The sequence below is a fragment of the Megalops cyprinoides genome, chromosome 16 (genome assembly GCF_013368585.1).
Source record: "Megalops cyprinoides isolate fMegCyp1 chromosome 16, fMegCyp1.pri, whole genome shotgun sequence".
Lineage (NCBI taxonomy): Eukaryota > Metazoa > Chordata > Actinopteri > Elopiformes > Megalopidae > Megalops > Megalops cyprinoides.
This window is the reverse complement of record NC_050598.1, coordinates 22833787-23122144: the sequence shown is the minus strand read 5'-3', so window position 1 is coordinate 23122144 and position 288358 is coordinate 22833787. Positions and strand designations below refer to the sequence as shown.

The 288358-nt window shown below is 44.7% G+C and overlaps 5 protein-coding genes and 1 non-coding gene across 10 annotated transcripts in view; 1 reads left to right on the top strand and 5 right to left on the bottom strand.

Moving 5' to 3' along the window:
* tnmd (tenomodulin) overlaps nucleotides 1-10084 on the top strand; it is a 41264-nt gene extending 31180 nt beyond the window's left edge. The window contains exons 5-7 of the mRNA XM_036547523.1: nucleotides 3789-3942; nucleotides 4767-4882; nucleotides 9612-10084. Of these exons, the coding sequence (XP_036403416.1) occupies nucleotides 3789-3942; nucleotides 4767-4882; nucleotides 9612-9821 (480 nt within the window). The 3' untranslated portion in view covers nucleotides 9822-10084. The remainder of the gene's footprint in view (nucleotides 1-3788; nucleotides 3943-4766; nucleotides 4883-9611) is intronic.
* Nucleotides 10085-16915: 6831 nt separating this feature from the next.
* On the bottom strand, nucleotides 16916-64575 carry elf1 (E74-like ETS transcription factor 1). Of its 5 annotated transcripts, none has more exons than XM_036548197.1 (9): nucleotides 64457-64575; nucleotides 29962-30412; nucleotides 24954-25125; nucleotides 24340-24447; nucleotides 23170-23331; nucleotides 22757-22840; nucleotides 21949-22141; nucleotides 21266-21631; nucleotides 16916-20016 (listed from the first exon to the last, which is right to left on the bottom strand). In XM_036548197.1, the coding sequence occupies exons 2-9, from the start codon at nucleotides 30031-30033 to the stop codon at nucleotides 19194-19196; spliced, it is 1980 nt and encodes a 659-aa protein (XP_036404090.1). In that variant the 5' UTR covers nucleotides 30034-30412; nucleotides 64457-64575; the 3' UTR covers nucleotides 16916-19193. The 5 variants fall into 5 exon arrangements, with proteins under 5 accessions (XP_036404090.1, XP_036404093.1, XP_036404089.1 ...); XM_036548200.1 differs by lacking the exon at nucleotides 64457-64575 and adding an exon at nucleotides 54705-54830; XM_036548196.1 differs by lacking the exon at nucleotides 64457-64575 and adding an exon at nucleotides 53482-53805.
* Nucleotides 64576-65758: 1183 nt separating this feature from the next.
* trnae-uuc lies at nucleotides 65759-65830 on the bottom strand. Its single transcript has one exon. It is a non-coding gene; the product is annotated as a tRNA-Glu (tRNA).
* Nucleotides 65831-69448: 3618 nt separating this feature from the next.
* Nucleotides 69449-96838, bottom strand: med12 (mediator complex subunit 12). Its single transcript, XM_036548075.1, has 44 exons — nucleotides 96704-96838; nucleotides 95471-95575; nucleotides 95154-95345; nucleotides 94343-94502; nucleotides 92850-93025; nucleotides 91605-91715; nucleotides 90980-91252; nucleotides 90526-90672; nucleotides 90319-90418; nucleotides 89663-89799; nucleotides 89158-89289; nucleotides 88719-88845; nucleotides 87910-88139; nucleotides 87742-87801; nucleotides 87295-87468; nucleotides 87032-87176; nucleotides 85718-85836; nucleotides 85366-85509; nucleotides 84931-85094; nucleotides 84593-84724; nucleotides 84205-84432; nucleotides 83719-83863; nucleotides 83088-83208; nucleotides 82116-82226; nucleotides 81887-82000; nucleotides 81228-81391; nucleotides 79283-79462; nucleotides 78457-78528; nucleotides 78051-78220; nucleotides 77301-77462; nucleotides 76922-77033; nucleotides 76724-76813; nucleotides 76269-76378; nucleotides 75588-75723; nucleotides 75151-75300; nucleotides 74519-74887; nucleotides 74084-74231; nucleotides 73183-73403; nucleotides 72774-72851; nucleotides 72461-72678; nucleotides 71806-72004; nucleotides 71333-71557; nucleotides 70494-70575; nucleotides 69449-69825 (listed from the first exon to the last, which is right to left on the bottom strand). The coding sequence occupies exons 1-44, from the start codon at nucleotides 96803-96805 to the stop codon at nucleotides 69788-69790; spliced, it is 6573 nt and encodes a 2190-aa protein (XP_036403968.1). The 5' UTR covers nucleotides 96806-96838; the 3' UTR covers nucleotides 69449-69787.
* Nucleotides 96839-100816: 3978 nt separating this feature from the next.
* On the bottom strand, nucleotides 100817-123637 carry wu:fb13g09 (multidrug resistance-associated protein 5). Its single transcript, XM_036548066.1, has 28 exons — nucleotides 123436-123637; nucleotides 122917-123072; nucleotides 119415-119562; nucleotides 118106-118339; nucleotides 117638-117811; nucleotides 117186-117333; nucleotides 115778-115926; nucleotides 115566-115673; nucleotides 115048-115422; nucleotides 114884-114955; nucleotides 114668-114792; nucleotides 114426-114498; nucleotides 114047-114250; nucleotides 113712-113837; nucleotides 113276-113387; nucleotides 112978-113162; nucleotides 112285-112431; nucleotides 110066-110195; nucleotides 109809-109962; nucleotides 108217-108345; nucleotides 107608-107794; nucleotides 106416-106505; nucleotides 105820-106012; nucleotides 104362-104521; nucleotides 104170-104248; nucleotides 103261-103374; nucleotides 102765-102929; nucleotides 100817-102623 (listed from the first exon to the last, which is right to left on the bottom strand). The coding sequence occupies exons 1-28, from the start codon at nucleotides 123606-123608 to the stop codon at nucleotides 102534-102536; spliced, it is 4200 nt and encodes a 1399-aa protein (XP_036403959.1). The 5' UTR covers nucleotides 123609-123637; the 3' UTR covers nucleotides 100817-102533.
* A 9065-nt stretch (nucleotides 123638-132702) lies between these two features.
* Nucleotides 132703-256739, bottom strand: LOC118791165 (ecto-NOX disulfide-thiol exchanger 2-like). The gene is made up of 15 exons (XM_036548447.1): nucleotides 256191-256739; nucleotides 215990-216133; nucleotides 184700-184831; nucleotides 173492-173647; nucleotides 163654-163860; nucleotides 161640-161873; nucleotides 159232-159444; nucleotides 153769-153875; nucleotides 148971-149085; nucleotides 145629-145819; nucleotides 142501-142641; nucleotides 139893-139949; nucleotides 138793-138898; nucleotides 136275-136360; nucleotides 132703-133979 (listed from the first exon to the last, which is right to left on the bottom strand). The coding sequence occupies exons 1-15, from the start codon at nucleotides 256210-256212 to the stop codon at nucleotides 133848-133850; spliced, it is 2043 nt and encodes a 680-aa protein (XP_036404340.1). The 5' UTR covers nucleotides 256213-256739; the 3' UTR covers nucleotides 132703-133847.
* Nucleotides 256740-288358: the final 31619 nt, after the last annotated feature.

Here is a 288358-nt window from a genome sequence, read left to right as displayed (position 1 = left end):
AGCTCACATGTGCAGAGCCACAGGCATTATGCTGAAAATTTTTATCAGTCAAATTATCCGGTGTATTAGTGTCACAGAGTAATTCTAAGAATGTGAGATGCGTCTCACAAATGTTTCAGTGTCTGCTTTTTTTGTCCATTTTACATTTTTCATTCGAGGACAGAGAGAATTGTGTTTAAAGGAGCTCTTGTTGAAATGGTGGTCCATTGTCATGCCAAGTCAGTCCCTAATATCCTCTGTGACTTTAGGAACAGAAGCTATTAGAGCAATAACCAGCCTGGGTTCCTATTTCCCCCTCATCTTTTTAATGTCTAATCCATGCTTACAGATACTAATTGCCTTGCTAGCACCATATGTCCCTGCCATTTTTGTCATTTTTTTGTGCATGGTGAAATCTAATGAGATTTTTCTGTCCAGCTTGAGCAATGAGTCAGAGGAAGGCTGTGTAAGAGCTGCAGTGCGGAGATGAGTTTAAAAGACTGCGGGAGTACAATAAGGGTGAGACCCTGCAGGACTGGTACAAGCTGTGTACAAGCCACCTATCTTCTCCAGTCTGCATGTGAATATGTCTTAATATTCTCCCAATATTCTATTCAATTGATATTCTATTACTCTAGTAGCATAATAGAAAGGAAGAAGAAAAGGGAACTTTTTCATTAAAGTATCATCTGTTCCACTCCTGCTTTTGAGGGAAATTGAAGGAGTAAAGCTTAACAACTTCATATTTTTTTCGCCGAATGCCTTCTTGGTCTGAATGGGTGCTCTTTACAGGGTATTTTAGAGCTAAATATTACATTGAAGCGCGGGTTTTAGCAAGATGAACTCTCTCGGTTTCATTAAGCATAAGCCTCAATTTCTCGCACAGTGTTAGCCAGTGGAGCTCATAGAGGATAGGAACCCAAAGGCTTGTTCTCAGTCTCAGGCTTTGCCAGTCTGGGGCGGCAGATCCTCTGTGCTCAGTTTATCGGGAGGTGAGGCCTTGGAGGGAGTGCCAGGGCTGCTCGGCGAAAGAGCATTCCGCTCCAGGTCCTGACCACATGAACCACAAAAGGTGAAAAGCGTTACCGTTAATGACTTGCAGCGTTAACGTGCCGCCGAACATGTGATTGCGGTTTCGGCGCAGGGCTCTATGCTTGCAGAGGACTAAACGCTGAATGGATTGTTAAAGGAAATAGGTGCTCCCTGTCCAGGGGAAATAATGTTGCACACACGAACAGTATGGTGCCAGTATGCACACTGTTGCACAGCAGTGTAGCGCAGTGGTAAGGAGCAGGGCTGTTAACCGAAAGGTAGCTGGCACGATTCCCTGCTGAGGCACTGCTGTTGTACCCTTGAGCAAGGTACTTAACCCACAATTGCCTCAGTAAATATCCAGCTATATAAATAGATAATGTTGTAATCTATGTAAGTTTCTCTGGATAAGAGCATCTGCTAAATGACAACAATGTAATGTAATTTTGAGCACACACAACAGAATGGTTGATTATGGTTATAATATTGCCGTCGAATGTTTTAATTTCTAAACTTGAAGTCCACCTACTCAGAAAATGTACCACAGAGCCTCACTGTGTTCTCTACACCCTGGAGATCAGAGATTTCACACATAGAACCGTGAGTTATCCCACTGTCCCAAATAAGTCTGAAAGTAGTCTTAATTACAAATTCAAAACTGAGAAAACTGGGCTATGTATAGATAGGGGTGGAGGGTTGGGGGCGGGGGTAAAATGAAGAGGAACAGATGGCACCATATTTTTCACCAGTTTTCAGCATGGGAAAGGTCCTGATTTTTAAAAGGAGGGTACATTACCAACATTAGTTTCTGATGTTGAAAAAAAAAATGCTTATGGAATTTGTACAGTATATTCTCAATACTCTATTTAGTGCAAAACGTGAAATCCATATTTGCGATATTAGAATTTTCAGACAACATATTTTTGTTTTTATTATTATGTTGTTAATATTATTGTGTTATTTTCAGCGTACAATATGAAAAGTTTTTCTTGTTTACACACCATAATGTGTACCTTCTTATGCTTTCTGAAACTTAGTGAGGTTGGACATTACTACACATTGTGTAGATATTTGTGGAATACTGAAACTTAATAATAATGCATTATTATTATCATTGTGCTGTTGTGCCTCCCAGCCAATCGTGCACAGGTACTCATTGCAGAAGGCAAGCTGCCAATTGAAATAAAAAGCCTAGATCGATATTTGAAATTCAAGGTTAGTATGTGTATTTGTGAGCATCACATGGTTTTAATGTGATGCATACAGGCTCTGGGGTCAAATTTCCAAAAACTGGTTCTATACATATGGCTGCCTAATCATCCCTGTTACAGCTCACTGCATCCTTAATCCCTTACATTTCTGTCCCAGCTCACTTCCCCAGGCCACGACTGCAAAAGAGAACCGAGTTCCCTCTCTGCCTCTATTTAATTTTATCAATATAGGTACCAACTATAAAGTCTTAATTCACAAGTAGTACTGTGACAAGTAGTTACAGTATGGTACAATGCATAATAATGAAGGTTCTTTTTTTCCAGCATTTGAGCAACAACCTTTATAACTCCCATCAGGAATCCTCTCTTTCAAGTTATTGGGTCACTCCTCAACTGTGAAGGTGAAGGCATGTTACCGGGAGATCAGTGTCATAACCCCTATTTACTTGTAAAGGAGCCATGCCTGGCTTCCGCAGTTAAAAGGGCCAATTAAAAAGGCCATTTCTGCTCTTGGCCCCAATTTTAATTTCGCCAGCCAGAACTGCCTGTCCTCAGAGTCATCATTAGTTTATTGTGATAGAGTCGGGGTAAAAGCGAGAAAACTGTGTCAAAGGCTTGGTTAAGCACACAGAACACCAAAGTGGGTTCATATTTTAATCAAGCGGAACTGCTGTGGATTTTTCCTCTCCATAGGTCAGCGACGTGTCATTTCACAGCAAACAAGATATGGCACGGAAAATAAATTCCAATAAAAGAAGAGCCGAAGGATGAAGGGGAGGGGGAAAAATGCACGACCTAATATAAATGATACACACTCACACTGTAGCCCCAGGATCCTGCATCAAGCTTAACTAATGTGCAATTAAGCTTTAGACTGGGAGAAAATCACCTTGTAAAAACATTTGTCAAGTGAACTGTTTTCTCTTCTCTCTGCTAATTAACAAGGGAATGTGAGTGCTGTTTGCATATGTATTTACATATACGTGAACAAAACAAATATCTGCATTGTATGGGAATACATTACCAAGCCATTTCATATATCTCTATTAGATCGAAGTGACACCCATTCCCTATCATTAAGCAATAATAGTTTACTTTACAGCTCATAAGCTAAAGTATCAACAAATTAAGTGCATTAATAGCACCCCGCTCCGAGTGCGGCGTGAAGAGATGGGTATGGGGGAGGAGGCTCGGTGTTACGCTTTATTGTGTCTGTCAGATTAATTTTAAATAATACATCAAACTTCCTCCGCATCTGCATTAAAGTGATTTTAAAGTCAGACTTTTCAATTTCCGAGGTTTTAACGCAGTGCTGATGTTACTGAATGCTGCCAAACTTGAGATTTGAGGGAAAAAAAAAAGTTGAATAATGCAGATGGGGAAAGTTGTGGTGAAGTTTAAATAGCAAACTTGATTGGGTGAGTGTGTTTTTCCTCCTGCTTGTGTTCAGTGGGCTACCCAGTATGAGAAGGACCGGGGTCTCAACTCAAACTCAAATGGGCCATGGGGGGTGTTGTCAGAATCTGAATTGTGAATTTGGGGCTATGCTTGTGCTCTCTCCGGCAGGTGGACGACACACTGGACCCTCAGGTGGATGACCCTCAGGTGTGGATACCTGCTGAGGAGCCTGTTAAGAACCGCACCTTCCTGCTGACGTCCAAGATCTGGGACATCTGCCGGCACCTGCCCATACACTGGATCCATCCATTGTCCATGACAGGTTGTGCCTCCTTCATCATGTTCCCTGCTGTGCTCCTGTGAGTGGTACGGTCCGTTTTGGCATGTTTGCTCCTGCCGTGCAGCAGGTCCACCCATCCTCTCTGATTAGTACAGTCCGCTTGGACCTGCTCGCTTCTGCTATGTGCCAAATTCAATCATCCTATCTGAGCGGAGAGGTCCATTTGGACTTGTTAATTCTGGGACAGTCCTCAATGAAGCCCATGCCCACAAACAGCTCCTATGAAATTGAATTTCTCAGCTCAGCAGAAGTTGACACAGACTAAATGATTTCATCCGAGGTCTTTCTTGTGCATTTGAAAGCAGTAATTGAACCATTTGCTGCATGCGCAGGGCTGGCAGGTGGAAAACTGGCACTGAGTGATGGGGGAGGCCGGCTATGAAGTTACTGTTCACCCACCACTTCAAAGAGCAGACAGACAGATTGCACCCTATGTAAAACAAAGCTCACAGTATTATGCTGCTTTCCCCCACTTTCAACCTCAGCCTGTCTCAGTTTTTAATTGAAACCCCATAGCATTAACACCTTTGTTGTATAAAACCCATTATCTATGCATATCCAGGAAAATGTACAGCTAAAACCTGAGGCTTATGCGTAAGAGTTTGGATTATGAAGAAGACACTGCCCTCAATGCCCCGTTATGATTAAGGCTCAAACAAAGCATTGCTTGCTTGGAAGAGCATAGCTAAACCCTAATTTTTGTATAACAGAATAGATGTAGTTGGATAATTACCTTGAGAAACTGGTAGCGAATATAATGAAGTTAACTGTGTGCTCCCCCATCCCCATCCCTCCCCATGTCACAGATGTTGAGTTCCATGACACAGAGGAGACAGAAGAGGACCAGGAGTCTATCAACGAGGAGATCAGAGCTCACCGTCAGACCAGGGATGTTCTGGACCAGCAGCCAGTCAATGACTATGTAAGTTCTGTCCATGGGAGCCAGGCAGCAAAGCAGGGTTTAATGAACAAGGACTACTTCTGTGGAGAAATCACTCATTAATTCATACTTGCTTTCACAACGTTAAAAAAGCCTACATACATCACAGGGCAGTGAAATTGCTCTCTGTATCTGTTAAAGTGAGGCCAGATCTATTACACTTTCTAATGTCTCTCAGTTTAATAGAGGAATATTTAGCCTTCAAAGGTAGCCTCTTTTCCCCACAGCCCTGCTGGAGTCTTTCTGCTGTGTCTTCTCTCATTTTTCTAGGGCACAAGCATCTAGCCCTCACAGAGCAATCCTCCCGAGGTCACTCATTAATGAATGAATGAATTTATTAATCATGCCATAATTATCAAGACCAAACACCTACTTTTCAAGCAAGTGAACTAGTTGCTTCAGGTGAACGACAACATTATTAATTACCACAGACACAGGTGAGCATCACACTCTAAAAAACTGGAACAGGTGGCCCCAATGCCATGCTGGTGGGAGTACATTTCAGAGATACACACAAGAATGCACAGGCCAGCGGGGGGTTGGAGTGGCAGTGTTATTTTCACACAACACAATGTAATCTCTTCGTTATTAAAATGATGTAATGAGGGGGAGTGTTAAGGGAGGGTTAACAGGGGAGAAATCCATGAGGTCTGCTTCATCTCCTCAGAAGCCCTTACTGACTTCTGACTGAGCCTTCATTTAATTCATTTAGTTTCTTTGAAGTTTTGATGTTTTTTTTTCCTCATCAAAGAATATGGTGCTCAACAAAAGCACAGAATAAAGCCACAGCAGGAAAGTGGTGGGCCATTAAAAATAACTGCACAGAGGACGGAGGGGGGGAGCTGCCCACTGACTCCTCCAGTGAGCCCAGAGGAGTTCGTGAGTCAAGCAGAGGAGAGATCCAAAATATTAAACGCATCCGGTGGGCCCCAGCAACGCTGTAGCTCCTTTCCTTCCCATCCCGCAGTCATAATGTTCTATATAATGAAAATACCTTCCCTTTTAAAATGCCCCACTTTCATCAGCTCTGTGATACATACGAAATTATTCCGTTCCGAGGCCGTGTGTAGTGAATCTGTGTCCTGCGTGATGCAATCAGAGGGCCACAGTGGATAACGGAGGGGATTTGGCCGCCAGTAATTGGAGCCCAGTGCGGCAAAGATGAAGGGGAAGGGAAGTCAGGTGTCCTGGATGTTCCTAAAAAGTTCTGACCCCCTGCCCTCCACTTGCACTCACATGCCGCTGTCTGCCACGAGGAAGTATTAATATTTCTGGATAGTCTTCCCCCCGCAGTGCGATTTTCATGAATAATCGTTAAAGTTGCAGCGACAGAGGTTGCAGGAAACATGAGGCTGACCTTTCGCCACAGATGCCATGCAGATGCGGCGAGCAGCGGCAACACCATTCCCGGACATCTCTCAAACTGAATAACTATCATCCCAATGCATTACAGAAAATTGCACCGTGGTCCTTGACCTACATACAGTGGATAAACCGCGGAGATGAATGGGCCTCCTTCCAGTTCGCTCTCAGACTTGTAAATGTACCGCTAACAGGGGTTTGGGCAGTTGTTGACGGCCATCAGTGTGACCCCAGTGCCTATGCTCAGGCCTCTCTGCCAGACGGGACACTGATTAAACAACAGCACTTTCCAGGCGTAAGTGGGATTAGGGGTTCGAGGACAAAGGCCAAACTCTTCCATTAAGGAGCTCTGTGAATACCTGCCAGACCAGATATTACATCAGCTGGGCATCTCAGTCCTGTTTTTGTTGTTTATACACACACACACACACACACACTTTCCCCAGGTTGTACTGTACAGCACTTTGTTGGCAATACATAAATGAAATTTAATTTCAAGCTGCAGCACTGTAATAATAATCATAACTTTATTTGTATAGCACCTGTCTTACATTTAGTTTGACATTTTGCATAGAATTATGAAAACAAACAAAAACTAGAAATGAAAATCATGAGAGAAAGAGGACATGTAGATTATGATTATGAATTAAATCTACATAAAATTGATGAAACCAGCCATTTATAAATGACTTAAATACAACTAAACAAGTAATGCAATTAAAAGCAAGCTTATAAAAGTGAGTTTTTAAATGGGATTTAAAGAAAAGGCTTAGCTTGCCTACTCTCTGGATACTTTGACACTGTGGAGATCACCCTTAACCTCACCAAATTAGGTGATAGATGACGTCACGTATTTGTCTTAAATTCCAGGCAATTAGGAGTGTAAAAGATTCCTTGTATACAATGGTTATAGAATTAAAATCGCAGAAATTATTGCTCATAGCGATTGCATTTCTTGCTAATTTGTATTAAGAGTTGATGCAGTCATTCATATTAAATTGTGCATATTGTGCTTCAGGGACTGGCTCCTGTTTTAATGTGTGCCTGAGAAAACAGTAAGCGGCGTTGTAATGACTCTTATCATTAATTAATGCGGCTTGTTTGGAGGTGATTTGATAAATTTCCTATGGTATCCAGCTCTGCCTGCTGCCACATTCCTTCATAAATGGAAATTCAGACGTAGAGTTTAATAACTCCGGTGCTCCACTTTAAAGGGACGGCTTTGATTGATTCATAGCTGACAAAACAATGCAAGCCCGCGCTGGTTTTGCGTTTCTCATTGTACCTCGCCTGAATTGAATATAATCGGAATTTTCCAAACCAAGGTGTTTTTTTTTTTTTTGGATTTCACACTGTCACTTTTCTTTGTACTTCTGATAAGATTATCGCTGGTCTGCTGACAGCCTTTTGTTGCTTCAGGAATAAATTGTTGCCTGTGGGCTGATGACCCCAAACTTGACTAACATAATAAATCAGTAATTGCCCACCTGCCTATGTCAGAGTAATAAATCAAACACTCCATACATTCTGTCCTTTTTTTTTCTTTTATGTGTGAAGTCTCCTACTTAAAGAGTATGTAATTTCAGACACTTTATCATCTTGCAGTACAGCTGTGATAGCTGAGACGTGATGTGAATCCTACTGGATAAGTATACTGTACATCCACTGTTTGAGCAAAAACTTTCAGTGACACTTTAGAACAGGGCCCTGTTATACATGTTTAATTAAGTATTAATATCTGCATTATATCATTAAAAGTAAATTGTTGATGCTGAGTCCATGTTTAATACATGTTATTAAATTATTACAAATCATTATGGATGAGGCCATTACACACATACAGTTGCAATCCTGGCCTCTTCCTTAATAACACACCCCATTCTAAAGTTGTCGTTGCACATCACAAATGTGGGATGCATGCTGTATGACCCCCTTATCAGATAAACCGAATGGCATTTAGGGTCGCTATCTTGAAAGTGGTTGTTAGTTTACCTCACAAACATCAAAATAACTTGTAATAAATGGCACAGGAAACTTTGGAATCACTTAGAGTTACCTAAGATGCCCTTTCTGTGAAGCGAATACTTAAACTGATTCATGCAGCCATCCATCTCCTCTGTGTATATGATTGACTTAATACGTTTGGCTCTCCCTTCATGGAAAATGCTTATGACCGCCCCACTGACCATAGCCTGCTGGTATTCAGGCATGCTTGTCTCCAGCTGTGTCTGGGTGGGGGGTCCTTCAGCAGTTCAACCAATTCTCCAGTCCCTTTGAAAAGGGCACATTTTTAATTTGATGCCTAAAGTGTTTGATTCTTAGCAAAGAATTTTTATATGGGTTGCTCAAAAGCATTTTTATCATTAGAAACATTTATTTTGTTAATGTTTAAGGACAGTGTACCCTTTTTCATAAAGTGTTTTCTTTTGCCATTTTGTCAACCGTTATCCGTTAAAACGGTAATACCACTCAGACTGTGGTTTAGTGCAACTTAATGGAATTCTTTGATTCAATTCAGCGTTTCTCTTGGGCAAGGCATGGCACTCAGCTAGGTATTCCAGAGAGGGCCATGAAGGGACTGAGACAATGGGAAAAAGCCAAGGGACATTAATTCTACTCCATTTACCTTTGTTTGGGTTTCACTTACCCCTTATATAAATTCAGATCCATCCAGTAAGAACAAATGAAAGGATCCTTGTTAGGGGATAATTATTCTGCTAATTGCTTTAGGATTGTGCCTTTCTCTTAAAGTCAAGGTCAAGGGGAGACTGCTAAGGTGGAAAAAGCTCTAATTTGTATGCTCAAATTAAGAAAGGGTGGTCATTTGATGGCGGTTTGGGGATTGTGGGGGATAGGGGGTGCAGGGATGAAAGAAAGTGCGTAATTATCCCAGTAACCAGCAATGTCAAACTCACTTTGATTGAAGGCAGCCCAAGTAATAGGGCCCAGGGCTCACAGATCAGAGAGGAGGCAAGAAGCCGGGTAAAATAATGTCTGCCATGGCCATAATGGAAAGGTCAAGGGCATTATATCATGTCCTGGTAGCTTAAATCACGGCCCATTCCCTCCCACCTAAAACCTATTTTGATTTCCGCGTCATTGTGAAATGTTGCCACTGCCACATCTTTGCTCTTTCACATTTCTTTCCAAGCTGCCTTTGATGCTACAATAGTCCATTTTGCCTTCTGTGTCAGTGTAAAAGGTGAAACCATTATATGTCTTGCCTTTATCTCCAAGTACCATTCTCTGAAAGAAATCTCCATTCATGCCCTCTCCGTGTCCCAAAGAGCGGGTCAAAAGACGGCTGAAATTTGTCGGGCACCCTGTAACTGTGTTACGCCTCTCGCAGAGAGACGCCGGGCTTGAGCTTGACAACCAGCTGGATGAGGGAGGATACTGCTGCCAGCACTGTCGCCGTGGATACCGTCACTGCCAACGATACCACGAGCCCCTGCGCGGCTATTGGCCATATCCGTACTACTACCAGGGAGGCCGGGTGATCTGTCAAATCATCATGCCCTGCAACTGGTGGATCTCTCGCATGCTGGGAAGGATCTGAGGGGGCATCATCATGCTGTTCGGCTGCTGTTCAATACGGTACCACTCTTGACATCTCCAGACCTCAGTAATAGCTCAGTTTGCTCGTTCTTGTGTGTTTTTGCAGTCCTCTTAATTCCTTGCCTCACCTTTTGCTAACCGCCCATTAAAAGAGCTGTTCTGGTTCTGTGCTCTCAATAAGAAAAATGGAACAAATGATGTAAAACAAAATATATTCCAGAGCCCTGATACTGTATATAAACAGGCAACCTGAACCAAAGGAAACAATAACCCAGCGTTCCCATGAGCATCCTGACCTTTGACCTTTCCCCTAAGTTTTCATAGGAAAGTTTCAAGGCCCCAATACTGAATATGTCAACGCATTTGGAACAAAAATAACACTTAATAAATACCTTTCCATATATTTGTTTTAATCCATGGTTTACCTTGTTACAATTGCAATTACAATTACAATTACAACTGATGACAGCGTGCTCACAGAGTTCCGCCATCTGTGACAACATACAGCAGGACTGAATCTTGAGTCTCTTTTGGCTTGCCTTTGAATATGCCTATATGTAGTAATATGAAAATTATCAGCAGTTTTTGTGTAACTGGCATGTTATCTAATATGAAGTCTTACTGGAGCTTGAAGCGGCTTTTTCCTCTCTAAAAACTGAAGCAACCATTTAGAGGTGTACACTGTAATGACCGATTTATAAAGACCCTTGGTATGTCACTTCACATGCAATTTATTTTGTCATAGAACAACCCTAGATGTCTTTATTTTGACCTTGAGATCAAACTACCAACCATTACCTGTGTTACACTAATGCATTTATGTGCTGAATCTCAGCATACATATCGATCATTTTACAATTAGAAAAATAGGACAAAAAATAAAACACAAAACACAACTTCAAGTTTCAGTTCAAAGGCCTAAGAGGCATATTTTCCATTTAGATTATGTGGAAAGTGGGGAAAAGTCATTTTCTATCGTAGTTTATGGCCAAGAAGTAAGATAACATCAGAGAAACAAAAAGTGGTGCTTGTGCAATAGCATGACAAAACACTAGACATGTTGAACTTATACACAGATCTGAATTTAGATTCTATACTTATTTACATAGACTTACAGGTTCATATTATGTTCCATATTAATGTCATACTCATTTTACATACGATTAAAGCGAGTGACCTTTCAAAGAGGATCAAAGTTGATTTGTTCTCATTGATGTATATTTCCACACTTCAACATCGTCGCCAAATTGATTTCTTTTAAGGACTCCACTTATCTTATCAGCTCAGATCCAGTTTGGGTTTGAAAACCTTTTACATTTAATATTCAACGAAGTGTTTACCAAGTCGTTTTTTGTGATCTGTGTGATCGTCACACGGACATTTCCTTTCCCACATTTTTTTTTCTAATTCAGTGCTACTTCTTCAGCTGTGTGTTTTCTTCTAGTCTTCCTTTCAATGCAACAGCAATACTCTTCTTTAATGCCAACGAATTCAAGTGACTGCCAAATTACATTAGACAAGATTGAATGGAGTGCTGAGTGTTTAATGGATGATCGATGAGTAATACTATTTTTCTTTGAATTTTGCTTTTGATTCTGTTGCAGTAAAATATGATGACAACTGTTAACTTTTCCATCAAGCATGTGCTTTCACTAGTAGGTCTTGAATAGTTTTTTAAAAGAATCAATGTCTTTAATATCTATGGTAGTCTGTGTGAAGTGCTTCTTTGATTATCCTGTTATAAGAAAGCATAAGACTATATCTCGATGTTTGAAGGAGAGTCAAATAAAGGATTCCTGGAATAGCATAGTTTGTGTGAGCTTTTATATGTTCATACTTTATAATGGCAGATGCCACAAAAGTCAGTTATGGTCGTTAGCAGAAACCCTGCTCCTTACCATTATGCCACCCTGCCTCCCCTTTTCAATCCTCCCTGTACACAGGCTCGGCGCCAGGAGAAAATACAGAGGGGTGCAATTGCAATCCACAGGGGTGCACAAAAAGTCATAAATACTATGAAGACTTTGGGATATAAAGGAGACGACTGGGGGTGCACTGAGGTCCATCTGGGTGTGCAATGCACCCCTAAGCACCCCCACGGCGTCGGGCCTGCCTGTACATATCAAATAACATGAACAGAAGAGAAAAACTGTGCACTGTCACATAGCTACAGCAGAAGAGGGTCTGTGAATTGATGTACCATTGGAAGATATGCTGGGCAGCTAAAGAAATTACTTTAGAGATTACTGATGAAGATCATATTTAAAAATATATATATTTTGGGGATTTAGTATGAAAACAGGGTAATAGCATAAATAACGTGAATGTTAGAAGTAATATGAATGTAAGAAGTCGACATTAATTTCACGTGGTAAAATGATAAAACACTCAGCAAAGTTACAGAAGAAGCATCAGGTAGCGTTGTTTGCATCCCATTTGTCTATGGAGTTATATAACTCCATAAGCCTATGGAGTTATATGGAGTTTTTGTCAGTTGAAAATGTTTTTTTTGTTAATACTAGCAAATTTAACAAGAACCAAAACAAATAAAATGATCCAACCAACTGGGCAGTTCCTTGCGAGTCCCACCACTGCCTATTTCTTCAAATCACGTTGATACAACTGCTTATTACTGCCACGTGTTTAGTGGCTTTTGTAACATTGCAAAGGAAGAACTAGTTAGCCAACAGTGACCAGCTCTGCATCTTTGAGGGATTATGCACTTAAATTCTAAGCATTTGGAAATCACTAAATGTATTAAGTCTTTATTTAGCAATTAAAAACCCCAATATGTGAATATGCCAATGTTGTTATCACTAGGTTTGCTCATACTCACACTCTTCATTCAGACATTCAGAAGCTCAGAATGCCAGCCATGAAAACTGTGTTAGGAAATGTGTCAGGTTAGCAAAGTCAGTAATCACAGGCTGTGCAACCAAAGTATTGGGCACTATTAGCAACGATAAACCAATGACATTGGTACATGCAAGGGAGCCCTGGTGGATGAGCAGTGTTAAAATGTGTTACGTATGCGGAGAGTTTACATGATGACAGGATTTCACTGATAAGGTAAATGCAGTGAATATACTGCCAGTGAATGAACTGAGTTCACTGCCAACAGGGCATTCAAACAGCTCATTGAATACTTGGGAGATAAACTTGTCATAATTAAGCCAAAGTGGACTACAAAATCACTACACTCTTACTGCGGTGATAAAAATTTCACATGCCATTACCTGGTAGTTAGACTGTCTGCAGTGTGAAGTGATGAACCTGGTTTCGAGATGACAACAGATAATGGAACTGAATTTAGTACAGGGGCGATGAGACATTCATACAAATATTGTAACGTAGGCACAGTGTAGAAGCTTTGTTTTTTTTTTTTTTTTTTTTTTCCGGACTGGTGTAAACAAATTGAAGTCCACCATTTGTAAACCTTTTAGCACTTAATTGATCTGACATCTGAAAATCACTAAATAATTGAAGATCACTGGGGAACAAAACCAAAGCAATGAAACGCTGCTTAGGGGCCGAGTCTGCCCTACCCTATTAAGGCAGATTGGTGTGTCAACATTCATTCCTCGCACGGTTACAGTAGATCCCCTTTATTCTACGAACAAGGAAAGACTTCATTGTTTTATTTATTCCTCAAAACGCTTCCTCACATCGAAGAAAACAACAAAAGCATGATGTGATTTATGCCGCCATGCATTTGAAACCAAACACGATAGAACGTGTTTAGTCGGACGTATCCTGCAAACACAAAGCAAAAATGTAGATGTATACAGTAAATGTTCAATGTATCCAAGCAACCACTTACCCTGGCTTTGATGTAGGCTTAGTGTTGTAATTGTGCATTATCGCACTAAAGGCTTGCGTCAGTGGCATATGTCATATCGGTATCTACTGCTCTCGGATTGGTCACTGTACTTATTTTCGCTGGTGAGTTTTTAGCCAAATCGGGGAACAATCTATCAAACCTGAAAAAAATCATTTTAAATTGTTCTATTTTAGAAAGATGCAAATAATTCAATGGAACTCACCATCTTGAAACCAAACTGGTATTAAAGGGTCGCTACAGTAAAAATCTGTAATTCATTTATAATTTCTTATTTCCCACTACTGACAGAAACAGTTTGAGGCTGCTTTACGCCCACTGACATGGTCAGTAATTGGGGAGGGGGAAAATTCACTTAGGGCTCACGAGTGGTTTGGAAACTTTATTCACATTCATAAAGTAAAATTTTGCAACACATCATGTAACTGACTTTGACTATAATCAAAAGTCCCTTCTAAGCTCTACTGTTATTGAATAGTTATCCATATTCGTGAAAATCAGGTCAGTGAAAATCATAACCCATTCCTCCACAGCCAGCTGCCCTCATGTTTTTAGGCATTTTTCTTCATTTTTCCACTAGTAAAATCCCCATGAATTTGTTTAGCATAGTTTTGATGAGAAACCAGTCACAATGTAAACAGCTGCTGGATATTGCCAGCAGACCGTGAGGTTACTGCAGTTAAAAGGACTTTGCCAGCTTAGCCAAGGGATCGTTCAGTAACAGGTACTTTTGTTTCTATTTCTAAACTTTAGCTTTGTAATTTACATTTAGGTTGTTTGTTGCTTTCCTGTGATTTATTTATTCATTCATTTATTTTTGAAGGTTGCCATTTTCCAGGGGGAAGCTGAGTGTACTGTAGACCATCACAAAAAAAGACAATGTTAGTGCACTCAGGGATGAAAACATATTTCCAGTTTTGCTCTTTCCCAACATCTGCTGCTGAGATGTACAACTACTGCCATCATGTGGCTGCCACAAAGCACAACCCAACTGAGATACTCTGAATTGTACTGTTACTACAGATCAAGACTTTCCATGAACCCACTCTTCACTGTACAGACTGGTGTGCCGTGTGACTATTTTCAAATGATTTTTTGCTACAATTTTCTACAATTTTCTGCTATTATACAGGTCATACATAAACACATTTCATCATCACACTGCTCTGGTTAGTGCGGTCCTTGATTTACAATCATCTCGTCACTCAAAACAACATTTTAACATCCTGCTGGCCTGCTTTGCCCATTTACAGTTCAGACAAACTACATTTCACATCACGGTTATCAGAATGGGCTTGGTTCACAGCAGTGCTAAACTGTTCCTGTTTAGTGCTGGCTAAACAAGCGCTGGCTGAAAATGGACAGAGGCAGATATATACCAAGAAGGCAGGCTTTCAGTCAACAGATGTGACCCTCCTTCTAGCTAGCCTCATTCAAATTCAACAAGGACTAGGGTTCGAGGCGTCACATCCACGGGCATTATAGCTCCGGACAAGACTGCATTTTTGGACACACCTACCTGCGTGCATCCAGACCTTTGCTCTCCCTTCGCAGCAGAGCCGAGCTGCGCGCCAGTGGGGCTCACGGCCACGCAGGACGTGCCGCGTAAGGGTGCGATTTAGCGCGGTAACATTTGGTTAGGGCGGACCGGCCGCCTGGTGTTTGAAAAATCTCTCTGAGGCTCCTGCTCCAGGGGCTGGAAGGCACAACAGTGTCAGCCATCATCCTTCAACAGCTTCCCGGAGTGAGAGGCTGAACTGCAGTAAATACTCACTCCCTTGCATTATGTCATTAGCTGCAAGCGACTTGTCGCCTCACTTCAGAAATAGCCTGTTCCGACAAGACTATTTTTAAGGTAGAAATGACTCCCAGAATCTGAACATCATCTGAAGAGTCAAAGCTCTTTTTCCTTAGCTATGGTATCATTCTCCATCAGAGGGACGTTTGGCTTTGAACAACCACATCTCCGCGTCTCTGCGAGATTCAAGGCCAGATGTTACCCGCCAACGAGACCATTCATTCTGCGGCGCTGCTTGTAAATGGACAGCGCTACCGTTTTAATTTTTCTACGCCCACAAATGCAGGAATGCAGGTATCAAATAGGCGTGTGTTCGCTGAGCATTGTGGCTTACAGTTGCTGTGTTTGCTGGCCTTGTTTTTCTGCCCCTAACCCCCCCAACCTCTCCACCCCCCGCCCCATGGAGAGACACAGCGCTGTGTGGTCCACAGCTGTGCGCCTGTGTGTGTGTATGAGTGTGTGTGTGTGTGAGTGTGTGTGAGTGTGTGTGGGTGCAGGGTGGGGTGGTGGGGGGGCTACACAACCCAGCCCCAGCTGCCAGACGGTTCCCCCTAGCTGATTCCCCCCAAGCCCTGAGGCTGGGCCCCGGCCTGCACGCGCCGCTGCCTCCCCCTGGCCAATCTGGAGCCACCAACCGGCGCTGCTGTCGCCGCCACACCCCAGGCCGCGTGCTAATGTATTCATCCGCAGCTGCCGGGGGGCAGGAGGAGAGACGCGTGCGCGAGCAGCTTCCTCCCCCCTCCCTCTCCCCCTCCCCTCTCCCTCCTTCTCCTCCCCTCACTTCGCTCCTTATAAACGTCACCACTGTGGCCACAGTTCCCGACACGTCAGGTCAGCTCGCCGTTCCTGCTTCAGAGAGGGATGATGAGTCCACTAATTGCATTATAAAAGCGACACCTTTCAGAAAGCGCAGCAGACACTCCATATGCTTCAATTTGCTTAGATTTTGCTTTTCTTTTTAAATTTCCTCAGGTATTTTGTGGCCGCAAGATCTCCTTGAACCTCCCTGGTTGAAGAAAAAAAAAAAAACACCATTTATTGTTTGGATATTTTCGTCTTCTAAAACAATGCGGACCTGCTGAAGCCTTTTGTATTTCGTCTCTGTGTAATATGCGGAGGAACAGATGGCTTGAAACTGCCTCCCTCTCTTTCAGCAAGGTGTTATGAGAAACCTGGGAACTGAGCTGACCTCATGGGGAGTTTTGTACTAATGCAGATTAATAGGCAGGAGAGACTTCTTAAGTGCGATGCCGAGCAAAAAAGCTGTTTCTATGAGTACGTCAGAATGGGGATCATTAGTCTGCAGCTGTCAGAACAAAAAAAAAAAAAAAAAAAAAAAAAAACAGTGTTAGCTCAATTTCGGTAACCTCAGTGTTGATGAATGAAATCGGCTGTACACTTGTCATCGGTTTGTTTTAAAGCAGAAGTCGTTTTATTACATTTATTAAATCTATGCACGGACACAGGAAACTGCAAGAAAAACAGTAACAAAAAAAGAGGCGACAGGTGACAAACCCCCACCTCATCAGTCCACAGTGGGGCAGGTGAAAATGCAAGGAAAAGGCCTGTATATGCAGCGCAAGCCTCAGGATACGGTGCTGATGCTGTAGCCAAGGAGGCAGACACACCATATCCCTTGGATTCCACTGCTCTGACTGTCGGTTTCCATTGGACCAGACCCTTCTGTCGAGGATATGCTACAAAATTATGTCACATCTGTGCATCAGACAGCAATAAGGATCACCCGGGAGGCCAGCCAAACCAACCACTGAATCTCTTTTTTATCGGCACATGGCACACTTTTCATTCGCAAAAGTATGCCCTGTCACTGGACTCTGAAATGTTCTCATAATGTTTTTACAAAATCGGGCCACCACATCCCCACAGGTGCCGGTCAAACATCGATCAGCCTCCACCAAACCTCCGGTCCCTGTGAGCAATTTAGCACAAATTGAGCTCAGGATCAACATGAGTCCAGTCACATTCTGATCTGCTGGAGATCCCCACGATTAACAATTCCTTCCCTTAAAGGTCCTCCTTAACAACTAACGCGCTGAATAAACACAGCCGCGGGCCGCACAAATCCTGGAACTATCACGTCCCTGCAAGGGAAGAGGGCCGACTAAAACACAGACATTTAGGATGCGAAACAACAAGTTCTGCTTCACAAAGCTTACCGGATATATTGCTAGCTGAGCAGATGGGTCACAGCATTAGCCGTGATTGTCAACATACTGTGGGTGTGGAACAACAGAAGAGGGTCCAATGAAACCTTGTGTTTTATGCTGGCCAGTCAAAGGCTAGGGCAGGAATGTGTCAGCTGGAGAAGTGACCCCCAAAGCATACTAAATTCAAAACATGAAGGATACCATGTTACATATTTACAGAGGCTGTCTGTGTGGAAAAAGGACCCCCTGTAATGCCCCACGTCTCTTTTGTGCCCCCCCGCCCCCCCCAGTCCAGACTATAAGAACATACAAAACTTCTGATGATTATGCGGAATGCTTAGAAAAAACAGACAATTTTCATATCTTTCCATTTGAAATAGAAAAACACACAGCTTTTCAACTCCCTGCTATTTATTTTGTCTTTAATATACTTTGCATATCATCAATTGCGTATGCGCTTCTAATAATGATAAAAATGTGCCTTTTTTGTTATACAGAATTTAGAATTCACTAAAAAATAAATAAAATTGTGGCCTTGAGTTTTTATATTTTGTCTTGATAGTATATTTTAATATATATTTATATATTTTCCATTTGATATAAACACTTTTAAAGATATGATGAAAGAACAGGACTCCGGCGAAGCAAGAGATATTTCACCGGCCATTTTTATCACATCATTGTCTATCTGTCAGAAGTCTGCAGCTATATACAAACTGGATGTAATCACTGTCTTGAAGGACAAGGAATGTCCATTTCCGTGGCAACACAATGCATTAAGGCCACAGGTAATTGAGGCAAAGATACACCTTGGTGATACAGTGATTAAAGGAGCTGGGAGTAGAGGAAGGTCAACGCCACAGTCCTTTGTGCCAAAACAATCTGCGACATTGCTTTTTGTAGCTCCAAGACAAAATATTCAAGTTCACTCTAACCATTCTTACTACTTTATAGGGCGTGTTTTGGTAAAGGTCTGTGAATTCAGGTTTTTGAGTTTACGGTCTATGTTCATTCTTTGGTCTTTCCCGCACTGAAAAACACGGCTCTCTGATGTCTTGTGATTCCTGTCACACGTCATTGTTTTCTCCTGTGGTTTTCCCTACGATGGGTCTCCTGCATTGCAATGAAGCTTGACTCGCTTCAAAGGAGCAGCATCTTTCCACTGCATGCGTTCAGCGCAGTCTGTCTGGCGAGATGCATAGGTAGTAATTAGACATCATGTAACTGGCACATCTGGTGGTTACATCCCTGGTTATCCAATGGCTGTTGGCCACGTGAGGCAGATGCTGAGGGGCGCACAAGGACAGGCCCTCACAGTGCTTTAGAGAGCCCTATCCATCCAAAAAAAAAAAAAAATTAAACGCAATAATCCCTTGAAGTTCAAATTTAGGCACGTCATTTCAGAGTAAACAAAAACTGTAGGCCGACAAAATGACCTACAATTAAGAGCAATAAATTACAAATCCTTGCCATCCAAGCAAACTGACCAGGTTGGTTAAAAAGTAATTCTTTGGAGCGTGTTCCTTAGTTTTGCCGCCTCCTCTTTGGTGGGCAATACTCGGGTCCTCTCTATGTCTCTGCGGTCTCCTCCTTCACCTGGACGGGGATCAGGTGAGAGGAAGACAGGTGGACGGTGACGGGCAGCTCCTGCAGGCCCTGGGAGACGTGCAGCGCTTTGCCCCCATCCTCCACCTGCAGAGCGGACTCCCCATTCACCTCCAGCTCCTCCACGGGTGTCAGGCCCTCGCTGGGGCTGCTGGACAGGGCGTGCCCCGAGTGTCCGTTCACTGCGCCCTCCAGAGAGCTCCCGATGATCACAGTCCTGTAGCCCTGCCCCGCCTTCGCCCCCTCCGCCCCCACCCCCGCCCCGGCCTCGCCGAAGCCCGCGCCAGCCGAGGGGTCGCTGTTGACCAGGGACTGCAGGTACTGGGGGTCCAGGATCTCATCCTTCACCTGCAGGCCCTGGAGCTCGCCGGGCCTCAGCACGGCGGCAATAACCGTCCCCGGCTGCTGGGCCACCACGGGCTGCCCGCCGGCATTCAGGGTGACCACGCGGGTCAGGCCGTTGAGGGAGGAGCCCTGGGAGGCGGTGCTGATGACCCCACCAGTGGACGAGCCCAAGCTGGTGACCAGGAGGTGCGGAGGCTGGAGGCTGTCCGGCAGGCTGCTGCTCGCCGTGGTCAGGCCGGCGGTCTGGAAGGTGAGCACATCTTTGCCCCCCGGCGCGGAGGAGGAAGGCACGGCGTGCAGAATGACCCTCTGCGGGGAGGTGTGGTCAGAGTCCCCATTGGACAGCATGGTGGTCAGGGGCACGGTCTGAAGGGTGACGGTGTTCCCTCCCTGTGTTCCTGGGGTGAGCACCATGGGAAGGGAGGCAGGCACATTGATGGTCCTGCGGGGGGGTAGGGGGGAGAGACAGAGAGAGAATGACGGTGTGATTATGACACCCCATGAAATCCTATTTACAAACGACAACACCAGATGCTTTGACTGGATTCCAAGATTAGCCAACATGATTCACCCAGACAATGGCAAGAGCCACGGCGCTTCAGAATACTACATTTTATCTGTGCCAGACAGAGCAGTTCTGTGCCAATTGAGTTTGAAGCAATGAAGCCATGAAGACTGTAATTCACAGAGAGGCCCAAAGAAATAAATGAGACATCTCAAAGGTAAAGGGAGGCTTCATAGTTTGTAAAGATTGCCTTAATAACAAGGGGGCTACACTACTCTGATCATACTGACTTGAAATACAGAAAGGAAAAAGATGACAAAATGACTACTGGGTATGAAGATGGAGCGCTGGTTGTCAAACTGTCAAGGCCTAAAAAATGCACTATGGTTTTCTGTGTTCACATTTGAGAGTGTCTGTGTGTGCCTGTGACTGTGTGTTTATACTTCAGCGTGAATGTGTGTATATGTGCAAATTTTTGTATGTTTGTACGTGTGTGTTTTTGTGTATAAGTTTGTGTGTAATTGTGGACATATGTACGTTTGTGTGTATGTGTGTGTGTGTGTAGATTTGTGTGTAGTTGTGTAAGTGTATATGTGTGTGTGCATTTGTGTGTGTATACGCATGTGTTTGTGTGTGTTCATATCTGTGTAAACGTGTACGTGTGTGTGTGTTTGTGTATGTGTGTGTCTATCTGTTTTTCATATGTGTTTATGCGTGTGTGTTTATGTATGTGTATGTGTATACTTGTGTTTTTTGTTAGTGTACTGTATATGTGTGTATGTTTTTGTTTGTGTATGTGTATGTGTATATGTGTGAGGGTGTGTGTGTGTGTGTGTGTGTGTGTGTGTGTGTGTGTGTGTGTGTGTGTATACATATGTAATTTGTTTGTGTATATGTGTGTGTGTGTGTGTCTGTGTGTACATATGTAATTTGTGTACGTGTGTGTGTGTGTGTGTATACGTATGTAATTTGTTTGTGTATATGTGTGTGTGTGTGTGTGTGTGTGTGTGTGTGTGTGTGTGTATACATATGTAATTTGCTTGTGTATGTGTGTGTGTGTGTGTGTGTGTGTGTGTGTGTGTGTATACATATGTAATTTGCTTGTGTATATGTGTGTGTGTGTGTGTGTGTGTTTGTGTTTGTGTGTGTATATGTGTGTGAGTGTGTCCGCGTGCGTGTGTCTCACCTCACAGTGTGGACGGGGGCAGGGACAGCGGCTCCCTGATTGGGCTGCAGCACGCGCACAGTCTGCAGTAGCTGCTCCGTCTGCTTGCCGTCCTCCTCCTGGTACAGTTGGCTGGGGCTGGGCTCCTTCTTCACCGCCGTCACCAGCACCGTCTGCCCCGTGGCCTTGCCCTGCCCGGCCCGGGACGTCCCGCGGGGAAGCCCTCTGCCGTGGTGGGCGGGTCGGTGCCCGCCGTGGTCCGGGCTGGAGTCGGAGCTCTGGTCGCCTTCATCGTCAATCACTACCAGGTCTGAGGGCATCTCCTTGAACTGGTACACCAGCCTCTGACCCTCCACCTTGGCCAGGATACCCCGCTGGTAGTAATATCTAATGGGAGGAACCATAAGGTCAGGGGACATGCTCATTTCCCCATTTCTTTACCCTTTATAAACTACGGTAATCATGGCAGAGAGGCAGTGTAGCACAATGGTAAGGAGCAGAAGTCGTAACCGAAAGGTTGCTGGTTTGATTCCCCACTGAGGCACTGCTGTTGTACCTTTGGGCAAGGTGCTTAACTTTCCACAGTAAATATCCAGCCATATAAATGGGTAACATGTAAAAAACTGTAACCTGTATAAGTCGCTCTGGATAAGAGAATCTGTTAAATGCCGATAATGTTAATGCAACAATGGCATTCCTCTTACCTGAGGGCCCGTCCCATGGTCTCATAATTCATGTCTGGCTTGTTCTTGTGCTTGCCCCACAGTTTGGACACAGCCTTGGAGTCCACCAGCTTGAAGATGCCCTTCTCCCTCTGTGTCCACTTGATGTACTTGGGACAGGTGTTTTTGTCCTGCAGGAGGGCCAAGAGGAACTCCCAGAGGTAGATGGTGTTCCCTGTGGGGAGGGGGGAGGCGGAGAAGGGGGATCGCTTACTAACGCTGTTCATATCTCGCCTGACAGATTTACCGCCTAAGTTTGCTCACACTCCTATTTTATTTGAAGTTTAATTCAACACAGGAACATAACACTGATGCACAATTACGATATTGCTCATCATCCATCAAGTGAATCAATCCTCCACGTTCCTGACCGTGTCTGCCCGGCGCAAAATTAATTACGGGCGTCTGGTGGTAGATTAGTTTTACTCGTCGACCTGCGAGCGGTTTGGCTAGAAGTGGTTAAAAACAGAAACGCCGGCGGCAGGCGCCGGAGTCCGGGCCGCGGTGACAGGGTGATGTATACTCTGCCAGACTCCCTCTCTGCAGATCGGAGGGGGGGGGACACGTGCAAGAGTGGGCCTATCGGGGCCTGCATCGAGCGCCCTCCGGCCCGCAATCAGTTTTACTTCCCCGCGAAACACAGCACTTTGAGAGCACCTCATCAATTAACAAAAACCCGGGACAAAGCACGCCCCCTCCACCCCCACCCCACCATCACCGGACTGAAGAGAAACTATGCTCGCTCCACAATGCAAAACAAGCAGGAGGCGGGAGGCATAGTCACACTCACCTTTTCCCTCCTTGTTCTTCTTCTTGAGTGGCAGGCTGGGGGTGCTGATGGGGGAGCAGGATCTCATTGTGCGGGGTTTCCGCACTGGGGGGAAGAAAGGGAGTCACAACCGAGTTAACTCTCCAGTAGAGAGATCAGTGGAATAGAGAAATTAGCAAGACTCCAGACTCCCACGCTTTAATATGCATCCCGAGGTTCTTAAATAGGAATGTGTCTTTAGCACATACGGTATTATGGTTAATCAATGGTAAAATGCAGCAGCTGTTATCTGTTATTTGCACCCTACTTGAACAGGAATGTGAGTGCTGAAATACTGTGGAGAAAAAGCTTTTCAGAACTGGAGGCAAAAGAAGAGTCCTAACAAAGGAGATCTGCTATTGCCCCCTGCTGGTTGAGGTGGAACAGTGCAGCACCTTTGTTTTTCCTCTGTGGTTTCGCAGCACTCTTTGGTGGAACTTCATCCATGGAGGAGGACTCCTCATCCATCGACACATCTATGCAGCTGCTGGACAGCTGTTCTGGCCGCAGTGATATGTACGTGAGGTCAGAGTCCAGCAAGGGTCCATATGTGTGAACTGCAAACAGAGTCAAGAGTCAACACACCAGCATCGTAGCATAAAGGACACCTGACACTGTGAGAAATTATGAGTGTTTTACCATAAATTGTTCATTTAATTTCACTGGTGTGTGCGATATGTATTGCTCTAAAATTGGTATAAATCTGATCTGAATCTGACTAGTACCTCAGGTTTATTTTTAATTATTGGAAATTATAGTTTCAAAACACATATTAATAACACTGTTTGGCTTCCACACTTTGGGCTGTTCTCTGAAAAACTTCTGAAAAGTAGTTTGGTCATTTAATATTTATCTAACTGGAGCTTTCAAATAAAATGATGTTTCAAGGAAATGTCAATGGATATTTGAAGTTCTCAGGAAAATGTTAGAAATATCAAGTTCAAACGATGTAAATGGTCCCCACAAGTCAAATGGTTCAATTTTCTCAAAGAACTATTTAATGCTACAGTAAAAATGTTTTAGAATTTATTTTTTCTTATCCAGTAGTCAGATTATTGGTATTTTTTGCCATGTAGCCATGCATACACCTTTTAACTGATGCTATCCAGGAAGGCCTTCTAGTAAACATACAGCACGGACTGGGGATTGGGATACATACACAAATAAAAACCCAGACCACCTCAGAGGAGGAAACTCCTTTTAAGCGCAGGCAATGTGCTGGCACATAGCCTTAGCCTTCTTCACATAATGAATTTTAAATGATCACAAAAAGATTGATGTAAAAATCTCCCATCTCTTCCTTATTATCTCAGTAATTTATATTACCTTGTAACAACTTTATTACACTAAAAGAAATATTGAACGTGAAGTATATAAAGACAATGTAATAAGGTAGAAACAATCGGTTACAGACTCTTAGATTCTTAATTAAACTGGCACACTTGATAACACAAAAAGATTTTGGAACACTTATGGTTCAGAATGAATAGCAGGTTAAAGGTTAAAGGTTTAAGGGCACACACTCTCTCCAGCGACAGACAGCCAATAGGAGAAGGATCTCTTACTCATGCGCTTCTCATCCAAGATGTTGTTGGGCGATTCCATGTTGAGCAGCGCTTCGGCAGCCACTATGGTCTCCATGTTGTCTCCTGCATCTGAACCTGCAGTCTCCACTGTACAGACAAGACAACCACTCCCGTCAGAGCTGGCTCTGAACATGGTGTGAGAAAATCCTGCTCTCAAGAGGAATGGTGCATCTAAACAGACTTCAGGCTGAAACCTGCAATGGCTGAGCGGTGGACATGAGAAAAACAATGATGGGTAAATCAGGCTTCATGAACCCAAAAATGGGTGGGGCTGTGGTGTACTATCAATGACTCACTGATCTGAGCCAATCGCACCGTTGTTATGGAAAGCAATGTTTTATAATTTGCTGAAGTATATCTGAGACTGACATAGAACGGTAGATCCATCCGTTATGAGGTTCATGAAGCGGCCCTCAGCCATCACTATGGAAAACATGGATGTTCCGCTCCCATCACTTTTTCTATCATAAACTTGTCAACACAATTTCACTTAAAATGATGCATTTAACACCACTGAGTGTCCACAACAGTGTGTCCACAACAGAGGCCTGGCATCAGTCTTGACTCTTCCAAGCATGGGCTCCACCCCTTACCTGAGAGTCCAATATCCCCGCCCATGATCTGCTCCTCGGCCACGTCGAGGGAAGAGTCTACCATGATGCCATTGGGCACCTCGTCGGAGTCCAGCCCCGAGTACACCTGCATAAGGTCGGTCGCTGGCACCTGCTCCACGATCACCGCCGGGAACACAGACGGGTCGTCCAGCTGAGGAGAGGAAGGGCCAGTTTACGACAAACCGGCATGGGCTTTCACAAGCAAACCGGCACGGCCTTTCACAGGCACTGCTCAATCACAATGCTGCATTCCATGAAGGCACAAGGCACCATATGTCACTACCTCTTACATTGTTCCCCTTCATTCTACTGGGGCACTACACGTTATGTCCTAACATGTCCAAAAATCTCCTATGAACCTAGGTGCTATTTCCTGTAAGACCCAACAGGATGAAGCTCATTCACATCAGAATTTTTCAGTCATTCCTTGTGGCATTAAATGATGGCTGAGGCAAAAAGGCAAATCCATCTGTGATGGCAATCGGTCATCTTAGCATTAAAACAGCAAAGGAGGGACAGTGCATACAGAGAACCAGCCCCTTTCTCATAACACTAGCTTCATGCTGGCAATAGCACCCTACACACCTTGTGCTGCTGCAACCCTGGAATGTTCTGACTGTCTACCATGATGGGACTTTTTCTGTAAGCCGCTGCGTCACACAGACATGAAGGCATGACCCTTCACCCAGACGCGCCAAAACTGAGAGCAGTGAACGCTCATCCAAGTAGTGTCAGCGTGAGTCCATAAAGCTCAGCATGGAGCGACACCATCTGTCTCAAAGCACACGCGTGCATCTCTTCCCTGCCGCGGGCTGAGACAGAGGCCGTGGCACACCCCGCTGCTTAATTTCCGGAGTGTTCTGGACCGTCTGCTGCAGAATTACCCACACTGGGCTTGGCCGATGTGCACCAAAGCTGTTTGCCTGACTCCGCTGAGAATTACCTAGCTGTATTCTCAATGTGGGAGAAGAACTGTAGACTGAATTGCAGCCTTCAACTGAAAGACGAAAATCATACAAATTAAGGCAATTTAAGATACAGAGGTGAACTTACTGTATTTTACCCCGGTGAGGTCTGAAGTTATATTGTACATGGATGTATATTGGTTAAAATAATATATGCCTGACAATACATGCAATGTTTTATCATTATTATTTACTGTCTGGATGAGGCTTGAAGTCTGTCTCAGTTTCTGTAATGCATTGCCTTTTGTGTGTGTGCGCATTTTTCCCCAGCATATCTCTTGATCACTTACGATAATTGAAAACAAGCATTTCAATTTCCCAGAAAGTGCATTTTGTTTATTCCCATTTCCTTTGCTCTCCACAGGCAAGTAGTTATTTTCTGTAACTAGGTGCATACACTTACAGCTTTTAAAACTCCAATCTGATTGCATTTATCTGTCAGTCAACCGTTCAGTCAGTCAATTGGCCAAATAAACAATCATGTGGATATAATGGATATATTTCTTCTCACATATCTTTTTCTGGCATGATGTGACCTTAGAAGGGAAACTATTGTAAGAGGTTGACTCAAACTAGCAAACAATGATCTTTTTCAGAAGAACAACCAGCATACACAGGGGAGCAGCAGGACCAATTTTGGGTCCAAGTCCAATTTTAGTTCGGTTCAGTTAGTGACAATTTCCTGTTGCGACCACAGGATGGCAGCAGATTCTCAGATGTCACACAGACGGTTCTGTGATTTGCACAGTACATCACGCCAAACAAGCCATATAATTATATGAATTATTTATTTCTTTATCGACTGGAAGATGCTTTTACCCAGAGTGACTTACATAACATACAAATACTGGCTATTTACTGAAGGTTAAGTAACCGCACTACCACACATACACACTATATACTGTATGTGCTGGTTTCTGCTGTCACACTCCAAGTAAAGGTTAAAACAGCCAATACATTTTCATCAGAGGGTGATTGCCAAAGGCTGGCAATGGTAAAGCACTCATTGGAGAGATGCTGCCTAACCAACTGCAGTGAGGAAGTGAGTTAAAAATGTGATTTAGCCGCTGCTGACCAAAGGCTAATAAGGTTCTCTCAAAAAGCACCCTGTACTGTTCTCTGAAAAAAAAAGTTTTCCCTTCAATTATCATTTAACATCCACCATGCTGTCCTATGGTGTAATTACATCACTTAAGGATTTCTGGAAAAAAAAGTCAATATTCAAGTAATGGAAATAAACTACAGGGAAAACGCTCTGTTGGACATATTGAGTCAAGAGCTCACAAATATTTACAAGCTGGGGGAATCCACCCAGACACTTTAAAACTAAGGTTCATTCCTAAACCTGCAAGAGCCAGTTAATAGCAAAACACCACCACCATCAACCACAGCAACAACTAAAATCAATTACAGCTTCACCAGTACATATCTTTATTGATACATATTGTTGATTAACCTATTTATCATATGTTGTATATTTATCATATGGATCTGAAACTACCACTGGTTTGCATTTTACCTGATTTTAAGATAAGCCATTGCATATGTATGGAATTAAATTGGCATTATTCGTATGTAACCGTAATAACTGGAATCAGTGATCCCTGGCCTACATTATAAACATTAAAGTGCACCTCGGGCCTCACAAATACCTTCCTAAAACTACCAAAATTAGTATCAATAATCATAATATTGAAAGATACAACCCTTCATCAATGTACAGTGGCTATATACCAGTAATGTTCAGACAGCTGTATGTCCTTGACATTTAGAGATACATTTTATCTTTGCAATTCAGTCCTTTCAACAACATTTTATTTACATGAATGGTAAATATGGCCACAGCTAAAATAAATTTAAACTGAGCTGGATTTTAGAGTTACAGTTTAAAAGACTGTCCAATGGGAATCCCACAGCACTGTGCACACACACACTTCAGTAGACAAAGAGCCAAAGGATCATCTGCTGATACACCTTTCCTGTACTGACTGCTGTCCTTGAACATCCTGCACCAGGCGAAAGAGCCAAACTGCCTCTTCGGTACTCTTGGACGAGGCTCTCTACTTTCATGGAAAGAAACGCCCTTTTCCAGGCAGTATCAACCCTCCTTTTACCAGGGTACATCCCACACAAAGGTTGTGGACAGGACAAGAGCTGCCTCCTGTTACCTTTGCCACTGCAGTTAGCGCCGGCCTTGTTTTGATTTGGTGGGGCTTTTGTTTTCATCTCGAATACCAGGAAAATGGCTTTCCCAGTATCACGCAAACAAGCACTGTGCTTTTAAAATGGAGGTCGGAAATGACTGCTACGTAAATGGACACTCTGAAGACAAAAAGATAGAGGTGATGGTTTTAAAAAATTATATTATGCGCTCAAATAAAACAAACAGACAGTTGTAACCTGAGCGCTGTGTTCGTTGCCGGCTCGGCCCGCTTCTGTTAGTGAAACAACAGATAGAGATTCAAATACGAGAGAATTTGCATCTCTGGGTTCCCTGTCCGGGCTGAGGTAATAATCCAACCAAACAGTCAGGTTCCCTCTCTGCTCTTCTCTGTTCTGCTTTACTTGCCACCTGTGACCACCATTTTCCTTGCTGGCTAACCATGAGGTGTCAAACAATGAACCTTCACACTCAGTATGTGGAAGTGTAGCTGATCCCAGGAATAATTACCAGAGACACAGAACCTTTGTGACGGGACAGGAGCTCTCAAGGGGTACCCACGCTGCACCGTCACCACCACCACCACGTTAAAAAATAAATGAAGAAAAATGGGCCGGATTCATCCTCTCGTCCTATCTGACAGGGTAATCGCAGACCTCAGACGCAGGGCTAAACAGCGGTTTGGGCCCACTGCATCTCCCTGCTGGTAACGGTAATTATTGACTTTGCAGAATCCAATAGGCCTACATCATGGCTAATCATTACAGTACAGCAGTCCCGCAGAGGACCTGCAATTCTGAGCGCACCCGTGTGGAAAAAGTAAACATGTGCTCTCCAGATTACACCCTTCCAGACAGACTAAATTGCTCAATCACTCTAGATCCCACCTAGTTGAAATTATATTACAGACCGCAGTTAAGTGCAGTGTAGATGCTACGCGCTGCTTATAAACCAATGGTTCTGTAACTGATAGAGGGGGCTACGAGGAAATATAGTGTGATTTTGGCACAATGTAAGGATTTCCCCAGTTCATCCGCCCTCTTGACAGGTTCGTCTGGTTGGGCCTGTAACGGCAGCGGTGACGCATGGGTAGGGAAAGGCGAGCGCGCTGCATCCACTCGTCAGGCCTGATCTTCTCACAAAAGCCTGCTGCACAGGATGATCCAGGGACAACTGCACCGTAGCATTTTGATACAAACGTACTCTCTAAATCACACAATCTAACCCAGCACACACGCTCACCTGCTGTCAATATGGTTGCAGTGGCTCCCCCTCTTTTCTACACACACGCACGCACGCGCACGCACATGCCCACACACACACACACACACACACACACACACACACACACACACACACACACACACACACACACGGAGGCAAACAGACACACACATCCCAGCTCCAGAGCTCTCACACTTTCCGTCCCTCCACTGCCAGTGGCCTACACCCCGTTTCACAGAGCGTTCCAGGCTTTTTGCTAGCCTGCCTCATCTGCCCTCCATCACGTCACAGTGAACGGATCAAAGGCTTCACAGCCATCACCCACCCTCCTCCAATTCCACAGACTCCTCTTAATCGCGGCTCTCATTCTGGAGAGGAGGTTTCTGCATTTAGGAAAGAGTGATGGAGGCCAGAGCGAGATAGTTCCTCTTGTTTGTCCAGGCCTAACTCTCACCATTACTGTCTTTTTTCCAAAACCTTCCCAGATCCTCAGGACGACTGAACAGAAAACATGGATCAGGTCAACAGCCTGATCAAAAGACGATCTTGGCAAATAATAAAAACATTACACCAAACAAAATGAAACAAACAAAAGCTTGCTAAAAAAATAAAGGGGAAAACTTGCTGAATCCCGTACCTGGTTCATTTCGTCCATTCCATTGCTGGCAAACTCGAACACCAGCTCACTTGGCTGGACTGCAGTCGTCATGATGACCGTGGGTGAGAAAGAAAGAGATGGGGTGAGGGGGAAAGACAGAGAGAGAGAAAGAGAGAGAGAGAGAGAGAGAGAGAGCGAGAGAGAGAGAGAGCGAGAGAGGGGCTCCCTCCCCTCTGGTAACTGGCCACAGAACAGGAAACTTTCAGAGGAACAGCTCACTGCCGTCGGGGTCGGGCAGTTTTGCAAAACGAGGGGAACTGTCAGACGAAACGGGTTCCTCTTTGTGTCTGAGGTCCCGTGCTTCTTGGTCCAGTCCGCCGGGGGAGTTTGGGAAATCTGGCTTGGGTGAGAGATGAAGCTCGTCCCTGTCGGGGTCTGACTCTTCTCTCTCTGATACGGAGTCTGACTGCTGCGCCCGGAGCATTTAAACCTGCCGGAGGGAACAGGAGACGCACTCCGTTAATTGAACGGTGCCACAGCCTTTCTGACAGATCTTAGGTCTGTTTCCACTGGGACCCGCTTCACTGCAGGCCTGAAGCTGGGAGGACCTCGGCTGCATCACGGGAAAGACCTGGGGATCTCTCTTATTACGATATGAAAGCAGAACAGGGGAAAATATACAACGCTCTTAAGACACAACATCCATCTCAGTGTATAACAGGAACTTTTGTCAAATAGTGATCTAGTGATATCTAGACCCACACAGAGAAAATCCCACATTTAGAAATATTGAATGTTTGAAAGTGTAACTGACAGCTTTGGCTGTTGTATGGAAAATGAAACAAGTGAACACTTTGTTCATATTGTAATTATCATTATATGCATTTCAAAAATGTTGGCAATTTTTCTGTAAAAGTATAGTTGGATATACCACTCACAGATGCAAATGGCTCTTAAAAGCCTATCTAAGCTCTAGGTGGGTCCAGCTGCTTTCCTAATTTTCTGTTTTTGTAGCAGCACTCCGGCTGCCTTTAAGGCCTTTGAGGTTCATTAAATTAACATGATGTCCCTGCCCTGCCCTCTCCAATCTGTCTCTTCAATGCAAAACAGAAAAGGGTCTTAACGCCAGCTTCGGGCCCTCTGCGTGCTTCAGACACAAGGAGATTAAAAGGAGATGCAAACACACTGAAAAAGCTTTTACTCTCTTAGAGGAGCAGAATAATGCACAATAAAAAAATCTGTTAGCATTACAGTGGTTTTTAAAGCCCAGGGATCATTGAGGAGAGCAAGGCAATTAGGAGTCGCCCTCCACCCACCCACCCAACCACCCACCCACCCACTCCCACCCCCGTCTCCTTGGATTGCCTGGGAGATGAGATCACCCGCTCTAAGGACAAGGGTGGTGCAAATGAGCGTGGTTTTATCGGTCACGCAGATCGAGGCTGCTGGGGTCACAGTCACAGCACCGGGGCTGGAACAGTCTCAGGAACGTCTCGCATCTCCGTGATGTCACTGGTTAAGTCCTTCGAAAAACAGCCACGTGATGTCACAGTAGGGAGGTAACCTAGGGAGTCGTTGAGGGAACAGCAGGGGAGGGAGGGGCTGACATTTCTCCTCAGTGTTGGTTAAAAAGTAAACGGAGGTGGAGGGAGGGAAATGACAGCCAGCGGAGGAGGGGGGGGGGGTCTGAGATGGCTCTCCTTCTTTAGTAGCAGGGTGGGGCTTGTTTGCTTTGAAATGCTTGTGTGACTGACGATGCACATTCCAGGCTGGATTGTTTCAAAGCGGGGAGGGTTGTGGGAAGGGGGGGGGGGCTTTGCGGGGGGCAGGGGGGGTCAAACGAATGTACGATTATGTCCTGCTTCTTTTTCCCTTTCTCTCCAGCAGCTGTAGGATTTTTCTCGGAGCATGTGGCCCAGGGACAGCCGGACAGTTTGTGCTGTAGCCGAGCCTGTCATTACTCTTAACGGGTCCTCCCTCAGGAGAGAGACAATCAGCCGTTACCATGTCTGCCAGCCCTGCGGCTAGAGACTGGCATCTGGACAGGCCACCCCCAGCTAAGGGTGAAGACGGACTCTGATGGATACTACTTTTGCGGCCTGTGCTCCCAGGTGGCTTTGCTTAGCAAGGAAGGATGTGTGAAAATGGAGACGTGACTCACCCTTCTCAGAGCAATTTCCCAATTTCCACCACAAGCAAACAGGGGTATTAAAATTCTGTCCGGAACCAACATGCTTGAGTACATGTACAGGTATTACAGGATATCCCATCATCTGTTTGCCCGGTAGATACCCCTTGTCCAGGGAGAATGGCATAGCTCACCATTTATGCAACTTGACATGCAGCACAAAGTTCAGGTTAAGTAGCATTCTCCAGGGTGCCCTGCCTGCAGTTTGAACCTGCGACCCTGTCCAAGTCCATAACAACAGCATTTTAGCTTAGAATAACGTTTTACTTCGGCTTTCTTTTCTATATACTGGAAAAGAGGAAACTCAGAAGCATTAGCTAGGATCAGTTCTCTGACATGTATGGCTTGCACATTCTCATAGCTTATCTCACAGTGGGTCATCAGAATATCTGACGGGCCTTCCAGCAAATGGAACCTTTTCCACCTTAAAAATGCTGTTGTGTTGTCTTGTGTGCAGTGGAAAGGGGTAATCAGATGAGTTTATGCGTTTTAGGGAATGAGAAGTTACCAGCTGAATCTGGCTATGAGTGTGTGTGCGCACACGTCGGCGCAAGTCATGTCACTCGACTGGGCATAATGTTGGTGGCACACGCAGGCCTCAAGGACTGCGTCAGGCTGAGAGATGGTGAGACTCACACGGGCAGTGGAGGGGTGAGGACACCACGGGGGGGGGGGGGGGGGGGCTCTTGCCTGCCTGTCCAAGAGTTTCTCAGGACAAACGTGGCTAAAAAGTGCAGCCCAGCCAGCCAGCATCAAAACAGAAGGACCCCAGAGCCGCTCCGCTGTTGCAGTTGTAAGCAGTCTCCTCGGTGACAATTAATCAAGTCACATGCTTTGTTTTAGTGATCTAAAACATTTTTCTTCCCACCAGTCTTCAAACAGTATATAAAAGGTCCTCAAGTCTATTATACATAAGGTAAAGGGAAAAGAGCTGACAGTACTAGGTGCCATGGTTGCTATGTGAAATGCATTCACAATAACAAGCAATTAGGGGCTTGGTTCATGAACAAACATACATTTCCCAGAAGGCACTTCAGCCCCGCTCCGATCCCCTCTGCTGAGCTCAATGTTGACCATGAAAGGAGGTCATTTTACGCAACTGGATGGCTAAGCCATGAGTCACTCAAGCCTCAGCAAAACCTAAAAAAAAATTTTGGAAAAAATAAAAACACCAGAAGAAACAATGCTTATCAACGTGCTAAAACGACCACTAATCACCATCAGCAATTCTGATACCCTGGCAGGAACGTGATAATTGAGCGACAGAATTAGGAAGCCGAAATGTTCTCCCTTACTCTTAACTTTGAAGGACGGTAGGGCCAGGGCGGTTCTTTGTGATTCTTTCAATCTTCCTGTAAAAAGTGAGTGAGATCATGGCCTCAATTCTGTCAGCACTTTTCAGAGAAATGAGAACGCTCAGAATAGCTCTTGATCTAATGACCACATAAAGAGGGGGGACAGGGAGGCCTTTCCTGCTTGCCGAGGAAACAGACTGGCATTCCTGGTATCTCTGAGTACAGACATTTTCCCAAAGTGCGGCTGAACTGGGAGGGGTGCTCAAGGCTAAGTGCTTTCCAACGGTGGGGACATAAATCATAAACAGATCTTTCAAGTCCAAATGCCAGCAGCAGCTAGGAGTATGTCTCATCATTGTGAAAATCCAGTTTCAGAGGGATCTCATTTGGATTTTACAAGGTTAATTAAAACTGAGGATTGTTTAGTTTGGATGCATTCGACACAAGTCATATAACTATTAAAACTATAAAAAGCATATGTGCATTTTGGTATCAGATGTAATGGACACGTATTACTGCTGAGAGTATTTCTAAATACTGAATTGCAGACCCTATATTTCCCTAGAACCTCTCATATCCACCCTCTCTTTGCACCTGATCTCATTCAATTACCTTCCTTCAGTGTCAGCAGCAAACTCAATTGTCAGTCAAAAGAAAATGCTACTGAAGGCTAACAATACCACTTCTGGAAAGAATGTCACAACTTAACCACTGAAAAAAGCTCAGCGGTGGTCAAAATCATCAGCTTCCAGGAACTGCTAAGAGAACCATGGAACAGTAAGGTAAAAGTGCATTTACATGATTTGTACAAGCATGGCATCAGGGTACTTTCTAGATCAATTTTTCATAAGGAAGCCAAGGTACAGACAGTGGCTATAATATGGCTGATTTTAGGTAGTAGAAGAACCTGGATCCTTAACCACTGAACCGCACTGCTGCTCATGTATATAGTTTGTGTGTGTGGGGAAAACGGTAAGAAGTTAAAAAGAAAAACAGACACAAAATTACATTTATATGCAAGCTCAATTTGCTCCCTCAGAGAGAGAACATGACCTTCTGCCAATTTGCTAGCTAATTGTGAATTATACACTACGGAGAAGACCACAGGCTTAAAGAGAGTGGTGTTTGCTAATTCAACAGAGAGAGCAGCCAGCAATTAACCAATCACCTCAGTGCCAAGAAAGAGCCCAACATACCTTGTGCTCCTGCTGCCGGGCCCATTCTAAGCCCCATGGCAGTAATCTTCAGGCTTCCAGCTGCGTTCACTGTGCTACATACATTAATCTCATCTGAACAACCAGAGTAACAGGTAGACTACTGGCTGCAAGTCATGGTACACGTAAACTTTCACATGACTTTGTTGGGAAACAGAGAAGTGACTTTTTTTCAGCCAAGCCCAGCACATATATGGGAAGCAACTAAAAGCGTTTATGTGTGTGTGTGTGCGTGTGTGTGTGTGCGTGTTGGGGGGTGTCCTCCAATCACAGACAGCTGCCTAACAACAAAATGTTTAGTGCTCACATGGAAAAAAAGAAGGAAAACAGAAAGAAACAAACACACCGCGTCTCAGCTAACAGTGACGTCTGCCACGGTGTGCCCGGGGCTCGGCTGCCGTGCTGGAGACAAATAAAGACAAGAGAAAAACCTCACCTCCAGCAAAGGCTTTCAAGGGGCTGGATGGAATTTAATCTGATCTCTCGCGAGTCTCGGATTTTTCCACTCCGCCCCCGGGGCTCCCACAGAGAAGGCCTCAGAGCTGAGACGCGCAACGCCCACCTGAGACAGGGACTTACTATCAGGACCGGGCCCAGATTACCCAGAAGCACCCACACCCCGTGGCGTCGCTCCAGGCGGCTCAGGAGTGAGTCAGACAAAAGCGTAAGGATCTTAACAAAACGGCGGCTCTGTCCTCGGTGGGATTAGAACAAGAAACCGTTCGGTTTTAAGTCAGGACTAATGCCTACACGATACCTTCTGACTTTAAGACTAACTTGCCGGATGCGTCAAAGAACTCTCAAAAAAAAAAAAAAAAAAGCAGCGTGAGAAAAGATACACAGCAAGAGCTAAATTCATGAATGCGACATAATATTCAATACTCTGTGTCCAGCACAATTCCACTGCATTTGTGACATTTCAAAGAGCGCTAAATTGGGTAATGGATAAAGTATCATGCAGTTTAAATACAGCCTGCTCTTGATTTTCTCCTTTTTCGTCAGTCGGTATTTTTAATGCAGCCTCTCTTATCAACACACAGAAGACCCCTGTTGGTTGTGACTACAGGCAGCAGGAAGAGAAAGAGAGAAAACATACATGGAGATAGTAAAAAGACAGCCGCAAACTGACCTGTGAATCCAACACTCACAGGAAATGCATCACTGAGCCACGAGTTGCTGCTACTTCCTGACTGTTAGACCACAGTCAGCGAACACTTCTCTCTTTCAGCGCACAAGTGGAAATTTCTCTCTCTCTCTCCTTCTCCCTCCCCTCTCTTTTCATTCCTCACTCACTGTGGTCTCTCATGTCCACACTCATTTCGCTGCCTTAGAACTTTGCAGTGAAAACCTCTGAAAACGTTTTGTTGCTCGGTGAACACATTAGCCTAGCTAATGCAAAGCATAATATTGTTAGAATAAGCTATACCCATAGTATGGAAAGGTACAACTTCTCAATTTTTTATATCATTTCAACACGTTTAAACAGACCCACAAACACATCCCACAATGCACCCGACTTAGCATAACCGTATCACATACTTCTTGGCCAACTGACTACAGGATGCTGTGGCGAACTGGCTTTGACACACGGCACAGTTTTGGGTGGGAGGTCACTTCCAGCTGTTAGTGATGCAAACACCGTTTTACTTCAGCTAATCTAAAAGAAGGAACAGAGAAGAGAGGCCAACTGGAGAGTTCCTTTTGAACGAACAAAAGTGATATGAGGCGTTTGCCTCAATCCCCATCAGTTCCAGCTCAGCCTCCCATCATGCTCCGGAGAGAAAGTCTGTATCTGACCGTGGGTGAAAGCAGCACAGCAAAAGTTAAAATATAAGGTGCATGGAGGCATGGTCTTTTTTTTTTTTGCTGTCTTTGACAAATACTTGCCAGAACACCAGTTCCTGTGCACCCCTCCACACACACACATACACACGCAAGCGCATGCGGTAGCAAGCCCCCGGCCCCTCCCGGAGTCAATTCCTGTTTGAGAGATAGAAGTCCCCTCTCGTCGTCACCACAGACACCCCGCCCCCGCCCCCCAGCGGTTTTGCTGCACTTCTCAGAAGTACAAAACCAGTTCCGGCTGCATTTAACACATAGCTCTCACCAGCGTTATCACCGAAATCAATGTGGCTCGTCTCTGTGGATGCTAGGACCATCTGCTCATACTGATGCACGCATTAGAGCTCCCGAGACACCTGCTTGACGTCTGCTTGTTATCAGCAAGGCCCTCTTTAAAAAACGGGCACGAAACAATTCCACAAGCATGTTCAGTCATTTCAACATGATCTGCAAAACATCCTTCAGCTTGAACATTAGTGCTGGTCTTATAACATGAACCCATACATACAGGCCTCAATATACATTGACTCCTTACCAACTTCTGACCTCAGCAGAGCCCTGTCAAGAGAAATGTGTCATCTTCTCAGCGGTTAAACTGAAAAACACCAGAGCTACCCTCCCCAGTATTCCATTTGCACTATACAGCAGAAAGCCCCATACCCAAGATAGGAAACCCACTGAGGACAGGGCAGGAAATAGCAGAGAAATGCCTCAAACGAGAAACAGTTCTTCCTCATTTGTGACTGATGCAGACTGCACAAGGGAGGGAAAAAAAAAAAAAAAACTTCTCTCTCAACCCATTTTTGCAACCAGGCCACTACAAATGTGAATACACATTAATTTTTGTGAGATCAGAATGTTAAGGACCACTCTGGGAGTTTCTGAAACAGTATAAGCCTAAAAAAAATTATTCCCCCTAATTTCAAATTCATGCAGCAGATTCCCACAAGTGCATTTTTTCCAAGAAATCAGCCCCTTGTAGTTTTCTTTTTTAAAATACAATTGCATTGGCTCAATGGCAGTCTAAATAAATGCAAGACTAGCTGGCGATCTAAAAAAGAACAGTGTTTCTTTCAGTACTTAATCTTATGGTAGATCGCCCTTATCATTTTAAGCTGATAGTGTCAAGGCTTGAAACAGCAGTAAGCATGACACAAAACATTTCTAGCAACAAGCAGCCCCCAGAACATGGTGCAAGGGACCAATCAAGCAGTCCCATTTAGCTGACTGCAGTATATAGTCTGTTCTAAGCCTCCTCATGTTGCCATTTATGGGTCTCTGTTCGGTGGCCTGGCCACAAACATTTAAAATGTTGCTATGTCTTTAGTTTAGAGTATAACATCTCCACAAGGGAACACATGACTCTAACAGCAGGAAATGATGTGGGCAAAATGTTCATGGGACATCAAACAAACAGAAGGCCAACTTAATCTGCTCAGGTATCTTCGTGCTGAAAACCAAACTGGTCCTGCAGACAGCTTTTTGCAAAACAAAACAAAACAAAAAAAAACCCCTGTGAATATCCCCACTGTTATTTAAATGCTGGAGACGAGAGAATACAAGAGATATTAACAGGTTTCAGAAACGTGAGCCATATTTAGAAGGGAATTTGGCAAGGTGTATCACAGAACATCTCAGACAACAGGGCCAACATATAGGCAAAGAACTGAAGTCACACAGGATCAAAACAGAAACATGGTGCTGACTGGGACTTCAAGTTGTAAACAAAGTGGACTGCCTTTGGAATAAACAGGAGTGTTGGGTGTAAGCCAGAGCTGCTTTTTTGATACACCAAGAGTTCTGCAGCCATTGAAACAAAGGAAAAATGTGTCAGAATTGAAAATAGAAACATTTATATTTGTAGTTCAGGGTCCCAAAGCACAAACAGTTCCCCATGATCTCAGATGACTCTCAGCATGGGCAAAATATTCTCTTCCAGATATATCTGGGGTGCTTCAATTTGTCAACACTTTTGTTACTTTAACCGCTGCGTTCAGTATGCATTGACACAAGACCATACTGAATAAGCAAAACGCAGGTCTCATCCAGTTCGTTCCAGTCTCCACATCTTCATATCCCAAGTATCATCTTGGCACCGTCTCAAATGGCATGTGCAATGTCATTGGAACTAAACTGTCTGTGTGTTGTACCTCACTCTTTTCACGCAGTTCCATTCACCCATATTTCAGTGGGTCCAAGTCTGTCTAACTCTGGGCCAGAGTCAGCGGACAGCTATTCATCTCACTGAAAATCAAGGCTGCAGAGTTAGCCTGTTGTTTACAAAGCTCCGACCCTTGGGACAGCAGAACCCTGCAGCCAGGGCTTGTGTTACCAAAATGAGGAAGAATTCTAAGGTCTCTTCAAGTCGAAAGAAGAAGCACAACAGTGACAAACTTGTGGCCTTTACAGTTCATAAGAAGTGGAACAAAAATCCATTTTCATGTCCCATAAAGCACCACACCCCTTGTGCTGCTACAAGTTTTAGAATTGTAGGTTAGGTGGAATTTTCAAAGAATGGGTCACTTAAAATGTGATACTGGATGAATAAAAAGGAAAAACAAACCAGGTTGATATCAGAGTTGAGTCCAGCGTTACTGCCACACACTGAATGACCCAATCTCCCACTCGCAGCAGGGTGAGAGCCAGGGAGCCAGCAGCCAGGCACTAGCTATGACACGCAGTGGGATTGCAGAGGCGTTTCTGCGAAACGGCGGCGCCCACGCCGCCCTGGCCCAGCCAACCCAGGCACACATGCTTGTTTACTCATACCGCGGCCGACATGTCACGGCATGGGCCAGGCTGAGAGACTCGGGCCCCCAAACATACCTCCTGCATGCGTGCACACGTACGTGCACATGCACGCACACACCCTAGATTTAAAAAAAAAAAAAAAAAAAAACAGATCCCCCTAGAGCTTTATGGCCCTTGTGAAGCCCCTCTGCTGCTCAGACTCTGGGGCTGCATGCCGGGACTGTGGAGATGTCAGTTACTGTTGACAGGTCTGCGTTTCCCGTCACAGCTCCGCCACTCAACTCAACACTGATAGTGAGGAGATCACGTTAGGGTTCTGGCAGCAACGTGTTAAGCAGAAAAAGTATGCATTTTATGAAGGTACTGAGCAGATAGTTGTGTGTTAAGCATATACAGTATGTGTTTTACGAGAGGCTTCTCTGGTGGAAGCCTTTGTTGACAAGTCACAGATGGTACAATCCTCGGGTCTAGCAGGTTTTATCTATGTCGATGCAACATTTCTATATTTTTTGTAGATAAAAGAAGAGACCAAAATGCTGATCTGTCAATCACAACTTTAAACTATGGTTACAGAAGGGCCCTGCAGGTCAGTTCAGGCAACATTCCAAAGAGGTCTGGACACAAGCTTGTTTTGGATGGCCCTCCTGGAATGAGAGGCTGACTTAGCTCAAAATGTCCAAGCTTTATGTGGTTGCAAAGATCTACTACGGTTTGTGTCATCTTTCATTTCTGACTTATTACAGGGTCTTACATTTGATTTTCTAGTAAACGACTTGAAATTTATGTACACATTACAACCCAAATTTATTTCATGTTGATATGTTTTTATTTGTTCAAGAATTAAGACTTTTAATATTTCATAATTTTTAAGCAGCTGGTAACAATGAACTGAGACATTTTAGACATACCATACTAAAACATAAAGGTGTAGCCCGGCCCAATGTGCAATTAGGACATTGAAAAAATATCACTATAGTTCTTTGTTACAAATTAACTATATTTCAGTGACTCTGTCACTCTTTTGCAAAAAAAGGCATGCACAAACACTGATCTTTATATGTCATTACACCTAAGTAAATGCTACTTTCCAGTCTCTAATAAAAGAACAGAGTGCAATGCTAACTACAGAAGAAACTTTACACTGAAGCAATGGAAACTTCACAAGTTTGTCCATACACTCATTTTTGCACAATGAACTGATTCATTGTATTGTAAGTACTGCATTTAACCAGCTTTTGTAACATGATCCTTATCATAGTATTCATATCATGCTCATATGACACCACAACATATTCTCTGTATGACGTTCATATTGACAACACTGATATGACATTTGATCTGAACAGCTGCAAAGCAGAAAGCTTTTCTGATGCACACATGACAGAATGAAGTGTTTCCTCGGTAAATATCAAATACCATGACATATAAAACAAAACAAAACAAAAAAAACCATACAAGGATACACAGCCCCCATACACGGTTGGTGTGGTGTACGGAACTTTTGAATTAGCAAGAACAAAAACTCAATTGTTTAATCACTCAAGGGACAAAAATTTGCTCTCTGCTCATGGTTGGATTGCTTAACCTGTCCTTACCCTCTCCTTCCAAAGCCACGTTTGGATGGCTTATCCCCTACTTTGAAAGCCATGAACGGACTGTTTTGCAAGACACTGATGTCATCCTCTCCCATATTCCACTACGCCCACTCTCATTACAGAGGATCACGGTTAACTAACAGCCCAGCATGCAGCGTTTCAGCCATGCAATACTGTCTCCTGACGAAGAGGTAACGGTATTCTGATCACATATTTTTCCTTTACTAGCATTTGCCAAAAGTGTGTGCCCTCTCGCTGTTAGGGTGTACAATCAAAGTCACTGCGCGCAACGACATCTGACATTCCGTTAAAGTCGCCCTGACAAAACTACCGTATTATGTCAAATGTAATATCTAAAAATGTCAAACTGAAGTTTGGGTTTATACGGCTCATGGATTCCACTTTCCAGCTTACGTTCTTGGCCTTGCCGTCACCTGTCACATGATGCCGCTGCTGGTAGTTTTCTATTCAGCCTGCTGGGAGTGGCTCTGAGAACAGCACCAGGGCCAATGAGGTCGTTGATAAAACCACACCCCTACTACAATTACAAACATGATCCTGGGTGACTCAGCTGGGCTGAGCTATGATTATTCCAGGTCTCTTGCACAAACATCTTGTGTCTGGGAGACTCACGTGTGCATTACAGCCTTATTTTAGGACCAAGGCACATGCTGCCTATAGAGAAACACACCTGCATCTCCTCAGCCACAACTCTGCGCTTCACCGACAGCTTTTAGCTTGGACAAAACTTAAAATATTCTGAATCACATGACTCAACGTGTGACCAAAAAGATGTTTTTCAGTCATTGTAAGCTGGTGCTGGATATTCCCTGTGAGTTTTTGGCATGGATGTCAAGGCAATTCTTTGCTTTTGAGACAGTCAAAGAAAACAGTAAAATGTCCGACAATCTCTTCCCTACCATAAAACTCCCCTTCATCCCATGATAAGCACCAGCACATGTATTAAAACAACAGAAGAGTCAGCTATGACCAGGAGACATCCATAATGTCTGAAAGCCAGCTGATCTGGAATCCGGGTTGTGGTAACTCAGTTCTGGAACAATCTCCTCCATGCAACGGTCACTTTTTACTGAGAGATGTAAGTGCAGGGGACAGCACTGGTGTACTATGCCAGTTCAGGTGGCTTTGTGAAGACAAGGCCATGCAGGGACTCTCTTGCAGAGCGGAACACAAGCAGTACGAACACATCTCTGCATGCATTCCTGGGCTTTACAAAAGCACAGGAAAATCTACATCCGTAGTCATAAATATTCAAAGATTTTCAAATGAACATCTTCAAATTATTAATTTTAGAGGATGTGATATGACAGGTGTGAGCTACAATACCATCCGGGGTGGTGCCTGTTGACTGAGAATGATTTCACTCAATGTCGTCATACCGTTCGTTACAATTTCAAAAAAGGACATTAAGCACAAAAATGTTAACAGTGAGCAAAACCAGTCCTAAATTACATTGAAAAAAATCCAAACGAGCAACATTTTCATCTGTTCTCTACCTATTTGAAACGACGCAAAATGAATGAAAAACTTTCCTTGAGTTAAAATACAAAACTAGTTTGTTGCCTATCATCGTTTCTTTTTAGTACTAGCGCTAGGACACTGAGGTGTGTTATAAACATTAGAATCGATTAATTGATCGCACCCCAAAAGTGGGACCCTGCCTGACCCCAATGAGATGAGCCTGTCTGCGGACACTGTAGCACATGTTCCGTAGGCGCTCTCACAAACGGGCAGGCTGTAGCTACTCCAAACATATAACCTACAGAGACACTCCTATTGGGAATATGCACGGTGAACCAATCCGCTTCAACTCATCCGCCCCCCTGTGCATTTATGCCACAGCTCAGGAGGGTGGGATGCCAGGAAAGGATGGAGCCTCATATGGATTGGTTCTTGCATCTTAGTCACACAAACACTGCCCAGTTCAGCTCATTTCATTCCTACATTTCAAGCCCATGGCTAGATTTCCAGTCCTGGAGGCCATGGCGCACAAATTGGCTAAACCTGATTGTTTTAGTTTTCTTAGCCTGTTCCAAAATTTCTGTAGGTAGTAGAATACATTTGAAGAAAACACAAAAAACTCCAGGTTACAAAAACTACAACATAGACAAAATCTTATCACCTCACCCACTGCCTTTTGAAGCTGGCAGTGCAGGAGAACAAATAACATCTGCTCCCAGCTTTTAGTGGAGGAGAAGCTGATCTAATATCTTAAGAAAGTGGCAAACACACACACAGCCTTAAATCTGACTGGCACACAGCGTGTCCAGAGTGTTGCCAGGCCCCGAGTGGGCGGTGGTCCTCTGTGTCCTGTTAGCTGGTGATCCAGTGACGTTCCATGGCCAGGTCCTGTCCTGCTGCTGTTCCGCTTCAGGCCTGGGAAATTCCCTCCCCCTAAAGTGAGACTGTGACCTGCACCACCACCCCCAGCGTCAGCGCATCCAGGATGTTAGAACACTTTGCTATGTCATCCTTACCACAGCACCTCTGTCCTCATCCTCACAGAGATGTATGAAGGAGTGCATCGGTGCGTTTTAGGGAGACGCCGGACAATGTGAGTCGTTGTTTGAGGCAGCCACGAGAGGCAGGGCAGTGCTGGGGCGTGCTATCTTTCTGCGTGATGCAGTCTGGTAGGAGATTGGGGGGGGGCTGGCGTCCCTGAGGCGGGGGTGGCGGACAGGTACGGCAGGACTCGGGTCAATATTTGAGGAGCGGAGCAGCGAGTCGTTCAGCCCATATCATTTGTTTATGATAGGGAGCCGAGGGAAGGCACACACAGGTGCGCGAGATGGGGACAATAAACGGCAGACCCACAGGAACCGCGCTGGCCTCACCACAAAGGCAGCATGCAATGACTCCCGCCATCTGTGAAAGGAGTGCTCAAAGGTCCTCTCTGGTGGCGAAGTAACTGTCTCCGTGAGACACTTCCAGGAATACATGCTGTCTTTGTAAATCCTTGCACAGTTTAGGCTTCAGACCTAACAGTATTTAATGGCTGCTGTATAACCTGGCTTTCCAATCCATGTGAGGAGCACATATTTGTGGACAGACATTCGCAAGTAATATCACGATGACTTTATCACACAATACTGGAATTACCAGTATGACCACAACAGGTGAGATGTACAATGCATACAATGCAGTGCAGGTGAAAAAGTGCTTTGTCATGTCATGTGGAGATCACGAGCCTTAACTACATAGTCAAAAGGAATGGTAGCCCTGAGTCATCTAATGTGAAAAAAATGTATCGTTCGGCTTTCCATTTCATCAGAGAGGGATGAGACCCAACATTCAAATATCCAATTATACTATCCTGAGATCACAATTTGGTTACTGGGAACAATAAATGAGAGTTAATTACCAAAAAGTGTACACATTTTCCCGTCTGGAAGTGCGACTGAAGGCAGATCTTTTTCGCAGTGAGTCATTATTTCCGCACGACTGGAGTTTCAACAGAAGATTCACACAGTGCTTGGGGGGGAAAAAAGTGGAGTTCAATTATTCAAATCTTGGGAAGGAGAGAATATTTGAATAGAAATGAATGGAAACACACATCTCTGGGTGAAATGAGATCTGATCAAAACAGGGCTTTGTTTAGAGGGTGGGACCACTGCTGAGAAAGCAATGGGCCAATGCAAACAGGGTGTCGGGAGTCAAACCCCCCCCCCCTTTAAACGCATAATAATGCCCCTACCTTACAGGCCAAACAATAGATGAACAAGCAGGGGCAGATTCTGAGGAATTCTCATAAGGGACATTCACATATGACAAACACAAAGCAGGGAGGCTCCATTGAAACCCTCTCGCCGAAGGGGAGGTTTGTTTTTGAGAAGGCACAGGTCGGACAACAAGCCTGGCAAAACTGACCGAGCAGCTCACCTCCACTCCAAACTGCGCGCTCAGAGCAACGTGTGAATACAGGAACAGCCAAATGCTGTGAAATGTGAATAACCGGTAAGAGCAGGCTGCCCACATATCAAAGTCAAGTCAAAGTTTTTTATTTGTCACATGCCAAGGTACAATGTACAGTGCAGTGAAATGATGGTCGGCAGCAGGGCAGACTGTTCAAAACGCACTATAAAAAGAAATTACTTAAGGAAGATATAAAACACAATAGAAAAATGTGCAAAACTAAGTTAGACTCCAGTATGAGCTGCATTTAGCGTTCTGAAGGCTTGGGGAAAGCAGCTCCTACGGAGTCTCCTACGGACATATTCACAACACTCACTGTTGAAAGGATGAGCATAATTACCTAAACGTTGCTCTTACTCACAGTATAGCTCTTGCCTCAAGTAGCAACAATTTACTGAAGATAGCATAAATTTAAGTTTAGATGTCTTTTGGTCAACAGACGAATGACAACCAATTAAACAGGTGAGCAATAATAAATATAGTACTACAGGAGAGGAAAGTAAGCAGAAGGTCATATAAACAGTTTTCCAAATCATGAGTACTAAAGCAGTTATGCTTTCTCCAATTTATATGCCCAGTCAAATTTATATGCCTTCCAATATTACATGCCACTAATAGTACAATTACATTACATTAAAGCCTGTCATGTCTTCCACATTTCTCACACTGTTGACGGTTTCCCTTCTATGTGATTACTGCTATGTAACTTAAAGATTTTTAAACATATCACGGTAGGAACACATCAGTAGCCTGGCACACCAACCTGCGGAGCCATCCCAATATGTGTCAGTTATGGAATTCTTGAACGAGTCTATGATAACTAATATCTAAAGCTAGCAATAACAAATTGCAGCTTCTTCTTTCTTATACATCAATATGAGCTTCTGCAGGTACCTTGTGAATAAAAAAGTGAATAAAAATGAAATAGGAAACCATATCACATGCATAAATTCAACGTTAAGGACACAGTGACACGTTAAATAGCATGATGCCTTGGCCACGAACTATAAAGACTGTGTCATTCAGAGAACAGAGGCCAATGTGACAGCCATCCACAACAAAGGATACAATGTTCTCATATGACTGGTCCTAGCTGCCCAACATCAGTCCACACAGCAGGTTTCACCAATGCACCCATGTAACAATCAACCTACCTACCGCGACAGACAATGATTTTAAGACAGCAAGACTGCAGCCATGTTGTAATGTTTTGTTGTCTGTGAACCCACTACACTGCACTGCACTAAACAGTGGACCAGCACCTCAGTACCCAGGCTTCTCCTTCCACCTTCATGAGTGATCAACACTCACACTGTTATCTCAGTGCCGCAAGAGACAAGATAATAAATGGCTGAACATCTGGCATTAGGACGGTGGATGTCCACCGCAAGCAAGTGTACGGTAATCCTCACTTTAATCAAAAAAAGGGTGCGTTCCAACTAGCAAGTGAGTTCACATGCAATGACCCCGATACGTGAAGATTGCTGGTTTTGCTTACAGTTCCACAAATCATAATGTGACAGTCGCACCTCTGAAGGGAGCCGTTAAATATTATAGGCCCCGATTGATGTTATTTAAAATGCCTGCGGTTCTGCACATCCTCGCCATACTTTAACGCACAAACTGACTGTACTCAGCATAGAAACGCAGCAGTGACATACTGTCTAGCAGTCAGTATTGGATCGAGTTTGTCCAAGCTGTATTTTTTCAATTAAATGTTCTACACGATAAATCATGACGAGCCGCTATAATTCAGTGCATCGCATCAAATTGGCCTTAAAATGAAGGGAAAAAAAACTTGTTCTGGGAAACCATAAATCTAAACATGTACACAAATTATCATGGCCACATATGGCACTGATTACCCACTAGTACACAAGGCTGATGTTTCTAAATCTCCCCAAATGCATTTTAGCTTTATGAGATATATTTTAACGGTATTTGTTCATTTTCAATTTACCCACAGTCTTTTTGAAGGACATACAGGAGTTTAGTACAAGGCCATGTTTGTTGAGAAACACAAAGAGTGACTTCTGTCATAAACGAAAACTGAAAAACAAAAGATCCTGCTACACACAAGGCAGATCGAGAAAGTTTCCGAACAGTCTGTCGGCAGCAACAAGAAACTTTCACTGTTTTTCGTCCTCTGTCTTGCCTACAGTTCAACCCCATCACCCTCTTGTTCACAGGCTGCACACTTTCACCTGAGCTTTGACCCTGGAAAATCTCTGCAGAGAAGAGTCTGTCAGGCACAAAGAGCCAACTCCCATGAGTGCTAAAAGAGCGGGGAAAGGGTGTGATGCTCAGTGTAGAGGTTCTCCATGGCTAGCTCCACAGAAACCAGTGCAGTGGTGGTCCTGGAAGGGAAGCCATCAGTGAGCTGCAGCAAAATTAGCTTAGCCCCTGCTGTGTGTCGGGATCCCACTGCACAGAAGGCCGTAAAACCATGGCTTCCACTACAGTCATGTCTAGACAGTGACTTGAGAAACACGTCCATCAAGAGCTCACTGCCTGGCCAGCACAGTGCCTCTTTCATCACAGGGCTTTGAGGGTGCTGCAGGTTCACCACACAGCATTACATACACATGAATGCACACGCGCACGCACACGCGCACGCGCGCACACACACACACACACACACCACACATCACACAAATGCACTCACATAACACTCTAACACACACACAAATGCACACTGATCCTAACTGCCTGCATCTCTGAGGCTGGCATCCAGATGGAATTTCCTCTGCCAGTGATAAGGAGAGTTGAGGGACGAGGGGGTGTTTCCACTGCAACAGGAAACACGAACACGGCACCATGCCCGCAAAGGCCACCTGGCACCCCCCACCCACTGCTGTCTGCATTGTGAGGGGCTCGGTTTTGAGTGCCGCGCGCACACACACGGTGGACGAGGCGTGAGACTGAAGAACAGCTCCGCTTCTTCTGTGACCCACGATAAAATAACGTGCACCACCCTAGTCTGCCCGGCTCACCCACAACGTCTGGTTCCAACACACAAGGGCCACCTCATATTTTCCTCTGCTGACAGAAGACAAAGAGCTAAGCTAACCGAGCCTCCAGCGCGAAACCTAAAAGCGCTGAGTTATTTCTGAAGCGCTCTAGAGTGTCTACATGCGCGTTAACTGCAACTGAACCACTGTGGTCTCATAGGTCAGCGTGCGGGGGCTCATTTTAGACCCAGCCACACACAGATCGCTTATCAGCAGCAGCATGCAAAAGCAACAGGATGCTGCCTTTGATAACACAATCGGCCTTTCAGCCCCTGATAATGACAGCCATTTGATGCAGCTCGAAGGATGAAAAACATATCCCTTTAGAGAGCATGCAAGCATATTCTTTTTGTCAGGATCACACAAAATAACATGCCTTGGAACTCTGATCTTGACAAAGAGTACTTTTAAATGATTCATGAATTCAGGTACTGATCCTGCTTGAGAGAAACAAAGGTTGAAACATGTTGTGCACACCTGAGTTCAGGCACAAGCCTAGCTGCCGTGCTTGGTAGGTTTTGACTTTCTGAGAGATACATAGGTATTCCTCACTACTGCAACTGTTAAAGCAACAGATGTTCGATCTTTGCTGTTCGCAGGTCACTCCTTTTCTCTGTTTGATACTTTGCCTTCTGTGCACATTCCTACCCAGTGTTTCTCTGACTCATCAGCACACATGAGGAATTCCATTGGGAGTGGCTTTTTTTCCCCTCCGTCTGAAGGTCCATCTTTCCATGATAATATTACTGACCCACTTCCCCAGGCCAGGGCCAGATCTGCTCCGACTACGTGGTCGCGGGCAGCTGTAAGCTGAAACTCCTCGTCGACACCCCCTTTCCAGAAACACGGCTCTTTTACTACCAGCCTGTTAGGAGGTAAATAAAAGGCCGGCCGGCTGTCCGCCCGCCCCTCTGGGCTTGAGTGAGAGGTGGCGCCTGGGCCAGATTCCTGCTCTGATCAGCAGCTGGAGGTGAAGGGGTGGAGAGCACGTGGCCCACAGGGTGCAGGACAATGGGGGCCTGATGTCGCCCTGCAGCTCCTCACAACAAAGGAGGTCCCAGCCCTGTGGCCATGTGCTGCCCCTCTCTGATGTTGCAAAGGGGACAGAGGTGCTCTCCATTCCCAGGAATCTAAAAAGGCTGTTCCGCCCGCTTCATCATACCCGGCTTTTCTGCAGATTAAACTGCATGGACATGATGATAAATGGTCCAGTCAAATCCTGGGCACGTGGATTAAGTCTAATCATTTAGCACAACACGGGAGCCATGTCTCTCCTCGATTCATCTGTTCAGTCCCAGCAGCCTTCTGGTCATACACGGTCTCCTCCTCCAAGGTAATGCTGCTCTACATTATATTTTCACCACCGCATTGAGCCGAGTTTCAGTGTCACGTCACTGAATCCTGAACACCGGGACTTGAAGCTGTTAATCACCGGGGAGGACATGCAGTCTCCAGTGTTCCATTGTTGCGAGTCCCCCTTGCTATTTAAACCGTACGTTCCCAGTTTCAGGGATGGAATTTTCAGCGCAACAACGCAGAGCCCAAACCTCCAGTGCAGAACACTTAAGAGCCCTTCTTGTTTCTAAGTACTTATGCAGCATGTCTGCTGCGAGCCAACGGGCACCAGCTCTGCTATAAATCATATCAGAGTCATCGCTCCCCATCTGAAGCCCACATCCCTCTGACTCCTCGTTACGCAACGCATTATTTTATCCCCAAGTTAAGAGACCAAACCACATTTGGAGAACCTGTCTGTGGGGCTCCTGGTCTCTTTGTGTGGCTCAACAATGGCGCGCCAGTCTGAGCTTGTTTACAGAGGCAGATAATTGCAACAGCGGGAAAGTGTGCTCGGTGGAAAAGGAGAGCAGCGGGGAAATGTGATGCAAATGGCGCTGACGCAGGGCAGCAGGCACACAAAGACCTGCCAGCACAGCCTCAGGAGCCGACGACAGGCTGCCGCGACTCTCAATACACAGCCTTCCCTGGCAGAATCAATCAGCATCTCTGCAGGCAAATGACCTGCATGTAGACAAACACAAACACACACACACGCACGCACACAAATACTAAGAAGAACATACAAACGATAATATTTGGACGTGTGCGTCATGTACCTGTGCATCAATCTGAAGCACACTGTAAATGTTGCAAACAAGTCAGAGTTCAGCTTGACGTTACTATTGCCTGGGGAGGATGGGACTCCCGGACACCACTGTTTGGCTCACTCTGCCAGCCTCAGTGCAGAGGGAGGGACACACCGGGGACCTTGTGCTGGAGAGACGGACACATGAGGCTGACCATCGCTTTCAGGATCAGCCCCCGCACAGGCTCATGCTTAACTGGAGTGACCGGTTTCATCAGCCTGGCCTGGCACAGGGGGAGAGGGAGAGGGACTGTGATGGCAGGGGTCCTGGAGGGAAGGGGTCACAACCAGCCAAACCTCCAGGACAAGCTGCACAGGCACAGGGGGATAGTCTATAACCAATGAAGGCTCAGCCGGTATGACTGCAGGCTCCCTGTGACCCCCTAAAGCCACGCTGTCTGCACGAAAGGATGCATCCTGCAAAGCACCATTACACAGCATCCATGCTTGGACGTGGCCAGTCCTCACAACACATGGAAGCTTAGCACGCCTGCTTCCTCACATGGCTCCTGAGTGGCTGTGGGCCCTGCTTTGTTATCACAACAACATTCAGGCCAAGTCAATTCACAGCAATATGGGCAGGTCATGACAAAACCTGGGGGCTGAATGTGCATTCATCCTAAAAGGCAAATTTTAGCTGATAGACTGCTGCCCAGGTTAGCTAAATTCAATAAATCTGATTTCCGAAAAAGGAAACTACATTAGGGCCCTCGTGACGCACACATACTAGAGCGCCCTTATGAGCACACACATACATCTACACACCATTCGCTGGAAGCCATTCACAGATAGATACAGGAAACGCTCATCCATCACTTAAATATATAACAATGAGACTGAGGGGTACACAGCTCTCACATCTCAGTAGTCCAAGGAGAGTTTTACATCTCTTTAATGAACTGGAGGAAAAAAAAAATAATAATTTCAACCTTTGATGAACAGGCAACAGAGCTGTCAAAAAAAAATCCCAACCATCCAAAACCCCCTATTGGTGGTTCGCCAGTCTGTGTCAGCCCGGGAATCCAAACCGCAATGGAGAGAAAAAAAAAAACAGAAACAATGATACCAGCCCAGCCCTCTACTGTTTCACACGCAGTCATGCCAAGGCAGTACTGATTAAACCCTCCCCCTCCCCCGCTGTAAGACCTAATGATCTAATTACAGGCACTAGCCTGTAGACAGTCAGTACCTGACACGCCTGCCTGGCTCCCCTTGTCTGTGTGAGAAAGCCCGCCCCGCGAAAACTCCTCGCTCTCACGTCTGTCTCCCCTCTCTTACGTCAGTCCAAACCTCGGGTACTGTACCTCATTTACAATTCAAATTGCACAAGGGGCATGATTAGAAAATTATGTCACTGCGAATCATACTTTGCTGGGCGTAATTCCCCCCCCCCCCCCACAATAATTATGATTAGCCTTCCTGACCTTGTGACTTTTGAACCAATGAGAGATGAGCGAATGGTATGCTTGTGGAATCGCACACCGCCCGGTTTCCCGGCTTTCAGGGCCGTTCATCTCAGTGACCTGCAGTGAACGTGAGCCGTGACCCGGGTTTCACGAAAACGAGGGCGGAGACAGAGCTCTGTGTTCTTCCCCACTCCCTCCCCCCCCATCGTCCTACCCTCCTTGCCTTTGTTTGTGAACTCCTGGAAGCGTCCCCAGCCTGGTCCTGCCCGCATCTGCGCGTGTCTTGTTATGCTCATCAAGACACCGCGGTATGAGGGGCATGCCGTTCTCCAATGACGGCGGGAACTGCCACCGATTGGTCAGCTGGCCTCACAATCACCCCACCCAAGTGGATAAAAGTTATCATGATGTTACAGAGGTGTACTGAAATGTTAAAAGCACCTTGATGCCTACAGCAAATCTGCCACTCAGAATCAACATACTTCACCAAACTTGAGTGGGCACTGTCTAAACTGGCGGCAGACACATATTTCGGAAGTCTGCATTGGTTCTGATATTTTACATGGAGGTTGGCTAGTTTTTGCATGCATCGTGTACTGCTGTGTTTTCCCGTGATGGGAAATACAGTGCAGGATGCTTACAGAAGGTGCAGACAGCCTTGGTCCCGTAGCACCAGGGGTCTTTTTGCTTACTGCTCCATCCCCTGGCTGGAGGGATGGCTTAGGGGAGGTAGCTGCCTCCATGTTTCTTTCACTTAAGAGATTTAAATGTGAAAGAGATGTAGCTTCTGGGTGGGCCTGTGGTAACGACGCCCTAATTTGACACTTGCTACATTGTGGGGGTTGCTGCCAGAGAGAACGCAAGCAAGGCAAGTTTTGTGTAACAGGAAGTGTGTTTTAGCACCACTATTTGGATTGAGAATAATAACAGTAACAATAAGTTATTTAACCTGACCAATGTTAAACACAAGGGATTACACAATACTAATCATTTGCAAAAAAAAGAGAAAAGAAAAAAAAACAGATAAGGTGACAAATAAGACAAAATGTGTAACACCACTAAAGTTGAACGGGGGGGGGGAAGCAATACCTGTTGATCAGTCGACTTTCATCTGAATGGAAATATGTCGACCCCAAAACAACAGGATGAGCAGCATTCACTCCTGGCTCCAGTGAACTGATGAGGTCCTGATAAGCAGGCATTAAATTAAACAAGCCTTCAACACACTGGCCCTGGACGAAGATTATCTTTATACAATATGACAAGATAGCTGGCACTGCCCTTTAAAAAGGCAATCAAGGAGTCAAGGAGTTATATTTTAGTTCTTGCCATGAACTAAGACAGAGAGCAAAGCAGAGGGTGCTGGAAAGCATTGCTGAGGTCACAAAAAGTTACGTCGTTATGCTTTGGTGCCATTTTTCTTCTCTGCCTTTTCTGGCTTTGAGCCAGCTCCTATTACAACTGACACTGAATCCATGCTTTCCACGTGTGTTTTATTAGTACTGAGGAAAAGGTTTCACAGTTTACCTGCCAGCATAGCTGAACTGTACATTCGGAAGCTTTGTGAAAGCTAATTACCAGTAACTTCACACCATGAGATACTCAAAACCATATAGGCTTGGCCAGTGGGCTTGCGAAACTAGGATCCCTGCCTTGCTCCAACAGCCCTTATAAGGCAATGCGCCATAAAAAACAAGAGTACGCCTACACAAAATGCATACATCCCAACCGATGCAATATTTCAATGTTAAATTCAGATTTTTACTGTGGATTCTCCCCAATTCACACTTCTAAGGTCTAAACGTGGCTGGTAAAATTCTCTTAAGGAAAAAATAATGATCAAATCTAAGAAAATAAAACTACCGTAACTTGAATATTGACCACTGCCCAAATGAAACTGCTGCTTGACCTAAAGCATTTGATTTGACCTCTCATGCTCGAAAAGGTATAGAGGACATCCACTAAGCAGAATAGTTTGAAACCATAAACACAAGGTCCAGAAGCAGTCATTTTCCTTCAACCAGTTGCATAGTAAAGCTCAATTACAATTCAATAAATGAATAATATTTGTTAAAGCTACCAATACTTACAAAAAGCTAATACAAGGAGTGCCATCCAATCCTCTGTTTCCAGCATTTGACCAAATGACTCAAATTAAACTGTGACGTTTAGATTACTAACCTTAGAGAAACCGCATTCGTGTCAGGTCCATATCAACAGCAGAAGGAAAAAAAGTGCAGAACCCGACTTCAAACACCCCCACCGAAGAAAAAGGAACCCCACAAAACTATGGGAGACAGCAACGTCAGGTGAAAATAATCCTTGGGTGTGTCGGTGGAAAGTGGGACGGCATATTCCAAGGGTGGAAGCCTGAATCTGACCTCTCCCTCTTTCTGTGGTGTCAGATGTAACAAAAATGAGAAGAAAAAAAATGGGAGGCAATGGCTGCTGGTGGAAATTAACAAAAAGGAGAAATGCGGTGAAGCAACTTGTTCTCTTGCCTTGAGCTGGAGAACAGACAGCCACAGGAGGCCAAAGGGAGCAGAACTCCAGCATCTGGCCAATCAGAGGGCCGGGGTGGGCTCAAGATGCAAATACGTTCAGGTGAGAGCAGACTGCAATAGAGATTGGTTGGCAGCAGTGTTGGGGGAGGGGAGAAAATGACAAAGCAACCAGCAGGCAACACCTGGATTGAGTAATAAGTAAAACAGCAGGTTTTGTGCCAAAGAGAAACAACAGAGATGTGTTATAAATTCATGGCGCTCTGACTGACACATACTCACTCTGAAGAAAGTGGATTTCAACTGCTCAATTGGGAAAAGACTCCTTGTAACATAAAACAATGGAAACATCAAGCATATTCATACATGCTGTGCCACTGAAGCTTTAGTCATCAGAAAGCACATCAGAGTTTCCCAGATCTCTCATTCAACAGTTAACCAACTCAGCTTTCATACTTTCTGGTTGAGATCAACATCAAAACAAACAGACTGAACAAAAAGGCCGACATCAATTGTTCTGAAAATAAAATCCAGGGGAACCTCCCTTTAGGCAACAGAAGCCCCAGTAAAAAGGTTTTTATAGCTGACTTTAGCAAGAGATGAGCGACAGCAAGGTCTGCAAATGCTAATAGCATGCACACAGTACACCTGCAAAGGACCTATATCAGTGTACCTGTGACCTTTAGGAGCTCTGGCTATAATCCCACCTACCTGATTCCACAGGGATTCAATGGTCTCCCCCACCCTCTCCAGACCTCTCCTTATGCAAGCACAACAGGCACTCTAACAGCCTACTGTGACTCTCAACCACGTTTCACATATGTTATAATTTATGTACAAGCAGGGGGCAACAAGCACACATATAACCCAAGAATGCGAAGAGGTATGCAGTAGAGGGATCACCGTTTCTGGCAGCGGATGTCCTCCCCGTTAGGTTCCTGTGTTTATCTGCTGATGCAGCCACCTGCCCTCCCAGCAGGGGAAGGCCACGTTACTCATTAATGTCAGTCTAACTCCGCTGCGGTTCCCCCCTTGTCCTCTCCTTTGTACGCGCAGCCACCAAAGCGAGGGCCGGGGGATGTTTAGAGAGCTCACACTCAACAAGCAACTTTATCTGAAACGATCCAGCTGACAAACAGGAAACCGTAGTCTGTGGTGGAGCCCTGCGTTTATACCAGGGGAAGGGAGGCGGAGGCGTGTTTGTCTGAGCGGGGGCTGTGAGATAGAGAATGCCGGCCTGGCGCTCTTAGGTAGCTGGGATGTCAGAAAACAGCCGAGAACAATGTGCCTGGTTGCCCTGTTCTATCAAGTACCCCAGCCAAGGTCAGATCCTTTCACTCAGAGCTGGCCTTTACCATATAACAAAGCAGACGAAAACAGCAGACTCCATGAGCAATGAAAAAGCAAGCACCTGCCGTTTGTCACCGGTACCGGATTTGCTGCAGCGATCACCCAGAGCAGCCCTATTGCTGCCATTTTAGCCTTCCTTCTAACCAATCAAGTAAGGGGGGTGGGTTTGAGAACAGAAGCATCATGTGTACTTCTTTCAACAGCAAGGTGTTCAAAGCTGCCCTTGATCCCACTTGAGCTGCAGTGATGACAGAAGGTGACCATAAGGTATAAGAACGGAGAACAGAAAGATTCACACACCCACACACTCAGATTCTTAGATGTACAGAGCAATGACATAGTGGACCCATTCATTATTCTCCTATGAATACAGTGAAAGAACAGCTGTTCTTTCCACACTTCCACACTTTATTTACTGATAAGATGGCCAGGGCTGATGCTATACTGAGTAACAGAAAAAAATCAATCACATGACATTTAATACTGGTGTTCTGAATATCATTGTTGTTATGTTTTATCTGTCCCACAGCTTGGTTCACATAATCAGAAGGGCAGGGACCATGTGAACTGAAAAAGCAATCTGACAGACAGTGGGCTAACTCATGAGAGACAGCCTAAAAGCAGAATTAAAACAATAACACTATTACCAACGAGCTGTGATGTGACGTCAATCACAAGAAGCAGAATCCAACCATCCTACTTTTCTGATGTATACTGATTTGATTGCACATTGGCATTTATACTTTTAAAACAACAGTAACAGCGATTCTGTCAATCTTCCCAACAATATTTACCATTCCTATGGCATTCCATCCTCTGGCACATTATGATCTACAGCAGAGACTCACTGAAACATTGCAGCTATGGATCCCTTTACTTTACGTTTTGACATAGACTGACATATTCATAAATAATTCATTTATAACGATTCATAAATAAGTACACACACACACGAGACACTGAGGTCATATTTGGCGGAGATGTAGTCGTGTTCCTCTCTCCGGCAGTCCTCTTAATGGATGCTGTGGAGCACATTTTGTTCCACTTTGTGCCAGCGTCGATGCCAAACACCACATTCCCTTAGCTCACGGATTCTCAGTTCTGTTCCTGGGGGCCCCCTGCTCCGCACGTTTTCCATCTTTCCCTGCTCTACCTACCTGACTGAACTCATCAGTGGCACTTTTGATTAGCTGAGCACACCTGATTCAATCAAGAGCAAGAGCACTAATTTCAATCAGGTGTGTGTGGAGCAAGGATAGACAGAAGATATGCGGGACAGGGGGGCTCCAGGCAGAAAAGAACAGCGCTGCAAGTAGATACACGGCATTCCAGAATATATGGAATTCCAGTATCACTTTCATCCTTACGCTACTCTCTGAGTTTGGCTCATGGATCTCTCTCCATGTGAACTAAAGGTGCGTGCATTAAATTTATGATTATTATTATTGCTAATAATAATAATAATAATAATATTAATAATAAAAGTAATAATAAAGGTGATAATAATAATAATAATGATAATGATAATAATAATAACAATGGGTTACATGTATATATTGTTATATGTAAGCAATTTGTACTGAAGAAAAAAAGATGCTCATTCCCTTAGATAAAGTACATAAGCCCCAGGATCCTGTGATTTGAGCAAATTCACCACGGTTCAGTGACAAACGAGGTACAGTGAAACAAACAGGGATGGGACTAACTCAGTATTGAATTAAGTAATTCAACAGTGGTCATGCTTGTTTTACCAACCGGTTTTCTGACTGATGTTCTCCTTGCAACCACTGATGAATGCATATTTCTGTGCTAGAGGCAGCTACAGCCAGACTTGAAAAAAGAGGAAAAAAATGAAACGGAAAAAAGGAAGAAAGTGCTGTAAACCAAGTAACCGATATAGCCAAGTGTCTGTCTGAACAATGAACGAAGACTTTCACAGAATTTTGCCAAGTACCGCACATGCATACGTGCACATGCTACAACTGTTTCGACGGCAGAGGTCGGAAAGAACCCACAGCTGGGCCACGTGATCTGACAAAGTGTAGAGACACACCTTTCCTTTCCAGCCTAAAAATAAGAGCTGCTGAGTTTCATTTACTCAAGCTTTGCTTCAGAACCCAGCACACACACACACACACACACACACACACACACACACACACACACACCAAAGCCGCAACAATGCCGCTGTTTCCAACGGCCTGACCCGTTTAGCGAGCGGACTCCTCTCTCCAGGAGTCTGCATGGCTCAGGCCCGGAACACATTTCTTTGTTCCTCCCCAACTAAACATATTTCAGATAAATTCAACCCCACACAGATCACTCAGTGCTCAGTGGAACATAAATACTCAGTTACAAAAGCAGTCTAGGTCAAAGTTGGAAGATATATCTACCTTTATCTACCTTTATAAAGTGTGATTACTTTGACTTTTTAAATTTCAAATCCTTCCATCTGACCTTACTTACTTATATATTCGCTGCTCAGGGGCACCGGTACAACAAATCCTTTAGGTTACAGAAACTATAGCCTACAATACCATAGAGCACAAATGTCAAAAACTCATGGCAAAAATAGAACCAAAAAAAAAAAAAAAAACAACCATAAAAACAATGGAAGGCTTGATGGAGCGAAAGAGCCTCTCGAGGACCGGCCGCGCTGTTAGTGCCATGCGAAGGTCACGTGACTACTTTGTGAGTCACTCGGTCCTTGGGGAAGCCTTGGCCTCGACTAGCAGGGGCCAGGGGCAGGGACAGCAGGTCTCACGAGACTCGCCAACGTCAGGGAAGGGACAGGACAGAGGAGCCATTTAAGTGGCTCCCATGAAAGGCCCCTCTGAGCCTCAGAGAAAAATCAGAGGAGCAATAGTTTGGAAATCGCGAGCGCAGTGACGGGAAAACATTCCGACTGAGTATGGGAACTCATTCAAAACATTTTGAGAAAAGGGGTCCCGCAGACAAGCCACCGGACTGAGATACAGACAACAAGAGACCAACTGTCGATGAGCCCTCTGTGCCTGACAACAGCTAACGTTTGGTCCTAGCCCTGGGGAGATACGCCTCCATGTGTCTTTAGGCTCCCCCAATAAATACCACTCACACTCCTGACTGAATTAACGAGAGCTATCTGCTATATACTGAATAAACCATGGAACTGGCAGGCTGGAGATCCAGAATTGCATAATGGAGCAAGCAAGCATTTTTTGAAAAAGGGTATATTTCAGCTCTCAAAGTATCCAGATATTGAGGAACGATTAGGAACATTAAATCTGTCACTGATCATCAGTGACACAGCTGATATTAGGAGTAATATCCATTTTCTAACCATTGAAGTTTCCAGCCGAAATGTGGCTAAATCTAAAACTACTACATGAAGCTTGTGCTCTGTACAGATGAAGGGAAGTGAGTTGGAAGCACCTGGCATGTTAAAAGAAGATTTGGTTTAACTGGCCATATTCTAGGTGGTGTGCAGCAAGCCTGGAGGACCAGCTGAAACAATGTGTTTAATTGTTTCAGATTAAATGACCCACTGACTCTTCAAGTCGCATACACACCCTGTGTCCTCACACAGCACCACTAATGACATATTAACTCACATTCAAGAGGCTTCATGCAGCCTCTCATGCTAGACAATACAGTTCTCTGTATTGTGGTTAATGTAGTACATCCCCAGACAAGATTTACTGACCCATGAATATTGCCCACATTTGTTTTGATGAACTCTGGCAAAAATACCTGTGATGAATGCACTTTAGCCTCAAGCTCTGCTTTGCACATAAAAAGGTCACAGGATCTGTCTGCCTTAAGTGAGCTGTCTAAGCATGTACAGTAACTACAGACAAGGGCAACAATCATGACACACACATTTCATTTTAGTGGTCTGAACCCACAGTCAAGCAGTCACACAAACATAAACGTGTGTATGTGTCTGTGTTAGGGGAGGTGGAGGAGACGACTTTGGAACAGAGGGGGAAGTTCACGTCACATCACATTCACTCTCAGGGGACAAAATAAAACTGAAACTTTGGGCTTCTTCTTTTCCCTCCAGCAGCTGCCATTTTACATCTTGTGTAATTGTACTTCTTATTTTGACTGGTGAGGCAATTCTAGAATCACACTCTATGGAAGGACCAGATAGGTTGATAAAATTCAAAAGTGTTTTTTTGACCCCCACCCCCCACCCCACCCCACACTGTCATATTGTGCCAGCATATTATGTGAACTTCATTGTTCTGTTTTGAGCCCCTTGTGGGCTATATGCCTTACCTCGTAGACACGGTCACATTTTGTGCTCATGCTTGTTTAGTCACTATTGTAATTAACTGGAATTTTGTGATGTCATCGCCTACCTTGGGAACCGGCTAGTGTACCAAACAAGATGTCTTATTGCACAAAAACATCATTCTTTCGATGGGAACATTTTAACATCTGCAGTGTCTGCCCGGACTCAAGGAATGCGAAGAATTGGGACTCTACTTAAAGTCAGACCCTTGGGAAGGCAAAAAAAAAAAAAACAGACAACAAAACAAAGTTCAGTGAACAGGTTCAGACAGTAAGATACCTCAATGAAAATGATGCAGGGGAAGTGACTGTGGCATAGTCTGCTGCCCTATGCTGTGACAGCACTCATAATGCTAGCAGTCCCTGCTATCCCCCACCAGATCAATGTTTGGACACACAAACCACAAGCCATGTCTGCAGAAAATACCTTCAGTGACTGAGCCTGTAACATCATATGCACCCAAATGAACCTTACATTTTTGGATGGAGCCTTGACTTGACAGCAGACCATGTTTGCTTCTGAGAGAGGAGGTTATCACAACGATACAGAGGGTCAAGGAGCACAGAGTAATAAGGAAGCCTCAGTTGAACTGGTGCTTGGCAAAGACATTGCCGCCTGCTAACAAATCAACAACCAACGCTTCCTTCCCTTTAAGTTCATGATAAAGGCTGTGCAACCTTTTCCAAGCGGTACAAGTTTCGTCTTCTTCACCGTTAACATATTTATAGCTTTGCTTTGACCAGATAGCCCTGAGAGATTATGGCCCCAGTGTCAGTAGCAGTTTCAGTACTCTTATACCAAAGGAGCCTCTAAGACAAGGAAGCTACAGAGGTCTAGAGCAGGGAAGAGACTGTCCCAAAATCCCAGGTTCAACCAGGGAAAATCTGTGAGAGGCCCTGCCTAGGAGGGGAAACTGAAAAGGTTTCCCCCTGTCAGTGTCACACTGTGTTATAAATTACAGAGTACGTTCCTGAAAAACCAGCAGCATCCCCTGTCACTATAATTTGCCATTAATGACAACATGAGCACATTTTATAACAGAAGTGTGACACTGTTATCTTGTTATTATTCAGGGCCAGAGGAAATTCAGATGAAAAGGAACTTGAGGGCTGTCCGGTTCCACGGACGCCCCCATTAACACTGTAATTTGTTAAAAAAAAAAAAAAAAACATTCACATTTCCAATGTATCAACAAGACATGTCAACTGAGCCATAAGCAGCATTGTGAAATAGGAGAAACCATTTATCCATGCCAATGTCCCCCACTAGAAATGGCACACTGACTGCAGATGGAATTCCCCTGGCTCTCTGAGATCATGGTTTGATGGTCTCATCATGAGCCAGTCAGTGACATGAAATCTGAAAGAGCTGCGGACCTGAAACTCAGGCGACAAAGCCTCAGTGTTGAAACTGCCGTGCAGAAAGGAGGAACTTGACTGGGAGGTTCCTCCACTGCTTTTTCGACAGAAGCGGCCTAGTGGCAGAGACACAATTCTCTCTCTGGAACAGGGAACTAAAGCGACTTCCTTTTTTTTTGGGTCCAACGTTCCGTCAAAGGAGTTATGAAAGATAGTCAACTTGTCACCACAAGACAGCAAAAGCACAGATTAAAAACACTGAATATCACAGAAATGTGTAGGTAGATACCTTGTTCATCACTAAATTTTAGAATTTCGGAAGTGGTCCCAACTACCAATCTAGTGCAAGAAAGATGGATAATCTTTCAAAATACTGAGAATTCTTCATATAAACAAATAACGCCACCTTGTGGTGCGCTATCATTTACTCGTAATGCAGAGGCCTAAAAGTGCTTCTGTACTAGCCTATGCCCCTAAGGTCACCATCTCTTAATACAGCTCAATCACCTCCTGATGGAACAGATATGAACAGAATAGAAGACTTGGTAAACTAAACGCCTCTTTTGTCACACCAGTTCCCCTTCACGACGGCGACCCTACGGAGAGTGAACGTTCCTCCCATTCACTCAACCATTCTTTCCCTCTCTCTCCCTGCAGAGAGAGAGCCAAGGCCTCTGTGCGTAATTTAAACACCTCCCCCACCTTACAGCAGGCAGTATTTCTGCCTTTGGAGCACTCCTCCAGGGCCAGCAGTTAGCCAGATAATACCAACAGTTGTTGAATGCAGTTGTAAGAGGGTACATATTCTAAAAATATAAGCCGCTGAATAGAGTCTCGTACATCAAAGAAGGAATGATGTCACCCACTGATAACCTCCATCTGCTGGACACAACTCCCCCAATATGACCACACCAACAACAACCCAGCTCATGACTTATTCATAATTGTTCATTAACACACAGACATAGACACACACAGACATACACACAGACACACAGACACACACACAGACATACACACAGACATACATACACACACACACACACACACACACACACACGGCTCCCCTGCTGAACAGATTGTGAGGTGTCTGGCCACATCCCAGACTGCTACATCTGCATTTCTCTGCTCAATGGCGAATAAACAATGTCTGGTATGTCATCAAGAGCACTGGAGCCCAATGTCAAGGAGACGGCTAAGTAAACCACAGAAACCTTTGTGCAGAGTCCTAGATATTGATACCAGAACTTAATATTTAGAACACCACTAGCCAATGTTCTCTCCTCTCTCTCCCTCACATATACTTAAACACACACCCACAAATACACATACACATACACATACACTTTCCTCAGCTCTTTAGAATCCTGTGCCTTACAGTGACATCACAATCACACATAAGTACCAGCAATTCCACTAGCCCCACTGACAGAGGGCTGCATTTTAAGCCTGCCTTTACACACTATCAACTAACATCTAATGCCTCCCTTTTTCATTCTCCAGCATCATAATCCCAGCCCTCAATGATGAAAGGCCAGTGAGGTTAACTCAAAGTCCCTTTGTGCCCAGAAATCCCTCTGGCAAAAAAAAGTTCAAAGGCAGAGCTGGGTCACTGCACATGTCTGCTGAACTAGAGAGCAAAAAGCAGGGAATGGATGGGAGAGAAGCATTTGGAAATTTCAATAAAGGGTCTGGGTTTGCAAAAAGGGTAGAACGACCAATGACACTGCAGACAAGTATATTTAGAAGTTCTCATTGAGGATAACTGGTTTTCAGAAGACTGAAATTTCCACTTAACTCCTAGCCACATGGGGCTTGGGGGATAGGGATCAGTCAAACCAGCTGATCTCCTCTGCGGATGTGTTGGAGAGTCTTTGGGAGGCGGAGGCAAATGTCCTGCCAACCTCACTCCTCTGGGACTCGGAGCCAGCAAACTCCACAGAAGACCACGGGGCTCTTCAAATGCACGCCCCCCTCACGAGGTCAGAATCTAAACCCACATATGTAAACATCTGGCAAATGCTCGGATTGCCAACAGATGGCGAAGAAATCCAGTCATTTGAGAAATTACAGCTTTAACAGGGAATCATGGCTTAGCTTTTACACTCTCTCATGTGCAAAGAAGACCTACACTGCGGATAAATACACAGCACTCGCAGTCAGGCAGACATAGCCTTTTACTAAATATAAGCACTACTTGTATGTAGCACAGGAATGACCATGCCTTTGAGTTACCTTCGAGTTAGAAGGACCATTTTTAAGACACCGCACAGAACAAGGCTACATCTGATAAAATGCACAAACACTGACATTTACCACTGTACTCACATTTACTTAAGAATCATAACATGCTATGTATCAATGGTTGTAATGTACTGAACATTTAAAATGACATGATTTACTAACTTGCAAACATGCACTACACATTTCCATCAAATGAGCCAAGCTTAAAAGCTCTTGGGCGCCTCTCTAGAACAAGAATAAATGATTACAGCGTAGTATCGATCGACCCTTTACTTCTAAAAGCCGTACGAAACCACTACCAGACGCCACACCCCATTCTCACACGCATCGACTGAACAGACGAAACACAGCAAGCTCTCGCAAAACACTATCACGTGGTACGGCTGAGTGACGTCACGCAGGCAAGCACAACCGGAGAAATAGTCCAACAGTACAGCAGGTCAAAAGTGCCTGGAATATATCCATATCATAGTTTCAGCCATGTGGAATCAGGTCTGATAAACTGTCCACATTACACAAGACTCATTTTACCCACAGATACATGGAGATACATGAAATCTACTTGTCCTCTTAGCTACTCAAGACGTCAGTAGCCAATATCTAATGCGTTACATATGCATGATGTTCTGAATCCAATAAATAAATAAATAACCACTCAATCCATGACTCCTAACCATCTCTTCGCATTCCTGATCACTCCGGTCACACCCAAACACAATGGGCATAGTAGAGGATCCAGCTATTAATGTCGGCTAACAAGAAATAATACTACTTTTTTAATGTAGACTGGAATGAGAATGACTTTCCAGGCAAGAATTCCACTCCCTCAGAAACTATGGCTTAGGGCTCGCCTGAAGAGTTGCTGTTGCTAGCATCATTGTTAAGTGAAGTTCCGAAACTCTCGTAAGACCAGCATTTTCTCAGTCATGCCTCAAAATTTCTAGAGATAACTGGGCTTTTCAAAACTGCGGGGTTACAATAGCCGGCCAGCTAACAAGGCGTAGCCTAAATGGGCTAAATAAATTGCATCAACTACGAAATGCTGCGAGTTAGTTACTTTAGGAGTTAGAGCAACCTACTGTGAGAAATGGGCTTTAAAGCAAATCATAGATCATGTTAATGTCCGCAAGTTCTTAAAACACAACGTTACCCACCCAGCCAGATTTGTTCGTCATTCTCATACAACCTAGTGCAGACGGTAAAAACACCAGTGTGTTGCGATAAACTGCCAGCTTTATAACATGTACGCAGACATATCACATTAGTTTACTAATCGCAAGCAAGCTTTTCAGTTCTCTAGCAAATAAGCCAGACAGCACGCTCTTGCAATGACAATAATTAATTAGCCAGCTAAAGATTTCAGTTTACTATACTTCGCAATTTTCTCACCAATAAATCCAATCCAGGGTAAAAGAATTGCTTACCTTGGCCATGTTAATCATTTTAATTTCGTTCCTTTGCCCGACAAGACTATTGCACTATTCATTCTGACTGCAACTCGCAAAAATGTGTGGGGATTTCCTCGCTCGCAGTCCTAGCTTGATTCGATTGGCCGGGTGTGGATGAGTCACATTTTTTTCCTTGACTTTGACCAACATCCACTGAGGGATACTCGCGAAATTACGTGAAGCGGACAGAAACAGAAACGAAGAGAATACGTAAAGAAAGGAAAATTTGCGGCGAGTACATTACATTTTATTTTTAAAGTACACATTTTGAAAACGATGGGCGTTACAGAATCCATTACCGACGACTTTGTCCCATATGGCTGTCCCACGGTCATGCTCTGCCGAAGCATAGCACTGAATGATTAGAGAGAGATAAGACTGCAAACGTCAAAGGTAACGGTACCTAGACCAAGATATGATAGCTTCTGTAGCTGAATACTTTTGAGGCAGCATATAATTCTAACCACAAGAAGGCAGTTGCATGTTTTCCATTGTCATATTGTGCCGAGACCGCGAAATTTGGAAATTATAACTTGTACAACGTACAAAGAAGCACAACAATTTACCTACTTTGCAACTTCACTTAACAAGAAAAGCCTCATTTCCAAAAAGAAATCAATGAAAAATATACATTGTGTAGCCTAATGGAATGTATTGCTTTAGGACGTTTGTAGGACGTTTTGTCTGAAAATCTGTGATTAAGACGCTGACATTGCTTGCTCTCTCAGAACGTATGTCCTTTTTAGCTCTGTAGTTTAACTGTATAAAACTGTCGAAACTAAAATCGTAAAATGGCGAAACTACTTTAGCAGGGTAATGTGCTGCGTATCTAACTAACTAGCCTACAGTTAACTAGATGGATGATTTGTTCCCACTTAAACACAAACATAATGATAGCCCCTACCGTTATCAACTCAAAGTGTCCTACCCTGCTCGCTGACACTGAAGAGAGGAGTTTCGGGGGGAAAATCCGTAAGTGGTCCATAATTGTTTTATGCGATACAGCGAGCTAATTGACAACATCCTGTCATGTGTCTCGTCCAGCATTGAATTATGTAGTATCCCATTTAGCTAATAATGTCAGATGGCTTTAGCTAATTAGAATAACGTTCAATTACATGAAAAGTTGTAATTTAGCTAACTATAGGCCAATACCATTCCTGGCGAATTTCCTTTTTAGAAAACGCTCTCAGTACCAACAACAACAACCCCTGCACATGCATTCATAATTCTAGGTAAAGTTGCTGACTGTGCAAGAGGGGAAAAAAGGTATTTCCATTCCCATACCGGGAGTCGAACCCGGGCCGCCTGGGTGAAAACCAGGAATCCTAACCGCTAGACCATATGGGAACTTACGGTTATGGTGAGCTATTCATTTGATACAAGTATTACTTATTCTGAATCTACGTATGCCTATGGGATCACTTTGACTGAAATAGATTGCTTTACGAAATGAAAATTACATTATCAAAATCAGCTGAATGTAATGTAACTACAGCAAAAGGTATGAGTACACGGGGAAGCAAGTCAATACGTTACGACCCGGATGGTTATTAGATAGGTAGCGATCTGTAATGATTGTAGCAATTGCTGCCGCTTAGTGTCCATTGATAGAAACCCACGGAATAAAGTAACATTAACGTTACTTTACAGGTTTTGTAACTGAAAGCATCGAAGTGTCGAAGCTGATGCTGTAATGGCAGTAGCTCAGTGAGGGCGCTTGAACAATATCCGACGTTAATGAACATTAAAGTTGGCAGAAAATTAGCGCACCAAATGTGATATACATAAATTGGGGTAGTGAACCATTTTTAATAATATCATATGGCAGGAAAATAAGGTGGCCGGTGAGAAGAAATCTAAGTTTTGGTATTTACTATGTGGCCATGATATTTAAACATAACCAATTTGCGCTTACAGAAGTCAATGTTTGTAATGACTCATAGCACAGGATCATTGTGGGTATTTCCATAGGAAACTCCAAAAAGGTCCTGTTCGTCAGGGCGTGGATTCAGCATGATGTCAAAAGTGCAGCACAGGTATGGCCTACATTGACTCAACTCCTCATTTAGACTGAGATCTGGTGACTGGGAGGCCACTGCAGTAAATTGAATCTACCCTCCTGTTTCCGGAACCACTCCTGGACAGTCCTAGTCTTGTGGCATAGAGTAGCATCCTGCTGAAAATGTCCATTTTCAGATGGGAGTTTGGACTGTGTCCTTCATAGAATGTGACTACTGTAGCATTTCTGTGCAAATCAACTTTGAGAGGGCAAGCAATCTCATCTCACAGTCCAAGTGTTTGTAAATTGAGGCACATTTGATTGCTGTTTGTCTAAGTGAAACCATTGCAATACTGTGATATTCAAGGAAAGTATTGAATGATTAATGCATAGCTACAGGGGGTAAATAAAATGTTGGAAATCCAAATTGATAAAGATCTTGTATTTTGAAGTAACTAAATCAAAATTTAAAAGAACCCTATATGTGTTTCATAGAAGTGTCAATACTAATTACTGACATTTTAAAGTCAATACTTTAATGTAAGTTTCTAAAGCAACATGAGGTCTAACAGATTTTAAAAGAGGTCAGATAGTTGGTGCCAGAATTGTAGGTGTGTCAGCTGCAAAAACAGCACATATTTAATGTGTCAAAGGGAGAAGTGTTGAAAAGCATGTCAGATAAGAAAAACTGCATCAGGAGAGAGGAACAGCGGTCACAAGCTGAAGCCCACTGACAGGGATAGAACATTAAACAGGATAAATAATGGCCTCAAAAATGATCACAAAACACCTGTGACCCAACGAACACAAAACCTGAACTTGTGAGCACAGGAAGAAAGTAATATGGGTTGATTTTTTTTTTTTTTTTTCCCCCACTCTTTCCTGAATCTTGACAGGTTTATGTTTAGAAGCCAAAGCCAAACAAGCCTGCAACCCACACTGTCTTTTGCTAACTGTTAAACATGATAGTTGAATATATTATATATATGTATAATTCTAGTAAAAACAAGTGTACTGTTTCTTAAACCTCAGCCATTTCTACACCAGGCATTACCTTAGGGAACAGACATAAGGAGGGTTGTACCTGAAGGCCTCTGGGCGTTGCCATCGGTGTCCAAAATACGACGGGTAGTCATGCGGCTCACTGAGAGTCCTCAGGTTTTTGCAGCCTCAGTGGCCATAATGGGGTCCGTGCACCAAACCAATGGTATCATGCAGAGTCATGCTTTCCCACATTTTCAAGGAGTGCCTGTACCTCTCTGGAACCCTCTTGCCACCGGGAACCCTCTTACCACCTTTGGTGCCTACCAAGTAGAGTGGGTAATGCGCGTGAGAAAAGGCAGGCAAAAAAAAAAAACATTGCTCTTCTAGGCCAGATACTGTGAATCACTGGGTGCTGTCGCAGAGCTGCCCTTTCAGTTATACAGACACAGCTAATACAAAAGTGAAAATCCTCACAGTGAAACCTGTATTATTAAGTTAATACAACATATTGAAATTACAGTAATGGCATAATTGTATAAAAGGAAATAATGACATGGAATGGTTATCAAGAGGAACGTCACATCTTTGTGCTTCAGAAGTATTCCTCTGCATTATGCTGCCACTGACCACAAGGGGGTAGCAGAGCCTAAAATATGTTAAGTCAATAGGTGCATTTTTGTATTATATATCGACCTGAGTAGGTTGAGCATCAAAGCTCTTTCAAATAGTATTCAAAGTGATTGCTTTCTATCATCCTCCTAAGTGACACAACTCGTGCTGCAAACCTACATGCATGTGCTATGCTTTAATGATGTATTACTTTCATAAATAATCCATGCATCTTCAATTCATGTATTTTCCCCAGTTATAACTTCAGGTGTGAATGAAAAAGCACAGCCTGGATGCCTCCTTGCATAGCAGGATTTCCTGCATCACAGCCCTCAACAGCTCCAGTCCTAGAACTGATCTGAAAGGGCACCTTGGGTCATTTGTAAGTTCAACAAACACAACCAAAAGTGACAATATTCATATATATTTAAGCTGTACACACCGTAATGCTTGGTTGATCAACAAAACAGGTACAAATAAAAAAGAGCTTTTGTATTGCTCTACCACTCACCCAGAACAACAGAATCTGAGCTAAATACAATGGCAAATATGGTCTAGAACTGGCATTCCAAAAATTGTACGCAAGATACAGGTTTACCTGAAAACCAACTGCTGGTGCAGATACCCATGTAGCAACTTGCTGGCTAACTGTAGTTAAGTGCCCTTTGTTTCCCCAGGCTGTGGCCACAACATATCACAGAAGTAATGTCATTTTACACATGCACCTACAGCAATGCTCCACTGAAGTTGTGCTCTCTCCATGGGCGAGCCTATCAAACTGTTTTTTCACTGACGTATAGGTACGAACACTGCAGGAGCTAAACTGCAAATACCTACAACTCGCCTACCACATCTGACAAATTAGAACACATACGGGAAAACCACAGCTACGTGGAACCTGAAGATGGTAAAACCACAGCTAAGAAGGGATTTCTGCACTCATTCACAATGTCACTAGTGGCAATTTCTGTTAACGTTACCTCCAATTCAAATATTGGCACTGATTCCATTTTTGCTATAGATTGTAAGGGATTCAAAAAAGTTGGGTATCATTTTCATATGACTGAATTACTACATCTTTGTAGTGCAAACTTCTTAAGAAAATAAGGGTTCACTGGAGGGACAATGGAGCATTGCACAAATATAAGCCAGAAATCCCGGCTGGATCCTGGGAATCATTCTAAGACACCTTTAATGCAACTTTAGATACCTTGGATGTGGAGAAACAGAAGAACCTTGGCACTCACTGAAGAAAACATGAGGGCTAAAAACTGACATGATTTTTTTTAATGAGAAATACACAAAAACAAAAGGGAAAAATTTACAAGTCAAAATAAAATAAATTTAAAAAAATTGCATTATAATTTCTTGGGACTTCTTTATACATAAACTCTTCCATTTTTCTCCATGATCACTATTTTCACAGCAAGATCCCTCCCTTGGATTTCACAAATACATTTTTTCAACTGGAGTCAGCAGGATTCAGCAACAAAAGCAGGTCACTGCATCTACGTTTAAGCGGTAGGTGGTTATTGTCCTCTGAGCCAGTATCTCCAGCTCCATCCCACAGTGGCAGAGGTGGTGGAAATTCAGGGCGGGGGGTGAAGGTGTTACCCTGAAAAGGGTCCCCATGACACTGCTTACTAGTATGTGGGCTCAGAGTGCTCCCACTCACAGGTTCCCCCCTCTCACGCACATCTACATAAACACGCTCAGTAATACGAGTTGGTGTTTTGTCCAGGCTGTGTATCTGGAAGACAAACAGAGATATTTATTTTAATTGGAAAGCATATGAAGAATTAAGCATTTATTTTATATGCATGCATTTTTCCCCTTTTATGCAACTGCATTTTGGAACTGCCAGTATGTTAGGCTCTTCCCACCCCTGTACTTATACAGGAATGCTGACGTGAGAGGAATGCAATCCATCGATACTCTCACAAGAAGCCAATGCTCATTTTTTACACTAAGTCACAGTTCACAACAGAGAAGCAGACACTCTGGAGGATAAGTGAGCTGCTACTCTACTGATGTCATCCAAGCAACCCACAGATGCCTGACAAATCATAGTGACTAAGACCAGTGAGACAAAGAAACCCTGGCTGACCCACCAACCTCTCTTCCGCTGCTGTGGGATCCTGGTCATTGTGGCCAAATGACACAACCCATTACAAACTTGGTCTCAGGCTGTGGTCAAAGTGAATGCTTTATTGAGCCACTTAGGACCCTATAATAGCATTTGTATGCATGCTGTAAATTTTATTTGAACAGTAAAACATTCATGGATGCATTTAACACAGGTTTACTGTATGCTCAGTTCTGCACGTTAAAGCACATACTTTTTTTGCTACTTCAGCTTGAACATCTGGCCTTTCATGGTGTGAGAGATTGTGAAAAGAAACTGTTAAGATTTTTTACTTGAGAGCTGCTGCTGGAGTTGTCTGACCAGAGCTGCTGTCTGCTGCTGCTGCTGAGTCTGCTGCATGCCCTGCCGAGGGAACTGACACACACACACACACACACACACACACACACACACACACACACAGTCAACTGATACTGCACTATTGGACAGTCATACAATATTAAGATTCAAATCATGAAACAACCAAGTCAACCCAAGGCTAAACATGTGCATTTGTTTTGAGTGGAGAAGGCAGACTGGATGACAAGCTGTGTCAAGATGACAAGCGTTTCTGCAGGATGTCTGCAGTGAAAGGATCTAAGACATACACACACAAACATAGACACACAGTAGGTCGATACTGCACTATTGGACAGTCAAACAATATTAAGATTCAAACCATGAAGCAACCAAGTCAACCCAAGGCTAAACATGTGCACTTGTTTTGCTTGGAGAAGGCAGACTGGATGTCAAGCTGTGTCAAGATGACAAGCATTTCTGCAGTATGTTTAAAGTGAAAGGATCTGAGACAGAGGGCACAAGAAATCACACCAAAATACTGAAAACAAAAAAAAAAAGATGTCAAATGACATCATGTGACTATATCAACACTGCTTTAGTAAAAATATCTCACAAGATAGGCTATTGATTCTGGTTCATATTATAAACAACCCACATATAACACACCCAGTACTTTGATTATCCTTATTCGCACTACAAGGTCTCAGACGCATGCAGCCTGGTTTTTCCCCTGCTAACTGCACTTGGAAGATGCCTGATGACTGATTCAAGTCTGTGCTATTGTTGACCCTAGATCTGGGTGGGACAGTGGGACTGCTGGTGTCAGTCTTACCATGGGCTGCTGGGGGGGCAGCGGCTGCATGCCCAGGGCCTGGGGCTGAGCCTGCGTGGGAGGGGGCTGGGCCGCGGCCACCTGCTGCTGCTGCACCTGCTGTTGCTGCTGCACCTGCTGCTGTTGAACCTGCTGCTGCTGCTGGACCTGCTGTTGCTGTTGAACCTGCTGCTGTTGCTGGACCTGTTGCTGCTGCTGGACTTGCTGCTGTTGCTGGGCCTGCTGCTGCTGTTAGGGCAAACCACACATCACTGGAAAAAAATGTACTCTCACACATGTGCCTGCGCACACACACAGACACACACTCACACTAAGGGCCTCATTAGGTGCCCTGTACTGCTGCGTTTGCTATGGATCGCTCACAGCCAGGAACCACAAGTGAACTGCTGAGTGAACCGTATTCCAGACAAGTTCCCAGCGAAAATGGTAAAAATGGGATGGAAGTGAAAGGATGCGGAGAATAAGGGATGTACCATGTGGCCTGCCCTCAGGGCCTGCTGTCTCAGGAACTGCTGCTGCTGCTGCTGCTGCGTTTGCTGCTGCTGCTGCTGCTGTTGCTGCTGCTGCTCAGCCAGCATCTGGTTGGGCCTCATCGCGGGGTGCACGCCCTGGCCCCCCATGTGTCCCATCCCGGACATGATGGGCGGCTGCTGGATGGGCTGGTGAGCGAACCTGCAGATATAACGGGGAGGTGAAACGGAATCTTCCTCTAAAAAAAATCAGCATGACTTCAAACACTCCTGGACCCACACATATGCGTATGCGGGATTCATCTTTGCTGTGATACAGATGCTAACCTCGAATAGCTTGACTGCGACGGTAATGACAAAACATTAAGGAACTGGTTTACATAAAAATGTTGTCAATTTCACTGTTGTAATGCCTGCAATTAAAAATTTGGAATCCGATCGGCCCTACAAAGGAACATGGCATGCGTAAGAGAAGAGGCAATAACTGGTTTGCATTCCTGCTGGAAATCTGAAGGAAAGCGCTACAGTTCTTCTTCCAACAGCTTTTCCTTTTTCAGTTCTGGGCTGCCAGGCTGAGCGTGCTGAAGTGTTCTCATCGGATTCCGCTCAGGCGGTGAAAGCTTCTTACAGTCGTGCGATCCGGCCCCGTCCCGCTCACCTCTGCGTGCTCTGCATGCTGTGCACGTAACCAGGGGCCTGCTGGTGCACGTATCCGCTGGGCCTCTGCTGCATCTGCCTCAGGGGGTCCACCATGGGGGGGTTGGTGCCAGGGTGCGAGCCCTGGAAGCTCTGGTTGGCGTACGCGGGGGGGACTATCCCACCAGTCTGGGCGGGGTGCGGCTGCATCCCCATGTGCGAGGCATACGGGGTATAGCCCTGGGAGGGGAAAAGGGGGTAGAGCGAGAGGAGGATTAAGATCACTGCAGCATGCGCACTGTATGCTGTGCCAGTGCTTCAGGACCTTCTCAAACACTTGCCTGTGAGGGCTGCATGGATCCATACTGTGGGTTGGGCGTTATCTGTCTCATTGGCTGTCCCATGGCCTGGCTCTGGGGGGAAAAGAACAGCCCATCAACAGTCAGTATACAGACAGAAGGGGTTTCTGATAGCGCTATTTCCATTCGCAACAAAACGGATTCTACAGGAAACAACCAAGAACTTAGCAGTGACTGTCAACGAATTTCAGCACTGCAGTTTTACCACACGACTCATCACTCACTGCTAGTAACATGCCGAGGCATCTTCTATATTAAATAATTCACCTTAACATAAAGCCTGATAAACAAAAAATGTTCCCACGAAAACTCAGTTCAAGTGCCAAGTGTTCGGTGCTCCATACAGCAGCATCCTTTACTTTCAGCTGCTCTTACGAGGACTCACCAGTCTCGCATGGAGCTGCTGCCGCAGTATCTGACCTTGTGGTATGGTAGGCTGCGGCTTGTAGCCCCCCATTTGGTACTGCTGCTTGTCCAGTCCCATCATGCTCGGCATACCACCCGACATGGCGGGCATCATGCCCTGGTAGGCAGGACGGGTGGGCATGAGCTTGCCGATGGAGATGCTGCGGGTCGGCCGGTACGGGGTGTCCAGCCGGGGACCACCTGAGGGGTGACAGTCGCGCACGTGTATGGATGGATACGCCACAACAAAACGGCGGCAATTGAATTTTTCATACACCTTCGCTTGAAGATGGTAATGCTGTCATTTTAATGATATTTGATTGGTTTTCTTTGGTATTTTGAATCAATCTCAGAGCAAAGGGCTAATTTCTATGCAAAGCAGAATTACTGGAATGTACAAAGACATGATTCACGCTTTACTGGCTAAGACTGCATCCATCAGCTCTTCCTACAGCTACATGAACATTCAAGCCCTTTCTATGGATTCACTTTTGTTACTCCAAAATTCTGGGCCCAGTAAAAGCTAAATGGACTCGCAGCCCAACAAGACCATAGGGTTGTTTAATTCTAATCATTAACAAGCAGCTTCTAACCTCCACAATAAGTAAGGCGGTAACTGCAGGCCTACATCAAGCCAAACAGTAAGGAAGACTGGGAAGGTCAAAATAGTGCTTCCATATTATATATCCACTTGCCTAAAACTCTGTATTCCATCTTCGGTAGATACCCAGAATGTAGGGACACACACACACACACACACATATTCTTCAGGACCAATGATTAAAAATCCTATGAATGAACAGGTGTGTATGCACAGACACACACACTCACACACACTCACACACACACATACACACAGGGCCCACTGCATACAAACAGACCTGCGGGCAGTGGCTGGTTCTGGGCATATAGGCTGATAGGCTGTTGGCTGTACATCCTGTTGAACTGGAGTCCCGGCTGTGTAAGCACAAGGTCAGGGGGCATCCCTGCCCCATAGGGCACTCCCCTCTGTGTGCTGGGCACGTACTCCTGGAGAGAAGACAAAAAACACAAATATGCTGACCATTCTCACTCCCTCAATACTTTACTACACTACACGCTCATGTCCAGCAGAATTTTTTTTTAAAAATATAAACTGGCAAACCCCCTCAATAACATTCTCAACTGATTGTCCTTTTTTCATATGCATACACCAAGCTAGTCTCTGTTTTGGAAATAAACCATTTCCAGCTGCATTCAGTGTGGATGTGCTGGCACCCAGCTCTGCTTCCAGACCCAAGGACCCCCTTCTGCTTCAAGTGCTGCTGGTGACTCACCTCTGTCTTGCTGGTGGACTGGGGCCTCTTCTTCTTGCTCGACTTCTTCTTACTGGGTTCTGTGGTGACGGCAGGTGCACTTTTCTCTGGCTTGACCGCCTCCACCAGCTTCTTCTCAGGCTCCTGGGACACAGGGGTAGGCGGCTCTTCCTCTTCGGGTGGGAGAGGCAGTGGCTCCAGATAGTAGCTTCGCGGTTTGGGCTTCATGTGGGTGTGGTACAGCAGGAGGCGCTGCTGCTCCTCGAATTTGGTGACCTTGCGGTCCACGCGCACCGTCCCGAACCAGCCCCAGGACAGAGGGGCGGAGTGCTTGAGCCCCTCAAATACATCCCATGGCGAGATCTTCTGCTTTGTCGAAACTTGGAGCCCCTGTTGAGAGGAGACAGATTGGCACAGATTCCACCTTTACAATAATGAAACGGTATCACATCAAAACCATGATATGCTTTAAAAAGAAACGGCTAAAGTATTCCTCTGAATTTCTCATTAAGTCATTCATCTAAGGTAGTCTTTCTGAACCTCAAATGACTTGTACATTTCCGCTACTGAGGACACATTAATATTCATTTAGAGCTATGGTCTACTGATGAAAAAGTCTTCAAAGTGTAAATGAAGTCCCCTTATGCCCTGACCTCCTTCTCGAAGCCGGCGATCTTGTTGCCCTTGGTGTCAATGAGCGAGCCCTGGGGCTCGCAGGTGATGACATCACGGGTCTGTTTGGGGAGGGGCAGCAGCTGCCGCACTTTCTCCAGGCTCTCCGACTGGCGGTCACCCAGTTCTTTCTGTGGGAGGAACGCAACTTAACATCACGTCACAAACAGAACTCACTCCCCCTCCAACACCTTTGATTACTATTCATCTCACAGGAGGGAATTTCACATTCTGGGCTCTGCATTTCATACTGCTGGATTAAAAAAAAGAAGAAGTACTTTTTCTTACTTATTCAGAGAGTACACTGCACAAAACCAATGGTTGCACATGATCTTGGTTATCTCTCCATTCCACCTTCAGTTCAATTCCACAAATATACATAGTATGAAAATAGCCCACTGCAACCCTGTAATATTACCCTGAGCTTCTTGACCAGGTTCATGTAGGCCCTCTTGTTCTCCTCCATGCTGCCCTGCGAGATGCTGGACATATCAGCGGCCAGCGTGCCGTTAATGAGCACGCTCAGCATGTCCAGGACAGTGGTGAACAGCTCACTGGGACAGAGACAGACGATACAGAGCGGTGAGCCATGGAGCACGGTATCAGATACGGCCAAGATACAGAACACTCTGCCACTCTGTGCCTGAAGTACATTCGCTGAAGGGCGTGTCAAAGTTCATCACAGATGGGACTTTTCTCTGAGGAATGACCCTTGGCTTACTTTACAGATATCTATCAACACATTCATCTAACTTGAGCTACAAATAAATTCTAGTAGAAGGAGTGGAAAAAAAAAATAAAGGAAACATCTGAGTGAAACCAAGACAGATTATTTAGCACAAGGACACTATAAATGACCTTTACAAAGCTGACTTTTGAATGCCTGGTATGTTCAGTCTGACTATGTTTGTGCCTTAGGTACAGAATGTAAAATGCTTTCATAACTATAAAAAAAGAACAAAACCGGTCCGGTCAATTTCACAACAGCATCTATCCAACACCCAGCCCCGCTTATACAAGAAAGGTGTAGGAGTGGACCCATGCTGGACTGACAACGTCTCTGTGAAGATGTCAGTGGGATAAAGCATCGAGTGCTCACTTGTTGGACTGCATGTCCACTGTGCCGCTGCTGATGATGTCGAGCAGAAGCACCGCCCACTCAGTGGTCTGCTGAGTGCTGCGCTGCACTGTGTCAAACATACCGCCCACCTGAAACAAAACGGAGTGCGCCACCTGCTGTTTAAACCAGAACACTGCACAATGCACACCAAGGGAAAGAGTTCTAATGTATTATTCTACCTTATTTTAGACAACAATGTATTTACTCATTTTTATTATTTTTTTATTAGCACTGCCTATTTTCTTACGGGTTGGTTATTTACGGCTCTCAAAACTACTAGATTTTTATTGCTGCATTTATGCGTATGCATTGGCAACACAAATGTAAATTTGTCACGCCGATAAAGCAACAGCATTTGAACACTGAAGCACTGACGGCTTTTATTAGTGATGAGCAGTTACTTCAAGTGGCAATGAAAAGGGAGCATTCCTCACCAGGTTGAGCCGTAACTTCAGGGCTTCGTGCATCATCTGCTTGGCCTTGCAGTCATCCTGGTACTGGTCCTCACGCCAGTTGGTGACAATCTTGGTGATCAGAAGGGCTCGGTTCAGTACATGGATTGAGAACAAGGCCTTCTGGCACGTGAAAGTTAAATGTCTAAGCTGTGTGTGGGTGTTGGGCGCGGGCCTCACCTGCTGCACCTGGCTGTAGAGAGAGGTGAGGAGACCCTCTCGCTGTTCATCCTGCCCCTTTAGACAGGTCAGTACCAGGGACAGGAAGGGCTGCTGGCTCAGGAGTGACATGCTGAAACAAGCACAGTGCGACACGCCGTCACCAGAGGGCACATCCAGAACAATCACACGAATAACCACACAGCGCTGTGTCCCTGACATTTTATGATGCTCCCTCTCCAGGGAACATACCCTCTAGCAGCAAAATCTGAACACACTCCCTGCGCAGAGCACCTAATTATCTCTAGAAGCATAAAACTATGCTGGAGATATCACACTCGCCAAGAACTATCCAGAGAGTGATTAACTTGTGGTGGTGGTGGGGGGGTGCACACGCTACCTCTTTTGTTTCTGCCGGTCCCTCTCCTTGCGGGACGAGGACCCCAGGTGCTGGCCTTTCTCCAGCTCCTCCCCGGCTGCCTTCAGCACGTGGCCCTGCACTGACGTTTGCAGCTTGGCGATCAGGGGGGCCACCAGCCACACCCCCGAGCGCTCGGACGAGCTGCGGGCACAGAGCGGACACCTTACACCAGAACACCAACAACACCCTCGACCGAGCCAAGGACAGGAGGGCAACAAGAAAAGAAGACTGAAAACAAAAATATACGTAAAAGAAGCTTCCCAGGTCTGGACGGCTCATAGAATCAAGACCTTATCCTGTTTTTCATGGCCAATTAGCTTAACGCATGAGAGCTCTCCCCAGACAGACAGGAGTCTGTCACAGGGTAATTACCCGAGTCGATCTCATTTATTCAGCACCAGACAGAGAGGCAAAGGATACTGTTTCTTTAAAGTCTTTGTTAAAAACAGAGTGGGTACTGGACCCACCAAACTAATCTAGGGAGAGGACAGATTTAAGTATAGAGAAACCCAAGTACAGAGAAACCAAAACCCCAGTGAAGTTAAATTAAACTATCAAATGACCATAAGGCAAATACAGGAACCATTAGAGACGTTTCCACCAGAGATTTCAGTTGCATGGCTAGGTGCGCTGTAGTCAGGAATGGTGATTTGAGAGGAACCTTATGAGTTAGAGAGATACCGTGGCACAAGGAGCAGACAGCAGGAGAGCAATTTAGCAAAGACACACCTGAGCACGGGCTTCAGCTTGCTGGCGTTGTTGCTATTGGAGACAGAACTCCCGATGCTGCTGGACCCCGTCGACCCATTCCCTGAGGGGTTACTGGAGTTCATCTCCGCTGACTTCTGGAACACCTCGATTGTTGCCTTGGCGATGTTCTCCAGCAGGGAGTTAAGCTCCTGCTCAAACAGACATAAGCCCGCATGTACAGCAGATCAACCCCTAAGCCTTAATCAAAAGATTGCATGTAATTCAACACAGGAATGGCTACTCTGTAAAATCTACACATTGGCAATGGGGTTGTTAACATTCTTTGGAAAAATCCAAACGTATATCTAGAATTATTGGTCCAAATGAATAGTGACAAAGGTTTTCCAAAGATGGCATTGAATGGGATGTTGGCTGGGTCACTTACATTGTTTGTGCTCTGTTTGATCATCAGCTGAAGCTCAAGAGAGGACTGCCTCATGGTCCACTGATCCAAGTTCTACAACACACACACACACACACACACACACACACACATTCACAGTATGACAACCTGCAAAGCGTGCCAGTCTTCAAAGCAAAGGCCCTATTAGGCAGCATTAGTCAAATCCAGCCTCCCTTTGGTCCTGCTACTGGACCAAAAGCTACACACAATTAGCCGGGCCATTGTAGCTCCCTCAAAGCAAAGCCGTAAATTGTGGGTGGGCAGGCTGTTTGTCTCATTGACTAAAGTGAATAAACAGAGCTAATTTCTGATTCTCCAGAGCGAACTGGCAGAGGCGACCTCCAGCAGCAGCTTTCACACAATGGCAGCAGATGCCTGGCTCGTCTCCACGCCCTCGACATGAGCTATTGTCACTGGAAAATGTAAGCGCCCCACATGGGCCCGAGATGACAGAGAGCAGGGGTTCAGGGAGAGTTCAGCAAAGGGATAAATCTGGGCCTGACGGGAGCGCCATGTGCCGGCTCTCAGACTCGCAGTTGTCAGCGATTCTGTTACATCTTTACTAGAGGGCATAAACTCAGGCGCTACCAAGTCAAGCTGTCGTGCTCTTCGCACGGCGCCATTAACGTAATTCCACAGACATTTTCGTCACCAGCGTCTGTGAGAACTTAGAGTGATATAACGTGCATATTTCCACACTCGTCCTTTAATGAACGCTCTTATCCCAAAGCCGCTCGAGCTCAGTGTAAAGCGCTTTCCCCACCGAGCGTGGTAAAACGCAGCGATGCTCGCGGCGGGCCCGGCTGACCTGGAGGATGCGCTTAATGCGCTGCCTCTGGGGGTTGTCGCCCTCCTCGCTGTCCAGCTGCCGGTGGGGGTAGCAGATGAGCTGCAGGAGCCTCTGCGCCTGGATGTTGACCAGCACAGGGTCCTGCAGGGCGCTGCTGTCCTCCGAGAGGGACTTCAGACAGCGCTCCCCGACCCACTCCTGAGAGAGAGAGAGAGAGAGAGAGAGAGAGAGAGAGAGAGAGAGAGAAGGAATGACAGCGAGAAAGAAGAGTCAGAGACATTACGTTACATTTACATTTATTCACTTGGCAGATGCTTTTATCCAAAGCGACTTACAAGTGAGAGGCAGAGTACAGTCTGTCTGAAGAGACAGACCAGGAGGGCAGAGAGAAGGAAGGGGTGAGTGTGAAAAGGAGAGAATGATATGAAGAGAGAGGCGAGGGAGTAAGGGTTGAGGGAAATAGAGAGGCTGAGAGGTAGAGAGAGAGAGAGAGAGTTCAACACTACACTATCAGAACTGTGCTGAACGTTTACACCTTAAACAGGACCACTGGACCAGGGCAACACACCCACTTAATTGTTCACACTCATAAAATGCTCCTAAATTATACACTCCTTCAAATAAGACATTTAGGATTTCATTACCGCCGAATCTCATGCTGGTTATTTTATATGCAAATGGAAAATGCTAGAAGACAAGATAATTACACTCGTTTCTCACGAGATTCCCTCCTTCCAGCCTAATGACATGACAGTCTGTGTAAGCAGATAGAACAGGCTCCTATTTCAGCGATGGAAACTAAGCACTCCGACTCCCAGCTCTGGGAAAGGCATCAGAAACAGGCCTAGAAAGCCACTCTTCCCATTAATGACCAAACCAGATGACCGAGAACGAAGCCAGGGGGCCGGGAAACGCTGCTCCACAATAAAGGAAATGGATATTTTAAGAGCTGAAAGACATCATGCTTGTGGAGCTTTCCTTTCATCCAGCTGGAGCTCTGCTGACCCTCACACAGCCTCTGTGTAGGCCGGGGCCATTTGCACCCCATTGCTGTTAGCACTGTGTTACTGTAAAGCCAAGTTTCTGTACTCAAGTGCCTGTGGGAAAATAAAGCCGTTTTAAAACAGCGCATTCAGAAAACACGTATGTTTAGTCATTACCACACATTTTTACCCAGAGTCACTGAGTGCGAGTACAAAGTGCATTTAATCCAGTTGCAGGAACAATGGATCATAGCGAGCACATCTGGCAAATTCCAAACACACATCATGCTGTGCATCTCACAGTACTGAGAGAACTAGCGCTACCTTAAATATGTATGTGCTGCAATGAAGTCACAAGTGACTAAATTCAATTGTGGGGGAAACAAATGCAGAACGCCTTAATGTGATGCTACGACTACACAAACAAGGGGGGAAAGTAGTTACGATTGGGTAGGGGTGCCAAAATGTCTGAAGAGGACAGTCTTCAGTCTGAAGCTGGCCAGCTGCTCCGCTGTCCTGTCCACCGTGGGAAGCTAATTGCACCACATCAGAACACAACAGACAGAGGACATGGCTGGGGATGTCAGCTCTCACCTCCTACTGCTGCCATTTGCTCGTGATTCACAGAAACATTTATACAATGGCCAGCAGCCATATGATCTTGTAGCGTTCTTGTGACTGTGGAAAGAGTCTTTCTTCTTCGTTACACCAAGGCCCTGACTCACTGTGGTCATTACAGATCCCACGGAACTTCTCAAAAGAATAAGGGTTTTAACTCTCTGGTAAACTCCTGACCGGGCCACCTAATTATCCCCCCATCAACTGACAGGCTGTGCAACCCCTTGCGTCTGCTGTCCAGCTCGTTTCTGAGGTTGCAACAGTGAGAGAAAAATGAGTTATCATTTGCCCTTTGTGGCTAAATAAAGTCTACAGTAACACGAGTGTGCATGACACCTTTCTTCCAACCATCTGAATCTCACCTGCTGACAGATGCTCTTCAGCACGTACTTGGCGTACACGTCTAAGCTGGCCGTTTCTATGGAGACCGTGCGCCCCCCGGGCTTTTTGGAGCCCATGTCGTCCTCCGCGATGTCCTCCAGCCCGGCTGGGTGGGAGAATCCTGAGCCCTTTAGTTCTGCATCTCCTGAGGAGAGAGATTCAAAACAGTCAGTAGGAATACCCACATCAACAATGCCCTGTTCAAACATCCTTCAGACGTGTTTACGACGTTTGTGCACAAACTGTAGTGTTTATACAATTGCTGTAAAAAAATCGTGCCGGCTCGTTTGACTTTGATTTTTCTTGAAATGCTTGAAACTATTTTCACTCAGCTTTGATATTCAGTGTTCATTCAATTCATCTTCTGAACAACGTCACGCACCCAGGCCCCAAGGACTAACCATTTGAAAATTAACAACAAAGGAGCTCAGTTTTTTGCTTGACTGAAGCCAACCATGAAATGATAATAACAATTTCCTGCAGCATTCATGTCACTGGACCCTGCTGTCAACAGCGACACTTCAAGTAGAGCAAGATAAAATAGAGAAGAAAAATAAGTGACTGCAATGATGAAGTCTGTATGCAAGGAGAAAAAGAAATCACAAACGTCAAACCACACCACAAAGACAAAATGACTTACCGAGCATAAAGACGGCCTTCAGGACAGCAAAGACGGCACCAACGACAATGCTATTCTGCGAGGCGGCCAGCAGATGGCGATCACATGACGATCGGATCCCAACGGAAGCTTTATCTGCAAAATGATGTGCGCAATGCTGAATGAATGGTTGTTTTACTGGTGCGGGTATTCAGATATACTTTTCAGCTGCACATCCGGCAGCAGTGCAGAGGGGTATGGTCGGCCTTACCTGACTTGGTCCCATCCTGAGGGCAGGGGTTTCGCTGAGGGGTCTTGAACAGGTGCAGCAGTATCCTGCAGGTGAGTCTGGCTCCGGGTTCGGAGTCCTGCTCGCTGCAGGCTGAGAAAGGCACACAGGGTCACAGACCACCTTTTACAATACGGCAGACTGGAACAAACAGATTTCCAATCAATGTGCCGGAGACTGAAGCCCTGGAAAAGGGGGATTGGGTACGCTACCCATAACCAAGGTACTTAACCACAACTACAATGGGACAATGCCCAGTTATATGAATGGGATGAGAATTGACGACTGTACCCAAAATAAAATTCAAGTACAAAGAGTCACCTGGGCATTTGCAAGGGCAACTAAGATTGTAATGGGTGTAAGTAATGAGTCCATTGGGGAAATCAGAAGGTTTGCTCTAGACTTCCCAGGGGTACCAACCCGAGGTGACGTTTTCATAGAAAAGCTGTGAAATAGCATTATCTAACAGGAATGTGGCATGTAGCTGAGCCCCCAAGACGGACCAAACACATGTTGGCAGTATTTACAGCAGCTGTCCGCATATCCCTCAAAACAGCTCTGAAAGAGGCCTTTGTCCCGCCGGCACTGAGCCGGTCTGTCCGCCGCTAGGCCAGACAGATCTCTGGCCGCCGAACAAAGCTTTCTGGGTAAGTAGGCGTGTGTGACGTGACATCAAACACGTTGTGTTTACCCCTCTTCAACAGGGCAGACAGCAGTAATACATTACGCAGATGTGCATTTGTTCGCAGACCAAAAAAATACCCCTCGGAGCCTCACACCCATCTGTGTGTTCTAAGTATACCGCACATAAATCAACTGTGGCTTTATTCAGTCCTCTGCAGCAAGGTTCGAAAACAAAGTTTGCACTGTATCACTTTACAGCTTTTGAATGAGGTAATGTGATCAAAGAGTAAATGACGGAACCGTGGCAGACATAATATGCTGTTGACTAACCTGCGTTTAGGAGAGATGGGATTGCGACACAACGAACCAGATCCTCTAGGAGAAGACACTGGCGGGCAATGAGGATGGCAACAAAGGTCGCCAGGGAGTCGTGGAAAGAAAGGTCACTCACCTACAGAGGTGGGAAGAAAAAGAGAGACACAGCCATATCGTAAAGCTGGCTTCCATGGTCAACACGATAAATCAGAGAAGCACAGCTAAATGGCCACCAGAGGCTGTGGCAGTGTGAGCAGTCAGGTATGTGGTCCGTATCAGGAGGGCTTGACCATGATAGCATTAAGGTGAGGTCTCTGCCTGGGGAGGGCGTGGCCATGGGAGCAGTTATGTGTGGTCTCTGACTGGGGAGGGCGTGGCCATGGGAGCAGTTATGTGTGGTCTCTGACTGGGGAGGGCGTGGCCATGGGAGCAGTGAGGTATGGTCTCTGACTGGGGAGGGCGTGGCCATGGGAGCAGTTATGTGTGGTCTCTGACTGGGGAGGGCGTGGCCATGGGAGCAGTGACGTATGGTCTCTGACTTGGGAGGGCGTGGCTGTGGGGAGCAGTGAGGTGTGATCTGCAGGGACGTTGCAGTAAGAGCCATGAGATGCTCTGCCGGGAGAGGGTATGGCAGCGGCATACTCACATCCACATTGCACAGCAGGTCGTTGAAGCCGCAGTTGCCGTTGTTGGAGGAGCAGCAGAGGGCCTTGAGCACGCCCAGCCACTCAGCGCTCAGAGAGCGGCAGTACGCTGTCAGCTCTGCACACAGGATCCCGATGTCGTTTACCCTGTCAGGATCAAGAGAAAACCCCTGTAAACCTCAACATCTGATCATTATTAATTAATCCATTAACTGATACTACAGTTCTGGAAGGCAGGAGTGCAACAATAGCCATTTAGCAGAGACATATTCTGTCCATAAATTATGCATATGTGCTGTCTATCTTCATGGCCATACTTTTTCAATACTTCACATGGCCCTGAAATTGCAATACCGAAAAGCTATGCTTCCACTAATTAATTTGGCTGTTTGAGATAATATCTGGTATGTGCTAGGTAATGTATCCTCTTGTCAGCCTCTTGGCAGACCCCTAAATGTAGCTGGGAGTGAGAGGTGGGAAATGCTTGCCTCTCGGGGTCACGGTGGTCCACACACACATCCATCAACACGTTGCACACAAAGCTATAGCGGTTGGCCGGACTGTCGTTGAGGATCTTCCCAACCATAGAGTGGTTGAAGTTGTGGGCGGAGGGGTTGGCTATGGTTTCCATCATAAACATGGGGTCCCACAGCATGTTGGAATCAGACGGGTCGATGTTGCAGTAGATCGAGTTCTTCACCTTTGAACAGAATTCACTACCGGAAAGGAAGACAAAAAAATATGTGCTAAACACAACAGAAATTCCATGTCTTCATATACAAGCAGAAGTGACGAATGCACTACAGTTTGAGTTATGACTACTGTAGTTTAACATGGTCTTGACAGGTGCAGTTCACTGTGAGGACTGATATATACCTGAAGATCTCCCCAAACTTGCTCTTCAGATGACTGCAGGAGGTGTACAGGTCATACAGATAGGCCAAAATGCAGCGCTCAGCAGAGGAGCAGTCAGCTGGGTTCACACCTGACTTCACCACAATGCGCAACCTGGGAGGGATGGGGAAACGCATCACACAGAGACACCTGTATCTCTCACCCAACTCGGCCAGGACTCGCATTAAAAGCCTTGCATTAAAAGACTGGAAACTGGAAGCAGTAGTATCCCTAAGAGGCCATATCTGTATGGTGTGACGCAATCTCCATCTGGCAGGAACGCGCCCTGCCCAGGGTGAGTGGGCAGGTCTGGGGCGTACCCGTCGAACACCTGCGCCGTCTGGTCGGGGTTGAGGATGAGGCAGGAGTGGTACCTCCGGAGCACGGCCACGATGCACAGACACAGCCCCGTGGTGTAGCTGCCCACCAGGCTGGACGACTTGAGCAGCAGCTCCGCCTCCACCAGGCTCAGCTCGTTCAGCAGCTGCACAGACACGCACAAACACAAGGTAAGCAGAGAGGGCAGGCATATGCACACATTCTCACGCGTACACGCACGCGCACACCCGGCAGACTCAAACACTAAAACTAAAAGCACTTTCCAACTCGCAGGTGAGTGACAAGACAACATGACCGGGAATCATCAGGTAAGATCAAACACACAGACGGTCAGAGCACACACGTTGACAGGCACGTGCACACTGTTACATTAAGTCAGAGCACCGCTCAAGCCTGGAGTTTGGTTCCTCCTCTACCTGAATTGCGAAGTCAATGAGGCCACTGATATTGAGGGAGTACTCCATGAGGTCGAAGATAAACTGGATGTGTTGAACCAGGGGTAGGTGGTAGACCATTCCTAAGGCAAAGCTGGTGATTTGTTCCAGAACATTCCTGGACACCTGTCAAAAAAGGACACACAAAGGACATTCAAGCTTACACATAAACCTGAAAAAAGCAGGTGAAATCCAATCCTATCAGACTTTTCAATGAATTTTCAGTATTCAGCACTGGTTAAGAACACAAAATACTGCTTAGTTTGAATTAGTTTTACTCCATATATTACTAGTTGCCTCCATCAGCAAACAAAAGCCAGAGAGCATGTCTGACCTGAGAGGTGACCTGGTGTTGGTCAAAGTGGGAGAGGTGCTGGAATTTGGAGAAGATGTCCTCTGCCGTGGGGAAGGCTTCCGGTCGACTCCTCTTCCTCTTTTGGCCTTCCTCCCCTCCTAGCACAGAGAGAGAGAGGCAAAGCAGGGGGGAGGGTGGAGCAGTGAACCACAGCATGTCACAGTGGAGCCTTTTCGCAGAGCTGACACAAACATTCTGAGCTACCCAACAGTTTTTTCAAATTTCACGGTCATTAAATTTGGTCACGCTTCCCACAAGAGACTGATTTTATCATCTTGGCAAACTCAGCTGCCCAAATAAGGGAATCTGGCAAGCAAATGACATTTTTAATATGAAAATGGAGCTCGTTAGAATATTGCGTCCTTCCACAGGTCCTGGGTCAGTACAGATTAAACCTCTCTATTCTTAGGAATAGCTACTGGGAATGGAGAAACAATTGCAAAGGATCCCTGAGGAACCTTTAAATGGGTAAGTGAAGGTCCCCTTTCTCTGATGTAATTGAAAAGGCCAGACGGCAGATGAATACACAGACAGACAGGCAGCCATCTGCAGCAGCAGCCACCTGAATATTGTTAATGAGACGTCTTGTTCCCACCTGTCCTTTGACGAAACTTGCATTTCACAACTGCATTATGACAGAAAAACAAAAGCACACCTGTTCACAAAGAAAAGTTTTTAAAAATGGCTTTAACTTCATTAAATTCAGAAACTTCAGATTCAATTTAGAATTCTGCAAAAAGGCTCAGCATTAATTTCAAACGGGTAACAATGCCTTGAATCCATAATGACTGACAATGCTTTCCTTCAGTGGTATCATCCATTCACACAGCAGGCTGTGAAGTGTTTCAAATTGAGTGGCTTCAAATTCAGTATTCTAACCCAGTTCCCTCATTGCAGCAGACACAGTAGGTGAGTCACTACATCAAAAAATAAACTGCAAGTACTACATGTAGCAGGTGTAGGGACTGAAGTGGAACCGAGATGCCGTCTGAAGAGGTGAGTCCTCAGTTTGCATCAGAAGATGGCCAGTGATTCCACCATCCTGACCCCCACAGGGAGTTCATTCTACCACTCAGGGACCAGTACAGACAGGGATTGCGTTTGAGAGGAGCGACCCCATCAGGACGGGACAGTCAGCTGCCCCATGGCTGCAGAGCTGCATGGCTAGCACATGCTATACTCCTACAGAGGGAAATGTCTGCGAGCAGGGCAGGGCTCCAGGTCTGCAGCAGGCTCATGGTCCTGAGGCAGACTCTCAGCCGAATGAACTATCTGCCCCACTCCGAGTCTTACCGGTCTCCGCGGTGCTCTTCCGGTTCAGCACTTTCAGGATGTCTTTGGTGATTCTCTTGATGGTGTGGCGGGCCTCGTCACGCTGTTTCCCCACGCCGTACAGCACAACCAGCCGCTGGTTACACTCATGACTGGCGCTCTCCTCCTGGGGGCGACAGAGAGCATAACAAGCGAGCCTTGACCCCTTTTGACCTTAAAGTTGGACTGCACAAGTTTGCTTACCTGGGGGATGGGGAAGTGGGAGGAAAACTGTGTTTGCTTACCTGGGGGATGGGGAAGTGGGTGGCGTACTGGATGTGACGTGGCTGCTCATACATCGGTGGAAAGGCAGAATCCAAGCCCTTGTCCTTGGCAGTGCTTTTTCCATCCTGCTCTGTGGCAGGCTTTTCTGGAGAGGGGCTGCCCTTTGATTCACAGTGCATCGGGGGAGAAAACATCTGTAGGAATCGAAAGCAAAATTAACTTTATTCAGCATGACAAGCACTCCCGAGCCTGCCCTATTGATCTGTAGCAACTGCAGAGTCTCCTCTGACCAACCCAGAGCAGCTGCAGCAATACCAGTAACAGGGCTGCACACCATTCCTGCTTTCATCCATTTTATCACATTAAAAACAACATTAGCTTCATGCCATCATGTATTCGTTTATGTATACATTCATTTATTCATTATTCATGTATTGTTTCTTGGAATACAGGAACAGTCTTCCTACCTCATCAAAGTTAGCACTTGAGTTTTGATCAATCTCCATAGACTCTGAAAGACCGGTATCCTGTCAGGGAGAGAGACACAAGCATGAGAATGTTTTTCAAACCAGACACACAGTAAATGCGGTAACACCAGCTCTGTTCACGTCCCGAGAGCTTAACGCATCACGCACCTCCATCTTGACGCTGCTCCCCGTCTCCTGCTCCTTGCGTTCCGATTCGTCGGCCGGCTCGTCGCTGGGCGAGCGGGGGCGGGGCAGGTGGGCGTCGGAGGCCAGGTCGCCGCGGGAGATGAGCGTGCACATGTAGATGTTGTGCGAGAAGACGTCGTGGCGGATGAGCTCGCAGAACAGGAGCACCAGGTTGGAGAACTCCACGCGCTCGCTCTCGTTCCCCGGCTCAGCTGCAGGCAGACGCAGTGAGTCGGCACACTACCACACCCGGGGGCTAATTCACTTCCACTCCAAATAAAGCAGGTCATCCCTCATCACTCAAAAGGCAACACTCCTATACTCACAAACTCAGTGCACACCTACAATGCTCTGATTCCTGACATAGAAAATGTGCACTCTGCCCTAAGGAGAATAATTGTTTCAGGATGAAATATACAATTCCAAATTTGCAAAATGGTGACGTTCCGTTTAGATTAAATATTTATACATCCATCAAGAACAGTGCACAGCAAGACTCAATCCTTAGTTGGAGAGACTCACCGGCTTGAGTTAGGGTGTTAAGATAATTACACTCATTGAGCATGGGCACCTGGGTGTTCAATAAGGGTGTAAAGATAAGTGAGGGTCAGACTCACTGAACCTGGGGCGCCTGAGTGACCAACGTGGGTGTAAAGATAAGTGAGGATGACACTCACTGGAATGGGTGCCTGATTGTCCAATAAGAGTGTAAAGATAAGCGGGGGTGACACCCACGGAGGAGTATCCAAGTGTCCTATAAGGGCGTGGAGATAAGCGGGGACTGCACTCACTGAGCATGGGCGCCTGGGTGTCCAGGAACTGCAGCAGGACGTCCTGGAAGACAGGCAGCGTGGCGGCCGAGAGCGAACCCGAGGACACCGAGCCCTTCTCGTCCACCACCTCCGACTCGCCGCACCTCTGAAAGACGCACGCAGACGGCCGCGCTTACGAAACAGCCTTCCCCTGCACATTCGTCCCCTGCAAGGGTGCCAAAGCTTCCTGCCTGAGACTCATCATTAAGCAGATTGCTGGCTGCTTTCGCCTGCGGGGCACTCGGCAGATCGCTGTGATTAAATGGCTCTTTATTCTCATTACCCCTTTGCAGGGACAGGATGATGCATGCCTGTGTTTTTAAGAGTCAGACAGGAAGCGAGCACAAAATGTTCCCCTGGCCTTCATTAGACGCCGAGGGTGTCTGGCTGGGGTGGGAGGGGGTGGGACGTGACTCACCTCGGCCTCGATCTCGGCCTGCCGCTTCTCCAGCAGCTTGGCCACCACCATGGCTCTGTGCCGGCCCGACCTCTTGCAGCACACCGCCCACTCGCAGAGCAGCGTCACCACCGCGTCGTCATCCGGGGTCATCTGCGGACAGCCGCAGACACACAATCAATACTCAGCCAGCCAAAACCATGAACACAGCCAATACTGCCCATCGATACTCAACACTCCTGATCGCTGCTTCTTTGATCTGTGCCAGCCATTCCCAATACAAAATGCCTTCAGACTCAGAGGTATTCTGAGGTATCTGAAACTGACATGCGATTACTTCATTTTTGTCTAATTTGCTCTCCACTTAATTCTAAACAAGTACTACAAGTATGTAAGCTGTAACATGCTGCGTGACATTTGACCTGCCTGGCTGACGCTCACAAACTTGACGCTTTAAAGCCAGGCAACATTAAAAAGCATTGAAGTGTGACTCAGAATTCACAAAATTCAGTCTGAAGGTCCTAACCTCGTGCCCATCTTTGCTCTGCCCCGACCCAAAGATTTTGTTGTAGAGGGAGTCCAGGGAGTTGCTGAAGTCAGACTTCTCAAAGCTGTGGTTATCCAGGACTTCCAAGGTGTGCAGTACCCGTCCTATCGTGAAGCCTGATCACAGAAGTCGGGGTGGGTGTTTAAAAAAAAAAACAAAAAAAAAATCACTGAATCAGATCAGCTTACTCACTCATTAGGTAATGAACACCTTGCTGCTTTCATCAATTTTTCATTGCGTCAAAATCTGACACTTTAAAGACATGGCACAGCATTTGCTTATTGGTGTCTGAAATGTTTAAAATTCATGTCACAGCAAGCAATGCACATGCTGGTTTTGGCTGCAGCATCTGCTCTTAAAATAATTATACTGATTCTTCATTAAGTTTGATATTTGCAACATGTTGCTAATGATCATGTGCAGCACAAAATTGCATTTGTGCCCCACACTGAAGAAATATTGACTGTTGGATAACGCACCTACAAATGTATTGCAATCATTAACTAATTGTGACAACTAAAGCAGGAAATAGGCTGGAACAAAAGAGGACATACACATGACCCCGCCCACACCCCACTCCCCCCCCCCTCCCAGGACAGGTAATGACCCCTGTTCACAAACCCCTCCCTGCATACCAGCCGTGGTTTCCTGGCACTTGTCGAAAGACCACCTGAACTCCACCGCCTGCCCTCTCTCCTTTATCTGTTCCTCGATTTCCCGCACTTTTGCACGCACCTGTAAAGGGGAACAAATAAGCTTTTAAACAATGTGGTAAATGATATGCCACCACAAATCCAAACGGCTCTAAGGAGTGACACATATTACAGCACAACAGACCCCACCTGCTGGGTGAAGGTAGTGTTGCCCCCAGGCATGGGCAGGTTGGAGGGGGCTATGGGCAGCAGGTCAAGAGGAGAGCCGGTCTTGTTCCTGCTGTCTGTGAGAGAGTAGTGCCACACCAAAGCACTAGGACAGCACAGGACTATGCTCTACAAGAGAAGAAAACGTGTTTGTTCAACACCGATTTATCAGTTGTGTGTATTCAAGACTTCAGTCCGTCACCCAGTTTGAGCTTTTCAGTTTAAGCCTAAACTAACAAGCAACTGCAGGTCCTGAACCCCTGATTCAACCACAACATCTGGTAGTAAAATTACAGTGACACAGCACTTTGATGCGGACAGGCAGACAGAGATAAAAGTAATACGCTCTGGGTGAGGGAGGTGATTAGAGAAGTGATTCACTAAAGACGACAATGAAAACGTTTGTGTCGACTCGTCAGCGAAAAGCGTCCTTTACCTGGAGCATGCAGCTGAGCCCAAAGACCACAGGCCTGTGCTGGGGGCAGATGTAGAAGTCTGTGAAGGGAGTCTGGGGCTGAGCGCCCCCTGCAGGCTGGGAGGTCGGTGTGGGCGGCAGAGCGTTCCCGGGCTGTGCCGAAATGCCATGGGGCTGGTGACCTCCAGTCCCTGGTCCCACACTCCCATCACTTAGCAGCATGTTGAGTCGGCGTGTACAGAAGTAAGCCAGCCTTCTGGACAGGTAGGCAGACTGCACAAACTCCCCAGAGTACTGGGAAACACACCACACAGAAGGATATGCTCACTCTCAGCATAAAGCAATCGTTCATAAGGTGTCAAAATTTACATATTACATTACATGGCTGCTTAACAGGCACCAATCTCCAGCGTGACTTGCACAATTTACTTATCAGCCATTTTCATACAACAGCACAAGGGATACAACAGCAGTGCCCCGCCAGGGAATCGAAACAGAAACCTTAAGGTTACAAGGTCTACTACTTAAAATATCACCAACTACAGAGTGCAAGATGCATGAGGCATCAAGCACAGAGGGAAAGAAGCACGCAAGGAGACACTCCTTTGGCAAAGTGGTGAGGTCAGGGGAGAACATAATGGTATACCTGTAGCAGAAGAGGCAGCAGCAGCTTCAGTAACTCATCCTCGCCTTGTCTGATCTTCTCGAAGCATTCCAGCACCCAGGTCAGGAACTCGTGTCTGTCCAGCATGCCGTCCTGCACAGGCCGGCGGCAACAGAAGACTTAACCATGTGTAGGTCTCACAAAGACAACCACTAGTCAGACTAAAGGGGCTTTTACATTGGCAGAGGAAGACCCTGTTCCTCAAACCGACAGGACTCCACCATCCTTTCCACTAAAAGTCAAAGTCCGACTCAGGTGGTACAACACCTAATGTGCATGAGTACATGCATAGTTTCCCCAGGGGGATATTTTATTTGTCTTCAAGATTACAGGTCATTTCAGGTCTTCCTGTGTTTTTGTCTGTGTCCTTGTGCAGCACTACAGCTAGCCAAACAAAAACAGCCGCAGCAAAGCTATCAATTATTCTCTTTAATTAACCTGTCAGTTATAGCTATAACGTTGTTTATTAACACAGCGGCTAAGGTTCAACTGACATACACCATGCTATTGAAAATATCAACAGCAAAATGAAAACCAAGCAGACCTCTCTATAGAATCAGTAAATTGACTGGTAAAAATGGAAATCTTAATCAAGTCATTTAATTAACAATAACACACCTTGGTCACTGCTGAAAAAAGTACAATATCCAAACAGTAAACAGTGCTGATGGCTGTCTTATCAGCATAGGATGCTGAAGCAATACAGCTACATAAGCCTTACTAACTCCAACAAGAAGCATACAAAACAAATCAAAAATCAAAGAAATCAGACCAAAAGACTATTGTCAACTGGAACACCTTCAGACCAAAGCTCTGTCAGTACTCATCTCAGTGAGCAAACTGCCAAAACCTATTCAGTTCAATATGCCAACAGGTACAGCATTATAGCTGTGCTGTATGCTTCGCTACTGTAGTACAATATAAAAACCAAAATAAAAGTTTAAATTATCAATATAAAAGTAAATAACCTAATCGTGAATACCATACAAAATAAATGCTTTTCAAGTGAAACGGTCCCAGACAAAAAGGGGTGCATTTTATAACATTGGTCAGCCCTGGACTGGCTCCCATGACTCAGTACTTGTGACCTGCTGTGGTCAGCCTGATCCTACGCAAACACATATGACGTAACGCAAGGCCATAAATGCATTTTTTTTCCTTCTATCAAATCTCCTTCTCCTGTGCGTGCCACGACGGTAAAGCTTTACCACGGCAACAAAGACCCACCTGGAACATGAACATGGCCAGCTTCTCATTGTACTCCCACTGCTTCATGGCGGTGTCCACCTCCGTGGGTGTGGCCGGCAGCGGGGAGCCACACCCCTGGCTGGACGACTGCCGGTAGAACTCGGCCACCTTCTGCAGCTGCTCCCACAGGTACTTTGTGATGATCTGAGTCCATTCTGCAAGCAGGAAACAGCAACCTGAGCCATCCCTGTGAGAACCGCTCCAACAAAGCAGGTGTATAACGTTATAACTGAAACTCAAAAGTTTCCTTTTTAAACTTGTTTCAAACATCTGTTCTCATGTTCTGTTCTGTTATTATTCATCCGTTATGCTCACTGTGCTCGAACTTTACTTACTAATACAGCAGAATTTCAAATATCTGAACCTCAGAGTCCAACCTCAGATACCATCGGTCAACCGAATGAATTCGAAACCCAAAATACACAGTAAAAGTTGAAAACTGACAATTCAAAATGACAAACGTAAATGAGCAACATTGTCAATTAAGATAAAACTTGAAATAATAACAAAACTAGGGAGAAGAGCAGGACTTTACACCATAGCAAGATTGTATAACACAGACAAAGCCACTGTTTCTGATATCTAAAGAGCGAGGGTAATATCAAGCAGTTCACAACCTGGGCTAAGGACAGCAGAATACTGAAGTCGGTGCTTCGTTCGAAAAGCTGAGGATGACAACTTTGAAAGAGCAAGGGCTTTATGGTTCTCCAAGGAAAGCGCCAAAATTACACCTATCTGTGGCCTAGTTTCATGGAAAAGGCAAGGATTTTGTAGACTAGCAGTGGGTTGATGCAAAGGTTTAAAGCCCCCAACATGTAAAGAGAAGCCCAAGCCTAATTTGAGTGGGTCTACTGAAGTTAGTTAGGGTACACTGTGGGTGAGAGAGATTGTTCATTTAGCTTTCATTCTAAATACTGCGTTCTGCCTGCAGCCTATCACTGACCTATAATTGGATGCAGACAAACACACACACGAATCAGTCCCATCTTTGCGTGTTGAGTTCTCAAAGCCCAATTCCGTATTGTTAATGATTTACTTATGTTTGTGTTTCAAATATTATTTTAGACTGATAAACTACTGGATATTCTGTAGCTATCCTAAAAGTTGGCTATTCTGCAAACTCACTGCTGTAGCCTATCTGTATTGTCTCATAAATAGTAAACTATCGTGAAATTAAATGAAATGAAATAAATTTAAAAAGTCATAATGCTGATGCATTTTGGTGTCACCAAACATTTCAGAGATACAAATGACCCGCAATCCCAAAATATTCAGATGTCAAAGGTTCTACTGTAAATAGAAATAAATTGAAAAACATGTAACTATAGCCCATTACTTTTCAATCACAAGTAACCCTGGCTGATATGAAGGTTATAAAAAAACCCACGGGGGGGGGGGGGGGGTTAAGTATGCTGAATCTCTAATCGCCTAGTTAATTTCTAGAACGGGGGAATGTAAAAGCCTGTGGTTACCTATACAGGGGTCAATGAAGTGTCGCTTCTTCACTTTGTTTTCAGTTATGGCTGCATGGTAGGCGCAGGTCATTTTTATCATCCAGGCAGCACGCATCACCGGTACCGTGTACTTGGCCAAGTAACCAAAAACCTCCTCCTTTTTACTGAAGATGGGCACCTGGTATGCAAACACAAAAATATGCACACCGATATCCTTAAGAAATGTTAACTAACACTACAACTAAATTACCAAGACTTGATTTACAATATACAGTACCAGTCAAAAGTTTGGACACAAATTTTATTCATTTTAACTGTTTTCCACATTTTAGGATAATAATAACAACATCAAAACTATGAAATAACACAAATGAAATTATGCAGTGACCAAAAAAGTGTCAATCAAATCAAAACTCTCTATCAAAATTCCATATTTTAAGATTCTTCAAACTAGCCACAAAATATTTTATATTTTACAAAATATAAATTGTGAAGTTGATGCCCAAGAAACAAATTTCAAGCATTTAAGAATAAGCCTTTAGATCAAAATGTCTTTGAATGCATGTTTCCCATTATCTTAATCAGGTGTGTCCAAACTTTTGACTGGTACCGTATTTAATGCAGATATCTGAATAAGTAAATTCAAATACAATCAAACAATACTAGTCTGTAAAACCTTTCATGTTACATAGCAAAAAAAAGCAGTGCAATTAAGGCACCACAAAGGAAATCAATGCAAGACAGCATTTCAAGATATATTTGATCAACTTCTGCATTGTAAGGGATACAAAAGTATTATAGTAAAAACGTCTCTGTGATATAATCCTACCTTCTTTGCAAGCTGAGTGAGTGGTTTGGTTCCAGCCAAGTCTGTAAACCAGTTGTTGATGGAGCTCTGAGACCTTGCAGTGACCAGCCAAAAATTGTCCTTCTGGTTGACCTGCGGCTTCCTCTTTCCCGTATCAGGGAACGTGTTGCATCGCAGCTTCTCCGCAATGATGCTGCTGAAGTTGGAACTGATCTATAAAAAGACAGGATGACCTCGATGAGCAACAGTCATTCAACATGACAAGCCAGGCTAAATTCCTACCACAGCTCAAAGAAACATCACCTTAGCTGATATCTTTTTTATATCCTTTTACGTACCTTAGAGGGGTTGAAGTTGACATTCTTGGCACTGCCGTGTTCGTCCCCAGACACCGCTGGCTGGTTATTGAATCCCTGCTTCACATTCAAGGCCGTCAACTCATCCTAAAAGAAAAAAAAACACGTTACCTCTTGCGGTCAAGGGTACTTGGTATTAAAGAGATGGTCGCACCCTTAGCGCTCGTAAAAATGTTTAGGTAGGCCCACATTTGAGGTAGACTGTAAGGATTTTACGAGAGCATATTGGATATTCTTGAGGTCACAGGAATAAAATCGTGAATTACTAATAAACTAACGGCTTTGAGGGATTGCACTGCATTGCAAAACTTTACAGTATCCCTGAAATGGCAAAGGTTACTTGAATTGTCACTAAAATTACACACTTTGATTAAAGTAGTGTCATCTACCTTGGAAATATGTTTCCCGGCTGTTGTTAAAATATCGAAAAGAACACTTGTGGTTTCTCAACAGTAAATGATTTAAAACACTAATCATAAACAGTCACGATCATAGCTATCTGGTGCATAGCCAGCAAGTGTACGAGCACGTACTGCACAAGCTGGCCAGTAATCTACCCCTGACGTTCATACAAGTGCCATTTCAGAGACGTGAAACGCTTGCCAAAGTTGGATAACTTGTCATTTCAATCAGCCTACTGAATGTCTAGTTGGCAGCTGTGTAGCTAACTAGCTACTCAAAATAAATATTTAGCAAGCTGAACCAGCATAAGCGCGATAGGGGGTTCATTTAATTACCACACCAAATGCAACAGCTAAATACGCCGACTAAAATGCACAGTATAAAATCAAACTGTGCTGATAGCTACCCAGCTAGCCAGCCAGATAACTACAAGTCCGTGCAGTCTTTAATCGCTAGCCAACGAGCTAACTAAAGCAAACAGAATACACTTTTGGTTCGGGTGCTCAATGCCTGTTCATTGACCGAAAAGTTCACGGTAGCATCTACGAGAAAATAATTCGCTTGATGATTGAACCAACGCTTTACAGCGACGCTAACTTGCAGCCAGCTAGCCATAGCGATTCCTTGTTATTGTTATGTAGCTTGCCAGTAAACTGTCGTTCCCATACACAAACTGTTAGCTAGTTAGCTAGGCCTGGAATGCATCCTCGCACTACCCTAAAAGACCCCTTTCGCAAGTAGCCAGCTGGGGTCACAGAGTAGATCTTTCGATTCAAGTTTGTGGCCGTTAATGTGGACGTGCAGTCTACTCACCTCTTTCTGTTTGGGGTCTTGCGGATAAACATCAGGAGGGCCGAGTCTCGGCCGCTTCAGTGGCCGGTGTTCGTAACTCAGGATCCCGAAAGCAGCCATCATCCCAGCGGCATCACAGCAAAGGCTTTCCCCTTTCCGCTCGAGACTAGGAAGCCGGAAGGAAGCGGGACGCCGAAACAGATGGCGAAAACAAAAACCTATCTCTTCTGAGATGACGTACTGCTTAGAGTTCCTGGTTAAATAAAATAGTTCCGCTTTTTCATTTCAGTATCTACAATGATAGAGTTCCTGTTAACTTTCGACTGCTCTAAATAAGTTGTGAAATTAAAGTGTACATAGTTTAATATCTTGTTAGTATAAAGTATTTTGGTGAAAACATCGCATAATGTCCCACGTCATTTGTTTTGAATTTGTTGCACGGTGCAGACTGTCTGGCTCAGCTCTTTAGGGCTTTTAAACAGAATGGCGCACCGCGAAGTAAGCACTGTTGAGTAAGCGCTCAAGAATTAGGGGGTAATTACATTTCAACTTTATTTCAGCATTATTTCCTCTAATCAAATTCGTCAGTTAATTCAGATTACAATTAAAACTTTGCTAGTAAAATGGCAAGTTACTGTAATACTATGCCTGATGTGTGCATTATCTATAAGCGACTTAGTACTGTTAAAATCAGAATTTGTTCCTTGTGCCTTTCCGAATGGAAGCAGTGAATATTATGTAATAGCTTCATGTCCCATAATATATCCATGATGAGTCATAGCCTCAGTGCATGCTGTGATTCATACTTCATGCATACTTCATATACACTATATGGCCAAAAGTATGTGGACACCTGACCATCACACCTATATGAGCTTATTGGACATCCCATTCCAAAACCATGGGCATTAATATGGAGCTGTCAGGGCTCTGTGCAGGCCACTGGAGTTCCTCCACACCAGACTCATCAAACCATGTCTTTATGGACATTGCTTTGTGCACAGGGGCACAGTCATGCTGGAACAGGAAAGGGCCTTCCCCAACCTGTTGCCACAAAGTTTGAAGCATACAATTGTCTAAAATGTCTTTGTATGCTGTGGCATTAATGTTACCCTTCACTGGAACTAAGGGGCCTAGCCCAAACCCTGAAAAACAGCCCCAGACCATTATCCCTCCTCCACCAAACTTTACGGTAGGCACTGTGCATTCCGGTAGTTACAACTCTCCTGGCATCTGCCAAACCCAGATTCGTCCACCAGACTGCCAGATAGTGAAGCGTGATTCATCACTCCAGAGAACGCATTTCCACTGCTCCAGAGTCCAGTGGCAGCATGCTTTGCACCACTCCTATGACATTGCCACGTTTAAAGTCAGTGAGCTCTCCAGTACAACCCATTCTATTTCCAAAGTTTGTCTATGGAGATTGCATGGCTATGTGCTTGATTTTATGCACCTGTTAACAATTGGTGTGGCTGAAACACCTGAACTCATTAATTAGAAGGGGTGTCCACATACTTTTGGCCATATAGTGTATATGTCACATTTCACAAGGTAAGAAATAAATAGTCAAGCTTACTTAAGTCCAACACCAGAAAAGATATAAATACAGTCCATGAGGATTTTCTGTGGGCAGTGTGGGCTAATGCAAGCATGTTCATGTTAATTTTGTCTGTGTTTAATAAGCATGTTATTATTATTATTATTATTATTATTATTATTATTATTAGGTACTTAATATAAACGTGCATATTAGATTTACTCACTTATTTATCAAGGACAAGAAGGTAATGTTTGTTATTTATTGGAGGGAGGGGGTGGTGCAAAACTGAGGAAGGACATGGGGTTTTTCAATGTCTTGGTGAGGCTCTTGATTTTTTTTTTTTTTGATCATAGTGGAGGGTCATGCATATTTTTTCTTCCAGCATTTATTTTTCCCAAACACAATATGCGCTCATAATTATACGTAAGACATGTTGCATATTTACTTTGAACATTCTTCACCTCTGTCTCTCACTTTTCATAAACCACCCCTTACTTGTTCCATTGTCCTCTGACAGATAGCACCATTTCTAGCTGCGGGCAGCTGAGGTTGCCCTTAAGCGCTGGTTCAAGACCAGCTGTCCTTACCACCAATCTGTCCTTAACCATTCTCAGATAAACAGCAAGCTGGTCCTAGACTAGATCTTACAGGCAATTGCGGTATGTTGGTTACTGTCATGGACAATGACTTTTTGGACCAAAATGGTGCCCATTAGAGTTTGCTGATTTCTGTATGCAGTATATACTGCACTGTAGTCTTCTCCCATTCTCCCATTTATATGGCCTCTCCCACTTGAAATGTATTACTGCTTGCAAAGGCGTATGTTTTTACTGTGAAATTTGTGACAAAGCATTATTGCTTAAATCTCAATGGGCAGTACTGTGTGTGTTTTAGGGTCACAGGTGTTGTGTTGTTGAGTAGGAAAGCCATGCATTTTTTTTCATTGATACAGGGAGAGTCACTTAAAAATGTTTGTATCTTGAGGGAGGGTTTTTTTAAGTAGGTCAGCATTGAGCCACCTCTGCCCCCAAATAAAAATGCACTGTCCCTAAATGTTTAGGCCATCTGTCCACAGGTGCTCATTCTTCCAAAATAACCATCGCAAGCAGTAATACAACCTCCACCAATTCATTTGTCTGACAATATAATTTTTAGTGTTCTTAAAGGTGACTCTCTACATCTTTAGTGAAGCTTTGTGTTTATATTTCTCTATTATGACATTTGCTTATCTTTTTTTGTGCTGAGATACAAGCACGTTTAGATTAAAATAACATTCAGTTGTAGTTTAATTAAAATAGAAATAAAAGTAGTGTAATGGTGTAATAGTATAATTAAAAAAAGAAAAGAAAAGCTTCCACAGAGTGATTTCTACAGTTTATGTTCACACTTTTTCTGTAGAGGACTCAAGAGATGTGCTCATCACCACAGATGCAAAAGAGCTACTGTTTCACCTCACAGTTTGACTACTTGACTGGAGCCGCTAATTGGATGAGAACCTGTGTCACCTGCTATGGGTGTTAATGAGATACAGGATTGTTTGAAAGTAATCTATGAAAATGTGCTGCATTGTTCCAGAACTTGGAACAGCCTGCCCTATTTAAAGTATCACCTTATCAAAGTATTCACACAGGGCTGTACCAAAAGTGCTAGCAGTTTTTTTAATCAGTTAAAAAGATGGCTTATGAGGAAGCATAATAAATGTGAAGAATATTGTTCTAAAATCAGTTGATATATTACAGTAAGGATTATCTTTGCCTTTAGTTGTAGCTCATTGGCTTTCAAATCAGAGAAAACCCTTTTTTTAGTTAAAGTACTTTCCTTTTTTTCCTTCTGCTCAGTCCTTCAGATTTTCCCCATGATTTTACTTTCACAAAATATACTTTGGTATTTTTATAAAGTATTCCTTTTATACATAATATACAGATATTTGCATGTTTTATATAAGTGCCAGTCATTATTTATATGTAAATATACTTCTGAGCTGGTATTTTACACTAATGGCTTTATTTACTATATAGTTTGTAAGAAAATATATTTTCCTATCCCAGCCAATCAGGATGTCTATGCTCTCCAAAACTGTTTTTTTTTAAAAATGATTGACAGCACTATAGAACCAGCTTCTCCATCCACTAGAGGGCATTTTTGCAGCCACAACAGTTCAGCTGACTCTACCTTCATGCCCTTGTTATTAAAGCAGTGCAGATGTAGAATACCAATTTCTTAATTATCACTTCAATTGCACAGGGACTCTTTCTTCACCAGCCATTTTTTTTAGTAAATTAGTGATGCTTCCAGAACTGTTCAAGCTTAATTATTAAAAAATATATTGACAAATACAACTGAATGACATCAAAACAAGAACTACCTATTAAAATAATGACAACTGAAGTACAAATACAAACATTTTATGTATAAAAATACTTTTATTGATAAAGCATTTTTATGACAATGCATTTATGCCTATGATACAAAGGCGTTAATAAAATAATTGCAAAATTACCCCACAAAAGCCTTTCAACAAGGCAATCTCAAGGACAAATATGTGCAAAACAATGGATGACACAATTAACGTTTATTTGGTTTTAAGCTGTCACTATTCTTTAGTCATGCTTAAGATCAGTAATTACATGCCAGATCTCATGCAGTGATTTTCAATCGGTTAAAGATACTGTGCCCTGCATAAAGTCTGTTTTTGTTTTGTCTTATGCAATGAGGCACGTTATATTTTGTGCAAATATTCACCTGAAAATGTTTTGCATAGAGTAAATGATACATAGACTTGTGTGTTCAAACAATGGGGTTCTATTGCACTGTGCAAGTCTTGAACTAAGGCTATCAGAAATGCACACTACTCTGGTGCAGTGCAAATAAATAAACATTGCCAGTTATGATGGCTGTCAATCTCACCCTATACAGTAGGTAGTCACATTTTGATTCTCTATCAAACAAGAATGCTCTTTCTTACAGGAAGAGTTTCTCGTACCATCAGAATAACCCTCGCTGTGCTGTGAGAGGGTCTGCTTCAAGCTCCTGCCAGGATCTGTACCGATTTATTCCCAGAGCATTTGAGAACGACCTTGTTCACCTTGGCACAGGCACTGGTATTGGCCAGTGTTACAGCCAGTGGGTGGCTGAGTCCTGATTTCAAATCAAAGGGAGCAATCACTGAAATAAGCTTAGTTTGCACATAGTGTAACTGTATTACTGGGGAAGACAGAAAGATCCCTAAGTTGTGCCAAATACAGGCTACACAAGCTACAGCTCCCTGAAAGTGGAGTGCTCTTTGATTCAACCCCATACCAATGCCACACAATAGAGGTCATTGCAGCAATAAGACTGTCTTCTCTATCCTCTTCCAGTTTGTAAGGCAAAGACTGACTGTAATTCAGCATGTCTACCAGAATGATGTATAGCTACAGATGCATAGACCTGCTAAGGCTAATTGTAATATAATTTAGCTGACTCTGTAAGCGCTCTCAGTACACTGACACACAAAATACAATATACATTTTTTTGTTTGTCAAACAGCTGTTTCTGCAGTGCATGGGTGATAAGGTATGTGTCAGCAAGGAGGGTATACTGTATCTGATTTCTGTGAAACAATTACATTGATCCTTACATTAAAGGTGGACCTTTGGTTTGCCTACTTGAATTCAACAGATGAGGAATATATATTCATACTTTGTGGCTTTTTTCAAGTGTCTAATATTGCCCAGACAGTAATTATTCATGTAATCAGAGAACAAAAAAACTTCCTTTAAAGGACAGCAACAGAAATGCTTAAATCCCACACAAAAATGTGGAAGGAAGTCCCCTATGAACATAGGTTTATAAACCAATTGCACAAAACAGACCCCACTGGGAGTCAATGCATTATCACAAGCTTTCCAGAGGCAGAGAAAAGTAAAAGGAACTTCCTGCCAATTCGGTGCTTCACTGTCTCTCTGGAGGAATCTCAGTAATTGCTCTGGTTGAAGGCTGATGAAGGCTTGTTCCTCTGGCTTCCTCCCACAGAGAAACTGCAGCAACACAGCAGCAAGGACCAGTGGGAGGTTCAATGGCTTTTACATTCTTTGGAAATTTCTGATTTGTCCTCTGAAACATAGTCACTGCTTTTTATGTGATTTCATGCTTTTGGATGAATGCCTAAATAAGTAGCAGCTTTGGTGCAGACCATTATGTGCCAGGTCCAGGAGAAGCTCTGCAAACAAATACCAAGAGCATCTGTCATTTGGTCCTGGGTGATGCAGGCGCGATACTGGCATGGGGCCAAGTCCCCTCAGTCCCCTCCTTCAGCTGTGGTCTGCGGTGTTAACTTTCCCTTCCAGCCGCCGCTACCATGGCATGGAATCTTGAGTTCTCATTGGCCAGCAAGGTAGAGGGGGTGTCAAACTCCATAATCTATTAACGATTAAAACAAATCGAAAGAAAATGGGTTATTGCAGAGGCTTTCTGCACCGATGAAAGCGCTTTTCAATGTCTTCTTATCTGCATCTTTAAGATAACTTACTTTAAAATGAGAGGGGTACAGTGTATACCTACCTCCCCCTGGTCCAACACCATTACTCTGTCGCAGCTCATCACAGTGTTAAGGCGATGGGCGATGATCAGTTTGGTGCAGCCCTTAAAGGAGTGGCGGATCGTCTCCTGAAGCAGCCGGTCTGTCTCTGTGTCAATAGCTGCCGTCGCCTCATCTAGCAGCAGGATCTGAGCAGTCACAGACAAAGTGTTTCAGACTCCCGACTGTGTGTTTCAGCTCACTTCGTACTTTAGACCATGTGGTGGCATTGTTTCCTCAGTTTTCTTCTGCTTGCTCACACGTTCAAGATTCTTTTAACTACTTTGAAACCCAATAAGCCATCTAATTTGTTTTAACAGCCCAGACTATGTAGAGACGTGTGCATGTCCTGCATACAAATGATCCGGCGGATAAAATGTAAAACGCCTCTGCTTCGGTCATTGTAAATATTAGCCCACGAAAAGTGCACAGCACAGGTTTTGGCACATGAGTGTGGGAGAGGAGCAGGGTTCTCTCTACCTTGCTGCGCCTCAGTAAGGCTCTGGCTACACACAGTAGCTGTCTCTCTCCCACAGAGAAGTTCTCGCCGTTTTCTGTCACCTCCGACTCCAGGGAATGGGGAAGCTGGCTGATCTGTGGGGAACAGACACACACACGTATATACTCTTATACTCACACTGGTTCAGTAGCCAGTGAATATAACTGCTTGGGCAAATTTATTTAACACAAGCAATGCCTTGGCCTGCAAGCACAAGGTCACATCATTAGGCACAGATAGCTTGCCACAGTGGGTATGCATGGGCCGCCTGTCTGGAGAAAAATGCACATCCCAGATTATGTACCTTTACTCGACTCTGATATGCAGTGCTGTGTAGTACGCACACCGGCAGCAGGTGATAGGGAGGTCATTTCACCAGCTTGTAAGCTCTCTCTGCTCTATTTCAGGCCAGCATAGGGTGATTTGCACAGGGCAAGGCTCTGCAGACTCGTTGGCGTCTGCTATATTTAACCAGCATGGCTGTGCAGTCGTCCAGTGAAGGCGTCCAATCTGGGATCCAGTCAGGGTGATCTCAGCCGACTCACAAGTGCACTCCCAAACATTAATGTTCTAACATATTTATTATTCTCTACCTATGCCTAATCAAATTCATTGCAATGTTGCAAATGACAGAATGATTTACAGATATTTCTACCTAATAAGGTGGATATCATCTTGCTTCACTGGAACATAGTGTACTGTCACTTGTATGTGGATGGATAATCACACTTTACCTGCATACCTAACACCTGAGCTCTTGAGTGGTCATCTAGTATGTAAATAAAGCATGTACAGCAGTACCCATTGTATGAAATGTGAAACCTTGTTGCCTTGGTGAACATGTGGGGAGATATAAATTAGCCAGTAGCCCACCACTGAACCACTCTCACCGTGTCCTTTATGTGAGTTCTCTCCAGGGCATCCCAGATCTCTTCCTCTGTGTGCTGGGCCCATGGGTCCAAATTGGATCTGTTTTGTGACATCACAGCCCAGTTAATGGCTTGCCATGGTTAATTAGACCTCTAAGAGAAAACAGTGGACCTTCTGACTTTGCAGGGTGTCAGCTGACGGGTGGGCGGTACCTGATGGTGCCAATGAAGAGCACAGGCTCCTGTGGGATGATTGACAGCTTGCTCCTCAAGTCCTCCAGGCCGATCTGGGCAATATCGATGCCATCTATGGTGATGAAGCCACCTGCCAGCTCCACCAACCTGAAGAGGGCAACGCCAAGCGAGGATTTCCCTGTATAGGCACCACTGGCAAGTTTAGACTCTTTTTAGGGGTGCTCAGGCACACCTAAATTTCATCTCAGCACCCCTAAATAATAATAATAATAATAATAATAAATTATTATTATTATTTTCTGAAATCATTTTAGCCCTCTAACGTTAGATTTTGTGAATTTGTCTGTTAGAAACAGGACAAACAATTACAGGTTCAAATGGCTTTATTTAAACAGGTTTATACCACGGCTTGGTTAAATACTCGTTTCTGATTGGCTGGAGGGTCGAAATTAATACGCAAGCTCATTCAATTTTACTGAAGATTCCATTTACAACCGAACATAACGGCAACATTGTTACAACATTAGATAATGTCACAGTGTTGTACAGTACAATGTTAACAGCAACAACATAGCTAGAGCATCAACAAAGTGACATCGCCAATACACCGTGACATTGACCACTTAAAATGGAGAATTTCTCAGAAATAACATTTAACCTTTTTGGCAAGAATGGAGACTTTGAGACTTTTACAATAAATGGAAATGTTCAATTTAATTTCAATAAATGAGTATGATGTAGCTTATAGTCACTGTTTCCACATAGGTATGTTTAAGATGACGGACACGAATGTAACGTTATCCACTTCACCAGCTAAGCTGACACTGTGTCGCTGCCAATATCAGAAATTTCTAGTTAGTGGGCTAAGTTACTGTAGTTTCAGTAGCCGAAGCCTAGATGTGTAATGTATAGTATTGTTTTTTTTTTATGTAGGCTAATATAGGACATTTTAAAATAATTACATTTTAAAGTTTGGATGTGTTAAGCTAGCTATATGAATGGACTATATTCTGCGAATGTGCACATATTGTAATATATATTTTGTTCAAAAATAATAAAATAGTAGTCTAATTTAATATGAATGCTGAATTATTTCTTTGGTAAGTAGCCGTAGTAGAAGTGGAATAAACCTCTCCTGGTGAACAGCATATTCCATTTTTCATTTTCTTAAAAAATATTTTGTGGTGTAAAACTCATGTTACTAGTAATTCATTAAAAGTATTATTGTTGTAAATTAAAATATCATATATAGAAAAATTTTAATGTATTAATTGTTATCCAGTGAAATGGGTGATTTAGCAGGGGGGCTGAACACTTTTGCAAGGCACTGTTGTATGCATGTCACATTCTCATTAGGGGCTGAGCCCCCCTAAAGGTCTGATCCTAGAATCTCCCCTGAAAGGCACACAGAGAAGTTCAGGCATACACTGCAGAGCCTTGGTACAAAGTGACTTGGTGACAAATCGTTGCTTTTACCTGAACCGGTACGACCCACAATGCCCACAGTCTCTTCGGGCCCGATGCTGAAGGAGAGCTTCTTGAGGACTAAAGGTAGGTCGTCACGGTAGCGCATCTCCACATTCTGAAAGGAGATGCATCCCTCCTGTGGCCAGCAGGTGGCAGGAGAGGAGGGGCCAGTGCTTCGTAAGGGGGCCTCGCTCTCTAGTGTCTGAGAGAGGGGAGGGTATGTTTTTCAAGAGCATGCCTATGACGCCCATTTCTAGACACAAGCTTCCACCCCCCAGCCCACCTTGAGCTGGGGGTAATGGATTTTTAGGAACCTGTTGACATTTGCGAGGCAAATTCCACAGCCGTCTTTGCAAGGTGCTTTATGCGTTGTGTCCTGTTAGAATGTGTCAACACGTCCTAGCACCTGTGCAGTATTCCATCATTTCCCTGAATGTTGTGGTTGTAGTGGTTATTTATTGCGGCGCATGCTGTGTGTGCGGTGTGTTTTTTGTGTTGTTTACGTAGAGCTGGTGTGGTTAAGTAGCCTCTGTCCTTGTCCCCATCCCTTTGGCTCATTTCCTAGTTTTGGCAGAGGCTCAGCCACGTGCCTCCTGCCCTCTCACCTTTATGTAATGAGTGATCCGCTCCACTGATGTAAAGCGGGCCTCGGTCTCGGCGAGAAGACGCACAGTGAACTGAAACAGGCCCGTCAGCTGGGGAGGGGACACAGGGAACGTTAATGAGCTGTAATCCGCAGCCTCAGTCTTGATGGCAATCACAAGGCTATTACAGTCTACTGGATCCAAGCACGATATAAGGGCAAACACGTAATTCCTGCAGTGAAAAGCAGCAAGCTGAGCTGGCCCCTTACATTCAGGCCGAGCATGTTCAGAAATATTTTCATAGCTAGAGAGCAATGTGTAACATGCCCTCCTTACCGAGGGGTATGGATTTAAAAGAAATGGATTTGAGTACCATTTTAATAAATGCTGTCTTCCACACTGCCCCCCAGTGTCACTAAGCAAATTTTTCTCTGTTATGTAACTGCCTAGCTTGGTTTGAGGTGTCCAATTTGCATGGCAATCTCTACACTACTTGGTTACAAATCAATTCGGTACTCATGGACCAATTCACAGAGTTAGGATTTCTCTCATGGATACAAAATGCAACAATCGCATCTATCATTAATGAGCTGTCTCAGGTGATCTTTGATTCGGGAACTGCGTGACTCATCCCTGGACTGTAGCACTGGAAGCAACTTGTTTTTCCAAAGAAAGACAGTAATGTAACAAGGTGTTTGTGGGTGGATCTGGGGTGGTGTTTTGGGGCTATGACCTGAAGACAGCTGCATAAATAAAGCAAATTGTTCAGAGAAAAGTTCAGGGGGTTCACAGGGATGCAATGCTGAGATCCATGCCAATGGGGAAATCCACAAATGCTGTGCTGTACTGATAAAAGGCTTAAGCGCATAGGAGGATTTGTTACGGGTACAAAAGCACATTTAACGTAATTTAATAATGCTTTAGCAATGTGTAGTAAGTAATAATGCAATAAACATATGTAAAATGTAAAACAAATGTAAGAGAGTAGGTGTTGGTGTAGTGTTCTACATCACACAAACAGAGAGTGGAGCTGAGAACAGGGAGCGGAATATTCAAAATTCAAGATCAACAGCAATGATCTTTCGATGTTAACAACACGTGACACAACGAAAGCCATTTGAACAGCGTTAGTGAGTAACAGCCCATATAGACTGGATGGTGACAGGAGCAGAAAGGAGAAGATGACAGAGGATCAGAGACGCGCCGGTTGTACCTGGATGGCGTAGGAGATAGCCAGGCCTGCGTAGGCTGGAGGGATCTGGCCGTGTAGGAGGACGATGAGCAGGGCGGCAGTGGTGACAAGGACAATGCTGATCAGGTCCAGCCTCACAGCTAGCCAGCGCATTGCACAGCTGAATAGGTAGTGAGAGGCTTGGTTGGTGTCCAGCAGGGCCTGGTACCTGAGAGGGACACATAAGGGGAAATGAGGAACACATTTCATCTACATCAAACCAGCGCAAGTAAACACAGGATTGGCCAAACACAAAGTCAATACAGGGGTTTTTTGAAGTTAAGTCTAGTTTGGCTAGCTGCTTATTAGTGGCTGGATCTTCCAGTTGCAGATGGCATGGGTGACTAGCCATGCCAGAGATGTTCCACATGTGAACCAGATATTTAGCCTGGTATGCTTTGCGTTGATTTTTTTTTTGTCTGCCTTTGTTGAAGCTGTGAGTGTTCTAATTCTCTGACTTGTTATAAACATTCTTGAAAGGGTGTGGTCTGGAACATAGCTAGCATCGTATGTACAGTACCGGAACCTCTTGAGTAACTGGATTCCTGATTGTAAAAGAGGAAGTCTGTGACCACACTATGGTTTACCAACCTGTGCAGGAAGTCCGGACCCCTGCCGTAGGCGTGAATAGTAGAGAGTCCCTGCAGACTGCAGGTGATGTGTGATGTGAAAGGTGATTGGGTGATATTTTCCAGCCTCTTCAGCTCACGAATCAGAACTCTGTCAGGATATGAGAGATGAAAGTGTTTGATTGGTCAACAAAGTCTCAGAACTTAGCCAGATATGATGAAAATGGGCACTCTAGTGTACATACTGTGCTATTAATGTGAACACGACTCCAGTCTTTGAGTATTGCAATCCAGCAGCTGTTCTAGGTCTCTTTAAACTACTAGCACTCTCTAAAATAAGGATGTATGCTAGATTAGTTCAATCAAAACAATCTCAACACTCATGCTGTTAAGTGTATTGTTGAAATGAAAGTCTGTAAACAGTGCAGTTGTCCAGGAACAGAATAAAGTAGCTCTATTCATAAATGATCCATAGCTACTGTTCCAAATAAAAAAGGTAAACAAGACTAATAATACTCATAATAAGCACACTTTCTTACAGAATTCATTTGTCACTTTAAATTCCTCCAAAAAAAGAGATATAATGCTACTTAATAAGAACTGGCAGTGAATTATCATTTGTTAAGGATTAAATTGTTCTTATTTTAAGTTAGCCTTATTCCTTTTAGGTTATAATCTATCACGTTAGTCTTACTTCATACTTCATTCACGTGTAACTAACGTGGGTAATTTATAGCCCGTAACTGAAAACAAACATAGAAGTGCTAAATGGGACTCACACACAGAGTAGTGATATCTGACAGAAAAGTTGGTATTTTCAAGTGTCCAAATTCAAAAGCTCACCACCTGTACAGACTCAAAGTCTGGGTTCTGATGTGACAGACCAGTGGCTCATGAGAGGAGAGAACACAAGGGACTCTGATTGTGTGGCATAATTCCATTCTCTGGCAAAGATCAAGTCCTTCTTGGGTTGCGCGACTGATTTATGTGTGCTTTCATGAGAGATGTAACACACCGGCGTTAAACCCACTGGACAGCTAAGTCCTCACCGCGGTGAGAAAGCTGCTTTTATTGACAGAAGGTGAGGCGATTTCTACTTTTGGATATGAATTTAAAATTGCCCGTGCTTATGAATAACCAGCCTGTGAATCACCCTTTTCTCAGCAGGAAGATGAAGAAAGCGCAGCAGAGGAAGGAACATGAAACCTCTCTCTCTGAAAGGCTCCTTTTCAAAACATGTTTACACAGGAAACATTTTCATTTAGTATCCCTCACAGCTGCATTCTGTCATGGGTGAGAAAGTCCTCTATTCAGTAAGAAATGAACTAATAATGTTTCAACATTTTCAACTGGTATTCCTCCAGGAGGAAAGAATTCTTTAAAAGTCAAACCCAATAGAAAACACAATAAAATAAAATGGTGAAAATCTTGTATTGAAACTTGATGGAAATGATCTCCCTTCACCAGGGCTTGATCCCTGCTCTACCTACTTTTTTAAGGGCTCCTATCATCCAGTCTAGGCTGTAAATGCCTGTAAATGAAATTTATCATTTTCCAGCTAGATGCCACTAGTGTATTGAATGCAGGAATGATACTGAGGTGTCTGGGTCTCACCTGGAGACACGGTTGACCAGGAAGAGGAAGGCTCCAAGGGGCAGGATGGAGACCAGGAACCAGGGGAAGACTAAGCTGACCATGCCCATACAGAAGAGCACCATTGTCATGTTCTGGAGGAGCATTTCCCCCTGCATTACCAGGCGCACGTCCACTGATGAGAGAAATGATAACCAGTCAAGGGACTCCACTTCAGTGCTGCATTGCAGTGACCACATTCACGTATCCAGGTGAGCAGCAGGAAATAAGGCCCTCACCTTCGTCCATGTCACGGGAGAAACGGGTGAGGATGCGGCCGAGGGGCGTGGTGTCGAAAAAGACCATGGGGCTGCGGAGGAGCTGCTGGAACAGCTTGTCATGGAGAGTGGAGGCAGCACGGAGAGTGCACTACAGACAGAAAAATACCATCAGTCACAATACAACATACTGCTGCCACGCAGACATATAGACACAATGCTGTCAGTCAGAATTACAAACATATTGCTGTTCCACAGATATACAGACGAAACGCTGTCGAACACAAATACAGACACAGACACGATGCAAGCAGGTAAAAACAACAGCAGACACACCGCTATCAAGCATACACACAACTGCATCAGTGGCAAGAACATGATACAGGCATACAGTTATGTCAACTGTCTGCCTGATGTCAGCACACACATCCAGACAGAATGCATACAAACAGACGCAACAAATTCAGACATGCACATACTCAATACTGCCAGTTTACAAAGATTGTCACTGTCGCAAACCAGCTCACAAATATTATGCTGACACCCTGCCAATGCCTCACCAGTCAGGGGAGGTATTGCAATGGTCATGTGGACCAAACAATCAGCTCTTGCATTTTTCAGGCAATAAACTGTAAAATTCACACTACAGTCACAGCTTGTCCAATATGATTTGCACAGCCTGATTGAACTTTTATTTTCAGTCAACCTTTCATAAAGATTACCAATACAGCTGTCTAATGCACTAATTCTGACTTTGCAATGTAACTTTGCGTATTTTTAGGAACCTTGGGGAAAAAACAAATGAACAAGAAAACCCTTTCTTTTCTCGCCAGAATCAAGCACAATCAAGCTTTGTGCCACACAATTGTCTTTATTCTGGGGAAAGACCAAATGTACACAAGTCGCCAACGTTGCCTTGTAGATCAAAAGGACTTTCACCAATGACATGAATTTGTGTTTATAACGGAATGGTTATAATTCCCAATTTCATACTTCACCTCCAGGAAGAAAATGGCAAAATAATTACCACACACAAACAGGCTTACAATGACCTAGGCGCTTATCCTTACGAGTGCGCAAGCAGAAACATTTCTGGGGAAAAAAAATGGACATGCACACAACCTCTACTGCAGAATGAAGTGGCTGTGGGCAGATAAATGGATTTTGCCTACAGGCATGGGGGCCTTTTTGTTTCAATTACAGCAACACAGGGAACGGATGAGGGGACACTCAGTCAGGGTGAACTACACAGCTGTAACAAAAGCAGTGCCTAACTACTGGATACAAACAAGCAGATTTATGAACAATAAAACCAATGGAGGCCGCTGTCAAAATATTGTAACGGTTACACAGTAATAGGTTTTGGGCATGTTGAAGTCTTGGTCTGAAAGGTGTGGCTAAACCAGCCATGGTGAAATCTGCTTGACACTCATAATGCATAATCAGTGGAGGTCATGTACCACTGGAATTACTGGGTACTGTATATGCAGGCCGCTCACAGTTTAAGCCTGTAGCTTATGCTAGCAGGACAACTGCAACCGTGTCTGTCCCACCATCATCGGGAGGCTGCAATGTCTAGTGGTGTTCTTCAGGGTACTTGTCTGGCTTGACAAATTGAGTGGAAACACTGATACGCTGATGTCCTGAACAGTTTGTGTTGTACTGAGGCAATTCACCCTATTGCTAGGACATATTTCCTCGAAGAAACAAAGTAGTACTGGGTATGTGTAGTTGTTGGTGACCACTTGCAAGAAATTATCCAGTAAATTGTCCACATGCCTCATGTCTCATGTGTTGGGTTAAGCAACAACTGCAAACAAATATATTACAGTTTGTAGGCACATACTTTCTTTATCGAGAATAAATAATCAAAAATCAAGTGTGAATAATTTTGTGGATTAAGTAACTGAGATCAAGAATTCAAAAGAAATAAAGCCTTCAGACAATGAAACCTCAAACACAGAAGTACAAACTGCAAGTAGTCAGAGACCCTGTACCCTAACTGCGCTGTGTTATAGTTTGGGGGCACATGCATCCTTTATTAAGAATAAATAATAAAAAAATCAAGTGTGGATAATTTGGTGGATTAAGTAACTGAGACCAGGAGTTAAAGAGAAATATAACCTGCAGTCACAGACCCTGTGTCCTTACTGTGTGTTACGAGAGGAAAATTCTACTTCTGTTTATATGAAGTATCAGTCCAGTTATCAGTTTTCCGGTAAAATGAAATGAAGGGGTACCTTGACAAAGACCAGCCCGCGCATGGTCTTCAGGAACAACGCTGCCCCCATGGACAGAGCATATACCGTTGAATAGTACTGAATGTAGGGATTCTGCCTCATGCTGTTGCTTGTCGTTGTGTCATTCTGCAGCATCGAAGATGTGTTCTAAGGACAGATGAACAAACAAAGCAGGGACAAGACAGGTATTATGGAACCACCACCGTCTCTTTGCTGGCAACAACCTGCAAAGTCTGTTAAAGCCAATGTTTTGATCTAAATTTCGCTAGCACATTTTTTAATTAAAACAACAACAGGTTTTCTGTACATATGGTGCACCATTTCATTGCTCGTTTTAATTAGACGCGCAAGGATGATGTTATTGTTTATAATTAAAAGTGTCAAGATGAATGAATACTTTGCTACAGCAGCAACTCATGACAATGAAGACCCCTGCAATAAACACCTCAGCATTGGAGCCTCCACAGAGATTTCCTGCAGCTAGTGCACCACCTTATAGCAGCAGGCCTGGTGCTATGGGGGTACTTAGGGGTGCACTGCACCCCCAGATGGACCTCAGTGCACCCCCAGTTGTCTCTTTATATCCCGATGTCTACATAGTATTTATGACTTTTTATGCACCCCCGTGGATTGCAATTACAACCCTCTGTATTTTCTCCTGGCGCCAAGCCTGTCTAGCAGGTCAAAACTCACCCCACTGCCCTGTCTGATCCAGTAGCTCAGCCACCAGTTGCTGAAGGCGATGCTGCCAGTAGTGCAGAGGAAGAGGAGAATATTGAAGATGAAGGCCAGGGGACCTCCTGCAGCTTTGATGTAGTCCCAATAAACAGACCACGCCACTGCTCCAGACCCCTTTTCCTCAGCTTTAATCAGTTGATCTGTGGCATGAACATCACCAGGCGAATATGGAAGGAGAGGTGGAGAGAGAAGGGGAAGTGAGGCATCATGGGAAAAATTAGTTGTGGGTAGCACATATCTGAACCACTCTGACCTGCTTTGTTGCCATTGGTCGGAGGACAGACTATCTTGCTGGGACCAGCGGGTGGCTCTACCTTCTCCACCCCTGCCCTGGCCTTGTTCTTCAGATTCTTCCGCACCACGGTCTAAAAATACACCAAAAGAGCAGTTAGAGAGGGCGCCGTGCACCTGTGCAGCCATAACAATACACGCGAGTCAATAAAACAGGGCTCCATGACAGAGTCTTTAGTGAATACGCAAGAAAATCAATACGCGCATGAATAATTAAAGCATGGCATACATTAACATTTCACTGCCCCCTCCTTTGCCCTGCAGAGGCCCTGAATTATTCATGCTGTAATGTACAGTGTTTTGTAAAGGGCTGACTACAGCGCTTTCCAGCAGGAAAGGCAGGCTGACGGGCTGGACCGCCCCCCCGGGGTCCTTGTTCTCTGCTCCGCTGCCCTCACCTCGTGCTGCGCACTGTGGAAGAGAGTGGCGTAGTCACGCTCCCTGTCCATCAGACGGGCGTGTGTGCCCTGCTCCGCGATCTGCCCGTCCTTCATCAGCACCACCTCGTCACACTCAGCCAGGTACTGCCAAAAGGCGGACTCACTGTTATGCACTTGACACACTTCTTTTTCTTAGTACACACAATCGTGGAGGAAACACAGCTAAAGGCAATGAAATAGTAACCCTTGTGTTCTGAAGAGCTCTGAGATAGCATTGTGCTGTTCTTCTTGTGCTTATGTAATTTCAAAATACCTGCCCTTGATGTGGCAACGAGGGTGTTTGTGTGCTTTACCTGCAGCTGGTGGGTGACGAACAGCACGGTCCTGCCCTTTCCTGCCCCCCGGATGGCATTGTGGAACAGGTGCGCCCCTACATGTGCATCCACTGCGCTGAGGGGGTCGTCCAGCAGGAGAATGGGGCGTTCGCTGTACAGGGCCCGGGCCAAGCTGACCCTCTGACGCTGACCCCCGCTGAGGTTGGCACCCCTCTCCCCAATCTGGAAAAAAAAACACCGGGTCTCACTCAGACCCAGGTGACAATGGCAACACATCCCCAGGTGTAGTACCCCCGCCCACGGCAAACCCCAGCCAGCGACATTACACAACATGGAAAAAAAAACACTGCAAAGTGAAAGCGACTGCAACACAGCGTGTTGGATATGATGTTATTACCTCAGTCATGTCACCATAGGGCAGATCACATATGTCAGGGTTTAGACAACAGGCCTCCAGGACAGCCCTATACCTACAAGGGAGTGAAACAAATGAATGACAGCGGGGGGGTGGGTGGGGGGGGGTGTGAGATGACAAGGAGAAGAGAACAGAGAAAAAAAATCAATGTGAGATGAAACAGTCAATGCAACTTCCCCCATTGTACAGACTGCTTTGTAGAACAGGTGTGTGTTTCCTCTTACTTCTCCTCGTCGTACTCCTTCCCGAACAGAATGTTCTCCCTCAGTGAGTCGTTGAGGATCCAGGCCTGCTGGGCCACGTAGGCGAAGCCCCCGTTGATGGCCACCGAGCCCTCCAGCAGGGTCATCTGGGGATAGGCAGAGAGCAGCGGCTTGCACAAAACGGAGAAACGGTAACAGAAAGAGCTCCTTAGTGACGGCTTCCTGTTCTGACCTCACCTGTCCGAGCAGAGCAGACAGCAGCGAGCTCTTTCCACTCCCCACGCCGCCGCAGATCCCCAACAACGCCCCCTAGGGACAGACAGTGGGAAAACAGAGTTTCTCTGGCTGCTTTCTGCCTCAGCCAATCAGCACACATGAGAGTGTGAGTGTGGGGGGCGTACCCTCCGGACACGCAGGTCTATTCGGTGCAGGGTTTTGTGCAGCGGCGGGCGGATGCTCTGGGTGGAGGACACGGTGCTCTGGGGGCTCTCCTGCTCCATGTGGGTAAGGAGGTGCTGGCCGTTCTGCGCCTCGCCGCCACTTTTGCCCTCCTCCGCGATGATGTACAGGCTCAGCTTCTCCCTGCGCAACAGGCGCTCCATGCCCCCCTTCCTGCGCGGCCTCTGGGGCTGCCCGCCCCGACCACCCCCCGCTCCAACCCCCGCGGGGCCGCGGGCCCTCTCCCAGGCCAGCGTGGCCACGCGAAACTCCACCGCGTTCCCGGGGTCCTCCGTCTTCGCTGTCACCACCTCCCGGTCCTCCATCATGAAAAGCCTCTGCGGGAAACAGCATGGACTTGACGTACACAGAGCAGACACGGCACTGTACACAACATCCATCAGCTGTGCAAAGTACAAACATCACCACGGCCGCGGATTGTGCTTCTTTTGCTTTGTATCCCTTTTTTAAAAAATTTTACCTGAAATCGCTTTACCGCCACAGCACCTTCTGACAGAGACCGTACGGCCAAGGGCGTGACTTTTAGGGCAAAGGTCATGGAGTTGAAGACGGCAACAACAGTGAAGGCCTGGGGGGGGGGAGACCAGAGTGAAAGATGAGCCTTCTGCTCCTTATGACACCACGCTAGGAATGTGTCAGTGACAGGACAGGCCAGGGCTGGGCGGTGCGTACCTGAGCTGCTGTGAGATCATAGCCCAGAGCCATGTGCAGGGTGAAGGTGCACACACAGGCGATGACCACCACAATGGGAGCCACGCCCACTGTTAGGCTTTGAACACAGCCAGCACGTTCAAGTATGCCCCTCTCTTCTGATCGCACCTCTGAGAGACAGAGAGACAGAGACAGCGACCAAGGGAGACAGACAGAGACAGAAGCCAAAGGGAAAGAAAGGGAGAGAGACAGAGCGAAAGAGAGAGAGAGAAAAGGAAAGAGAGAAAATGTTATCTCTCATGACCATAAATAGCTTGAAGTTGACAGATGCCCCAGGTGTCCTGTCTTGCAAGTCTGTGTTTGTCCCCTGAGTAACTGAACATTGGCTGGTTCACTCAGCAGTTCCCTCCATCTACCCTGGCCTCTTGCCAGTGCATTTCAGAGCTAAACCCATATATACGCTCTGTGAAATGAATAACTCAACGCTGCCAAACACCAATTGTTCTCGATTCATCCAAGTCCTTCTGCAGGTTGGAAGTCAATCTGTATTCAGGGAGGTTGCCGCTTTGCAGTAAAGTATTCTGCACAACGCCTCACCATCTGGTAGAAAAGATGACTGTTCAAATCAACATTCATAAATTCTCTGAGGAAAGCTAGGGCAGAAATCTACCGCTAATGCATGAATGATAACGAGAGAAATCTTCAAAATCCTTTATCTCTCCATCAAGACAATGGTAGTCTGTGGATGCAATGGGTCTCCTATTGACAGGTATGGTGAAATTGGGGCAGCAGTGTAGCATAGTGGTTAAGGAGCAGGACTCGTAACCGAAAGGTTGCCGGTTCGATCCCCACTGGGCTAGGTACTTAACCCACAATTGCCTCAGTAAATATCCAGCTGTATAAATGGATAACATTGTAAAGAACTGTAACGTATGTAAGTCGCTTTGGATAAAAGCGTCTGCTAAATGAATAAATGTAAATTCAATATTCAAATTAAAGAAATCAAAACTTCAAAACCTCAGTTTAATGCGCTGAGCTGGGCATCTGCTGGGAGTGTTCTACTGTTCTAAACCACTAAGAGTCCTGATAAATGGAACTAAATTGAAGTTTATTGATTCTAGGTTAAATGGTGTTCCATGAGTTCTCGGCATTAAAGTGCTGTAAATGCTTTGTGCGTCCCAAAGCTCAAAGCATTACGGAATTCTTGCTGGAGAAATCCAAGGAAGGAGTGGAACTCATTAAATCCATAGACCTAAGCCAAGCATGACAAAGCTGAAAACAGAGGTAATGTAATCTTGGAATGGGGCCCATAAGCGAGGCTGAAACAGGAAGTGAATGTGCTGTCACAGCGGTCGGATCATTTCATCGGGTGATCAGCTTCAGAGGTGTGGTTAGCGGTCAATGCGCGAGAGCTAACGGGTGAACTCACTGTGGACATTATGAGCAAAGGCAGACTCCCAGCAGTACATCTTGATGAACTTAATGCAGCCCAGAATTTCATTCATGAGCCGTACCCGCCGGTCAGTCACCAACAAACACTTCTTCCTGAAATAGGCAGTCAGGCGGGAGGCTAGTGTCTGCCAGAGAGAGACAAAGACAAACAGAGAGAGGGTTGGGAAAGGGAACAAAGACAGACAAGAGGGAGAGGGTCACAGAGAGAGTAAAAAATTGGTGGAGGCCTCACACTCATAATAAGAACATGTGCATTGGCATGCGTGTATGTACACTCACTGACATTTCATGCGACATAGGCTGGATCTTATTTCATACAAATTCAGAAATGTAAACAATAAATTCTTTTGAAAGATAACATTTGAATGCACTGTGTTTCCGTGTCAGTCTGATCTACTTTTCTTGATGCTGAGGTGGCTTGTGACCTACCATGGAAGGGTAGAAGAAGATGAAGATGGCCGACCCCACCAGAGCAGTGGGTCCCAGGAAAGCAGTAGTGTAGGAGAGCCCCAGGACCGCTATCAGTGGGCCCCCGGCCAACAGACAGCCTGCTGTTGCTGCTTCAAAGAGACGCTGACCATCACTGGAGCAAATGTTCACCAGCTGCACAAAACAAGAGAAAGGACTGATATGTGGGTGTGCAATCCCCTGTTTATATTGCTAACTCAAAAACAGAACATGACAGGGAGAATAAAATTGGTCTAGCAATTGGTCATACTGTGCATTCTTTTTTTTGTTTCAGAGTGGTGACTGCCCATTTTAACATGAAAATGTCACTCATCAAAATCAGAACAAACCTGTTTCAATGAACCTGTTTTCTGTGAACGTTTTTATTCCGGAGAGCTATTGCACAGGAGTTGATCCCTCTTTCCCTCCCCGGCCCCACCCCTCACTCACCTCCCCAGGGCTGATGTCTTTGGTGCTGCGTAGCCGCAGAATTTTGTGGTAGGCGAAAGCAAGTGCCGCCCCCCGGAGGCGGGTGGCTGTGCGGTAGTTGACGGCCCACATGAGAGCCAGAGACCAGGAGCGGGTCAGCTCCATGAGGAAGACTCCACCCACCAAGGACAGCCCGTACAGCAGCCGACTCTCAGAACTCTGGGAGTACTCCAGCAATGCCCGCACCAGGAGGGCCTGACATCACCAGCGAAGACAGGGAGGGAGAGACGGGGAAGGGGGGAGATGGATGAGGACGTGGATGAAGGGAGGATTACAGGAGGGAGGAGATGATAAATAGGAGAAAAGAGAAAAGGAGGGGGAGAAACAATTGGAAAGGGAGCAAGCAAAGAATGGAAAGGACAAAGAAACCGAAAAAGGGAGGGAAAAAAAAACAAAGCACCATCAATCCACAAGCCTTATTTTCCCTTTCAGGTGCAAGGTTGTTTCTGATAACGTTAACAATTGATGGGTATTAGATAAACCTCAAGCTCTCCAATCTGTACGTAAAGAAAATTGCAGTTGTGCCAAAGTAAATCTGACGGGAATGTAAAACAAAGGAGGCATTGTATAACTTGTAATTCCAGTTAATGCTATTAAATGGGCTTTGCTGTAGACATGTACAGTAACAGGTATTGCATAGTCTCATACAGAGGTGGAGGTAAAATGAACAATGGATCCACTCAGTGGAATCCCAGCAGGGGAAGGCTAAACTCAATTATTGTACAGTGGACAATTTATAAGAATATGACAAATAAACAATGAGAAACGGGGCTGTGTGCGGCCGTCAGCGTTTCCCTTTTCACCGGCTTAGTGTTTGATACCTTTTTAATCAAATTTAACAGCAGGGTCAAACTGAAGAACGGGGGTGGTGAATTAAAAAGAATAATACTGCTTTGAGCCATGGCAAGACCATTAAAAGCAAACAACTTTTATGAACCTGGGACTACCGCATTTTGTTATCTTGTGGTTCCATGTATGTGTTTTATCACCACAGACTTGGTTATCTTTTTTGCAAACAAGTCTTTTACTGCACGGTCATTATAACTTTAGTTTCCACTGTGCTGATACAGCAGTGCAATTACACATCTGAGTGGTGTCGAAAGAGGAAATGAGGAAAAATAGCCAAAGCTAGCTCCACCTACACCTGAACAACAAGCAGCAGTGAGCTATATTTTCCTTTTGCAGTCGGCCAGATAGAACGAAAGCAGGAGACGTAAAGTTAGGTGGAGAAAAAAGGAAATAAGGTAACAGACGTGGGGTTTGTACTTACTGGCCCGACAAAGCACGCCACCATGGTGATGAGCAGGGCAAATATGGCCACCAGCATGCGGGTCTGGCAGAACCTCCAGAACACCCGGGCCAGTGAGGCACCCTCTCTCCCCCGGTTCTTCAGCTCCTCGTGCCACAGCGTCTCCAGTCTAATGCAGGGCCGTGAAGGGCAACACAGATCGAGGGAGGAATCATTGGTTTACATGTAAAGGGGAATAAAAGGCAGGAACATGGAAGTTAAGAAAGAGGGAGGATAAAACCAAATATTGTGTTGTGACACTAAAGCCAAACATCATGTGTGTCAACAAGGTGTCTGCCATGTCTGTGGCAAGCTCAAGCATGTCACAGAAATAATAATGGGAATGTAAAACAAATGGGGCATTGTTCAATGGAAAAATCCAGATAATGCTTGTAGAAAAGGGCCACATGTTTCTGTTTCTGTCTTTGTCTTTGTTTGCGCACCACCCCCACCCCTCACAGGCACTTGTTTACAACTCAGTTGAAACCTGGCCAAACCGTTCCTGCTGCTCCCCTTATCAGCAGGACCCCCACAGGTAGCTCGAGGCACAGGCGCACCCCCAAGGACGGCCCCCAGGTCACCATTTGCCCTCGGACCTGCCCGTATCCTTTGGCCACCAATCAGGGCCTCAATAGGGCCAGGGATACGAGACAATATAAAGGTGGTGGTGACTTCCCCCACTTCAGTACCGCAACAATATCTGGGAGGTGAAGAACTGGGGAGACCAAGCCTTTGGGGACCAAGAATTGTGCTATTGTTGTGTTCGTCTGTGCCAAAGTAAGTAGTATGCCTAAGTTCAACTGGTTGTAATACAATTGCCTGTAGAGAGAGAAGGGTGTGTGTGCATGTTAATTAAGATAGTGTATCCTTGATGTAGAAATGTTTCCATACCCATTAATGCAGTTAAAGCCTGTATGTCCCATACAATGTTATCCCGGTGCAATGTACTTTGCAGCACTGCTTGAATGCCTGTTTGTATATTGCACATTCGCAATGTAACCATCAGTCCTGATTTATTCTCCCGGCTTACTCTTCGCAGGAAACCACACATCCATACAACACAAACCCTCACATCCACCCATTCCAAATCCTCAATAAACAACTGAACCCGGAACCTGACTCCTGTGTCCTGACTGACACCCCACTTTGACAGCAAATTAGCCTGAACCTAGTTACGGGTGAAAATGCCCCCTCAGTTACAATGCTATTAAACACACAGCGGTGCAAGTATAAACAGGAGCGGCTAGTGCATGGAGTAATTTGGGGGTCTGCAGGTGAAAGAAACAATGGGGAAAATATTCACTGTCACAGAATGAAGACGTAATTCATGTTGTGACACAGTGACGACAGAATGTGCAGCTCAAGGAGTCAAAAATTCGATGAAAATTTGTTCTGTTTCATAAAATGGAATAAACACTCTACAAAAGCTAGCTCCGACAGAATGCGACTAAATGCTTCCCTCTCCAGGTACATAAAAGACAAACATGAAACAAAGAAAAGAAATCACAATCGCAGTTGATCCCAAAGGCAACTGCGAAGTTCAGTATCGTGTGCTGCTGCTGCTCCCATTTTTGAATTGCTCTCTACACACCCATTCACTGGCTGAGGGAAAACAACCTGATGAATCACGAACTGGCTAGGAGATAAGGGCACTGCCACTATTTCCTAGCCTCTGCCATCACTTATGTTATTATTGTGTAGAACAATATGTTGTGAGCTGCTATCCTGCAGATTAACATCTGAGATTACTAATGATTCGTTTTATTCATTCCAAACAATGCGATAAATGAAGTGTTGCAAACTTGTGGTGGAATGATTTCCAGAAATCCCTGCAGAATGAATTTAGTCAACCCTGCTCGTAAGGAAGTTCCAAGGTGCTTGGAATGCTTGGAATAACAAGGCTGAATAATAATTGCCTGAATACTGACCATAAAAGATTTTTGTTTGTTTTGTTTTAAGATGGTAAAGAACCTTAGCCAACTCAATACGCCTTGCTGTTTCAGTTAGGTATGATGTTTCACACTGCAAAAAATTATTGCATGTATACATAAATGGCTACTGATATTCAAAAATGACAGCAGTTTAACTGTAGTTTTTAACCATCATTCTGATCATTGTGTTAAAGACACATAAACTCCCTTAATTTCATTAATATTAATTAATGAATTAATATGACATAATTAAGAAGTGAAGATGACTGATAAGTAAACACATGAACCAATAACATGACTTCCAATTCTTCATGCTGTTCCTCATGCCAAAACACAAAAATCAGGCATTTCAGCAAATAGGAGATATTTGCAAATCAGCAATTTTGACCTTTCACTTGACCACTCACTACTATCAGCGAAAGAGCATACACTTGTTGCCTGAAAATGTCTTTAGAGATGACTTTGTGAAATTCGGTTGCCATTAAAATGTCCTTTTATGTAAAGGGTTCTTTTTTGTGAATGTATGTATACCAAAGTATACCAGGCTTGGACCATTCCAGTCTACACTTCCTTATATTCAACAGCTGTATCCTTTACATTCCCTCTCTCCCTCCCTCCCTCCCTCCCTTCTGTGTTATGGAGACGTATTACATAACTGTTCTAGACACTCAAACACAAAGCTAAACCTCCATTCCATCACTTCACAAACATACACCCTGCCTTTATTAGCATCTCAGGGGTAAGTTTGGCTTGGGGCCAACATACCTCAAAGTGAAAATCGTAGGTCACAGTGAAAAGTATGACGCCTTCTTCTCATGAGTCTCTGCTTGTGTTTTAGCTGAAAGTCCTCTGGAAACCCATAACAACTAGTTTCAGCACTGACGGCAGAGCGTATTATTGAAACGAAGCAGAGAGATGGGCCTCTGAAAATTCCCCAAATACATTTCCACAAAACAGCACATAACGCTTTCCTGGGGTTCATTCATTAAATGTTGAAGCAAGCACTCTGTGCAAAGCTTTCTATTCAGGCACTCCAAGACTAAGTGGCAGTTTGGATTTGGAGCTATTCGTGTCTTGGACTTTCCCAGAATCACTTAAGGTGGGGCTTACTCCATTGAAACTGCAAACTCAGAATACAGGCACTGAACATCCAGAAGAACAGAGTTAATGACATAACCACTCGGCAGACACAGAATCCTGGACATCCCTTTCTCTAATCTCTAATCCCTGCTATTAATAACACCCTACTGCCAGCACTGCCCTTGCTGTGTAATGGCTGTGAGTGACCATCCACCAGATGCTCCCTCCTTGACTCTGGGGAATCCTGCATCAAAAGTGGTACAGCCTGGGGGTTACCCATAATCCTACTCTTCAACTTTGCTAATAAGTCATACTTGTCAGAGGTCCTCTGCAATCTGTTGAGCTGGTCATTAACTGATACAGAGTGTTATTTGGCCAAGCTCTTCCTCTTTAATTGCGTGGGGGGGGGGCGACACCATGATAAATCGCACTCAGTGAATGTCAGTGTCTGATGGCTCATGATGCCTCCTCACCTCTGGTAGTTGGTGTCGGAGGCCTCATGACAGGACAGACCCCACACGTCCTCTATAGCCAAGCTGGACATCTTGTGGGCCCTCCACGCCAGCGGGGAGAGCCAGTGCAGGGTCATGAAGGAGAAGAGGCCAGCATTGTCCACAGGGTGCTGATGCCTGTGGGGAGAGGAGCACATGCGGTCAAACCCTTTACACACCAGGGTGCTATGTCCCAAGTGAGAGAACAAACTGGCCTGGGGGAGGAAAAAGGGAGACTGAGAACTCCTTCATTTGGAAAGGCCCCAGAGAGAGATGAATCGCACCGTGGTGTTTGAACAGCGGTTCACAGCCACTTTACAGAAATCTTAGGGAGCAGTGAAAAGTTCAGCGGCAGTTTATCGTTCAGTATGTGTTCAAACACCGAGCTGTCCACTGCTGCTGAGCAATACAACTGTCCCCTTATCGCCTGCTAAAGCACAGTCTACAAAGAGCTCTACAGAGATGCTTACTGCCTTATCCCGCTCCCCAGTAGCATCTTACTTGTGGGTAATTCTGAAGGGCTTCAGCAGTTGCAGGCTTTGGCGGTACCGGCCCTTCCTCTTCAGAACCCGGATCACCTCTGCCTCCTCTTCCTCAGGGTCAGGCAAGGTTTGGGGGGCGGACAGGGACAAGCCCTCCACCCTGCCGGCGGACTCCAGGGCATCCGGGTGCATGGCTGCCCACTGGGAGACACAAACGTGAAGAAGACAGTTTTTCTAAAACGCTTTGACGGGCAGTTCCGAACTCGTCCTTCCGGTGTTGCAGAGTGAGAGCCCAGCCCGTCTCTGCAGTTCTGCAGGCCCGTCTGCTTTGCCCCTCGGATTCCTCCCAAAAGACCTGCCTCGGGTTTGCTGACTCACTGCGGAGACTCTACGCATCTGCAAAGAGCCCCGCTTGAAGGTTGCACCCGGAACATAAATATAAACTGCTTATCTATTTAAAGACGCCTGCTGGCAGCTCAGAGGGCGAGCGAGCACTGAGACAGCCGATACATGAGCCAGTTGTACATTCCAGAGCCAGTGTCACTGATCCTGCTATGGCGTAGAACCGATAAGGTCGGTGCGACTTGGCATGTGCTGTAGATAGATCACCCTGGGAATGCGGCCAAATGCCAAGATGAAGAGCCCGATCCTGATAGCCGAGAGGCGAAGGGGACACTGTTTGTTTTATTATTGATACACATTGCAGAATGACCATTTCAGCTGCATGGGAACTGGGCGCAGCAAAGCGCGTGTCCGTATGTTTCCCTTCATGACGTGAAGCCACCAACAGGTGCTACAAAGTCACAGGGGAGCACGGATAGCCACAACGGCTGTTTGTGTTTTGAATACATGCAAAGGCAATGTAAAGACGCTGTGGGAAAACAGTGGCTACAACAGTAAGGTGCTGTCCCAGGCCACTTCTTGTCTTTTTTGTTACTTTTGTTCTTTTGTTTTTCCAATTTTCCCTGATTGTGATATTTATGAACACAGTAAAGCCACTTCAGACAATAACATAATAAATGCTGCTGTTTGCTCGTTATTGTTTGATTGTTAGACTGTTAAAGACTAAGGTAAAAGGAATAACAATTTTGCACACAGACAGAAATAAAGAATGAAATACATAAAACTAGACCCTTGATGCATGTGATATTAATTTGTTAATTAATATTACAAACATTAAGCAAGTGACAGAAGTTCTGTAGATCACAAAAAAATCCAGTATCTCACCATTAATATACCATTCATTTCAAAATGACTGCTTCAAACCTCAAGTCATATAGAATATTAACTCATTTCAGCCTTAATTGAATCCTCTCAAAGCAATCCCACTGTTTGCCTTCAAATCTGACTGTAGGCGAAACTAAGTAAGAGTGTAAGAAAAAGGGTCCTGGTCAGGAATGCACTGTGGATAGGAATTATCTCGACGGGTGATGAGGGCTTGTGAAACTATATGTTACGGTGTAGCATAGGGGTAAATGGTAGGGATACAAAGAGTGTTTATTAGTCTGCAGCCAGTCGGATATGCACGTCTGATTAAATCTGACAGTATTACACGGGACTAAATTATGTCCATGCCATGTGTGTCACAAACTAAATACATAAGTTGAGAGGAGAGTGGTTTGCAAACAATTATTAGCTTCATATCTGTTAATATATTATTAGTTTCACATCTAAGACATTCACTGATTGCATGCAGAAAAAGAAAAAAAAAGGAAAAAGAAAAAGAGGGAGCAATAAAACCACAACATTGTTACATAACACAGACAGTTATGCGAAAGATACTCCTTTGTAACAAACTTTTTTTTTTTTTTTTTAAGCAAACATGCATTTTTATATGCTACAAATAATGAAAAATAAGAACAGCTAGTACTACTTGATTGCTACCATTACTTTTAGGGCACCGCTGAAACTACTAATAATATTAATAATACCAACAGCAAGTACACCAAGTACAACAACAAAACAACAATAATAATAGTAATAATAATAATAATAATAATAATAAACATACATACATACATACATACATGCATACATACATACATACAGTATCACAACAAACGTGAAACATTGCTTTTACCTGTTCCTTCAGGTTTTTCTCTCGCGTCGGCTAGGTCAAACTCTCAGCCTTAGGACGTTTAAGGTCTGTGTATCATAGGACAGCAACCCTTTGGAAGCGCCATATGCAGTTCAGAATCTTTATTGCTCATCGCGATTCATCCCCTGCGCTGTCCAGGCACTTATTGTTTTTTAACGCTCTGTCAGAACACTTTATATGAACTTCATGTGAAGCTGAGGAAGTTGTTATCGCTCTGGGGAATACGCTCGACCTGCTCCGCAACTTCACGTGCTAGCATTCTGTACCTGTTTAGAACTCTGCTGTTCCGCTCCTCGCTTAATTCCCGAAGTCACTCTGACGTCACCGACGCACAACCAACCGTATCGTTGCTTGTATCGTCGCCCTGGTAACTGAAACACCCAAGAAGGAGAACCAGAAAAACAAGCTAATACTAGGCTATCTTATTGTTGGGACCTCTTAACTTCTAGAGAGACTTAGCTGTAACAACTCCACGGTTGCGTTACTGCAGTCTGCAGATCACCCCCCCCCCCCAAAAAAAAAGAAAATTCACAAATAATGATCAACTCGCAAGTATTTTCGTAATTTGTGATGTCAGATTTTCAACGCGTGATGTATAACAACACTTGAAACCCAAACCTGTGTGGCAAAAGGCACGCAGTCGTTTGGATGCAAACATGTACAAAACTGTGACGTAATGCAGTAAATCGAGTCATTCTCCCGCGGAGCTGTAGTCTTGCGCAACGCATTGAACAAGCCATTTCCGATAATTTAGTTTTTACTAGATATACTGACTCACTTCATTTCCTTTCAGAACAGTTGACTGATGAACAATAATAAGTCAGTATTAGACGCACTAATTCCTTCGTTTCAAACCCGGTTTCTGCCAGGGCCGAACGCAAGCTACGCCGGTGTCTTCGAAAGATTGGACTTTCTGAGTCACCAGTGGCCGCCCAGCCAAATCATATCCGAAATAATGTGATTTGAATGGATCGTCGTTTTCAGCTTTTAAACCGTGAAGCCATTCCACTGCAGATTAAGGCATAATAAAACAGCCTGGTGAAAGAAATAAATTATGATTGAGCAATTCTGCACATGTTCTTATCACCACATGACAGCTGTACAGTATGTCCCATCTTTAAAGAAAATTGGAGAGGGTCATGCCATAGTCAGTCCCGGCTCGCATGGAGTGACCTTGTGTCCTCTGACAAGGGGTAGCATGCAAAGAGTTATCTTGAAACATGGTCTTTGTTTTCTGCCAGACAGCTTTCTTCAAAGTAAAAGCTGAATGTGTGTTAATAATAAAAGATGCATAAATTAAGCAACTGATTGCACATGATTACAGTCAACTGACTGATTATTAACTGATTATGTGGCATAGCACCAGCACATGGCGTAAGTGATTGATTATGAACAGCTTATGATGTATGTTGAAATACATACAGTTATTGTTTAAAAGTTGGTCCTGCTTATGACGATGTGCATTTACGTCATTTTAAAAATGTCGGCATCACTTGCGTTATGACATAAAATTCAGATTTTGGACAAGGGAGCAGTTGGGAGAGTAGGGCTGGCAGAGAGTGATGTTATCACATTGCAGCAGTAGGGTTGTGATTTAGTCAGTGCCAACCATACTATTTGACAACAATGAATTAGATTGCCATTTAGGTGCTTGTGACAATGTTGTAATGCTGCTGTTTTAAAGATGTTACAATGTGTATAGGATATATACAAACCCTTACGTATACTGTACATATGGATGTACAGTATGTGCAATAAGGTAGTTAAGTCATACACTCAAAAGATTCACAAGATTGTTCAAAACATCTTGTGTGTCATATTCATACAGTTAACAAATAGGAGTATAATGTAATGTAATGATGTAATTTGTGAGCTGTCACGCAGTCCATGTCTCAATGTTAAGATTTATTAGGGGTCTGACACCAGATGAGATCCACAGTATGCAATAATTGACAAATACGAGATCTATACGATGCATATCCAGCTGCAAATGAATAATTGCAAAAGTAATCTCGATTCACAGTTCACATCTGAATCAGGAAATGGAGTTCTACTAAAAACCATCTGCATGTGATGTGTCAACTGAAACCAAGAACAAATTGACAGCACCCTTTCAATATTGTGCTACAGTGACCTCTGCTGTTTCAAACGCCTCTTTTGCATAATTGCAACAGTAGCGTTCAGCCACCTCATGTTTCCCTCCATTGTGTATCTGCATGGTTTATTTTGTAGGGAATCTCTGTGGTGTAATGACATCATGTGATGTCAATCTGAAGAATATTAACATTTGGGGGATGGGGGGCGGGTTGATCACAAGGAAGCTACACTGTGGAGATTCATCCCTCAGGTGTTTTGATACAGAGTTTTTGGGAAGGCATGCTATCTTTATAAACATGCGACAAAGATAAAGCATATCTGCAGGTTGCTTGCTTTCTGTTGATGCTGCTGGTGCTGCTTTACTCCTGGACTCCCACAGCTCTGAGGCTACCAACAAATTTTTATGTTTAAAATGTATTTATTTATTTGAGAAGGAATTGTTTTCTCAGATAGCTTCACATTCCATCAACCCATTTTGATGTTAGATTTTAATAATTCCTGGTGGTAAACGGGTGACAGTTTATGCAGCAGGCTGGCACACGTAAGTGTGTGTTAAACTGAGCCTTTTTTGGTTAAAGCTGGGACCATATTCAAACCTTCCTTAACGCTTAATATAGTGATATCCCTAGCTGGGCTCCAGGCACCATTGACAACCCACATAAAGATGTACATAACCTGCCTGGAAGATCATTTAAGTGGTCTCACTTTACGAACCAAGAAATTTGCAGATTGCGGGTGATCGATGAACTGGATCCAGCCATCTCTATTCATTTCCGAGCAGATCCATGATCTGCGGAGCAGATAGATGTTCTTGGAGCTGGAGCGGAGCAGCCACATTCCCCAGGGAGAGAAATATATGCCAAGGGGAAGAGGGTTGCCTTTGCTGGGCCACACACAAACGCCCCGGTGGCTCAAAGTGACAGGGAAAATAACACGCATGCCCTGCGTCAGACTGTAGCCTTCCTATCAGCACAGCTGCACACACCTATATTACACCCACAGCTTTGTTGCAGAGGAATTGGAGGACCGTGCAGCTCCTTAATACGCCTTACAATTTGCTGTAATCCCTCTATCTCCCCAGGCACAGAAAGGGCAGGGACGCTACGGCATCAGTCAGCTGGGATGCTGAAAGGTGCTGCGTGCAAGGGAAATGTTGCAATTTCCAACATGCATAAACTGCCCTTTTCATGACCGATAAGCATGCAGGGATAACTTGTGGCGTGCAATTTTACGGCACAGTAATTTGCCATTCTGTGATCCTGCGACTAGGATCTTTTTGTTCCCCCAGAACAACAGCTGGGGAAATCTCAGGCTAATCTGAGAGGAGCAGGGCTTACAAGCAGAATATCAATAAGGCTTAATAAGGGATTCTTGTGCCTTCAGTTGGAGTTTTTTTTGGCTGTCACCGTTGATTTTGTCCTAGCTTTTCCTTGGGATTTTTATGAAGATCAACTGCTGGAAATCAAAACCCGTGAGGACGGTGGGGCAATGCCAATACAGATTTAATAATTGTTGCACTTCTCTAAACTTCAGGGTGGCCAATTCAAGGAAAGGTTCACCAGAGAGCTGAGAACAAGAGTAGCTCTTTTTGAAATGTGTAAGCTATTGTATTCCTCTGTGCCTTTATCATACTTACCCTCACACTTGCACAATCATGTTGCTGTTTAATCTTTTTGCGAATTGTTTTGTGAGCTGATTAGTCAGAAGAAAACCCCTTTTCACACTCTCCAAACCAAAATCCAGATACACTGAGAGGTTTTCACATTGCTATACATCTGAAGAAAAAGTGAGGAGGGAAAAAAGCTGAATCAGACAACTCCTGGAAAAAAAGACTTTATTTCTAAAAATACAGTTTTCAACAATACAGATAATTACCGCCTGTACAAAGTATCTTTTTTTTCCCTCCTCCTGAAAGGTCAGAGGAATTGCAGATATGCGAAGTGAGACTGCTGCTCATTAAACACAGCTGTGCCACTGCCCATCTCCAGAGAAGCAGGAGCACTGGCATTTCAGATCAATCACACCTGGGGAGATTACGCCAAGTGATTACAAAAAGAGGTAATGGGCCAGGCAGATATAACACTATTACAACCCATCGGCTTCGAACGCAGAAATGGCAATGAATGATTGTAAAAGGACGGACAGGATTTCCTTTGAACTTTTGCTCTCCACTTTCTCCAAAGCGGCTTTTGTCTGTTTGGAAAGCAAAGTGAGCAATTTGCCGGTAGCAGTCGGGGGATTGACAGGTGGTGACTAGCCAATCAGAGCTCATTAATTATGAACATCCATCATTAGCTTAGAAATATGAGGCATTAAAACCCATTCCTTTACTTGAAAGCCCTATGTATGCCTACAATCCTCATTACTAGGCAGATTGTTATACACCTTTTATGACTGATTAATTCTTGGAATTGGACTGACACCTACAAATGGGTCAAATATGCAAAGTGGATGAAACACAAATAAAACCAAATCACAAACAGCTTTCCCAAGGAGCATGAATAATCTTTCCCATCAGAACTGAATATACACAGTCTCTTCATTCCACTAAATCACGATAGAAAACTGTCAAATTTTCTCAAGTGGAAATATTGGTCTGCAGTGTCAAGTGACATTTCCAGCTGCCTGTGTGCAAGTTGTTCAATAGCTTTACTTTCTAACGCTAACTAACGCTTTCATACTGCAGTAAGTGTAACTGTGAGATTTTATGCCAGTTTACACATATAGCAATTGGATGAACCAGCTGTTGTTTAATTAAGACAGTGATTCAACTGAATAGTAGTACTATACGCACCTTTGTCAGTAACAGTAAGCACATCTTCAACTTAGCTCACGGGAAGCTCTGTGTGTGTATGTATGTATGAAAGCGTGTGTGTATGCGTGTGTTTAAGGGGGTCATGGGTATCTTGACCACCAGGGGGAGATATTGAATCATCCAGTCAATCTCTCACATGTAGCTTCAAGTCTATGCTCCAATCTGCATTCTATCCTTTATGACACATTGCTATCAGAGCAGCAGGGAGCGCCAGAAACCTTTCTCTATCTCTCTTGTTTGTTCCTCAAACAGATGGACAGTCTGTTAGTCATAGTCTCCCTCTGGATGGATGGATGGGGGATGATTTTGGGTTCTCATCAAAGGTTTGTTCAGCTCCTCTGTGTTCCTAGGGTTCAGGGTTCAATGGGCACACACCGGGCATTAACTCACCAACTGTTTCACAGGAATCACCATTCACAATTAACCTGCCTGTTCATATCTGCATCAGCTGCATTTTCATACCATGTTAAATGCCAACAGGTAATGATTAAACTTTCCACTAAGCATCAATTTATTAAAATTGATTCAAGCGTTAAGATAGCACTGGTAAGTCTCTTCTTATCACTTCAGATCCAATTACTTCTTGAAATGTGTCATGTGCTAATTGGAAAGGGTTTTAGATCTTCAAACCCCAGGGATTTCACGTGTTGACATCTGGGCCCATTTGCAATCGAAATGAAGACCACGTTCCTGCTCTTCAAAACAAATGAAGAGAAAATAAGGGCAGGTGTTCAAGGGCTATCCCGCATCCCCCCGCTCCGCGCAGCGCCGGCAAACAGCTTCCTGGAAAGCGTTCAGGAGATGAATTTTGTATTACAATGTAAATCTACTTGCATCTTGACTGAAACAAATAACACTTGACATTAGTAATGTGTGCACTGGTAGAACACAGACAACCAAACGCCAAATGGAAAATAGATCTCAGAGGGACTGCAGCTCGATCTAATTAGCCTGTATTTACGTCTTTTCATGACGTGCATATTTACTACAAAACGAGCATCTTAGGAAGGCTAAATTATGAATGCTTTGTTTCCATAGCTTGAGTGAAATACATTCTTCAGGGAGCGGCAAATGCACAGGAAATACTGATCCTTCAGTTGTAATAACACAACTAAACACACCTCTGCATAAACAGACCTCTCACAGTCTATTGAATGCTGCTTTGTCTGCTTTGTAGAACAAAGGCTAACTCTTTGCAGGCCCACAGAAAAGCCAGGCGGCTTAATGCACAGATCAGTCCCAAGAGCGTCACTTTGCTTGAGTGCATTTTGAGAGCGCAGCTCCAGCTCACTAAAAATAGAGAAACAAAAACAAAACAGGGCTTCTTGGTCTCCTTGTGAAATTCCCTCCGCACATAAGCTTTGTTTTATACATTTTGTATGGGTTGTCGAAATAAGGTTTAGCGAAAAATATTGAAATGACAGAATAAAAAGGATCAGATGCTGAGGCAGTCCACAAGTGAGAGATTAGGAAAAAGGTGTTGTGTTTGATTTGATTATGCAAAGGAAGCCACCAGGTATGGATCACAGCACACCTGTCTGTCTGACCCCACTTACATAGGCAATGTACAGACACACACTTTTTCACGAGTTTTTTTTAGCATTCTTCCCTATATCTTCAACATAAATGAACAACACATGACCACACATCACACCAGAGATTTGTTCCTCAGTCTCAGACAACCACATCACACCTAACATGAAGATGGGGGAGGCACTGCACAGCTGGTAGAGTCAGTGGATTTCAATGATTCTGTGGTGCCTGTGGTATCTCTCCTTCCCTGGAAACCTGTGAGCTCAATAGTTCAAATCTACCCCAGTACGGTGCACTGATTACACTTCGGTGTAAAATGGAAATCATGTTATGACCTCTTGATTTCCCTCCCCTTTGGAGTTCCAATATGAAAAATTTACTCCAGAACGAATTCATACATACAGCGCTGTGCTTTAGAAAAGGGAAAATGCACTCGTCGCCTATTATTAATTCAAGTTGGAAGGCTGAGGCAGTGATGAACATCTGAACTTAATTCACATAGCCTTGGGAGATGGAGGAGGTCGACAAGAGTGGTTCATGTGTAATAAACCTCAGCTCTTCAAGAGCTACAAAATTCTACAAATTGCACAAGAGAGATGCATTAGGAGTGCCTGACTGCACCGCCCCAATGTGTGCATTCAGCGAGGAAACCTCTGTATGGAGGTATGAGAGTGAATACAACCTCGCACCCAAATTAAAAAAAAAAAAAAAAAAAAAACATGACAAGGCCACAGAGACACGGGGCAACTGCATCTCCCAGGGACTCCACCAGTGAGGATCTCATGGGCTTTTGACCAAATCTGAGCCCCTCACAGCGCTGGGAGAAATAAACACAGATGGCCTTTCAGAGCTAGAAAATGACTCAAGGAATTTTTTTTTTTAAATAACAGAAAAGAAAGGACAGAAAAGGCCTCTGGAGATGAACAAATGCATAAACTAAACATCTTGCCTCTTGGAGAGACACAGGAGATGGGGGGTCGAGGAGCTCCATACTGTGACCTTTTCTGCTGTCCCTCTGCAGTGAAACTGGGTACAGTGGCAGTCACTGGGTGAGAAAGGAACGGAGTTCAGGGAGCGTCTCTGCAGTGTCTCTGGACAGCAAGGCAAGAGGGGACTCATCGGACTGCAGTGTGGACTCCAGGCACTGAATGCTGCCCTGGAGGACAAAGTCTAGCGCCCCCTGGAGTTTTCACAGGGGCCTCCCTCTGGCAGCTCATTCGGGCACACGAAACTATTGAATACCTCACCAACAAACCCAAAATCTTTGCCAAAGCAAAGTCTCCCATTATTATTTCTGTGGTCGCCCTCCTCAAGACCTTGTGTGAGAGCCTTCAAATGAAGTCAAAATCTTCATTCTTCTTTTTTTTTTCTTTGTTTACAAAGTCTTCTTTTGTACATGTGCTGTATATATAAACGTAACCCTCTGAGGGACACTTAACATCCTGTACAGAAATTGAAGAAATATATTCATATGTTATTTATATTGTTATATACATAAGGAGGGAGATGAGGCTAAGAGAAAGAAAGAGGGCGAAAAGAAAGAAGTCCAGAGCAGACCCTGATTTGCTTCCTGTGTTCCTGTCCTGGCCAAAATAGTCCTCCTTGAGCTGAACAGAACAGCTGCAACTTGTGCTATCCACTCTGGACAGATGTCCCCCTAGGAGGGCACAGCCAGGCTCTTTCTGCTGGGTCCGGTTCCTTTCTGCATGTCAGACTCACAGACCACAGTCCCCATGGGACCCAGCAGACTTGCTCGGGATGTGGGCAGGAGTTTTGAGATCTCTCCCCACTGCCTGTACCATTTCCTGTGCTCCCTTTGCCCTGATTCCCCCGCCCCCTCCTCACCCCCCACCAAGGTCCCTGCTCCACGGTTCCTGTTTCCAGTCCCCTACGCGGTCTTGATGCCTTCGAAGCCGCAAAACTTCCACCTTTTCTCCAGGCTGGCTCCCACTCCCGTCAGCTCCTGCCTGAAGGTGCAGGGCAGCCGGCCCAGAAGGGCCTCCACCTCTGAGGTGCTGATCTGTGGGAGGAAGCACAGACAGCTGTCAAGGGATCAGCAGAAGCACAAGGGGGCAGGCACAAATAACACTGATACCAACTTATGGTGGCAGGTCACCAAACACAGACAAAAGGGCCTATGCTGAGGGGGCAGTGACAGTACACAAATGACTCCTGCAGCAGCAGTAGTAGACAAATGATTCCTGATTTATCTAACCATGGACATGTTCGATTTCGCAGCTTTAGTGACCTTTTCTATATGTCTGCTGTAGGTCAATTATGATATACCTATGATTTACCTAAATAGTAAAATTCTGATTTAGTATTGATTATATCTTCACCCTGCCCACCTCCCCAAAATGCCAATATGATCGTGTGCTGTATTAAGACCTGAGCAGAAATACATTCTTCTCTACCCATTTTATTTTAGGATTGATGAAGCCGATTTAGACACATCCGTCATAACATCTGGCACCTTCATGACTAGTCCCTGCGCCTACATAAATCACGGTGTCATGTGTATATATCTGACGATCTACTCTCTGAACAGACTCCCAGGAGATCGCCGACACAAAGACGGAGCCACAACGGTCCGAGTTTAGCTCAGCGACAGAATGCCTCGACTGTCAGCACGTGTTTAGCGCCAGCAAGTGATACGTGAACAGGGATTAGCGGTAACAAAGAGCTCCTGTGAGGACGGCTGGAGGAACACCACCTCTGCCGAGCGCCGTCTCAGCTGTTGGCAAAGATGTGTGGGCATGTGCGCTGTTTAGGAGGGGAGCGTAGGAACAAACATGCCCTGCAGGCTTCCAGTCTCACTCCCCCCCCCCCCCCCCCCCCCCCCCCAAAAAAAAAAAAAAGATTTTCCCTTTTTTGTTCTTTTTCCATACACGTGTGGAAATGAGTCACTGTGTTGACTCCAATAGAGAAGTTTTAATTTTTAAGTGAGAGGCGAGAGGGGTCATCTGTTACTCGGCATTCCTCCGTGGGGTGTATGCCGCTCCACCCACACGGCTCAAACTCAAGGCGAGGGGCGTGTCCGGCGTTTTGATGCTGCACCTGGGCCAAATCTACCATGAAGGCATCTTATTGGGCTGAGTTAGGAAAAAGCTCCTCTGGACTTATACATTGGCTCGTGGGCTGCAGTAAGGGAACACAGAGCCAAACGAAAGGCAGCACACCCTGGATACCAAAGTGGCTCTTGAAAGCACTTATGAAGGACCCTCTGGTGATTAGGGTGAAGTCTGGGAGGATGTGGGAGGCCCTTCTCTCCCAGTGGTTGCATGTGAAACAAAGAGGATCCATTGGACAGGACGCTGTGCCCACACACACACACACACACACACACACACACACACACACACACACACACACACACACACGCACACACACACACACTCCCTTTCTCCCTCTCACATCAGTGCTCTGATGCTATGTGAAGCACATAATATGTGCTGAAGGGAATGCATATGAAGACTTCATCTTTGCCAGGACAAATTCCAGCCTTTTAGTATACCTTAACTATTTGTAATGTTTAATTAGGGGTTTTTAGGAGGGCATACATATGGAAACTGCTTTGGATGGTCATTTGGGTTTAGCTAGCATAACTAGCTAGCTAACTACCTGCAACAATAGTAAATAATCTAGTGCTAACCATACTAATCATTCTCACTTGATGACTGACTTCCAGGCAAATGCCTTGCAGATGAGGTCCTTGTTTGTATGGAGGCTTGAATAATACAGCCCTTGATAGGTTATCTCAGACAGCTAATATTAGCTGTGCATGGCAGTAGCTCTTGGCATGAGACCTTGCTCCAAAGGAATATGGAAGAGAGCAGGGTGCCATGCACAGACAGTGAACCAGTTAGTCATCTATCCTCTTTCAACAATCAATTTTTAATAATTACGTTTAGATTCACCTCAAGAATGAATGCGCCTACATTCTAACTTTCACATCCTCTGACTCATACATTGGTACTCAGACACACAAGCTCACACTAACACACAGTCCCTCTTTTTCTCTCTGACACCACCCCCCCTCCACCCCCGCCCCCCGCCCGCTCAGAATGTGGACTGGGTGTGTCGGGAGTGAGTGACGCAGGCCAGATCGGAACCCCGTAGCGTAAACTGGAATGGCGAGCATTTCCAAAACCGCTCGAGAGAGCCCCTGGCACATGGCGCGGCCCATATGTCGCGACGGGTGGGGATGTTTATTCCGTGACTGTTTGTTTGGGTAGCGCGTGCGCGCTGGCACCGACTGCCAAGATTGGGCCAGTTGCCCGGCCGATTCAGAAAGGGTAGGGCCTGCCGGCGGTACCTTGGTGTCCAGGCGCTGTAAATAGGAGCAGATGTACTCGATGCTGGCTCCAAACGGGTGGACATGGAGGAAGGTGGAGATGATTCCTGGGGGAAAGAAATGCACAGAAGTACTATTATGCATGCATTACATTACATTGTTTGCCTAACTGATGCGCTTATCCAGTGCGACTTAAACAGCTTATGTATCACCCATTTAATACAGCTGCATATTTACTGAAGCAGCTTGAGGTGAATATCCCATGAGCACCAGCTTTGGCTGAGTACTTGAATACCTTGCACAAAGGCAAAACAGCAGTGCCCCACCAGGATATTGAATGAGCCTTGGGTTATATGTCCTGCTCCTCAAAACCATGCCAGCTCTCTCCTCCACGCTACAGCACACTGCTCCCTGCAAATACTGTGGAAAATTTCTGAGGGGGGACATATTTAAGCCTGTACTGAGGTGTAATTGCTCATATGTTAGAATGTTTTTGGCCGTACTGCATGTAAATGAAAAACAGTGCAATGGCACATTACGGTCCTGACCCTTTACAGTGATGAATGAATGGCCATTCACTTCTCTGTTCTGCGGTGCATTCTGGCAGATAAAAAGAACAGAACAACAGAGACCAATTCAGTCCACGTACAGCAAGCATATCCGGGTGATAAGAAGTAATTCTGAGCACTTGAAGTTTTTTTTCTTGAAGCAGCCACTACTTAGTCAATTACACTTCTGCTTGAGCCCTGCAGATTAAGAAAAGTGTTTAATTACTGCTTTGATGTTCTCCTCAGCAATCAAGCCATTTCATCAGCGATTCATTGCTTCTGTTCAATCAAACAACAAACACCACTTTCACCTAATTAATATGGGAATACTGTATGTTGGGTTGTCCAAATTTCACATTTCAAAGATGAAATAATGAAGCTAGTGTTTTTTGTTAACTCTGCTCAATATTATATATCAGAGCCTGAGCTGAATATTTCACTAAAGATAACACAGAGGCATGGTATACAAAGGTCTCACAATGATCAAAGTAATTTCAGTAGGTGAGGAGCATTAAGTAATTCACCATATGAAAATTGAAACTCTTGCAAACTGCCTGACAGTAAGTGGGTGAGAGATTATTGTGGCAGTCATGGAAACATCAAGAAAAGGAGCAAAGTCTTATTAGAAACATTTCTCATGTCTGGCTTTCAATTAAAGGTGTGCACTAAAGCCTTTTATTTCCACAGCTAATTTGCAAGGACATTTAATCCAAATTAGCACCAGAAATCAGATGGTACCCTCATGAAATCTTGTACATTCTTTCTGTATGATTGTCAGGTAACAGCTATTTTCCTGTGCAGTATGTGGTATACGCAGGGGTTAGTCATTGCGTAGGATATTAGTGTAAGGTGTAAGGTGGCGCAGACTGGCAGTGAAGCATCACTGCACCTGTGCGAAGAGGGAGCATTCTCATTGGCTGGATTTAAATAACAGAAATAGTTACTGTGTCCACTGCATGGCTCGCAGATCCATGAAGACAGCAAGACTACGGAGAGGACCAATAGAATCCTTCCGACTGCTGCCGTTACTTTGCAGGCTTATGTCAGAGTTACATCAGACGCCAGTCACCAGTCACCTGTTTCTCACCATGTCCTCTATGCTTTGGTTTTGCGCATTCATCTTCATCTTGCCAGAGACAGTGCGGGGAAACATGCAGCTGTGGCCTGCTCAAGAAACGCGGGTGCAATTGGGAGCCAGGGCTTCCGGGAGCACCCCCCTCAGTCAGGCAGGGCTTAAATCAGCTTCAAATGAGACGTCAGCTCCAATGAGCGCGACGGAGGGAACACCCTAAAATATTCAACCCTCATTTCTTGTCACTCTGAGGGATGGGAGCCAGCGCGCTTTGAAGCGGCAGGCCATTAGCTACGAGGTAGTTAAGCGCTGTAGCTAATCACGAGGATCACTCTGGCATGTAATCGCGCCCCTCGTTGCCAGAGACATCCCGCGTTCGGCGTGGTGCTGTGCCGCCCCGCCGTCCCGCTCCGGGCCCATCTGCGAGGAGCAGGGCGCCTAAATGGCTTGCTTGTTTATGTGTGTCCTGGTGTGCGTGTCGCCGGGATATCCTGCCTTCTGCCTAACCTCTGTTGTTGCCCCTGCTTGGTAGACTCTCGTGCTTCCCAAGCCTGTGCCTCTTCCCTGCTCTCTTTCAGGCTTGAGACAAATGGCAGCAGTATGAGAGCTATTCCTGGAGCCCCGGGGTAAAGCCCTGAGCCCCACTGAGAACCTGACGCTGGGCTGGCGGCCAGAACGTGATCATTAAAGACCACAGGACATCAACGCGGCACGCCTTTTGCCAGGCAATTACCATGCGTGCCACAGTGCAGAGAGACACGAATAACAAGTGGGATGGGGAAAAAGCTTTGACAGGGGGTGTGATTACATTCAAATCCTGGTATGAGCACCGGACGGGGCGTCCACCGTTGCACTCCTCCACTATTACAATCTGTCTGCCCTCCTGTCCCTACAAACACGCCCCGCTGTCCCCACCTACCGACGAGCAGAGCCTCTCTCTCCGACTTGACAGGGCTGGAGGGACCCTTCTCTGGAATGTTCTCCTTTTCCTGACTGCAGGAGACCACTGCCAAGGCGGCTGCTTCCTGCGGGAGGGACACAAAGACCAGGGACGTCATGCTGGCAGCTTTGATGTGACATGCATTCATGTGCCGCAAAAATCTGCCTTCGGGAGGGAGGCCCGGCCGTTTGAAAGCTACGTTCTCAATTTCACGGCATGGCCGATTCGCTGGTTCAGTTCACCTGCACATTACAAGCCTTTCACAAACATTTTTTTTCCAGTAGAAAGAACAATGACGATAACATATTTAAAATGAAAGAGTGCCTTTTCTTTTGAAGATACCTAACTTGCCTTTAGCGAGGGGTTATCTTCCACACAACTGGCGGATAGATTCAATTTCCCCCCACCTTTGTTTGCTTTCCTATGGTACAGGGTCAGGAAGCCACAGAAATCAAGCTTCAATAGCTCCACAATTACCGAGGAGCAGAAAACACTTTTCAAGGTTCAATCATTTTCAAGGATAAGGCCCTGGCAAGCCATTCAAAAAGTAGCAAGGCGAGCAGAAGGGACAATATTTTTTTACCAAGTTTGAAAACTGTACTGACAGGGATTCTTTATGCCAAGGGAGGAACTGGAGGAGACTGAACATCTGAGACAATCCAAGTGTTCGCGGTGCTAATGATCAAGCTGTTGTTTACTGTTGGCTGTTGATGAGCCAGCGGGGGGGCGGCTCTGGGAACTCCTGCAGGGTGCCAGCTCGCTTGTTTCAAGGGTACCCTTCCAACCCACAAGGCCCTGGCGCAGGCCTGGAGCGGCCACCCCTCGGAGGGCCTCCAGCCCCACCCCTCCACGCCCTCAGTGGCACGCTGGGGCTTTTGATTCCCTAACCCAATTGTGTCTGGGTGATTTATCCTGCGACAAATAAAGTCCGCCCATGCTCGATTGGCCTGTAATGATGTGTCATGTCGCTGGAAGAGGCTGGCGGAGGATGGGAGCGGGAAGGAGCGCCTGGCGCCCGGGGCGAGCTCGGGGACATGGGGGGCGGGCGGAGGGGAGGTAGCGGCCTTCTTTCCACTTACGTTGGCTTGATTAGCACTCTCCTCGCTCCCTCTGTCATCCTGCTCCGACGTCTCCAGCTAGAGTCAATTAAAGAAATGAGGAGAACTGTCAGTGAAGAGCGCGTCAACACACAAGCGCGTGCGCGCGGCCGGCAGATGCACACACACACACACACCCGCACACACACATACACACACAACCGCACACACACGCACACACACACACAGGAGTCCACCCACTTTTCCTCTGGCAAGGTGACAGGCAGTAAACAGCTCTCCAGGCTTGACTTGAAGCGCCGAGGTGAGGGTTAAGTATTCCGTACGATATTAATAAACACATGCATATTCATTCTCCTTCAAAAGAATAAAAGGAATAAAGCTCATTACATCTTCACTCATATTCAGCGCCTGTGCAGTATCTGGAGGTCGGCTGAACGGTTGCCAAACTAGCATACATTTCTGTGTGAACAGAGCTATTTCTGATCCATCTCTCCTGCTTGAATATCATTCAGACGCTGTCATTAAGGGAAAACCAAACATGATGGAATGGGACCAAGGAGTTCTGAGGACAGATATTGCAGGAACTGTTAATGACTTGCAATAAGACTTTCTTTTAATAGCCTGACCTTCATCAGAACCCTAATAAGAGTAATGAGGGGAGACAGCTAGGACAGGACGAAAACGGCAGTGAGGCGACACAGGACATGCAGAGGACCTCAGAGCCCCGTCACAGGCATAGAGGGAGAAGAGCGTAGAGGAGGTGCGTCACACACATACAGAGGGAGAGAGCGTAAACAACGTGTGTCACACATCCACAGGGAAAGAGTGTAAAGGAGGTGTACTACACACATACAGAGTGAGAGAGTGCAAACAAGGTGTGTCACATGTATACAGAGTGATAGAACATTAAGGAGGTGACTATAAACAAGGAGCATCACACAACCACACACACACAGGAAGTGACACACGAATACTGAGCGAGAGAGCTTAAAGGAGACCCAGCCAACCGAAACACAAACACAAATCCTCAAAACATCTCTATCTTTTATATTAACCAGGCTATTAGGGATGACTAATAATACATGTGTGTCTGTCTTGGTTCATATATTGGAAATGGACCTCTAATTTATCGTAATGATTTTCATTTCATAGTGCCATCATCTCTGAAGCAAGTATTGACAATTTGTCTCTCTTTTGATGAGAAATAATAGATCTTATCCAGCCGTTAGGGTTTCAATGACAAATTATGACTACAGGTCGGTATATCTGCCATATCGGACATACCAAGTGGATTGATAGCAGTGCTTAGATGATAAGGTAACAGTCTATATATGGAAACAAGCTCACATGCATTCTACATGTATCATTTGATTGACCTAAATAAGTCACACATTTATCCGGTTTAATTTCTGTTTAATTTAAACCAAGTTTTCACATCTGCATCTCACATCCTTCAGCTACACAAGTCATCAATGTAATTATCACCCGTATGGGGGGAGACAGCGGGGAAACGCATTTAATTGAAAGAGACTTGTTTTAGCCGGTGGTGGAGTGCGTTCACTTAGTTACGTGCCGACGCCATTAGTTTTCATTAGTGTCTGCTGTAGGCAGCCCGTCCGGCAAAATAGACCTGGAAACAAATGACCGTTAGAGCCCGTTGGCGGCTGTCATCAGGGCGCAGAGGGAGGACCGCACTGTGCTGCACCACACACCGCACCTCAGAATAAACTCTGCCGCCTCGCACACTTCTGCTCCCTCCTCTTTCTTTCGATATTAAAAGTATGGGTTGTGACATGAGCAAAGCAGCAGAAGGCTCTGCAGTTTTTTTCTCGCAGACAAGCAGGAAAAATTATTTTGCTGTAGTGAGCATTAGTGTTTTTCCCCCCTTCCTGGAACTGCCCCCTTCAATTCTGTCTTATTTATGTATGTGTGTGTGTGTGTGTGTGTGTGTGTGTGTGTGTGTGTGTGTGTTTGTGTGTGCGTGTTATTGCCGGCTTCTTTGTTTTTCTGAGGCTGTAGCAGACACGGTAAGCAGACACGGTAAGGTTGTTACAGAAATGGTACAGTGCAGTCACGCAGACATGTAATATTTATAACCAGGCTTATGGCTTATTTACTGAAGAAAGCACAAGAACTCCAGGTGTGTGAGCGAGAGGAGTGTGCAACATGTGAGTGGGAAGGTTATAGCATGAGAAGGGAAAGTGTGTGTCCCATGTGAAACACAGAGGGGTGTGTGAGGGAGGTTATGACATATGAAAGGTATTAGCTTGTTGTGTGAGAGATTGGCTGCAAACAGATGTGTTCGGGACAAGGTAGCATTATGCTGAGTGAGGGCAAATGAGTGCGCATTGTGTGAGACACTGACCACAGATGTGTGTGTGTGTGTGTGTGTGTGAGGGGGAAAGTTACGGCGTGTGATGGAGACAAGCTTGTCATGTTCAAGAGACTTAGTACAGATGGGTAGGTACGGTGTCTGAAGAAGGAAGGCAGGCAGTGTGGTGTAGTGGTAAGGAGCCGGGCTTGTAACTGAAACAAGTTCGTTGTGCTTGAGACTTACTACAGATGGGTGTGTGTGACAGTATGTATGGTGTGTGAAGAAGGAAGGGTGTGTCTGATGTGAGTTACTGACCGCAGATGTGTGCGCAAGGGGGAAGGCCAGCGCCCGCTCCTTCAGACTCTGCACTTGGCTCTCCAGCTGCTGCTTCTCCTCGCCGCTCTTCTCCAGCTCCGCCTCCCTCTGCTTCAGCTCCTCCCGCATCTTCAGCAGTTGCTGTGAGCGGAGGAACAGCTTTAGCATTAGCATTAGCTTTAGCATTCATCAGCAGTCACACCGTCATGGCACGGAAGACAGAGTGTCCTGGCACTGAAGTACAGAACCAGCTAAAAGTGTGGACACACATGGTTAAGATAACGGGAAACATACATTCAAACATATGTTGATCTAAAGGCTTATGCTTAAACGGTTGATATTTGTTTCTTAGACAAATATAAATAGTGAAGTTGATGCCTATGTATGAATTTCTTTCCAAAAAAAATTTAAAAAAAAAAAATCTGTTTAACACTTTTTTGGTCACTGCAATAATTCCATTTGTGTTATTTCATAGTTTTGATGTCTTTAGTATTACTTTAAATACTAAAAAAACCCTTCTAAGAGTAGATGTGTCCAAACTTTTGACTGTTACTGTATGTCTGCTTACTCCTCAGGTGCCTGCCAGCCAAAGTGCATGAGACACTTGTGTTCCTGAAAGGAAGTTTTTGCCCCCTGTACATCCCTATAACCCGTCGAACAGGGGCCTACGATAAGGCCGCCACCACTGCAGCTGTGCCACATGACACACGTGATCGGGACATTGTAGTGGGATCAGGGATCAGGTGGGATAATTTTGCTATGACAGAAGTGGATGTTGTACTGTTGCCACCAATTGTTGCTGCACCCCAGCGGAAGCCCAGGCCATTTCTACCCATGTACCTCTTCCTTGTGTCCTTTTGAAATTCAAATGCGTGCACTTATTTGTCAGATCAGAGCGAGCTCCGGTCTGGCCCTCTGCAGTTAGTGTGGAACTACAGCCTGCTGGAACAAAGGCGGATTCAAACCAACACCTGAAGACCATTAGGATTGAAGCAGCGGCAGGAATCACTCCACCCTCTCAGCAGCGGCACCTTACACATCTCACTGATGTTTATCTGTTGCTGTCTGGGAATGATATTTCAGAGCCGCCGCCATCAAATATTCAAAAATTCTGACATCTATTCCAGGAGCCTGTACCTAGTTGGGTAACTTTTTTTTTTGCTTCTATTTAAATCGCACCTCTCATGAATAAATCAATTGGGGGCCTCACATAGCATATGGCTTCCTCCACAAGGCTGGCAGAGGAAAATGAAACTTCAGTATTGACCTCAAGTGAGCGCTTCCTCCCAGGCCAGCCAAAGAGAACCAGCTGATCCTGGATCAGGGGTAAGGGGCTTCGAAATTAATATTCCTGGCTAAGTACGCTTTTGTCAAAATTTAGCATGCTTCAGTAGAAACTCTATGGTGCTTCATCCTTAAGCTTGAATAAAGAAAGTAAGCTAATATGCCATTTTTTTTCTCCAATTCTTACATATTATCCTCACAATTACAGTGTGAGATGGAATGAACAAACAATAGTGTACCGAAAAAATACGATGATGTAATTCTTAGCTCAAAGCATCCCTCCTGATCCCTCCCGCTGTGGTCGGCGGCTGTCTCGGGAACAAAAGGAGTTCATTTAAAGGCAGCCTCTGGAGACGCACATGGGGCTGTGCAGCTGTAATGATGGTGCAAGAGACAGCGCTGCATGGGGGGGGTGGGCCAAAAGGTCAACTGATCATGACTCGGGTCAACCAATCATGACTCGGGCCAGAACAGTCGCACTCGTTATCGCAGGCCTGCGGGGAACGTGCTGACAAAGGACAGAGGGCCGCTGGGAAACATCGTCATTCCCAACCAAGGGTAGGTATCGCTTCACCTTTGATTTCCTCTGTGGTTGTTTGCACCTGCGCTCGGTGTATTTTTAGAGCTATTAATCACTGCAGATGGAATGCATCACGATGCCCAGTTTACTCAGGATGGAGGGGTCTGTGGAGGATGGGGGGGGGGGGTCTAGCAGGAATACTTGACGGGTTCTGGCACCTTCCGGGCCCCTCAGCGGAGGCTTGTTCAGTGCTGATACGCGAGCACAGATTTGGTTCCCTCACAGTGATTGTACCAGTGCTTGTGTCAGTGAGGAATATTACATCAGTTTCACGGAAATGCTGGCTACTGAAAGCACTCAACTGCAGAACTGCAGTACCCATGTGACCTGAGCCAAATGTATTTTACCCGGGCTGAATTCCCATCAGGAGAGCAGCAGACGCACCCCTGTGTAGTATTTGTGACGAATTGATGGTCATCACAAATCCGACACATGCCGGTGCCACACTGAAATAAATCGCAATTCGAAAAAGAAATTTGCCACCAGCTTTTTAAGATTTCTTCTGAGCGGGAATGTTCCGGATGTGAACAAGGTCCCCAATCTAACACGCAATGTTTTGGAAATGAAGCCTCCATTTAATTATTTAGTGTTTACAGAACTCTCAGGCCTGTTATGGGGGTGTGATTGATGCCATATGTCTGAGAGAGCACTGTGTTGTGTGTTTACCGCCATTGTTTTAAAAGTTCCATTGATCTGGGCACATCCTACACAACAGTGAGCTAGGAACGGGGGCAGAGGAGTAGTACGAATAAAACATCAAGTTTAGTCTATTTTGCCTATGTGTGTTCCAAGGTACCAATGGCAATTCTATGACAAAATAAAACCAGGAGAAAGCGTTGAGTTGGACATACTATTAACACTTTGATATGACTTATAAAGGCCATTTACTACATATATTTGTGTGGTATGTCCAATATAAAGTATTTCTGTAAGGTAGTCTACTAAGATTAAATCTTAGTAAAGTAATAAATTTTATGAGAGAACAGCCACAGGTGCCAGCTGCTCTAGACAGGATGTCTGGACTGCATGCGTCTGTGCTTGATTGCTTGGGTCTGTCCTGGGCTGCTTGCGTCTGTGCTTGATTGCTTGGGTCTGTCCTGGGCTGCTTGTGTCTGTGCTGGACTGTGTGTGTATCAGATAGGCTGTGCGTTTTCCCTGCCGAACCGCACGTATACGAGTTGGACTGCATGTGCGTCAGCTGTTGTCTGTGCTGGGCTGTGCACATCAGCGGGACTGTTTACATGCGCTTGGCTGCACGGACTACCTTCTGCATGCCCTGCAAAGCCTGCTGCAGGAAGTTGAGCTGCTGCTGGCGCGTGGCGTCCTCCTCGCTGCGCTGCGGCTGGGCCTTGCCCTGCTCCTGCTTCAGCAGCTCCACCTCGTTCCTGTAGGCGTCCAGCTGGCATCGCAGGCTGTCGTTCTCCTCCTTCAGAGACTCTGCCTGGGCAGCCGGGCCTACCCCGGGGACAGAGAAGGAAAGAGAGGCAGAGGGGTCAGAGAAGTGTGTGCGCGCACACGCACGCGTGTGTGTGTGTGTGTGTGTGTGTGTGTGTGTGCCTGTGTGTTAGAGACAAGATAAGAGAAGGAGTGTGAGGGAGGCAGTGAGGGAGATAACAAAGAGAGAGAGAAAAAAACAGTAGCGCAGGGATGTGTGCATGTGTGTGTTTGTGTGTGTGCTTGTGATAAAGCCAGAGAAAAAAAAAAAAGGCAGGGGAGAGGAAGACTGAGGTGTAAAAAAGGGAAAAGAGAGGAGACAGAACAAAAGAGCGAGAGCAGGACAGGGACAAGGGCCAACAAGCAGAACAAAAGCACAGAACAGAGCCAGAGAGGGCCGCTAACAGTGAGAGTGAAACACTAGTTCGGCCTTTCAAAAAAGGGTGAATAATGCACACAGATACAACACAGAGGGAAGAAAGACAGCGAGACGGCAGAGGGGGAAAAAATGGAAATGTGCGTGGGACTTTAATGAAAGGGCCTTTAGCAGCATCGTGGCTCATTTTCCACACATACATGTCTGAGCCCAATTAGGCAGGATTAAATAAAAACCCATTAGCTCGAAATTGACTTAATGTGCCATGTACATTGTTATTAAATATGTGTGATTAAAATGTATCCAATATAGGCCTTTTCAGTGATTCACAGCCCCTCACCTTGGTAACCAGCTAATCAGGGCATGGAGTGACAGAGAGAAGTAGTGGTATACTAATTTAGAACTGCGTTTGTATTCAAACACAACAAAAGGCCCAGCCACCAAAAGCTTGCGTTAATGCCTGAAGGAATTACCCCTCCCCATTAGAAATACATTAATGCATTAATACATTCATTGTTCCAAAAAAAAAAAAACAGTTCCTGATTATGAGCACAGCTAGAACGACGGAGCCACCCTGTATACAGACTTTACATGAAAAGCTTTCGCATTGTTTGCAAAAATGGTGGTGTGGCAGACAGTACTGGCAAGGCAATACCTCAGCATTTCATCCTCTTTGTATGTATCACAGAGGTATCCAGAGTCAAAAGGGCTGAGAGCTGATGTACTGGGAGCATCATCAAGGGCCTACCTCGACCGGCCAGGTGACTCTCTTTCTGTAATATTGCAGGGGGGGGGGGGGGGGGGGGGGGTCAATTGATGACAGTCACAGGCCCTAGTTTACTCGCAACCATGTATAAATTGCCGGAAGACGGGGAACGTCTACCGCTGACCAGCTTTAAAAACAAGAGCGCTGAAAACGGTAGAGAAATGCAGGTGTTTCCTTGCCAGCACATTTTAAACAGGTTCACCCCATGTGGGAGTGCTGTTGTCAGGTTAAAACACATTAAAAGGGTTTGGAGTAACATGAAGTCAGAACCCACCCCTCTCGGCAAACACTGCCTTACCCTCGAGCAGATGAAAAATATTTGTCAGAATGGTTATTTGTCAATGACGCCCGCGTAATTCCAGCGTACATTCAAATTTTCGCCCTGCGCCTTCAAATCTTTTGACAGACGCCTGAAAGTGATCAGTATTATTGTTTTTTAATAACCAAGCTTGCACATGAGGAGGAGAGGGAATCACAACATGGTAAGCTAATGATTAAATTTGCATCCATTTGCATATTAACGAGGGATGTTGTCACATTTGAAAATTCTTGCAGATCATTAATGGCGCATTTTGAAAACAAAACAGAATGCTTGGAGGGGAGTCGAGCGCCTTGACAGCAGCCATCATTGCCACCTGCTTTAAACGACGTGAGGGGGAGTCAATGTGACACAAGAGGAAGGTGCGGATGTCCCAGGACTGCGGGCTTTAATATGCCAACTTTGAGGCCTGTTTCCCTTCACTAAGCAGAGACAGGTACAAGCTCTGCTGTGCAAAGCGGACCCTTAATGACACTTAAGCAGCGTTCAGATCAGCTCTGCGGAGCAATATCACCAGCTGGCTGACATCTTCCCTGCTGTAAGTTTCCACATCAAGCACCATTTTGTGAGAGACAGAGCAGTCACAAAATCAAACATAATTCTGATGTCCCACTCCCCAGATTAGCCAGATGACAAATTATCGGTTGTTGCCTTTTGTCTTGTAACTGCATCTGATCAGTCAGGCACTCCCTCTGAAGGAAAACACAGGGATTGTTTTAATCACGTTACTGACACTCGTGCCTCTATCTACTTTTTTCTCACTTGCAGCATGGATGCCTGAATTTAGACTGAGGCCTGTGAGTGAGAGCCTGTGCTCTGTCGTGCCACAGTGCACAAAGGAAATGCCCAGAATCGGACACCGATCATCACTTAACTTTCTGCAATTCATGTGATTGTAGTGCCCCCTCGGTCTAGTGTGACATCATCACAGGCACAAGAACCTCTAAACCATCTGGAGCCTTCAGGAATGAGATGAAAGAAAAGAGATGCTTGGGAGGCTCAATCAGTTGCAATGCAGATGACTTTACGTGACCAAAGAGTCACATGCCACGAGGACCAGGAGATAAAGGCACTGTTAGCTGTACGGATGGGAGCACTCTCTCAAAGCAATACAATAGGCTAGCCCCTAATTTAGTGTGCGCAGTAACATAACTGAAGGGGGAAGGAAACACCATCTGCACAGGTTTGCTATTGCCGTAAAACTACTAAACCATTTAACAGACACAATGAGTCAACCATTGTTTCTTGCAATTAGCTTATTTTATAGCACCATACAATTGTAACGGAAAAAGACTTCATTAATCCACCTAATTAGAAACTTATCTGATCTGCGGTGAGCTTGACACTCCTTTTCAATAAAAAAGAACCTACAGATATTTCCACAGAGCATTTCTAAAGCGATGCAACTTCAATGCTTGATAACGGCGGCTAACAGCTGGGTCCGTCTCTGTGAGAATGTACTGCAGGGTCTTCTGCCGCAGTCTTGGGTGCACCACCAGGTCAGCTGTGGACGGAAGGCTAAGCGGCATGTCACAACAAGACCAGCAGGAGATTGAGTGGCACACCACTCTAGGACCAGAGGACGGATGAGTGACATGCCTCCGTCTGACCAGAGGAAGCCTGAGTGACGTGTCACTCTAGGGCCAGCAGAGGATTGACTCGGACGCCGCTCTAAGGCTGGGGGAAGGACGGATAGAGTGGCATTCGCTACCTGAGTCATCCGAGTCCTTGCTATCTGGGGCATCCTCCATGTCGTCATCTGACATCTCCATCTCCTCCTCGCGCCGGATTCCCATCAGCTCCTCGTTGTGGATGTTGCGGATCTCCTGCACGGATGAGAAGAGGGAGACCGAAGGAAATTAACTACCCGAGATCAGACTTCTAAAGAAGTCTAGCTGTTACGACTCTTACACGTGTGAACACCAAACACAGTATCCGGATGTATGTATACACAGTATGTAGTTAGTTAGTACATGAGTTGTAAGGTCTTTAGATAAACATTAGGCTTTGTTGCGTCACAAGGGAAAGAACCTCCTTGTCTCCAGTGAAGGGGTGCTAGATAGGGTTAGTCTGTTCAGAAATCACAGACCCAATGCTGTGGCGGGTCAACTTTGGTTATCTACGACCTTCCAGACTCTCCACGAATGCCACCTCCCTCCCCCCCCCCCCCCCCTCTGTTGGTGCGCCTGGCTGAGTGGGCATCTGGGGAACCTGCAGGGGGTGCTCTGTACTGTGAGGGGGGTGGCATGCACAGATGGAGGCAGATGTCAGAGCCGCGGCTCTGCGCATGGGAGCATTGGCAGGGCAGTTCTCCAGCTAACAGAGCGGCCACGAAACGACGAGGCACACTCCGCTGATGCACTGTGGCCTCCGGGGGGAGAGAGACAGAGAGAGAGAGGAAGTGCTCCCTGACTACAGACAAAAGGCTCTGCACAAACAGAGCCATCTGTCTGGAGCCGTGCAACACATGATCTTATGGTGCATTACAAAGGTCGAACAGGTAGAACAAAAAACAAACAGACCCATCTGCCCATTGAGGGAAACAAGTAGCTGTTTAAGAGGCGACTGCTGTGTGATAGCTGATTGGCTTTGACTAGTGCTCTGTAGGCCCTGTCTTTAAGACGAAATTGACAGCCTGAGAGACGACACTCCCCTGAAACACAGAGAGCGGAGCCATCCGTAAGTTGTCCGTAAGCCCTGAAATCGGTCTCCATCCCACAGGCTGACGATGCCTAGACAATATGGGGAATGGAGACCGTCGGCCGTAACGCTGCTACTTACCAAAGCAACTGCTGCCTTGTGAGGTGGCCTAGTCGACTTACCCAGGAACTTATCCTCTTGCACGGCCTGAGCTGCAGTTATTGCGAAACCCTGTCTGCTTTCTTCTCGCGTGCCCCCTGTCTGGTCTGGGAGTCACATCTTACCTGCCATTAGCAGATCTCCCCCCAGCAACTATGACTGTCCAGTGGCCTCGAAGCAGTCAGTGATTGAACAGAGGTAAACACCCCGAATTGGAGGGGTGAGCCAGACAGACTGTGTTTGTCATCAGTGTCAGGGCCTCGCTTAACTGAGCCCGGGAGACAGAGAGAGAGGAACAGAAACAGATTGTAGGAGCAGCATGGACCAGCCTGAGTTATGTCCCTGCTCCATTCTTACCCCAAGGTAATCACTTTCTATAGAACACCGTTTCATTCTCATGTATTGGCGGCGTTACGAAGCTAAAAAAGCAGAAGCAAAAAAAAAAAAAAAATTAAATAGGATGTTTAAAAGGAGAGATCTAAGGGGTGAAGAGCATAAAATGTTTGTTTTAAAAATACTCGTCAGCTAGATATTGCGACAGAAAAAGGTGGGTCACGTTACCTAACTATGTTTTTCAGGCATTTGGCAGATCCAGTGGGGTCATTTTTTTCCCCTCTCTCCGCTTGAAATCAGTCTCCACTGTGCTGGTTGGAAGACACTGTGCAATGCATGCTGTGAGCATGCCCCCGAGTGCTCCAATCAGGTGGCTCCAGTGGGGGGCCTCAACTGAATCTCTGCACTGTGTCGACCCCAGCATGGAGGAAGAGGGGTGTGCTGGCAGGACCTCAGGAAGGGGTGGAGGGGGGGAATGGAATGCCCACGGCACTCCAAGTTGGAGAGCATCGCAGGTAGAGAACTAAGAGAAAGGGGGGAGGGACGGGGGGGACGGAGCACAGAGGCTGCTATTGAGCAGGGAGAGGCGGCCTAAGTGCATCTCCCACCACATTTAAGCAACACAGAGGATCTCTCACACTCTGAAATGGATGTGATGTGAGCACCGAAGCCCTGGGCTCTGTTCTCGCTCGAAAACATGGTTTAAAAATGAAAGACAGGTTTCAGCGCATCGTAGTGTGCAGAATGCAGAATGAGTCGCACCAGTGTGAGGTACAAAAAGGTACACAAATGGGAATGAAAAAAAAAAAAATCTCTCCTTACAAATTTATCGTATATTCCAAAGCCCAGAAACAAAGGTGGACTCTGGGTTTAAGCTGTAGGTGTTTCGGCTTTCCAGCTTTTCTTAAGACAGGTAGGGACACAGTGGAGCTGCAGAAAAAACAGCTTACGTGTACATTGACACTTAAACCCGCACTGCTCATTGGCTTCTAGGCTCTGCATTGTACAGTAAAAGGACAGAAGGACAGGACAGAAGGACATTGTCTTTTTTTTGTGTCAGTAGTGCCAGTTGCTGCCTTATTGAGCAGCAGTCAGTGGCCAAATGGACCGTGACCACATTTCATTAACAGATATCCCAGCTACAGATCAAGCAATGATAAGTCTAATTAAAAAGGCAAATTGTCTCAGACCCTCAGTCTCAGAGAGACAATATTATTATAATAAAAACACTTCTTATTCTTAAAACTAGGCAGATTTGTGGATAGCATTAATAAGACAGAGGCCCCAATAAATATCATATTCTTGCTGAGGGATAGTGATTGACTGAGGGCCATGGACCAGTTACACACAAGGGTTAAGAGAGGCAGGTGGAGTGGAACTAGGAGTCAGACAGACATTTCAACTTCAAGGGGACCTGGGTGCCACCATATGACCCTCTCCTCCTCCACGAGACACAATGTCCTCGTCGGCAGGGAGAAGACACCGGCCAGCGGATGTTTAATAATGATGCTATTACAGCCGCGGTAATGAGCTCCACTTACTGAACAGTGGGGGAAAAAAACACAGCCTTCTGTAGCTTGGATGGAAGGAAAGACATGCTGTCCTTCACAGACACTAAAAATATCCCCAGACTCAATGGGAGAAAATGAAAAGTCAATATGCTTAGCTAAAGAGGCAAATGGATAAAGGTCTCACAGTGTTATGATAGAATAATGGAGATGATTCCAAATGATGACGGTGGATTAGTGTTCACTGGAACATGCAGTTTAAACTTTTGTCTGCACACAAGCGTTTACTTGGTGAGATATGCAAACTCTAAACTCTTAACTTCGCACTCAGAGTATTACTATCACACTGTCGACACCGTTGACACTGTTCAAACTACTAAAATGAGATTCATGACAGCACAGAAATACATTTTAGAGGGAAAACGTATATGGGTTAGTGGCAAACTGGTGAAATAGACATGTCATGTAATAAGTTAATTTAAATACACGTACTTGAGTAAAGGTTGTTCATATTTTAGGTACCTTTCTGTGGGTCAAATTGTATTAAGACAACATTACACTGAGATTACACTGTGATTCCTGTAATGTAGCAACCTTTTGTAGGCCAATGAGCCTTGGCCTGTGATGTCACATAGTTCCAAAGACTCACAAAACTTGAAACACAAGGACATGTGACTACAAACACATGCGAGTGCAAACAAACAACACACACAATTTACACACGGGCATGAGAAGGACACACCACATATGTAACAAGAGATATACTTTTTTACCCTTTACTCCATGAAGCCATAAAGAGCTTGTGTGGCCAGATGGGTTATAATACTCATAACTTTGCAAAGAGCAACTCCGCTAAAGGCTACATTTTTTTTTTTTTTTATTTAACATAGTGTTCCCACAAGCTTAAAATTAGCATATTCCTACTGGGAATAAACATTGACATCCCTTTGATCCACATATGATGAAACTTTATCTCTGCACGAAATAAAGATTAGAGCGTTAATTACACTGAAAATATCCTATTTACATAGTGAAGCCCAGAGGTTTTGCCACTGATGGAACTTACTGATTGCGCACAATCTGACAGCATGCATTACACTTGAACACTCTCCATCTTGGAAAAAAAAATCCTTCACAATAATTAACTTGGTATTTGAGGCATAGAAGAGAAATGAAATAAGTACAATACAGTTAGGACTCATTAATTGATAAAATCTTCCTGTTTCAAGATGGCAGACAGCAGCTGGTGTTGAAACTAAACATGTGAGCCTAATGTTTGCATATGTAAACTCATCAAACGGATCACTCTGCCCCCACAGTGACAAATCTATAATGGCATTATGCGTGTGGGTGACTCTGTCGATTTGGGCAGAGCAAACAGTGGACTTTTGTGTCTGCTAATGGTGACAGAAAAAATAAAACAGAGGTATAGCCCTCGGTGTTACCTTTTCTATTGGCACCTTTAAGGATCCACTGAGACTGACTGCTTTTCAGGCTGTGGTACCTGTTCTACTGGAGCGTGAGCCTAGGGAAAATAGTACATGCAGTCCGAGATCTTTTCCACCTGCTCACTGACTGAGCTGCCCTGTGAAACAGAGTGCGCAGAGGGGCCTTCCTCCCATCTTTAATTCACTGCTTAACCCAGAATCAATGCGCTGTTCGAGAGGGAGGGGGTGAAGTCCTGAGAAAATGGATGAGGCAGGTGGGGGGGGGGGGGGGGGGGTCAGTGGAAGGAGAAAGCAGGGTGAGGATTGCAGACACCATCAACAGGAGTATGTCTATGGGTGGAGGATGTGATGTTTTTATCTACCAATACGAAAGAGTCGGAGGGAAGGGGAAAAAAACAAGAAAAAAATAATAGATACCCACCTCCGCTTGCTTACGCCACATGTCCAGGTTCTTGCGCTGGGCTTTGGAGAAATGGTCCCATGCCTTTTGTTTGGAGGCTGCGTGGAATACACTCACAATCTGTTCAACTGTGACCGGGGGCGACCGTCCAGAGGGGGGGGGGGTGGGGTGGGGAGGAGAGAGAGTGAGAGAGAGGGAGGATAAGAGAGAGAGAGAGAGAGAAAGAGAGAGGGCAAGTGGGAGGAACAGAGGAGTAGAAAATTGGAATCAGGCAGGAAGGCAGTCATGTTCGTCACTCTGCTCAGTGGCACAGAGTCGGGTATGGGCACAGGGTCAGCATTTAAGGCTATGACCCCCCTTCCCCCCACCCCCCACACTTTGAAGTGACCATCCTAAAACAGCAGACAATGCCACGCCCTGCTGGAGACCCCGGGAGACTTGCTCCAGGACTCAGCCACAGCCACCTGCCGCCGTGGCCCAGGACCAGACCCACACCCCACTCATCCTTTCTCTTTTGTGCTTCCTTGGGTGTATCGGCGCCAATTTCTTTCACCATATCGCCGGGGAGGCTGGGGATTTTTTCAACGGATTTAAGTGGGAGATTTATAAAGGGAAGCAATCGGATTTCACCACCTGTACCAGGAAATGCCCTCTCCTGCAATATCCCATCTCTCTGTAATTACCGGTAGTGCTCCTCACCTTTGTGGATACTCAAGATGCTTGGAATGCAAAAATATAAAGGGAGTGTTTTGGGGTTTTTTATTTGCGAGGACACAGCTCGGTCTTAATGAATTGAAGTTTTCTTGCAAGGTTGGCTCATCTCATTATTTTCTATAAGGGAGCATTAAATAGACCATACTGCTAACAAGGACTCATTAATACAGCCCCTCCAGAAATGGAGAGATCTCTGCACAAATGAAAGCAGAAATCTGAAATTGTTCCTGATAATTTTCAGATTCATAGCAAATCAAGGGCAGTATTGTCACCAAAGAAGAGAGAAAAGGTCGATCGATTTGTGGGTTTTTTTTTTTTTTTTGTTTGTTTATTTGTCTTTCTCCTTAATTTCACAGACGGCAAGGTGCCTGGGCCGGCTGGCATACCAGAGCTGTTGTAAGCCGCTAATTTCATGCAGTGATAACTCTCGGTCTCTAACACACCTCTGACAGCTGGCTGCATGAGGTGCACACGCTGTGATCAACCCTCTGCAGCAGAAGCCTCTACACTGCACTCAAGACCATTACTTACCAGATAGTACAAGATGGGAATGATATTTTGTGCATGAGTCTGTATCTGTGTGCGAACGAGTAGACAGGCGGGTGTTTCATGAAGATTCTGAGTGCCGAACACATTTATGTGGCGTTATGTGTCATTTCTCCTTCCTCTCGACTGACAGCTTTGCTCCAGTGGCATTCTGGAGAGGTGGCAGCCTCTGAATTGGGAAGTCGCTCGATGACAATTGCGAACTGACAGCGTGGTAAGACTCGGATGGCCTGACAGGGGGAGCTAATGATTTTGTCAACCCTTTATTCCATTTGTATACGAAACGGGTGATCGCTAACGACCTGAGAGGGGATATTCCCTCCTGAATAAAAACGTTAATTAGTCACGATCACGAAAAGCTGTCACAGTGGCTTGGAGCATTGTTTCTAAATTCTCCTCCTTTGCCGGCATCAGATTGCCTGCTCTGTCTGCTGGCAGGCCTGGGTCCCATGTCTGCCGCTTGGACAGGAGTCCAATAACAGCCTCATTTAGAGGGGGAGTGGGACTCTGTGCACACACAAGGCGCAGACATTCGCATGCGCACACGAAACCACAGGTTCTCGATATGCACGCGGCCAAACTGACACCCCAGACACACACCAAGCGCCCTCGCACACAAAATGTCTCATGCGTGCACAGAAGGGGGAAAAAAAGTCAACCAGCTGGAAGGCAACCGCGAGCACGATTCCCGGCAGCAGCAGAAACTCGGCGGTGCCAGCCCACAGCCGGCGTGGTGGCACCGCTCTGCGTGGAAAGCTGGACAGAAGCTCTCCTCTCTGCTCGTGACACAGAGGGCTCTATTTAACAGTGCGGGCTGCCTGCCCGCGCCATAACAAATGAATTTATAGAGGCACTAAGGCTTTCCTGATTTAACGGAAAACTCTGCTCAGAGGCTCTGTCGGCTGAAGAGCCACAATGCCCCTATTGTGCAACAGAAAAATGCCCGTAGGATTACCAAAAGCCCGCAGCCCAGGACGTCAGGCTGACTGATGACTGACTGGAGCGCATGGTGCGGGGTGAAAGGGACCCACTGTCTGATTAAAGACATTACTTACTCCCTTACTCTGGGGGAGGTCTTCCTCCCCCCATGCTTCAGGGTCAGGGGTAGAGGCCCTTCCCATTTTATTATAATGGGTCTTAATAAACCCCAAGGGAGTCAAGAATGCCTCCTCAGTCCTGCTGGAGGCAGGGAGGACGAAGAGGTGAGGGGAGAGTATCAGGATCCATTCAGTTTCCTTTCATCTGACAAGAGTGATTGATCGGGACTGTGTGTGTTTGCATGTGTGTGTGCATGTGTGTGTGTGTGTGTTGGGGGGTCTACCCCCTGCGTCAGTGAACTGACAGCCTGACTTATCTCTCAGAGATCACACACCTGCACTTGCACCTTCATGGCCAGCTGGACTGCCAACGATCAGCTGGGCCACTGCGGTACAACTGTGCGATTGCTCTTTGTCTATCCCAATGATTGAACAAAACACCGGTGCCATGACATTCCTGCACTCCATCAAGTCAAATTAGCAATACTATCACAGCAAGGATCATATGCTTTCTGACAAAGTCATTCCCAAGGTACATGCTTGGGTACACATGCTTTTAAGAGAAAAGTTTCATCTAACACTTCAATTAGAGGCTACTATTTTAAATGAGGACATTTATTTTCCATAAAGAGAACTAATTTAACTGATATAAGTTAAATATATTTGCAGTTTCACAAAATAGAATGTAATGTGGAAAATACCAATCTACAATTAAAAGATCACCTTATTATTAAAATCAGAATGATTAAGGCTGTTAGTGAGTCATTTTATACAGTCACAAATTAGGTAATAAAACCAAAGTCTTTTTATTGTTAGATTTTTATTCCAAGACATTGCTACATCAATGTCGCCAGTTCTAATAATCATCAAATTATCTTTAAAAATAAAGAAGAGAAAGTTGAATCATGGCTACACTAAAATAGATTGCCAGCTGAAGTCTGTGTTCTGTACGAAATGTCATGTGCTAGCCCTGAGTTCCTTATTCTACAGAGTTAAATACGTGCATGTCTGTTGCAGGCGACTGTATAACAGCAGCAGAGATCGTGGTGACATTTGGAAGGGTGGAACTGGTTGAAATACAAACTCGTGAATAGAAATCAGTGTTTGTACGGATTATCGCGATGGGGAAGGGGGTCTTTTCTGAGGGTTTGGAGGGGGGTGGGGGTTGGGGGGGGCGGAGGGTTGTGTGTCGTTGCGTTGAACGCCACCCCTATAGCCAGCTCCATGGACTGGACCCTCCTACACCGGCATAACCTGGGTGCTGATGAACAAGAAGACAATAAATGGGGTGCATACACCACAGCCATGGAATGGGGCAGGAAAAAAAAACAGGGGTGATTTTGTGGAGCGTCCTGCAACACTGCCGGTCCTGTCAGAGGTGTATTTTGACACGCATTCATTGTCATCTGTCTTGTCTATCATCTCTAAATTACTGTGCTGATTTCCCAGTTCATGTTGTAATTGTGTTCTTGATGGTTACTTACTTTGATTGTCTTATCTCCTTCTCGTCCGTTGCCCCGTGTTTAATCAAACCAGCAGAATGAAATATAATAGGGACGTGGGGAGAGTATAGGGATTCCTGTTGACTTTAATCATCGTCATGCTGGTGACTGCTATGAGGTAATGCCTAATATGTAAAGTGTTTTATCTGCACATAAAAGCATCATGTTTTACACTGATGTCCAGTACCAATACATAATGAATACTCTACCTGTGTTGCAATAACTGCAATTCAATCCAAGACTGTCAGACTCCTGTAAGAGGACTTACCTTCTCTCACCCGACAAAACCTTTCCCATTGGAACAAGAGTTCCATACCACGTACTGTATACAATGCTTCTAGACTACAGCAATGTAAAACAAAAGGGTAAGGGAGGATACAGTCGAAAAGGTACGCCATGTGTAAAAACACGTGGCACAAACAGTTTGAAGTTAAATGTGTTTCACGAAGATTGCAATGGAATGGTGCATATGGGATGTACAGCTGTTGTGAATGGTAATGAGTTCTGTTTTCAAGATTTACTCAGAAAGAGGAGCAGGGAAATATACAAGCATGAATTGACAGAATTTAGTCCCACACAATATCGCCGTGACTGTTGTGCTAGTCTTAGCTCTTTGAATCATGAGGCTTCGCTCGTCAAAAACTGATGTCAAACCAGAAATTGTGTCACACAGCCTGCTTACCACCCTCACAGTTTCTATTTTCACTTTGTGTTCCTTTGCTTGGGCAGACTGATGTTGGGTCTACACCCTCCTCCTAGCCTACGCGGAGCCAGGGATCAGCACCTCTCCGCTGTGTCAAATCCGCCTGCTCCAAGGGGACTGCAGGGGGCGCTAATGAGATGAGAGGCATTGTGGCGACTAGCCGTGTGAGCAGGGCAGTGCGAAGACCTGGGCCTACCCAGCTTGCACTCTGGCCGCGGATCATCGCAGCGGCTCTGAAGTCCCCCGGGAGAGCTCAAGGTGATGAGCGTGGGTGGGCAGGGTTGGAGGGGACGGGCCTGCGGGCACCCGCTATATTACCCCTCAGAGGCTCGCTCTTATCACCGCACTCACTCTCCATCTAAACTGTCATTCCCCCATTACGGTGACAGCTGGCCTTCATCTCTCAAGCGTGGTGTTAAATACCGAAAGACGGCAAACGTGGCTGTGGAGAAGGGGCTGATGGCCTCTCCAGCTGTAATGATAATGGGCCTCCTCGCTGAACCGACAGCTCGCCCAGAGTGATATTAAGTGCCATCGGTGCCATCGCTGCCCTTGATCCTGCTCCCCTGCGCCTGGGCTATTTTTGGCCGGGAGCGTCCCCCCCCCCCCCCCCGGACTCCTGTCTTCAGAAGCTGCCCCCGTGCTGTGTGTGCATCCGTGCACGCCAGAGTGCGCGTTTGGGACGGACGCGGCCTGATTCCAATTCTCTGGCCGTTCCAGCAATCACGCAGGGGGCACTGGTCTGTAATAATTAGATGCGCAAAACCTGTGATCTGAGTCCATAAAGGATGGGTGAGTGCACCTGCTCAATAAAGACTTCTTGAAGGACTAATCTAAAGCAGACTCATCTTTACTTTTATTTTGAGTCAGCTGTATGCGGCCCTGACTGAGCCCTGCAGGGGGCGCTGTGGGGCTGGGGGGGGGGGTGGGGGGGTTGGAGGTGAAGCCGGAACAAGATGGCAATGTGGGCGGGGGTACTCACATTGCACGAGGATCCCTGCCAGGGCATTTTTGAACTTCTCCTTAGCCTCCTCCATCTCCTTCTCGTGGGCGGCCTTCTCGTTCATTAGCCGTCGGATGTGGCTGTTGGAGGACTGGATCATCGAGTAGAAGCTGTTGGCGTTGCGGCGATTCACTTCGCCTCGCTCTACCCAGGTGAGCAGGACGCGAACCGCCTCGGCGAACTTGGAATCGTCTGCGGAAGGGGCGGGGGCGCCAGCAGATGGCAGGGGAGACAGAGATCACAGCGTTGGAAAAGAACCGATTTCATTTGGAGCGTTGACGTTTCTGTGGTCGTTAGCAAAATTAGTTTATCTGGGCAATTCTGAAACCAAGGGTTGGAGCCAATGAACGACCAGGTGGATTATGGGAAGGAGAGCGGCATGCTGGCAGGGAGAAAGGATGATGTTAATCATAATGATGCCTGGAGGCAAAAATGGATGTTCGTTCCAAACATTGCTGCAGGCTTTGAGCTTTTATAAGCATTCTTCTGTGGTTAAACTGCAAGCATCGACTTTGCCATTGTCCTCCGCAACAGAACGTATAAACCCCTTGCATATGTGCTGAGATTCAAACGGGTTATCTATGACTATACTAGCAGGGAAAGAGCCAAGCTGTTCTCAATAACCGCTACAAAGCCCCGGCTTTGAGTCTGTAATGTAGAGGGATAAAGAGCAAAGTATCGAACGTTACTATAATGACAGGCATTAGGATCCTCCCTCAGTTTTAGCTCATTGATTGTTATCTTTACTATGAAACAGGAAGTTTCACCATCCTTTGTTCTGGCCCCCCGTGAAAGAAGTCCATCTTGTTCTCTGCGCAGTTCCCCCCCCCCATCCCTCTCTGTTGTGAAAACCGCGGAGGCGTCTTCACAGAAGCTGGACGAACGCGGCGACGCAGTCAGAGCGCGGCTTTATTGATGTCAATCGTTAATGACACAATCAGACACCTTGCCTCCAGCCCTCGTCTGTCACGCCTGCCGGCAGCACACGCCGCCGCACACCGCTGAGCCTTTCAGCAAGGCACACAATGCGCGTGGCTAACCCATTTATTCCCGGCATGTTTATCAGTTTCTATGTAAAGGACCATTTTGTAACTTAGCATTTTTATTGAAATGGGAAAGGGGGGGTGCGGTGGGGTGGGGTGGGGGGATCAAGGTGTTTGCGTTTCGTGGCGTGCGAGGCAGAGCGCTGCAGAACCGCCTGAGATTACAGCGCCGGAGGGCACCTGATTTATTTATGGTTCGCCTGACCGCAGAAACCCACAGGTCTGTCAAATTATTTGCATTAATAATCCATCACCACTTAGATATTGAATCAGTGTGTCATAAACATAAATCCCTGGGGCTGCGCTATATATTTATAGCATGATTTAGCTTTCCACACTGTCGAGACGGCAAGGCCTCAGCCAGCAGCACGACAAACTAACCTGAGGGCCTTTTATTAATAGACACCATTAAACAATACAATCACAAATCAATCACGTCGTGGGTCCGAGACCACAATGCTGAAATACACTTCGGTCTGTGTCAGGTCTGCTTCCCTGTGACTTATGCGCACCCTGAACAGCGTTTCACACTGAATACATGTTAAACACTGCTGAGGGTGTAATACTCATTATGAGGTATTAGGGCTGTTGTGCTATTTTAAGTCCTTTGTCTTTTAGCGAGGAGTCAACATCCAGACAGGCCCACTCAAGATTCCCTGGGAAAGTGGGGCAAGGCAAACACTGGGCTCCGTTCTGGCCCCCTGCCAGCTCTTCCCTGCTCTCCCTCCTCAGCTGTGCTGAAGGCAGGCTGCCCGATTTTCATTTGCAAACAAATTAAAATGTCACCACAAACTGGGGCTGTTGGGCAACAGAGATTCATCAAGGTACCTGAAAAAAGCAGACTCTTTGAAGGGCCACAAACATTGTTTTTTTCCCTCCATTTTTTTTTTTTTTTTCTCAGACGCCCACAAAAACAATGTGGGGCAGAGAATGGAATCACTTTTACAGAAGTTCTGAAAGACCTGTTTGCTTAAATCAATAGAATGTCACGGGCAAAGCTGGTAAGCTCTCTCTATGTCTCCCTCTCTCTCTCTCTCTGTCAGAGCTAAACCAGGGCCATCCCACTCCACTCAGGATAGGAGTCATGCCTGACAATGAGACATCGCAGTGGAAGGAAGCCAAGCTTTAGCATTCTTAGACCTGCACGTACTGATATGTGTTATGAATATTCTTTAAGAGATAAACATAGGGACCACCAATTAAGAAGCATGTAGTTTCAATGAGAAACAAGATGTAAGATGAAGGATAAGTATTGGTGTTCAAGTGAGGAGAAGGTGTGTTAGGTATGGAGCGAATAACAATAGTGGTAGTGGTTTTGGGACGCGCGGGACGGGGAGGGGGCACCTTTGATCTTCTCGGCCAGCTGGCTGCACTCGTGCTCGGAGAAGTGGACGATGGGGGGCGGCGACGGGGGTCTGAGGCGGTCCTCCTCGATGCGGCGCCGGTGGCGCTCCTCACGGGCCAGCATGCGCTGCCGGCACTCCCACTCGTACAGGTCATCCCGCGCCTGGGCGAAGTCCACGTGCAGCCGGCCCGTGTCCTTCTTGTCTGTGCTGGAGCCCAGCCGGATCCGGTACCCTGAGAGGAGGAGATGGAGGAGGAGGAGGAGGAAGAGGAGGAGGAGGATGAGGGAGACGGCGGAGGGCAAGGGAGGAGGAGATGACAAGCATGAGAGAGACGCTGACGGCAAATAGGAAAAGCCGCCCAATCCGACTTCCCTTTCTTCGGCGGCTGCAGCAGAGCCTCTAGCCGGGGTTTAGAGACCGAGGTACGCCAGGAATCGGCTTAGGGATTACACCTGTACAATCTGGGGCAATTTTGTTTGCATTCACACCAGCTTATCTCATATTTGAGAACAGCATCTGGATTAAGCCCTGCACGCTTTTAATGCTGCGTGTGACGCATCTCCTTGCTTCCCTAACACGGCGGATTTTAACTTTTTTTTTTCCACCGATGGCAAACACCAAGAAATGTTCCTTCCTTAAGCAGGCATTTTAAGATGAAGACGACGGATCAAAGTGCACTTTGAAAACACTTGAAATTCACAGAGAGAAATATTATTTGAGAAACAAAGACACACTGCGTACACATAGCTGCAGGAATGACATGGGGTACATGCTGTTTCATTTCAGCATGTCTTGGCTTCTCTCATATTGCGCATCTATCATTATTATAAATATGCATCCATGCAGAAAAATGATATCAGTTGCATTTTCTTCGAATGACACTGATCTTATTTTTTTATCTGTGCCACTGTCCCAGCTTCATCAAGGCTAACGCATCCCCAGGTCAGGAAAATAAGAGGCCTTCCTTTTTTGATTAAATAAGCAGAGCTGTGTTTCGGTAAACAAATTTCCGAGGGAATTAAAAGGCTGTTAATTGCTCTGCGAGCAACATTGTGGAAAACAAGCCTTCCATTTCTCTCATGTTCATTTGGGTGTTTGGAGTAAAAATATGCAGATGTGAGAACCTATTGGCAAAATATACAAGTGCCTGCAATGAATTAAGGATGACTGCTTGAGTAGCCCGTCTCTGCTCCCTCGGGGCAGAGCGCACCCGTTTTTTTGGGTAAGTGGGAGGCTGGCAGTGGTCATGGACGTTAGCCCCATTGATAGAGATGGGAGCAGGCATGCAGTGCCACCCCTGTTCCTTTCCTGCTTTCCGGCTCCCAGACGTCTTTAAAAATTTTATGCGGTGAATTCCGTGAGTGAAAACGAGGGGGGTTATTTATGGCCAGGGCCCCCGTGCATCCGCGCCACGGACGCCACATAATATACGGGGCACTGCTCCGATACCGCTAAACCCGGACACCTCCTACCAAGGAGGCGGCGTGATCGCGGAACTGTAAATAATGCAACGGGTATTATTGGAGCAGGCTGCCGTTTTTAATGCGCTTTGTGAGGCCGGGGGATCTGCATCTCCTGCAGTTTGCATACGAGGAGTGATTTAAGATGCGGCTGGAGACTAGTTGCTGGGAGACGGAGATAAGATAAGAAGGAGGCGTGCTGTGTCATGTGAACTGTGAGGGGTTTCCACACCCGGCGCATGATTTATTTCCTGTATTGTGCTTAATAACTAGAGAGGGGGGATTTATTATGCCTGTCCCCACGGCCGTCTCCTTATTGACCTCCATTGTGAGGGTGTCTCCCCATCCGCACCTAAAAGAGCCTCCTTCGCCCTTTGTCCCAGAGCCGCAGCACACATCGTCATAGACGCAGCTCTCATTAGCCCCGCACTGACATTCTAGAAGGGTTAATTTATGAATTGTGTGGAGCAGGGCTCAGGCAGCTCTGGGGGTGGGCCCGTGGGCAGCCGTGAGCTCTGACGGACTTCCTGCAAGGCCTGCTGGGATACGCACCGGACAGGAACAGGGCCTTGTCCACGGTGAACTCTTCAGCGAAGCGGATGTGGCAGAAGTTCTTCTTGCTCTTGCGGATGGCGATGATCTCGCCGCACTGCTCAAACACCTCCACAATCAGCTGCTCGGTGGCGTTCTCTGGCAGGCCGCCCACGAACACCGTCTTGCAGCCGGGGGGCCTCTCCCTGGTAGCAGGGGGCGGCAGGTCTGTAGAAAAAGGGGGGGGGGAGTCAGGGTGGTTGGGGAATAAACAGAATGAATCATTTTACAGAGCGCAAACAATAAGCTCTCATTCTCTCAGTTCAGTAAGTGCTCCTTCAATTTAAGCACCTCTATGAAAGCTCTACTGTATACTATTACAAATACCATGCTGCATCCAAACAAAAACAACCCATATCATTGAGCAAGGTACATTACAGAAATACATTTATGCAGATTTATGAACAGATAATGTGTAAGATGTACATTGCGCTCTGTATTCTAGATAATTCTGGATAAGGCAAATGAGGCAAATAAAATGATAGTGTATCAGCAAATGTAAAGCAAATAGCGTAAAATGTCAACATCTAATCCGAAATCTCAGCATGGAACAGCGAAGGGCGCAGGAATTTAACCACTGAGCGAAGGGAAAAAAGGTTGAAGGCCAGCGATTTGGTGATGTAATGGCTGCGTTACGATGAGGGAGCAATTGCCGGAACAAACGCACAACCCCCGTAACATTTAGTGTGCAGCCCTTCCAGCGTCCGGTGTTTGAAGATCCATTGACGCAGGAATTCTCCTGTGCCATCCCCTTCCCACTGTAACTCATTCTCGATGCTACGCGGATTTCCCGCTCACTCTAGCGTCTGCCTTTGGTGGCTCTGTGGCAGACCTCGCTCCAGAGATAATGCCGACTGCTTGGCTTTTCCTTTCACGTTTGCTTACGGAAACCCATATTGTTCAAACACATACTTGCTCTTGTCCGTGATGTGACAGCGTCTGTCAAAATAAGAGCGGAGCGAAGCGTATGTACTAGGTGGAAGGCACAAAACATGTCAGGCTAATTGCCAGCTGCTTGCTTCATCGCATTTGACAGAACCGTAATTTTGTTTTCACCTACTGTATAGCAATTTGAATGGTATGGTAGCAGAACGAATGGGGATTGCTATTTTATTCCGATGTGTACTAAAACATGAAGTGAATGGCCACTTCGTTAGGTACACCTACTTAATAGAGAGTTGGTCCCCCGTCTGCCCTCAGAACAGTCTGAATTTGTTAGGGCAAATATAACAAATGGATACTGGCCCATGTTGACTCCATGCCGACTGCTTCCCATAGTTATTACAAATTAGCTGGTGGCGGATCTCTACTCTGAATAGCTTGTTCCATCTCACCCCACAAACGCTCGATAGGACTGAGACCTGAATCAAAGTTGAATTCACCGTCATACTCCCAGAACCATTCCTGGACAATCCTAGCCTTGTAGCATAGAGCACTATCCTGCTGAACAAGTCTGTTCCCTGATAGATCCACTGCTACAGTAAAGTTATGCACCTGATACGTAATGATGTTCAGATAGCCTGCGGTGCTCAAACGTTGCTCTACTCCTTTCAAGGGACTCAAGGTGTGCCACAAAAACACACCCCACACCATTACACTCCCACCACCAGCCTGCATTGCTAAACACCCCACAGGATGAATTCATGGATTCATGAGGTTTTTTCCATATCCTCGTCCTCCCAACGGAACTAAAAAGCAGGAACCAGGATTCATCAGACCAGGAGATGTTTTTCCAATCCTCCACTGTGCAGTGATTGTGTTTTTAGCCGACCGCAACTGCAGCTTCTTATTTTTGCTGACAGGAGTAGAATTCAGTTAGGTCGTCGGCTGCCATACCCAATCCGTGACAAGGTACAATGACTTGTATGTTTTGATATGCCTCTTTAGGCACCACTGTTGTGCTCAGCTGTTAGTTGACTGACTGTAGCCCGTATGTTACTCTACACAAGATGTGTCAGCCTCTGTCCGTCTTCATAAACGGTCTGTTTCCGACTGCAGGACTGCCATTGGCTGGATGTTTTTTTGGTTGGTGGACCGTTCTTGATAAACTTATGACGCTGTTGTGCATTGCTGTTTGTGATATTCTCAGGGTATATCAGAGCATACTCCAATATACTCATGGTATCATGATATAGTCATGGTATATCGCAAGTATGTCAAGAGTATATACTCTGATATAGCCATGATTTACTGTGGTGCCCAGTACAATGCCCAGTAAATGTTCAAAGACATTTAAATTTTTGGTCTTGCCCATTCTCTGTCTGAATTGCACACACACAAAATTCATAGATACCTACCTGCTTTAAATAGCATAGTCTGATCATGTGATGCTATCACTGATTAAGCAGTCTGTTTCTTGGAAATAGCTGATAGTAGCATGATAACATGCATGATTAAATATTAATATTGATCGTGTTCATTAATTCAAAGGTGTCTTCCATTCCTACTTTGGCATTGACTCTTTTAGAAAAAGGTAGTGAATAAATCTCTACTGTGAAAAACTTGCATAATGGGCAAAAAAATGAAACACATCTAGCCTACAGTAACAACAGAGTCAAGTCTTTGGAACCAGAAAGGCTTTTAGTGATTGGTTTATGGCTTTCTCCAGATTTGAATGACTCTGCGCACAAAGCAAGGCAGTTCAGGATCACTGAGCTAATCTCCAATTGGTCTAGTGTGCCTCGGCTCAGGAGCTCAAACTTAAGAGCCGTTACAAACAGACTAAGAACTTCAATCAGCGGGACTTGTGCATGGCTGGAATACAATGCAACGCTTGCCACTCCAAATACGGTTGCTTCGAGCAACTGTTAACTCTCTGCTGCTCGAGCAGGTTTTAACAAGTTAACTCATTAAATCCTAGACAAAGTTTTCCCGTGCAGCTCAGCGTGCCCATGTAATTCTGTCTGAGCCCTGAGGGCCAGGGACAGTGTGGCGGCCTGGGGTCTGCCCACCGCGCCGAACAACAGTGCCAGTGGGGTGGGAGAACTGGCACGGAGCCAGGTGCCGGATATAGACGGCTCCCCCGTGGCCCCTGCCGTCTGCTCGGCCTCTAACGCGCACCATCCATCATCCCACGGATTAGCTTAATTCCTGTTTATTACACCCTTACTGCCAAAGATGAGACCTCGGCCCCCCTCCCAAAGCCCTGACTTGGGGGCAGCCCTCGATGGAACAAATGTTATCATAAGCCTTGTTGAAACAGACCGGGGCCCAGAGAGGGAGGCTCTGCCGCTACTCAACCGCTGGGCCGGCTCCAAGCGACACCCCACCTCCCAAATTCCAACCATTTCACCCCTTCAGGCCCTGCATATACACTACCAACCAGAACTAACTGCAGCAAGAAACAAGGAACAAAATCAGTATGTGGCTGCGGATCTGACTCTGTTGAATCAGCGAGGTGACAACGATGCGTGCTGCTGAGAAAGGCCACTTTTGTTGCTTTTATTTCCAGTTGCACTTAAATTACACTGTATACCGCACACCGAGTCATACACTGTGGTGGGAGATTATTCATATTGTCCGTGATAATTGCAATCGCATGCCAATTAGGAGTCGTTATCCACGGCAGGCACGTTGTACTTAAGTCTCAGAATTGACGGGAGGCCGGCCGAAACGGCAGTCAGAACGTATCTAACCTCACACAGCGATTCCATCTTCGCCGGGGTTTGCGGATCTTGTTATTCTAAGGGCTGTGTTTCCCCGAGACACAAACACAAGCGCGCCCAGCATGTTAAGGCCTGGGGGCCCTGAACTCGGAGACAACGGAGTTGATGACACCCACACTAATCATCCCAAACGAAGGCAGAGCCACAGACGCCCCTCGTTTCGAGAGGGGACGTGACAGATCATACGCCTGAGCTGACGGCAATTGCCCTGTCTGGAGAGGCGAGACAACAAAGACAGAAAAAAACCCAAAAAAGCAGCGCTCAATATATCACCAAGGAAATCATCAGCACCACACTGCACATTTCTGACACAAAGACCGCCAGAATCGTATCCCTTTATTTAGGGGAGGACGTTTATAGGAAAATAAGCAGGTTTTTTACACTGATTATGTGCTTCTGGTGTCAGCTTGATTCATTGATGTTTCCACCGCGATGTGCTCAAGAGACTTTGGTTGTTGCATAAGCACTACATAACCTAATTAGTCAGAGAGCTGATGGGGAAGAAATGATGAAGAGATTTAACTTGTTGAATGTCAAGCCTGGTGAAAATCAGGTTTCTTAAGCGCACCACTGTCAGTCATGAATGATCAATCAATCAACAGTGAGGAAACTTAATATCATTTACTCAACGTCTTAAAACATCTATAATACATGAATAAATACAATATTTTTATACTTGCTATACTCATGGGTGTATCCACTGTTTTACTCATTCTGTATTGAAAAAGATAAAAGATTGATAAAAAAATAGTATATATATATATATATATATATATATATATATATCATACATATATATATGTGTATATATATATATATATATATATATATATACAAAAAAACTGTTCTGACTGTGTGGAACTGATTATGCAGCTAGAGAATTCCACCAGAGGAAAACCCCTGCCTGCACTGCAGACAGACAGGGGCTGAGAGAAGGAGAAAAATAAAGAAAGATGCCGAGAGAGAGGAGGGGAAAACAGAAAGAGAGAGAGAAAGAGTGGGGGTGGGAAGGAGGGAGGGGGCCGGCTCTTCACCATGTTTATACGGGCAAGTATTTCAAGCATTAAGATTCCAGTATAGCAATTTGGTCACGGATGAGCTGTGGCCCAGCAGTGGTCAGAGTAGCGCGTTAGAAGGTTGGGCTGGCGTGCCAAGAGAGGGAGTGGGTGGGTGAGTGAAAGGGTGGAGGGGGGAGGAGGGGGGTGGGGGGGGGGGCATGTACGCCGCTTCACCAGCCCACGCCGTGCGCACTCTCACGATCTTCGGAAAGGACTACAGAGCTGGCAAAGCAGATAAGCTCGGTAGTGAAAAATCCAGCCATCAGTCATCGCCACAGATGCCTGGCACACGCTGCTCCCTTTCCTTTTGAAGTTTCTGTAGCCAGTCGTGATATGTTGTAGATTCCGTGGGTCTTCTTTCATGGTCTTTGGGAGGAAGCGGAGATGGATAGAGCCTGACCCTGTCCCGTAGGGGGCCTTGGGGATTAGGATACGGCAGGTAATACCTTCCTCTTACAGAGCTCTCTCCTTTCAGCCACGCTCTTTCGCTCGTCCGGACAAAGGCCGACACAGTCGTGAGAGAGGACCTCAGGCACGGTCAGAAAAGGGCAAAAGAAGGAGATTACGCTCTCTTTAAGCGCAGGGGGTTGGAAGAAGCCAACTGGAAGGGGTGTTTTAACGAATAGGGCTGGACGGAGATGGAGTGTGACACACCGGTCCCGGCTGCGGGCGAGACGGGACGCAAAGGTCACTTTCGGGGGCCCGTGCCGGGGCAGGCTGCGGGGGCCTGATGCTTGTTGACGGGCACCATATGCGCCACCTTCCGCCGCGATGACAAACACACCTGCGATGGGGGCAGTGAGTCACCCGCGTGCCGGCACGGGAGCCGAGATTCGGGAGGGTGCAGGAAAGGGCACGATACGATCAGGGGCCTCTTCTGGCGTCCTTCACAATTCCACCTTCCCCCAGGCGACAGAGGCCGACGACAGCCGATCGATATCTATTCATTAACCTCGGCGCGACGGAAATGAAAGCGGGCTGTAATCTGTGAGCCGGGCTGAGGGCAAACATGGCCCCCTGGTCTCCCAGCCGAGAGGATGGACGTGACCACATCCACAAAGCTGCAGCCGGGTGCAGTCAGGCACATGCAGGACCGATCAGTTAATAAATAGAACTCTAGGTATGTAACAGGGAGAGTCTGACAGCATATGGGGAAGAAGCCTGGATTCACACTTAAGTGTCTTTTTAATATTGAGAGTTTACTCACTTACAATGGCAGATCAACAAGCACACAATAAATTCTTGGTTGAGAGATTAAATAACCCACATATATTTTCGTTGCAAAAAAGTGTTTTTCTAACTGTGGCCAAAAGCTTGCTAGGCAGCTATTCTGATTGGTCAGAGACAGCCTCCAATCAACATTTCACTACACTGACAGCCGCAACCCAATGATGTCCCGCATCCCCACAATCAAGATACAATGTATGGTTTCACCTACAGGCCAACAGCAGCCATCCAGCTGCTAGTGGTGGGATGGACTAAAAATAGCTACTTAAAGTAAGTGACAGATTACACTGTCCTTTGCTGTGCTGTAAACTACATTGTCTGGGCTGCACGGTATGTGATTCTAGTAGAGTCACACATTACTGTGAATTAAAATGATAAAGTTTTTTTCCCCCACAGAATCATTTTGATAACATGCTGCCAATATAACAACTTAATTAATTCAGTAAATCAATTCTGGCATTCCAAGGGAGATAACGACCTGAGATTCTAAGAGGTCCTTGCAATAAATGTAATGAGCTTCTCTCCAATTGTTTTCTCGTTTCTTTTTTGTGCACTGGATTTGTGCTAGTATCTTTTAGCAGCAAATCAGATTTTGCCCGCAAGATAGCTATTGAGCTAGCTACTGCTTAACTGTTGTAAATTGAAAATTTACAGTGTAAACCAGAGACCACTGCCTAGGAAACATGGGCCCATTAAGAATCAATTGTATCAGCTAGAGAGCTGCTCAAGATATTTTTTGACAGAACCTTAAACCTGTAATGGTCTGTTTTGTTTTACTGATATTGTGGACATTAGACAAATTCTGAAAATAATTCAAATGAAAATCAAAAAGCCCATTCAGGTGGCGGCAGTGATGACGTGGCTTATAAAACACTGTACATGTTCTGCAAGGTTGTAGGCCACAAATAAATAGTCCGCAGCATAGCCTTGGTTTGATCAGATCCCTGTCTTACAAATTAATGAGCAAACCAATGCACAACTTGTTTTGTGGAGTACTTGTCCAAGGATGTGTGAATTAACCAGCTTGAAGTATGATTGCAATGAACTCTCTGACAATGTCACATGGCACCTCTTTTCTGCCACACTTCTCAATAACAATTCTCACAATCCCTAGTCCTAAACTTCCTCGTCAGCATCTTCCAGCTTATTAAAACAGAGAGAGACATCCCACCAAACCAGCTGGCCTCCCGTCCCCCCCACAGCTCGTCACCAAACACGTGGAGAACCCCACAGGGGTTAAATGAGCGAAAACTGGACGGTAATATCCTGAGCGGTCACACCTGATTAAAAAACAAAGGCGAGCCGGCCGTGCAATATGTGCCATCTCTGCCATTCATGTAATTGAGCGGGACAGAGCGGCGTTTCAAAGGCCCAGCTGACAACTTTTATCTGGGAAATAAATAAGGGCCCAGGAGTGTCGCTTCAAAGATGAGCCCCTTTAAGGTGCTCTTCCTCTTTGCGGGAGAAAGTGACAACTTAAGATGAGAGCAGAGACAGAAAACAGAGGGGTAACACAGGGAGGCGGGGGGGGGGGGGAGGGGTGCGAGGGAGTGCGGGGGAGAGGGGGATGGGAGAAATGAGCGTGCCAGCGCCTGGGTTTCTCCGACGCCTGTTCTAATAGCAGTGGGAGTGAAAGCTCTGGGGATTGAGTGAGGGCTTCTGTAAGCACTCCTGACGCCTGATGAGAGAAGCCGCACTGATTGCAGTATATAATATATACCAAGGCCGGCCGCATTCAGACTGCAGCCTCCGCTGGCTCCATCTAATATCCAATATCCAGATGGGTCTGTGGAAGAGGGGGCCCCACCTTTCCCCCGGCTTGTCAGAGCCTGGAGGAAGCGCTCTGGGACTGGGGTGGGGACAGGCCACGTTCTTTAGGAACAGTCTGCTGAATCTACAGTTCCCAGCAACTGCTTCTAGGCCACCTCTCACACAGAGAACATCAGAACTCAAAACAGAGATTACATGATTGCTATTTTGCAGACACCATTATCCAGAATGACTTAAATAGGTTACAATTTTACCCATTTATACAGCTGAATATTTACTGTGGCGCAAGTGTGGGTTAAATACTTTGCCCAAGGGTACAGCAGCAGCACACCAGTGGGGAAATGAACCCACAACCTTTCGGTTACAAGCCCTGCTCCTTACCACTATGCCACACTACCACCAGAGATAAATTAATTAAAATTGTCTGCCACTGCTTCCCTTACACTCTCAGTAATCATGCTTGTTTTTACCCCAAAACACTACACTCATCCTGGCCTGACCCATCTACAGTGAATGCTGACGTCTTGACCATTTCATGTCGGAAAGCCGATGACGCTGAGAGATTCATCCTCCCGTGAGCCTGTCTGAAGGAGCTTTGCACTTAACAGAGAAGAGAGGGAGGAATGAACACCATCTGACTGTGTTTTGATGTTTTCAAAAGGAGCTCTAATTCCATCTGGGATCCGAAGCAAGCTCCTTTCCTTTATGAAAGGGTTGTCGTTAATCTTACGCAAATCCGTCGTTCTCTTTCGCAATGCTTTTTTTTTTCCTCCCTTCTTGATCTTATTACTTTATTTTCTTGAAAAGCTGATCAGTGATGATTAGTGACTGACAAAAGTTATTTTTGTAAAAGTACGCTTTAAAAGAAGACGGCACCGGGGAGTCAGTGTTGTCGCCCCCTGTCTCGCTCTGACAGATTTCTACCCACCTGTGAGGAGCCAGGTCTCATTAATACGCATTCTGATACCGAGCACAAAGCACGGGGAACAGGGATTAACACAGGCTGGGAATGTTACCCACTATTGCAAATAATGAATTTGCTTTGTTGCTTAATTTGTGAATGAGTAGACTTCTTCATTTTGGATGGGATTGCAGACAGCGGTCTGCTGTACTGCTTCAGTGTGAGAATGCTGAACTGCCTGTGAGTGCACTGTAGAGAGGAATGAGGATCATTGGGTGTTCTCCGGTACCACCACGGCCCTACTCATCCCTCATTGCATAGAGGCAATTTATGAAAACCTGTAACTGTAACTGTAACACAGGACATTTCGAATGACAAGATCCAAGGCTGCTTTGAGACTCCTAAACAGCTGGGGCAGGCTTTGGTATGAGGCCCTGATAATGGCAGTTTCTCAGGCCCTTGTCCCTGGTGTCACCCCACATGCCTACAGACACGGGCCCGGTGTGATAATTAGCAGAGCTCCTCACCCCTTGGGGCGTGAACCACCCCCCCCCCCCCCCCCCCCCCCGAGCCTTGGCAGATTTTTTACACACCACAGCACCTCATCCCCTCAGAGGTCACTCTTCCAATTACAGGCCTCACCTCACCTCCATCTCCCGCTTTTCGCTGCAAGCCTGGTGAGATCTGAATGCAGATCAGATGCGTCGGCGGGTGGGGGTGGGGGGCAGGGGACAGCCGCTGTCCTGTATGATCTCAGCCTGTCACCAGCGTCACTTACTTCAGGCATTGTAGAGGCATCCCTGTGCCTGCATGAGCCGCACTCCGCCTTGCCATCGAGTTTATAACCTGTCAGAATTGTTAATGCCAAGTCGATAGCCCCACCACAGAGCTTTCCTAGGCCGCGGGTATAATTTCGCGGAAGACCTTGACGCCTTTTTTATTTGGTTGTGCATTTTAGGCTCGGCCTGCCGTAGTCAATGCCGTCAATTAAAATGCATGAGGGGAGATGGGATGCTTATCAATGCATAAAAAGGAAACTGGTGAATGAGATGAGAGTCGAGGCTATCTCAATATGCAGAGAGCGCAAATGTACAGCGTGGTTTTTTTTTTTCCATTCCAGCAGACAGGGTGGTGCCGGGGTGACTGAGAGTTTACTGCGGTAAGGGCGGGTTACTCACTGGGGTTGGGAGGGAAGAGGGTGCAGCTCTTGCAGTGGATGATCTCCTTGACGACGGGCATGTCCTGCGAGATGGGTGGAGGCACGATGCCAAGGCCGGGCATCATGGGGTTCATAGGAGCAATGCCGGTCATCATGCCAAGGCCTGGGTCGAAATCTGCGGAAGAGACATGAGACATGCATGAGCAATGCCTGAGCAATGTATGAGATCAACAGGATGTGAAACACACTGCCAGATGAACTGAATGCTGTTTTATTTCATTCATACTTAGAGATAAGTACTTGTCCATGATGAAATCATTTCATCATGCTCTTTTGACCTATATAACATACATTACCAATGCATTAAAAGTGCTTGCATAAACACATGCAATATGAATTAGAAAACAAACATCATAAAAAGGCATAAAATACACAGTTCTATTGATAGATTTGCTGATGATACAAAAGTCAGAGGATAAATGAATAGTTTATAATGCATCAGAAATATGATTAATATAAGATCCAAAAACAGATTTCTGACAAATGACATGTAACACAACCAATGCAAAATTCTGCATATTGGCAATAGAAACACCTGGACCTTGTACTGAGGCAGTTAAATAGGCAAACGGGATAGTAGGGTGCTGGTGCTGGAATGGGCGGGCACAAGATTTTTGGCCCTCCCACTTTCAAAGCTTACGGTCATAAGTATGATCCTCGTGTTCACATCTATTAGTAGCCTTGAAGTAATAGAAAGCCTGGACTCAGAGAGCAACAATAGTTTGCCTACAAGACAATGTGCTGTATATTCAGATATGCCGTATCAGGTAAAATGCATCAAGGGAAATGTATTTCAGAGATCCATTCCTCCATTAGAACACAAATGCAAACTCATTACAACATTAAAAAACAGTTCTACTGTATCATTGAACCAGAGACAAAAACTATACTCTTTCTGAATTGACTAACAGTAGTCTGCAAGATAGCTAGTCTAATTATTCAAGTTAATGTTTCTGCCCATCAGCTAGCATTAATGACTGAGTGAACATGAGCATATTAATAAATTCCTTCTCAGTTAATAGCACAACGTCAACAAGGATAGAAGACTGGAACCGATCAAAATGAGCTTGCTTGGAGAATGCCTGGAGAAAACCCCGTACTTTGCAAGTTCAGGGTTCTAGAATGTGGCGTGAAGGGTACCTCGTATTTATAGGCAAAACTATACATTAAGAATACTGTCTTAATTTTTGGTTACTAAACTGCAACAAAGACAAATGGTAGAGAGAGGGGCAACAAGAGTGGTCCTGAGACTTAAATGCATGTCTTATGAAGCAAGAGTCAAGGCGCTTAACCTCCTTAGTCTTAGTCATATGATACACAGGAGGATTTAATAAAGCATTCAATTTACTTTAATTAAGTATTTACAATTTTAAAAGGCGCACCATACTATAACTAAAGCTATGTTTCACACACGTATTTGAAAGCATGTCTTAATACAGATTATTACTCATGTCTGGAATAGGTTGCCTGCATTAGTAGTGATCATCAATCCTAGAGTTTGTAACTTATTTATCATATCATTTATTATTTTATTTATTTATTTATTTATATTATTGAGATAGGCAAAATGCTAAGGTGGACTGAGCAGCCTGTTCTTGTCAGCACAATATTCTGATGCTCTTTTATATTAGATTTCATTGATCGCCTTTTATGAAACCATGTCAGAGTTAGCCTTTACCCTTACACATGTATTCTCAGGGATAAAAAAGCTTGCACATACAAAAACCACAACGAGAACAAACTGCCGGTCATTTACAAGTATTGATTTGGACATTTGGTTTGCCGCTATGTTTCTGCAAGTAGTCTTTTGAAATGGAAATGACACTGCCCCCGCTCTGCTGAGTCTCACCTGTACCTGGAGAAAAAATAGACTTGAAACGCTTGTTTCTGTGTGCGTGTGTGCGCGTGTGCGCGTGTGTGCGCTTGTGCGCCTGCTGAGCTAAAACATGTCGCAGACCCTGCCCTGCCATTGTGCTGGCCACAGAGAGAAAAAAAAATTGGGAACATTGACACAAGCTGGAAATAAGGGAAACGAGATGAGTCTTCTCACTGAAGCTTGGTTACCGTTTAGTCCAAGTGGCTTTGTGATACCTCTCACCTCCTGGGCAGAGAAGAAAGCCTCCAATGAGCTACTTCCAACCACATCATACTATGTGACACATGAGGTATCCATGATGTTTCCAGATAAGAACACATTGACATGCGATGCCAAAAAATAATGATAAGAAACCTCTCCAAAGTAGTGGGTTTTGAGTCATATTTGCCATCATTTGCGCAGACAGACCGAGATTGGTTTGAATGCTCCGGCAGTTGGCTGTCTCCTGAACAGAGCCGTAATGAGGGAAGGGGGCCAGAGGGGCTGCTGGATCCTCCAAGAGAAAGAGAGGAGTGAGACGGGAAGAATGGGAGCCGCAGATTCTTCTCAGACTTATTGATTGCTCCACCGTTGGTATTCCTGCCTCATGCGGCAAATTGAGAGGAACCGGGTGATAAGTTGCACCCAGGGCTTATGGGTGATGGCTTTTTCGGTGTAATGGGGCAGAAGAGCGAGGCAGCTGAATCGGGGAGAGAGGATGCCGCCATGCGGACGGCAGGGCCTCTGCCTGAATGCCAATGCCCCACGCGGTCCGCCAGCCCCACCGATCACTATCAGATAGGGGGGAGGGGCTGTGAAAACCACCTCCCCCTGCAGGACACATCTGAACTTTCCAATCTGACCGCTGCCTGTTTTTTTTTTTCCCTTGATCCTGTACGCCCGGCTGCTCAGAAGGTAAGCCACAGCAGCTCTACAAGCTGCAGCCTGTCCCGGGCCTGATTATGAGGGAATGAGATTAAAGAGCAAAGGCGACAGGCGTGCAGACACGGGCTGGCAGGAGCTGGAGAGGCAGCGGCGGATGTGACAGGAGGGTGACAACAATGCAGCGGCGCATAAATTCGGCATGGCGCGGCACTCTGCTCTCCCGGGGTGTGATGGGAATACAGAGACGGGCGGCCGGTATCTGATCGGGTATCTGATCCCCGAGCGCCGGGGGACGCGACGGGGCCGCAGCCTCGCGGCTTTGAGATCAGCGGACGTCTCGGTGTATGATCCCGGTCTGCTCCGCGCACGGCGCGGTCAACCCCCAGGGCAAAACGGCTGAGTGAGGAGAGAGACAAGATCAAAGTGGCCTGGGCCGAGAGAAGGGGGGATATGCGAGGGCCACAGGGCTGTGTATGCGCATTTGTGTGTGTGTGTGTGTGTGTGTGTGTGTAAGTGCTTCTAATGCTTGATTTTCACCAGTTGCTCACCCATAGATGTTAATCCCGCCCACTTTTCCTGTTGAAAACTAAACTTCGCTGTTCTATTAACATGCTGCTGATATTCACCACACTTCCCATCATCCCCTGCCAGTATAGCAGGAAGTGATATCACAGGCTTGCTCAGGTTTCACAATGACTCCAACACATCTCTACGTGTCATAACTGGCTGATCTCCAGCTGACTGTGACATTACACCTCCTTAAAATCATGCACAAGTACAAGAAAATACACAGCATTTGGTGTCCCTGTTGGTTGATTGGCAGTCAGTGTGCTGAGAGGCTGGTCTCTCACACCGTGGTCAAACTGCCGAGCTGAGAATGAAGGCTCTGTGGCCAGGGCTGGGTGAAGGGGCCCTCTGCCTGGTCCTCCCCCCCTTTTCCCTGACTCACGTCGGCAGTGGCGAGTGTTCGCCAGCCCTTCCAGTTCCCTGGCACCCGGGTAATGGGCATAGCGCTGATGAATTACGGTGCCTGTTCTTGCCTGGCATCACCACATGGTGCCTATTAAACTGTGCCATTGGGAACATTTCAGCAAAAAGGAGAAATTTCCTCCCCTAATGTGTTTTCGACATCACAGTCCTATAAAAAGGTAGATATTAAATATGAGCTGTTTGCTCAACATGTATTCAAGACACAACACACAAGGAAGAGCCGCTAAAGTAATTTTGTTTGTCCAAGTAATTTTTGGAGGACTTAGTGAGCACAAGGAACACTAGTGGCTTCTGTAAAAATCATGTTTCCTTCCCTCCAGTCAGATAAATACGCCATCCTCAGCAAAAGGAGATGGAAAAAACTCCTGATTGCAGTGACAACCGAGAAATTATGAAAGCAGGAAACAGCTGAACAAGTCCTCTGTTCTGTGGTCTTGCCTGTGAGAAACTGGTCTTTTCGCCAACCCCGGCTATTTTCTGTACTCTTTCCACGGCTGTTTTAAAACCTACTTCCTGTAGGCTCCCTGAATTGTGTTGGAAAGCTGCCATAAATCAACCTTACTGAGGAGAATTAAACCCAAAATCTTCTTGGTAGTGTGGAGACCTCTAAGTGATTGCCAGGTTGCATTGGGGGGGGGGGGGGGGGGGGGGGGCTGGGTGCTGGAGAGTTGTCCCGTTCTCCTGTTTCCAGTGTAAATGCCCCCAGAAAAGATTGGGGGTTAGAGAGAGAGAGAGAGAGAGAGAGAGAGAGAGAGAGAGAGAGAGAGCACTTCTCAGAGGGGAGGCACGCAGGGTATTCTCTAACAAGACACCTGAGCTGACCCCTCCGAAATACGGAATGAGGCTCTCGATAAATTGGTGGCCAGAGATCTCGGCTTTAAAAATCTCCATCCATTGCAGACGCTGCCAAGAATGCTGGCAGCACAGACCCAGCCTTGAAAACTACTTAAAGCGGCATTTAGAAAAAAAAAAAGAAAAAAAGAAAAAACGGCAGCGCGAAAGAAGAGTTTACGCGCCTGTGGCGAGCGCTGCGTATCCATTTCCCGCTTCTTCCCCAGGTGAGATAGAGATATGCGGCTCTCCCGAAGACACTAAGCAGACATGACCATGAGGTTCAGGCAGTTATTTTGGAGGATATTTGTCTTTATGAGGGTGAGTTTGTGGAAAAAAAGAATACTGTGAAAAATATGAAAAAAAAAACTGCAGTGTGAGAGAGTGTTATTCCCAGCAGACTGTGAAAAGCTTATGTATGTATTTATAAGGGGGGGTATGGCGTGGGGTGAATCTGGTTATGTGTTCCCACCTCAGCTTTGTGGCTGGTCCCATCTCAAGCGCTAGGCGGAATCACAGCAGCTAGTGGAAATCCAAACGGCAGATCGATGACCTCGGTGCTCTGAAGCGAGCCCATCCACTTGCATTACTGCCAATCCAGGCCCACCTGTCGCGGCTTCGAATGTCAGGCCTGGGATATGGGCTGCCGGTGAGCAGCGCGATGAGCCTGTGTAAACTCAGTTATATTGACTTCAAACATCCCGCCACATCAGAAGCCTGCGCTCGATCTACAGTTTTGCTAGCTGCCAAGTCCCTGCCTTCTGTACCAAAGCTCATGCATGGCGGCTAAACGTGGTAAAAGCCCCCCTCGCTGGGGAGCGGTTCCATCGTTGCATCAAAGAGCTTTGCCAACTTCATTTCCCATAAGGCAGCTGCGCTGTTGGCTGTAATTGGATAATGTGTGAAGTGCGCCAAGCACCGGTGGAAACCCTTGGGGTGTAATTACCGTAGGAACGGTTAAACTCCTGGATCAGAGATGGTGAGCGCTCCAGGAGCAGGGGGTCTAAGGGCCTCTCATTTGTAAACTCTGTACAAATGGCTCAATATTGTCGAGTACAAAGATTATAAATGGAGTGATTCCAGAGTTTTCTACAATTTGTAGCTGGAACAAAAGATTGCATACAATTTCTGAGACGGTCTCTCTAGTAAGAAAATGAGGGGGTAAAAAGAGAAGAGAAGTTACCATATGATTATAATTATGCAGTTAAGAGCCAGGTTTTGTTACTTAAGATTCATGAAATACATGACAAATGCTACTGTAATACAATAATTTTTTATTTCTCACTTGGCTGCTGAATGCTTCTTGCTCTGCATCCCCTCCAACATAACCCAAAATTAGACCCCCTGTCCTGGCTTTGTTATGAAGTCAGTGTTGACTGTTGGCTGGGCCATACTCTATGGTCATTAAATCTGTCATATCATGGAGTATTTAACCCAAAATATAAAACAAGGGAAAAAAAACATTTATCAAGGGCATATCAACTGGGACATAATCTGGTTTAGTGTGCGTCTCCCTTTCATAAGCCAAAACAGAAACACTTCTGGTGTTCGTCGGAAAATGCCTATTTACACAGCTGCCCGGATCTGATTCAAGCGCCAATCCGGTAGGCCGGGGCCAGGACTCTCCATGGGCTTTTTCCTAACTCACTGCTGAAGTCAAGTGAATCCTGAAGCACATAAACTAACGCTAACATTATCTAAGCGTTCTGACAGCGCTGTTTGCCTTGGCGAAGGCAACCCAACGCCTGACACACAAGGCCACAGCAGCGGAGTTGTGGGAAATGGGGAAAAGGATAGCTCGGTGAGGAGGGCTCGGTGCCAGACAGCGCAGACAATAAGGGTATCCCCTCCCGTACAAGGGAGCGGTCGCAAATCTGGGGGATTACCTCAAAGGTTCCGCCGGATCTCATCCACAAAGCCCCGTCCCAGGAGGGGTTCCAGGGGAGCTCGGAGCTCGGAGACCAAAGCAAGCCTCTCCTTGACGATCACGGAAATCCCCGCCAAAGACATCTATAGCCACATACTCCTGTGTTATTCAGACATGTTAACCTAGATAGAGGAGAACCGAGTATGTTCAGCCCTGGAACAACAGCATAATTAATGGGGTATTTGTTGTCTGATGCAGCCACGTGGCCGGGCCAAGCCAGTCTACCAGAACGGTATGTGCTTGGTTTACAAGGCTCCAACCGTCTGGAATTTGCAATTGTGTTTCACATGATGAGTGTGCCACCTCACTCCGGCATTGTGTTGGTAGAAGCGCGCAGGTCGTGCGGAGTGTGAAATGTGTGAAGAGAGCTGGCAACAGAGAGCACCCATATGTCGGCACTAATCAGACCATCAGCCTTGAGTCAGTTTTTAATAGAACTGATACTAAAATGCCTGCATGCATTGCCTGCGTAATGTAATATTGCAGGTGCGCTGAGAAAGATGAAGTATAACACCGAATGCTTATAAGCACAACAAAATGAGTCCATTCAGTCAATAAGGGTCTTAAAGGCAGAATTGTTTTAAAGCCCTTCACATCTGTGGTATACAAAAACACAGGCGCACTGAGCCCCTGTTCATATGTACATGTTTGTGTTAAAATATGACGTGCAAAAGGCTTGCCTAATGCATCTGTTTATGCTCAATTTGGCCAGGTCAAGGAAAGAAATTGTTACTTTTAACAGTTATGTTTGAGTGAATCAATTTCAGAGAGTTGAAGGGTAGAAAGTAGATGATTATATGCTCTGAACAGAAAGAAACATCTGCAAAACAGCCCCTCTCTTTTTCAGGTGAGAGAGGCAGGACCTAATATTCACCTACAATACCACCAATCCTGGAAATAAGATGAAAAGCTTGGTTTAAGCTCAAAAGCTTAAACCACTGAAAATACGGCACATTTTACTTGTATTCACGCACATTGCAACTCTAGTTAACTCTTCTGCAAAACACTTTGCACACACACTTCTAACTTACAGCACAGTTTTCATGATGAAATCTCCTGTGTTAATATGGGAAGTATGTGACTGAAAATGCTAAACTCTAATTACCAATTACCCTCATTCACACTTCACCTGTATTAACTCAAATTGCTTAAACTGTTCAATTATCTGTCAAAGCTTCAGCATGAATAAAAGAAGTCATGGGTGAACTCTTCATTGTTGAAGAACAGTGCAACAAAATGGGGCAGAGAAGGGGAGAGCAAGTGATAGGGGAAGGGGAAAGGTTCACCCAAAAAGACTTTTCCAGTGACATTCGTGCAATGCTGGTTGATCATTTAATCAATCACGGGTTGAGCATGGGGGAGGCTAGGCAGTATGTGAAGCCCAATTTCCACAGATCACTTGACTTCACTTGAAGTCACTTGACTGTTGTCTTTATAATTTGGAGGTTTGCAAATGATAATAGGGAAGGGAACATTATTCAGTGGTCTTCTGTGCTATCTAATGTACTCTTATGTGCAGAATATGTAATACAACAGCAATACAGTGTGTAAGTGATTTTACTGAATGCAAAAAATGAGTTACGTACATGAGACATACATATATTTTATGTGTGTGTGTGAAACAGGAACTTGTAACCCAACATATTTGTATTTTTGTACAGAATCGAAGAGCTCTGTTGGTGGTAGTCTCTTCACTGTACAGCAAGAGACTGCAATAGTGGGCATGGTGTTGGCAAACAACACCATTAGACTGAGAAATATTCAAAAATGAATCACAGAGGACAATGGAATGTTCCTCAATATACACCACATTAGAATCTCTACCACTGCACACATCCCGAAGTGGAATGGAATGAGAAAATGGAATGAATAAAAACAATATTCTGTGTGTGTATCCCTGCATGTGTAAGTGTGTGTGTGTGTGTGTGTGTGTGTATGTGAGCTTGAGAGAGCATATGTGTGTCTGTGTACGTGTGAGCATGCATGTCAGAGAGTGTGTGTGCATGTTTGTGTATGATAGAGAGAGAATGTGTGGATGAATTTGTGTGTGTGTTCGTCTGAGCATGTGTGTATGTGCATTGTGCATGCAAGTGTGTGTGCTTGAAGGTTGTATGTGTATGGCAAGTGTATTTGTGTGTGTATATGTGTGTGAGACAGTGGACCTGTATATGAGTGTAAGTGAGTGTTTGTGTGTGTGTGTGTGTGTGTGTGTGTGTGTGTGCGCATGAATGAAAGAGGAAAGAGGGGGGACTGATGCAGAGATAAGAAGTATTTGTCATAATTCCACAGTGCAGAGAGAGGGACAGAGTGCTGACACAGCCATGCAATGGTGGTAATTAAGTTGCAGGAAAGTTTGGGATTTAATGTGGGGCGACCAGGAGGGAACAGCTGCTTCCTGGTGTGATTAATGAGGGGAGACTGTCGCGCTCACTGCCCACCTCCTCCAACACCGGCCATCTACACAGCACTGGGGTAAGCCAGGAGGACTTCAAACTAGGTTTTCCTAGAATTATATGTACACCTGTACTTATGGGAACACCATGAAGAGGGAATACCATACCAACTGCTTCAATTCTTTTGTTATTATTATTATTGTTAGTATTTCCTTGGTAGATGCCCCTGGTGAGGGTGACCTGCATAGTTTGCATTTTTACATATCCTCCATTTATACAGCTGGACAGCATATTGAAACAACTCAGGTGTATAGTGGCCAGTGCCCTGCCCGTTAGCTGAACCTGTAGCTTAAAAGCCTAGCTAAGCCAAGATGAATCCTTAACTACTCCCCCATGCAGCATCCACAGCAAGCAGTTAGAACGCACCGCACCACAGAGGGTGTAAAAATGCTGGTTGTAAATGTCACCCTTTCTGCTCCTACAGCGTGCGGCGTTAACCTCTTGTAGTCAGGGCGAGAAAGGGGAGGGGATCGTGGGACACCAGCCGAGCCCTGTCTCCCATAATGCCCTGCGGTGACTTTGAGGGGTTCGGAAAACTCATTATGACTCATATAACGGGTAAGTCACACCCCTCCCAACGCCGTCTCATCTCTTTGACAGCAGGGCAGGGATCGGAGATTTCTCAAACGCTCGTAGCTGTGACAGGCCGGGGCAGGCGCGGCATTGCTTTTGTCAGACGGATTGGAAATGAAAGACGTGCTGGGGGGGGGATGCGCTCCAGTAATCTGGGGTGCATTTGCAATGCGGGGGAATGTCTCAGCCTCTCCCACCGCACAGACCACAGACCGAGACACCTTGCTTTTCTCTCCTCCAACAGTTATGTACAGAGTACCACTGAAATGAACGAATATGTTACTTGCTCAGAAAAATATATAATTTGCTTGATCGCCTATAGAAATTTCATCAAAGTGCATAACTACCTTGGTAAATTGTGCAAATGGAATTCAATGGGGAACGCACAGTAGGAGGGGATAAGTTTTCTTCCCGTAGACCACTTGATTTGAAATACACACCTTGGGCAGTGTGCAGGAATGCATACATTTTACTGCGCTGCCGATAAGAACGTGGACTTCCACAGGACGTGGGCAGCAATTTATAAAAAAAAAGAAAACATCAGAAAGCCATTCTAATAAGGAGGGGAAAAGACACACGGACACATTAATCATTATGGCCGGAGTGGTGAAATGGCAAGTGTAAAACCCCGTTAAAATGATAAATGCTTCAGATGGCGTAACGATATTGAAAAAATACTAAAGGTAAAAAACAGACTGTGCCGTGAGCATGCATTATTGTATTTCTTTTATTTCTCCCCTCAGTTCCAGACCATTAACCCAGAGTCATGAGCCATCTATCTGAAGAAGCCCCCACCCCCTTCCCACCCCTTTATGCCATCTGGTTTCCAAGGGCATTGCAGTGAAACAGCTCCATGGTTTGCTCCTGAACCAAACCAAAACCACAGAAGACCAACAGCATTTGTTCTCCTTCCCTATCTCAATTGATGGATTCCCAAAATGGCAATAAATGACACATAATGATTCTATTACAAAAAAATTCCTTGCCTAAGAGATGACAACTGATTATAAATAATATTTTATCCATTTACTTATACAGCTGGATATTTACTGACGTAAGTCTTGTTAAGGATGACTGGGGGTATAAGAGCAGTGACCAACCCCGGATTAAAATTAGCAGCAGGTATAGGATTGGTTCACTAAGCACTCCACTACACTGCTGACTGTTAATCTGTGTCATCGACAAGCTCGGTTTGGATAGAAACAGGAATCATTTCTTTCACTTAGCCATGATGCACCATGCAAACCAGCAGAGAAGACTAAGGAAGTAACTGGTCACTAACTACGCCACCTGTGCATTTGAAGTTCTCGCACTGATAATAGACTCGTAACTACTGTGCTGAGCCTGCCATAACTATGCACTTTAATGCGGTGAAAAAGCTGATGACAGAGCTAACCCCACCGACACAAAGCCCCAGGCTGGACTGCCACATCCCTTTTCGTACCCAAGGCGCCAAAGCCCTCATCAGGCAACCTGCTCATTTGCCCCCTCTGTTCACCTCTCTCGCCATGCTCCCTATCTGTGGAAAAGTCACAGCCACAGAAACGTCTTGGAGCTGAGCTAGGGCACGGTGCACAGCAGCATGATGGCACAGGAGCACATTACTAGCAATATCAAGAGCAAAGGCGTCAGGATCTGACTCCGTAAGCATACCTGACATAAGGGGCTGGCCGGTCATGCCCATCGGCGCCATCCCCAGGTTGTTCATGGCGGTTGCCCAGGCGTTGGGGTCAGACATGGGCATCCCCATCGGGCTGGACTCCATGGCCATGTTCCGGATCCCCTCTGCGGAGAGAAGGCGAGACGACGCAAGCGTGTTAAATCTCCAACACAGATCTCTCTCAGTTTCCCCGAGAAAAATGCTTCCTGTCTTACATTAAACAGCCTTCCCTAACCCTGTAAGGTGTACCTTTTTCACATCAGAAGGGGAAAGATGGGAAGTGTACTCTCAGTTCACCTCGAGCAATAACGGTGCACAATGCTGCATTTTAATGCTGTGCACAGCTAAGAATGAAAAAGACTGCAGAATCCAATCCATTACAGGTGGTGCCCTCCAGGTACTCTACAGCATTCTTTCCTCCAATCAGATGTCCGTGTTCGTTTCTCATGGGCACTCCCACTGTCTGAGCGTTTTAGAGAGAGCAGTGAATGAGAAGGAAGACTTGAGAATGAGAAGCAAAATGATCAACCTCAGAGAGTGGAGAGCCTTCCACTCCTTTGATGCAGTCCAATATATTCTGCTGATTTTGTTTATGGATACTATATGTAATTGCTGGATTACTCAATGAGATCATGGGGCTTACTAAACATGAAAGCCTCTCTCGTTCTCTCATCACATGCATACATATGCACGCACACACGCGCACACACGCGCACACACACACACACACACAAATGCAGACCAATCCGTAAGCAACCCCAGGCATTGCTGACCTGCTTTCTGCCAACCGCGGCTCCTTGCAGAGCAAAGCAAACACAATCAGATCCCTCTGGAAAAGCCAGAAGTAAAGTAAACAAAGTCAAATCGCACATCACATATTAAACGGCAACCCCTGCCCCCAGCCACCGGCTCCCCTTCTCCCTTTCATAACCTGTAAACATCAACCGCTACCCCTGTCATTTAGCTGATCGGGACTCGTTCCTCACCCAGAGTTCCTCCTTTCCTGTCTGCAGGGGCCTCATCTGGCAGGGAGAGGGACGGCGTGTTCTAGAAGCCCCAGCTCATGGAAACAAACTCCTGCCACACTTGCACGGTGTGCATTAGCAGGCAACGGAATCCCTCTACAGGGTCTGCCTTATACAATGAGTTACTGGAGTCACGGCGAGACAACCGGGAGGGTTCAGGCAGAGTTTTTGTGAGAGGTCAGAGCCCACAGGGGCCGAGGTCAGACTCAAACTGCAACCATATGGCCGCACGGTGAAAAGCCTCTGTATATTCAACAGGGCTTTCATGGAGTCTTCGCACTCGCCTCATAGTTTCATTCATTTCACAGCTCAGCACAGGAAACACATGGGTCATAGGTACCCATACTGAAAAAAATATGAGTAGTATCCTTAGTATGACTATTTCCCTCAGAATAATGGTGGCTGCTGGGAGAAAACATACTGGAAGGAAACTTATCTCAACAAAATCAGTGGTTTGTTCACACATGTCCACACAGTAATGTTTTCACAAAGTAACACAAGGAACGGCAATGTAATTAATTAACCCTTATCTTTACCAGCTTTTGACTTTACATGTTTATTTTGCTGTTTTTGAGGCCTGCATGTAATGATTTGTGGTGGCACAACATGAACCATTCTTACACTTCACAAAGTAGTGGTGATTGTTATTACTAACAGAGTAACAATGAGGGCTTTATGAAGGTTTATGCAGTTAGTGAGTTATATAGCACAGGAATTTCAAACATTTTTGCTGCCACCTTAAAGATTTTGAAACTTTTTTTTTGGTTTAGTTCCAAGAAATGGAACTAAAAAAAAGCTAAAAGTACTTGGCCAATTTTGCAGTTCAGCAAAAAGTAGTAAAGAGTCAATGTGGAAAGAGTTCAGTCCATGCAGCAAACACAGTCACTGATGGGACCCTGAATGGTACCTCATTTTTTGTCCTAGTTCAATTATGTGCTTTTTCAAAAGACAATACTAAAGAGACAAAAATCCCTTGTATGGGTAGGCAAGGCAAACTTTCTGCTGTATCTGTGATTCAAAATTCCTTCAGGTTTCCTATGAGGAGCATGGATTCAGCATGGATTTAAATATGAGGCTAGATCTCTTACATTTTTTATTTGCTTAACAGACACATTTATTCAGGAAAACTTCCAAAGCTTGCATTTTTACTTTTAATACATTTATACATTTCGCTATTTCACTTAAGTACTGAATACAGATTTAGCACCTTACTTAAGGATACAACAGCAGCATCTCAGTGGGGCTTTTAACTTGAAACACTCCAGTTAAGAGCCCAGTTCTCTTTCTACTGCTGCTTCAGGACAGTGTAGGATCTATTCTGTGAAAGATGCACTGGCGGTGAATATATAAACGTTAATATCCTCCAAAGGGAACATACATTATTGTGAACGCACACAGGCTCTACTCAACTCAATATTATGGCCTCCAGCTCTCAACTGTTTCCAAGGTTACAGGGCTCTGTCACGGCAAAAACATGCATCTGTTTCCTGCATCTGCATCTTTGATGGATAGGTGAAAAAACATTCATGCAAAAAGGAAAGATGGCTGAAGACAACAGCCACATACAATGCATATTTTAGTGTGCATAATACAAATATAATGCACAAGGCACATGCACACGATAGAGACGTACAGGTGACGGGCCATAATTCTGTTCCCTCTCACAATAGTCAAAAATAAACCTGCTTCAGTTCACATCAGTTCTATACCCTGGCTCACAACTGGAGAATGCGCCATTTTCACTAATACAAGCCCTGCCTGATGAAAACACTTCACACAACAAAAGGTCTCTGCCACAGAGCACACGCTAATGCTGTTTGCCGACATGGCCCACGGAGCCCTCTCTTCCCCTCGCCTTGGCAAATCACTTAAAAGCCAGCTGCATTGTTCTGTCTCAGCTGCGCTACTCCGCTAATGAAGGGGTAATACTGTTACCTTTGCTCGTCTGACTAATTACAGCTCCATTTGCGTGTGTGTTACCATGACACAGCTGGCTCGGGCCATGCCATGTTGTCATTCTGCTAAGCAAATGTCCAATGGGAGCTCACAGCTTCATTAACCAATTACCCGCCCGGGAGTCGGCCCATGAATTATTGACGCCACTGCTGTCATAAGGAAGGTGGGAGGACAGGGCAGGGTTTTACAGCTGGTGAACGGCAGGCACTGACAAGAAAACCCTGCCCTATAACTGCTTAAAAGGGCAATAGTGGGGAATTCTTGACAACACTTGTTGATTTAGGACCAGCTGCATCTTCTTCCAGTGGCACTTTTCACCCTTGGGGCTGGTCTGTTGAGAATATGTAAACTTGCTCATTATTGCTCTTCGGGCCAAGGTTTGAGCTTCATTGGTTACGTCCACATCGCCTAACGGTTCAGCTGTGGACATCAGACACTTTAAAAAAGAATTTTGGGAGGGTCAAGGTTAGACAAGCCAGGCAAATGGCCTGCAATAATGGGAGCCCTGGAGGAGGCGTGTGCTGTGCATCTTCAATGCACTGTGTTTCACAAATGACCTTCAGGGCACTCCGTTTTCCCCGTGGCGCCCTTCCACTCAATCAAACCGGCAGAGTGGAAAGGCCTTTTGCTTGAATAGCAAACAGCAGCTGAAAAATCAACATCGCACGCAGCCCTACCGCGGCAGTGTGGAAACAGAAGGAGGGGGAGGATCCTGGAAAGTGGGTTTGGACAGTGAAAACGCACCTGACGAGAAAGGCCTCTGTGAGAAAAACAACACAGGAAATTGTGTGTTTGAAAGTACTAAGCATTTTTAATTAAAATCCAAGTTAATCCTAGTGAAATATGTGCTAAAGGACACCTTTTACTCTGTAGAATTATGAATGGTTTACATTTCAATTAAGATTTAACATGTCGGTCTCACTGGAATTTGAAGCACATTTCAAATTTCCAGGAAAAAGTCAATTAGGATTTGAAAATTAATCCTAGGAGAGGTGATGGATGTAGCAAGCAAGTACAGAGTAAACAACCACCACAATGCTGATTTATTAAATGCTAAATACATCCAACCAATGATAACTAAAAGGTGAACCACGGATCATTTGTCAGAGACCTACGATATCTAGGATATCTTTACGAGGCGCAAACCTCAGGTTGAAGGTAAAATGACGTGGTGCGGGACAGGGTTGAGGATTTCTCCCTGGTCTGAGCCTGGGAGCTAGCGCAAGGCCAAGATGGCTTTTAACGATCTGATGCCCTAATGGCGCTCTGCAGGGCTGCTCTCCTATAAGAGCGTTCTTCTGGGAAATCTGGGGAACATTGCAGGATCATTGAATCAATCAATCACATTTTATTTATTAGCGCTCCCCCTAATGGTGAGCGCCATTGTAAGATCATTAGAGATGGATGCACGGAGTGGTGTCTCCTCCGGGCACTCCCCCCTCCCTCCCTTTCTCTGTCTGTCTCCACCGTGGATAGCCAAGCCTTCAGCTTGTGTTGTGCTACTGCAACAAAGTTTTCCAGACCCACAGGGAAAGCAAAGCTATTAAGCTAACTCAGGCTGGGGGGGGCACCGACGGTATGCCAAGACAAGCTCTGGGAAATTTATTTTACTGTGCACAAGGTCTGAAACAGCTAACAGCCCAATTACATGATCTTAAGAGAGTGTTACTGGGACACCTCCAAGATCACTTGAAGGCCAAACAGGATGTTAACACAGAAGAAGGCAAGAGAGCGAAAGAGTGTAACAGAGAGAACAAGAAAAGCAGGGGGACAAAAAGGATATTTAACCCAAAACAAGACAGTGAACAGCCACAGACTAAAAACTCCAGTGATGGAGTTCTGATTTTAATCCACTGGGTTAAATGAATGGATATAGCATTATAAACTCCTGTAAATAGTGATATACAGCACTTATGGGGGTCATACGTATGCTACCTAAAGTATCTTGCATTAGGGCACAACAACAGCACTTTAGTGGATTTTACATGGTAGCTGCTATTCCTTTGAAGCAATACATACAAATGCAATCCTATTGGCTGAGTTTGTGAAGCTCTGAGGAAGTTGAACCCAGTGTTTGAAAAAATATGCCCACAAGGCAGAACAGGATGCACTTGATGCAAACTTGAGGATGCCATGTTGACCTAATTTTTCATGGATCTAGAGAGTGCAAGTACGCAGGCAGACTTCCTGAAGCTGGGAGCCCTGGATCAGCAGAACTCACTAGAGTGGAAAACGTTGCTGTTCCACATTTCGCGACCCCCTTTCCCTTCATGTATTTGCATCTGCACGCTCTGAGACAGTACCGATGAACGTGTTGTACACGCATACTAACGCACATGTCAAAACAAACATATTAATGCACGCAGACACCCACACATCTTCAATCACTTTCCTGCTGCATTCTTTATCTGTGTTTCCTTCTTGTTTGCTCAGTAGTACTGGTCCAGTTTTCAGTGGTTGTAATGAACAGCATAAACAAATTGCACCTTCTGGGATTAGCACTAATGGTAGTGTGGTACAGAATGAACTCCTGACCCAGGCATGGAGATGATCTATGTTACTCAGCTGTGAGCCATCCCAATGCCTTTTCCTTCTTGGGGTGCTGTTTAAAAGCAATTGCTTTTTTTCTCAGATCTCAATACTTGTGATACTTCGACACCAAAGTTTCAATGTGCGTTTACAATTGGTCCATGTCAATTCACATGATACAACCACCTCTGATTTAATTTTTTAAAAAAAATCTTGTTTAGCTTGGGGAGCAAGTGACTTGATCAGATTGAATCCTTTTTTTGTTGGGGTTTGTGTCAGCGCTGTTTTTCAATTTTGCCATATTCGCAACGATCTCAATCTTTGAGGTAAACAAAGTTCTGCTACATTTGTTTCTGTGGCAAAGATTGATCATTCATAAATATTTATTCAAAGTCAGATGACAAATGATCCATGTCCAAACTTAGATTAAAACACAAATCAAAATTGTGCTGTCAGCCAGCATGTCTCTTCACACAGATGTTAACAATGGTTTTCTTGACATGCTATTGTAGCTTAGATTAGATAAACATTTTGTTCAATTTAACAGGGACCTTTTTGCAGTGGTCTGTAATTAAAGTTGCCTCTGAGGCACAACAAGATTCCACACTTTCTGCAAGGCATGCAAGAAGAACAGCTTTATAACAAATATTCTGCATGACACATTTCATCGCCTGTGCTCATCTACAAACAAGAAACATCTTCCATCAACACTTTTTTGCTGTGGCTTCTCCAAAATATAAATGATAAAAGCAGATTGTGATTTCTACTATCATCATAAATAGTGTTATACTCACACTCACTTTTCTGAGAGTGTTATTAGTCTGGTTTGACACTGTTACTCATTCATCTTGAATGAATACACTTTCATTCTTTTGAGCTGTAATGTAAAGTAATGTAATGTAATGGTAGGCAAAAGCACAAATTTGCTGAGTACTCCGAATAATTTATTCATGAACACACAACCCGTTGTAGAAGGTAACAGAAAAGTATAGCTGTAGACATGGTCCAGGGTCTGTAGCACTTGTGTAGAAGGGGAGACTACATCAGCTGAAAAGCCAATGGCCACATGGGATGAAATTAGACCTGCACACATGCAGCTAAGGGTGGTCAGTAGGAACAATCTCAGGCGTGTTCACATATACCATTCAAGGCTGTCTTCAGATTCTGGAGTTAACGGGTGTGAATGTTCTCCTCCCTTCCTGTTCATGAGTACAAACACAACCACAGTTCAATTCTAATGTGGTCGGTGGTACACTTTCCTCATGCAATACGACAATTCAGTGCTGCTACCAGCTACTGACTGGAGAAGGCAGAACACTTCCAGACACACACGTGGAGCCCAGCAGTTGAATGGTACACTACCTTTTGAAGAAAATGAACTTTTCTGTATTCCCCTTCACTATGAGCCACGGTTCAATGGTGGCAGAATTCTAGCATAACAGTACTTACCATCTCCTTCTAAATTCTAGGTTCAAACTGTATGTGAACACACCCTTGACGTAAAGCCATTTTTCTTCTCCAGGGACAACAAAGATTTTGCAAGGTTTACTGTCCATTCCTTAGACTGCAGCTGTCTGTGGGGGGAATGCGTTGCTTATGAAAGATACTATATTAATGTAAAACCAACTGACCCTGAAATATTCCCTTAGACAATATTGCAAAGACGCAAAAAATATTTTAAAAGTGTGAGCCAGCAACAAAACAGTCCTATGCATTTTTTTTGTGTTTTGTTTGTTTTTTCATCTGCTAAGCACTTTGCTGAGAGCACCGCAAGCCAGACTGCTTTAGTAAACAAGTTACTTCATATGGTCAGATATTAAAAGCCATCTTGTAAGCAGTCTGGTGTACTCAAATGCCAGTCTGTACCTGCCATTTTGGGCTGAAGGATCTCTGTATCAGGAGTAAGTATGTGACAGCGACAGAGACAGGAACGATACCATAGACGGCAGACTCATTTCTTGGTAAAATAATGCATGTATGGCCCCTTCAGATTCGGAAGAAAATATATTGTTATTGAGAGAAATCCAAATCTGTTGATGACCATTTATTATGAAAGGGAAAATCAAGAGCTTGGGCTACATTCTAGGACCTTTGAAGGTCACTGTAATGGCGTCATCCACCTACTCAAGTGGATCAGCAGATCCAATCGACATCAATACCAGGATAGATTGCCCTAGGGTTGGTGGCTACTAATGGCAACATGATTATTAAATGATTAACTGTTCTTTCAAAGTCTTCTGCTTTCTTATTGATTCTGTTACAGATACGGAAGCTTCATCAGTCTTGTTTGTCTTAAGGGCCTTGAAGACCCTCTGCACAAAATTACAATGGAGGCAGGCAACAGGGATTTTCACACTTGGACTGGAAATGGTCCCATATTGGTTTAAAGCTAATTCAGCCTGTTAGTGGATTCAGCCCTTCAGTCTTGTTTCTTATTTTCAAAATGCATTTAACACATGAACAGAGGGAAATCCATTGCTAATGACATTGATGAGTTATGTGCATTGATGAGTGATGTGCAATGTGGTTGTTACAAAGGCCAAAGGCACAAAGCTGTAGCTACGTCTTGCAATACAATAATATTTAGTTTGCAGTTATCACATTAAGTCATGCCTCGTTTCCTTAATATCGTAACTAGGTGTTTCTTCTGGGTGTTAGTATGTCATTGATCCTATTCCATTACATGCTGGTTTGTTGTAATTGGCATGGATTCTCTCCAACAAACTGTGTGAAGCACCCCATAACAATTCTTTTGTTAAAAGTGCTACTTTGAGTAACAGACCGATCTGCTCGGATATATCTGCGCACGCTTCGTGGAAGGACATTAAATTTCATTTTCTCAAAAATAAATCAAAATAATTTGCCTGCAGATTGGAAAAAGCAGATGGAGACCTGCAGTAATTCACAGACAGCGGGCTAGCAATGGCTAATAACACATTAGGTGCTTTTTGATTTCATTACAGAGCTTCCACCTACAGCAGCAATCACGCCAGCAATAAGGGGAGAAAAAGAACTCTCATTCACTCACCATCCCTGGTGAGCCTGCATAGAATCTGGGTTATCTGATTTATCGCTGCAGGCAACTGGCAGCTACCTCCATGCAGAGGCTGCCATTTGAGTGTGTGATCTGAGAACCCGTACAGCCTCCCGCAGGTGCTCTGACACCATTCCAGGTGAGTATGGCTGCGCGCCTTAGTCAACACGGGCTTTGCTCTCAGAACAAGGCCCGTGTGGGCTTTGCTACTGAATGCGGGTTCTGCTTGCACATCCATTGTCGTTTCCTCATTCAGAACAGGGCTGTTTTCCCATTTTTTCCTCCAAATGGCCGTAGCCAGCTTAGAGGGGCCAGGCCCTGTCACATGACCTATATGCACTGGCCTGAACAACCCGTCAGACACAAACTCAGAAGAGAGGACCACAAAAGCAACATCTGTTAACAGAGACTTAACAGAGTTAACAGAAACTTTCAGAGCTAACAGCGCTGGGGTCCTGGTGGCGTGCGGTTACACAAACCCCCTCCCCCCTCGCCGGAGGACTTAAGTCAATAATTTGTTTTGTGTTTCGGTTCAGCAGCGATGTCGCATTTCTCTTGTCGGTCCGTCCCCGTTCGCAGACGCGTAATTTGGAAGCGCAGGCGCCGGTGGTGCCCGCAGCGGATCTCATCAGCGCCGTTTCGGCGGGGAAGACAGGAGGACAAACACGGGCCGACAGGAGCCGTGACCGCCTTCGCTGCGCGCCGCCTCCCACGCAGTCCCCCTCCTGATGGATTCAATATGAATCAGACATTGAATGCTGACGTATCATTAACGATCTCGCTCTCATTTTTTTTCCTTTTTTTTTACTTACCTAACACCTGTGAAGAAAGTGATATGTTGGGCTGTAAGATGTCTCAATTACACTTGCAGATGTCTCATTTTGCACACAGTGAAGGACTGATTAGAGACCTGACAATTTTCAGCATGTCTTTTTGAGGGGGGGAAATTGAAGGAAGAGAGATAAGCGCATTGGCAATTAACAAGGAGTGGAAAAAGGCCCTGTTAAGGAAAGTAATTGGAAAAGTTTTCCACTGAATTTTCACAATCAAAGTGAGCGATTCCAGGGGAATAGACTCTAGGACACCAGGCTCACATTCGTCATTATACAAAAAAAAAGTTTTGAGGGGATGCTTTCATGTCAGCTAATTTATTAAGATCTCCATTCTCAAAGCTGAGGCAGAAAAGCTATCAGTGAGAATGTGAAATTACATCAAGTCAAATCAAATACAGCTGTGAATACATGAATACAGTGCTCCCTAATTAGATTATATTGACTAAAAATGGCTTATGCATTATGCAAAGTGTCAAAACATGACACTGAAGTAAAGTGATAAATTCATCAGCCCCTAAAGAAGCAGTACTGTAGCTCTTGACACTTGCCTCAAAAATGTACTCTCCAAAGAGAATAAGCCTGGCAATGAGTCACTGCTACCAGAGATGCAGGCTGGGAAGAAAGAGAATCTACATTGCAGTTAGGTCCTCAAGGCCCTTTTCAATGCTTTGATCACGAAGCAAACTGACACTGCATGGAATAATGAAGAAAACAGAACACACCACGTCCCGCCCCGGCCCAGGGTACGAATCGGGCTCAAAATAACAACAATCTTCATTACAGCGCAGTGATGGTCTCAGTGATGGAGGTGCTCTGGAGGAGGACTGTGTAAGGACATAACGCAGTGCTTGCCCCATGCAGTCGGATGGTGTGCGAGTGTATCCTGTTACACGGTGGAGGCACAATTCCGGAGATCGGTGCAGGAGCATGACAACGCCCCAGACACGCTGGTCTCAGAATGGGCACGCAGGCTGGGGAACACTCAACAGTCTGTAGTCCATTGCCTGGTCCAGATAGTCTGAGTCCTTGCCTTCTCTCTGTCTCTAATGGCTTTTTTGAAAGTGCCACACAAACTTAATTTGGCCACGTGTTGTAGAAGGCTTCTGGGCTGGCAGTCAGCAGTCTGGGCGAGGACAAAGATAGCTGGCATCGACAGCCTTGGACCCGCCCGCAACTGATTTCCAACAGTGGAGTTACTGCGGATGGCGTAGCAGGAAGTCTGTCACAGTCATGGCATAGCAATGATTCCAACAACACAGCCATGGTGTTACGAAGAGTAAGTTCCTTAAAACCAACAGGACCTCCATTCATCTCTTTCCCAGCTGAGATGAATGATTCTGCTTGTGTCAGAGAGCTGGCACTCTTTGCCCCACTCCCCTCTGTAACCACGTGGCCCTGAGACGAGATTCATCTCTGGGAGAGAGAAATGGCTTACATCCCTGAAATATTAATCCTCCTCGTTGCTCGTAATAAACCCTGCTTCCAAAGAGGTTGGGGGCCCATCGATTGATAGTACATCTACGCTTTTAAATACCCTCAGATGCTCTCAACCTGCAACCCCTTTTAAAAATTGATGCTGTGCAGTATATGCACACACACGTATGCGCGCAGAGTGCACATCCATTCTTATACAGGGCTTCCTGGTTTCCAATTATTCTCTAACAATTTCTCTGTCTTTCCATTCCCCGGCAGGGAAAGAAACAGCGAGACACAGTTCTGTTTATCCAAAATTAATGTACAAATGCGAGAGGTGTGGGATGAGTTAAGAGCTTTCTGATAGCCGCTCAAGTTGTTTGCTTGCTTGCCTAAGCTTCCCGCATATCTGCAACCCTCTCCCCAATTACAAGTTTCATTAATCAACACAGTCCAATTAGCAGACCTTAATTAGCGCTTGACTGAGGAGCGAGATGCTTTGAAAAGGAATGCCTGAGAACTGGCGTCTGAAGACTTTCATCTGGATTTAAAGGGCCAAAAAACACACACAAAAAAGTCACGCAGGGTTATGATCAAAATACTAATGAAAACATTGTGAGGCAATGATATATGCGATTCAGATTTATTTCTTTTGTGTATCTACATCAAAATGTTCCTCCTTCCTCTGCACTGTGACTTTGACTTGCGCTGTCCCACACTGCTAAACTGGAGCCACCGGTCACAGATTGTAGTTGTCTCTCCATTTTGCGATACATGCAGTTTTGACAGAGATATTACGTGCTTGCTATGAAGACTGCAGTCTCCAAGTCATGAAATTGCACTGTTGTTTCACCTCATCCAGCACAGAGGTTAAAGAACACCTAGGGCTGTTCTGTGAAAATTACAGATCATCTCACAGTTGTCAGTTGTTGCATGTGTATCTAATTTAAACTTCAAATGCAACTTAAGTTTTCCAAAAATAGTCCATAAGTCTTTGAGTGCAGCCCCGGAAAAGTGTTTAGCTGGCCATTTCAAGCGCACAGTGGAAATGTGCTATACCCAGCCAAATTTTTTTTTGGTTTGTTATGTATTTTTATTTTTTTAAGTCTCAGAGATCTGCCTTTACTGCCTTTGAAGCTAATAAGAAGCACTGCATATAACATATAACACAAAGGGCCACTTGCTTTTTGTAGCCAGAGAGGGGCCCTCTGTAGAGAGTGGGAGTGTATCCAGATGCAGGCTGCTCTAGGTCTGTGCAGATGAGTGGACAGACAGGTCTGCCAGGCCCAGGTGCCCGAATGTGAGACAGGACTCTCTCCACGTACGGGAGCACTTCCATCAGGCCCCTGCATGCAACGCAGGTTGTCCCAGCGCACATAGGCGTCATTTACGCTGGGGATGCCGGGGACATGTCCCCACCACTTTTTGTTGTGGCCCATTTCTTCCCCACCACTTTAAAAAGGTGTGAACACGTCGAACCCATAGTTGTCCCCAGCACTTTTCAAAACAAACTGACGCCCATGCCAGCGCACCATGCCCCACTGCGCTGAGGCGGTTCCCCATGGCAACGCACAGCACTCCACGGGTAACGGCTATGTCTGTGAAGTGGGATTAATTTCCTTGTTCTCTGCATGAAGGATTACCATGGCAATTTGAGGCAGACATCAATACATTCTGGTTGGTTACTGTACGGCACTATTACAAATCCCACAGAATGTAAGGGAGGAACTCTGGCGGATTTTCTCATTATTAAACATAGGTGTTCCTATGCACTTGGAGAAGAGTCTTTCAATAAGGTTTGTTAAATAGAAAGTGCGAGGATTTATCTAAACCATTTGGCGGGTCTAAGTCAAACACTGAATGCAAACAGAAAAAATATATTAATGTGCTTGTATCTAGGTTAACAGGGACTACTTGAATAAGAGACTGCTCTTTCGCTGTTTGTATACCTTTAGCTGAGTTTGCACTGAGTCAGTGTAAGAAAATTGATTTTCAAAGCCATCCTACATCAGAGACATGGGTTACAGCCTGACGAGTTAAATTAGTTAAACAGCCAAAATACTGAAAGGGAATAATGAACATTATAAAATTTGAAGTCAGCCTTTTCTGATGTGTTCGAACTTGTGGAGAATTAAGTAGAAGGAAAACTTCGGTCTTTTTGTTTAAAAGCCTCACGTTTTGGAATCTGGAGAGCAGCAAATTCAGCAGCTGTGAAGGGGAGTGAAGACCGCATCTAAACAACCACTGTCTCTCCCATGTGGGAGAGATTAAGCAGGGAAATCCCATGTCTGGAACCGGATACAGTATAAAGGAATCTGAAGCTTCCACTGCAAGAATAGGTGAGGGGGCCAAATACTCACACCCTCAAAGAGAACTCTGGGATTTCAACTCCCGCTGTGATGTCGAGTCAAACTGCAGACTCAGACAGGCCAGCATTGCTCAGCATTGTAACGGGAGCTCCACTTAACATTTAATACATGAGCGACTGATGTTTTTGCAAAAAGGGACATAGAAATTGCTTGCTGTTGTCGCCGAGGGATAGCTTTGACACTCTTCTTGGGGGTAAAAGAAATATTTCTTTCATTTCCTTTATTTCTTTTGAAGTTGCACATGTCAGAACTCTGGCAGAGAAGAGAAGGCTGGCGCGCTCCGACACTTTGTTCTAGTAAAAGAAATGACAGCGTGAGCGTCTGAAGATCCTAATTAATAGTAATCTGATGATAAGGCACACAACAGAAGAAACACATTTCAGACAGCATGCGCTCATCCAAAAACAGCGATAAAATGACTGCGCAACAAAGAAAAGAGGCCCCAAGCATGCAGCGCTGTTTAAAGTCACATGAATGCACGCACACCGAACACAGGCCCAAAGAGCAAATGATAGGACTCTTTGTGCAGTGGGCAGATGCTTATACCTCACAGCATGAGGCACAGAAAGAGCAGATAGCTGGTTGTCCTTTGTCCCAGGCTTCCAACTACGCAGCGAGGTGAGTGAGTGTGTCGCTGCCATATGCTAGCTGAACTGTGTGTGCGTCCACATGTCTGTGTGTTTGCACACGTATGCCTGTATGGGTGATTTGACTTGTGTGCGAATATTGTGTGTGTGTGTGTTTGCGTGTATGTGTGTCTGTGTGTGTGTGCGTGCAAATGTGTGTGCACGTATGACTGTCTGTCTGTGTATGTGAGTGTGTGTGAGTGCTTTTGAATGTGTCTGCATCTGTCACTCCAGGTGTCATCACCTGCCCTACAGAAAGCCTTCAGACAGCAAGCAAAATCCCACATACCAAATCAACCGACATACATGGGCTAGCATTAAGCATTACAGAGACAAACAAGCATCAGCTGCTGTCAGATCTCCTCATCAAATTTTTGACATGGCTGTTTCATTAACATGAATATGTTTAAAGACTGACTGTGGGTAAACACTAGATTTGGGAAACAGCTCTTTGGAATAGCTACCATACTGACTGCATGGAAAAAAAAACATCCATAAAAACAAGTTCAGGTGAATATTCATTTTCTTTCAAAGAGGCTTGTAGCTGTAACCCCCTCACCCCTCCCTATATCTCTGCGCTCCCAGCCTGCTGTGCTTTGATGCACGGGGTCCGACACCAGGGGGACATCTGGCCTGCTCCGTGACATCCGGAATAAAGGTCAAACTAATACAACGGCTCTGCTGAGAGGGTCCCTCTGTTTAACCTCACACAGGCATTACTGATTCATTCAGCACAGATCCTCAATCAGTGTCTCTCAGCTACAGACCCTTTTCATTAACTGGAAAGAGAGGGAAAAAAAAAAAGCGAAAGAGGGAGTGCTGGACATGTGATCCTCTTCCAGTCAATGCTGCACAGCCACATGAGAGAGGACACGTGGGAGGTGGGAGAGAAAGGAGCGGCACGCCGTGCATGAGCATGGGCTGAAAGAGGATCGCGCTGCTGTCCTCATAGCTGCGGAACAAAGAGGGTAGTCTTGGCTTATTTCCCTGTGACGTTAATCGCATGCATTGAACACGCGCAATAAAAAGCATATCCGTCAGGTGCACGGCATGCAACGCGGAGGACAGGTTGTGATGATGGAGGGGCATCGCCTCTCAGCTAATGGGCGTTCCGTGCACCATTAGCCAATAACAATAGCCCCCTGCCGTCTGCTGATGACAAATGGATATATTACCCAAAATGTCTCATGCTTGGGCATTCACATAATCCCAAATCTCTGGCAGAGAGCCTCACCAAGAGCAGACAGGGGCTCTAGCGGTCAGTGGGCACGCTGCCAAGGAGTGAGGTTGCCCCGCTAACCCAGGGTAAAAAGTACACAGAGTCTCCCACATCAGTGATCCGTGTGCGGAGGCCCTGAGAAAAGAGCAAAGTGCCCTCCCTGGTGCCCAATCCATTGACTGGACTCCCGAAGCCGGCATTATCTAATCCCCCGCGGTGCTACCGCCAGGATCTTATCAGCGGCAGCCAATTATGAAGGGGGAGCTGAATTAAGGAAATGTCAGCAGCTCCGTAACCTCGGGCCGCTCTTATCTGTCCGCAGCAGTCCCCCGTGACAGCTCCATCCCCATTGTCATGGCTGCCACCGATGACGGGGGTGGCGAGGGGGGGAGGTAGCCGTTGGTGGGTTTGTGAGGGGGGGAAAAAAAGCACGGGCTGCTTTCAAACGGAAAAGCCCCTGCCCCACCACCGCTGCCAAAATAAACCTCTCTCCCAGCAATTAGCAACTGGATCTTCCAGCGTTTATTTATTATTTATTAGGGAGATGAAGCAGCTGCAGCTGTTCTGACAGTCTGTTTGACCCTCGGAGCTAACGGAGTATTAAAAATGAATTAACAGAAGGGAGAGCAGACAAGCGGCGGTATTGCAGATGCTTGCCTCTTGGATAAAGCAGGCTCTGCAGATTGATTATAGGAGTGAAGAAACAGAGATTACTTTCCGCTTGGCTTATTCTCCCCAGTGTGGCAAGCACAAAGGGACGCAGAGCCTCCCCACAGCACATCCCATTTGTCCATCAATCTTGATAGAGGAGTCAATGTTCCAAGATGGCGGCCACCATTTCCCGCGCAGTAAAAACCGCGCTCTGGAAAATAACGCAGGCTCGCGGCGCCTCATTAGCCCGGCACAGGGTTGTCGAGCAGTTAAATGGCTGTTCCAAATGTGCCATTAAGGTACCAACGCACATCTGGAGGAAACGCTGCCAGGTGATGGCTGACATTCGCTCTATCCGAGGCAGCCTGCATCCCGTGGGTACAGCGAGTTCTGACCCCTGACCACTGGGCCTCGGATCGGTTTCCTCAGATAGCTGCGGGGGGGAGGGAGGTTTTCCGCTCAGTCACGATGGAGCGATTTGCAAAAGAGCCTTTTGATCCCGAAACAACGGCAAGCTCTGCGGCAGCAGGTGAGCTCGCAAACTAACTCGGCGACAGCCCCCTCCCCCCGTGAGCCTCTGAGCGCACGACTGGCAGTGACAGCATCCGGACGCCGCCGTCAGGCTGCGCAGCTTGCGCAGGGCTCTGGCGCCTGCGGGACGAGGCACATGCCACATGCCTCTTTACTGAGTGAGATGTCAACATGCCTGGCCTCGCTGCGGAAGCTGTTGTGTGTCAAACACATTCATAACCCCACACGGTTTTGTATGCGTGCTCTCACTGTCAGTGTTTGTTGTTTTTACCATTTTTAAAATGATCTTTCACAGCTTATAGCCTATATAACTGCAAGGAAACTAAGGGGTGTAGTGTGCGCCAAGCATTTATGAATAAGCCATGGTATGTTCGTCTGAACTCTTCCCCTGGGGGTCATTTCCAGAACACCATCAATTGAAATCTTCATTTCAAGTCCAGTTGGTAATACATATTTCAGCAGGCCTGAAAGAACAAATGATTATCCAGTTTATTAAATTGCATGACACACTCAGAATGCTAGTGGCTAGGACAAACCCGAGTGACAGCCGTCTGACTGGGGACAGCTTTGGTGCAGCCAGCCTGGTGGTTAGTGTTCTGGGGCCAGCAGTAACCACCTTGACAGAGGGACTCAGACAGATAAGGCAGCATATGTTTGCCAGTCAGCTCAAATAAGCCTGAATGCTATCTCGCAAATATAATATTCATATTTCATATTGGTGATAAGATCCAGCTTTTCTCACTGAAGGCTTTGTTGGTGGCCTCTCTTATCTCAGCATTTGAACGGAAATAATTTTGAAACAATTAAAAATCACTTACCAATGCATGAAAAGACTCATAAATGAATTCCTGTACACACTGTCATTAATATACACACACATGCACACAAATACCCAGAACTATCAACGATGCAAAACCTCACCCAGAATAGTTTTTTTCACTTTTACAACACACTGATTCAAAAGTATGACGCCATTCTGATTTCTTTCTATGTCAACAGCTGTATACTTGCGAATGAGTGCATTAAGTAGACCCAGCACATCACAGATATTTCCAAACCCCAAAAGGGTGGGAGTCAAGTAACATCTGTGGCTCGCATCAAAGTGTTGTCAATAAAATTTTGATGCAAGATATTTGTACGAGTGAATTTATTCACAAACATTTGAACTGATTCTGCATATTAAAGCATATCTTCTAGTATTTAAGCAAAAATCTTATTCTGGAAGCAACTAAGCTGTAAAAAAAATCAGATTGAATTTATGCTAATAAATTTAATTTAAACTAATTAGCATGCATTCTACTCAAGACTCTCTTAATTAAAAAACGTTCAAGCAAATAAAGCTCTATTTCGCTCAGAGGAAATTACTTTTTACATTTTTTATTAATAGACACCACTGCAAGGCCAGGGAGAATACTGCTTTGATTATCTAATATTAATTATCTTGTAACTCACACGGCACTCCCTTTATCAAGAAATCTCGAGGATAAGGGTCGACAACCACATCACTCTTTTGCAACAGTTTGATACGCTGAAATTGAAATACTGGACCTTTTATACTGTAAGACTACAAGGACTGTGCTAAACAAATGCACACACTCATTTGGAAGCAGCTGTCACAGTTTAAATTATTTTTAGCTGTTGTGGAAACTACGAGTAGAAACGATGAAACTGCTTTTTAATTATTTCAGCCCTTTTTCATACGACCGCAGAACTGGTGTGAAATACAAGGAAACAAATGACCATTTCCCCTGATTTTCCTTGCAGGACAAGGCAATTATTAAATATGCGCCTGAGTGACCATATAAGTAAGGTGCACTCATTACCGGGCTTTAAGGTCAGCCTCCATTTCCTCTCCTCGCTGGCCAAGTTCCATGAAATTGAGTGGAGGGGTCAATTTCCCTTTTACGAGAGCAGCCGGGGCGCAGAGCACAATGCGGTCGTTAAAGTGCCGTTGGCCCAGCTGGAGGAGCACCGTTTAAGGCTGAACCCTGTGACACCATAACCCGGCACGGTGATGCTGGAGCAAAGCACCTGCTTGAATATGATTTACCGCGGTGAATAGCAAACAACGCCGGACGGGCTCTCATGGAATATAAAAAGCTGTCATTTATTAAATATTGGGCCACACGGTAGGGGAAGGACTGAGAGAGAAAGAGAGGAAGGAAGGGAGACAGAAGGAATGGGAGACTCACCAAACCTATAAAAGAATATGCAGTACCTCCAAAGCATATTTGCCAAGGACATTATTATATTTTTACAGCACTGAGGAAATCTTCTCTTTCTTGGCTGTCATTAAGAGGCATCCTTACTTTTATTGCACTGTGAAAAAGGCAATAGAATCCTGCTTATTTTGAATGAGGCAAATATATTCAAAGCACTCAGCTCTCTTATGGCTGTTCAAAAGGATGCGAGTGTCAAAAAACAGAAGAGGAAGGCAGTAGAGAGAACTCCCCCTAGGAACAGCGTTCAACAAAACTCAGCTCCATATGGTGACTTTCTGCCCGTCTGTGTGAACGCAGCCAAGGACACCAATATTAACGTTACCCAGGAGCAGAGGAAACCAGTGTCTAGTGTGGCAATCTTATTTTAGAATAACCTTGAATTTCTTTCTTTTTGTTCCGATAGAGGAGCTAGCCAGGAAACAGGTAGGGGGCCTCACATCTACAGTCAGGGTGTCCCGCCTCCATTTACTTGCACAATTCATAATTCATCACAAAGCATAATGAAGATTAATTCTCACAAAATGGCAGAATAATTGATGCGAGGACATGATGGCAGTTCAGTCGATGTGAATAATGTGGCTACTGGAGGAAAATGAATAGCAAGAATGGGGAAAAAAAGCAAAAAGATGAGGAAGTCCATTTAAAAACCCTGATATTTCAATCATTGAGAGACACAAGTAGAGAAACACAGGGATGCAGACAACAGGTACATCAAAGCACAAAACCAAAAAGAAATCAACAAATGCTGGAACACACAGGTGGTGGCTTTGAGGAAGAGTATTTTGGGTAGTGAAGGGTGAATAAGTCTATGTATATGTTTGTATGTGTGATTGTGTACTGAAGGATGGATATATCTACGTATATGTTTGTATGTGTGATCGTGTGCATGTGTGTGCCCGTGTGTGATGTGTGCATGAGTAACTGTGTTTGTGTGGGCGTGTGGGGTGTTTGTGTGCATATTTGTGTGCATGTGTGTGTGAGTGTGTGTGTGTGTTTGGGGGGGGGGGGGGTGAATAGTGTGGCCTTGAGAGCTGGAGTGGGTTGCCAGACAACCGTAAAAAGGATGAAGTGTTCAGGCAGATAGAGTAGATAGCGGCTAAGGGAGAAAATGCAGCAGAAATCCTTTCTGTGCACAAACACCAGCTCTAGTGGATTCAATCATTAGTGGGGAGGCGGAAAATAGACGGAGAAGTGAGGAAGGTCATGACGGCCGCAGGGTCCAATATACAGAGACGCCAGGAACACCTTTGTATTGCAGCTCTCCAAGCTGTGTAGGGGCTAGGGCTACGTGGCCTCTGAGCTCTAATGTTCAATAGATGGCAGTATGCAGTGCTATTAGGATGAAGGTGAAAAAGAAGTCAGCGAGAGAGGGACTTGAAGCAGTAAAAGGAAAGCCTGGCCTTTCAGTAGGTCTGTTCATTGTTTTTGAGTCAGAAGCAATAGTGTGGACATGGGTCTGGGAACAGCAATGCCATTCTGAACTCATTTAGTGCAATTTGCTAACCTCAGAAAAAACTATCAGCTGTGAATGATAGCTCTGTGAGACCTTCAAAGAAGCCCCTATCTCATCTGGGGGCAAAACAGTAAGTAAAAAATGACTAGGATGGGAATAACCAAGCAACAGGAAATACTACCATTTCCTCCTGTGTTAAATGGTGTGTCTCAGTCAAAGGGATGGAAGGACAGAAAGCAAGCCTTGGCCCAAATAATCTGTAGAATCCTGTCTTTGATGTAACCCCAGGATGACACTGTTCACTGTACGATCACAGCTTCCTGATCCCGAGGTGTCTTCCTAATACACCCTCAAAGGTTTTACTGCCTTTCCTTTTTGGATATGAATTATAAATTACAATTTACAGATGTAATTACAACAAGCGAGTGACAATTGTTTGGGGATCTCTCCGCTTCTTTCCTAAGTTGGATCAATAACCTCTTTAAATTCCCTTTAATTAAAAAGCTGCACTCGTGGGGCTATGGATGGTTTTCACCCACTTCGTTAAGGATGCACATCTGTGCCACAAAGCCTGGGATCCTACTGCTACTCTAGGGCATTCCTGCCTGTAAGTGCCTTAAAAATTGTGTCTCACTTCGGGGGGGCGGAGGGGGGGGGGAGGAAGGGACGACTACCAGACGCTCCCACTCTCTGCACAGGTAGTTTTGACTCTAATCTCATTTTAATGCCTTTCCCCGGCTCTGTTCAAATGCGCATTGGGGGCGGTGGAACCTGTGGGTGGATTTCAGCTGGAAGGGGATATGAGAGAGTGCACTTGGGTGGAAACATGGAGGCGGGCACGATCAGAGGATCCAGAGTGGAGGTTCCCGGCTTTTTATTACGGCAGCTCACCCCCGGCTAGGTAGTCATTCCTCACAGGAAAGCAAGGAGAGACTAATGAGGAGGGGGTAAATGCATGTGGCCAGCGGTGACAAAAAGGCAGCTCCACAACCGCTCTGGGCACTCCATTACACACAGGGACAGTTGGTACTTCGTTGGGATTGACCTAAGGAGCCCAGGTAGGGAATCAGCCACATCACATCAGCCAAGTCTTAGGGGGTCAACCCTGCACCAGGGGTACATTGTCTCCAAAGCTGTTGGATGACACCTGCAGCCACCATGTCACAGACAGTACTGATCAGGTTCAGGTCTTGGGACTCCAGCTTAGAGCTATCTCACAGGAGTAAGCCAACTTAGAAACCTCCTGTCAGTGCTTCAGATATCACACCACCAAGGGAAACCACAGTGCTGCATTTTTGTAAAAATCTAGGTCTGTACACACAAAACGCTCTTGCGAACACAAGGCATTTACTCAGGCCACAAAGCATTTGCCAGCGTTTCTTATGATGTCCCCTGAGCATCATAGGCTGCTGTCTTTCCTGAAATTAGACGTTGGCTCCTCAACCCAGCGCCGATTCCGGCTGCAGTTAGCGGATGTCTGCGTGGCTGCGTGGAGCTTTGATGTCGGTAGTGCTGTGCTGTGCACGGCGCTGAGTTTAAAAGGGGAATCCTCCCGCCTTTCAATGAGACGACTGACTCTGATAGAAAGATCACCTGCTGGGAGAGGAAAGCGCCAGCTAATATTATCTACACAGATGACATTTGCCATACGCCCAGCTGAGTAGTGCACTCGAATGCGAACGGCTCCGCGCAGAGAAACTTCCTCCATGCCACTCCCTGGAGGAGCAGGTGAAATTTGCCCCTGAGTGACGAGTCTTTGTTCGCGTCTGGGGAGTGCTCCCTTTCAAAGTGCAGACTCCATCAGCCCTACTTTCACACAAAATGTGACTCCCTCTCCCTTCTGGGAGCCCGCGGAAGAGAAGCGACTGCTTTCTGTGTCACGCCTCAGTCGTTTTTCCTCCGCGACTCTGCCGTTTTCCGGGGGAGGTTCGAGGAAAAAAAACTTCAGAGGTTTCTGCTTATCTAGTTGGTGATGAGAAACGTGTTAAGATTTGATGAAATCTCTCACACAGCGCAGAGGCACAGATGGAGTGAGGAATAATCCCCGATGCCGGCAGCTGTGGCAGGAAAATGGAGCACATTAAAAACAAGTTCATCCTCCCAAACCTGGCTGGTCCTTCACTGTGATGCGCCCATCCACAATCAAAGTGACTCTTGGCCTTAATGCTTTCTGAACCACCGCTTTGAGTCACCTAATGCAAGCTGACAGTGAGACCCCCACTGTAAACCTGAGTGGGAGGAGGGGGGTGTCACTCACTCAACCCCCTTTTCAGAGGCCCGCAGAGGTTCCTCCTTCCTGGCATCCTGCACAGTGAAGAGAGGCTCGCTTTTGTAAATGTCACCTCAAATTAAAGCTGGTAGCACATATGTCAGCGAGGTCTGTAATAGCTGCACTAAATCTGCGTGGTCTGATTAAGGGAAGGGCAGAGAGAGCCCGGGGTCAGTCACATGGTTGCGAAGCCAAATTGCTTCCGCTTGTCCACTTAGGTGAAAGGCACGGAATGCATAATTCAACACAGTAGCCTATCAGAACAGACGGTACCCCACCGACACTTGAATTGAGACATGGACTGAGGTGTAAAATCGAGCAGGCTCGGACTTTTAATGAACAACACTGGGAAAAGGTCTGGCTGAGCTCAAATGTTTTTGGGCAACAATTAAGCCTCTCAAAGAGCAGCATAGATACTGTACTCAGTGGCTGCTGTTATCAGTGTTCAAAGTTTAATAACTAGTACAGTCAAAAATGAATTCCAATGCTTCAACCTTACTCAGGGAGCTTTGTCAAGACAGTAAAATTAATTTGCACTATCCTTTCCTTACATAAATATTGATAGAATAATGCCAAAAGATTAATTAGATGATTCACAGCACATCATTTTCCTATTGTTAATATCCAAATCTCAGGAGAGGGTTCCCTCAGCTGATTTGGCTCTTCTGACTGGCAGTGTGGGTGTGGCACATATAATAACGTGTACAGAAAATCTGATGCAGTTCCTTCAATAAGGCTTAAATACTGATATTTCTTTTTATCATCCCTACTTAGTCAAAAGTCTTAAAGCAGTATTCTACTTGTAGAGCAAAGCACCTTCCAATATTCAATGGGCCTCATTCATCAAAATGTTTATAGAAATGGGCTTATTTTGTTATTGGGAGAAGTTCACATGAATAAAATTGGATTCTTAAAATGTGTGCCAATATCCAATTTCATTCTTGCTCTATATATAGGACATATACGACATTTTGATGTAAAAAGCAAAAAAGATGAAAATACATTCTCTAATTCAGAGATGTAAACAATTCTGACAGATGTGGATGCAATAATAATAAAAAAAAAGAAAAACAATTGGTAATGTGATCGGTGGAGTGTCCGGGACATTGGTAAATCACTGGTTGAAATAGACACGGCTGTGAAATGACTCCAATATCTAAATCAATTTTTAAATCAAAGCGTTTGTCCTTATGTTGCCCTATCCAACAATAAAATTTGTATCTGACACATAGAAAGCATGTAGACGTAAACTGCAGAGATGTAAACCAGGAATAAAAAAGGCACACAGCTGCATGTGATTCATACACTACCCTTACTCAAGACATTCAGTTAATTCTGTGCAAGTCCGACATGTAGCCCTGTTCTCTGGCCATAGGTTCTCTCATTGCAACTGGTGGAGAAAAAAAAAAGAAAAAAACTCTTGCTTAGATATGTAGTCACATAACAAAAAATTGGTGAATTTTGTTTGTCAATGTTGATTGTCAATGTTGAATGTCACATTGATTGCGCAGCACTATATGAAGAAAACGTGACTGTGTGCATGAACAGTGAATTTTACTCAATAAATTTGGGATTAAGAAAAGCACCAGCTCTGCCTCAACACCAGAAGTACTTTTATCAGAAAATGGAACTGTGAAACCTTGAATTGGGTATGGGTTTCAAGAGAGGTAATGCTTGGAGTGCAGTTTAGCATTACAAACAATTCACTGCCCAAAAGCAAATACACTCCTGTGTTCCTCCGTTTAAAACTTGCACCTTTCTCTCCTCATGCTAAATAAAAAAACATCTGGTCTTGTATTCTATGGGTGTGTATCTGGGCATTTAATAGATCATAAAACACACCACATGGGAATCCTGATTCTCTTGTGAGACTTAGAGTGTGCATTACAGTGATAAAGATGTAAAGCTACAAAGTAAAGTAGAGCAAGCAGGAGTTCACCTATGAGCTGCTGCAAACCGTTTTGTTAAACGGGACATCTCACGAAACGCCTACATTCCATGCGTCTGGGCTGTGACTCCTTCTGCGTCACCCTCTCTGCACTAAAAGCATTCTGCCCCAGGCTGGTAAATAAAGCAGGCCCAAAATAATAGCAGGAACAGGCAGTGGGCTAAGAAAAAAGGCAATTTTATAATAATAAATTGTAATGACTTGAATTGCGTTGAACAAAATGTCCTTAAAATTGCCTTCCCAGAACTCTTTAATGTTCTAGCATTTCTGCCTCGACAGACAGACTTTTTTCCCCTAATTTCAAGTTCTTGTTTATTTCCTATCAAACAACAAAAAAGAGCTGTTATTCAAGCCGACAAAGTCTTTGACTGATAAGTGGACTTGTTGATGTGAGGACTGTCTCCAGGTTCTGCAGGGATGATGGTTTTGTACTGACACAATGCCTTATGTCTTTTAAATGTCCTTACTCCTTGATAGCTTCAACAATAAATCACTTTAAATCTGGTAGCATTTACAGGAAGCCACTCCTAAGCTGATAGTGTGCAATTACACAAAACATACAAGCTTACAAAGAATCAGCACAAGTCTAAATTTCAGCAAATGGGAGGGGGGAGACTGAGTGGAATTTTCTGGCAACGGTGGCTATGCCAACAAGAATCTGAGACGGAACTTTCATTTCAGGTCTGAGGACAGCAGCCTGTGCACATCCCCCAAAAAGCAATATTTCTACTGGCTGATAGATGGGGGAAAAATCACATCGCATATGGCTAATTGTTTGTTTTCCCTAGAGTGCATTGTCTGCGTGGCTGGAAATGCGGCTATCTCCCCTGTTCATCGCATCGAAAAACAAAATAAGGAAATTAAACCCAATGGTATCTCTCGCTCTCCCTTAAGACACAATCTGGCTTCAGTAGCACCGGCCAGGAAGGGAGACTACATCAGGACAGAAGGCATTTTGTGCATTTATAAAGAGGCAAGTGTGTCCTCTGGCATGTTTGGATCCTCAGATCTCATATTGAGATATTCAGGTCACAGAATATTCAAATGCTGCAGCCAGGAGCACACTGCAGCCCAAAGGGGAGGATGGGATATCACAGGCTCTGAGAACAAACTGTTCATAAAAAGAGTGTTCGTGAAAGAGGGGAGGAAGCTTGCTGCTTCATTGGCTTTAATGAACATGTCATGATTTGAGGTGAAGAAGAGAAAAAAAAGGATGGTGGTAGCGTTCCACATAGGTCACTATCAAAGAGAATTTCCATGTGACCTTAATGTTGGCAATAAACTATTAATGGTGAGGACTTTGCTTGAGGTGGATTTGAATGAGGCAAGGGAGGGGACCCAGACTACCTGCAGAGAACAAGCTGGTTTTCATCTTCACTACTTTTCATACATGGGTTTTTCTGGAATTATTATGCAATGTTTTCTCTTAACCTTCTAAACACTTGTGCAAAGAGATACACTATTGCACATACACCAACACACTCTCACACACCTTTGCATGGGAAAATGCTCATTTTTTATCTACAGTGGAACCTGACAAATGTGATAATTTACAGACACACACATACAAACGCACACATGGCCACACACGTACATGAAAACCCCCAATTTACAATCTCCAAACAAGAACAAATCAACAGCAGCCAAGCAGCTCTGCTGCGCTGTTGTAGGGAAAGAGGAGAGAAATATACCTGACTGACAGGGCCAACTCCCTCAAACGACATGCTTGAAAAACCTCTTCACAGCTTACAATGCAGATTCAGTCATGCACTCAGTCATTAGTCTGTCACTGTTACACACAAAGTAAAGGACTCTAATACCACTTCCATTTACCTTGTTAACTCACAGCTACATGGCCCTGTCAGACAGGGGTACAGCATGTCAATGACATTATCTTGAGGTGCAGTTAACTCTGGACAGACACCTGGTGTTAACCCCTTTTTCTGCCACATCTCTCTCATGCTGCAACTGTTAACTACCTAGTTAAAAAAAATAAGCACATGAACAATTACTAGCCACCAAACTAGATGGAAACAACCAATTTTAAAGATTTTAATAGCTCCCCTAGATTATTCTGGACCATCGGATGATTAGGAGTACTCTTTTCCCTTGTTTTGCCAAATCCATTCACAGTTAAAATAATTAATATTTTTTTTACATGAGAGCACACTATTTACTTGCTGTTGTTCCCAGGCTGGTTCCTTCTTTGATGAACCTATTTCTGCAAAACAGAAGCCTGCTTTCACCCCTACCTCACCCCAACCTGCCGGTACGTAGAAACAGCCTCATAAGGAGGGCTACATTCAAAGGCACCTGGACACAAGTGAGTAGAAACAAGCCCTGAGCATTCAGAGGCTGATCAGCTGCACGCTCTGCCTGACATCTCCACCAGAATGCTGCTTGGTTTCACCATGAAGGAGCTACAAACCGGCTTGACAAATAATAACAAAACCAATAGCGAAAAAAAAAAAAACCAGAAAAAAGCAGCAAAAGAATATACAGGCTCCTCACTCAGGGACAGAAAGTATTCAAAAGGAGATAAAAAGGAGGTTAAGAGTAATCTATCACCAGCCTCTAAACCGCTCTTCCTGTTAAAGGAGACCGCGCCTAGAAAATACTGTGCAATACTGATGTGCACTGCTTGTGCACCGTCTCCCATCAGTCCACGTCAGTCCTAATCCTGGGCCCATTGTCAGGGAGACAGTAACATCCACCATTTTATCAAACCTACAGAGGAAAGGGCCTTTGGCCTAACTCATGGCTACACCACGTTATCAATTTTTAAACACTGTTGCATTACACTTTCCTTACCCTGCTCAGCTCTGGCGGACGAAGTTCCTGAATGCGGTGTGGGTTTCAGAGGGCTAATCTCCTGGTATTATAAATAATTGGATAAGAATGAGCGTGGGGCAATTCCCGGGCTGAAAGCACAGCGCGTGCCCTCTGAGGGCGCGGCAAGAGAAATAGCTCACATAGTGAGTGCTGTTTAACAAGGACCAGGGCAGGGTGATGTCCGCGGCAGACCCCGGGAGCAAGGGGATCCATCACCGAGAGTGCAGCGGAGAGTGACAGTGTGGAGGCCTAGCACTCAGAGGGGGCAATCTGCAGTGAGAAATGGCCCTGCCTATCCCTCCCTTTCTCTTTAGACACAAACAAGCCAAAGCTGTCAACTGCTCTGTTCTCATTAGGAGCCTGGGCCCTGACACCCTCGAACCAGTGACGGGCAGGCGCACAAATAAACTGGTGTGGAAAATAAAGAAGGAATAAATCCTTGATTCCGCACTGTCGCGGCGTGCTACGACGGAAACACAGGTGCATCGCAGGTAACCTGTATTTACCCCCCGGGGCCTCCTGAAGCCATCTGCCTTGGAGGACTCGCAGTCAGGGCCGTTAAACTTTAATCCGACTAAAGAAAGTCGGTAGCAGCGCTGATTTCCCTTACAGCAGCACATGTGACTGGCTGAACAGTTTGTGAGTACGTGTGTGCGCGTGTGTCTGTGTATGTGTGTGTGTAATTGTGCATGTATGTATGACTGTCTGTGTGTTTATGTGACTGTGTGTTTAAGAGTTTTAAAAAGCAGCCCACTTGCACACAAAGGAACACTGAAACACACCTGTACCAGACACTCACACATACACACATACACACACACATTAGCATGCGCAATAACATTGTCATACTGGTGCACTCAGCCTGCCGGTTCTACACCCTGCCACTCCCGCACTCTGCTGACTGTTCTTCAGCCTCAGCCCATCCCTTTTGTCTCAGTGCCAGTGGAGGGAAAACGGCCTCACAGTGAGGCATTGTGCTCCCCAGCCTTCATTTCCACTCACCCTCCACTCCATACGCGTCAACACACTTTTATTCAGTGCTTCTGTAGTAGCACTTCTGAAAGGTTAATGCACATAATACTACACCGAGGCATTGAAATTCCATTTTGACATTTTGGTTACTGTAGCATTTTTTGCCACCTAGTTTAATGCTGTTATACATCGATTATAACACAATAATGTATCAATTTTATTCACTCAAGATACTGTGAACACAATTTTCACCTAAAAAAGGCAGCACTGAGAAAAATTTTTGGAGCAAACTGCCCCCCCCCCCCCCCCCCATTGCAAAACAAATAGGCCAGTCTATTAATAAAATAAAAATATACAAACAAAGTAATAAATAAACACCCTAAACTCCTTAACCAGAGAAACAGATCTACAACCTATTAAAAGGAAGATCCTCGCTATAAAGACCCCTCTGGCTTAATGCATTACGGCTGCCCACTAAGTCCCTGACTCCAAGTCCTAAGTTAGTGAGATAATAGTGAATTCATACAGCATTTCTTTCATGCTATTTTTGGCAGCAAGCTGTTACATGTTTAGCCATTCAGAGAGGGAAGAATTAACATTACGGATTTGCCTTCCAGTTGGTAAAATGGTGGGTCCATTCACACACTGTCAAAGCATTTAAAGCTAGTTACCTCATTAAACACTGTCATTGGCTATAAACCGGGAATGGACACCAATTAGTTATTTATGGTACTGAATCTGTGGTTCATTTTGATTGGCTAAGAGGCTGCCACATATAAATTCCCGACCACAGTATTCCGATGTCTGTATGATCACCAAACACTCCCTGTCATCTGTACACAAGGAACATACAGAGGCTGAAATGGCTCAGTGAGAGCCGAATGCAATGCAAAGAATCCATTCATTATACAGTAATTCCTTAATGGCAAATATGCATCACTGTTAATTAATGCCCATGTGTAATCTCCCCTTCAGTGGTAGCAAGAGCTTCATTTTGTCTCCTACTACCAGCGCGCATGTAAGGGACATAATGCATTGTGCACCAAGATGCTGTAAATTGCTGGATTTGTGCATTAGCAGAGACTGTATCAAAGTGATAACAGAAAGTAACTCCAGCATTTTAAGCATCTTGGAGAGAACACATCACTGGAAATGGGGAGAGTAAGGCATTTTAAACGTCAGAAACAACTGTTTGGGTCACATGCCACCCTTTGACTAAAGACACAACAAAACACAAAATTACAACCTAATTGTCGTAGGACTTTTTAATGTATATTTAAGTTTCCTCCTGTCAATAGTACGTAATTGGTCAATAATGACATCAGTGTTCATTTCTAATGTTCTTCTTAGCAAGATTCACCGGCTAAGGTTGGGATTAGCTAAGGAAGATTGTATATGGCAAAACTACAAAGCTGGAGCACACTGCATCTCCTACAGTTTGTTTGATGATTATCTAGCGCCAAGACAATGAGTGCACTCCTCAGATGGATGTATTAGATTAGTGCCCATCAAATGGGCTTTGATCTAAATGCAGCACACTGACTTCCTTTCATCTGAGCACATCTCTGCCTTTGAATGTGCCCATCACACATTACAACTCCTTTAATTTCCATTTGCTTCCATTGCATAGAAGTGTGCAAGCACCCACCGTCACACCTAGTTTCCTCCTTTTTATAAGAGCATATTGCAGTTACAAAAATAGCCAAGAGGCTAAGAGAGACTAATAGACTGGTCCATTAAATATACAAGAAGAGCTATTAGAAACTAATGTATCAGCAACCATTGTAAAATTTTAATAATGATTCTTGAAGATTTCATTAAGTCATTTTTGATCTTTAAAAATCCTTAGACGTCAGATAACTATTCATAGGGATGGCCAAAAGCATATTCTAAATCTCTTCATTTTTAATGTGTAGCACAAAGACCAAGACCTTGGAATCCTTCCTGCTTGTCTGAAAATCACAAAGTTTAAATGTAACTGTTGTTAAAAATGGTGGCCAAATGGTCTGCCATAGGCAGTCATGGCCATTGTCATTACCCTGTACTGCAACTTCATTATGCAATACTGCTTATTAAAGTATCCTAGAGTATCCTCCTCATCCTAAACTTTCAAATGCAGAATGCTGATTTTTAGTAAAAAAGCCTTTGACAGCACTTTAGTATCTGAATAAGATAGTTTCGAATCTTATATATGTCCTGTGTAACATGGTGATTGCTCATCCAGGTCAGAGGGCACTGGGTGTAAATAACTGCTGTCCCGAAAACAGCTCAGTTGAATCACAAAATGATGACATGCGAAAAAGTTCAGAGCCAGCTGTCATCGCTTTGGTGCTGTCAACAAAAGGCTGGCTAACATTCATCAAAAAAATTCCTCAAATGCGAGAGAGTATATATATCAAAGGTCCCAAAGGTTTTGCTGTGCAGTAAAATTAGCAGTTAGTAAATTTAACATTGATCACTAACGGGCTTTGGGTTTTGGTGAAAAAAAAAGAAAAGTAGGTCAAGACCTTTCAACATATTTTATTAGTAGAAATGTCTATAGCAAAGCTCAGAATTCAGATGACATGAATCATTTTATTGCAGTAAATGTCATATGTTAGCACAGCAGAAAACCCCCTTAAGACAAGTTTGTAGTCACGGGTTTTCTTACTCAATTTTTTTAGAGCTGGATACAGGGTATTGACCTTCAGGACCTGAGCTGAATGACATTTGAGTTTGTATGACAGCTTTGTTGTATGCAAGTTGGTAGTAAATTCTTCAGTGATAGGCACGTATAAGGGCAATAGAATATTTAAATTCTACACACCGAGGTATGGTAAATCTAGTCTGTGAACTATTAATCCTGTCCAATTAACATCTGTCAGTACACCAGCTCTGCACATTAGACGGCGCCTCTCACTTCTTTATGCTACTGCTCATAATGCCAGTAATTAGAGGCTTATTCTTTAATTGTTATTGCCATGATTTAATTTAGGGCCTCACTTGGCAAAGACAATTTATGACAAAAAGACATATCGCGATTAATTCAAGGCACATTAGCTCCCAATCCGCAGGTCACTGACAGTAAATTAGTAGAAAGCCTACTTTTAATATTGTTTGACATATACAGCTAATGTTGAATGTTGTTACAGAACTTGTGCTTCAGTCATTGTTATTCACCTACACGTAAAATTGGCTGTAGATGTGTGGCTAACTGTGACAGATCTAACTCCTAGAATATGCATTGGAAAAGCTAATTAGAAACGCATAAATATGAACTACTACTACTACTACTGCTACTAGTACTACTAACACTACTACTACTACTACTACTACTACTACTAATAATAATAATAATAATAATAACAATAAATGATAAATCCCAGAAAGGCATGCAGCAGTCTCGGTTTCTCTGGTTCTACCTTGGGGTAGGCTGGGCCTCTTCCTCTTCTTGCTGTTCTCAGCTCCATTCTCCAGGGGACAGTCTGTCACCAGAGGCCCGTTGGAGCTGCTAAACTGCAGGGGCTCATTGTTAGAGGCCGGGTCGAAGGAAAGCGGGTTCAACCCTGCACCAGAACAAAGGAAAACAGGTTCTGTTACCGTATGGCCTTCCTGTAGCGCTCTCGTAGTTTTGTCAAGAAAGGGATTACCGTGACTGCACAATACTGGAAACCAACAGAGCCTTTTTTGTGTGTGGGTCTCATGACAGATGGTAGCCTACATCGGGGATTGATTCAATGAGGGTATTGACAGGAAGAACACTAGGCAGTTGAAACTTTGAGGTCTCACTTTTATTTCGCTGCATATTTATTTATTTATTTTTTGTCTGAGAGCACAAAGACCAGATTATAAACACAAAGGCTCTCATCAGTTACAAACCCCCACACACAGTTAATAAAATCCCATTATCTATATTGACTGCAGGCTCAGATGCAGAAATGGGCAAGTCTGTCAGACCACTCCAAGCAAACAATCAATTTCTTAGTGTACTTATTTCTCCTACAGATATGAACACCCTTCCAGAAGAGAAAGTAATGAAGAGAGTCATCTCAGAATTATGGGTACAATAACAATGATGTGGATATTACCCCCCCCCCCCCCCAGTCCCAAGGACCAATCAGCAGAAGAAAGTTAGCGTTAAGCCTCACGTATCAGTCATATCCAGTTCACAAATGAGAATGTATTTATAATGTTATTTATAATTCAGCACGGGGTCTGGGAAAGATGGGCCCTTATGAAAAATTCATCACTTCTCTAGGTTTACACTTGTTTTGCTTGGGTTTGTTTTTCTATAGAAAACAAAACAATGAAGTTGCAAAATGTCAGGAACACCCCCCGCCTACCCCCCACCCACACACACACACACACACACACACACACACACATACACACACGCACGCACACACACACACACACACACATATACACACGCACACACACACACGCACGCACACACACACACACACACACACATACACACACGCACGCACACACACACACACACACACACACACACACACACACACACACACACACATACACACACGCACGCACACACACACACACACACACACACACACACACACACCTTCTTCTTCTTTAATTGTTCCAGATGGGAGAGGACACATGGCGCACAGGCAATGTCTCAAAAACATGCCATAATCTCCTCGATCTCACCCCATCAAAGGAGCCGCTATGGATCCTAGCAGGCTTATTGTCAGCCTGGCAGCCTGGCTCAGATTGAGCACAAGAGCTGGGCTGATTACATCTGCTGACCGCTTGGCCTCGGCTTCCCTGTGAGCAAAGTAACCCGAGGCACAGACACAAAATTTTACTGGCACCTGGCAAAGGAGCAAAAAAAAAAAAAAAAAAAAAAGTTACAAAACTGCAGAGTATCCTCAGTGGCAAGACAGGAAAAAAGGTATGAACAATGGGGTAAGTTTTTCGCCCTTCAAGTTAGAATAAGTCCTTGGCAGTGGCAGTTCTCTAAATGAGATAACGAGGTCCGCTGCCATGCAGTGATTCAGTGAGTGAGAGCTTAGATCAAGGCAAAGAATAATATCGCTGCCCGCCAGAGGGCTTTCGGATATGGGCATACAGTACACTTCAGTGCTTCACACCATCCATCAGCACTGTTTTCTGTCCTTTATTGGATAGACTTGCCACAGCCCTGGACACAGGAAATGACAATAAACAGATGAACAATGAACTGCGGTCAGTGATCAGCTAAAAGTGCTTAGGAAGGACATGGAAGACACAGCGAGGAGCAAACGGCTCTCATTTGACCCTCACTGTCCTTAGATCGTTTGGAAAGGCCTCTGGAAAGGTCAAATGAAGGTCACAGGCATGCCAGGAACTTCTCATTGGCCTTGAAATGGCTAAAAAAAAACCTCCTTATTTGGACATCACAAATAGCAAACATAAATCTTGCTTACTGTCCACTGACTGCAGGAGTTAAGATGCAGTCGGAAAAGGGCAAAAAGCAGCATCCCACGCAACCAGAGGACCCAGTATACTTCAAACTCAATCAGATGGGAAAATGTGTTAGAAACGCTTTACCCTCAACCACCATTTTCAGTTTAAGTGCAAATTGCCCATATGCCCATTTAAGGGCCCTGGTCAATTTGGGGAAACACATATTGAGCTTGCATAACTTTCATCAGAAGTCAGGCTGTCAGGTTGTGAAGCATCACTGAAGTCACAGTCAGTACCTATTCTGCAGCCAAAATGTGAAACTAATAGGTCCTAGTATGAAAAGAACGAACGGCTTTTTCCAGTCTGATTGATTTGAGCTTTCAGGGTACACTGTGCCAGAAAAAGAGGCTGAAGAGTGGCTCAGTTGGCAAGGTGTTCAATTTGTATACAGACTGAGGCCTATGGCCCGGGTTCAAAACCTGCTGTGTCATTTGTCAGCAATGACCATGACAGTAACAGTGAAAATTGGCTTTGTTGTGCCGAGCTATAGAATTGGGCAGTACAGGTAGGGTTTCTTCTTCTTACCTCTCAGGCACCCTATGAAATAATGGAGCTGCAATGACACTGTAGTGCGTTGTGTGAAAAACACCATTGGCTGTGTGTGAGTGTATTGGATGACTGTGTTCATTGCACACAAGCACTCAGCGTACAACTGCTGATTTCAAACCCAGGTTGCATAAAGGGGAAAAAGCAGCAAAAAAAAACAAAAGGAGGGTTTTGTAAATCTGCAGACAAATCCTGGAAGATGCCATCGCACTCTCACCATCAGATGGGAGTTAATATAAAGTCAAGATTCAGATTACTGTTCCTCCACCTCTGCTCCCAAAGACCACTGATTGCCTAATGTGTTTACAGGCGAACTTGAAATGTCTTACTCAATTCTCCCCCGCTTCTCCTTTCTTACACAGAGGCATTAGAAGAAATTGGTCATTAGATTTTTTTTTTTCCTTTGCCTGCCTTTTTTTTTTGTTCTGCACCACCACATTACCATCACAATGTGATATGATGTGCTTAGAGAAACACTGCATTCCTTTTCTCTTACATGGACCACATCATTTTGTACACCATCAGCTATTGTTCAGCACACCGTTTGAAAGTATGGGCAAACAATGTTTGAACAATAACCTAGACAAAAGACAAACACTGTCTGTGAGATCCTATTTCTCCTTGCCATATCCTCAGCCAAAAAGCCTATGGGGAATTTTGATTCAGAGCTATTTTTATCTTTTCGACTTTTTTGAGTTCGACGCATGGTAGCCTTTACAACAAAATAGAACAAAGCAGAGACCAAGAATGACTCAAGCTTTATATGCATGCAATGTTTGTTTAATAAGAAATCCTGCAGAGTCTGCCCAGGCAGTCTACCCATGGAGTATTTCTGTGGCAATACGGAGGCGGGGGTGGTATTGAAGTAGAGGCCATTTTGGGTCAAGTGAAGCCTTTGTTTCAGCCCCAGTTTAGAGCACTCTGCTAAGGCTTCCTGTGACAGCTAATTCAAACACCGCAACTTCCAGAGAGACGCCCTCCCACAACCGTGTCTCTCTGATGCTCGCTCATCCCCGACTCCGCACTGCCCAGCTCCATCCATCTGCCAGGCCTGGCAAGCTCCTCTCCCTCTGACGACCCCTCAGGTATGAAAAATGCTTCAATTAATCTTGTAAACATGCAGGATTCACTCGCTGTAAAGGACTAATTTATGCCAGCCTGTTTTAATTAAGCCGGCTTTTTAGATCAATTCGAGCCCGGGGCCTCAGGGGAGGGTGGCCGCTTTCTGTCGCACCTCATCCAGTCCCCTCGTTTGCAGCTGCTCCTCCTGTGCTCGCTAAACGCCCATGACCATGGGGCATCCAGCGCACTCTCGCAAGAGACACGCTATCGTTTTGGCCGGGGGTTTCTGATGAAGGCGTCTTGCTGCGGTTTTCAGGGTATGACATTGTGAGGGAGCACAACTGAAGCCAGGGTTTTTTTTTAAAAATCTGTCACCAGATCCGCCCGAAATACTCTCGAACCTGCATCATCTGCTCAGCCTCACAAGCAATGGATGATTGATTTAAGCAAATGACATCTGGTCAAACCTCGAACAAAACCGTGTGGAATACTTGTGCAAAAGAAACTGAAGTTCTGAGACAAAGAAAACAAACACTGAGGGGACGACTAGGAAAACAGGATATCACAGACTGGAGGGGCTGCAGTCAAAAAAGAAAAACAGAAATAGGAGCACAAATAAGGGTCGATAATGGAGGATGTAGCCTATTAGTGAAGAAATGGCTGAGCTGAGACCAGACGCAGGACAAAGACTGTAGGTAGGGGAAAAAAACAAAACAGACTTCTTGGCAAATGGTGGGTGGGGGGTGGAGGTGGGAGAGCTAGCGGGTCATGGGAGAGGGAAGCGCACACACACACACACACACGCGCGCACGCAAGCAAAGCTGTGAAGTGATTAAATGCAGAGACGCGAGGAATGTGTGAAAGGCAGATCACTGACAAGAGAGGACTCCTAATGGCCTTTAATCCCTGGATACCCATGTAAATAATATGGTAACACTAGCAGAGCTGTCCTGAGAGCGATGGAGTGCATACCGGATGTCTACAGCGGTACTGCGACATCCATATAAAACAGCGGCACGCTGGCAGGAGGCAGGATTTCACTTAAACCCGCTCTTCCTCCCAGCTCTCTGTGCGGTCTTCCTCATCCCCCCCGCCCCCCTCTCCTCAACAGAACCTCATTGATTTCGGACCTGGGGAGCCATCGCCAGGGGGTTGTCGCCAGGATGGCGGCAGCAAGCCTTTCCGAGTTATGTTCAGTGACAGACGACAGGGCAGTGCGGCGATATTCACAGCTGGATCAGAGGTGAACGGGTAATGATGACAGCAATAAGGCCCGTGTCCCTTCTGTGCATGGTTCTAAAAGAAAATCCCAACTCCAAACGTGGCAGGAGCCCAGCGGGTTCAATTTTTCCCTCTTAAAACCGTATGCGGTCCCATTGTTTGCTGAACGCATTCTTTTATATCTTTTGGGCAATACATCATTGTCATTTTATTAACGATATATAAAAAAAGAGTGGCCGATGAAACACACACAAACATAACAATGGTGTTGACTCTTTGTTTTATCCCCCCCCAATTACCAGAGGAGTGAACACATAGCGCACACAGCAGGAAGCACGCCGTGTGCATTATGTTGATTTTGATTGGCCGCTGCAGGCCCAAGGCAGTCTCCTCTGCACAGGGCAGATGGCATCAAAGCCGGCCGGGCGCAGACACGTCTTCAGTGTTTGCACCCTAGGCTCGCTTAGATGGGCAGGCGTGGGCGGGTGGACTTCAGAGGAAGCCGTTGACGAGCTGCTGGGAGTTCTCTGCAAGCAAAGCAGGCAGGGGGAGCTGCGGGGGGTCTCCAGCCAAGCAGCAGGGAACAGAGGCCGGTCGAAGCCCCACCGAAGCGATCTCATCCCAATACTATAGAAACCAGCCGGCCTTCTGATCTGCACAAATGGGCCTGCCTCTCCCTGTCCTCCCGAGCTGTAACGCTGGCCTCAATTTCGGTTTCCAGGAGCTCTAGCAGACTCTTAACCAAAAGTCAGGACGAACAGGCTGGTGATTTCACCAGTACTCATCTCTGGTGAAAGATGTGGACTGTGAATGTTTTGAGAACATGCCTATCCAGGAACATGTGTATACGACATGTTACTGTCCCCTGTGCACCCCCCCCCCCCCCCCCCGACTCTTTGCTCATCTCCCCCTGGACATGCTATATATAAACCAGCCTGAGTCGTGTCGCTTGCATGATTTATTCAGGGTAAAAAATACGCTGCTCCTGAAACCATATCAAAGCTATTTATTTGAATGGAGACCAAAGCAAGGCTGTGTCCATACATACGTTACAAACTGGTGGGGTGGGGAGTTGGGAGGGGTATTGGGTGCCATTAATCTTCCCAGCACATGAAAAAACAACTTAGCTAACAGGGAGATTAAGCAGAATTCATTCGTCTCTGGGAAAAAGAGGCACGCTGTGTCACAGAGCATTAACACATCAGTGACCTAATGAATTCAATTTGCCTCCTCTCTTTCATTATTTATTTTTTCCTCTCTAAAACCAGGAATTAAGGCTGTCCCTGCGGACCCCACACATGCTGGTAATTCTGCTCCATGAACTTGTTTTATTCAAAAGCTGACGGTGCTAATGGTTTGGGTCATGTTGGGGCCATTTGAAGGCCCACTATACCAAGGTACCAATAGCCTGTTGGGGGAAAAAAATATCTGTACCTGAACTCCACAACAGCAGACTGTGAAATATTTTGTAAGCTGACTGTTGTAGTGCAACTGTTAAAGGTTCAAATTAATATTAATATTGTGTCTGGTGCTCATGCAGAGTTTCCAGTAAGGACTATTATGAGGTAAGGTAGCGCTGTAGGTTGGAACTGTTTATAGACAATGATGTGAAGTCAGTGGTTAAAACAGCAATCTTTGAGAAGTGACCTGTGTTTACCAGGATGAATGGTAAATGGACTTATATAGTGCTTTTCTACTCATTTAAGTACTCAAAGCACTTTACAGTTATATGCCTCACATCTACCTACCAGTGGCAGAGGCTTCCATACAAGGGTACCAACCGGCCACTGGGAGCAGTTTAGGGTTCAGTATCTTGCTCAAGGACACTTCAACATTCTGCCAATAGGAGCCAGAATGAGAGACCTTCCAATCCCCAGTCAACTGCTCTACCTCCTGAGACAATGTCACCCCAAATGACAAAGCACTTACAGACTTGTTGTTGGGCAGGAACTGAATCATTGAGAAGAACAATTCAACCTTTTTCTTCTTTTTTGTATAAGTGTGGTTCATATTCAAGGTTACAATAAATACAACACAGAACAGCCCATTTTCAAAGGGCCAGGGCCAGTCTATATTGCTGGATTGTGAAATGGAAGAAAAAAAGGAGCGGGGTAGAGGTAAGGTTCATTGGCATAGTGTGGGTATAATGGTATAATGAACCATCACTAAAAAACCACCCTAAAAAAGCAGTCCAGTCTGAATCAAACACAGACCGTAAAGTATTAGCAATAGTTTGACCTTGTGTAAAAACTTTACAATGCAAAATAAATAAAGAAATATAAAAAAATAAAATAAAAAATACAAACTAATAATTAACATTCATACCAAAGTGGGATCCTTCTTTTATTATTAACCCAAAACAGTTACAGGTATACAGGCAGAAAGGAATTATGGTCCAAGACCATCTATTTTTAATTGTCTGTGCCTTTCTGAACATATTTTTGATACTAATAAAGATGTCAATTTCCCTGTTCTACAGTAAGTGTACTGTAAATGTCAATGTGATGCAGACAACAAGTCAGACAGCGTTACATCTGAAGATACATTTGCTTTATGTCTTCAGTTTATTACCATAAGCAAAAGGAAGATTAATTTCAAAGAACTGATCAAAGAGAGGGCAATGGCCAGGGATCGCAGTGTGGCTGATGTGAGTTCAGGGCCAGCCATTGCTGTTCCATTTGCGTTTTGTGTTACCCTCTATGTGCCTCGTTCCCTTTTCTCAGGAATACACAGAGCGAACTCCACACAGAAACAGAAACCTATCTGCAGTACGAGAAATGGGTTGTCTTGACCAGTATTAAAATGCAAATGAACTTCTCCCGATTTGCCTCAGCTATGAATTGCGTGCCAACAGGCTGTTGTCAGCGTAGTGGATTTAGGAGACATGTTCCACAAACACAGAGCAGTTAAATAGATCCTCTTCAGAAATTTACAGTTGAAACCGTTTGTGGTCATGGAGGTACTTTAAAAGTATGGGAGTATGTTCATGTCAGTCAGTAATGTGATGCACATTGGGAGAGGGGCTTTTCTGGCTGATTTTGGGGCGTATGGGGTTACTATCTTTCTCCTCATCCCTCGCTTAGCACCACTTGACTGGATGATTGGTTTGATCAAGCAAGGCCTCAGAGCAGAGGTGGGAAAACTTTTCCCAAAATAATTTTTGTCAAGCAATGAAAAATGACTTCTCGATGCCCACATACTGTGATTAGTGCATAAATTGCATGTTATAATTGTGCACTTCAAAAGCTGCTGATGTAAATGAGTGTTCTATACAAGGCTTAATGAAAAGTCAACTCAAGATGGATAAACACATAAATTGCTCAACTAACTGATTGCCAAGTGCTGTCTTTGGTTGCACAGCATTATTTGTTATGTTTAGACTTCATCATTACTGTGTTCTGTGGTAAATTGGGTGGTGTATTGCAATCTATCTTTAGTTCATCCTTAGTATTTTACACTGTGTGAATAATCAATGGGCTAACTTTGCTAAATAATGATTTCTTTCATCTTGCTCAGTGTAGATAGTGGGAATCTGAATCTCACATCCTCAGAACTGTTTGTTGTGTAGATAAACAGAACCATTGTTATGGTGATGTTTCATTAACTTTGTATTTCCCCTTCAAGCTATGATGAGCTGAATACATGTGGCACATTAGGTCGTGTGTTATGGCGTACAATGGAGTAAGTCAACAAAACACATATATGCACCATCACTGTCTGTTCTTAAAGTAGTTGTGGCTAGTAACCACTGGAACAAAATACATCATGCACGGGTTTCATACTGTATTAGACTGAAGAATGGTATGATCAAAAACCCTCACAACGAACAAGAGGGAAAGACTTCCAGAAGTGCTGACTAGGTCTGATGTTAGTTCTAAATAAAGTTTATGTACACATGCATGCATGCATGCACATATATACACACGTGCGCACATGCGCACAAACAGACACACACACACACACACGCAAACACAAATATAAATGCTAACAAATCTACAAGCACACCAGTATTTATACATGAATGGTCCATAAAAAAAAAACATATGTACAAAATGTAGAAGAAAACCAGATATCGTTGACAATCCCCTCCCGTAGCAACTGACAAATCCGTCTCTATATTTTCATTTTGTCCCCTAAAAAAGTGACACACACCCACACAGAAACATATACACAACTCATTCCACATCATGTTTCTCAGAGAGCTTAAAACAGCATTTTTTTTTTTTTCATGAAACAGGGTTATCTCCAAAGTCTGTTCTTTCCATTGTCGATTTAGTTAAGGCTGGGAAAATGAAAAACTCTTATCCTGGGTTAATCATTAAAAGATCTGGGGTGGGAGTCTGGGGAGACATAAAACTCCAATTCTGATGTCCTTTCAGAAGAAATGAGCAAGAATGTTTCCAACCACCTCTCTACATTCAGAGAGAACACGTCACTCTGCAACACCACAGAATATCTGAGATGTTCTCTGTGCTACTCCCAGGCCAGCTGCAGATCTCCCTATGCCCCACAAGGCTCCCTTTCTGTAACAAGGAATTCCAATGCTGAACATATTTGGCATAGGAAAGCCTAGTTTCTTGGTACATGCCTGTTCTTTTTTCCTTCTTGGTGTTAAACCACATATAAACGACATGCTTGCCGCCTCGTTTCAGCTTCCTGTAACAACAGCACCATTCGAAATCTCTTTGATCCACAGTGCGAAGACATCAACTCAGTGCTTTTGCTCGTATGTTCTTCATTGTAGCTGATTCACAATGTTTGTTAACACAGGGCTTGCATCTGCTTTGCACTTGTGTTACTCTGACCTTGACTAACAGGGACAATGGTGTGGGATTAGAATATGACAAAGAAAGAAACAGATGTTAGCTCCGGTTTCAAGAAAAAGTAATGTTTTTCCACATTAATAATCAGTCATGTTTTGGAGATGTTAATCAATTTGGATGTTGCAATCTCTCACCCTCTAAAATATCAAAACTGTCACATCATCTGACACAGTAGTGAGTATAAGCCTTGAATGGAAAATTTAAAATGTGGCAAGAGATAAACCTCTGAGAATAGCATAAGAAATATCTGGCATCACTCAGCATCACAGAGTACAGGACACGAAAGACCAGCATTACTGTCATTCATTCCGTGTCAGGAACTGGCAACTGGGCAATGGGGAGTGTAGGAGGCACACTCACAGCGCCCCAGAACCCAGAATCCTGTGTGTGTCAGTATTGTAGGGCAAAGGTACTGTTCTAAAAACATCTCTCAGATAGGCCTCTGACCCGTGCCACACTGCCCTTGGCTCCTTATGCCACTGAGTTAATGGGCAATTGCCGCGGCCCAATGCACTGTCTTATTACTCAAAAGGTCACATGACATCAGGCTGGCTTTGCCGACGTGCCCTGACAGCTGGTTCATCAGGGTGCGCAATCCACAATTACCCAGGAGGACAGCGATATTCCACATTCCATACTCCTCTCAGCAGCGTGAGCAAATCCAGGCGCAAAGCTAACAGACAGTGTTAGAGAAGATACAGCAGACAGAATACCGGTACCAAACCCGCAGGCTACGAAAAGGAGCAACACCTCAACTCTTAGACATCAACTCCTAGCATGAGCAAGTGTACGTGTCAGCCGAATAAACAAGTCGTCTGACTGATCCGGCTTATCATGTAAGCTGAAATACGACAATTGTCAGGGGAATTTTTCTGGGTCCATTAGCTTAGCTTTTCTCTCTGTGTGAGTGCACTGTAATTACAGCACACGGGTGTGCAAGAATCTCAACAATCCACTGTGGAAGGTATGCTGATCCCATTATCATGGGCTCATTTGGAGGGATTAATGAGTCATATAAATAGATGTATGAATAAATGAAATTTGTATGATATTATTTTTGGGGGTCTGTTTATACTGTTGTCTGTCTACTTGGGCCAATCCACTTGTGAGATATTTGTTTTCATATCCACAGTATTTCCCAGTGACCAGTATTGACAAGTACATTCTTTTTTTTCATTGTCCGACAATAGTTGTGAGAAATTAAACAAAACAGGCGTCATACTGTCAGTTTTTATTTGTTTACATTTAATGGACTTCTGTAAGAGCATGCCTTTAAATGGAAACATATTAAAGTTTGGCAACACTTAACACTGAAAATGTAGTTTTTTGTCACTTGTCATAAAAGTAGCATGAAATTAAGCAAACCAAAAATGTTACTGGCAGTTTAGGTCCTGCTTATATTGACCCTTTCAAAAACAAGTTTTAACATCTAATGGCCTTTTATAACATGCCCATGAGTTAAGTATGGCCTTGCAATTCCTAGATCAGATTAGTTCTGGCTCGCTACACCGACCTTGCGCTCAGCTTTAGCATTATCTGCATTGTATGACCTATACACGTCTTGCCCTTGTGCCTGTCTGCCCACTATATGCACTTTTGTACGTTGCTTTGGATGAAAGCGTCTGCTAAATGAATAAATGTAAATGTGAGTTCCAGAGCCGAAATTAGGACAATTTTCCAAGGGGCCCACGAGACGATTTGTTTTTGTCTGTGGCGCAACCGTCTAGCTGCCCGTCTCCATCACAGTGGAACACGCATTCCACTAAAACCCCACTAATAAATCTGTTCAGCTCCTTCAGACCAGGTGCACAAATAAACATGCCAGTGGACGCTAGCTCGGCTTCCCTTTAGCCGTGCCCAGCACAGCGTGCTCTTTCTTGAATGTTTGGAGAGCGGTGGGGTAAAGAAGGAGGACCCGTCAATAGCCTACTGTGTGTTTTTCCTCCAGCTGCCCCCGGGGAGGGACATGAAAGCCTCCAAAATCAGCGCTGCTCCCCCTATAGACACGCAGGGAGCACAGAGGGACTCTGTGAGCGACGCCGGGCGGCATGGATCTGAAATGTAGACACAGACCGGGTGTCCAACATAAACCACACAAACATGCATGCACTCGCATGCACACACACACACACACACATATACACGCACACACACACACACACACACACACGACTTGATTAACATTTTGCAGCACCTTCAGTTGTGAAAACAACTTAAAAGCCCGCAAAAGAGAAAAAAGTTAACGCCTATAACAGACAATATCTAATCTACAGATTCCCCTACTTGTGTGTAGTGTGGAAGTCATTTTCAGAGGCAGGTGGAACAGGTTTCAGTGATCCTTATGGTTCAAGGCCCTGGGGTGATTTCCATGCCTCTTTATTTCTCTGCACTAATTACAGGAGATAAAGAGGAAATCAGTCAGTGTTACGGTGTTTAAATATCTAAACGTGCCAGTTTCATCTATGTGGCTTCTTTACAGACTGCCTAACGAACCTTGAGCACCTGGCACTAACTACATCCTGATAAATTTCAGAGGAAATGACAAATCAAATAGCAGCTAACAGCCAGGCCTAAGCAGAACAGAGAGGGCATTTGCAGGCATTAACTTTCCATCTTCTTGAAGCAACCACATCGCTTGCTCTGATGTTCACAGGTATTTGGCAACTGTGCCAACTTATTGGTTGTTTATGTTTAGTCTTGCCGTTTTGACTCAAAAAGGCAAATTACCCAAAGCCCCAGCTGTTAACTCTTGACATCTGTCGATTCCAGAATGTTTCTGGAGACAGAGGAGCTCAGGGTAAAGCTACACAAGCTTAGAGCAAAGTATCCACCTCCACCATCACAGTCACTCCTACATAAAGTACACAAACACAAACACATACACGCTGTCCGCATTTCAGAAAAAATACACACTGACACACTCACTGGCTCTTTATGTACTTTCTCAACACACAAACACACACACACACACACTTCTCTCACAGAGCCTCACACTTCCAATATGCGCACTCTCTCTCTCACACACATGGCTCATTCACTTATCAAGCTGCCACCTTGGACTGAAAATGAGCTTAAGTGCAAATAGAAAATAGTGAAACAGTCTTGCCAAGTTAAATCTTCTAAAGAAGACCTTAGATCGTTGGCATTTCCGGGAAGGTTTTCTGACATCAGCTTTAATGGGTTTGAGGCATGCACTGAAGATGAAGAAGCCATGATGAATGTGCTTATGACTGTGTCTTTGTGGTGGATTTAACCAGACAGGAGCGCCAAGTGGGAGGCAGTGGGCATGAATCACCCTGCATGACCCTGTGCTGCCATTTTTCCACAAGCCTCACCTAAACTAAGACATGGCACCTAAGCTGAGTTGAGCTAAGCCTGCTGTTCACTTTCACCAGCTCTACTCAAGCAAGTAATTATGGAATCCTGACAATCCTTCAAGAATCGTTCAAGACAAATCAAATCTATTAAACGACCAATTCAAATTTCACAATCATAAAAGAAACCGACAGCAGTCTACTTCACAATGGATGATCAAATGGAGATCAAAGACAGCTTGATAATTTTAATAATACAATAACCTGATTCAATAGTTGGTTAGCTAGAAACCGCAACTGTGCTCACATTGAGCAGTGCATACTGAATATAGGTATGACAAAGATACAGTAGCACATACAACCTTAAGAGCAGAACCTGAGAAGCTGTGACACAGTGTGCACTGCATATGTATTGTTAAAGTTTTCTATTATTTTCTATTATTATTTGACACATCATAGAATTAATATTTTCCCTCTGAATACAGAAAAGCTTCCATGCTTTGGTGGCTTTATATACATTCCCCAGTCCACGCAATGGTATACCTCAGGTGTGGGTGGCACTAGAGGAAGTGCTGAATGTACACTAGTTGAGACACAGCTAATGGAGGTTGCTTGAGTGGAAAAACATCTTTTCACATCCTAATGAAGGTGGATAACATCAGCCACACCTCCTGATTGCCCCAGTCTCATCCTGATGGATAGAGATGGAGTACAAGGGGCGGGCTCACAGTGAGACACCCGACGGCACAGACCAGCCCCCATCCATACCTCCCTCCTTTCTGTCTTTGACACTCCCCTCCTGAGGGGCCCCCGGGGGGGGGGGGGGGGGGGGGGGGGGGGGGGGGGGGGGGGGGGATGGACGTGGTGGGGGTGAAGAAGGTGAAGGGGTAGGGCCACATGAAAATAGGAGGAACTAGCGTGGATGGTGCTTCAAAAGAGCACACATGTCTGGGACAATGATGCCTGAAGGCCTAGTAGATAAATAGAGTTTAAAACAGAGCGGGAACCATGGTTTCCCCCCCTTATTCCCACAGAATATTCCCTCTGCTTGCTCCACTCAATAGAGCAGTAAATTGAGACAAACAAAGCAAGAAAGATTACATCTCATTTGACCGGAATACAAATGTTCATTAAGGGAATATTTCCAAAACTGAGCAGGCTCGGGTTTTCCATATTCTCTTGCGAAATAGGGGAAATATTTATGTCCCCTTTAATTACAATCCAAGTCAATGACATCGAATTCTATAATTCCTGATTGAAATGTTCCCTGCAGACTCTCGGTGAAAAAAAAGCTTGATGCAGACAAAGCAAACATCAAATATCAGTCCATTTAGCATGATTTTTCACCTGCTGTACCTGCCAACAACAAGCTTAGGTCTCAGTCCAGGGTTAAATGATGACATACTCCATACAAAAAAATAATGTAATCAGTATTCATTATATCAGTGACAAGGAGAAAATTCATCCTCTCCCACTCTGTCATCCCTACAGCCCTCTGGGGATTCGGTGAAGGTTAATTTATTTAAATCTCCCATCCACTCATTTCAATTCCATTAAACAAAACTAATGAATCTTTGGTTTGCAGTCTAATCAGCTTACACTGTCAAAGTGCCCCCCACTCCCCCCGATCTCTCCAGGAACACAGCATTTGTAGAGTCAAGGAACATTCAGTGATAACACGGCTGCTGAAAAGGTCACTCATATTCCACCGATAAATTTTCACCCAGATGTGCACACGTGCCTATAAGTGTGAGCAAGTGAGAATTAGTGAGAATGATAGAGGGAGAGGGAGAGAAAGAGAAAGACAGAGAGAGAGAGAGACAGACAGACAAATAGAGATAGATAGATAGATAGAGAGAGAGAGAGAGAGAGAGAGAGAGAGAGAGAGATGTGTGTTTCTCAGATCCATCTTCTCATCTTTCAGATTATAACCCCTAGGGGGCCAGGGAGTCCAAAGTGGGATATATCAACCCCCCCCCCCCCCCCCCCCCCCCCCCCCCCCCCCCCCCCCCCTTTTCCCTTCCACACCCCTGACTGATGAATCAATTCCCCATCTGTTCTTTCTCCCAGAGTGCATTGCTGGATTTGTGAAGTGCACACTGAGACACTGATGCACACACAGATGTCCTCACACCATTTTCATGCATGTATCAATTAAATCATGCAGCGAGACCTCGGGTGAGTGCCGACTCATTACTGCATTAATGAATTACATTATGCGGCATTATTTAGAAATCTCAAACCAAAGTTGCGCTTCAGAATTACACTCTAAAAAAGGGACATCTGACTGTGAGATTAGTCATTTTAGTCATGAATAAAACAACATTAAAGTGAGAAGCTACTAAAGGTCTGAGTGTAGGGATGAGTGTAGAGGAGAAAAATCATGGGGGGGGGGGGGGGGGGTAGTAACATTCATCTTTTTCAAATAAGTGACAGATGTTTTTGCTTATAAACTGACCATTCTCTTCATACATCTAAGCAAAGACATATTCTAAGATACTGGCATTTACTGAAGAACCTGATGTCTGTTAGCTGCACTTCAGTAAACTGCTCAGTAGTAAGGCACCAGTGCCTGCTGTAGGGTTGATCTACGTCCTCCTTCAATGAGTGTATTACAATTTACGATCAGGAGGCTGGAATAACAGCTGTGGATTGTGTCGCAGTATAAAACCTATCACAGCATTTAAGCTGGAAAACCATGGGAGTTGTGATTTCCTTTTACTGGGTTTAGAAATATCTCTGGATTTAGACAAAGGCTTGGAGTGAGATCAGCTAACCAGATAACTTTTCAGCCAGACACATCCCAGTGCTCCTCCCCCCATGTTCAATGCTGATACAGAAAAGTCTGCTTGGAGACCTGACAACAACATCAGTTGTAACTGTACTCACTTTGGTTTATCGAGAACCTTGTTTCAACACTAGATTCAACACTATTTTAAAAGAGAAAAGAATCTGAAGAATCTGAACTGAGGGAAGCATGTGGATGTCCCTTTACAAAAGACTTGCCATCTGATTACCGTTACAAGTCCCAAGGTCTAAATGAGCTCTGCCAAGCATCTAACATCATCAGTGCCTTGGCATGAACGGCTCATAGGGTCAGAGCTTATTCCAATTTCTATGACATGAGACAACTAGATGCAACAGGGTTTCCAATGGACAGGCTCATTACCCCAATCATTCTATCCAGAGGCTAAATGCCAGAGGTTGCCATTTTTCGTTTTGTATGACTCGGTTTGGGACTGAACCAATGACCTCCTGTGGCAAGGGCAAAAACACTCAAACCACCAGGCCACTGAAACAGTGTACCATGCAAATTCATAGCTATTCATATGAATGCTTCAATACCTCAGCAACACACACACACACACACACACACACACACACACACACACAAAAACTTGGAATGCTGTCTGTGAGCTGTCCTCTTCCTTTTTTCATTTGCCTTTTTATTAAACATAGATGCATTTCCCCTCATCAGTTTGCCTGCAATACAATATTTCAAAGGGAGAAATGGCATTTTTTCCTTTTTCCTCTGCTGAAAAATTTCATGGCCTATTTATCACGTTAATTTGTTTTCAAAATGGGTGTTTGCGTGTTTTTCTTGCCTTAGATAATCGCATGAAAACCAATCTGCATCGAGGCAATGCCACTGTACGCCCTTGCCATTTCCTCCCTAGCGGTGATTGTTTTCAAAATGCCGGTGGAACATTATTACCATTTATTCCAATTAAAAGTAATCTGCGCGTAATCCTGCTTGCGCGATTCAGAAGACGGGGCCGAATTGGCGCCGCGGCGAATGGAAGCTCCTCGGCTGGGGCGGAAGCCGGTGAAGATTCCTGTCACTCTCTCCGTCTGCGTGGGCGCTTATCCACCCTCTCTGCTCAAGTGTGAGGGGAACCAGATTGTCTCAAGCAAGAGTTCAATCCCCTCAGCGGCACAGGAAAATTACCGCTTGACAAATCAGGGAGACAAGCAAGGAAGTTTAATTTCCACGACAACAATGCACTTAATAAGGCAACCTGAAACCTGCCAGGGTATCGACTGCACGCTGTGACGGATTGTCAGATCACTAGGGAAGAAAATACGTGAAGGGAGGGGGGGGGGGGGGGGGGTGAGTGTGTGTGCGCGCGTGTGTGTGTGTGTATGCGTGGACAGGGTAGCGGGGGTGGTTATTTGAGATATAAAACTGTAATTGCTGAAAACAAAAATGTTTCACAAAGCAATCTATGTGTCTTTTACTGAACTTGCTCGGGCTTCCTATCACACTGTCAAGCAGGGATTTTTATTTTTTTTTTTCTCTGAGATTAATCATAATGGCACAGAGCCTACATTCAGAGTATACTCATTATTTTGTCTTGGGTTTCAATTTGCATCACAAAGACTGTCCGATACATTAAACTGGAGCGCTGAAATTGGCGTTCCCCGAGGCGCACGCTCTGCTGTTGGCCTAGTTGACACCTTCATCTTGCTTGCCTCCCGATCGAAGCTTGGTTGTCCTCTCCACCTGTGTGTTTTCTTCCCTCATCGAGCATGTGCCATCATAATTGAATATGTCTCCAAATGAATAAGACCACCCAAGTGGCAAGTGCAAGGGAGAGCTTACTGCAAAAAAAAGAGAAGGCTTCCTCCTTTGAAGTTATTTCAGGATGCAGCTACAAGCCTTAAAAAGGGACCCGAAAAAAAAAAGAAATAAATCCCATGCCTCATTTTCCACCTATATTTACTTAGGCTTCCAGCTACAGCCTGCATGACTCAGGCTGTCACTGTGGGAACTGACATCGATCGATGGCCGCTCTGTCACGTTCCCTTGTCCGGGGGGGGGGGGGGGGAGACGCATCAGACCGACAACAGAAATATGTCCCAGGGTGGCTGTTTCCTTGGCAGGCTTCAGCGGCGGCCAGCATGGTGGCGCCCAATTACAACACCTAAAACTAACAGGAGCCCACATCTGGACCAGAGCTCAGAGCAAGTCCTCCCTTTTCTCGCCACATGGGCCCCTCCCACACCACGCACTCCGTACTCACACCCAGGGCTCAGTGCAAGGCGCTAATACTAACGTTTTGTCACATGTGGGAGTGCTAATGTACCCATGGGTGAGAAAAGCCAGTGCTCGCTGTCTGAATTTGTTTTTGCCAAGGTGGGGGTCTTGGCAGTTGGGGGGAGGGTGTGATTTAGCACTGAGAAACAAATAATTCAATGCAGCAAAGCAGAGATCCTGCTCAGGTCTGAAAAAGAGAGAGAAAGAGAGAGGACTCCATGGGCTTTTGCAGTAATATCCAGGGATATGAAAAGAAATCAGAAAAAGTAGAGCACGAAGCCTGGGAAAAAAAAAAAAAATAAAAATAAAAACACAAATCTATCTACCCAGAGGAGGCTGGGAAGTACATGCGATTTGGAGTCCGGGGTAGACAGAGTACAGGCAAGCAGAGGAGAGAGAGAAAAAAAAAACGTGATGTAAACATCTCAGCCGTTTGGGTGCATGCCAGAGGGTGCGGCTTCACCAGCGCTCACCATGGTAACACGCCCCAGGACCAGCTGAGGTGCTTGACTCTGCTGGACTCCAATTACCATCCTGAAACCGAGCGGCTGGCGCTCAATCAGGAAAGAGACGTCTTTTTCACTCCTCATGCCCCCGGAAATGCCGCATTAAATTCGAGTTGCGCTCCTGCAAAGTCAATTACCGTTTTTTTCTGATCCTGCATTTTGTCAGTCACGGAAACTGTAACAATCCCTGGATGGAAACTGGTTGAAATGCACAGTAGGTAAGCTCCAGAGCGCACCTAACCGAATGAGAGATGATAACGCTGTTGCATGGATGGCTTGCTACTTTCAGAGGCCCTCGTGTAAGAGAAAACGTGCTAGCCGTCCTAATGAGCGTACGTGTGTGGTTTGACCATTGCAACAATTTCATTATTAGGTTTAGACTAACTCCTCTCTCTGGTAAGGTCCAGGGTATGTGCATGTTAATGTTTGAACATGATGTGGTAGCATGTTGTGAATCTTCCATGCGATTCAGTTCCGGAGCTAACCGTGGACCTTCCCTCAATCACGCCTGTCAAAATCTGATACATTATACATGACAAATCACAAGATGCGTTCTCAGAGCTCTACTTTAAGATGGGCGCTTTCAGTTTCACACAAAGGTCCTGATGCAACATGCTGAAGCAAAACTCCGAGTCACTTGAGGAGAGAAACAGTACAGTTGAAAGAGGACCTCATGAACCCAAACTAACTAAACTTGCACTGTTCATCTGAAAAAGAAAACATCTCGTCTGTGATGGTCAGCCGATCCTGTGGCACTGTACAGAAGAGCGCATTAACAACCCATACTACAAATGAGCCTTGAGCTAGTATGATTTAGTCAAGTACTCTGGGCTTTCAACATCCATAACAAAAGCATTCATACTCTGGCTGATTACTGTCAATTTTGCAGTGGAACAAGCAGACAACTTGTGAAAGCTTTTTAATATTGCATATTGCAGAGAGATGAACCTCTGAAGTATGGGAATCTGGGAATGGTCTTCATACTGATGCGGCCTGGAGGATTTCAGAATGCAGATGAGGACTCAAAGGCGTGAACAGGGCATGACTCACTTTTGACTTTTAGTCAAGATTTGGAGGACTAGCCAGCCCACCCGTTTCCCTGCAAATGTCGCCCTGACCGACCCTGCGGAACAGATGTGTGGCACAAAAGCACCGGAACAGTTACAAGAGGTCAAAAAACCATCTGTTAGTTCAAATGAAGCCCAGTTCTGCATTCCCAGCTGTTTGCGCTTTGCTTCTTTTTTTTTTTTAATGCAGGACTTGTGCTAAAGAGGAGGAGCGAATTAAAGCAAATAATCCAGAGGAACAGGTTGTATTTTCTCAGTTGGTTTATGATGCATGTCTGCAGAAACAACTGCGTCCTGTTCAGAAATGACCTTTAACAAGCAGCCGGCAGAAAACGGCCGGGTCGCCAAAGGCATTTCAATAATTGTAGACGCATGGGCAATTAGCGTGCCCATGGATTAGCACTGAACATCCCTCTGCAATGGCACCAAGCCAACAGACCCAGTACAATTGAGGTTAGAGAAATCCCGAAAGGGAAACGCTTTGGGACGAAGGGACCGTTTGCTGGTTGATGACACAATGGTGAATTCCACATTCTGTATTACTGCAAATAGCAGAGAGACATTTGCGTTGAACATTGATGGAGTTTCAGTACTGCGGTTAAGGGTTCTTGTGCATTTTAACCAGCCCTCACTCGCTCATGACTGACGTCTGCAGATCCAAACACTCAAGCCATCTTTGCATGCTTGCTGGCCTGTAGAAAAACCAAGATTCCTGGTTTTAAGGAGCCCAGGAGCATTAGAGTGGCCAAAGCAAACAGGGGGGATGACAGGTTTAAGTTTCTCAGAATAGCAGAGCTTAAATTAAAAAAAAATCTTTTCAAATGATTTCACGTCAACTGTAAGAGGTCATCTTGGAAACAATGAAAGTAAAAAAAAAAAAAAATGAAACAAAAAAAGGACAATAAAATATTCCACACAACAGATAAAAAAGGCAAGGAATCATCATGCTGAGAATTCCAGGCTGAATTAATGGAGAATGGGGTCAGAGGGTCACTGGTGCTGAACTTTGTTTATTTTTAGATTCAGCAGCGGGGAGAGGGAGAGGAGAGGGATCCGGTGCAGTAGGCAGCTGGAGTGGTTGTTGTCTTGAGGTGACTATAAACATATGGACTTTCAGAGCAGAGTTGAGAGGTGCTGTTGAGGAATGCATTTCAAACTAACGCAGATTATGATTATAGCAATGAGAGATAAAAATGTGCAAAAGCACACAACTGCTGATTGTTGGAAGCTGGCCCTGTAGTGTGATTTTACATACACAAATATATGGTATTGGACTAAATATAAGGTGGTTCCAAATATAAACCCGCCAAGCTTTTCAAAGAAGGGAGTGTTTAAAAATGACAAAAAGGCACTTACCAAAAATAATGATAGAACTTCAGTAAAAATGACCGAATAAGTAAATTCATTTCATAAAAGTTCACATAAGAAATAAGTGTTTAAATGCAGGAAGCAATGTGTGTGAAATCCTCAGAGACAGTCGGAATTACACTGAGATACTTAAATGAATGCATCAAAACACACATATTAATATCTATTAATATCTAATATCTGTTAATACACAAATATATAAATATCTGTATGTGTAATGTGAGTCTACGATGGGGAGACACAGAGTGGCCGTTAAATTTGTCACTAAAACCAAATCACAGCTGTGCTGCGCTATTTCTGTCGCTCCTGCTCCTGGGAATGTTAAGCTGTTCTGAATTACAACAAAACCACCCTCACTGTTGATAATCCTGGAAGCACTCCCCCTGCCTCACTGTCGCTGTCTTGTACACTCATTTCTCATTAAATACTGTGCACCCTTCACTGATTGTACTCCAAGAGTAATGATGCTCACCGAGGCTGCCGTTGAGAGATACTTCAAGCTGAAATGCGGTTGAGTAATCAGTGACTGCCCAGCACATACCTAACATCCATGCCATGCAAAGCAATACAGCTGCTGTACAAATGTTTTTGGCAATATCAGAAGGAGGCCTCCTCAGCTCTATTGAATATACTTTCTCCCATAAACTTGTAAAGCAAGATAGCTGTAAAGCAGTGCAGCATGTGGTACAAGGCAATAAAAAGTGCACTGATATTTCATAAACGCCTTCCAAAGTGGTGCAACGCTGTCTAAGAATAAAGTTCGAATGAAAGCAGCCGTTAGTCGCATTAGCAGGTAATGGCTACTCCACTGCAGTTCTCTGCTCCTCTGAACTCATGCCCTGCTGTGTGCAGGGCTGAAAGGCTGGCTCCAGAATCCCAGGTGCTCCTCGAGTGAAAATGGAAAGACCCCGCTCAGCAGTAATATCGGTCAGCGTGGGGCGAAGACATCTGACATGCAAACGCGCGGCGCCAGATTAATACGGGAGCCCTACACTACTGCTTTATGGGGATGCATAAAACACGTCTGCCTTCCGCCTCGGTGGCGGCTGTCGTAAGGGGCTGCTTGGGGATCACATGAAGATTAACGGCTGGCTCTTCTGCCTGGCAGCGTCTCTACGCGGAGCAAAGGGGACCGGCCTGGCTTCATTTAATTGATTTCCCCAGCTGTGGTGACACTCCCTGGGACACCTGCCGAAGGCCAGCTCTGTGCCAAAGGCACGCCGCACCAGTATTCCATACCTTTTTAAGGCATGGTGAGATGGTATGCCATAGACACTATCTCCCATGTTCTGGAATAATCCCCAAACCCCCCAAAACCCTATCAGTTTCAGCACTATTCCGTTACAGATGATTGCAAAAACAGAGGCGCTCCACTAAGAGCCGTGGTCCCATTTGTAAACCGCTGCAGCTTCCAGGGCCCTGCTTATCGAGGGTGGGCAGGATCCAAGATATGTCCACATCATTGGGCGAATGCCTTCCCCTAAACAGACAGATGAGACGGCAACCTTTGGCTGCCAGTGACTCAAACGTTGGACGACTGACGCATAAACAAGACGCTTCTGCTGCCCACGTCCGTAAACACACCATTGCGCCAGGAGCGCTGGGGGGCAGAAAATATCCGGGGCACACAATGTCAATTTCAAAAGAGTCCTCTTACCGAACAGCGGTCAACCGGTGGGTCAATGTCGGTCTCTGGGGAAACCCACAGGGGAGGCACATGGAGAAGGGAATGGCGTAAATAGTTTTCAAATCTGTTTTCAGGTTGCTGTTGCCGTGACGTCAGGGTCCCGCTAGGAGAAATGCACTGCGGGCGCCAGGGCATCCCAAAAAAGGAAAACTTAGCAGGGGGAAGCTAAAAAGCCATGGCGATAAAACACAATGGCACTCCCCACTGATCAGGCACTTGTGGCATGAGAGCACGCTTCAGCCCCGGGCTTTGAGCATACCGTTCGAGATCATGTTACAGCAAAGGACAGAAACTAGCGTGCACGCTTTCGGGAAAGCAGTCACACAATACGGAGAAGATTTGTACGAGGTGAACATAATCTAATTCAGTCATTTCAGCCAAGGGAAAAACTATAATAAAGGAATGGCAATAACAGAGGGAGTATTTTATACCCTAAAAATCCCTGGTGTTAGACACCATCCATTTCCATTCAGAAAAAAGAGAGCAGACAGAGTAGGGGGAATTATTTTTCGCAACATAATGTGTCACATTTTACTGCCTCACCAGTGAGGACTCAGGACACGTTGAAAACGTTTTAATGAATTCAGGACAGCAGTCATCATATTGTTTTGCTGAAATGACAATCCTTAGAGCATTCTGATTGTCCAGTATTGTAGCATTTCTGAATAGAAGGATTCTAGCTCCGCCATCAAACCTTTGTTCAACCCACTTATTTGGGAAGTAACACTTGGGAGTCCAGTGCAGTGTGATTCACAGGAAAAAAAAAAACAAAAAAAAAAACAAATAAAGTCATTAATTGCCCTCCATTAATTTGGCGGAAAGCACAATGAGCGTATTCATTTGGGATTACTCATTCTGAAGGAAAACTCAAAAGACAAATGTCTGCCCAAAGCCCTTCAGGCTCAAAGTGGCGGAAAGGAACAGGGACAGTTGGCATTGTGCGTTCCTTCCTCTTCATTTTTAATAGCAGCTATGACACGAACCTCAGATAATTAACAGTGACAAGAATGTTGTTTAAAAAAAGGAGATGGTACAGAAAGCTGTCCAGTGCGCATAGACTTTGGGAGACATAATCTTCTATTTATTTTTAACCCCTACAACCACCACCACCATCATCACTACCACCACCACCTCGTCATGAACACATAATGAAAGTGCTGGAGGCATCTAAATGGACAGACACAGTTCCCTGGCCAACAACAAAGGACAACTGAACCGGTTACACAGAGGCCTGCCTAGGCTGTATGCAGAGCCAATCGAAGAGGTGGATGCAGCGCTGTTGTGTTGCCAAGGCTACACTTCTGATGGGACGGGTGGAGGGTGGCGAGAGTATCACTGCCTTCGTTGTGCCAGCTGTTTGAAGAACGGAGGGCCACCTGCCCTGGCACACCCAGATGTGCCAGCCTGAAGCCTCCAGGGAGCCCATTACCACAGAATCGCTCTTTGGCTTTCAGCTCACTGCCTCCACAAAGGCTCTGTTCTCCCTACATATACGGCTGCAGAGAGCCTAGGGCGACAGAGCCTCTGAGGGGCAGAAAGGCAAATTCACAGTACTGCATGCGGCTCACATGCCCAGGGTCATACAGGTGGGTGTGAGGTGTCAGAGAGGGCCATGTGCCTTTTGCATCACAAGTCAAATATGGCAATTCCAAGACTCCCAGGGCAGGGTCAGAGCCGCCGAGTGGTCCTTGCCTCTTTGCTGGGACCCCCCCCCCCAACCCCCCCCCAACCCCCCCCCAAGCGTGGGCCAAATCTTGCTGGCTCCAACATTTATTCCTCCACACGTCTCCCTCTCCTGTCTTCTCCGCTTTCCAGACCCCCAGATCACATGACGTCTTTTTTTTCCCATTTCTGCACCCACATGCTTCTTTAGCATTCTACACAAGACATTGTTTATTTTGTTATGCTCAGAAGAGTGTAAACCCCTTTGCGCTTGACAAGCCCGACGCGAGCTCCTCCCGCAATGGCTCTTCAAAACCGCCGTCGCTGCGGTTCCTCCCTCTGGTGGATAATTGAAAGCAAAGCGTCGTGGCTCTCCTTCATCTCTCACCCGTTTCTCCGCTGTGCCTTCTACCTGCAGGGGAGTTGTTGGGCAGCTCCGAATCGATGGTGATCTCGCTTTACCCACATCTGCTACACCGAGTGTACAATTCTGGATGGCTCAAACAAATCTGACTCATCGCTTTGAACACTCTGTCCTTCTCCCAACTGCAGCAAACAAGACCTTTGAGCACACATTCATAACCGCATTTGGTTCACATTCAATGAAAGAAGAGAGAGGGAAGATTATTTCATTATATTTTCACCATTATAGTCACGTATGTTTACCTTAATTCTCACTCCTTCCCTCCAGTCTGTTGAGATTTTGAGACATATATCTGTATATCTGTATGCATGGGCTGACAGGTTGTAAATTGATTTTTTTTTTTTACCCCATTAAAGTGATCGATCACTATGTAAATGGCTTGCAAGTCTATTGCTGTTTTAATGCATCCATTTCTTACAGCCGAAAAATACTCAGATATTTTATTTACAATGTTTCATAAACTATCATCAAAGTGAGAGGTGAATAATTAGGCTGTCAACACTAAAAAACTAGGATTCCTTGATTTGCTTCTTAAGCCATTTTCCTGCGAAAATGGGCTACATTTAATTACAGCCATTGCTGTTTTTATTATTGACTATGGATGCTATCATCATTAACACATCCCTTCATCCCCCCGCTTTCTGTCTATTGATCAATTGCTGTCTTTACCATAGGTATATTTCTTTGCTCCAGTACAGACTGTACACTTAGTGTAGTTTGATCTCCATTACAGTGATCTGGCATGGATCTTGATGATCCTGGATGATGAGGAAAAAGCTGGGTGAAATTTCCGCACAGACTCCTGTCCATTAATTCAACGGCCACAGACTCCCCCAGCACAGCATCATTAATTATCTCATCCTACAACATGACTAGGGGAAAGAAGAAAGAAACCAGGGGAGACAGGAAAACAACACACAGCAAGATTTCACAGCACCTCTGCAGTTTAATTACAAGTCCAAGAAAAAAAAAAACACGGCAATAACTAGTGTGACACGAGGACACAGGAGTGTTCCTTGGCTCAATGGGGCTCAGTCTCTCTTCCCTCTCTCATCAATCTACATCACAGGGACAAGGAACAGGCTGGAGACTGCCGCTCAGTGCAGCGTGGGCCAGATTTGCGGGTAGCGGGAGCGCGGTATCCGGCTGTTCCCTGGAAGCGCAGCAGCGGTACGGCGGTCTGTTCCGCGGCGGCTCCCCTGCGGTGACCCGGCTGAACAGGGGGAAGGGATACCTTCGGGGGGGCTGTTCCTCACCGCGATCAAAATTTAATCTCCCGAGCAGGATGAGGCAAACATTCGAGAGCAGGGGAGGAGATTGATGCGGGGCCTTTCGACGGTCTCAGCGGTTCGCGTTCGCAAACAGGCACGCTCGTTCGGGCGCCCGCACACGAACACGCACATGCCTGAAGGTCATCGGCAGCGCTCAGACAGAATCTCAGAGGGGTCCGCGTATGAAATGTTTCAGAAGTTGTGCGCAGATTTTCATTAAATCGCGAAATCAGCCTGCATGCTAATGCTTTCTGAAGGAATGGGGTTCTCAGAGGAATGACTAGTTGCTGTTGGGTAAATTGGCAGCGACAAGAGGAGGTGTCCGTCTGTGATGACCCACTTGTGACAGCCCAGAATGACTCCTTCGCAGTTAGTATGTCCACACAAACATGAATCATCTAATGACTGTGTGAGGTTCAGCTACAACCTTTTCCATATGGACAAATTGTTTAACATCCACTTCATTTTTTAATTTAATTCACAATTGTGACAATTTTAGAATTATATCTTAATGTTAGAACTGTCATGATTTGAATAATAAAAAAAGTTATTAAAAAATCAAAAGTTCCAAAACTTGGAAAAATGCTGTAGCTCTTTACCTACCGTCTGACACTGTAAGAGTGATGTATACCCATAACTTGTCCTTTCTGCTTAATCTAAACTGTTCATCTTACAGTAGGTTTGTGGATTCATTGCCAGAGAGACAGAACCACTACCCACATAAATGACATGCTGGTTTTCCTGACTGTGGTGATTTCAATGCTCAGTACTGCAGAATCTAGACTGCATTGTAATAACAAAAGCGTCAAAAAGAAAAAGCTGGCCAGAACAATGGAAGCTATACACAGATTTGACTAAACATTATTAGCCTAGTATTAACAAGACCACCAACTTACAACACACCTACCCAAAGCTTGATCTCATAAGCGCCAGTAAGCAATCTCAAAGCCCAGTGGCTGGCTTGTTCTTGATCAGGTGAGAATGGCAGAAGGCAAGAAGATCATTTAAACTCAGCAATCCTCAGCTCCTCAGTCATGATCCTCAGCCATTCAGAGGGTATTACAAGACCCAGCAATCATGATATCAGTTCTCTGTTAACTCTCTGGAGGAAGGCAGTTAATAAGCTCAAGTTAGATATGGCTCCAGTTGGCCATGGATAAAACAAACAAACAAAAACTGCTGATTAACAAACAACTGTCATGACCTTGTGCAATGAACAGGAGATTTTCTAAAGAGGATAATAACCTGAGCAGACCTTTATTACCTTTCATTCAAAAACCCCGCGCCCTGCAAGCGCTTTGTGAATCATCTGCCGGGTGGAACTGATGTTTCTTTCATTACATTAAGTATGAATTGTGAGTAAATTATCTTTTTGCCTGACAAACAAAATCCTCTGAAAATGCCTGTGTACTTGGGCCATCTTCAAAGCAGACAGTTGGCACACAAGTAACTACAGTTGAGTTCGCACTGCATTTTAAGGGGTGCTTTATGTGTTCTGTGAAGAAAATAATATCCCGTCATATACAGTACCCTATTCATTGAGCTGAATATTTTATCTTTATGCTGTGTTGAACATCAGAACGACCCTTACGTGGAGATTTCTCTCTTTCAGGCACCTGCGATAGAAGGTACAAAAAAGTGATTTTGATGGAATGAGCAAACACTGGCTGTACATGTGAAAGCGAGTGATTGTTTGACCTCCTTTAAGTTGCAAAATTCTATTTCAGCCTCCTAGACAGCCATTGTTTTCCTTTTGCAAAAATACTGTCATCAGTATCCTCAATCCTTTCAATCTGATGTGCTCACAGGCCCCCTAAGTGACAGCCGCCCCAGACATCTGTCGGTACGAGCTGCCACCATTCATCAAAGCACAATTCCTCAGCAACTAAATACTTTCAAGATAAATCACTGAGGTAAAACCGCAAAGAACAATGACCTTTGGCGGAGCTTGGATTTGTATTGTGTGTTTGACATATCTGGTAGACTTTGTTCGATAAAGAATTCCATGCAAGGTGGAATTGTACAAAATTTAATAAAATGGGTTGTTGCAGGATAAAATTCCCCTCTACACCATGAGCCTTAATCCTTATATTACTGCTTTTCTTAGGCTGGCCAGCCATAGCTCCACACAGTCTCTCCATCACGGTAACACAAACCCCATCCTTCACCCAAAACTTGTAATCGCTTAGGGCAGAAGCACCTGTGTAGCTGATCTGGTTGAGCCCCACACAGTGAAAGGTCACTCTTTTCACTTTCGCTTTCGTGAAAAAAAAGCAATTTCTTCTCTACTCGATTGCCAGTTTTAACAAGGTTTTAACAAGGCCATCAGCTTATCCAAGTGGACTGACTTCTCAGCTATGATGACTGAAATAAGATGGTTTTGCAATGATGTACATTGTATGACTCCCATTTTCAAATATTCAAATGATTTATGCTTTAAAGACATCAGCACCAAGTTTGGTGGCCTATCCCCCTACATCCAAGATATAACTGCTCCATACATACTATAGTACTATACATACTATATAAGTACACATTCTGAAACAGGATTCAGCTGTTTAACACACTACAATCAGTACAGATTCTGAAACTAATGGCAATATATTGTCTGTTGCAATAAACAAGACTCCCCCCACCACCACCGCCAAAACTATTGAGACTAACTTGATTATAGAGGTTGACTGACACGACTGATCATATCAGGACCAGATGGAGCTCAATGACACTAAACCCCGAGATTTACACCCAATAAAGAAACGCAGCGGTGAAGTAAATCCTCATCAACTGGGCTCAATATGACACAGGCCCTCCTGGCCTCGAAAATCATTACTGAGGCTATTACCAGGAGGCCAGGCAGGTTCACCGCATCTGAGCAATTCGAGTGGCACGCGGGGCGCGGCATCATCTTTAATTAACAGATACAATGAGTTAATAAATAAATAAAAGCGCCTCGCATTTACATAACTAACTTATACAACAAGGATCTGGGGACTTCATTTCAGGGCCAGTTCTCTTAGTTTTAATTATAAAAGGGAGAGGACCACGGGGCTCCGAGCAGGCTGCATCTCAGAAAGGGGCCATTTCAGACACGGATCCGCAGACAAGATTAATGGGCTGAGGATGCTGAGGGGCTTCGCTGTGGCGATTCTGGAGCCCGGCCCAGTCCCGTCTTAATGCGGCGCCGCTCCAGAGCCCACAATACCTTGCGAGAAAGAAGGGGAACAGATTTCGCGTGGCATATGGAGGCTCGCCGGGATGCAAATAAGCAAGCCGCTGGTTGCACTCTCCTTACCTGTAGAAAACAATTAATCCTCTTCTATTCCTCTCTGACATTTGTTGTACAGGGAAAGAAGCAGAGAGAGAGAGAGAGAGAGGGAGAAACAGAAAAAAAGGTAGAAGACAGGCAAGGGAGAAAGGAAGAGAAAGACGAATACAGCAGAGTATAGCTTTCTCATACCACCCACACTCATTCTTTGGGGGTCAGGGTTGCATTATGTAGTACTGACCTCAGTGTGACCCTGGAGGATTCATCCTTTTCTTCACTTACGAAACAGACCACATTTTACTTGTTTTTACGTTGAGACACTGTATGAGAGAAAAAGAAGCACTACAGGCAATGAGAAATGAAAAAAAAAACAGAGAGAAAGACTGTGGGCTTATTGAAGACCGCCACAGAGGGAGGTATTCATGCTCCTTTTATCTGAGACATGTGTATCTCTGTAGTTCTGTTGACTACAGCCTCTCGCCCACCACCCCCTGCCACACAGTTTGACATTTTCATTCAGACGCACATTCAGAGTCGTCAGCGAGGACCGACGGCACTTTGCACCTTCGCGGTTTTTATTTCTTCATTTGAAAAGACTACAGTTTCTGCTGGCTGCCAAATTTGAGGCAGGCTGATAAAGACATTCATCCGAGCATTGAGAAACGCGTGCTGGTATTTATTCTGGGCTCAGTTCACCGCCGCTGAACTTTACAGAGTGCTTCCAAACCCTGCGAGGCTCTCCTCGTGAGCAAGCGAGGTTTCACGGTGCCGAGAAAAGCAGGGTCCAATCTGAATGATGCCGGACTGGAAGTGAGTCCATAAATAATGCTCTCAAACTGAGACTGTACGCCAGAGTATCTGCAGGAGGAAAAAAGAAATCTAAAGCGTAAACACAACACATCTCTCCTTAATAATTCATGCCTGAAGGTAAGGAGACATAACAGTTGTTGTGGGGATCAGAGTCTGTGTGCAAGCACTCCTCATGTAAATGAACGTGCAGACGAGAGCTCAGTTGCTCGCGTTTAGCCCCGCTTTGGTTCATAATTACCATTTATTTTATTACGGGACCCTTCTGAGCTGGGACCGGGCCATTCGCCGCCTGGCGTGCGTGCATCAAACGTCCCTGACAACCTCACCACCAAGCGTTGAAATATCGCGCTATAAAGCTGGGCGGGACTATAAACCTGTACCTATTTGCTGATTTGTGGATCCAATTATTTTCTCTCTGTAATGGCTGTGTTCAGTGCCTTGATGTAGAGTCAGCTGTTGTCATCGTCTGTCCCAGGGCCCGTACACTGCTGTCGCGCGTCTGTCCTGCACACTCTGACCTCCCGTAGGTGACGCGCCGTCTACATAATGGCTACACCCTTGTTGGCATCAACCCCTGTTGATGTGGTACCTTCCTCGAGGGAAGCGTGGCAAAATAGCAGCAGATCAGCCACAAAGGCAAGCAGGAGGGACACCAGAATCTGTGCTTACTATAAAAAGCAAAGGCACACCTCCTCACGCTCGTGTTTAGCGTGCACGGTACTTCAGGTTCAGTGCGCCTGGCCGGCGTGGAAAACACGGAATGTGTCAGATGAAAGGAAGGCGAAACAAGATGTTCTCTCTGTCAGGTCGGAATGGAGTTTTCACCCGGCAGGATGTTCCCGCAGTTCAGCTGGCCTGATGCGACAGAGCCCGGTGGGAGATGAGCCGGATCCCCCCTGTCAGCGCTCAGACACGGAGGCCGGCGACTGACGGGGAGCCGTGTGACAGCCCGCTGACAGGTGGATTATCTCCAGGGCCCACGCCAGCTGCGGTTGGCCAGAGGCTATCAGCGGAGGCTGGCTCCCTGCTTCCCTGGACATAGGGCGTGGAGAGTATGCATGTGCTAGGGGAGGCTAGAACACTGCTCTGCCTGACTCCAGCAAGGGGAGTCAGCGCTGCAGAAATGATGCGGGGGGCCATCTGCTCCAGCTGCGACGGCGTATTCCGACTGCACAGCTGGGTCCCACTGTTTCAGCCTGTCGGCCTGGATCTGAGTGCCTGGTCCGTGGGACGGCTTCTGTGACCTGCTGCATTAGGTCATGGGAACCAGCTAGTCCTAATTCTGTGCCGCAGAGCATCAGATGTGTGGGTTCCGCCACCAAATATATGCACAACTTTCACAAAACGCTTATCATTTCAAACGCTTATCATACCAAACACGAAAGACAGAAATCAAACAAAAAGCATTTTGATAACTCCTGGGAAACATTACTCCTGTGCTTTCTGAGTGAGAGGTGGGACAATCAGGCATGTATCTGCAAGAAACAGCTCTGCTGAGCTGCTGTGATGAAATTAGAATCAATGCAACCAGCAACTCAAAAAAAAAAAGTTAATAGGATTTGAATCCATGCGCAGTTATTAGCAATTTTCAAATTATTCTGCACCAGGAAATCATGAGCCAGAAGTGTCACCCTTGTCAGAGAGCACAGCATCTTTGTGACCCACGGAGAAAAGCAGGTACTGTGGTTCCATGCTGGGTCCCCTCGGTTCAAAGGCCATTACGAATCGATGTGCATTCAGCCAGTTGAGCACTCGGGGCTGGGAGGCGGAATGTAAGCTAAGTATCGGAAAGTTCAACACAGGGGGGGATGCCAGAGCTGCAAAGAGTTCTGCAGGCAAAGAAATCTCAAACAGAGAGCAAAGCGCTTGGACAGCAGGCACAGAAAAGAAGAAGAAATTAACCTTGACAGAAACAATAGGAGTCCATGTCTCTCACTGGGCATTCTGCTCCTTACAGATTGCAGTTTTGAAGCACCTTGTCCGAGATGCATCATAAATTGAAAATCCTTTGTCCTTACCTGTATTCTCTACTCCTACTGGAGCGCGGGAAGAAATGAAAAAGACGATCTTGAGGCTAGCACTTTGTCGTCCTCATAATGAGCTGGCACAAAGGAAAATATGTACTGCAGTCAGATTTCAATGCCTTCTCCTATCGAGTTCATGGGTCTTATAACTCCCACCCTTTAAACCCACATATTTACTGTGGGACTCAGGCACTTTAATACTGTATCAACAGCTTAGACCGAAGCACCTTAATGGGGCCATGTCTATCACTTTGTATTGTGGAGGACATGGCTTGGAGCAGATATCAGTTCAAGTCAAGGTACATTCTGTTCTGAATATCTATGAATGGCAATGGACCCATGAAAGCTGCATACAACAGGAATCTGAGGTTCCACTAGATGAGGTACATGATTCATAAGGAACGGACAGGACTGTATAAATACCTTCACACATTCATGAAAATGGCATTGGAGATGAGAAGGATTCTTATTGAACAGTCAGTCGCTGATATATGCCGAAAACAGAAGAAAATCTTCTAAATCCTTGATACACAATTTAGAAAATGACAAATGGTCATCAACCTTCACACTGAATGCTATGACATTCAAAGCAACATGGTACTAGTTGGACAGTGAAGCAGCCTGATTTAATATGCAGCTGACCTCACCCTTATGACTGAGTTTGAGCATAAATGGAAAGATTTACAAGCCTTTGCCCAGGGCATGCAGGCTGTGGGCAAAAAATAGACATGCCATCAAAGTTGGTGACAAAACAAAAGCTAAATCCTCCTCCCTTTAAAATCATATATTCTCTACGTCCATTCCGCGTAAATGCTGACCCGCGCAGTCTGAGGACAGGAAAAGAAGAAATATGTGGTTTACAAATTTCCGTAGCGAAAAAACGCTGAACCTGGTAAAAGACAGAATCCACACAGCCCAGCCGAGCAGCCTGGATTTAAACCACTGGACCGCTGGGTCTCTCTGTGAACAAGTAAATACAATCCTTCCTTTGATGACAGTTCTCTTCCAATCATACACTACGCTGTTCATACCTCCTCAAAATTGCCTGTTGAATTTACACTTTTTTTTCCAATGTTTTTGAAAGAATCTCATCTGAGAAACACACTGGGGGTCTGTAAAAGTGCATGTGTTTATGCCAAGAAGGTAGAAAAAGCAACTAATAGGATCTACCACAGAATCCTCCAAAGTGCATGGAAAATTACTCGGCAGACTTAACGGCAGAGTCAGCTCTGGACTCTCTCCTTGGCTGAATGTCTGTAAAAGGGACTGAAAGAAAACACACATCTCTCAATGATTTTCTTATGTTTAATCTTAGCAATAGGAACCTATGAAGTCACTCTAGTGAGCACTCCATCTTAGTGACACATCCCTTGCTGCTCCGCCCTAAAGCCACAGAGACACCCTGCAGAAAACATCCCCAGAGACCATATTCTTGCCGCTTCATTCACAAAAGCTGTTTTGCCACTCAAAAGAAAGGCTCCTTAGTGACTGCTTCCTCCAGGATGAGTGCTTAGTCCTATCTAGTGCTGCCCTACTTGCCTGCAACATGCACATCAATCAAATTCCACTACGGCTCCAGCTCTATCCTGCAGGAAGAAAAAAAAAAATGCAATCCTGCATTGAAGGCCTGTCGACACTTAATGCCAGCACTGGAAAAGCTCTTGCATCTTGCATCTCAAGATTAAATGTTTAAAAGGATTGTGCCATCAAGCTCATACTCATTCCATCCTCTGCACATTTCAGCGTAATGGTGGCAGGGAAAAGCTGAAGGCTGCCACAAAGGTACGGCCACCAGCCTCTCTTGAACACAAAACCTACACTAATTAGCTGTGGAGGTCCATAGAAATGATCTCCTCTACTGCCTCACTGGGGAACAAGGACGGAGGCGCTCCATCTCCATTATGGCGAAAGGCTGGCTGATCCCCCAGGCATCTGCCGTCAGCCGCCTCGCTCCAGTGGATCTCTGAATTTCCTGGGACAAACTGTTCTCCCATCCCTTGTATGGCCAGACAGAGGACACCTAAAACAGGGGCTCAAAAGGATTCTTCAAACTTGCCACATCATCTCAATAACAGTACAGGAGCTTATCGCCCTAAAATAAGAAAAGAACATAATTACATCCTCACAGGTGGCTTATTTGAGCCTGTGGGTCCTTGCTCAGGCAACGAGGTCAAGTGCTAAATCACAGCGGAGTGCAATTATACATGTCTCCCGTAGTATTTAGAGCACTTTTTCCATGCGTGGCATTTGGTGCTTGTAGTACAAGGGCCTGCGGACCAATATTTCGTTGGGATGATCTCCTTCAGACCGGGGGTAGCATCCCGCCCTGTCCTCAGTGGCCTCTGCGGACGCAGGCACACACTCAGAGATGTAGTGCCCCGTCCCCCCTCGGTGATCCATCACGCCGCGTGCAGTGCTACTTCCAATTGTTTTTCCTGGCAGCGCCGGGAAGAAAAAAAAATGCCCAGGCAACAACAAAAACTCGGGTTCAGTTTATCTCCCGGGAGGCCTCCGCGTGCAGAAAATGATGTACCGTATTACCGCTACAGTTTTGCAAGGGGAGGACACGGTTCCCTGCAGAACACTGCGGCGTAGCAGCAGCAGTGCATGACTGTGTGCTAGAGCCACTCTGTCCCCAAAAAGAAAAAAAAAAAAGCTGAAACAGAGATTGTGGTTCATTGTGCGTCTGTTATTTAACTGCTCTTGCCATGTGCAGGAAAATCAGCAGCTAAATCTTTCCATGCGGACGCGGCTGGTAAAGTCCCTGCACAGAGAAAGATCTGGATGCAAGTTTGGGAAACTTTGGTGACACAAGAACTTCTTTGTGACCTTTTGTACCAATGTGAGAGAGAGGGGGGGAGAGAGAGAGAGAGAGAGAGAGAGAGATGGGGAGAGAGAGAGAGATTTTGAAATGATTGGCATGCAGTTACAAGACATGGCATCTGGACTCCCCTGAGAAAAACCCCATTATGGTGTCTTTGCTCCAGCCAAGCCCTCTCTCCTCCAGGATGTCACGGACGTCAGTGGTTTACAGCACTGCCCTGAACCCTTCACACCGCTCTGCTCGATGTCATCATTGTTATAGCCGGCGGTGCAATCCCTCTTGGTCATTCCGTCAGCACCATGTCAGGCCGGGGAGGGCTGGCATTGCATGGCTTTAACACAGGAAGGAAAAAAAAAAAACGATTCTTCACCTCCGCTTCCATGTGTGATTACGACCGAGGGCCTCCGTCATGGCCGCTTGAGCCCTAGTCTCATTGCTTATGCTCAAAATCCTCCTGCTTGCTACAGGCCTCCACTTGTTTTTGATTTATTCAGAGGCCTGAATGCTCCGAGATCTCTGCAATGAGAGTGGTGCCCTCTCCGTCTGCAGCAATCATAATCACAAAACCCAGTTATCTCCAGGATCACTCATCTGGAATAGCTACAGCTCCACAGCTGAGCAATTACACAAGATGGGCTTTCTAACAAATGCATACATCTGAAAAAAGGAGCACAAACAAAAACTATTACACCAGCAACAAAAGATTAACCAGGAATGTGGAGCTCAGAATGATCTAAATTGCTTTATTATGACAAATCCTACACAATAAGCTGTTGCTTCTGCTCAACAGATGGAGAAGAGAAAGAATGATATCACTGAATTCTTATACTGCCTGACACTGACACTTATATAAGATGAAAGTACTCAAAAATAGATAAAATGCATTGTACAATAAATGTATGTACTCTCCACACATTTTTCTAATCTTACAATTTGAAATCATTTTGCAGTAATAGTTGTTTTTGCATTTTTCAGGTGGTGATGTTTTGTTGGAGCAAGACAAGGGCATTGTGTAATGATGGCAGTCTGGTGGGGAAAGAGGACAGTGTTATGGTTCAAATTCACATTCAGCCCAATACAGCCTTCAGACCAGGGGTGGAGAGGACCATGAAGAGCACCTGCATAAAGCTAACATACTTTACCTTTATTTACTTACTCTCTCTCAAATTCATATTTAGAGACCATTTCCATTGGGAGCTTGGACTGGCAAGCATATTATTTATCTCTAACTATCCTTTCATTGTACTGATAAAATGGTTTCATCTATGAGGAAAAAACACACTGAATAAAAATAGTCCTTGGAATGCTTACACAGCGGGACACAAAGCGATAGGACTCCTCATTATCAGGGACAACACGGCGTTTGCTGCTGCAATAGCAATTATCGGCCGCACAGTTGCTCAGCTTTGGATACCATTGCTTTCAATTAGCAAGCCGGGGGAGGCTAGCAACACGGCGGATCTGCCGGCATGTCCGCCCCAGCAAGTCAATGCATATACTGGAAACTCAATTACTGCCATACACCAAAAAGACAAGTTCATTTCAAAAGAGGCTTCAAAAGCACTTGGTGTTGAGAAAAGTCGGGCAGAATACAATGACTTTTGGAGTTTGGGGAATAAGGAACTACAGATACTTCTTGCGTTGACATGGGCGGGCTAACTTGCCACTGTGGCTCTTATACAACACATAAACTAGATGTGACACCCAGAGGACATAGGACAATTCATCTTTAGAATGAGTTTGACATAGCAAGAGAAATATCAGTCAACGACATTGACAAACTGCTGACATCCTGGATATTACCATGAAGCTTCATATCAAAGTGCAGCTGAATGGAATGTAATGAAATAAAGAATGCATTACCTTGCAATTAACATATCATCATGATAGGCTTCCATATTCAGACAGCACTGGATACTTTTGTTTTTGAATGTGGGCCTTTCATATGTGGAGAGTGCAATTAATTTTGACAAGAAACTGTTAAAACACACTCAACGCTGAAAGGGAGATCCACATGACTTTGATGTTGGCGTTAAAAAGGCTAGAGCAAAGGGTAATCTTTTTGTTTCTGTGTCCATTGGAAGACTCATTTAATGGAAGCCACTACACAATGTTGCTAATAACATCAAGGAACTGATGTTGGCTGTCAGTCATCTGTCAATGAGTTATCGTGATTTCCTAAGACAGTATCAGAGACACAAATGAGGGAGGGTCAGAGCAGCCAGCTGCAGAGACTGGAAATACCAACACCTCTTTAGCAGAAATCAGTGGTGCAATCCATTCTCGGAAATGCCTCTGGTTATGGAACTCGGAAGGGACGGAATGGTATTGATGGGATGTCATTGCTGCTTTACTGAGCGACTGGCATTGGAACCGGACCATTAATCCTTCCTTTCCCTCTACCCCCTGGCAGTGGAACTGCCTAATGACCACACACTCGGGCTGAAATATGACAAGGTGAAGGCCTTGTATCCATAGCAACTCGAATCACACTCGTGATTAGCACAACACAAGGTAACCCACACCTTTCTGTGGACCTTCTGACCCCTTTTGGGTGACTCATCCACAAGGTCTGGACCCGATCATCTTCCTCAGAACACAATCTACACATTAGTTTTGCCTCTCAACCTAAGATCTCTTTCACATCCTGATTCATTCGCTGCAAATGCCCTCTCTTTGTCTTTGATCTACACTTTAGATGCCATTATACTTTCTGTTGTTTCCCCTAAACTGTAATTTTTCAAGTGAATTAGCAATACTGAGCCCTCAGTCTTCTCGTTTAAAGCTTGTTTCCCAAAGCAGCCGAATCCTTGGATTTATTACATTTTTATAAGAGCAGAATGTTTTTTTTTTTAAATTATCTACCTTACCTGGCCTGACTCCTGGCCTCTCCTGCCCCTGCTATTGTTACAGAGAAACATTCGTGCCTTCCACACATTATGAGCAATTTGAAAGGTGTCCTCCCTATTGATCAAGAGGAAAGCACAACAAAGATGAAAGTAAACGGTTGTCATAGCCTGTTATAACCCTCCCCCTGTCCCCCATCTTAGAGGCCGGAGTAGAGGGTGAGCAGCCAGACTTGATTCACTTGGACAGATTGCTCAGTTGCCGGTTGCCCCCGGCCATGGGAAGAAAGAGGAAGAATGAGAGAGACAGGAGCTGAACACACAGCGCTCAGTCACCGTGGCGATTTGAAAGTCTTCTAAGGCGCACAGACATGTTACCAGAGTCAGCTTGCAGAGCAAAATAAAAGTAAAGCCAAAACACTACTGCTCAGGGAAAAAAAAAAAAACTAAATATAACACCTACTGCAAAAGCCAGCTCCTTCAACTCGACAACATATTTAATGTCAACTAAAAGAAAAAAATTACACATGGCACATGCACTGCATGGTTCTAGGTTTCTCCATCTGCAGTTTATTTATTTTTCATTGATCAAAATACAACAATTGTAGGTCTAGGGAGACTTTGTAACAAACTTTTTTTTATAGTAGTAGAGCATCTAGTCAGCAGCAAAGAGCAAGAGTTCAGTCAACCACGTATGTTAATCGGAGAGCTTGTTATTTCTCCCCTTTAATTAGTCTGACTGCGAATAAACCTTCCATTTAATTTGTGCTGTCAATTGCACATATTTTATGATGACTGGAAAATAAATGAAAAGAAAAATGGATGAGTGAATTTGGAGCACTGAGGAAAAAAACTCAGACAAAGAGACATGTACAGCATCCATAAATTATGAGACGAAATTGAACATTTGGATTTACTAATGTATCCTCTGTCTCTTCTAATAGTCCTGCATTACAGGCAGTATCTCTGCATTAAATTATTCAGTTTCCTGAGATGAAACACATGAAACGGTAGAATACACCTGGTTTAAGAAATACCCATTGTACCTGACGATTTGTATGGTTTGAAATCAACACACAGGCAGATAAATCAAATCAGACCATTAGACCGAAAGGGACACGGGATGCTTTTGAAACTTGTCTCAGTGCTCCTACATACAAATCCTGGCAGTTGCCTCGCTGTTTAATGCTATGTCAATAGACCTCATTCATTATGCTGGAGACCATGGAACCACTAAAAATTTACATCGAGTGATTCATTGGCCAGGCATTTCTAAATGGCATGTGAAAGGAAATGGAATATCAGTCTAAATTATTAATATAAGTCAGCAGCTAAAGTTATTATAGTATTTAAAAATGTATAAGTCAGCTATTTGAGTTATTATATAATTTGAACCTTAAAAAACACACATCAGCACAACAAAAGAGACAAGGAAAACAGATGCGACTGTTTCCTGGACTTGATTAGCGGTATAATGGTACTGTTGAGACTCGTCAGTCAAAAACAGCAACAAATCACTGAGCACCGATACAGCTTTAGCACAATCTTCCTTGCTGGACAGCAGATCACGCACCGCTCAGTGAGAGAGACCGTGCTTAATAATAAGAAATGATAAACTTTGAAGTAAGAAGCGACTGCCTCGGGACAGGAGTCACGCTAGCTTTAGAAAGATAAAAAGAAACTCTTTCGTTAAGTATGAAATTCAAAATATATTACGGGTATTTATGAGAAACAGTGACCGTTCGTTCTATCCGTACTTAATATATTCCACTTCAGACGCAGTTTGCCGACCTGTGTTTAAATGTAAGCATTCGGAATTGTTCAGGTAGACAGCATCAGTGACTAATGAAGCTGTCCTACTGTAGCTTATTGTGCCTAGAAAACCCACATCTATGATAAATCATTCCGTAAAACCTGTTATATTCTCATAAAAAGAAACATATATATACAGCTATACAGCAACAATGTATAGTTACATGAATCTCAAAGCTCGGTTTAAACAAGGAAGACATCTAAATTACCTAAACCTCGCAAAGCTCTCTGGTGCCAGACTCTAACATAAGATATACATAATGTTATATGTGTCAAAGATATCCACGGAGAAAGAGGAAAGAGGAGCCGAGTTACTGTATGTATGAAACACAGACATCGTTGCGGGAGCAGACAATATCAGATTATTCATCAAGGTGTTTTTCTTCTCATAAAATTGCCTGCCGACTCAGACAGTGCGAATTAACTGCAGTGAACGATGTCGGGGCACGATCGTTCGTTTGTTCATTCATTCACCGGCGTGGAGCATAAAGCACACAACGTAATGTGCAGAAACAGACGGGGACAAAAGAAGGAAAGAAACAGTGAAGTGCGAACCCGACAGTAAAGTTATACGATACCTGTGTATTGGACGAGGAACATAGTCCACAGAGCTCGAGCCAAGGAATGATAAACTCCTCGCGTCTTAAATCCCCAGTAATGTAAATGTAACAGGATCCGTTGAAGACGATGGAAAAAAAAGGAATCCCTCGGATTGCGAGAAGGCTCGAGTTCGCGCCCCAGTCCGCTCGGCTCGGCAGTCTGAGCTACAGTAAAACAGGACAGGGTAGAGGAGGATCCTTTTCAGCTACTACCAGCGTGCGCACACACGAACCACATGCTCAGATACATGTAGCCTACACACAGGCGCACACAAAGACAGGCAGACGCGACCAGCGGCAGAAAGAGAGGGCGAGAGGGCTGGGACTGGTTTCCTGCGATTTGCTCTGGCATATGTCAGTCCCCGTCTCCGTTGACGGACTGCTTAATCCTGCCCGGTCTGTCTGAAGGAAAAGATCAGAGTAGAGAGTGTGCGAGCCCGGCAGAGACTGGGGTGAAATAGAGGGGGTGGTCGTACAGTAATAAGCACGGCGCTGATCTGTAACCTTGCAGGGTTAGTGCGAAGTCGACAAGCCCTCGTTAAAACTCAACTGTCACTAGCATGCGCTGGTTATACGGTCCCCTTGCGAGGGGTATTTTGCAACCTGTGTGACTGAATCACGCACGAGGGGGGCATGCGAATGATTACAAACATGGAAGGCAATAACAAGCCACCGATCATCGTAAGCGAGATCAATGCAGGTGGATTGCAATTCGGTTTCGGTTTCAGTGATGGGAGTCGAAGATTTGAAATAAGTAAGTAAATAAATAAGTGTATGCGTAAATTTATGCATAGCATATATGAATATAAACAATGAAGCTGTGTTGCCCCGTTCACTTGGTTCCATCGTGAGGGAAGAAGTGAAGTATATTCAGGAGAGACCACAAAATGCGTTTAGTGACCTTCGAAGTGAGGCAACCGGTAACAGAGCAGGTAATTAGCAGAATCTGGGCAAGAAAAACACAAGGCCAAAAGACATATGACACATTCATTAACCCTTTAATGGCTTTGGTTTTCTTTCTGCTCAACGTTTCAATTAAGCTTAACTGATTGTTCAATAAATTGTTCTTGAGCTATTGCACAGGATTTCCCCCCTGAATCAATAAAGCACACCATATGTCTGTAAAAAATTCACTTGAGGTCAAATGAATCTAAATTATTCATAGAAAACCCTTTGTTATGCTCCTCTGCTAGATCTGACACATCCGACAGTCCATAACTGTAATAAACAGCAGATGTAGGCTAAGATATCAAATCCAGATAAGGCTAAAACGTCAAATCCAGATAAGTATTCAATTAACTGGTAAATGAAGCCTAATCCACGAAGAAACAAACCCGGCAAGCACACAGTGTGCCCCCAGGACCAAGGTTTGTAACCAGTACTGCTGAGGCTGATACTGTGTAAACGTTCATTTATCATCAGGATTCAAAAGAGCTACGAAACCTACAGCCGTTTATGTAAAGTAAACTAGAGGGATAGCTGTCAAATTCCGAGGCCGCTGTTAATCCAACAGTGAATGAAATTGTTGTTTGTGGGCGTTTTGATCTTTCTTATCACATGAAAGGGATTGAAGGATCTGAAGAATGGAAACAGAAGGAAAGGGGGGGGGGGGGGGGGGGGGGGGGGGGGTAGACAAATGCAAGCCTACTACTCACTGTGACGGATTCAGGGAGAGGGTGAGGTGAAAACATACAGAGGAAGTAAAGATTCCTCGCAATTTCAGTACCGCTTCTTGCGGTGTCGAGGCAGACAGTTCCGCAGGCAACCAGTAGGGGGGGTTTCTGCGTGCAGTATGATTTACGGCTGTATTGACCTCCAACACTGTACTGTGAAGTCACGGACAGAGCTGCACAGCATGACTTACCATGGAGCACATCCTGTACAGACTGAAGAGCCTACTAAATAATTGCAGATGTGCAATTTGAGGACCATGCGAGCTAGCTTTCATGATATCATGCTTTACTGTTACCTAACACAAAACACAAGCATTGTCTTCTAATACAACGATAATCTCATCCAACTCTAATCAATTTAACATTAGAGGTTGTAATCACCCTTACAGGATGTTTATGTGGATTTTAGCAAAGTAAGTAGTAAATAGCATTCTGTATATCTTAGGTTAAGAGATATCCTTTTAAAAAGTGATTAATTCATGATCTCATCAAAAAATTCAATGTTATAAATGCATCCAAAAAGTATACTAGCACATTTAAAACAAAGACAGTATTGGGCCGGAAAAAAAAAAAGTAATGACACAACACAATTTTAAATTTTGTCTTTGTGATGCATCAGGCGAAATCATCGGTCAAGAGTGGCCTGATTCAGGATGAGCAAAACCACAATGAATAATTTGACTCTCCATGCGTAACTCTGACCTTTCAATTAGTGCCTGAAATAAACTTCTGTGGAGAAGAAGGAACACTCGAAGCTCGGCACAATGGCCGCACTCGACAGCTTTTTAAAACCCCTTTCAAACAATTCCGTGCCGAGAAGGAGTGCGGCACGGCGACTGTCACCAGACAATGTGAAGGGCAGAGTTCATTGAGGAAACCCGGGGAGATGTTATTAAGCTTTGGCTCACAGCAATCTGCCTCATGCTGGGAAATCTCTGGAACCATCTGAAGCAAAGATGATCTATAGCGACCCCCATGTTTGTGGCTGCATCATCTCAGGTCAGAAGGCACAGCGCAGTGAGAGAATCGCTTCTCTTTAGAGAGAGTGAGAGGACCACCCTAATATCCAGACTCGGGCTCTGGGTACAAGCTAGTCTTACAATTCCAGTATGACAAAAAAAATAAGGCTTGAAGTGTAGCATTTTCAATTTGCAACAGCGGTTCGAGTTCTACATAAATTTGGGTTGAGAGTACGGGTGGAACCTGAGGAATGTGGCTTGACGGTATGCAGCTGGGCTGTTTATCCCTGACCTCGTTAACACTCCACAGCCCGACAGGGCGCCTTTGACTCGCAACAGATATAGACTTTCCCTCCCCACTGTCACTTCGTAAACCTCACGGGGACAACCCCAGCTGAACCCACCTTGAGCAGTTCATCATCAGCTCATGTCAATGTTGTCATTAGCAAAGGCAACACGGATTCCGCCGAGAAACAAAGTGATCAGAGCTGCCAGAATATCTTGAATGCTGGTAAAACTTTATAATGAGTGTGTGCATGTATATGTGAATGTGTGTGAATAGTCATAAGATAAGACTGCAATTCCAAAGTAAAAATGAAGAGGGAACATACCAGGGGAGGGAGTATGGTGCAAGCCAATTTGTCATTACGAAGCACGTCAGGCAAAATTTGAGCCTGAGTTGAAATGCTTGGTGGCCTCAGGTGAACATTTACCCAGCCATCCAGGCCCCACTGGAGAACCAGGCCTAAAGAAAACTGAAAATGTCCACCAACAGCATGATACGTTCCCCACATTGACTAAAATAAATAAATTAATAACATTAATGCGATCAGGGAAATAAATGAGGCATGCTCCTATACTGGTGGAACAGATATGTGGCTTGCTCAATTTACAAAGCCATTTCCTGGATATGGAAATTGCATGCTAACAGTCCGCTCCTGTAGTAAAGTGTCTGTACATCTTAATAATGCTGACCGAAGAAACATTTATGAGAAAAAAAATGGAGCTGGAGAATTCAATTAAATGGATTAAGCAGGACAAAACATAATCTGCAACCAAGTAAAGCAATAGCAACAAAATGAAAAACAAACAAATGAAAAAAGGAAGAAAAGGAATGTGGTGTAGTGCTTAGAAAAATGGACTTGCAAAGAGTGCTGCTGTTGGATCCCTTGAGCAAAGTGCTTAATGCAAATGGATTTGGTTTACACCAAGCTATATCAAAGTATTACACGTAAAATTGCACTCTATGCAAAGTTGCCTTGGAGAAGCGTGTCTGTCAGGCAAATAAATGCTATCATGAAATACATGTGAGCACAGCAAACTCACTCACTTTTAGATTCTGACACGAAGCAGTTGTGTTTAGGATTGTGGGAGTTCGCTTTGCCCCCAGCTTGTGTCCCTCCATTTGGGCTTAATCACAAGTTTCTGTGAAATGCTTTCAGGGCAGGTCACAGGATAAAGGTGAACTCAGTGCATTCGGCTCTCCCAGGGGGCCGCAGTGGATTCGCGTAGCTAGCTGAAATGCCCTTTCAGACAATCAGTCCTTAAGTATCTGTGTTCTCAGAATAAAAAAAAGGTTGATCGCAAATACTCTTAATGCATTCCATGCTAAATTTAATTTGTCCTGTGTCAGTGAACAGAAAATGAAAAAAGGTATGTCTGTGCTCTTATTCAATTTATGTGTCCCTGGGAAGAAAGAAGAATGCTTGCATTTTTTTTTCTCTTTTTTTTCCTCCACAACAATGATGTTCTTTGAAGAACTTGCTCCTTTAAGGACTTCTAAATCACCAACTAATTTGGCTTACTCAGAGAATGGGTGAAGGAAAACTTTGATTTCATGGTTAGTGTTGCAAATAATTTTTTGAACAGTTTTCATTATGTCAAAGGCACCGTTTCGAAAAGAGCAAACAATAAATTTAAACCCTGATTCGATTTAATTATTCGTTTGTTTCCACTTCTTCTTGCAGAAGCAAAACCTGAGGCGCCGAGGCAAAGGAGTGAAGACAAACCTTCAATCACTGGGTCGCAAACCCAATTATAGTCCTGACTGTAGACTAGAATACAGCCAGACAATTCCAGTTATCCATCTTTGAGCTCAGACTACTGGTAGCTTATAGAGACAGAGGAGATAACCCCTGCTCCATAGGCAATCTGAGGAGGAATTATAAAATCACTGATCTAAAAAAAAGAGATAGTTTCCACAAAGGATTACGCACTCACAGCCAGTGACAAAGTGCATAGCAGGGAGGCATTCCACCTCATCTGAATGTTCGCAAGTGTCTACATTCGTACCTGTTGTGATGTATTTTTAAAATGCTCTGTGGGCCAAGTCTTGCTTTGATCCAACAGCTTAACTTTTTCTTTTGTCTTCAAACCTAGATAATTTTGAAAAAGGCTGGTAAAAAAGAACAAGCTGGGTTTCTTGGGTATATGCTCAAGATGCCTCAGACAGATATTGTGCTGCTTTAATTTACTCCCTTTGGAAACATTTAACAATTGCACTGCTACAGAGAAGCTCAGAGCAACAGATTGTTCGAAATCTCTTCCACAGCTTTCAAGTAGAAACAAAAACCTGCACCCAGCCTCTTTACAGTTCTGGCATCAATGGCCCAGTTTGCATTTTTGCAATTTGTGGAAATAAGCTATGGGATTCCAATAAGACAGTCAATATGATCAAGACCATCAAAGCATGCAACACGGGCTTTACAAGCAGACATCAGAGGAGCTAGAGCATCGGTCAACCAAGCCTTCATCGTCTGGGAGGAAATGGTATTTAAAGGTTCCTCTCACCAGAAACCTGCCAGGCTTTAAAAGGACTGCGGTGGTATTTGGAGTCATCCGTTTTGAGATCAATGAAACGTACTATTACAGCTCAGTCAGACAGGAAAAAATGCCAAATCTAAAGGTTCATAGGGTTTAATCAACTCCTTTGCTTTCTGCAGGTGGAAAGTCTCCTATCAGATGCCATTAAGCCAGGGCAGCATGCGTAACCACCTCTCTTAGCACTGAGTGATGGACAGCACAGCATTAGCCAAGTAAGAAAGCTTAAGGTGACTCTCCCCGCATACTAAAGCCACACTTCATTAGCAGTACCCCCAACACTCCCACCATGCTGATTTTGTTATGTCTGGCAGGGAGAGGGGAAAATGGGTGAGGTGTCACGTGTGCTTGAGGGAGAGAGGGATGGTGAGGGATGGTGAGGGATGGTGGGGGCTGGGTGAGGGATGGTGGGGGCTGGGTGGGTGGGTGGGGGGGTAGGACCATAAAGCACAGCCATGGCCAAGCTTTGTGTTCGTAAACCTTTGGAAACTGAGCCTCTTGAAGACAGAAAAGACGGAGCTGGGAGCAGCCGCAATATTCTGCAAATTGGATTAAGTCCAAACCCAGGCAAGTCGGTCTCCTGGGAGTTTCCCCCCGGCATTAATATTTATCGCGGCAGATTGCGTAGGGTGCACAGAATATCTGTTAACCCCACTCCAAAACCAAAGCCCCGTCAACAGCAGGGGCTGCCATCATATCAGCCGGCCCTTGCAGGTCAATGCACACCAGTTCACTAGGTCATTAACAATAAAGCAAAGAAAATTCAAATATCCAGCCACACAAGGACCCGAAGCATTGCAAGTCATACTTTACCTGAGAAGAAGATCTTTGAAACTAGTGGTTATTCTAATGTGGTTTGGCACTGTGATGTACAGCTTCTATGCTTCCTTGCAATCACTTTTTTATTTGCTCAGACAAACATCAAGCAGGGCCAAATATTCACTATCTGAAACAGCAGAGCTGAGCCCAATGTTTTTTTTTTTGTCTTTTTTTTTCAGACTGCATATCAAAGTTGGGATTGTAGCTGGCATAGTACATTCAGATGTACTGCAGTCCTGCCACATTGGCCATTAATTCATTAGAAGGTTTCCTTTAAAGCATGGATTTAAGCCTGGAAGGTGATGTTACAGGGGGCAGAATACATTTAGGCATGAGGTCACAGCACCAGAGGGTGTCAACTGAAGAAGAAAAGAACTTTAAAGTCCTTGAGCTAAAGAATGGCATTCAGCCTCTGCATGAATCTGATTCCATGTGCACTGTTGTCTCCACACTTCAGATGTTAGTTAGTTTTTCTTTATTCATTCAGACACCTTTTTTTTAGCCCCCAGTCTGGGCAGAGTCAAGCACAATAGCTAGTATGGCTAGTAGTTACTTTGAAAAAAGCCCATGAGACAAATACACAGCATCCTCCACACTGCCACCAAAAACAATGTATAGCCTTTTGCCCAGGCTCTGGACCTCTGGAAAGAGACAGCATCATGAAGGTTCAAGTCAAAGCTCTAACTGTACGGGAGCCAGTTCATTTTCAGTTGGTATTACCAGGTAGAACCTGAGACCATGAGAGCAGCGGGCCTGGGAAAACATCGAGTGCTCCTTAACCAATAAACACAATTACTCAGCACCAATGAAAGGCACACACGCTGTCTGAAGTGTCTGACTCACAGTCAGTTGCCAATTCACACAAGGGGCAAAGCCTATCTCTGGGATACAAATGTGGAGAGAACCAACTCCAGCAATACATGCTGACTGCATCAGGCAGCCTTTATCCAATGAGGCCAGGGGAAAAATGTGATCTGCTGTGAGGAAAGAGCAAGGGGAGGCCTGAAATCTGACTGCACATTCATTATCTGCCCACCAACCTCCATGACACGCACTGAGCATAATGAAGGAGGGCAACTTCATCTTCAAAAGCCCATTTATTTGTGGACCCCGAGATGAATTGCTTTCATTCACTCACTCAAAAGCTCCCCTTCCATCTCTGTTCATCCTTTTTCCCTCTCCTTGTTTTAATCCTTCGCTTTCCTTCCATGCCCACTCCTTTCATCAGTGAAATAAAAGCAAATGCTCTTCCTTGTGTGGGTCAGCTAAGTCGGTTCATGCAACTTCCTGATTTATGTAAGGGAAGTTTCACTTCCTGTATAATGTACAGTGAAGAAATCGAAAACTGCTAGCCGGGGAGAAAAAAGCAAACAATGACAGCCACGAGGAGAAAAAAAATCTGAGAGAAAAAAATCACTATAATGAAAGACCATCATGCCATATACGAGAGACACTGATCATGTTAAGTAAAATGTCTTCTATAAATAGAGGGAATATGATTAAAGTAAAGCCATCTTATATTTCATCAAAATTCATCAAACCCAGCCAGCACGAAGGAATTGTAACATGAAGGGGCATTAAAGCCTGCAGAAACCAGGGCCATCTCTGGGATTGCGTACATCCACAGATGAATATCCTGCCTGCCCCCTATAGGATTTTGATACTTGTTTCTGATTTTTTTGCCCTCACTTCAAAGAGACTGCTTACCTGCATATTTGCATTTCTCTATTTCCCCTAGGAAATGTGCTTTCATTTCCACTGCAGGCGTAAGTCACCTTGCCTGTGTGACTTTTCCTAAGTGCATTAATCGTGTGATTTCCCTGTGGGTGCACATGTGCTGTCTGAACCCTTCATGGCATTTTGGGTGAGCTGTACACTGCAAGGTGAGGAAACTTGACAGTCTATATTAACAAGGGGTTACACTTGCTAAGGTAAAAAATAAAAAATAAAAATAAAACCTTGGAGAATTCTGTCACCAGACAAGTGAACCTTAAAAAAATTGAAAGATGTGAATAAAAATAGGGGACAGAGAAAAAAGCATGTCTCAACCCCCTGAAGGTAGTGCAGGACCTGTGTTTTGGGTGTTGGGCAAAGGACACACTTTTTTTAAGAGTGAAAGTCCTAATTACAGACCATGAAAGTCTTACCAGAAGCGGAGCAGAAATCGCTTTTTGGCTGTGGGATCTGTAGGCTCCTCTTCCTATAGCTAAACAGAGCTTCAGCGGCCACAAGTAAGAAAAACCTGTAGCTCTGTGCTCACTAACCTGCAGGAGCAGGTTACCTTACCTCCAGCTCGGCCTGTTCTGTAGTCCTTGTACATCATCAGTAGTGGCGACGTAGGCTCTGTGATCTCTGTGCCTCCAGTTTCTGGGTGGCAGTCCTGTTGAGACAACAGGGAAACGCTCATTCTCTTTTGACTCACACGCCACCGAGAGGGAGAATCTCATACCACAACGGCACGCTCCCACCTCATAAATTCTGTGCACCGTTCAAGTAGGAGGAGAGGGCTCTTAATCCAGATCTGCCTAAATGCCATCGTCTTCAATAAACAAATAAAACGATAAGAAAAGGGTGTAACTGGGCTGGTGCTCTGAGAGGCACAAACCTGTTGTTGTTACAGCGTTGTGTTGTTTTGCTGCTCGTAACCTACCTCATCTGAAGCAGAAATAGCTCCGGGACTCGGGAGGGTCCCACCGGCTGTTTCATTTACAGCCGGACTTAGGGAATTAACCGAGGAACGGCAAAACACACACGGCTATTAGCGACAGGGCCATGATGCGTTCCAAAATTCCTTATATGAGAGTGAAAATGCCCCAGAGGGGCAGTGCTGACGAGACTATTTGGCTCTCTCCGGCCAGGTTGCCCTGATAATCTGCCTCAGTCTTGCCGCGTCATTGCTGATGCGGGCTGTTAAAAAGGTTACATATCTCCCAAACCCCCTTTTCCTCAAGGGCTTCTTCTGATCTCAGTTTGGGAGTTGTGAAATGAGCTACATTCAGTGGCACTGGTGCAGGCATTCCTGACTCACTCACCTCATATACTGGGCAGGGTGATCTTTAATTCGAAACTGCGCTTGTCCACAAATCGCCAACCACTAAGCTTGTAGACTTTTCACAGGGTGCAGCGCTCTAGCTTTTCAGTCGAATCCTCTGAATTTCATCCCAGACAGTTATGGAAGGTCAGCCTTCGTGCTTTTAAGTGTATGTGACAGGATGTTTGAATCTATTTTTCCCGCTGAGCTAAAGCTAATTAGCCATGGGTGATCTATGGATCAGGTCCAATGTAACAACAATGCTTGAACGTACGTGAGTTTAGGGGGTATCAGTTCGATGTGACCAAACACTTTTGACTTAACTGGACACAGGACCTTTTGCTTCTAGAAGATCATTGCAGTTGTCATGTTACCTCCCTCCCTCTGAGTGAGGTCATGCCCTCTGCAGGCCAATGCCACAGCAGGACATTGAGACTGCTACGGTGTGGGCTCATCGATCCTTCACATACATCCTTCTGCCTTTAAATGGTAAAGTCACAACTTCTATATGAGAAACAAACCAAAAAGTCCATATGCAGCAGCTTCTTTGCTGGAAGGATATCGAGGATAAGGTCTTTAGCTGTTCATTACCCCCTTCTCACTTGTCACATTGAATAATGACCCACAGTCTAGGAACAGGTGTTCTGTAAGAGAATCCTAATATTTTTTCAGTTGTTTCTGTCTAAAATAGATTAAAGCATCAAATGAATGTGGACTATTTAGATTAAAGTGCAATTCAAAACTAAAGAAAAAATAAACATATTACTGAATTCAGTAACAATATCCATCTAATATTTACGGAGTGGGTCAATAGCAGTCTGCTCTAACACACCCCGCAAGGTGATACACAAATTGCAAATTATCATAGGAATAAAGTGGAGGTGTTCAGTCCTAAGACGCTGGGTCAAACTAAGAAGCTGGGTCAGCAGGTCTTAAAGCCACAAATCTCCCAGTGGTGAAACTCCTGGTTGCAGAGCACAAACAATAGACACTATGCATATGTTATCCTTTGTCTGTCAAGAAGAGTTAATCAAAATAAAACAGGATGAAACCGATGTAGGCTGATTTGGCAAAAATAGTGTATGCAGGTTTAACTAACATATTATTTGCATTGAAGAATTTTGGAGAAAATTTTCATCCCCAAGCCCAAGTGCAAGCTCATTGTCTTTAGTCATCCAAGAGTACTGATTAAACTGTCATACTTTAAGAGGTGACAGCATGTGTGTGGGGACTTCAACTCCATATTCCCCATGACCTAAGGGGATCAAGGAAGGTATGCATTTGCATTTGAGAACTAGGGATGACTTCTAAAATCCATAGACATCAGTGTTTACTCTGGACATGCGATCCAAATTCCTGAAAATCCCCATGCCAGGAGCTCCTTGCAGCTGACATGTAAAGCTAAGGTCCTCATACCAAATGCACCGGATTGTGGGTAAGCCACAAAAAAAAAAGAAAAACTTCAAAAATGTTGTAATACTCGGATTTCCTGACATGTCCACAACATAAAAGTTTCAGCTCATAGCTCTAGCCCATACTAGAACACCCTAACTTCTTGTTCAGTAGCATGTCTCCCAACTTCACCTTCAGGTGTCAAACAGAAAGTCTTTCAGCATCGGATCCCTGAGGAATAAGACGTGGAGAATTTTTCTGACACCTGAGGGTGAACTTGGCAGCACTCAACGGACTGCTGAGCAAGGTTTTAACATGTACAAATTTAAAAAGTAAGAAACTTTAAATTTCACAAATGTTGTCTTACTCTGAATTTGTGAAAACACATACATTCTAGCTGGAAAAATCTCAAAGGAGCTGTCATTACAGCAACTGTTGTCACTTAAAGGGACAGATGTACTCTGAGATAAAAGCCTTTGGTCTGCCTTTCTCCAGGAGAGTCTATAATGGAAAATCCGTACAACTCATAGCCTGTAACTGGGGAAAATGTCTTTGCAGGCCAGATGTTCCCTTCACTTTCTGGGTGTAGCCAGTAAAAAACACAGTCTGGTGGATCCAAGCTCTTTCAGTTTTGTTCTTCAAAACGGCTGCAGATGTTTTGATTTTGTATATATATATAATCAATTATTTTTGTCACAGACAGTCCAACAGGCACTTTCTCATAGGCCCATCCGTAACCTTGGAGCTGCTCACTCCAGAGGGATGTCCAGCCAAGTATACACAGCCACCCCCACTGCGTGAATCCTGGATCAAGCACCTGGCGGTGGTAATTATCACTGGATGCCATTCCAGCTCTGCTGTATTCCCCGGTCAAGGATAAGTTACCAACTCTGGACAAACACCAATGAAAGTGGATGTGCCTACAAGGCAATCGAAGCCATTTAGGAGCCATTTCATGCTCAAGACGACATCTTTCCATATTTGCTGTATCTTTCTATCTCTGACAACATGAGTGAGGACTATGCATTTTCATCCTTAATATAGCTACCCACCTCTACCTTAGTTAGAAATGTGTGGCATGTTTTCCTTTTCCCTATGCTAAAAAAAGTTATGTCACCCTCATCTCAAACACTGCCACAGATGGAATTCAGACTGACTGGCACCAAAGAGAAGTAAAGCATTACGCTTTTGATGCTTAGGGTTATAAGTAGAGGAGCCACAAATAAAAGGACACTTGTTATTTTATTATTCTTAGAAGGACAGAAGGCTACGCCACATATTGCTAGTGATCTACTTACATAATATATGGGTGCTGATGTAGTCTTAGTGTTTCTAACAGCATATAAAAAATGTTTAACCAGTAATCTGTAATAAAAACATACTTCTGGCTATTTTGGCTTTTTGACTGATTTGAACATATTCTGCAAGTGTATTTATGCTTGTTGCTGGCGAAGTAAGCATCCACCTAATAAATTGTCTGTTAAGGATAAGTGCTTTAAGGCACTGAGGTATAAGCATATATATATAATGGGGTAAAATAAATTATTTTTTGTAAGGGAAACAGACATGGTAATCAATTTGTCTATGATATGAGGATTGGGACAAAAGTGCCATACACACTACCTGGAAGAATAATTCAGTCATGTTGATTATGTAAGCAAGACTCTTATTTTGTTACAGATATTAAATAATAACGAAATGAGTATATATGCTAAAGTAAATGAGTCAGAGACATTGAACAAACACCACCTGTTGCGCTAACTACCACATATCTGTCACAAAGGCAATCTATCCCAGTTTCACTGCCAATACTGGGAGTGATTAAGAGAAGAACTGGACAATCCTGGCAAAGTACGAAATAATAAGGACTTTTTCTGGAGCCTCAGGGTATAGCAGAGGAAGTGCTATTGATGATTATGGGATGTACATCAGCTGTGATTAAATCCAGGTGTGTTATCACAGTAGAGGGACTCAGAGGGTTGATGTGAACCACAAAAATCGTTGCTCAAACTTGCAGTCTTCCGGGAGGCTGATTACAGGGAAAGCTAGAAGTTATGCTCTGTTTTAACATGGATGGCCTACATAAAATCAACAAAAGGTCCTCAGGGATTTACCCTAATCTCAGGACAATATCTGTCACTAATACACGACAGGTAGGGGATATAGAGGGCTTGGTAAACATCTAGACAGTTCAGCCCTGTAGAAAAGTGGTGTTCCGCTACAATGCATTGAACGATACAGTAGGTAGGGAACATACTAACCTATCATGCCTCTAATGGCCATGACATTTTGCATAATATATTCTCAAGATTTAAATGTGAATTGTCTTCAGTAGTTTCTGCCCATTTGCATTCAGACAGTGCTGTGAAACAAATTCTTCAGGGAATGCTCAGCGTTTATCAATTAAGGTGTATTGCTTTCCAAATGAGTGGCATGTAGACAAAAGTGCATCTCCATAAGCATGCTTTAATTGTTGCTTGATTCCATCAGCAACAATACTTGCTCATAATGTGCATTTTGTTGCACACCAGAGATATTATAACAGCGCATCATTCAGGCGTAATCATTCATTTTGATAATCATATCAGAATCCTAATGTGTTCTGACGCGCGCAAGGTGTTAACAATGATGTGATGAGCATCTTCCAGCTGAGGTGACCAGGGATTTTCCAGCATAATGCACAGCATAGTAAATAAATGTCAGGAAATCATGGTATGATTTTGACATATATACATAATTTCCTCCCTAAAATAACAGGTGGCACATGTCCTTATAGAAGGAAACACTGAGAGACAATCCATTCATTTTCAATACAGCTAGTCCTATTTAATCTGCCGACTCCAGGGAGACCCCCACAGCAACCAATTATTATGAGAAGTTATTATGAGCTATGTAAGGCCCAAACAGAAAATCTCATTAAGAAAGATCTCCACACAAAGACACAACTTCTATTTAGTCTATTACAAAAGGCACATGTGGGTGATTATCTTCAAGCATCCACTGCATCTGAGAATCTTATTCAAAGATATTTCACTAAGTTTATTTTAGAATGCACTAGTCCCTTACCAACTGCAGGGGTTACATTCCTGAATTAGCCCACAGTTAATGAATCCATGCTTGGTGAGGGCTTGAGTCCATAGGAACTGGGGAGGGAGTGAGCCATGCGGGGCAAACCTAGCTTCTTATAAAGTACAGGGGTTACAATGTACAGATCAATCATTAAAGTAATATTATTCTTCAAAAACATGTTTACTTGCATATGCTGAACTTTAGACAACACAATGTAACTAAGTACATGTATGTATGTATATATGTATGTATATGTATATGTAACTATACCGATGACAGAGAATAGCAATATTAGCAAACATCATCAATACAGCTTTGCTAGCCAATGAAGATAATTCAGTCTCAGGTAATAGCAAAGCAGACCTTAACAATACAACAAATATTGGCACTGAAAGTCTGAAGATGAACAGTTAGAAACAGAGGAAGTGGAATTGCTGATCAGTGCCCTTCACATGCCGGCTCATAGCTGCTACATAGCTGCTACACTGCTAACAGGAGACTAACTCCCTGATCACAGGCAAAGCTACAAAAATTTAAACACCTTTTACAGGCTGAATAAATAATTCAAAAATGAAATCAAAATTTATTTTTAAAAAATCTAGTCTAAATTTGTGTAAGGCTGCTCTTCAATTCCTTAATATGAGTCTTGCACTGCCTCATAACTCATAGTAACTAGAATTTCACTTGATAAACTTTCTCATGACAGCTGTCTCCACGCAGCACTACGTACGGCCAGACAGTGGGCACGCAAAAGGTGCATTCCAGTGACAGCAAAATTAGCATACAGATTTGGACCAATTAAATGCATGCCAATCTGCGGGTTATAGAACTGCAGAGGGCCGTAATGGTATACAATGCACAGTGCAAAATCAAATCTGCAGTTAGTTAGTTAGAGGGACTATGCACAAGACCTGCCTTCAGAATCTGATATCAACTCCCAGTTATAAAACAGACTGATGTTGAATGTTACTGATAAAATATTAATAACAGTACACATTTTCTCAATGAGATTAAATCAAATTAATCCCAATCCCACACCCTACCAAACAAGGAGATGTAGGTCCCCCACCGCAAGTATTAAATCTGTTGAATACAATGTATGAGTAATCTACTGTGGATGTTTTATCATGCCAGCCAGAGCAGCAGGCTTACAAGGCAGGTTTCTGACTCAGTGTGGAAAAATAATCTGAAAGTTAACGCCTTCAGTTTAATAGTTTTACATAGCCTTCAGTATTGTCTCACTATAATACCAGTCAAATAAGATAGATCTTCACACATATTTTTGTTCTCACTCCTCAGTACATGCTGCCCATCCTACTGTGCATATAAGAAACAGGAGGCACTCTAACTAGAAGCAGAGGTTGGTTTGCCTGTAAACAGAAGTTAAGAGGGGATAAAACGGCATATAAATCAAGCCGAAACTGAGAAGCAAAGACTGCTAACCAAGATAATGCAAGGGTACCACTGCAGGTGAAATTGCTTCCCATCGAACAACAGGCACTTGGGCATGCTGTGGAGGAGAGGGGACAAGCCTGTTCCACCGGCTCAGAGAGGGACGTCATCACAGCCTTCTTCAATTTACTTTCCAGCAAGAGCTGTAATGGGAAACCCACTGGCAACGGCACACACCTCCCGTCTCACTTTCTGAGCGGGCGGGTGGCTAGGACACTCATGAAAAGCCGATTCTTCACACGTACCCAGGTTTAAATTGTTTGAACCCGGCGAGGTCAGAGATGGGACTCTCTCTCTAAAAGCTTCTTTGCCCCCTTCACAACTGCCAACTACCAACCCCCAAATCCACATACACCCCCAACCCAGCCACCCACACATACACCAACACACCCAAACACACAAAATACCTTTAGGAAGAAAGAAGCTTTGCTGTCTGTATTGACAGAAGCACACAGCAATCTAGAGACAAGTGACACCAGCTCTGGCAAAAACACCTTCAACAGCCACAAAAATAAAACATTCACGTCTTACAGCTGTTTCACTCCATATTCACTTACTACTGTTTACATTTTTTTTCTCACCTATAAGTATTCCCTCCATATTCACTTACTACTGTTTCCGTTTTTTTTTTCTTGCCTAGAAGTATTGCTAGGTGTTAAAAAGAAGCATAAAATTTCCAACTTTGGAGCAACGATTCTGTAACAATTATTAGTGATGTAAATTTTGGGGGACAAGAATTGCAGCTCTGCAGTACGAAATCTATTTTGCAGCTTTAAAAAGTGAGAGCAGTTCCAGGTTTAAACAGGAGCTGCTGAGAGAGAAAATGGCCCCAATCTCCCCGGTTTCAGAGAGAATTGCATTACTATTCTATATAGACCTGCTGTGAGCATGGATACCATTAAAAAAAGGCAATCTAAGCCCACATCAAAATTCTTATGGAATGGGAAAAAAAAGAATAATTCCCACTGCTTAAAATCATCACTTGTCCTGGGAACATGAAAGCGTTCTAAAAGCGAAGGAAGGCAGGCACTATTGTGCACTAAAACTAGACAAAGTAGCCCCAGTATTACAAAGGGAAAGTGGAATCATTTTGGGAGTAGTAAATTTAAACGTTTAAAGAACCGCTGCCGTTTTCATGCCGTCTGCCATTTTTATTCTTCTCTTTTCCTCTGTTCCATCCAAGCTATTCATGATTTCATTCTGCAGGTAAGATGCTGTGCTCCTTCTGATGGAATGTGTAAGGAGGCTTTCGGCTCAGGCTGTTAGATTTCCTAAGCTTTAGTCTTGGCACAGACTGTGCTGACTTTTCTGACCAATTCTTTTGTCAAGAAACCTATGTTCTGTACTGATGATGCCAGATTATGAACCACGGTAATGTGATCTGATTTAAAGATTGATAAATATTCCCACACATTCCCCAAGGCGGGCACTGATAAGAAATCAAAAATTCGAGAATTTCTATTAGATTTGTTATTGTTCATTAGCTGACAGGTAATGGGTTTGATTTAGGGAGAAACTTATGATTGGGCAAGAGGAACCAAAACTGAAGCAGAGAAAAATATATGCCACAACCACATAAGTATGACATAAAAGGTATGGATATATGGCTTTTCTAAAAACTGACATACAGTGGGATACATCAGGACATTTCATTCCATGTGATTAATACAGTTTACAACTGTACATGCCTACAGACTTAGAAATGGTCATGTCCACACATTTATACAAGGGAGTGAAGTCGTTTTTCATTTCTCAACTCAGTGGCAATGTAAGACAGAAACCCAGCAATTAAATTGGAAGCTGCAAAATACAGGACAGCACAAATCAGTGGACCACCTCAGAGGAACGGAGGCTTATCACGGGCAGTGAAGGGGACCGCGCTGCGATGGAGAGAGATAACTAATCGGCCAATCTGGGCCCATTCATCTTTGGCTCACATCGAAAAACAGCAGCAGCCGGATTCAGCCGTGTGTCAGAGATGAAATGAAGCTTGCCTGGATTGGATCAATCATACAAAATTAAACCAAACTGTAACACATACACCTGTTTCTCCTAAATGTTGCTGCTCGTTATTTCCGTCTAAACAAATACACAGTAAGAATTATTTTCAATACAGAAAAGAAAAAGATAGCATAGTTTTAAGGAATCCACCTTAAAATAACATCATCTCACAAAACACACAGTCGTGAGTATAGAGAAATAAATAACTTTTAAAAAAAAAGGTATTATTGTTATTGCTTTGCTCATCTCCAAGCACTACAAAAGACAATAGTACCTTTCTATAGTTGTGCCATTCGCCCAGGGCCAATTCTCTCTGAGAGCTTTGCTGTCACTGTGGGCTCAAGGTTGTGTGTTACCATAGTCACCAGTGTTACCATTTCTCCATCAGTGCGAGACACTGTCCCTGCGTTCTAATGTTTCCAGCAGTTCTGACACAATATCATTGTTACTGTGTGAAAAAAGGCAAAGTATGAAGTGATTAATTCCCGAAAATGTTATCATACCAATAAAATTCTGCTCTGGTCGCTGAGCAGATTCACAGCTGAAATTGTTAGAAAAGGAATAAGAAGGTCATCATTATCTGTATTGAGAGTAGCAGTGCCTTTTACAGTTCTGCTGAACTTGTAGGACAAATGGGATGAGAAGATTGCTATCAATCTCATTTTTATTTGACATGGCACCCATTATGGTGGCACTGCCCATAGAGTGGGTTGCATTTTCATCTTTGATGCCCTCTGGAAATAGGAGACTGTAAAGTACTCTGTGATAACCTGACTGTAAAGACTGATATACAAAATAAAAGTTGATTGACTGATTGATTGCTTGCTTCAGGGAAATTGGAAGCACAAGGTACAATTATATTTTGAGTCTAACTCCAGCTTTTATGCAAAAAATTGGTATCATGCAGACAGAACCATCTGTACCAGCAAAACACCATCAGATTTTTTTTTTTTGTATTGACTCAAAACAGATGTGCTTTGTGATGTGATATTCTCCATTTACAGCTTTCCAAGTGGCAAGAGAGGGATGGAGATGCAAAACCGGGATCTTTCGACATGTTCATATGCTGCATTGTATGAGTCTGTTGGAAAATTACCTGAAAATTATCTGAAATCAAACCTAATGGGATGCGAGAACATGTCCGCATTTAAGTTTCTGAGGGGATTCAGGGATGTTTTGGCCTTTGGTTGTCCACAACACCCGTTAATCGAGCAGAACTCCCAGGTGCTCTGTCCCGTAAGAAAGGCTGTATGCCCCAAAATGGCCTTTTTAGTTGATGTTATTACCCTCATATGTCACTGTCATTGCAACTGTGTACTGCAGCTGGGGAGAGGGCAGATGCAACATTAGGCTAATAGTGAGGCACTTGAAGTTTCCATCTTGCCCGGTGACTAATAATGTATGGATGACAACAGTGAGCTCCACAACTAATAAAACTACAATAGGAGTGACACTCTGTGACAGGTACTAAAAATTGGCCATTGCTTGCCTTCTCCAAATAATTGTATTTTGTGCGTTTCATTACAGCAAACCATGTCTTGTCATGAGAAGCTTATTATAAAGTGCAAGTTCCTGTAGAGGGTCAGTTTATACAATTGGCTTGATTTAATATTACTTGGAAGGTTATATGCATTAATTATTGATGTTGGTGTTATTACTGTCTTAAGGGTGAAACAATCGGTATTGGCGCTCTGCTGGGGAGATTCTCCACAGCAAATGTACCATTTCCCTAACTGATAGTCATCAAGGTTCGCAAAACAAAAACGAGAAATAAAGTGAACAGCATGTGCATTCCAGCCGCTGGGAAGGCCTTACTTAACTAAGCAATCGAGTGTGTTTTTGTGAAAAGGCCTGGAAAAGAAAACAAGTTGGCATCTTCTGCTGAAGCTTTTACAAAAGAATCCTCCATTAGAGAAGTGTGCTAGGTTATTACATCTCAAATCGCTCTGTATCACTTTAAAAAAAATCTGTGGTGACATTTGCATACAAAAAGTCAACATAATTTCCACCCAGCTAGCAATTGGAGTGTGTCTAATGAGGGGGTAGGAAAACAAACATCTCGCTTTCACTGTAATTAACTCAGTACAAATGAAGATGATAGAGGTCGGGTTTGAAGCGAGTGTGCAAAAGATACAGTACTTCAGAACACGTGACAGTGCGAATGAGCCTCATCTTCAGAATGAGATTGCGGTGGAGATGAGCTGGCATCATTACAAACTTTCATGACGATTAGCATGGAAGGGCTGTGCGTGCTTTGGTGGAAACTCTTCATTATTTTTTCATGAAAGATGAGAGGAAAAAATTAATACAGATAAAGTGATGGATGCTCTAATTCTTTCCTTTAGTGATGGCCTGCATCACTCCCAACCCCGATCAAAGGTGCGGCATTAAAAGTTAACTTATTCTTCATTTTTTTTCACCTATCCCACACAACTCCAAATGAAACTTTATGGGTGTAAATATTAATTGAGTATGGATAATTAGCAGCTGAGAGAGAACACTGTAAGGATGTAATTAGTCAATTATAGCAAAATAAATGAATAAATAACAGAGTGAGATAAATAAAGCCAAACAAACCAAAAAGAATAAGAAACACTGGACACCTATTTTTGCAGGTCTGTGTAGCAGCAATTAAGAACGCCATTGACAGAGAGCAGACACACGCACTGGTGCTGTCTTCCACATGAGATGGTCGGCTCCATAACAAGGCTTGAGGCTCATTATCCCAGAACAGAAGGCGCGCCTTGTGTAGAGAGGATGCAGACTGGACAATGGACACCACATCTCCTGTTCACTTCCTCAGCAGTGTAAACCCATACAGCCACAAGCCGTGAGTGTTGATGATAGGAGACTGTCAGAGTAATGGGATTTCTCCCCATAAACACTTAATTTGCTGTTTTGAAATCTGAAAAAAAAAGTTCTCTTGCAAAAAAAGGATGTGATCCAACAGAAGGCACACATGTATTTTTCCATTTCTTCAGATTACACATTAAAAGGAGACAGAAGATTGGTCAGACAGATGTGTGTTTGTGTGTGTGTGTGTGTGTGTGTGTGCCAGTTTCAGGAATATAAACTGTGTTTCAGTGAGAGGTTTCAAAAAGTGGCAGTGGTGTCTGGACTGAATAAAGCACTTGTAAACCCTGGGGAAGATCTGTCTGGACCCATTGCATGGGCTTGTGGTTCTGTTGCCGGAGCAATGTCCCAACCACAGCCTGGAGTCCCCATGCAATCACTCCCAGTCACGACACCAGAAATGGGGTTTGACACTGTGGTGGCTGGGAAGAGGGGTGACTGAATCAAAGCTTCCTGACACTAACTCCAGGCAAAGGGGCCTTTGGCAAGCCAGTCCAGCGAACCAGGCTGAGAAGGCGTGAGGTTTTCACAATGCTTTCTTTGTCCAGGGGCGGGAAGGCCAAGAGATGCTAGTGGGATAATATCCCAGATACTGGAAATCAAAGGCAGGGAGTGAAGTCTCACCATAGCAAAGCCTCCAGGCCTAAATAACATACGGACACAATACATTAAGCACATGCAACTGAGGTAGAAGGATGCCCCCTCCCCTGTAAAGACTATATAGCCTGGCACTTGAATGGTCTGAGATTACTTTTCCCGCAACTTTCAGATTCCTCACACACAACAGTGGCATATCCAAGTGTGGGAGGCCGGCTAGCATTAGATGTGGAATCAATACAAATAAACACCTCCAATACTCAAAATTCACAGCTCCCTCTTTGTAAAACATTGCTTTTTTCTCTCTCCAAGGAAGGCAATGCACACACTCCCCAAGCTTATCGAAAGCAAGCAACATGGTATCGGCAAATGGATCTGATTTCCATCTACGTCTCATTTTTCCTGCGTAAAAAGTGTTGAGGAGGAATCGTCGTTTCTCAAACCATTATCTGCGCCCTTCCCTTCCGCACTGAAAAGATGGGACAGCGTTACTAACTGGAGAAAGCGGAAGAGACGTATTAACATTTGTTAATTAGGCCCTGGAGATTTCCCATTTATAGCATGAAACTAACACTCATGCTTTCTGTGTTCAAGGACAAGATGATTCTGTACCACTGACAAGAGTGGGTTTACAGCCAGCAATGCTTCCGCAGATAAATACTGCGTGGCAGTGGAAAGACTAAACAAATTAAAACACAAAACATTATAATGCATTTCACTAAAACATTCCGGGTGGATAAAAAAAGACTCATTTAACTTTTTAAGTAAATCTGTTGTGAGCTGTCAAGAAGAGTATCCAAATGAACAGGAAGAAGATACGTCTTCAGTTCAGAAAGCAAGGCCACAACCTCCCTCCTTGCTACCAAGCCTCTTTCACATTACTCAGTTCTGGACAAACTTCATTGTAGGAGCGATGTGACAAGAGCTACAATCTAATATAAAAGTATTGCTCCCATGGCCAATGTGAAGTTTAAAACCGGTTCATGAACAACATAAGGACGTTAATAAACATTAACTAACTGACGCAAGGCACTCAGTGGAGAGCCAACATTAAATTATTGCCACCACCACTGAGGTTTTCAAAACTCTGAGACTTTCAGTGCTGGTTAATCTCTACCTTGGCGCTCCTCAATAGAAACTGCCATCCCAAAAGACGCAATTTCAACAGTGAGAGAGCGTTTGAAACAGCATTTTAGACCCCGTTGTTTGGGGGCATCAGAAGTAGACGGGTTTAATAGCAATGTTTCAGGTGTTTGCCTCCCTTCTGAGGCCAGTGTGGTGGTCTTGGGAAATCATGCATGACCATCTCCTCTGTGTGGTCAGCTCAGAATTTGTCAGTTTTGAGAAGTGGCAGTGTCCAAGGGGCATTTCATTTCATAGTAAAAGAAAAAAAGAAGAAGAAAACATTCCAAGAAGGACAGAGGTACTGGTGAAGCAGCTACAACAGGCCTGTGTGGACACTCCTCTGTGTCATTGATTTTGCAAATTGATCATTTATTTAGAGAGATAACAGAGCATGATTTCTTCATAATTCGGTTACAATGACATGATTGATGTTGTGGTCCTCAAAGAGTGACTTTGAACAAACCGGGGATGTACATTACTGTGAGTTTTGTTGAGACACAGTAGTAGAACAATCTATTCCAAACTAATTTATAGTGTATATGGAATGCCTCTCCGAACAATAAAACTGACCTACTTTGGCTTGTTCAGATGTGCTGTCCTGTGCTTAGTGATGAAGGTTTTTTTCTATCCCTTTCCTTTATAAAGTGAGGTTTTTAACGCAGCCTTGCATGTGATGTATCGGATTGTCTGTACCTCGTCTGTCACTGCTGCATCGGTGCGTGCATCTAAAGTGCAAACGTTTCACTGTCAGGTAATGGAGATGGGGTGAAGTTGGGAGAGCCTGGAGTGGCTGGCTTCACTATTACATGGTAGAGAATTTCTCCTGTCATCCTGAAGCCTCCTTCAACTCAGCCTGCCCCCACACTTTAGCTCTGTGAACTCCCTACCTCCAACCTCATTCTTAATCAGTATCCCCCACAATCCTCCACTGCCAGAAAGTGACAGTAATGTGGGAAAATTTCTGTAAATGTAAAAAAAAAAAAAACAACAACAACAAAAACAAAAACAAACAAAGCTTTAAAAATCCCCAGCTCTCTGTACTCTAGTACATTCCTGGAGGGAAATCTGCACATAATGTTAAACTGACTAAGTGAGTCAGATACAACTGTTTTATTTTGAGACTTTAAAAATTCAGAATAGCAAACAATACCCTGAAAGCTAAAAGCAATGTCAACAGTGCTATTCCTTGGCATGGCTTACCCTTTTTTTGCAGAAACTGCCTTTTTTCCATAATTCAGACTCAAAATCGCCAAACACACATCAAGTATTCATGCACCATTTGATTCCTGGCCAGGCTTTGTCCAGTGCACTGCCTTCAACTTCAGTAGGCCTATTTACATTCTTTCCATCAACCCATCCTTCTGTCTGCCTCTGAACAGCACACCAGTACCATTCCTTTAGCAATGTATCTGACAATTCTGCTTTCAACACTATTGATATTTTAGTAACACTGCAATGACAGGGGGTGCTCTGTTAATTAATCAAGGAATTTTGAGATGGATGTTAAGGGTTTACCAGTGCACAATTGTGTAACATCCCTTCAGCTAAATATCATTTAAGCATATGGAATGTTAAATGCAACTGCCTATATAGATCTCTAATAATAAAGGGGTGGCTAACACCCTGAAGACAGTAAACTATATTTGCTGCCATGACAATTAAGAGAATTGCAAAATTATGTCATTTGGTTGTGATTGCAGGAATCCATGAGTAAAGTAACAATACGTACTGCATTCCTTTGCACAGAGGCAAGGAGAACGAGAATGTGCTAACATATCTGAAACTATTAATAGCCATATTTATATGGTAGCCAACTTACATTATTTTAAAATAACACACACACACACACATACATATAGCATACTGAGCTGAACCCGAAAGGATAAAATACAATAGCAAACAGAGGTATTTTCATTTAATACAATGCCTATGTCAAGTATTATTTTCTGTCCTTTTTTTCCATTTTTATTGGAAAGTGCTAAACGCAGAGTTATTTTTCTAGGGTCCCCCCCTTTGCCTGATAATCAGCAAGAAGAGTGTCATAATGCTCGCCTGCTAAGACTTAGGGGTGTCACAGGCTGTTACGCTCTGACTTTTGAGCAGTCTCTGTCCTTGTTTTGCTTCAGGGCCAGAACAAGATGCAAACTTGAAGAAATAGGGGAGAGGGAACATTGTTCCTCTTCAGAGCAGATAATCAAATCAAACAGATAAACTGGCACTTTTTTTAGTATTGCACTGAGGTCATGTTTAAGAGCTACTTAGTAGTGGCACTTGTCCCACTTCCAATTCCAGATAGCTTCTCTTAGTCTTCCTTTTCCTTTCTCGTTATTCTGTATGAAAAATCTATGGGGTCAAAATACCCACTTGGCTACTTGATCTGTAGGTAGATCAGGTTTCTGGTCTTCTTGTACTCAATAACACTTCCTTTACCACATAAAGCATCCTTCGTGTTTGGAAGAAAAAGTTGTCCTGACATTCCAGACATTACAGCAGGTAATGTTACAGTACATTGCACTATGACATTCTGATTGAGTATAGGACTAAGGGAGATGCGCCATTGACTGTATCTGTGATCAAATTCAGCAGCTTTGTTGAGTGCAACTTGAATCTTGCAACTATGAATCATAAATAATTGAATTAACTAACTGAAGCAATTTAATTATACATGTGACATGCCCTTAAATGTGCGTAACATGCTAAATTAATGTGTCAACATGTCATTACTTTGCCACATTTAACATCCTGCAATTTTCCAAGAGTTCCAGCGAACAAAACCATGTAATTTGGTCTACAATATTCCAGTTTTTAAAATTGTCCATAAGGCGGGTATAAGAACATAAAACCAACAAAAACCAGGCAGTGTGTGTTGGATGTAAGTGGAATGCCCAGTTATGCAGTTTCCTTTCCTTTTATGTGTATATTCCTCCCTGGAATCAAAAATATATTAGGGTTTCATTCTGTATTTATAATGGAAAGTACTGGTGGACTTCATGAAAACTTGGTTTGATTTGTGCACTTACCTGTTTTACTCACTTGATATGCATATTTTATGAATATAAACAGCTCTGCAGAGCTGGGAGGTACAGCAAGTGCCTTAAAAGTTTGCACAGTTTCTGGTCTCTGAACACCGATATTGCGCGATGACCCAGAACCGTTAGCGAGGGTCCATTTCTTATACACTTCACACACCTGCTTTACACTCAATGGATATTAGCTCACAGAGAACCTTTGTTTTAACAGTTCACTTTCCCACCGTTTAGCCCTGAACAATCCTGCCCGTCTTTACAAAGCGCAGCATTCGCTTTAAACAACGCATAAATAATTCATCGCTTGCCCGCTGACACAATGAATGCTAATTCCCTCATATTACAAAGCACCATCATCAAGGCTGATTGCAGTACCTGAGGTCATTAACGTCATCGGTGGCAGTGTGCCTGCAATTCCGAGCAGCCGGCGCGGACTGCTGACACCGAGGTTACTCAACACACTCTTAGCAAGACCGTCTGCCTGTCTGGCTAGGCTGGAATGAGGGTAAGGAGAGAAATTGCATTTCTGGAGTTCAAACTGTTTTTGCATTAGGCCTGCCCCTTGCTCTCTGCCTGGGAAGGAGAGCGCGGCAAAGATGAGTGGGCATGGTTAACCATAAACACACTGAAGGGGCTCAAGAAGTAATAAACCTTAAATCCGCAGTGATGCACTTTGTCGCCATGGCAATTAGGCCATGTCTCGCCATTATGCACTGATGGTGCTATTAATTCCAAGCAGAGATTCAAGATCCTTTCTCATATTAAAACGGAACAATGGCTCGGCTGTCTGCAAACCATCTCCCTTTATCTGTAATGACAGGCACGACTGTTGAGGGCGATGTTCTGTGTGGGGAGTTAAAATGGTTAACATCACAGGCAAGGAGTACACACAACCAATCAAGTCCCAATCCTAAGTACTGGAGGACCCCATGTGGTCCAACACACCTTTTGTCTTATACACATGGCTGCACATTTAAGTGGATTTGCATCAAATTTGGATTTTTTTTTTTTTGCAATGATATTTTTGAGTACATAGTACCTGCCCCTTGTGCAATGCAAACATCACATAAAATCATGTAATGAACATATATGAAAAACACCACAAACAGACCCAGGATACATATGCTGAGGAAGACAGAATGTTATGGATATGCAAAATGTGGCATTTCAAGTCTACTTAAATTTATTTCAAGTGTCATGTTGCCACAGCAGTGGTTTCTATAATGGTTAAAAAATAACAGCTACATCCTTGACAGATTGGGTGGAGCCAAAAGAGTATAGGAATTCTAATTTTGTAGCCTAATGCATGACTGGATACATCAATGAAAGCAGCATTGTGGAGTTAAATACAGTAGAACATTGGACACAGGTATAACAGATAGCCTTTAGCACTCTGTCTGTGGATAAAATATCCTGATACCACTGCAGGGGTGCAGTAGATGTGGGTTGTGTGTAAAATAGATGGGACCAGTTGTACACAGCTTGGGACTTCTCTTATCAATAATACAGCTTTGAGTTGTGATGCTGCAGCTAGTGTAGTCCTATACATCAGCACATATTGTAAAGTTCCCTGCTTGATCAAGACTGGTGCAGGTGTTTTTAGTGTACCTGTCTGTGGGGAAGCCTAGGTTTGAAGGTTCTAAGGACTGTGTTCATGTTTGCTCCCCAGGAAGATGACAGAAAAAGAAAAATCTCCCAAGACTTTAAAAGCTTGTGAAATACTTTCATGTACCAGCCCTTAGCATCTTCAAGACAAGTGACTCAACAGATCATGTCCTGGGTTCTCCAGAGGGCACTGGGTGAAAAAATCTGAGCAACAGTTTTGAAAGGATCCTTTCTCCCTGACCCCTTAGTCTCAACTCACATCCGGCAAAGGATTGGATAACCTGCTAGTGTATGTTTGGTCAGACTGACTGCAGGACTCCACCATCCCAGTCATCCAAAGCTATGAAGTGGTCTGCTGGAGGGAAATGACTGCTTCCCAGTGTGGAGCAATGGACTTGATAATTCCTGCCTGTTATTATCTCAGAATGGCTTGACCAACTTTATTTCTTGCTAAAAAATGTTTCTTCATATTTTCAACTAAAGTTGGCTCACATTATGCAAACCCCTCCGACGGATGAATGCCAGCCTGCCAACCTAACAAAATTGTTCTGAGAGTGAATTTTCCTCTGGGACATGAGTTTCTTTTCCTTTCTTCATAGGGCCTTTTCACCCTAATGCCAACTCCCACAGCAGAAATGTCAGAGCAATCCTCCAGCTGCCACTTGACCCATGGCAATTTCCCATCCTTCCACACAGCTCTGTAATGGCCATTACATAGCCATGTCAGCCGACACACATTCCTTTCTACGGCCTCTTTGTTCGCCGCAGTGTTCGTTAGGTATTGCTTTCCACTCTTGTAAGCAGCCACTCTAATGGGCTCTATGGTTGGGTGGCTAGCCATATATTTCACACTTAATCCACTTTCATAAAAATCCAAGGAGGAGGGTTTTCTATCGACACATATATTAACTTATGGCTGTGTGCTGCTCACTGAACACAATGAATATTTTGGAAGTGGTAGCTCAAAGTACATGGTGCTCTCAGCATCACTATATGGCATCATTTAAATTCCTTTGCAGCTTGTGAAAGGATTCAGGATGCCAGGACAAGAGAAGAGGGGTGAGGTTCAGGGTTGAATAAGAAAAGAAAAAGGCTGGCTTAAGAGTTCTCTTCTGCTTCGTTGGATGAAGTGTTTCCACATTGTTCCTGGTCTCACATCTGTCTCTGGATGATAAAAATGAAATACAGCTGGCCTTACCAGGTTTTCAATCCATGGAGAAAGGCTGAGTGGTTCATGCTGGCCCTGGTTATGTGCATGTGAAATGGAAGAACGGGGTTGAGGCTTGTATGCCTTTGTTGAAGGTGCACAGAGATTCACCCCTGAAGACACCAGTGGTAGCAGTTTCCCAAAGGATTACACCACAACAAGCAGAACAGAACCCTGACAGTCCTCAATGGCTGACATACATCAAAGGGGTACCTGCCACCCTTCCCCTCACAGTGCAAATCCTGCACTAACCCTCACATTGTACAACACATTGCACAGACAGTTTAAATTTGGGGTCCATCTACCCATAATTCTGATATTCTGAGTTAAAAGAGAACATTGTTTATAATTCTCTTCAGCCATGAGAAAAGAAATAGCATTTGTCAATGAGTGATTTCACTTTATATGATGTATGCGACTCCTACAAATAGCTGGTATGCACCATGTATTATTGTGCTTTTATTTTAATACTGTTTTTCAGCCTGGTGCCTTTTTACTGTAATTCTGGCTGTTCTGTGCCAATGTAAGTGTTATTTTCTCCTCTGATATGTATTCATTGTTTCATTCCATAATAGCCTTGTACACCTCTCTGGCTAACAGCATGTTCCAAGCAAGGAAATAATAATTACAAAACACTTGTCATTTCAACTTATTTTTTTCCCTTTTATGGCCTTCCATGGCCAAAACACTCTCATGCACTCTCGATCTGAAATGATTGTTTGATGATTATGTGTGTGTATGTATATAAAAACACAGGGAGAGAGAGAGAGAGAGAGAGAGAGAGAGAGAGAGAGAGATATTGGTACACATTGGTGTAAGAGCAGGATTATTGGAGTTGAGCCAATGGCAATTAAAGTGCGATCTCTCAGTGAATGTGAATGTTGATGCATCCAAATTTGTTTTCAGCATGCTTTTAACACGTTTTTAATGTTTAGGCATGTTTTATGTTATTTCTTTAACAAATAACGTAAAATGCAGTTTTTTTAGACATTCCACTAGTTACCCATTCTTCTTGTATCTTGGACCACATCCCTATGTATGACACTTCATTTACATCTCTGGCAATGAAACTTATGGTTAACGAAGTGAAGACACCTCATGGAACCCTAGCCAGGTTGCACAAGTTAACTTGTGATAGGGCTTGAATAGTGTTATGCTCATACTCAATGGTCTGGGAGTGTCGTTAGCCTGGTCTGACACTTGCTCATTTAACTTGAATGGATACACTTCTGTTCTATTCTGCTGGAAGCTGATCTGGATAAGAGTGCATGCTAAATGAATGTAATGTAATTTAATGTAATGGAAGCCATCTACTTCATTAACTGAGATACTCACTTCTACATCGTATCATATGCAAATCACTCAAGAAGCAAATAACTGTTAGTGAAGATGTTGTCTCATCCATATGAGTATAGGGATGTTTTTGATTTTTTTTAACTGAAATCAGCAAAGTCAAGGTAAATACACAGATGCAAAGTTTGAAACCACTAAAAGTGACACACAATATTGCTTATTTCGGGACTGGAGTGAAACATTACGATGTCACATTTTCTCCCCCTTTCTTCTGAAAGGAACCATGTTGGCTCAGCAGAAAGGCCCTGTCTGGGAGCCTTATCTTGCTGTGGAGGGTGATCGGCTGTGGTGTCTCTATTGGCAGGATGATGGAGAGGATGCCTGTCTCCCCAGATAAACAGGCCCTCTGTGCGCTCCGTGCCACACTGGGCCCTCCGTTTCCTGCCGGCACCGGTGGAAGCTGCTCCCTCAGTGATTAACACTCGCCGCTTGTCTGAGGGGATGAGCCGACCACCCTGACTGGAGGCGGGTGGCGGGTGGCTGGGGGGGCAGGCAAATGTGATCATCTGATGATGGGGAAATTTGCTCCCGGAATTTTACACTGCTGGAACTCAGCAGCAAAAGCCTCATCATGTGCCATTTCCTCCCTGCCATAGTCCATCGACCCGGGTCAAGATTGGATGCAGCTTTATGAACCGGGTCCCTTTCTCGCAGCTCTCAAAAGATGCGGCCTTCCTCTCAGAAGCTTCTCCCAAATCGGCAATGCAATCTCTTCCCAAATAACGTACACAGAGATGCATTCACTCCCTGGTAATAACTTTGCCGTTCCCCTCAGATAGTTTGCTGCCACCGCATAGTTTGAGTCCAATGCACAATTTAATGCACTTGCTGGTACGGAAAGTTTACTTTGCAAATGGCAATCTTGGGGTTTTTTTCAGTAGGAATGGTCGCTCCTATACATGTATTCATAAAATCATCCTCTATTAACCTCAGAGTATCCACAACGGTCATCCGCTAAAACAAACCGTGTGATGGCCTAGCTCTTGCAAACGTACTGGAACAACCGAATTGAACTGCAGATTAGCTCATTTTTCCACTGACATTTAATGTCGTACCACGAAAAAAAGCCCTCTGCTAATTTAAATTCTAGAGATGGACAGAGTATTTCAATGTAACAAAAACTGCATTTGACATGCCACTTGCGTTCTGCGCTCACAAATGCTGTGTAAATTTCACCTTCTGCGGACGGCCGCTGTGTGAGCACCGTGCGCACTGACTCTCCGCCTCCACCGGGTTTATAATCAGGGCTTGGGGGGGTGGGGGGGGGGGGGCGAGGAGAGATGAATCGCAGGGTTTAATGCCCCGGGACACACGTGCTGGATATCCGGAGCGGCCCATTAATCAGAGGGCCGGGAGAGATTCGCACGGGGAGCCGTGCCCTCGCGGTGGACGCGCTCCGGGGGGCGCGGTGATGGGCATCAACCTTTTGCGCCAGGCACAGGAGCCGAGGAGCTGAGTCTGCAGATCGGACCACCTGCCTCGTTTCTGCTACCCTATTTATACCCAGGACAATAAATTACTGCTGGCGAGCTGGCAAACAGGCCTTGGATGGAAAGGAGGGTGGTGCATTTTTCCAGGCAGGAAAAAAAAAGAAATGGGAAGTTTCTGGACACCCCTCTCTGTTTTTCCACCCTATCAGGATAATATGCAGGATAAGCAGAAACTAGGCACAAGCAATTTTCACATGGGACTGCCGTTAGCTTGCTATGCTGGGAAACACAACCTCTTAACCTCCCATGCATGGATTATATTTTCACCCACATGGTTCTTTCTTTGTTAAAGGGACAGAAGTTTCACTAAATGACTTCTATTACAAGACACTCCAACGACGATACACCCGAATGTCGATGTTTAGATGCAGGTCAGCTATGAAACATTCCAGCAATATTCATCTTTTTGCTTTGAGTCTAAGTTTTACTTTAGCAACGAGGAAACTCTTCGCAAATCTGGGGCAGTGATTTGTCAGGAGGGTAGCTAGTCTGTACCAAAAAAAAAAGAAAAAAAACACGACCTCTGTGTTCTTTTCTGAACAAACAGGTTCAAAACAGATGCAATGCAGAGATTCGTCACACATAATCATGGGAGACAAAACAAAAACAACAATGACAACAACCCCTTGGGTGTTCCCTAGACATGCTGAAACACAGGCAGAAAATTGGCCTGTAAAAGGGTCAGTGGAAGATCTCAAGAAACTCTTTTGAACTCATCCAGGACAACAGCATTCTTAAAAAACTGAGCAAAAACCTAATAAATACCTCAGGGACTTCAGGAAAACTAGGGCCTAATTGCCACGACACCTCACCCATAAGCTCTACCAGGTATCATCAGGTAGCATTACTCTAACAAGCTGAACAACAAAAAGTGCATTCTGACTGATGGGCTTACTTTATGAATGATTCTGTCACATATATAACAACAAAAAAAAGATTCCTGAGAGGATTATTTCTCAGTTTGTTTGTTTTTTAATGCTTTTGAGGGGGCAGGAAACTTTCAGCAACTTAATTCCCCACTCTTGAAAGACTTTACAAGACAAGAGTTTGACATCCATTGTAGACAAAGCTCCCCAGATAGTTGAAAACATGACGTGTTTATTTCAGAAAAAGAATACACACAGGCTTCAACAAAGCCACTTTGTTGCCACTTCTTGTCATAAGTTTCTCATCTCAGTTTTGGTGTCACAAAATTTGTAGAGTGACGGTACGTTTGGCTGTCTGGAGCTGCGGCACTGTTCAAGGGATTCTGTTCTTTCCCCCAAGGGATCAGCAGGGAGGAATTGATTCAAGAAAGGTCACCTGAAATCAGTGGCCAAGACAATTGCTAGGGTTGCTTAATGTCCCACAGCCTCACAGTGAGGAAAAATCCTGGTCTACAGCTTTCATTAGTCACTGTAACAATTCATAGAATTGAAAAGTTATCCACCTTCAGGGACTTCCTTTGAAACTAGGTAAGGGTGAAGAAAACTCAAATCTACAATGAATCTACATGTAGAGGTTGCATCAGACAGAAGCCACTTTCCAACATAATGCCTTTATGTGCATGATCTGAAATATACTAAGTGACATACACTAAATTTGGTTTCAGTTGCTTTAAATGTAGCCATTTACCATTGGCACATCATCACATCATCAAGACTTTCTGAAAAAATCTCTTGCTGGTTCACAGACT

Excerpts from the sequence above, each read along its gene's own strand:
- LOC118791165 (XM_036548447.1), bottom strand. The coding sequence starts at position 256,212 with ATGTTCCTCGTCCAATACACAG. Across the intron at positions 153,876-159,231 it reads GGCAGGGATCCTCGTGCAAT|TTGAACAGATTGTGAGTGTA; the intron begins GTGAGTACCCCC and ends CCCCGGTCACAG. Across the intron at positions 139,950-142,500 it reads CCCTTGCGCACACATCTGCG|CTGGAGACGTCGGAGCAGGA; the intron begins GTCAGTAACTCA and ends AATTGACTCTAG.
- wu:fb13g09 (XM_036548066.1), bottom strand. The coding sequence starts at position 123,608 with ATGCACCCGGATGCCCTGGAGTCCGCCGGCAGGGTGGAGGGCTTGTCC. Across the intron at positions 117,334-117,637 it reads TCTTCTTCTACCCTTCCATG|ACACTAGCCTCCCGCCTGAC; the intron begins GTAGGTCACAAG and ends TCTCTCTGGCAG. Across the intron at positions 115,674-115,777 it reads ATGATCTCACAGCAGCTCAG|GCCTTCACTGTTGTTGCCGT; the intron begins GTACGCACCGCC and ends CCCCCCCCCCAG.
- med12 (XM_036548075.1), bottom strand. The coding sequence starts at position 96,805 with ATGATGGCTGCTTTCGGGATCCTGAGTTACGAACACCGGCCACTGAAG. Across the intron at positions 94,503-95,153 it reads TCACTCAGCTTGCAAAGAAG|GTGCCCATCTTCAGTAAAAA; the intron begins GTAGGATTATAT and ends TTTGCATACCAG. Across the intron at positions 84,433-84,592 it reads AAGTTTGGGGAGATCTTCAG|TGAATTCTGTTCAAAGGTGA; the intron begins GTATATATCAGT and ends CCTTTCCGGTAG.
- elf1 (XM_036548197.1), bottom strand. The coding sequence starts at position 30,033 with ATGACGACTGCAGTCCAGCCAAGTGAGCTGGTGTTCGAGTTTGCCAGC. Across the intron at positions 24,448-24,953 it reads CGGGGATATTGGACTCTCAG|TGGAGACTGCAGGTTCAGAT; the intron begins GTAAGGGGTGGA and ends TTGTCTGTACAG. Across the intron at positions 22,841-23,169 it reads ACCACAGAGGAAAAACAAAG|TGCGGAAACCCCGCACAATG; the intron begins GTGCTGCACTGT and ends TCTTCCCCCCAG.